At 39.8% G+C, this 288,358-nt stretch overlaps 4 protein-coding genes, 1 non-coding gene and 1 pseudogene across 14 annotated transcripts; 2 read left to right on the top strand and 4 right to left on the bottom strand.

Moving 5' to 3' along the window:
• Positions 1-52,470: 52,470 nt before the first annotated feature.
• On the top strand, positions 52,471-80,023 carry ALAS2 (5'-aminolevulinate synthase 2). 3 transcript variants are annotated; one of them, XM_030304881.1, is made up of 11 exons: positions 52,472-52,570; positions 58,799-58,994; positions 59,657-59,779; positions 61,311-61,421; positions 64,275-64,497; positions 65,054-65,238; positions 69,382-69,561; positions 72,009-72,173; positions 72,775-73,043; positions 75,611-75,773; positions 79,734-80,023. In XM_030304881.1, the coding sequence occupies exons 2-11, from the start codon at positions 58,814-58,816 to the stop codon at positions 79,895-79,897; spliced, it is 1,764 nt and encodes a 587-aa protein (XP_030160741.1). In that variant the 5' UTR covers positions 52,472-52,570; positions 58,799-58,813; the 3' UTR covers positions 79,898-80,023. The 3 variants fall into 3 exon arrangements, with proteins under 3 accessions (XP_030160743.1, XP_030160741.1, XP_030160742.1); XM_030304882.1 differs by lacking the exon at positions 61,311-61,421; XM_030304883.1 differs by lacking the exons at positions 59,657-59,779; positions 61,311-61,421 and having other exon boundaries at positions 52,471-52,570.
• On the bottom strand, positions 79,902-90,156 carry APEX2 (apurinic/apyrimidinic endodeoxyribonuclease 2). Of its 3 annotated transcripts, XM_030304884.1 has the most exons (6): positions 89,862-90,156; positions 88,782-88,865; positions 86,586-86,766; positions 85,902-86,048; positions 85,083-85,152; positions 79,902-82,368 (listed from the first exon to the last, which is right to left on the bottom strand). In XM_030304884.1, exons 1-6 carry the CDS (start codon positions 90,016-90,018, stop codon positions 81,463-81,465), a joined length of 1,545 nt encoding a protein of 514 aa, XP_030160744.1. In that variant the 5' UTR covers positions 90,019-90,156; the 3' UTR covers positions 79,902-81,462. The 3 variants fall into 3 exon arrangements, with proteins under 3 accessions (XP_030160744.1, XP_030160747.1, XP_030160746.1); XM_030304887.1 differs by lacking the exons at positions 86,586-86,766; positions 88,782-88,865 and having other exon boundaries at positions 89,862-90,079; XM_030304886.1 differs by lacking the exons at positions 86,586-86,766; positions 89,862-90,156.
• Positions 90,157-91,797: 1,641 nt separating this feature from the next.
• On the top strand, positions 91,798-247,348 carry PFKFB1 (6-phosphofructo-2-kinase/fructose-2,6-biphosphatase 1). Of its 6 annotated transcripts, none has more exons than XM_030305577.1 (14): positions 91,798-92,025; positions 195,239-195,364; positions 199,753-199,885; positions 200,722-200,788; positions 201,677-201,751; positions 202,262-202,318; positions 204,952-205,073; positions 208,942-209,149; positions 211,780-211,926; positions 215,697-215,801; positions 242,636-242,765; positions 245,456-245,518; positions 246,572-246,636; positions 246,993-247,348. In XM_030305577.1, exons 1-14 carry the CDS (start codon positions 91,998-92,000, stop codon positions 247,050-247,052), a joined length of 1,386 nt encoding a protein of 461 aa, XP_030161437.1. In that variant the 5' UTR covers positions 91,798-91,997; the 3' UTR covers positions 247,053-247,348. The 6 variants fall into 6 exon arrangements, with proteins under 6 accessions (XP_030161437.1, XP_030161440.1, XP_030161441.1 ...); XM_030305575.1 differs by lacking the exon at positions 91,798-92,025 and adding an exon at positions 97,377-97,634; XM_030305576.1 differs by lacking the exon at positions 91,798-92,025 and adding an exon at positions 97,382-97,634 and having other exon boundaries at positions 199,792-199,885.
• A 1,682-nt stretch (positions 247,349-249,030) lies between these two features.
• On the bottom strand, positions 249,031-257,507 carry LOC115507286 (trophinin-like). Its single transcript, XM_032592164.1, is given in 12 exon segments — positions 249,031-251,016; positions 252,012-252,126; positions 252,694-252,756; positions 253,175-253,217; positions 253,311-253,390; positions 254,102-254,193; positions 254,711-254,790; positions 255,044-255,107; positions 255,223-255,327; positions 255,981-257,159; positions 257,161-257,172; positions 257,466-257,507. Coding segments are annotated over 12 exon segments (3,786 nt in total). The 3' UTR covers positions 249,031-249,105.
• Positions 252,361-252,489, bottom strand: LOC115507980. Its single transcript, XR_003966890.1, has one exon. It is a non-coding gene; the product is annotated as a small nucleolar RNA SNORA11 (small nucleolar RNA).
• Positions 257,508-265,764: 8,257 nt separating the features above from the next.
• On the bottom strand, positions 265,765-267,046 carry LOC115507289 (annotated as a pseudogene).
• Positions 267,047-288,358: the final 21,312 nt, after the last annotated feature.

Genomic DNA, 288,358 nt, shown 5'->3' with positions numbered 1-288,358 from the left:
AATGCCCTTCTTCATCTCTTGTTACAGCGTTTAATTGAAAGTCTGGTTTGTCTGATATAAGTATGGCTACTCCAGCTTTCTTTTGTCTTCCAGTAGCATGATAGATAGTTCTCCATCCCCTCACTTTCAATCTGAAGATTTCCTCAGGTCTAAAATGATTCTCTTATAGACAGTAAATAGATGGGTCTTGTTTTTTATTCTTTCTGATACCTTATGTCTTTTGGTTGGAGCATTTAGTCCATTTATATTGAATGTTATTATAGAAAGATACCGGTTTAGAGTCATTGTGATGTCTGTAGGTTTCCTGCTTGTAGTGATGTCTCTGGTACTTGGTGGTCCTTGCAACATTTCACTCACAGAATCCCCCTTAGGATCTCTTTTAGGGCTGGTTTAGTGGTGATGAATTTGTTCAGTTTTTGTTTTTTTGTAAAACGTTTATCTCTCCTATTCTTTATTGCAGACTTGCTGCATAAAGGATTCTCGGCTGCATATTTTTTCTGTTAATCGCATTGAAGATTTCTTGCCATTCCTTTCTGGCCTGCCAAATTTCAGTAGATAGTTCTGCTACTATTCTTATGTGTTTACCTTTGTAAATTAGAGCCTGTTTATCCCTAGCTGCTTTCAGAATTTTCTCTTTATCCTTTTGTTTTGTCAGTTTCACTATGATATGTTATGCTGAAGAGCAATTCAAGTGATGTCTGAAGGGATTTTCTGTGCCTCTTGGATTTCAATGCCTTTTTCCTTCCCCAGATAAGGGAAGTTCTCAGCTATGAGTTATTGAAATACACCTTGAACCCCTTTCTCTCTCTTCTTCTGGAATTCCTATGATATGGATATTGTTCTGTTTGATTGCATCACTTCATTCTCTAATTCTCCCCTCATACTCCTGGATTTTTTTATCTCTCTTTTTCTCAGCTTCTTCTTTTTCCATAATTTTATCTTATAATTCACCTATTCTCTCCTCTGCCTTTTCAATCTGTGCTATGGCCACCTCCAGTTTATTTTGCACCTCATTTATGGCATTGTTTATCTCCTCATGACTATTTCTTAGTCCCTTGATCTCTGTAGCAATAGATTCTCTGCTGTCCTCTATGCTTTTTTCAAGCCCTCGATTAATTTTATGACTATTATTCTAAATTGTTGTTCTGTTTTATTGCTTAAATCATTTTTGAACTGTTTGTTAGCTGTCACTATTTCCTGGAGTTTCTTTTGAGGAGAATTCTTCCGTTTCATCATTTTGGGTAGTCCCTGTGGTACCTCCAAACTGCAGGGCACTTCCCCTGTCCTCTCCGGAGTTACTTGTGTTGGTGGGCATGGTCGCAGTCAGATCCAATGTCTACCCCCAGCCTAGCACTGGGGCCACAGTCAGTCTGGTGTTTACCTTATCTTCCCCTCTGGAGGGGCAGGACTCACTGTTGTTTGTTGTGGCTGCTGTCTGGGCTAGTTGCACAGTGCCATGCTTGTGGTGCTGCTTTGATGAGATCTGGCTAAGGGCGTATTAGCAGGGGTGGACCTGCAAGGTGCCCAGGGGTTGGAGGGGCAGGCTTTGCTCGTTTTACCATTGGGGGTTCCATGCAGTAGGGGCCCTGCAGCCACAGGAGGGAGGAAGGCCCATCAGAGAGATGGATCCACAGAAGCACAGCATTGGGCGTTTGCATGGTGCAATCAAGTTCAGTGATTGGAACTGGTTCCCTTTGGAATTTCGGCTGGGGGATGGGAGAGGGAGATGGCGCTTGCCAGCACCTTTGTTCCCCCACTGAGGTGAGCTCTGTCTCTCGGGGCTCAACAACTCTTCCTCCCTGTGTCCTCTCGCACTCCCCACTCCCCGAGAGCAGAGCTGTTGAGTTTTAACATTCCAGATGTTAAGTCCCGCTTGCTGTCAGAATTCACGGAGTCCGGCCCCTCCATTTTTTCAAGCCAGACTTTGGGGGCTCCACCTTGCTGGGTGTGCTGCCATTCCACCGCCCTGGCTCCCTCCCACCATTCCATGTAGCATGCACCGGCTCTCCGCCCTTCCTACCCTGTTCCGTGGGCCTCTTGTCTATGCTTGGCTCTGGAGAGTCCATTCTGCTAGTCTTCTGTAGGTTTTCTGGATTATTTATGCAGATGTGAGTTGAATCTAAGTGATCAGCAGGACGACGTGAGCCCAGTGTCCTCCTACACTGCCATCTTCTGTACCAGGCTGTATTCTAGGAGCTTGGAGTGCACCAGTGAACTAAGCAGAGTAAAGTGCTTTCCCTTGTTAAGTTTATATTCTAGTGGAGGAGATAGCAATAAAGAACTTATGTAAATAATTCAAATAATGCAGTGTAGTGAATGGCAATACATCCTATTGGAAAAACAGAGCAGGAAAGGGAGATTGGCAGATAAGATTGGTGAATACAGTTTTAAATGGTGTGTTCAAGGTCAGCCCCACTGCGAAAGTGACATAAAGCAGGTACTTGAAGATGGTTCAGTCATCTGGAGAAATAGTAAGAATAGGCAGCATAAACACGTGAGGTGTAAGTGTGCCTGGAGTCTGTGCCAGGACATTCAAACACTTCTTTAGACATGGAGAATAGTAACCTATTTGGGAAGACAGGTAAGTATGCAAGCAAATTCAACCAAGTGATAAATATTTTATATGATACAGGGAATGACCTTTGGCAGGATCAGGGAAACCTGGCCAGAGTAAGTGCCATGTGAGTTGAGACCTGAAGCATGACTAAGGTTTTACCAGATGTGCGTGTTAGAGGGTAGTGGTGATGGGGAGGCTTCAAAAAGGATGAGACAACATGTGTGATGTCCTGGGATTCAAAGATAACACAGATGGTTATTTTAAACCGTTTTTCTACAGAAGCCAGATGTCACTTCCTGAGTTTGGCCTGACAATTTGAAAGCACACTCAGGTTTAAAACCATACTATTCCATTGCTAATATGAAGCTTAATTTATCCAACCAAACCCTTTCTTGTAGCCTTTGTTTCCAGTTGTCCACTATTACCAGAACAAACGAATGAATGAATGTGCTAGGATAAATATCTTCGATCATAAATTGTTTCGTGCTTGCCCAGTTATTTCCTTATCATCAATTTTAGAAGCGAATTGCTACCACTCTTTAAAAAGCTATAGTGGGAGCACCTTGGTGGCTCAGTTGGCTGACTTTTGATTTCAGCCCAGGTCATGGTCTCAGGGTAATGGGATCAAGCCCCACATCGGGCTCTGTTATGAGCGTGGAGCCTGCTTGGTCTCTCTCCCTCTCTCTACCACTTCCCTTCTCACTCTCTAAATAAGTAAACATTTTTTAAAAAGCTTTAATGGACAGACCCTGTCCTAATCACTCATACACAACAAACCTGGGAATGGTGGGTTTTATTATTCTTAATTTACACAGAGTAAACAGGTTCAGAGAAGCAGAGGGTATGGTCTGGTCCAGAGCCTCTTCTTCCTATGTTACAGTGTTCTCATCTTTTCTTCCATGTATTAATCTCTTCACCTGAATGCCAAGCTCCAACCTCCACCGCCACTATGTATCCATATCTAGGAATTATAAATATGTAAACCCTTATATTGTATGGATCAGTTAAGTTCATGCTCAGCTCCATTTCCAGAGAAATTGCAGCTACTTGCTGGACAGGGAATGTTCTAGGCCATGTAAAATGGTCTGTGCCTTTGTTGCTGCTCTTACCATGACATTTGATGTCTCCCATGACTTGACCCCCTCTATTCTCAGTCTAATTCCTCTCCCACATTTACAATTTTCATTGACATTGGGTTTGGTGTAATATAGAAGAACCCACATGAATTCCAGTCCTGGCCCTGACACATAAGTCATCCTGCTATTAAGCCTCAGTTGTCTTATCTGCAAAACGACAATAACTTTACCCAATTGTAAGTTTTTAGGTAGGACTAATCAGGAAATAAATGTAAAACATCTAACTCACTGTGCCTGGCCCAGAGGTGACATTAATTAAATAAATGGTGATTGTTATCCATCACATATCTCTGTATCTGCATCACCTGGTATGGAGGAGGTCATGTGATGGGCACTCACTAAATATGCTTAGATTGGATTAGAGAGAAATGCTACCAAATGTTGGAACAGGAAAACATGAGGAATCACCTACCAAACTGAATCTGTGGCCAATTCTTTTCCCCTTAGACTCCTTTCTCTCCTGTAAAGTTTTTTTTTTTACATGTTTTACAATGGGGCACGAGGGGGCACCTGGGTGGCTCAGTCGGTTAAGCGTCAGACTTCACCAAAGGTCATGATCTTGTGGTTCACAAGTTCAAGCCCCACATCAAAGGTCTCTGCTGCCAGTGCAGAGCTCACTTCAAATCCTCTGCCCCTCCCCTGCTTGTGTGCACTCTCTCTCTCTCTCAAAAATAAATAAACATTTTAAAATAAATAAAAAAGATAAAATAGGGCGTGATTTGATGAAGGAAACCTGAGGTAGCAGGCAACTTAAACATATATTTATTGCTAGGAATCACAGGTGTTTTTCCATTGGGGTGAATGGCTGTAGCTGAGGAAAAGGGGGGTCATGAGGAGTTTAGAGGGGGAAATCACTCTTATTGTCTCTGTTCGTCCCATCCAAACAAGAGGCAATGTAAACATGTCATTGTTCTTAATACCTTACCTTCTAGGACTGGGAGTAAACTTATTTGTGAGGCCTGAGAATCTCAAGGTGTCCATCAAGATAGGACTGCCTCATATTACATTACATGTAATTGAAGGGGTGAGTAAGAGTTAAAAACGTTAAAGAGCAGGCTTTTTGTGAAGAAGTGCTTCAAAAGATATCAGTATTTGTACATTAAGAAAATGTGTTTATAGATAACAATACTGTACCATATACCTAAACATTTGCTAATAGGGCTGGTGAGCACCAGGTGTTGTATGGAAGTGTTGAATCATATATTGCACACCTGAAATTAATATTGCATTCTGTTAAATGACTGAAATTTAAATAAAAATCTTAAAACTAAACAAGTGTTGGTGAGGATGCGGACAAAAAGGAACCCTCTTGCACTGTTGGTGGACCGCAAACTGGTGCAGCCACTGTGGAAAGCAGTTTGGAGAACTAACCTATGATCCCCTAATTACACTACTGGCTATTCACCAAAAGAATACAACAACACTAATTTGAAGGGATATATACACCCCTATGTTTATTGCAGCATTATTTACAATAGCAAAATTATAGAAATAACCCAATTGTCCATAAAGAAATAAATGGAAAGAAAAGATATATATATATATATATATATATATATATATATATGAAATCTTGCTATTTGCAACAACATGAATGAAGCTAGAAAGTATAATGCTAAGCAAAATAAGTCAGAGAAAGACAAATACCATATGATTTCACCCATATGTGGAATTTAAGAAACAAAACAAATGAACAAAGGAAAAAAAAGTGACAAACCTGAAAATATACCCTTAACTATAGTGAACAAACAGATGGTTACAAGAGGGGAAATGGATTGGGAAATGGGTGAAATCAGTGAGGAGGATTAAATGCACATTTATCTTGATGAGCACAAAGTCATATATAGAATTGTTGAATCAATGTATTGTACACCTGAAACTAATACTGTATGTTGACTATACTGGAATTAAAATTTTAAAAATTAACTTAAATTCGCTAATCAGGTAGATCTTATTGTGTTCTTATCACAAAAGAAAATCAATGTAATTTACTAAATTAACAGAATAAAGGGGTAGAACCAAATGATCATCTCAAGAGGAAAAAACAAGAATAAGAAAAAGAAAGAACCTATGATCTGTACTCTCCATTTAAATAAATGTGATCCTTGTGACATGTGTAATCCTGTAGGGAGAAAATAAAAACAGTATTCTAGACTAAATATTTTCAGACTAAATTGTTTGCTTACGTTGGTGGCCATCAAAAGAAATGACCAGACAAATAAATGAGAAATATAGATTTCAGTTGCTGAAGTTATCAGGAACTCTTTCCAAAGTGTGTGTATATGTGTTAGTAAGTGTTCTGGGAATGATATATAATGAGACATGTTTTAAATATACTTTGTTACTAATATATGTTGTTTGTTTGTTTGTTTGTTTGTTTTCCTTTGAGAGGATGGAAGAGCAGCAGTGGGAAAGTTTGAGGCTACCACAGGAAAAAAAAAAGTTTGTAGAACACAGCAGACAGAGATATGTCAAACCCATGGCACCTTATCAGGCTGACGGAAAAGTGAAAAACTCTTCATGTGATATAGATCAGAAGAGATTCAAATGTGAATGTCGCTACTGCCAAAGCTACATGGGGAACACTTCTAGGATCTCAATGGGGAGGAAAGCCACCTATCATTCTTCTTCCTGAGATAAACTAATACAAGAACTCAATAACTTGACACTCAACCCTGGTACCATCCAACCCCCTCTTCTACATGAAAGGGTGCAGGAAAGGAAGAAGATCCAAAAACAGAGGCAGCAGAAAAGCAAAAGGAATTTTAGAGACTTCTAACAGAATGGGCAGAATAAATTTAAGACTTTCATCCTCAGGTGAAGGAAGATCAAAATAGATGGGGTCATAAGTATCAACATTGACAACCCCTTGGGTGGAATCCTTTTGGGAACATGGCCAGGAGGAGTAACAATATCCTTATGCCTTATGACAAAGAATCTTATCAGCTGTCAATTCAATCCAGCTCAGAAACATAACGATCTTTACTCCAGTAACTTTAGGGCCATCTTCAGGCACGCTGGGAGGCATTCCTCCATGACAAGGGCAACTAAGTAACAGTGGAACCATGGAATTCTCCATAATACTGTTCTCATGGCGCAAGCCATCATTTTCCCTCCTTGGGTTTCAGCCTTCCCTCTCTTACCTTATAGCCAATAAGGCATAAAGCATCTATGTAGTGTTTCTGGCTTGTTTTTGAAATACTTTCAGTTCATCTAATTGATTGAATCCCAGAAAAAGCACTATATCTTATGGAATGTGTGCATGCCTGTGTGTGTGTTTGCATGTGTGTGTGTGTTGCCTCTTTGTTTTCGCTTTTTTGTATTTTTGGAATCATTACATATGCACAAAAAGTTGTGAAGATAGTACAAGAAAATCCCATGCACACTTCAGCCAGTCTCCCAAGATAGTTACAATTCATATATCCCCAAAGATAGTAATATCTCAGATAACCTATACTACCATATCAGCACCAAAAAAATTGACATTAGTACACAGTGTGTGTACAGGTTTTTATGTGGATATATTTTCATTTCTCTGGGATAAGGATCCACGAGTGTAATTGTTGGGTCATATGGTAAGTGTAGGCTTGTGTTTTGTTTTTAAAGAAACTGCCAAACTAATTTTCAGAGTGGCTGTTCCATTTCACATACCCACCATCAATATATGAGGCATCACATTTCTCCACATCCTCTCCAGCATTTGGTTTTGTCATTTTTTTCAATTTAGCTGTTCTTTTGGCTGAATATAATTTATTGTCAAATTGGCTAACATACAGTGTATAAAGTGTACTCTTGGTTTTTGGGGTAGATCCTCATGGTTCATTGTATACATACAATACTAAGCTGTTCTTTTTTAAAAACTTAATTATTTATTTTGAGAGAGAGAGAGAGAGAGAGAGAGAGAGAGAAAGAGTGCATGCAAGCAGGGGAGGAGCAGAAAGGGAGGGAGAGAAAGACTCCCAAGCAGTCTCATGCTGTCAACACAGAGCCCAATGCAGGGCTCTATCTCATGAACTGTGAGATTGTAACTTGAGCCAAAATCAAGAGATGCTTAACTGACTGAGCCACCGAGGTGCCCCTCAATTTAGCTGTTTTAATAGTTGTGTAATGATATAGCATCATGATCTTAATCTGCATTTACCTAGAGGCTAATGATGCTGAGTATCTTTTTATGTGTTTCTTAGCCATCTGTATGTGCTATTCTGTGAAATGTCTCTCTATGGCTTTTTCCCATTTTCTAATGGGTATGTTCGTGTTTTTACATTTGAGTTTTGAGACTTCTTTATATATTCTAGATATGGGTTCTTTGATACATGCTTTGCAAATGTTTTCTTCCAGCCTATTGTTGGTCTTTTCACCATCTTTACAGAGACTTTATCATGTTTTTTTTTTTAAATAGATTGTTCTTTTGTTGTTGTATCCCATAAAAATTCAAGAGTGTCTTAATTTTGTGTTTTGCATTTACATCAATGATACACCTCCATTTATTTTTTTGTATAATGTATGTAATTTAGATGAAGGTTTTTTTTTTTTCCCTGGTTTTTGGGTTTTGTTTGATATGGTTTTCCAAATGGTTATCCAGTTACTCCAGTAACACTTGTTTGAAAGACTGTTTTCCTTCCACTGAATTCCTTTTGCACTATTTATTTCATTTTTTAAATTTCTTATTTAAATTCCAGTTAGTTAACATACAGTGTAATATTAGTTTCAGGTGTACAATTTAGTGATTCAACACTTCCGTACAACACCCTATGCTTGTCACATGTCCACTCCTTAATCCCCATCACTTGCTTAACCCATCCCTTCACACACCTCCATTCTGGAAATAATCAGTTTGTTCTCTAGAGTTAGGATTCTGCTTCTTGATTTCCCTTCCCCTTTTCCCCCTTTTCTCATTTGTTTTGTTTCTTAAATTCCACATATGAATGAGATCATATGGTATTTATCTTTCTTTGACTGACTTATTTTTGCTTAGCCTAACTCTCTAGCTACATCCATGTCCTTGCAAATGGCAAGATTTTATTCTTTTTCATGGCTGAGCAATATTTCATTGTGTGTATACACACACACACACACACACACATACACACACTCACACACACCACATCTTCTTTATCTATTCATTAGTCGATGGACAGATGGGCTGTTTCCACGATTTGGCAATTGTAGATAATGCTGCTATAAAATACTTTGAACTAGTATTTTTGTATTATTTGGATAAAAACCTAGTAGTGCAATTGCTGGATCAGAGGGTAGTTCTATTTTTACTTTTTGAGGAAACTCCATACTGTTCTCCAGAATGGTGGCACCAGTTTGCATTCCCTCCAATGGTACAGGAGGGCTCCCCTTTCTCCACATCCTCAACAACACCTGTTGTTTCTTCTGTTGTTGATTTTAGCCATTCTGACAGGTATAAGATGATATTGCATTGTATTTTTGATTTGTATTTCCCTGATGATCTGTTATGTTAAGCATCGTTTCATGTATCTGTTGGCCATCTGTATGTCTTCTTTGGAACAATGTCTATTCATGTCTTCTGCCCATTTGTTAATTGGATTATTTGTTTTTTGGCTGTTGAGTTGCATAAGTCCTTTATAGATTTTGGATACTAGTCCTTTATCAGATATGTCATTTGGAAATATCTTCTCTCATTCTGTAGGTTTCCATTATTTTTGCTGATTGTTTTCTTTGCTGAGCAGAAGCTTTTTATTTTGATGAAGTCCTGATACTCTATTTTTGCTTTTGTTTCCCTTGCCTTGGGAGACATCTAGATAGAAGCTGCTATGGCCAATGTCAAAGAAGTTATTGCCTGTGTTCACTTCTAGTATTTTTATGGTTTCATGTCTCACATGTATATCTTTAATCCACCTTGAATTTATTTTTGTGTGTAGTGTAAAAAAGTGGTCCAGTCTCACTCTTTTGCATGTTGCTGTCCAGTTTTCCCAACACAGTTGTTGAAGAGACTGTCTTTTTTCCATTGTCTTTCCTGTTTTGTTGAAGATTAATTGACCATACACTTGTGAGTTCATTTCAGGGTTTTTTATTCCATTCCGTTGATATATATGTCTGTTTTTATGCCAATACAATACTGTCGTCATCACTAAAGCTTTGCAGTATAACTTGAAACCTGGAATTGTGATGCCTCCAGCTTTTTTTTGCTTTTTCAAGATTGCTTGGCTATTTGAGGTCTTTTGTGATTCCATACAAATTTTAGGATTGTTTGTTCTAGCTCTGTGAAAAATGCTGTTGGTATTCTGATAAGGATTACATTAAATGTGTAGATTTCTTTGGGTAATACAGACATTTTAACAATATTTGTTCTTCCAGTTGATGAGAATGGAATGTCTTTCCATTCTTTGTGTTTTCTTCAATTTCTTTCATCAGTGTTTTATAGTTTTCAGAGTACTGGTCTTTCACCTCTTTGGTTAGCTTGACTCCTGCATATCTTATGATTTTTGGGATGTATTAGGTTTGCTTGTGTTTTATTGAGAATTTTTGCATCCATATTTATCAAGAATATTGGCCTGTGATTCAATTGTAAATGTGATTGATTCCTTAATTTCTCTTTCTGCTGCTTCATAATTGGTGTGTAGAAACATAAGTGTTCTGTACATTGATTTTTTATCCTGTGACTTTATTGAATTCCTTTAGTTCTAGCATTTTTTTTGTGGAGTCTTTCAGGTTTTCTATATACAGAATCATGTCATCTACGAATCATGACAGTTTTACTTCTTCTTTGCCAACTTGGATGACTTTTATTTATTTTGTTGTCCAATTGCTATGGCTAGGACTTCCATTACTATGTTAAATAATAGTAGTGAGAATGGACATCACTGTCTTGTTCTTGACCATAGGGGAAAAACTCTGAGTTTTTCCTCCCATTGAGGATGATATTAGCTGTGAGTTTTTCATATATGTCCTTTATTATTTTAGTTATATTCCCTCTAAACCTACTTTGTTGAGGGGCTTTTAACATGAATGGATGTTGTACTTTGTCAAATGCTTTTTCTGCATCTATTGAAGCAATCATATGGTTCTTATCCATTCTATTATTAATGGGTGTATCAGGTTGATTGATTTTTGGATACTGAAACACCCTTGAAAGCCAAGAATAGGGGCGCCTGGGTGGCGCAGTCGGTTAAACGTCCGACTTCAGCCAGGTCACGATCTCGCAGTCCGTGAGTTCGAGCCCCGCGTCGGGCTCTGGGCTGATGGCTCAGAGCCTGGAGCCTGTTTCCGATTCTGTGTCTCCCTCTCTCTCTGCCCCTCCCCCGTTCATGCTCTGTCTCTCTCTGTCCCAAAAATAAATAAACGTTGAAAAAAAATAAAAAAAAAAAAGAAAGCCAAGAATAAATCCCACTTGATCATGGTGAATGCTTTTTAATATAGTGTTGTATTAGGTTTGCTTGTGTTTTATTGAGAATTTTTGCATCCATATTTATAAAAAATATTGGCCTGTGATTCTCTCTCTCTCTCTCTCTCTCTCTGCAGAGTCTTTATCTAGTTTTGGTATCAGGGTAATGCTGAACTTATAGATTGAATTTGGAAGTTTTTCCTTCATTTTCTATTTTTTGTAATAGCTTGAGAAGAATAAGTGTCAACTCTTCTTTGAATGTTTGGTAGAACTCACCTGTGATGTCATCTGGTCCTGGATTTTTCTTTGTTGGGAGCTTTTTTTTAATGTTTATTTTTGAGAGAGAGAGAGAGAGAGAGAGAGAGAGAGAGAGAGCATGAGTGGGAAAGGGGCAGCGACTGAGGGAGATACAGAATCTGAATCAGGCTCCAGGCTCTGAGCTATAAGCACAGAGCCTGACGCAGGGCTTGAACTCACCAACTGTGAGATCATGACCTGAGCTGAAGTCAGATACTCGACCAACTGAGCCACCAAAGTGCCCCCCCTTTTTTTTAATTTGGGAGTTTTTTGATTATTGATGCAATTTCTTTGCTGGTTATTGGTCTGCTCAAGTTTTCTATTTCTTCCTGTGTCATATTTAGTAGTTGATATATTTCCAGGAATTTATCCATTTCTTCCATATTGTCGAATTTCATAATATTCTCTTATAATTGTATTTCTGTGGTGTTACTTATTTGTCCTCTCTCACTTGTCATTTTTATTTATTTGGGTCCATTCTCTTTTCTTTTTGATAACTCTGGCTAGAAGTCTATCAATTTTATTTTTTTTTCAAAGAAGCACTTCTTGGTTTCATTGATGTTTTATTTTTTTAATTTCCTATATCATTTATTTATGCTCTAATCTTTATTATTTCCTGTCTTCTGTGGCTTTCGCATTCAACTTCATTTGTTGTTCTGTTCCTAGCTCCTTCAGGTGTAATGTTAGGTTGTTTATTTCATGTTTTTCTTGCTTCTTGAGATAGCCCTGTATTGGTATATACTTCTGTCTTAGGACCACTTTTGCAGCATCCCAATGTTTTCAGAACACTATGTTTTCAATTTCCTTTGTTTCCACATATTATTTTTATTTCTTCCTTGGTTTCCTGGTTGACTCATTCATTGTTTAGTAGTATAGTGTGTAACTTCTAAGTTATCTGGTTTTTCCAGATTTTTTTCTTGTGACTGACTTCTAGCTTCATAGCTTTGTGGTAAGTAAAGGTGCATGGCATGATTTCAGCTTTTTTGTACTTGTTGAGGTTTGTTTTGGGGGCTAATATGTGATCTATTCTGTAAAATGTTCCATGTGCATGTGGAAATAATGTGTATTCTACTGTTTTAGGATTGAATGTTCTGAATTTATCTGTTAAATCCATCTGATCCAGTGTGTCATTCAAAGCCACATTTTCTTTTTTTTTTCTTGTTAAATAATCTGTCCATTGATGTTAGTGGGGTGTTAAAGTCCCCTACTATTATTGTGTTATTATAAATTAGTTCCTTTTTGTTTGTAATTAATTGTTTTATATATTTGGGTGCTTTCCTTTTGGGCGCATAAATATTTACAATTGTTAAATCTTCTTGTCGGATTGTGCTATTTATGATTATTATAGTGCCCTTCTTTGTCTCTTGTTACATTGTTTGCTTCAAAGTGTAGTTTGTCTGATAAATAATTGTTACCCCAGCTTTTTTTGACATCAATTTCCATGACAAGTGTTTCTCCATCCCCTCATTTTCCATCTGCAGGTTATTTAGGTCGAAAATGAGTCTCCTATAGGCAGCATATAGATGTGACTTGTTTTCTTTTTATTTACTTATTTATAATATTTTGATTATTTATTTTGAGAGAGAGAGGGAAAGCATGCCCACGAGTGGGGGAGGGGAAGACAGAGAGGGAGAAAAAGAATCCCAAACAGGCTCTGTGTTGTCAGCACAGAGCCCAATGCAGGGCTCAAACCCACAAGCATGAGATCATGACCTGAGCTTAACTGACTGAGCCACCCAAGTGCTGGGTCTTATTTTCTTTTATCCATTCTGACACATGTGTCTTTCACTGAAACAGTCAACTTACATTCAAATAAATACCTAAGTGAGAGGGTCAACATGGGGGAGAAGTAGGGGGATCTGTACTTCCCGCATCTCTCAAAGAAGTGCTGAAACCAAAGGACTTTGGTCCCCAAGAATCTGAGAAGAAAAGAGGGTGAGTCTAAAAGGGAGAAACTGGGACATCCTTGATGGGCTATAGGTGGGTGATTATGAACTGGGGGAGATAAAACAGGCCACATGGGCATGGAGGGGAAGGAATCCCCTTTTGAGAAGAGGCAAAGGGAAGAAAAAGAGCAGCTGGGAAAGTGTAGGAGTGTATCTGAACAAGAAATAAACCTCAGACTTGGACTGAGAAGGATCCCATCTCTAACTGCAGGGCTTTCTTTGGACTGGGGCCAGCTGCCCCATTCGTGCACCTAGGGAGGAGGGGAGCCATCCCCGGTTTGGTGGTAGGTCAGGGGTGCAGTCTCCTGTAGCAGAAACTGGCACACTCCCTGGAGGGCTGTGCAATAGAACAAAGCCTGCTTGCATCTACCAACCCAGGGCTCAGTGGCTGGGTCAAGGGTGCAGTCTGCAGTAGGAGAAAATGGCACACTACCTGGAGTGCTATGGGAAAGGACAAAGCCTGACTGTGTCTGCCACCCCCACCCCCGGACTCAGCAGCGAGGTCAGCAGCACAGTCCACAGCAGGAAAAGGCAGTCCTCCCTGAAGTGCTGTGGCACAAAGCCAGCTGGGACCACATATTGGGCCACACAGGTGCTTCCCCAGTTCCAGAGTGCATGGAGTGGGACATTGAATCCTAGCCAAGCATAGGGTCAGGGGAGTTGGTGGAGGGGGACGGACCGTTCCATCTGTGCCCACTGCACAGTGAGGACAACTTGAAAGGAGTCCACTGGTCGCAGAGAAGAGACTGGGGGATCGCCATTCCCCAACACCCCCACCACCAAGGTGGGGCCTCAGTGATCGGTCCCAGGGCCCATAGTGGAGGTGGAACTAGCCTACACCAAACCATGCCCCTCCACACTTGGTAACTGCATATCTGCTGGAGCAGGATAGATGCTGTGCAACCAGATGGCTCCATCATCCAGACTAGTGCTGATGCATAGCCTGGATTAATTCCAGGACAATTCTTGTTATTTACATATATTCTCATTCTTATTTCTTCCCTCCTTTAGACTGGTTACTCTGGTTGGTTTGTTTAACCAGACATATTTAATCCATTCCCTTGATAGATGTTCTACACCTCCTTCTTTACTTTCTTTTCTCTCTGTCTGGAATAATCAAGTCTTATAGCTTCTCTGTCTGGGTAACTTTATCTTCATTTATTTTTATCCTCGTCTCTTTCTTTATTTTACTTTCTCACTCTCTGCATTAAGCCATTTAGTCTCTCTGCCTGGTCAATGTTTATTTTCTCTTTGTCCCTACCCCTGTCATTTCTCTCTTTGTATGTGCTATTCCATCAACACTGCCTCTACCTTGTTCTTTACTTGTAGCTGGTGTTTCTGGTTTTTTGCTTTTCGGTTGTTTTTGTTTGTTTCTGTGTGTGTGTGTGTGTGTGTGTGTGTGTGTTGTCTGATTGTTTGTTTTATTTGTCTGTCTCTGTGTCTTTGTTTTCTGTTTGTCTGTTTGTTTTCCTTTCCAGGGCTACTTCATGGAACAAATCAAAGCACACCTTATGGAGGGTCCAAAACATTACTATGAGTAGGGAAATGAAATAACCAAAGTCACAACAACAGACAGCAAGTAACACTCTCCAAAAAAACATCTCCTGAAGGGCCAGGCCCTGGACAGTGTATAACCTCCTGTTAATATAGCAGTGCTCATAGGTGCAGAGCACATAACAAACTTTTAAAACTCATAAGGGACAGAAAACTAGCCAAAATGATGAAACAGAAGAATTCCCCTCAAAAGAAACTCCAGGAGGAAGTGACAACTAAAGAACTGATGAAAACAGATATAAGCAATAAAACTGGACAATAATTTAAAATAATAGTCATAATATTAATCCCTGAGCTTGAAAACAACATAAAAGACAGCAGAGAATCTATTACTGCGAGATCAAGGAACTAAAAAATAGTCATGATGAATTTAAAACTGCTATAAATGAGGTGCAAATTAAAATGGAGGCAGCCACAGTGCTGATTGTAGAGGCAGAGGGGAGAATAAGTGAATTAGAAGACAAATTTATGGAAAAAGAGGAAGCCGAGAAAAAGAGAGATTAAAAAAATCCAGAATCGAGAGAGGAGAATTAGAGAACTAAGTGATGCAATCAAACGGAACAATATCCAGGAATTCTAGAAGAAGAGACAGAGAAAGGGGCTGAAGGTGTACTTGAACAAATCATAGCTGAGAACTTCCCCAATCTGAAGAAGGAAACACACATTGAAATCCAAGAGGCACAGAGACCTCCCTTCAGACATAACTTGAATCAATCATCTGCACAGCGTATCATAGTGAAACTGGCAAAATACAAGGATAAAGAGAGAAATCTGAAAGCATCTAGGGATAAACAGGACTTAAGATACAAAGGTAGAAACATAAGGGTAGTAGCAGACCTATCTACTAAAACTTGGCAGACCAGAAAAGAATGGGAGGAAATCTTCAATGTGATGAACAGGAAAAATATGCAGCCAAAAATCCTTTATCCAGCAAGCCTGTCATTCAGAATAGAAGGAGAGATAAAGGTTTTCCCAAATAAATAAAAACTGAAGGAATTCATCACCACTAAACCAGCCCTACAAGAGATACTAAGGGGGACTCTGTGAGTGAAATTTGCAAGGACTACAGATGACAAAGGACATCACTACAAGCATGAAACCTACAGATAACACAATTCATCTAAATCCATATCTTTCAATAATAAGATTGAATGTAAATAGACTAAATGCTCCAATCGAAAGACACAGGATATCAGAATGGATAAAAAACAAAACCCATTTATTTGCTGTCTACACGAGACTCATTTCAGACCTGAGGACACTTTCTGATTGAAAGTGAGGGGATGGAGAACTATCTATCATGCCACTGGAAGTCAAAAGAAAGCTGGAGCAGACAACCTAGACTTTAAATTAAAGGTGTCACAAGAGATAAAAAAAAGGCTATTATATAATAATTACAGGATCTATCCATCAGGAAGAGCTAACAATTATAAATGTCTATGCATCGAATTTGGGAGCACCCAAATATTAAAAACAATCAATCACAACATAAGCAATCTTATTGAAAATAATGTGGTAATTGCAGGGGACTTTAATACTCCACTTACAACAATGGACAGATCATCTAGACACAGAATCAGTAGAGAAACAATGGCCCTGAATGATACATAGGACCAGATGGCTTTGAAAAATACATTTAGAACTCGACATCCCAGAGCAGCAGAATATACTTTCTTCTCCAGTGCACATGGAACATTCTCCAAGATAGATCACATACTGGGTCACAGAACGGCCCTCAATAAATATAAAAGAACTGAGATCATACCATGCAGACTTTCAGATCACAATGTTATGGAACTTAAAACAACCAAAGTAAAAAGTCTGGAAAACCTCCAAAAGCATGGAGGTTAAAGAACATCCTACTAAAGAATAAATGGGTCAACCAGGCAATTAGTGAAGAAATTAAAGGATATAGGGGCACCTGGGTGGCTCAGTCGGTTGAGCATCCGACTTTGGCTCAGGTCATGATCTCATGGTTCATGAGCTTGAGCCACGTGGCTCTATCATGACAGTTCAGAGCCTGGAGACTGCTTCGGATTTGGTGTCTCCCACTCTCTCTGCCCCTCCCCCACTCATGCTCTGTCTCTGTCTCTCAAAAATGAATAAATGTTATTTTTTTAAAAAAGATACATGGAAACAAATGAAAATGAAAATACAACAATCCAAACCATTTGGGATGCAGCAAAAGCACTCCTAAGAAGAAAATACATTGCAACCCAGGCCTATTTCAAGAAACAAGAAAAATCCCAAATACAATATCTGCCAGCACACCTAAAGGAAATAGAAGCAGAACAGCAAAGACACCCCAAACCCAGCAGAAGAAGAGAAATATTGAAGACCAAGGCAGAAATAAACTCTATAGAATTCACAAAACAGTACAACAGATGAATGAAGCCAAGAGTTGTTTTTTTGAAAAAAATAAACAAAATAGGTAAACTTGTAGCCAGGCTTCTCAAAAAGAAAAGAGAGAGAACCCAAATAGATACAATCACACATGAAAATGGATTTATTACAACAAATCCGTCAGAAATACAAGCAATTATCAGAAAATACTATGTAAAATTATATGCCAACAAACTGGACAACCTGGAAGAAATGAACAAATTCCTAAGCACCCACACACTTCCAAAACTCAAACAGGAAGAAATAGAAAACTTGAACAGACTCATAACCAGTGAAAAAATTGAATCAGTTATCAAAAATCTCCCAACAAATAAGAGTCCAGGACAAGACGGCTTCCCAGGGGAATTCTACCAGATATTTAAAGCAGAAATAATACCTATACTTCTCAAGCTGTTCCAAAAAAAAAAAGAAGGGGAAGGAAAACTTCCAAACTCATTTTATGAAGCCAGCATTACTTTGATTCCTAAACCAGACAGAGACCCAGCAAGAAAAGAGAACTACACGCCAGTATCCCTGATGAATATGGATGAAAAAATTCTCAATAAGATATTAGCAAATCGAATTCAACAGCTTATAAAAAGAATTTTCCACCATGATCAAGTGGGATTCATTCCTGGGCTGCAGGGCTGGTTCAACATTTGCAAATCAATCAATGTGATACATCACATTAATGAAAGAAAGGATAAGAACAATATGATCCTGTCAATCGATGCAAAAAGAGCATTTGACCAAATTCAGCATCCTCTCTTAATAAAATGCCTCTAGGATGTTGGGATAGAAGGAATATACTTAAACATCATAAAATCCAATTATGAAAAGCCCGCAGTTAATATCATCCTCCATTGGAAAAAATTGAGAGCTTTTCCCCTGAGATCAGGAACATGACAGGGATGTCCACGCTCACCACTATTGTTTAACATAGTGCTGGAAGTTCTAGCATCAGCAATCAGACAACAAAAGGAAATCAAAGGCATCAAAATTGGCAAAGATAAAGTCAAGCTTTCACTTTTTGCAGATGACATTATATTATACATGGAAAACCCGAAAGACTCCACCAAAAGTGTGCTAGAACTGATACATGAATTCAGCAAAGTCATAGCATACAAAATGAATGTGCAGAAATCAGTTGAATTTTTATACACCAAGAATGAAGCAGCAGAAAGACAAATAAAGACACTGATCCCATTCACAATTGCACGAAGAATCATAAAATACCTAGAAATAAATCTAACCAAAGATGTGAAAGATCTGTATGCTGAAAACTAGAGAAAGATTATGAAGGAAATTGAAGAAGATATAAAGAAATGGAAAAACATTCCGTGCTCATGGATTGGAAGAATAAATATTGTTAAAATGTCAATACTACCCAAAGCTATATACACATTCAATGCAAAGCTATGAACACATTTGATGCAATCCCAATCAAAATTTCACCAGCATTATTCTCAAAGCTAGAACAATCTTAAAATTTGTATGGAACCACAAAAGGCCCTGAATAGCCAACGTAATATTGAAGAAGAAGAAGACCAAAGCAGGAGGCATCACAATCCCAGACTTTAGCCTCTACTATAAAGCTGTAATCATCAAGACAGCATAGTATTGGCGCACAGACACATAGACCAGTGGAATAGAACAGACTCCAGAATCGGACCCACAAAGTATGGCCAACTAATCTTTGACAAAGCATGAAAGAACATCCAATGGAAAAAAGACAGTCTCTTTAACAAGTGGTGCTGGGAGAGCTGGACAGCAACATGCAGAAAAATGAAACTAGACCACTTTCTTACACCATTCACAAAAATAAACTCATAATGGATAAAGGACCTGAATGTGAGACAGGAAACCATCAAAACCCTAGAGGAGAAAGCAGGAAAATACCTCTCTGCTCTCAGCCACAGAAATTCCTTACTTGACACATCCCCAAAGGCAAGGGAATTAAAATCAAAAATGAACTATTGGGACCTCATGAAGATAAAAATCTTCTGCACTGCAAAGGAAACAACCAACAAAACTAAAGGGCAACCAACGGAATGGGCAAAGATATTTGCAAATGACATATCAGACAAAGCGCTAGTATCCAAAATCTATAAAGAGCTCACCAACCTCCACACCCGAAAAACAATCCAGTGAAGAAATGGGCAGAAGACATTAATAGACACTTCTCTAAAGAAGACATCCAGATGGCCAACAGGCACATGAAAAGATGCTCAACGTCACTCTTCATCAGGGAAATACAAATCAAAACCACACTCAGACACCACCTCACGCCAGTCAGAGTGGTTCAAGTGAACAAATTAGGAGACCCTAGATGCTGGAGAGGATGTGGAGAAATGGCAACCCTCTTGCACTGTTGGTGGGAATGCAAACTGGTGTAGCTGCTCTGGAAAACAGTGTGGAGGTTCCTCAAAAAATTAAAAATAGATCTACCCTATGACCCAGCAATAGCACTGCTAGGAATTTACCTAAGGGATACAGGAGTGCTGATGCATCAGGGCACTTGTACCCCAATGTTTATAGCAGCACTTTCAACAATAGCCCAATTATGGAAAGAGCCTAAATGTCCATCAACTGATGAATGGATAAATTAATTGTGGTTTATATATACAATGGAATACTATTTGGCAATGAAAAATAATGAAATCTGGCCATTTGTAGCAACGTAGATGGAAATGGAGTGTTATGCTAAGTGAAATAAGTCATACAGAGAAAGACAGATACCATATGTTTTCATTCATATGTGGATCCTGAGAAACTTAATAGAAGACCGGGGGTAGGGGAAGGGGAAAAAAAGTTATAGAGAGGGAAGGAGGCAAACCATAAGAGACTCTACATACTGAGAACAAACTGAGGGTTGATGTGGGGGTGTGGGAGAGGGGAAAGTGGGTGATGGGCATTGAGGAGGTCACCTGTTGGGGTGAGCACTGGGTATTGTATGGAAGCCAATTTGACAATAAATTATATATATATATATATATATATATATATATATATATATAAAACAAGAGAAGTAGACAAATTGTGCCAGTGACATATTGTCTTTATTGAATTAAAAGTATCCTATGTATTAAAAAAAAAACATAAGATACCTAGGAATAGGGGCGCCTGGTTGGCTCAGTCAGTTGAGCATCCGACTTCCATTCAGGTCATGATCTCACAGTTCGTGGGTTAGAGCCCTGGATCTGGATCTGTGTTGACAGCTCAGAGACTGGAGCCTGTTTCAGATTCTGTGTCTCCCTCTCTCTCTGCCCCTCCCCTGCTCACACTCTATCTTTCTCTGTCTCAAAAATAAACATTAAAAAAAATTTTTTTTTAAAGGATACCTAGGAATAAACCTAACTAAAGAGGGAAAATATCTGTACTCCAAAAACTATAGAACAGTTATGAAATAAATTGAAGAGGACACAAAGAAATGGAAAAGTTTTCCATGTTTATGGATTGAAAGAACAAGCATTGTTAAAATCCCTATACTACCCACAGGAATCTACACATTTAATGCAATCCCTATAAAAATACCACCAGAATTTTTTGAAAAGCTAGAACAAACAATCCTAAAATATTTATGGAACCACAAAAGACCCAGAAGTTACAAAGCAAACTTGAAAAAGAAAAGCAACTGGAGACATCACGATTCTGGATTTCAAGCTATATCACAAAGCTGTAGTCATTATGACAGTATGGTCCTGGCACAAAAACAGACACATAGATCAATAGAACATAATAGAAAACCCAGAAATGGACCCACAATTATATGGTCAACTCACCTTCAACAAAGCAAGAAAGAATATCCAATTGAAAGAAAGTCTCTTCAACAAATGGTGGAAAACTGGACAGTGACATCCACAAGAATGAAACTGGGCCATTTTCTTACACCATACACAAAAATAAATTCAAAATGGAGAAAATACTTAAATTTGAGACAGGAAACCATCAAAATCCTAGAGAACACAGGCAGCAACCTCTTTGACCTTGGCTGGAGTAACTTCATATACATGTCACCAAAGGCAAGGGAAACAAAAGCAAACATGAACTATTCGGACTTTGTCAAGATCAAAACTTCTGCACAGTGAAGGAAATAATCAACAAAACTAAAAGGCAACTGAGGCAATGAGAGAAGATATTTGCAAATGACATATCGGATAAAAGGGTAGTATTCAAAATTTATGAAGAACTAATCAAACTCACACCCAAAAAACAAATAATACAGTCAAGAAATGGGCAGAAGACATGACTAGACACTTTTCCAAAGAAGACATCCAGATGGCTAACACGCACATGAAAAGATGCTCCATCCACATCACTCATCATCAGGGAAATACAAATCAAAGCTATGATGAGATACCACCTCACACCTGTCAGAATGGCTGAAATTAACAACATAAGAAACAGCAGGTGTTTGCAAAGATGTTGAGAAAGGATCCCTCTTGCACTGTTGGTGGGAATACAAACAGAGTAGTGTGCAGCCATTTTGGAGAACAGTATGGAGGTTACCCAAAGGATACAAAAATACAGATTTGCAAGGGTACATGCACCCCAATGTTTATAGCAGCATTATCAACAATAGGCAAACTATGGAGATAACCCAAATATCCATCAACTAATGAATGGATACAGAAGATGTGGTATACATGTAGAAAGCAATATTACTCAGCCATCAAAAAGGATGAAATCTTGACATTTGCAATGATGTGGATGGAGCTAGACTGTATTATGCTAAGTGAGATAAGTCAATAAGAGAAGGACAAATACCATATGATTTCACTCATGTGGAATTTAAGAAACAAAACATGAACATATGGGAAGGGGAGGGGAAGATGAGAGAGGGAAACAAACCACAAGGGACTCTTAATGATAGAGATGTGCATGTTTTTGAATGAATCTTTCTCTTTCTGTCTTTTCTGTCTTGCTGTCTTTAAAAAAAAATAAGTTTATTTATTTATTTTGAGAGATAAAGCACAAGCAGGAGAGGGGCAGAAAGAAGGAGACACAGAATCCCAAGCAGGCTCCTTGTCATCAGCAGAGAGCGCAAAGTGGGGCTCAAACTCACAAATTGTGAGATCATGACCTGAGTTGAGATCAAGACTCAACCGACTGGGCCACCCAGGCGTCCCTGTCTTACTGTCTTTCTATATTTCCGTGTTTCCTTCCTTTCTTCCTCCCTCCCTCCCTTCATCTCTTTTTTCCTTTTTATTTTTATCCCTTTCCTTCCTCCCTCCCTCTTTTCTTTCTTTCTTTCTTTCTTTCTTTCTTTCTTTCTTTCTTTCTTTCTTTCTTTCTTTTCTTTCTTCTTTCCTGTCTTTCAACCGTATCAATGTTCCTATAATTAAATATATTTTAAAAACCCTAATCTCTAAAGTCTAATGGCAAAATAATAGAGTGAATATATGACAAATCCCCTCAGCGAGTTTAGTAAACTCCCATGCCCATTGGATAGAATCAAGGGAGCAATCGGTTCTCTCCATGGGCACAATAAAGTACGATTGCTGGAGGACAGACAAAAACACGTTGACTTCATACAAGTCTTCTGTGCAAACCTTAAATGACCTTTAGTGTGAAAATGGTAGAACAATTCTGTTAAGTGTAAGCTACCACTCTAATATAAGCCTCCAAGAATTTCTTCATTTGACAGTAAAATTATCTTTTACCTGCTCCAAACCTTCCAACTCTTAGCCCCTGCCATCTGTTCTGAAGTAGAGTTCTGTTTCTACAGCTGCCCATCTTTGCTTTTACAATGGAGTTTAAAATAATGTTCACATCTGGATAACATTCCAGAACTACTGAATCATAATCTCCAGTGATAGGTCCCCAGGGATTTCTCTCTTAGAATGCTCAATGGTTGAGGGAAAGGGATTATTAGAGCCCACTCCTCAGCTACTCTAGGAAGAACCAGGTATCAGTCAAGGACCTAGTGAACATACAGAACACCTAAGGGGCCATGGTTGAGGCATACAGAACACCATAAATCCTGGTTTTTGAAAGTGAGCAATGAGGTTGTGATGAGTATTAAGTAAAGTAATTTACATAGAGCATTTAGCACAAGGCCCGGCCACTAGAACATGTCCACAGAATATCACCTATTATTTAATTAGCCATGGTTCCTCTCCCTTAAGGAACCAGCTAGTATAGAAGCCTGCACACAAATCAGACCCCAATTGGACTTGTAGGGAGTGACCTACAATGGTGGTATTTACAGAGCACTAACCAGACCCCAATGCCTCAAAATCCCCTCTCCAATCCCAGATGTTTCACCTCACAGGATGGGTGGCAATACATACCACTTGTTCTGAGGAAGACTGCTCCTACACGCAGGGCTGATATCACAAGTGAGGCACTCTGTCACATTGAGTTCAGGTAGGACCTTGCATAAAGCTTCTTTACATAGCACTCTGAGCAAAAATTGCCAAAACCCCTGAGGTGGCCTGGGAGTTCTACCACTTACCTCACCAAGTGACAGGTTATTTCCCATTTCTTTCTCTTTTTTTAATTTTCTGATTTTGTCTCACAAATAAGTTTGTAAGTCACTGCTTATAATATATTTCCACTGGAATCTTTGTTGAGATAATTGTAGATTATCTCATACTCTATTATACATGCAGATAAAATAGATTATGCAGAGAGATCTCATGTACACTATATCCAGGCTCCACAAGGGCAACATTTTGAAAAGTTTAATACAACTAAGATACTAACATTAGTACCATCCACCAATCTTATTTACATTTCCCCAGTTTTACTTGTACCTGTCTGTGCATGTGTGTGGGGATGGGGTAGGCTACGTAATTTGATCATATATAGGTTCATGTATCCACCACCATGGTTAAGATACTGAGCTGTTCCATCACCAGAAGGATTCATCCTGCTACCCTTTTACAATCACAACCATTTCCACCAACCACCCATTCCCAATACCTGGCAACCACTAATGTGTTTGCCATTTTTATAATTTTCATTGTGAGACAGATATATAAATGAAACCATAAAGTATGTAACCTTTTGGAATTGGCTGTTTTCACTCATCATCATTCCCTGGTAAGGCATCTAGATTGTTGTATCAATAAGCCATTCATTTTCACTACTGGGTCATGTTCCATGGTGGATGTTCCACAGTTTGTTTAATCATTCGCCCATTAAAGGGCATCAGAGATGTTTTTTTTTTCTTTTTGCTATTACAAATAAAAGCACTATGAACATTTGTGTAAAAAAAAATCCATACATCCAAATAAATAAAATGTTCAATGGGAAGTTGTGATGTATAGCTGAAGTTGAGAACCACAATAAGGCACCCAATGTTACCTCTCTTGATTGTATTTCACAATATTTCCTATTTTATTTTTATTTATTTTTTAATATTTCCTATTGTAAATCAAGTTTATTATCTCTCTGCCTAGATGATCACAGTATCTCAGTCTGCTTGATGTAAGAAGTAGATATGGAGGAACAAGGAAAGGATAAGTTGAGAATGTTAAGGTAGGTACCACACAACAAAAGTGATATTTATATGTGGAGGATGGGGCAAATTCCATATCTTTTAACATTATGACACACCTTTTCTTTTTCATGAATTATTTTGATATTTACATTAAGTTTCAGCCCTAATTTTTAACAACCTTTATAGGAATGAACCCGGGCTGTATTAGCCTCACCTGAAAAAAATACTATAGATGCTCTTTTAAAAATAACTGCAATAGGACATCTCTGAGTCTTTGAGTCTTTGATGGCTTGAGGCAGGTCAGGTATTCAGAGCATGCTGAAACACAGCTTCTGCAATCCAGAAGAAGTTATTTCACAAGGTTGATTTTCCATTTAGCATACTTAAGGGGAAAAAAGGCATGGACAGCTCTCCTATTAGATAGACCATGCTGTAGAGACTTAAAATTTTTCAATCAGAGTAAACTGAACTCAAATGGCACCAACACTCCACCAAAGGTCTCAGCCTCCCTTCTTGGCCTGCTATAATATTGCTGCATGGCCCCTGGAATTTCTTTAACCATTGTGCTAGGGTATGACATTATGAACATCTCCAAACATCATTTAATCTGATCTATTATAATTTTTGGTCAATATACACTCTCAGAAATTAGCCCCAGTTCCCCTCATGAGGCTCAGAATTCTTCTCTCCAAATCTCCCTCCAAGTATCTCTGTCTCTCTCTCTCTCTCTCTCTCTCTCTCTCTCTCTCTCACACACACACACACACACACACACACACACACACACCATACACACACACCACAATGAAGCCATCTACTTATAGGCCTGGATCTCTGGTCTATTTTCCCAATATCCTTGACCCATCAGTACCTGAGATTGGTTCCACAGTTCACCAGAGATGTTCACCTAAGTATAGGTGGGAATGAGGCCACTCAACAAGGGAGAGAACATGTCTAGTAAGAACTTCTTTCACAGGGATCCTGCAGCAATTCTGGGGCACTGATGAGCATAGTGATGGCAAATAAGATAATATTCCTACAGTGCCACAGCTTGGTGTTTCTTGCTCTTTTGACATAGCTTTCCAGATTCAAGCCTAAGCATTTGATTGGAAAACTCCATTTGGAGAGAGAAGAGGTATCTCATGCAAGAAGTCCATTCCATATGGGAAGATTTGCCTTAGAACAAGGATGTAGGGTTGGAAATTACCCCAGCAATCACACATCTTCCTAAGGACCCTACCTGTCAGGTCATCTTGCCAAAAACCTGCATGGAGGGCTCTAATAGGAGATCCCACTGGCCTTGATTAGCTCTTATACAGAAAAGTATCTTGGTGGGGCTTTTCATGTCTATCTCAGATGGAAAGAGTCCAAGGCATGGAACGTATATTCAGATACACCTAAGCATCAGCCACATGCCCAAGACTTCCACAGAACAGAAACAGGCCATCTTTCCTTCCAAAGAGGAAACACAGACCAAGATAGCCATGTTCCCTGTAACACTGGAACCTCGGGCTCCTTTGCATCAGATCCAGTGGGCTCTGTGAGCTACAGCTATATTACAGAACTTCCTAAGCTCCAGTACCCAGTGGGTACTCAGCACAATCTTCATGAGAGGAAAATGGAGAGCCTCATTTTTTAAATGAAATTCATGACCTTGTGGATTAACTACACCCAACTTTATCAAACTGATGTGCTATGGGTCTATAACATGATCCAGACAAATGAGAAGGTAAGTGAGTGGGTACTGAGTAAATACCTACAAGTAAGTCATATAAAAGCATGGATGGAGATATGGTTTTACAACACAGGGGGAGAGTTAACTAATATATGAACATTTGACCTCAAAATAATGTACATCTTCAAATTGAACTGAACCACTCTGGGATGTATATGAGTTGGAAAGTACAACTGAAGATCCACTTATGAAGCGCTTTTAGGTCATTTGGGTATTTTGTAGTGTTTTGCTATTGGCCTTAAAGATACTTTAAGTGATTTAGCAGCTAGAAGGATACATATAAAAGCATGACTATGTCCAAATGTTTTTTCCTATGAGCTGCTGCTAAACATGTCACAGAATTCCCAAAGGAGACAATGAGACCCAGAAAAGACAACAGGAAACCAGAGTTTTGAAATTGAGAAGATCCTTTCAGAGGATGCCTTTCCTTGCCTCACAGGATGATGTTGAAGCTTTTTGATGGGGTATGAGGTGTGATTCAATTTTTTTTGCCTATAGAGGTTCTCAAAGCATTTCTTGGATACATAGAGGGATGGAATCATGATTTCATCCATGGATGGATGATGGATGGATGGGATGGATGGTGGACAGACAGACAGGCATGCACATGGACAGATATATGGATGGACTGAGACAAGGTTGTGGAGTGTCTATGAGGTCACAAATGCCTTTGCTGTACAAAAGTCTTTATGAAATTTTCACAATAAAGAGAAGTCTGAGATCTTTCAGTGCATGCTTTTTGATGGAGACAACCATTTCAGGGACCATAGATTCAGCTAGGATTTGGAGTCCTACATTCTGTCAGTGCTGATAGTGTTCTAGAGGCATCTACAACATGGTGGACATGCAGTACAGTTAAGTGGTCATACCTTTAGGCTTTGGAATCAGTCAAACCTGGGTTTCACCATCTCTATTCCTCGGAATCACTGCTGTAAAGCAAAGATTATATTAGACCTACCACATTGTTTTGAGATTAAATGAATCAAGGTATTAGGGTTCGCAGCACATAGTAAGTACCCAGTAATGTTAGGTTTTCATTACTATTGTCTATGTTAATATTTATGTAGCCTTTCCCTCAGGAGAACACGCAGGTATACCAACAAAGAGGTGGAGGACTAGGAGTGGGTGTGAGAAAGGGCAATCCCTTCAGTTACACTTGATGAATGTCACACTTACCATCTCCATGTCCCACTCCCCCCACCCAGACCATGGTAAACTCTTCCACCTCCTTCTGCAATTCCTTCATGTCCACTTCATTCAACTCTAGTCCTTCTCACTCCTCTGAGCTCCTGGCAACCTGAGCCACTCAGGAGATCCATTGAGAGTCTTTTAACACATCCATGGGCATCAGATTTCTCCTTTGATTAAATGCCTATTTCCAAAGACACAGGCTGTCTCTGCCATTTCTCCTCATAGCTGACCACAAGATCCAGAAAAGCACAGAGTGGGAGGTGACAAAGGGGTGAGTATTAAGAGCTTTGTGATTGGCAAAATGATCAAGAGATGGTTGGATTTGTCTTCAGAGAACAACCCAGAGAGCCATTAGCTTTGGTGGAAACAGTCAGCTTAGAGATTTGAGTTTTATGTCCCTTATACTATTAACTGTATGTCCCTCTAGGGTTTTTAACCTCTCTGAAGCTCAGGTTTTATAATAAGAAGTGGGCATAATTATTTTTCCCCCGTAGCATTGAGACGATTTGGGGGATAATGAAGGTGAAATATCACAGAATAAAGATTTTCATTGAATGTGATTTCTAGCAGCTGTCACACCCACAAATTGGACTCATTGTGATCACTTCACTCTCATCCACTCCATACACATGGATCCATGCAGATGTGCATGTGTCTGTGCATACACACATGTGTTAATAAAACCTAAGCCTTTGACTTCCTAAGGAAACCTTTCAGTCACACCTCTTGAATTAGGGGATAGTGCTTGCAAAGCCATTTCAAGTCTGGTTCTCTGATGAGATCACAACGGCAAAACTCTAGTCACCTAAACTTATGTGTTCTGAATTCCTTTCAGGCCTCACAAGACTTAGCTGACTTTTGCTATAGCATACACCTGCAGATATCATTGTACACAAACTGTCACAGAGCTGAATAAGTTTTCCCATCCAAAAAATGCTATCATCTGTTTGGGGGGGGGGTTGGTAATCATTATAATTGACAATCTTAATACCTTTTTGCCCCATGACATATGAAGAAACCATGCCCACTCTAGGACAAATATTAAAATAATACAATGGTGCTCTGGTTTCCACAAAGCAAGAGTGAAGGAGTTCTTCACATGCACCACAATAAGGCCACCACAAAACAAGGAGAAGCACTTGGAACACTTAAGCCAGTGGTGCCAGCACCAATACGCACGCTTTTCCCATTGCTTCCCTCATGGGGAAGAGGTCTCACCCTACCTGGACACTCTGACTGCTAGTCCCAGCAGCACCCCAGCTAGTGATCTGAGTCTGTATCCTCAATCTCATTCTTTTCTGCCTTGTTCCATATGAACAAAGTAAGGTACCTTTCAGAAATTACTAACTTTGACAGGACTCTAATACTGAGAAGTCTTCCTCCAACACTCTTGCCCCAGGGCTAGATTTTGTCTTCTCCAGAATGAGGTTGGCCATGTGGAAATTTTCTCCTGGACTTATCTATTGACAGGTACCTCTGGTAATCCCTGCATTCATTTATGTTGTGAAAATGTGCTTTTCTCTGGTTCATTGACTCTCATTTGGGTCCAGTAGTGCCAGAACAATATTATCAAATTAGTAACAGTATCCCCATTGAAAATCATTATGATGCAATGGGAAAATGTATAGCATCTACTTCAAAGGGATGTGAGAGGTATACATGAATGATTAAATCACACAGGAAATACATTTAAATAGTACTTAAATACTATCTTTGCTACATAATAACATTTAAGAGATAATTTGAGAAACTTGGGGAGTAATGGCTATTAAAATGTAACAATAACAGTACTGTAGACATAAGATGATGAAATGTTCTTGTGAAGACTCACATCTGATGAGTTGGGGAAACACATTCTGGTGTCCACAGGACACAAAATGCGAAGAAGTTTGGAATACATTGTTATAAGGTCCTTTCACTACACATGAAGATGTATAATATTATTTGAATGTAGATTCCAATTAAAGTTGTGTATTGTAAACCCAAAGGCAACAACTAAGAGAAGGAACTAAAAGAGGTAAAAATGGTAAGTCAAATAGCTGTGACAAAATTAAAACATATAAAGTACTCAATTAATTTAGAGAAAATTACACGTGGCTGCCTCTGCCATAGACAGGACAACCAGATAGGAGAAGCAGGAGGTAAATGTGGGAGATTGGTGGAACCACTCAAGACATTTCATTGCAATCCCCATGACAATGGACTCTACTGAGCTGTATGTCTTACTACCTAAGGGATGAAGGTTTTCACCAGATGATGTGGTAATGGGTCCACAGAACTGAAAGCTGAGCCTGTGCCACCTGGTCATTTTGGATTTCTCTAACCACTTAGGATAGCAGGCACAGAAGAGGTTCATGCTGGCAGTGCACAAGGCTCATCTGATTATCCAAGGATATAGAACTGCTGCCACATAGATTGGTGTTACTTGATGTTCCTCCTCCTAGTCAGTCTTTTTCTTTCCCATTAAAAAACTTTTCATTGTGAATTCAGAAGATAACAAAACATAATCAAGTGTACAAAGAGAAAAAAATCAGCGTTACAACCACCCAGGTAAAGAAATGAAGAGGAAGATCGGGCAGGTAGAGGAACAAAGTTTGCCACTGCAATTATAGAAGCAATACATAGATCTTATTTTTTTTTAAATGAGGAATGATCCTAAAAGCACAGTGAAGGACAAAAGAAACATTGTAATCACTTGTGATAGAATTACGGTTAAAGATGGTGCACTAATCTCTTAACGGTAATTCTTTATATAGTGGATTTCATGGCTTATGTAAAAGTAATGCAAACTCAAGTGTTCAACAAACAAGTTATCTTTGGATTTGGTTGGAAATCATGGTGTGGTTATTTTACCTCTTAAACTCTCTGATGAGATCACAAGATAAAATCCCAGCCAGTATTAACTACATCAGAAAGCAGGTAGACCCAGAAAGGAATGCATTTTCAGATTTGAAGACGGTTACTTTACATGGTCTGGTAAAATTAGAGGATTCTAGAGAGAAAACATGGAAAGATTAAATCAGTTAAATGTCATAAAAAATAAAATCTGTATCTGAACCCCTTAAACAGTTTTCTAATCACACAGAGATGTTGGTCCCCTGTACAATAACCACATGAAGGGCATATGAGTATGGGGAGTAACATTGAAAAACCAGTCAGTGGCACCAGCACCAACACACAGGTACTCATATAGGTCTCCCGTAGGCGACTCCCATAGTCTTCAATAGGAGACTGTTTCCATTGCCAAGCAGTAAGGGAGGATATTTATCCTGCTTGACTGCTTCAACAGCTTCTCCAATTATGACACACCAGCAGTGACCCAAATATGTTCCCAGGTCTCCTCCCTCTTCTCTTATTCAGAGTCTATACCTTTAGAATACTTCTTGAGATATTGTGATGAGCTGCTCTAGATTTAAATTCAATCAATTCAGCTCTCTCCCCAGTATCTCACCGCTGCGTCAGTGCAGTTAAGCATCAGCAAATTAATGAGAGGAGAGAGGAGGCCCCTGCTCTTGGGCACCCGCAGGAACTTACTCCAGCTCCAGACACACCGTAAACACTTTCATCTAACGGAAGATAAGCTGTGAAATCGGATTTCTGAACCACAAGACACTTGTGTAAAAACTGCATTCCATGCCAGGCCTGAAATGTTCCGAAACTCAGTTCGAAATTATTTTGGCGAGGAGAGAGGGAAGATGGCAGCGTAGGAGGACACTGGGCTCACCACGCGCCCTGCTGATCACTTAGATTCCACCTACACCTGCCTAAATAACCCAGAAAACCGCCAGAGGATTAGCAGAACGGAGTCTCCGGAGCCAAGCGCAGACGAGAGGCCCACGGAAGAGGGTAGGAAGGACGGCGAGGCGGTGCACGCTCCACGGACTGGTGGGAGGGAGCTGGGGCAGAGGGGTGGCTCACTTGCCAAGCAGAGCCCCCAAGTCTGGCTGGCAAAAGCAGAGGGGCCTGACGGACTGTGTTCCGACAGTAAGCGCGACTGAGCGTCTGGGAGGTCATAAGTTAACAGCTCTGCTCGGAAAGTGGGAAGGCTGGAGGACAAAGGGAGGGAGAGCTGCTGAGCCCCCAGACGACAGAGCTCAGATTGGTGGGGAACAAAGGCGCTCACCAGCGCCATCTCCCTCGCCCATCCCCCAGCCAAAATCCCAAAGGGAACCAGTTCCTGCGAGGGAACTTGCTCACTCTGCGCAAACACCCAACTCTGTGCTTCTGCGGAGCCAAACCTCCAGCAGCGGATCTGACTCCCCACTGCCACAGGGCCCCTCCTGAAGTGGATCACCTAAGGAGAAGCGAGCTAAACCTGCCCCTCCTGCCCCCGTGCACCTTGCATACCCACCCCAGCTAATACACCAGATCCCCAGCGCCACAAGACTGGCAGTGTGCAAGTAGCCCAGACGGGCCATGCCACCCCACAGTGAATCCCACCCTAGGAGAGGGGAAAAGAAGGCACACACCAGTCTGACTGTGGCCCCAGCGGTGGGCTGGGGGCAGACATCAGATCGGACTGCGGCCTCGCCCACCAACTCCAGTTATACACCACAGCACAGGGGAAGTGCCCTGCAGGTTCTCACCACTCGAGGGACTATCCAAAATGACCAAGAGGAAGAATTCCCCTCAGAAGAATCTCCAGGAAATAACAACAGCTAATGAACTGATCAAAAAGCATTGAAATAATATAACAGAAAGTGAATTTAGAATAATAGTCATAAAAGTAATCGCTGGGCTTGAAAACAGTATAGAGGACAGCAGAGAATCTCTTGCTACAGAGATCAAGGGACTAAGGAACAGTCACGAGGAGCTGAAAAACGCTTTAAACGAAATGCAAAACAAAATGGAAATGACGACAGCTCAGATTGAAGAGGCAGAGGAGAGAATAGGTGAACTAGAAGATAAAGTTATGGAAAAAGAGGAAGCTGAGAGAAAGAGAGATAAAAAAATCCAGGAGTATGAGGGGAAAATTAGAGAACTAAGTGATACATTAAAAAGAAATAATATACGCATAATTGGTATCCCAGAGGAGGAAGAGAGAGGGAAAGGTGCTGAAGGGGTACTTGAAGAAATTATAGCTGAGAACTTCCCTGAACTGGGGAAGGAAAAAGGCATTGAAATCCAAGAGGCACAGAGAACTCCCTTCAGACGTAACTTGAATCGATCTTCTGCACTACATACCATAGTGAAACTGGCAAAATACAAGGATGAAGAGAAAATTCTGAAAGCAGCAAGGGATAAACGTGCCCTCACATATAAAGGGAGACCTATAAGACTCGTGACTGATCTCTCTTTTGAAACTTGGCAGGCCAGAAAGAATTGGCACGAGATCTTCAGTGTGCTAAACAGAAAAAATATGCAGCCGAGAATCCTTTATCCAAAAAGTCTGTCATTTAGAATAGAAGGAGAGATAAAGGTCTTCCCAAACAAACAAAAACTGAAGGAATTTGTCACCACTAAACCAGCCCTACAAGAGATCCTAAGGGGGACCCTGTGAGACAAAGTACCAGAGACATCACTACAAGCATAAAACATACACACATCACAATGACTTTAAACCCGTATCTTTCTATAATAACACTGAATGTAAATGGATTATATGCGCCAACCAAAAGACATAGGGTATCAGAATGGATAAAAACCAAGACCCATCTATTTGCTGTCTACAAGAGACTCATTTTAGACCTGAGGACACCTTTAGATTGAGAGTGAGGGGATGGAGAACTATTTATCATGCTACTGGAAGCCAAAAGAAAGCTGGAGTAGCCATACTTATATCAGACAAACTACACTTTAAATTAAAGTCTGTAACAAGAGATGAAGAAGGACATTATATAATCATTACAGGGTCTATCCACCAGGAAGAGCTAACAATTATAAATGTCTATGCGCCGAATACCGGAGCCCCCAAATATATAAAACAATTACTCATAAACATAAGCAACCTTATTGATAAGAATGTGGTCATTGCAGGGGACTTTAACACCCCACTTACAGAAATGGATAGATCATCTAGACACACGGTCAATAAAGAAACAAGGGCCCTGAATGATACATTGGATCAGATGGACTTGACAGATCTATTTAGAACTCTGCATCCCAAAACAACAGAATATACTTTCTTCTCGAGTGCACATGGAACCTTCTCCAAGATAGATCATATACTGGGTCGCAAAACAGCCCTTCATAAGTTTACAAGAAATGAAATTATACCATGCATACTTTCAGACCACAATGCTATGAAGCTTGAAATCAACCACAGGAAAAAGTCTGGAAAACCTCCAAAAGCATGGAGGTTAAAGAACACCCTACCAATGAATGAGTGGGTCAGCCAGGCAATTACAGAAGAAATTAAAAAATATATGGAAACAAACGAAAATGAAAATACAACAATCCAAACGCTTTGGGACGCAGCGAAGGCAGTCCTGAGAGGAAAATACATCGCAATCCAGGCCTATCTCAAGAAACAAGAAAAATCCCAAATACAAAATCTAACAGCACACCAAAAGGAAATCGAAGCAGAACAGCAAAGGCAGCCTAAACCCAGCAGAAGAAGAGAAATAATAAAGATCAGAGCAGAAATAAACAATATAGAATCTAAAAAAACTATAGAGCAGATCAACGAAACCAAGAGTTGGTTTTTGGAAAAAATAATCAAAATTGACAAACCTCTAGCCAGGCTTCTCAAAAAGAAAAGGGAGATGACCCAAATAGATAAAATCATGAATGAAAATGGAATTATTACAACCAATCCCTCAGAGATACAAACAATCATCAGGGAATACTATGAAAAATTATATGCCAACAAATGGGACAACCTGGAAGAAATGGACAAATTCCTAAACACCCACACTCTTCCAAAACTCAATCAGGAGGAAAGAGAAAGCTTGAACAGACCCATAACCAGTGAAGAAATTGAATCGGTTATCAAAAATCTCCCAACAAATAAGAATCAAGGACCAGATGGCTTCCCAGGGGAGTTCTACCAGACGTTTAAAGCAGAGATAATACCTATCCTTCTCAAGCTATTCCAAGAAATAGAAAGGGAAGGAAAACTTCCAGACTCATTCTATGAAGCCAGTATTACTTTGATTCCTAAACCAGACAGAGACCCAGTAAAAAATGAGAACGACAGGCCAATATCCCTGATGAATATGGATGCAAAAATTCTCAATAAGATACTAGCAAATCGAATTCAATGGCATATAAAAAGAATTATTCACCATGACCAAGTGGGATTCATTCCTGGGATGCAGGGCTAGTTCAACATTCACAAATCAATCAACGTGATACATCACATTAACAAAAAAAAAGAGAAGAACCATATGATCCTGTCAATCGATGCAGAAAAGGCCTTTGACAAAATCCAGCACCCTTTCTTAACAAAAACCCTTGAGAAAGTCAGGAGAGAAGGAACATACTTAAAGATCATAAAAGCCATTTATGAAAAGCCCACAGCTAACATCATCCTCAACAGGGAAAAACTGAGAGCTTTTTCCCTGAGATCAGGAACACGACAGGGATGCCCACTCTCACCGCTGTTGTTTAACATAGTGCTGGAAGTTCTAGCATCAGCAATCAGACAAGAAAAGGAAATCAAAGGCATCAAAATTGGCAAAGATGAAGTCAAGCTTTCGCTTTTTGCAGATGACACGATATTATACATGGAAAATCCGATAGACTCCACCCAAAGTCTGCTAGAACTGATACATGAATTCAGCAAAGTTGCAGGATACAAAATCAATGTACAGAAATCAGTTGCATTCTTATACACTAACAATGAAGCAACAGAAAGACAAATAAAGAAACTGATCCCTTTCACAATTGCACCAAGAAGCATAAAATACCTAGGAATAAATCTAACCAAAGATGTAAAAGATCTGTATGCTGAAAACTACAGAAAACTTATGAAGGTAACTGAAGAAGATTTAAAGAAATGGAAAGACATTCCCTGCTCATAGATTGGAAGAATAAATATTGTCAAAATGTCAATACTACCCAAAGCTATCTACACATTCAATGCAATCCCAATCAAAATTGCACCAGCATTCTTCTCGAAACTAGAACAAGCCATCCTAAAATTCATATGGAAACACAAAAGGCCCCGAATAGCCAAAGTAATTTTGAAGAAGAAGACCAAAGCAGGAGGCATCACAATTCCAGACTTTAGCCTCTACTACAAAGCTGTCATCATCAAGACAGCATGGTATTGGCACAAAAACAGACACATAGACCAATGGAATAGAATAGAAACCCCAGAACTAGACCCACAAACGTATGGCCAACTCATCTTTGACAAAGCAGGAAAGAACATCCAATGGAAAAAAGACAGTCTCTTTAACAAATGGTGCTGGGAGAACTGGACAGCAACATGCAGAAGGTTGAAACTAGACCACTTTCTCACACCATTCACAAAAATAAACCCAAAATGGATAAAGGACCTGAATGTGAGACAGGAAACCATCAAAACCTTAGAGGAGAAAGCAGGAAAAGACCTCTCTGACCTCAGCCGTAGCAATCTCTTACTCGACACATCCCCAAAGGCAAGGGAATTAAAAGCAAAAGTGAATTACTGGGACCTTATGAAGATAAAAAGCTTCTGCACAGCAAAGGAAACAACCAACAAAACTAAAAGGCAACCAACGGAATGGGAAAAGATATTTGCAAATGACATACCGGACAAAGGGCTAGTATTCAAAATCTATAAAGAGCTCACCAAACTCCACACCCGAAAAACAAATAACCCAGTGAAGAAATGGGCAGAAACCATGAATAGACACTTCTCTAAAGAAGACATCCGGATGGCCAACAGGCACATGAAAAGATGTTCAACGTCGCTCCTTATCAGGGAAATACAAATCAAAACCACACTCAGAGATCACCTCACGCCAGCCAGAGTGGCCAAAATGAACAAATCAGGAGACTATAGATGCTGGAGAGGATGTGGAGAAACCGGAACCCTCTTGCACTGTTGGTGGGAATGCAAATTGGTGAAGCCGCTCTGGAAAGCAGTGAGGAGGTTCCTCAGAAAATTAAAAATAGACCTACCCTATGACCCAGCAATAGCACTGCTAGGAATTTATCCAAGGGATACAGGAGTACTGATGCATAGGGGCACTTGTACCCCAATGTTTATACCAGCACTCTCAACAATAGCCAAATTTTGGAAAGAGCCTAAATGTCCATCAACTGATGAATGGATAAAGAAATTGTGGTTTATATACACAATGGAATACTACGTGGCAATGAGAAAGAATGAAATATGGCCTTTTGTAGCAACGTGGATGGAACTGGAGAGTGTGATGCTAAGTGAAATAAGCCATACAGAGAAAGACAGATACCCTATGGTTTCACTCTTATGTGGATCCTGAGAAACTTAACAGAAACCCATGGGGGAGGGGAAGGAAAAAAAAAAGAGGTTAGAGTGGGAGAGAGCCAAAGCATAAGAGACTGTTAAAAACTGAGAACAAATTGAGGGTTGATGGGGGGTGGGAGAGAGGGGAGGGTGGTTGATGGGTATTGAGGAGGGCACCTTTTGGGATGAGCACTTGGTGTTGTATCGAAACCAATTTGACAATAAACTTCATATATTGAAAAAAAAACAGGTAACCAAAGGGTTAATGGGACTAATTAGTGCCACTGCAGACTAATAAGCACAAGTGCAATTTTTACCAGGGCCTTTTTCATTTGCTTTTAAATTTCCCTGACTCTCCTACTTCAAGGAGGCAGATTTGAACTTTTCCCGTCTGTGTCCTTCTTTGGGTGCCTTTCAAATAAACACTTTCCTTGCTGCATATTCCACATCTCAGTGCTTATCTTGGCTGTGCATTGGGAAGATGAAATTGGGTTTGGTTACAAATTTGGTGAGCCATCCAGGAGCTCTTTGTCCATGGTTTGTCAGCCTCCAGCTGGTAATGGGGGTCTGATGACAAGTCCAAGCAACTGCCTAAGCTCTTGTTTTAGGGATCATCTCTGCGACCACACATCAACTGGGCACTGCTGACATTTGGTACATTTAACTATTGTGGCAAGGAAATGGTTTTTGGATTTTGTTTGGACAAAAATTTCTTGTTGAGTACTTTGTGTGTAAAAGCATGTGAGCTTATTTCTTCATCCTATTTGGCTTAGCTTTCTTAGATTTCTTCCTCCCATTTAGTTTCCTCCAAATTGAGGTTTTTAGTTCTCTAAGCCTCCTTATCTTTCTTCATTAAGGAAAGGCTGACTAGGAAACTGTTTTGTTCAATCAGTGAACTTCTGATTTTTAGGGAGGAAGTAGAAACTTGGATGTCATTGGCTCAGTCAGTGAAGTCCCAACTTTTGGAGAGGAACCAGTGCTCACAGAGATACTCTGGGCTTCTTTTGGTTGGTTTGTTGCTGCAGCTTTTGGTATCTTTGAATAAAGCTGGTTGTGTTCTAATTGGAAGATGGAAATTATAATTTGATCCCCACATGCAGTCCTTTGGCCTATGTTCTCCAAAACTGGGCAATCATTTTTTCAACATGCCTTGGCCACAATAGCCACTAGACTCTGGGGAAAAATGATCAATGAACAAATCCATAAATCATAATACTATCTGTGCAGCCATACCCGTACAGACTCTAAGACCTTTTTAAATTTGCTTTAAAATTTCCCTAACTCTCCTCCTTTGAGGAGGTGGATGTAAGGCCTGTCTTCCTGTCTCCTTGTTTGGGTGCCTTTAAACTAAACCCTCTCTTTGCTGCATATTCATTCTCAGTGATTGTCTCTGCTCTGTGTGTAGGTTCAGTTATAAGTTGAATTTTGTTTTTTAACAATTATTTATGTCTTTTGACAAATTTGTCAATTCTATTTACATGATCTAAATTATTGACATTCACTTTTCATAATATTCCTTTTTACTAACCCTTGTTTAAATTTAAATTTTAGTTAGTTAACATACAGTGCAATATCTGTTTCAGGAGTCGAAATAAGTGATTGATCATTCACATACATCACTCAGTGCTCATCACAAGTGCCCTCCTTAGTACTCATTACCCATCTAGCCCATCTCCTACCCACTGCCCTCCATCAACCCAAAGTTTATTCTCTATCCTTGAGTCTCTTGTGGCTTGTTTCCCCCTCTCCTCCCCCTTCCCATATGTTCATGTGTTTTGTTCTCAAATTCCACAAAGAAGTGAAATCATATGTTATTTGTCTTTTTATGATTGTCTTCCTTTGCTTAACATAATACATTCTAGCTCCATCCACATCATTGAAAATGACAAGATTTCAGTCTTTCTGATTGTTAATATTCCATTGTATATATATACCACATCTTTATATATTCATCAGTCAATGGACATTTGAGTTCTCTTCATTGGCTATTGTTGATAATGTTGCAATGAACGTTGGGTTACATGTACCCCTTTGAATATGTATGTATTCATGTAACGTTGGGTTACATGTACCCCTTTGAATATGTATCTTTGTATCCTTTGGAAAAATACCTAATAGTTCAATTGCTGGATCGTAGGGTAGTTCTACTTTTAGTTTTTTGAGGGACCTCCATACTGTTTTCCAGAATGGCTGCATCAGTTTGCATTCCCACCAACAGTGAAAAAGGGTTCCCCTTTCTCAGCATGCTCACCAAAAACTGTTGTTTCCTGTGTTGTTAATTTTAGCTATTTTGACAGGTGTGAGGTGGTATCTCATTATGGTTTTGATTTTTATTTCCCTGATGATGAGTGATGTGGAGCATCCTTTCATGTGTCTTTTAGCCATCTGGATGTCTTCTTTGGAAAAGTGTAACGTTTTCTGCCCATTTCTTCACTGGGTTATTTGGTTTTCTGGGTGATGAGTTTGATAAGTTCTTTATAGATTTTGGATACTAACCCTTTATCAGATATGTCGTCTGGAAATATCTTCTCCCATTCTGTAGGCTGACTTTTAGTTTTGTTGATTGTTTCCTTCACTGTGCATAGACTTTATATCTTGACAAGGTCCCAATAGTTCATGTTTGCTTTAGTTTCCATTGCATTCAGCAACCTGTCTAGTAAGAAGTTACTCCAGCCAAGGTCAAAGAGGTTGTTCTCTAGGATTTTTATCGTTTCCTGTCTCACATTTAGGTCTTTTCTCCATTTTGAATTTATTTTTGTGTATGTTGTAAGAACGTGGCCCAATTTCATTCTTGTGCATGTCACCATCTAGTTTTCCCAGCAGCATTTATTTTTATTTTTTTTTAATTTTTTTTCTAATGTTTATTTATTTTTGAGAGACAGATAGAGTGTGAGTGGGGAAGGGGTAGAGAGAGGGAGACACAGAATCTGAAGCAGGCTCCAGGCTCTGAGCTGTCAACACAGAGCCCGATGTGATGCTTGAACCCACAAGCTGGGAGATCACGACCTGAGCCAAAGTCAGACCCTTAACTGACAGAGTCATCCAGGTGCCTTCCCCCACCCCCACCACCACAGCATTTATTAAAGAGACTGTCTATTTTCCATTGGATATTCTTTCCTGCTTTGTCAAAGATTAGTTGACCATATGGTTCTGGGTCCATTTCTGGGTTTTTTATTCTGCTTCATTGATGTATTTGTTTTTTGTGTCAGTACCATACTGTCTTGATGAATACAGCTTTGTAATATAGTTTGAAATCCGGACTCATGATGCCTCCAGTTTTGTTTTTCTTTTTCAGGATTTCTTTGGCTATTTGGAGTCTTTTGTGTTTGCATACAAATATTAGGATTGTTCGTTCTACCTCTGTGAAAAATGCTGGTGGTATTTTGATAAGGATTGCATTAACTGTGTAGATTGCTTTGAGTAGTATAGATATTTTAACAATGTTTTCTCTTCCAATCCATGAAAATGGAATGTTTTTCCATTTCTTTGTGTCCTTTTCAATATCTTTCATATGTGTTCTACAGTTTTCAGAATATAGATCTTTTACATTTTTAGTTAGGTTTATTCCTCGTTATCTTATTGTTTTTGGTGCAATTGCAAATGGGATTTATTCATTGATTTATTTTTGTGCTGCTTCATTATTGGTGTATAGAAATGCAACAGAGGATCAGCATGGAAACTTTCTGCTTGTTTTGTCCCTGAAATGAAGCAAGCACCAAACCATTTTGCACACCTAGAAAACTGATCTGAGGACTTACACAAAAATCTGCATAACTTGAGCCACAGAACTCAGCAGGTATGTGGCACAGAGAGGTGAACTGGGGGAGAAAGAAGCTGCAGAGGGTGGGGAGCTGTTTTTGTTTCTGTAGAAGGGGAAGGGACAGTGGGTAAAGTACAGAAAAAGCACTCCCCCTGAAAGCAGCCAAAGAGAAGAGAAAGAATGGAAACACCCGCAAGGAACTGAACAAGAGAGAAAGGAGAAAGGAGAAGTTTCATTACCATTATGACTATAAACAAGGAACACAGAGTTGGAAACTTCATAGCTCGATACCTGGCAGTGCTTTGGTGGGAAGGGTGAATCCCCAGGAGCAGAATGCAAACTCCGAGGAGGCTTGGGGTCACACGGGGAGAGGTGATTTCCCCGCCAGGAGAACATGTGGTAAAGCCTGTGTGGCCTACCCACAAGAAAAGGTCCCAGAAGACCCCAGATTACAGCCACGTTTGCTGGTGTTGGAACAAAGATGCTAGGGTGTGGTGAAGCCTGGTGCCAGATGTGTGTTGTGATTTACCATAGTCCCTGAAGTGCTGCTGCGTGATCACATGAAATTTTTCTGGGGCAGGCTGGCATCTGGCCACAGTCTCTGGGGCCTCTGCAGACATGCAGTTGTGTGAGCATCTCATGGGTGGGCCAGGACCTGGTCATTGCTCGCTGAAACACTCCCCCAGAGGGTTGGAGCAGGTTCAAGCTTCAGGGCCCTCAAAAGTGAGGGGTTTGGAAATATAGCCCAATCTGAAATAATATTCAGGAGGGAAGTGTTGCTTGGCAGACTGATGGATTGGTCACAGACAGTGTAGAAGCAGGGATGGGAGCTGGAGACAAAGGAGTGCTTGATTGCCAGTTGGTGAGAGCACAGTGTTCTGATGCTAGAGACTGGGAAGGTGGGTGTGGCTATTTTCATGTCCCCTGCTCCTGAGCATACAAAAGTACAAGTGCCACACCGATCCAGTCCAGTAAGCTAAGCAACACCACCTAGTGGAGAATTAAGCCATTACACCAAGCCCTGTCCAACTGTGCCAACCAAGCACTAGAGGATGACCACAAGTCTCTCACTCTGCTTAGTGTACAGACTATAAAGGGCTTCATAGTTTGTCTTCTAGGGGAAAATGGATGTAATGTTCGGATTTAATTCTGTTAGATGGTGCATCTATTCTTTTTTTTTTCTTTTCTTATACTTGGATACAGGAAGTGAAAAATTTACTTGTATTTTTGTTTTTAATAAAAAGATTTTTCTTTATTTTCTTCTACTGTTTTTAATGATTTTTTGGTAAATTTTTTTGTCTATTTTACTTTCTTCACTTCATTTTATTCTATTTTATTTTTTAATTTTTAAACGTTTGCTTACTTTTTTTTCTTTTTCCTTCCTTTTTTTCTTTTGTATTCTTTCCCTTTCTTCTCTATTCCATCAACCTTCTTTCAACAACCAGACCAAAACACACCTACGATATGGCTTCCTTTATTTATTTGTGTGTGTGTGTGTTGTTTTAATTTTTTTATATTTTATTATTTATTTTATTAATTATTTTTCTTCCTCCAAAATGACAAAACAAAGGAATTCACTACAAAAGAAAGAAAAGGAATAAATAATCAACAAAGATGTAAGCAAGATGTCTGAACCAGAGTTTAGAGTCAAGATAATAAGAATACTAGCTGGGGTTGAAAAAAGCATAGAATCCCTTTCTGCAGAGATAAAAGGTAAAAATCTAGTCAGGGTGAAATTAAAAATGCAAAAACAGATGCAATTGCAAATGGATGCCATGGCAGCAAGGATGGATGAAGCAGATCAGGGAATGAGCAATATAGAAGACAACTTATGGAGAATAACAAAGCAAAAAAAAAATAGGGAAACTAAGGCAAAAGAGCAAGATATAAGAATGAGAGAACTCTGTGACTCATTAAAAAGAATAACATCCAAATCATAGGGGTCACAGAAGATCAAAAGAGAGAAAAAAAGGGTAGAAAGTTTATGTGAGCAAATAATAGTGGAAACCTTTACTAACCTGGGAAAAGACACAGGCATCAAAATCCAGGAAGCACAGAGAACTCCCATTAGATTGAACAAAAACCAACCATCAACAAGGCATTTCATAGTCAAATCCACAAAATACACAGATGAGGAAAGAATTATGAAAGCAGCAAGGACAAAAAGTTCTTAACCTATAAGAGAAGACAGATCAAGTTCACAGCAGACTTATCCACACAAATTTGGCAGGCCAGAAAGGAGTGGCAGGATATATTCAATGTGCTGAATCGTAAAAAAAAAAAAAAAAAAAAAAAAAAAAAAAAGTAGCCAAGAACTCTTTATCCAGCAAGGCTGTCATTCAAAATAGTAGTAGAGATAAAGAGTTTCCCAAACAAAAACTAAAGGAGTTTGTAACCACTAAATGAGCCCTGCAAGAAAATTTAAGGGGGACTCTCTGAGGGGAGAAAAGACAAAACAAAGAAGACCAAAGGGAACAAAGACTGAAAGTACCAGAGAACACCACCAGAAACTCCAACTCTACAGACAACATAATGGCAAAAGGTCCATATCTTTCAGTACTCACTCTAAATGTCAATGGAATACACACTCCAATCAAAAGACATAGGGTTACCAAATAGATAAGTAAATAAGATCCATTTATAAGCTGTTTACAAGAGACCCACTTTATACCTAAAGACACCTTCAGATTGAAAGTACAGAGATAGAAAACCATCTATCATGCTAATGGTCAACAAAAGAAAGCTGGAGTAGCCATATTTATATCAGATAATCTGGACTTTAAAATAAAGACTGTAAAAAAAGATGAAGGGCATTATATCATAATTAAAGAGTCTATCCACCAAGAAGACCTAACAATTGTAAACATTTATGTTGCAAATGTGGTAGCACCCAAATATATAAATCAATTCATTACAAACATAAAGAAACTTATTGATAATACTACCATAATAGTAGGGGACTTCAAAACCCAACCTACAGCAAAGAACAGATCTAAGCAAAAAATCAACAAGGATTTACAATAGCTTTACAATGGCTTTAAATGACACACTGGACCAGATGGACTTAACAGATATATTCAGAATACATCATCCTAAAGCAGCAGAACACACATTCTTCTCGACTGCACATGGAACATTCTCCAGAATAGATCACATACTGGGACACAAATCAGTCCTTAACAAGTACAAAAAGAATAAGATCATACAGTGCATATGTTCAGACCACAATGCTATGAAAGTCAAAATCAACCACAAGAAAAAGTTTGGAAAGACAATAAATACTTGGAGAGTAAAGAACATCCTATTAAAGAATGAATTGGTTAACCAAGAAGTTAAAGAAGAAATTAAAAATACATGGAAGCTGATGAAAATGATAATACCAAAGCCCAAACCTCTGGGATGCAGCAAAGGCGGTCACAAGAGGGAAGTATATAGTAATCCAGGCTTTCCAAAAGAAGGAAAAAAGGTCTCAGATATACAACCTAACCTTACACCTTAAAGAGCTGGAAAAAGAGCAACAAACAAAACCCAAAATAGCAGAAGATGGGAAATAATAAAGATTCGAGAAGAAATCAATGATATCAAAATCCAAAAAAAAAAAAAATAGTAGAACAGATCAATGACACCAGAAGTTGGTTCTTTTGAAGATTAACAAAACTGATAAGCCCCTAGCCAGATTGACAAAAAAAAAAAAAAAAAAAAAAAAAAGGAAAGGACCCAAATAAATGGAATCAAGAATGAAAGAGAGGAGATCACAAACACTGCAGAAATACAAACAATAATAAGAGACTATTATGAGAATTATATGTCAATAAATTGGGCAATTTGGAGGAAATGGAAAATACCTAGAAACATATAAACTACAAAAACCGAAACAGGAAGAAATAGAAAATTTGAATAGACCCATAACCAGTAAAGAAACTGAATGACTAATCAAAAATCTCCCTACAAACAAGTGTCCAGGGCCGGATGGCCTTCCAGGGGAATTCTACCAAACGATTAAAGCCATTCGGATCCAACAATAAATTAAAATAATTATTCACCATGATCGAGTCAGATTTATACCTGGGATGCAAGGCTGGTTCAATATCCACAAATCATCAATGTGATACATCACATCAATAAAAGAAAGGATAAGAACCACATGATCCTCTCAATAGATGGTGAAAAAGCATTCGACAAAATACAGCATCCTTTCTTGATAAAAACCTTCAAGAAAGTAAGAATAGAACGATCATACCTCAAGATCATAAAGACAATATGCAAAAGACCCACCGCTAATATCATTCTCAATGGGGAAAAACAGAGCCTCCCCCCTAAGGTCAGGAATACGACAGGGATGTCCACTCTTGCCACTGTTACTCAACATAATATTGGAAGTCCTAGCCTCAGCAATCAGACAACACAAAGGAATAAAAGGCACCCAAATCAGCAAGAAAGATTTCAAACTTTCACTCTTCACAGATGACTTCATACTCTTTTTGGAAAACCCAAAAGCCTCCACCAAAACACTGCTAGAACTCATCCAGAAATTCAGAAGTTGTAGGATATAAAATCAATGTACAAAAATCAGTTGCATTTCTATATACCAATAATGAAGCAGCAGAAAGAAATCAAGGAATCAAGCCCAGTTACTACTGCACCAAAACTCATAAAATCTCTAGGAATAAATCTAACCAAAGAGGTGAAAAATCTATACACTGAAAACCATGGAAAGCTTATGAAAGAAATTGAAGAAGACACAAAAAAATGGAAAAATATTCCATGCTCATGGATTGGAAGAACAAATATTGTTAATATGTCAATACTACCCAAAATAATCTACATATCCAATCCAATCCCTATCAAAATAACATAAGCATTCTTGTCAGAGCTAGAACAAACAATCCTAAAATTTGTATGGAACCACAAGACCCCAAATAACCAAAGCAATCCTGAAAAAGAAAACCAAAGCTGGAAGCATCACAATCATGGACTTCAAGATGTATTACAAAGCTGTAATCATCAAGACAGTATGGTACTGGCACAAAAACAAACACTCAGATTAATGCAACAGGATAGAGAACCCAGAAATGGACCCACAAACCTATGGTCAACTAATCTTTGACAAAGCAGGAAAGAATATCCAATGGAATAAAGACACTCTCCTCAGCAAATGTATTGGGGAAACTGGACAGCAACATGTAGAAGAATGAACCTGGACCACTTTCTTGCACCATATACAAAATAAATTCAAAATGGATAAAAGACCTAAACATAACACAGGAAGCCATCAAAGTCCTCAAAGAGAAAGCAGGCAAAAACCTCTTTGACCTCGGCCATAGCAACTTCTTACTGAACAAGTTTCTGGAGGCAAGGGAAACAAAAGGAAACATGAACTATTGGGACCTCATCAAGATAAATAGCTTCTTCACAGCTATGGAAACAATCAGCAAAACTAAAAGGCAACCAACAGAATGGGAGAAGATATTTGCAAATGACATATCAGATAAAGGGTTAGTATCCAAAATCTATAAAGAGCATTTCAAACTCAATACCCAAAAATCAAATAATCCAGTGAAGAAATGGGCAAAAGACATGAATAGACACTTCTCCAAAGAAGATATCCAGATGGCTAAAAGACACTTAAAAAAAATGTTCAACATCATTCATCATCAGGGAAATACAAATTAAAACCACAATGAGATACCACCTCAAACCTGTCAGAATGGCTAACATTAACAACTCAGGCAACAACAAATGTTGACAAAGATGCAGAGAAAGAGGGGCCCTTTTGCACTGCTGGTGGGAATGCAAATTGGTGCAGCCACTCTGGAAAGCAGTATAGAGGTTCCTCAAAAAATTAAAAATAGAACTACTCTACAACCCAGCAATTTCACTACTAGCTATTTATCCAAACAATATAGGAGTGCTGTTTCGAAGAGGCACATACACCACAATGTTTATAGCAGGACTGTGGACGGTAGCCAAAGTATGGAAAGAGCCCAAATTTCCATCCAATGATGAATGTATAAAGAAGATGTGGTATATATATATATATATATATATATATATATATATATATATGATGGAATATTACTCAACAATGAAAAAGAATGAAACCTCACCATTCACAACAACATAGATGGAACTAGACTGTATTACACTAATTGAAATTAGCAGAGAATGAAAAATATATGACTTCACTCACATGTGGAATTTCAGATACAAAACAGATTAACATAAAGGAAAGGAAGCAAAAATAACATAAAAACAGGGAGGGGGACAAAACATAAGAGACTGTAAATACAGAGAACAAACTGACGTTGCTGGATGAGTTGTGGGTGGGGGGATGGGATAAATGGGCAAGGGTATTAGGAGGACATTTGATGGGGTGGGCACTGGGTGTTATATGTAGGGGATGAATCACTGGATTCTACTCCTGAAATCATTATTGCATTATATGCTAACTAACCTGGATGTAAATTTAAAAAAAAGTAAACATTATGAAAACTATATGCCATGAAATTGGACACCCTGGAAGAAATGGATAAATTACTAGAAACATATAAACTACCACAACTGAAATAGGAAGAAATAGAAAATTTGAAAAGATCAATAAAAAGGGGGGTCTAGGTGGCTCAGTCAGTTAAGCATCCAACTTAGGCTCAGGTCATGATCTCATGGTTCATAGGTCTGGGCCCTGCATTGGGCTTCATGCTGACATCTCAGAACCTGGAGCCAGCTTCGGATTCAGCTTCTCCCTCTCTTTCTGTCCCTCTCCTGCTTGTACTCTGTCTATAAATAAATAAATAAATAAATAAATAAATAAATTGAATTGGTAAACACATGCACACACACACAAACAAAACAAACAAAAAACTCCACCAAACAAAAGTCCAGGGATAGATAGCTTCACAGGTAAATTTTACCAAACTTTTTTTTTTTAATTTTTTTTTCAACGTTTATTTATTTTTGGGACAGAGAGAGATAGAGCATGAACGGGCGAGGGGCAGAGAGAGAGGGAGACACAGAATCGGAAACAGGCTCCAGGCTCTGAGCCATCAGCCCAGAGCCCGATGCGGGGCTCGAATCCACGGACCGCGAGATCGTGACCTGGCTGAAGTCGGACGCTTAACCGACTGCGCCACCCAGGCGCCCCCCAAACAAACTTTTAAAGACAATACCTATTCTTCTCAAACTATGTTTTAAAATAGAAATGAAAAGAAAACTTCCAAAGTCATTCTATGAGGCCAGCATTACCCTGATACTAAAACCAGATAAAGACACCACAAAATAAATTCTCAAAAAAATACTGGCAAACTGAACCCAAAAATACATTTACAAAAATCATTCACAATGATTAAGTGGGATGTATTCCTGGGTTGCAAAGGTGTTTCAGATTTGCAAATCAATCAATGTGATATATTACATTAATAAAAGAAAGGATAAGAGCCATATGATCATTTCAATAGACGAAAAAAAAGCAGTAGACATCCATTGATGATAGAAACCCTGAACAAAGTAGATTTAGAGGGAACATACCTGAACATAATAAAGGCCACATATGAATAACCCACAGCCAATATTACCCTCAATGGGAAAAATTGACAGCTTTTCTTGCATGGTCAGGAACAAGGCAGGGATGTTCACTCTCACCACTGTTTATTACCATAGTACTGGAAGTACTGGATGTCCTAGTCACAGCAATCAAACAAACAAACAAAAATAAATTAAAGGAATCCAAATCAGTAAGGAAGAAGTAAAACTTTCACTATTTGAGATGACATGATACTCTGTACAGAAACTTGAAAAGACTCCACGAGAAAAACTGCTTAATGAATAAGCATTAAAATTGATATAAGCATATAAAAATGAATTAATGAATAAGCATTTAAAAAAAACTGATAAATGAATTCAGTAAAGCCACAGGATCCAAATCCACATACAGAAATCTGTTGCATTTCCATATGCTAATAATGAAATAGCAGAAAGAGAAATTAAGGAAACAATTCCACTTATAACTACACTAGAAATGATAAGATACCTAGGAATAAACCTAACCAAAAAGGTGAAAGACCTGTACTCTGAAAAGTATAACACACTGATGAAAAAATTTGAAAAGGACACAAAGAAATGGAAATACATTCCATGATCAAGCATTGGAAGAACGCATATTGTTAAAATGTCTATACTACCGAAAGCAATCTACACATTTAAGGCAATCCCTATCAAAATAACACCAGCATTTTTCACAGAGTTAGAATAAACAGTCCCAAAATTTCTATGGAACCACAAGAAACCTTGAATAGCCAAACAATATTGAAAAAGCAAAGCAAATCTGGAGGCATCATAGTTCCAGACTTAAAGTTATATTACAAAGTTATAGTTATCAAGACAGTATGGTACTGGCACAAAACTAGACACATAGATTAATGGAACAGAACAGAGAACCCAGAAATAATCCCACAACTATAGGTCAATGAATCTTCGACAAAGCAGGAAAGAAAATGGGAAAAAGTGTCTCTTCAACAAATCATGTTTGGAAAATTGGACAGCAACATGCAAAAGAATGAACTGGACCACTTTCTTATACCATACACAAAAATAAATTCAAAATGAATTAAAGACCTAAATGTGAGACCCAAAGCCATAAAAATCCTAGAGGAGAATACAGGCAGTAACCTCTTTGACATCGCATGTAACAACTTCTTTCTAGATAAGTTTCCTGGGGCAAGGGAAACAAAAGCAAAAATAAACTATAGGGACTTTATCAAAATAAAATGCTTCTGTACAGTGAGGGAAACATTAAAAATATTCCAAAAAGCAACCCTTTGGAATGGAAGATATTTGAAAATGATATATCTGATAAAGGGTTATATCTAAAATATATAAGGAATTTATAAAATTCAACACCCAAAAACCAAATAACCCAATGAAAAATGGGCAGAATACATGAAGAGATAAATACAGATGGCCAACAGACACATGAAAATATGCTCAACAGTTCTGATCATCAGGGTAATGCAAATCAAAACTACAATGAGGTATCAGTTCACACCTGTCAAAATGGCTAAAATCACCGTGACAATAAACAAAAGTTGTTGGCAAGGGTTTGGTAAAGGAGAAACATCTTGCACTGTTGAAGGGAATGCAAACTGGTGCAGCCACTGTGGAAAACAATATGGAGTTTCCTTAAAAAGTTAAAAAAAAAAAAACCCTAGCCTATGATTCAGCAATATCACTACTAGATGTTTATGCAAAGAATATGAAAATACTAATTCAAAGGGATACATGTTCCCCAATGTTTATAGCAGCATTATCTCCAACAGCCAAATTTTGGAAATAGCCCAAGTGTCCATGGACTGATGAATGGATAAAGAAGAGGTGTGTATATATGCATACATACACACACACACACACACACACACACACACACACAGTGTACACAATAGAATATTAGCCATAAAAGGAATGAAATCTTCCCATATGCAACGACATAGATAGAAGTGGATAGTATTATACTAAATGAAATAAGTCAGAGAGAAAAAAAATCATGTAATTTCAGTAATGTGTGGAATCTAAGGTACAAGCCAAATGACCAAAGAAAAAGAGAGAGAGAGAGAGAGAAAGAGAGAGAATGAGGCAAACCAAGAAACAGACTCTTAACTATAAAGAACAAATGGATGGTTACCAGAATGGAGGTAGGTGGGAAGATGAGTTAAATAGGTGATAGGGATTAAGGAGTGCACTTGTGATGAGCCCTGGGTGTATATGGCAGTGTTGAATCCCTGTATTGCACACCTGAAACTAATATTACACTGTATGATAACTAACTGAATTTAAATAAATCTTTAAAAATAAATGAAAAGGCCATACAATCCAGTTGTTCCACTGTTGGTATTTACCGAAAGAAATCAAAAACACAAATTTGATAGGATATATGCACCCCTACATTTATTGCCGCATTATTTACAATAGCCACATATGGAAGTCACCCAGTGCCCATTGATAGATGAATGGAGAAAGAAAATATGGTACATATATACAATGGAATATGGTGCAAACATAAAAAAAAAAAAAAGAATGGAATCGTGCCATTTGCTACAATATGGATGGGCCTAGAGGATATTATGCCAAGTAAAAGAAGTCCAACAATGAAAAAGAAATGCGACATAATTTCACTCATATGTGGACTCTTAAATACAAAACAAAATGAATAAACAAAAAGACCCTTAAATACAGAGAACCATCTGGTGGTTGCCGCAGGAGATGTGGGTGTGATGATAGGCAAAATAGGTAAAGAGTATTAAGAGGTACAAATTTCCAGTTATAAAATAAATAAGTCATGAAGATGAAAAATACAGCATAGGGAATATAGTCAAGAATATTTTAATAATATTGTATGGTACAAATGATGACTATACTTACATTGAGCACTGGGAAATGTATAGGATTGTCTATATTCTACACCTGAAACTAATATAAACTATGTCATCTATACTTTAATAATAAATTAAAATAAATAAATAACATGGTAATTTTCAGATTCTGGAATATATAACAGAAAGAATTTATGCAGAAATATCTACATAGTGTATTGGTGTATGGTCAAATGGCAAAAAAGAAAACTGCAGATCAATATGTAGAGTATGATCCCATTTATGTAAATATAATGTTGTAATATGTAAAAATAATATGTAAATATAATACTAATGATGATAATCTGCTCCACAGATGAAATTGCTTGATTATGACATAGTCCAGCTGCCCTAGAATTGAGAAGGAAAGGGGAACATAGTGAGAAGAGGAGAATAAAAATTAAAAAGGGAAAAGGAAAAGGTAATAGAAAGGAGAAGATAGAGAAATTCACATTTTTAACTGTATATAATGAAAGGGAGCATAGTTCTTAAAGAATGAGTTCCAAAGAGTGTGAGTTCTGGAACAAGACTGCCAGAGTTCATAGTGGGCCTCTGTACTTACTAGCCAGGTAATTATCAAATAGTTACCTCACCTCTCTGATCCTCAGTTTCTTCATCTGTAACATGGGGATAATAGCACCTTATTGGGATGTGCTAAATTAATCCCTGTAAAGCAGTTAATGACGGTTCTGGTACATAGTAATCACTCAATCAACATTAGCTGCTATTTTTTTTAATTTTTAAAAAATTTTTAAAAATGTTTTTATTTATTTTTGAGACAGAGAGAGACAGACATTGAGCAGGGGAGGGGCAGAGAGAGAGGGAGACACAATCTGAAGCAGGATCCAGGCTCTGAGCTGTCAGCACAGAGCCTGAAACAGGGCTCAAACTCACAGACTGTGAGATCATGACCTGAGCTGAAGTCGGAGGCTTAACCGACTGAGCCACCCAGGAGCCCCTAGCTGCTATTTCTTTTTTTTTTAACCAGGCAGTGTGCAAAATTTTCTGTAGATGATGTTATTAAATTGTTACAACGACCTGGATGTAGTCTGTGAAAGCTGAGGCCATTCCCACTTGTGCTGCAGTTGCTTCTGAGTTTTATCGTCCTCCTTTTATAGTTGAGGGAAGCCAAGGGTCAGAAAGGTGATTTTGCTCAAGGTGCTATAGCTACATATTGATTATCTGATTCCAAAACCCAGCAGGCTCATTTAACTATTCCAGAGGAGGAAGAGAAAGAAAATAGGAGAGAGGTAGTGCTAAGTGATGGGGTTGGGTGATAGGGGACTACACTGGGTTTTATCTCTAGCAAAAGCCTGAGATACCTTTGGGGCCATTGGATAGCCTGGCCAGCAGGAGAGAAGGGTGGAGCTGAGCCAAGGGGGGAGGGATAAATGCCAGGTCCTGACTCACAGCACCCACCCGCCGTTCGTTCGTCCTCAGTGCAGGGCAACAGGTAAGAGTTGCTTTCAGCCTGGGTGCACTCTTTCTGGTCTTCTGCCCACCTCAAGGCTGCATACGCTGACTCTCTGGCCTCACTAGATCTAACTTTGTTCCTTAGAATCTGTCATTTTCTCTCTCACTTTTCTCTCTTTTTCTTTTTTCTCTTTCTTTTCTTTATCCCCTCCTCTTCTTTCTCTTTTTTTCTCTTTATATATTTTTTGGCTTTCTTTGGTCTTTTCCTCCCTTGTTTCCCCTCCTTTGTTGGTATTTAAGATCATTCACTTCACTTCAATTCTGACACTCTAGCTTTCTCTTAATTTTCCTTTGTCTGATTTCTGTCTGTATATTCTTCTCCCAATCTTTTTTTTTCTCTTTTTTATACTCTATCTCTCAATCTCTGTCTGTATCTATATTCCTTTTCTTCTCTGTTTCCCAGAAAAAGGTCTTGATATTTATTCCAACAATTCTCCATTTCTCCTTCACTTTGACTCTTTCTCTCTGCTCAGATGATGGCAGAGCTCGACGGGTCAGTGCCTAGATGGCCAGAGGTAGGGAGAGAAAATTGAGGGAATGTGGGGATGATGGGAAGGATGAATTGGGTAGAGAGAGATTTGAAGGAACTGAGAATTGAATAATTAGCATAAAGGGGAGAAGGTGGAAGAGGAATGTTGTGTCACTATAAGGGCCCTATGCTGAAAGTCAATAGATTTGTATTCTCACCCCAATTCACTGTGAGACCCTAGACAAGTCATTCACTCTCTGCAAAGAGGGATTGTCTTATGACTTCCACACCTCTTCTGATTTTGATTTTGTGGTCTTCTAAATTTTTGTTTCTAAAAATTTCTGGTTCTATGATTCCAAGTATCTAAAATTCTCTATGATTCTTCCATGATGGTGGGAGGATACTAGGAGGGGAAGTAAGGCCTGATGCTTCCAATTCCTGAAGAAAAGTGATTACATCTCCTCCAAACTTAACTGATTCTTGCAAAGCAGGCCACAAAGGGGAAATAGCAAGTACTGTGGCAATGAGTGGTTTCTGGCTCTCTTCTGGGATAGAGTTGTGGTTGGCCCTTCTGATCTCTGGGACTAAAGATTGGTTGCTGACATGAAAGGGGATTTTAAGGTGCAGGGAACACCTTCAAGTAATAATATGTCATGTGGCCTGAAGTTTTACCATTATACCTTTTGTTAAAAGCATTGTTTTAAGAAGATCCTTGGCAAGGATTATCACACAATGGGTGCATAGTTAAATGAAATGAATGAATGAATGCTCACCGGTGCCTGAAATTCCACTACAATTAGAAATCTGTTCCTTTTGTAAAGGCATTTGTCAAAGTCCAAAATCATATGTCCCAGAAAGGGGCCTGTTAGTGCAGCAGAGGGGATTGATGTCTAGAGTCAGGTTTTCAGTCAAGAAAATATGTAGTAATATTTGAATCATAGATCCATAATGGTTAAGGTATCAGTCTCTGGAGCCAGATGACCTAGGTTTGAATCGTGCCTCTCCTACTAACTAGCTTGGTCACCTGGACAGGTTACTTAATATTTGGGGGCCTCAGTTTCCTCGGGTTTGAAATAAAATTGATATTAGTGTCTACCTCACAGTGTTGTTGTTAGAATTAAATAAGTCAGTGCATGTGAAGCATTTACAACAGTGTTTCACTATTAGGACCAGATGAAATCTATGAAGTTATCTAGTCCAATGTCTATGGAGAAATTGAGGCCCAGAGAAGAAAAGTACAGAGCCCAAGTTCACACACTATGTTGTAATAGGATAAGGACAAAAATCAGAATTGAGACAAGAATCAATTTTTATGAACTAGTCTAGTGTATTCATGATGTGACTTTACTTGGATGTACCTTCACTTTCTCTACATAGAAAGTATAGAAAATAAAAATAATAGCTAACATATTTTTCAGTATTTAAAATAAGTACTGTTTTATATATTTTGTACAGATTATTTTGCCAAAATTTCACAACATCCCTGTGAAGTAAATTGTCTTTGTTATTATCTACATTTTACAGATATAAGATATAGAGAAGAGACAACTTTTCTAAGGTCTCAGAGCTAGTGAGCAGTACAGCCAGGATTCAAAAATGTCTGGCTCCCAAAGCTGGGCTCTTAATACCCTAAATTGCCTAAAATACTTTCTTGATTTAATTTTACACACTGCAGTCCCATGATAGATAGTGAAATGGAATGGAAACAGAGCTGAAGGTAACTAGACTATAAGATTATGGGTCATAAAGATGGGCAGGCAGAGTGAGGCTGGACAAACTTGAGGAAAGGATATCGGAACAGAGAAATTTGAATTGAAGCTTGAAAGAACTTGATAATTCAACAAATTCAAAGAAGTAGTCTGTATTTTCCCAGGTCACTCAGAATATCATTGTCAAAAGTCCCTTAGAGATGATGAGTGTATTGAATTTCTTTCACTTTTATTTTTATTTTTTTAATACGAAATTCATAGTCAAATTGGTTTCCATACAACACCCAGTGCTCATCCCAACAGGTGCCCTCCTCAATGCCCATCACCCACTTTTCCCTCCCTTTCACCCCCCATCAACCCTCAGTTTATTCTGTTTTTAATAGTTTCTTATGGTTTGGCTCCCTCCCTAACTTTTTTTTTCTTCCCCTCCCCCATGGTCCTCTGTTAAGTTTCTCAGGATACACATAAGAGTGAAAATATATGGTATCTGTCTTTCTCTGTATGACTTATTTCACTTAGCATAACACTCTCCAGCTCCATCCATGTTGCTAAAAAAGGCCATATTTCATTCTTTCTCATTGCCAAGTAGTATTCCATTTTATATATAAACCACATCTTCTTTATCCATTCATCACTTCTCTAAAGAAGACATCCAGATGGCCAACAGGCACATGAAAAGATGCTCAACATCACTCCTCATTAGGGAAATACAAATCAAAACCACACTGAGATACCACCTCATGCCAGTCAGAGTGGCTAAAATGAACAAATCAGGAGACTATATATGCTGGAGAGGATGTGGAGAAAGGGGAACCCACTTGCACTGTTGGTGGGAATGTAAACTGGTGCAGCCACTCTGGAAAACAGTGTGGAGGTTCCTCATAAAATTAAAAATAGATCTACCACATGACCCAGCAATAGCACTGCTAGGAATTTACCCAAGGGATACAGGAGTGCTGATGCATAGGGGCACTTGTTTATACCCCAATGTTTATAGCAGCACTTTCAACAATGGCCAAAGTATGGAAAGACCCTGAATGTCCATCAACTGATGAATGGATAAAGAAATTGTGGTTTATATATACAATGGAATACTACTTGACAATGAAAAAGAATGAAATATGGCCTTTTGTAGCAATGTGGAAGGAACTGGAGAGTGTTATGCTAAGTGAAATAAGTCATACAGAGAAAGACAGATACAATATGTTTTCTTTCATTTTTATACATGGGGTGGGAGTAAACCATAATCCACCATTATTCCAAGGTAGGACAGGACCCTTCTTCCAATCTTGGGGGATTTTCTTCCCATTACATACCCCAATGTTGTTGTCATTATTGTTGTTAGTGTTGATGTTGGGAAAAGGAGTTTTCAAGAGCCTGGAACCTGGCCATTTTCTTTGCCTGCCTTTCCCTGGACCATCCACCCATCCTTACCAAATTTAGCCAGAGTTAGCCCCAGCCAGATGGTCAGAAATGATTCTAAAAAGGAGTTCCCCTCCTCTCCCACACCCTGGTCTCAACTTAGGGAGTGGTCAGACCCCAATGGTGATAAATACTAGGAGCTTTATCTGTGGTCTGCAGACTCAGCTCTAAGTGCTTTGGCCTTTGCAGGCAGGCAGGGGAAAGGGGGACTCATATCTCTACATATGAGGTAGGCATTAGATCCAATTCATTACCTACCCCATGAACTAGCCATAAATGCCTTACATTTGACAGCTGATGAAAGCTATGAACCAGAGAGGGGAAGTGGCTTTCCAAGAACATCCAACAGGAAGTTGGGAAGCTGAAATTGAAGTAGGGAAAGCTAACATTTATTGAAAACTTACTGTGTGCCAGGCATTGTTCTAAAGGCTTAACATGAGTTTCATTTAGTTTTTTCAATACCTTGGCCTTTCCCAATTTCAGGGCCCATACTCCCTGCCCCACTTACTGACCTATGTTCCCATGACAGCCTGTGAATATTGTAGAGAGAATATTCTTGGATAAACAAGGGGAAGAGATTGCTTTGTGAATTAGGGGGGAAGGATGATACTCTGTAAGATATGAAGGAGGTTGCAGTATGAGGACAGGGCCATGAGTTCCTCCTGTTCATTTTTGCCTTCCAATATAAAGTCCTGTATACTGGAGGTGCTGCTACATTCTACTCAGTATCTCTTCTGGTGGTGCCAGGGCCTTAGTCTTTCCACATTCCCCCATATCTCTCCTATTGTCCTGTCCCATATTTTGTCTCACTGGCTGACATTGGACCTCCAGTTTGCCCTTTTCCTTTTAATCTATTTCTCCTTTCATGTTCATTGTCTTTATCTTTTGTATCTCTTACCCCTCCCTCATCTTAATCCTAAACCCACCTTAACCACCTCGCCATCTGTATTCTTTGATCTAGTCTCTACTCCTTTCTCTCTTGCTCAGCCTCTCTCTCATCTCCCTCAGTGGGGTTGATTTCGTCTTCCCGTAACTCTTCTGTGTTTCTCTCCCTCACGCCTACTCTCTCTGGAAGGATTTCTCCTTTATCTTTGAACCCTGCTGACTCTCTGCTCCTACTGTATTCTCTCCTCTCCTGCTCTCAGTTTTTTTAGTCTTTGTAGTTTCTGTAGTTACTTCCATCTCTCCTCATGTCCATTTTATATCCCTCTGTCTGTCTCTGCCTATACCTCTGCTTTGTCACTCTATCTCTCTCTCTCTCTCTCATCTAAGCCTCTTTCCTTATCCTTTTGTATTTCCCATCATCCTTTTTTCTGTTTGTTTGGTTTTTTTTCTGGATAAGTCCTCCTCTCCCTGTTCATATAACTACCCTATCCCTTTTCCCTATGTTGTTGATCTCTTTCTTCCCCACAATTTCTGTCTTCTTTTTTTTAAATTTTTAAATGTTTATTTATTTTTGAGGGACAAAGAGAGACATGGAACGAGTGGGGGAGGGGCCGAGAGAGAGACACAGAATCCAAAGCAGGCTTCAGGTTCCAAGCCATCAGTGCAGAGCCCAATGTGGGGCTCGAACTCACAAGCTGTGAGATCATGACCCGAGCCGAAGTTGGACGCTCAACCCACTGAGCCACCCAGGTGCCCCACAATTTCTGTCTTCTAACTTCACCACTATCACTGTACCTTTGTTCTCTCTTACTTTCCTCTTTTTATCTTTCCCAATTTCTCTTTTCTTCTGACTCTTCTTTCACCTGCTCTTCTTTTCTTTATTCCTCTTGAGTCCCTGTTCATTCATTAACTTACTCTTAAATTCAGCAAATAGTTATTGAATGCCTACTATAAGTATTTGGTTTCTTTTTTCTGATCTTCGTTCTGTCCCTTCTCTTCTCTGTCATAGCCTCTGCCTCTTACATTAGCCCATAGACTTGTTTCCCAGACCCTTTGGGTCTTGTTTTCATCTCCTTCTCTAACTGTCCTTTTCTAAAATCCAGTTGCAAGTTCAAAGAAAGCAAAATACCAGTCTAGTGGCACATGGCCTGTAGAGCCTAAAGCCCGCCTTTTTGTCCTATTTCCCTGAATCTACTTAAGCTGGTACCTGTGGTCTCAAACTCCTTTTCCCTTGGTGGCTGGGCCTGCTCAGGAAACACTCTAAGCCAAGCCCCAGGAGCCCTGGCCAATGGCATCTGTCTGCATTAGCAGGCTGAATATTAACTTGGCTAAGGCTCATATTCTTAGAAAGATTTTTAGCCTTAAGTGTTATCAAAGAGTTGGTAAGTTGTCAGCTCTCATCCTGCCACACACAATCACACTTTAGTACTCCTCACCATCACAGAAGGGGTCAGTGGCAGTCTGAATCAGAATTCAGGCTTCCTGACCTTCAGCTGGAACTTTCCTTTATCACTTTGTCTAATGGTCATTGTCTTATTTATTCCTCCCTGATGCTCTATTGGTACATTTTTACATTGGGAAAAGTTCTTGCCATGGAAGGATGATAAGTACATCTCTTGGGAGGGCAGCATGCACTGGGTGGGAAGGATCAAACACAGAAATGACCCTTGGCTTTTGGCCAGGCCTTCATGGTGGACTCTCATCTCTTCCACATCTTCTGCAGGACTTCGGGCTCAGTATGGTAGCAGCAGTCATGTTGCTACAGTGCTGTCCGGTGTTTTCCCGGGGCCACATAGGCCTCCTGGGCAAGATGATAAAGACTCACCAGTTCCTGTTTGGTATTGGACGCTGTCCTATCCTGACCACCCAAGGACCAACTAGTTCTCAAATCCACCTTAAGGCAACCAAGGCTGGAGGAGGTAAGAAGTTTATGGCAAATTGGAGAGAATGTTTGAGTCCTGGAGACAAAGTGCCAAGTCATACTGGCCATCATTACCTAACAAATGGGAAAGTTCATGTGAAAAGTGTCAAGGCAAATAAGTTAATCCCAAAATTCACCGGGGGTCTGACGTCTGCCAATATTTCTCACGAGAGTCTCACTCCCATCCTCTCACACTCTATATAATCCAGTCTTGCTGAAACTACTTAAAATTACCTGGATCAATTCTATTGTCTCAAGCTTCTGAGTCTTTACTCCTGTCAAATGACCCTCACCCATTCCCTGTATTACAGTATCTCATACTTCTCATGTGACACTTTACTTGAGCATCATCTATCTCCTCTGTGAGCCTTGTTTATACCTCCAGCCTGTCCAATTCCAATTCTGGGTCATGTCCACTCCCTCTTTTAGACTTTCATAGCCCATGTCCTCCCTCTCATTCCAGCACTGTTCATAATGTGTCTTCAGTGTATGCCATTTATGCCAGCCTAGAAGCTCCTCTAGCACAGGGACCAAGACTTATCTATTTCTGTATCTCTACCATAGCCTGAGATAGAGTTTTGGGATATAGTAGGTCGCAGTAATCATTGTTAAACGTATGGTTGGAAATGCATTGTTACTTACTCTCTTGCCTTTGCATAGACTCTCCATCTTGGGCCAAGAGCCACTGTCCCTTTATGCTGTCAGAACTCCAGGATGGGAAGAGCAAGATTGTGCAGAAGGCAGCTCCAGAAGTCCAGGAGGATGTAAAGACTTTCAAGACAGGTTGGAGTCAAGTGCCACCTCATCCAGCTTCTACTCCTAATGCTTGAACTCACTTTATCACAGTCCTCAGCTAGGCTAATTCAAGGTCAGCTAGTACACATCCCATGATGGGAAGTCCAGTCTTTTCCAAAGGAACCCTGGTAGGCAATAGCTTAGACAGTGTACTGAAATGTACCCTCCCCAACACACACATGTGCATAGGCTCTTGTAACTTTTAGCTATTAGTCTAAAATGAGCCCTCTAGAGTTCTTCCTCCTCTATCCCAAGTGGCTAAATGGATCCCAACAGTTTGGGTTCCCACATTTAAGCAATACCACTCTATGACAATCTGGATTTGCATGAAAGAATAAGTGCTAGAAGCAGATACATCTTTCAGAAGGGCATGAAGCCCAGGTCAACTCAATTGGTGCAGACTTGTCGTATACTCTGGGTCTAAAGTTCTTTTTTGTCCAGCAAGAAAGTGAGATGCAGGATTAAAATGTGAGAGATGGCTAAGGTCCAGGAGGAGACAAGAGCTCCGATTAAGGGCCCTTGTTCCATTTTTATTAGGATCAGAAGGCTTACAAACATAGTGATGGACATGCACAAAGAGACAATAAGTCTGTGAACATTAACTTATGGGCATGAGGGAAAGAGGGGTTTAAAGATAATACAGTGTTAGGGGTTTGGGTCAATATAAAACAAAATCCTGGCGCCAGGCAGATGGTTGTTAATGGCAGACTGTGTCTGTCTACCTTAGCTAGCCTAGGGGATAAGACAGATAGAGCATGCTACCTCAGGGTTAACAAGGCACCTTTCTTTTGCTAATTAGCTCTCCTCTGGGCAACTTCACCCAGTAGCGGTCTATAGCCCTATTTGCCTGTTTACCTAAATTGGTCCTTCCTTCCAGTGAAAGCAGCTTTTTTGGGGGGTGTATCCGCCCTGAATACCTAATCTTACTTACCTCACCTACCTTTGTATTGGGGCTTTTGCCCCACCCTCTCTATACCTGTTTACCTAATCTTGTTTACCCAAACTTGAGTGTGAGCATCCTATGGCTTTATAATTCTTTATGCCTTGTTAACCCATCAGTGCAGGCTTAGGGAATTCCTAAGCTTATTTCCCACACAGACTATTCAAGATAATCACATTTGAAAGATGATCACAGTGTTGATATTTTTCATAGGCCCTTTTGGGATATTAAAAGTAAAACTTTCAAAATTGAATTTTAATGACATTCAGAAAAGAAGAGTATGGTACACTGTCCTGCATATACCTCCCAACTGCAAGATGCAGGGTGGCAGCCCCAGTTACTTAACCCAAGGGAAAATTCTAATGAGGAAAATATAACACCTTATAGAAGGTGTCCTGACACAGGTTTCCACTTAGGGAGATGAGTAGGGGCTCCCTTTACAGAATATTTCTTCTCTCTGCAGGCTTCTCTACTTCATAAACTTGAATTTTCATGTTGTATTGAGCTTTAAAAGGACAGCACATGCTTTCTTTTTTCTCCCCTCTCCTCATGGCCAATGAATCCCACACTCTCTGTCAGACCTGCACAGCTCCCTGGCCTCAACCAGCCTAAGAAATCCATTGTCCAGTCTTCCGGAGCCAGAGCTAATTTCAGAAAAGGTCACACACCTGGTTCAGAACAACATGGTTGGTGAGTTTGGTGAGGTGGATATAGAGAGGTAGGAATGTGGAAGAAGTGCTGAAGAGGCTTCTGAAATGATAGAGGAAATGTCAGTAAGTGCTTTGGAACCAAAGGGAGTCTAGGTTTAATTTTTAATGCTGGCACTTGCTGGATATTTGTGGTTTGGCAAGTAAGTCACTTCCCTTTAATGAGATTTTAATACCTGTCTCAACAGGTTATCATGAGGAAGAAATAAAATTAGGTTTATGGAAATGTTTCTAGCTGTTTTCAAGGCTCTTTAAATACTAGGTTTACTCCTATTATTTCTTCTCTTTGCTTCCCTCAAAAACTCATCCTTTACTGAGAGCCTTTTCTTTTCCCTTTCTTGTATGTGTTTATAGTGTTTATATTAATTTTTCATAATGCAATTTGGCCTTTTTCTAATATAAAAGGAATATGAATCATTGTATTTTTCAACAGATACAGGAAAATATAAAGAGGGAAATTTAAATCACTCAGAGCTCCACCATTCACGATTACCTTTTTGTTATATTTTCTTCCAGATATCTTCCCATGACTGACCACACACACACACACACACACACACACACACACCACACACCTCCTATGCTTCCCTCCATATGCATGTTTTTTATTAGGAATGGGATTTTATTCTATCAGTTTTGTTATCTTGCTTTGTTTACCTAACAATATGTCATGGGCATCATTTCATGTCCCTAAGCATAGAGCTGCATAATAATTATTAATGGTTGAAATGTCTTCTGTAGCATGGATATACCATCAATTAAGTTAATCAAGCATTTATAATTCAGGTTATTTTTCATTCAATTTTTCAACTTTCTTCTGGTTTATATTGTATGTTGGTTTTATGTACATATAAATGTACTCAATGATAATATATAGTATTATCTTAGACCCAGTATGGATATACTAGAGGTTATTTAGCTATTCCCCTATTGAGTTGTTTTTAGTTTTTCCTATTACAAACAGTGATGTAACAAGCAACGTTGAATATACTCCTCATGCACATAGGTAAGTTTTTTTCTCTAGGATAACATTAAGAGATGAAAATTCTTAGGGTGTAAGGTTGTGTACAATTTCAATAAATATTGTCAATTAGTGCTCCAAAGGGGTGTACCAGTTATCAAAGAGAGTATCCATATTCTCACACCCTCTCCAGCACTTGATATTATCAAACTTAAATCATTATCAACATGGGTAAAAATTTGATTTTGCAGTTTGATTTTCCTTGATTAAGCATCCTCTTCCACATTTATTGAATTTTCTATTTATATTCTTTGCCCATTTTTCTACTGGTGTGAAAAGTTTTCATAGTTATTTTTCAGAATTATTAAAAAATAAGTTCTGGGGACACCTGGGTTGCTCATTTTGTTAAATGTGGGATTCTTAATTTCAGCTCAGGTCATGATCCCCCAGTTTGTGGGACTGAGCCCCACATCAGGCTCTGCACTGACAGCTCAGAGTCTGCTTGGAATTCTCTCCCCCTCTCTCTCTCTCTGCCCCTCCCCTTCTCTCACAATAAATAAATAAATTTTAAAAAAATAATAATTAAAAAATAAGTTCTTGATGTCAATCATTTTTTCTGTTAAAAATGCTGCAAATATTTCTCTAAGTATGTCAGCATTTGCATTTTAAAAACTCTTGATACATATTTCTAAACATCCCTACAGCAAAGATGTTACCAACTTACATCCCTACCATGTAAGTTGTCATTTGCAACAATCATGATTTCTGTCTCATGTATAGAGTTCTAGAGTTTAACAAATCTTTTGGCATACATTATGTCAATTTATCCTGAAAATAGTATTGCTCCATTTTGTACTAATAGCAGTTTAAAAAATAAACTCTAGGTCACTTACTTGTAGGTCACTTACTTGCTGCAAAATCTTGGTCAAGTTACCTAAACTGTCTATGTCTCCATTTTCTCATCTGTAAAATGAATATACTAATAAAACTCTCCAGGGGCACCTGGGTGGCTCAGTCAGTTAAGCATCTGACTGTGGCTTAGGTTAGGATCTCACAGTTCCTGAGTTTGAGTCTCACATTGGACTCTGCTGACAGCTCAGAGCCTGGATCATGCTCCAGATTCTGTGTCTCCCTCTCTCTCTGCTCCTCCCCCACTTGCACTCTGACTCTCTCTCTCTCTCAAAAATAAACATTAAAAAATTTAAAAAAATAACCTGTTGTGAGGAATACATGAAATAATATTTATAACATCCCTAAGAGAAGGCATTACATGTAATAGGCACTTGTTAAATACTGGTTGTAATAATATAATTAAATATTGGCTATTACTATTACTATGACTACTACTACTACCACTATCATTGCAATAACATTACTATATACCAGACATTAGTTTGGGTGTATTACATTCTGTTTGTCATCAAATGCTCACAATTCTGCAAGAAGATATTAGCCCCATTCTACAGATGAGGATATTAAAACTAAGAGAGGATTTATGACTTGCCCAAGGTCACATAACTAGGAAGTGGCAGAGAAATGACTAGAGACCAGATCTGTCGAAACTCTTTTTACTGAAGCTAGAAGTAGTGATTTCAGTAAGAAGGCTAACCTTAGAAAAAGAGAGGAGGCCATGCCAGGGGTAGGCAGCCCAAGTGATGTATGAATAAATTACTGAGTGAATAAGCAAGTGAGTAAGCAAAGGGATAGTTGAATGAAATAGTGGAGAGTTACTGTGGTTCAGTAAGTTCATGACTTATCAAATAAATGAATAAATAGAGAACTGGAGAACTCAAAATCAACAGTGCCAATGAAATATGGACTAATCAGGAAGTAATTTAAAATGAATTATTTTCATCTCCATCTCTACTTCTGCAGGGAACGATGTTTTTGATTATGACCAGTTTTTCAGGCACAAGATCATGGAGAAGAAACAGGACCACACCTACCGTGTGTTCAAGACTGTAAACCGCTGGGCTGATGCATACCCCTTTGCCCAACACTTTTCTGAGGCCTCTGTGGCCTCAAAGGATGTGTCTGTCTGGTGCAGTAATGATTATCTAGGCATGAGCCGACACCCTCGGGTTTTGCAAGCTACACAGTGAGTAGTAAGATCTGGGCCATGAGCTGTGGGAACACAGGGAATACAGAGAAGAATCAAAGCCACACATGGGAAAGGCAGAGCTAGCAGTGGAAACCTGGGTTCTACCTACCAACCCTTTTGTTCATGGTCTTCCAGCATATCTAATCCTCAGATATGAATAATGTCAATCAACAAACCATGATTTCCAAAGTCCTAATTGTCCAGTTCTATGAGAAGATGAAAGGCCAAGCAAGTCCCACTTTCCATGAGCTCTTACTTTGGTTACAGAATGAGTATTGCCAGAGATAGTGTGTGACCTCCTCTAGAAGGTCTTCCAAGCTGTTTACATTCAACCTAGCTTCTCCCTCCATCCCTGAATGCCATCAGCCTGAGAAGGAGGACCCAGGTGTCATCATTTTCTCCATCTTGCCCTCAACTTGATTACATAGGACATAGCTCATAAGGATCACTAATTCAACACTGTCCTCAATGAAGAGAAACCTGCTCAGTTCCTCAGTGCCTGACAAGGGTTTCTTTCCCCCTCTCCTTGTCTACCCTGTTTTCTCCTCGCCAGGGAGACCCTGCAGCGTCATGGAGCTGGAGCTGGTGGTACTCGCAATATCTCAGGTACCAGTAAGTTTCATGTGGAGCTGGAGCAGGAGCTGGCTGAGCTGCACCAAAAAGACGCAGCCCTACTCTTCTCTTCCTGCTTTGTGGCCAATGACTCTACTCTATTCACCCTGGCAAAGATCCTGCCAGGTAAGCCTGGGGCCTGAGTTCTGCTTATTGTTGGTATCCTGCAGTACAGCATGCAGCCTCACTGCCTTCATCACTTTTTCCATCTATTATGAGTTCATTTCCTCCCATTGCCCTTTCTTCTTACCCACTTTGTGTATCCTCAGAGCTGGATGACTATATCCTTCTCATTTCTCCCCTTCTGCACTTAAGCTGAAGACTACTACAGAGTAGTAGTGATAGTAGTGCCCAAACTCACAGATGGTTGACACCATAAATTTATCACCTCACAACTCAACTGGGCTCTTAACACTCATAAACAGTCCTATTATGTCTCCATACTAGCTTTTTCCAAACTTTCTTCTCTTTTAAAACCTGTGACTATCTTTTCTTTCACTCTTAGCAAATAGCCTCACATCTCACATCACAAAAAAAGAAGCCACCAGACAGAAATTCTTTTAACTTACAGCCACCAAACCTACAAACATCTAATTTTTCATCTGCCCTTCTTTCATTCTTTTCTTTTACAATTTGAAGGCACATCTCTTCTGCCTAAAGCCAATCCCAGTGGATCCCATGTGGACCTAATCTTCCCAATCTCCCACTCTCTAGTTAATAATGTTCTCAACTCCTATGCCTGTCATTCTATCACAGCTCCAATCACAGATGACTATAACTCTCCACCTTTTCCATGTCAATCCTAGGTGTATATAATTTCTCAGATGGGAGCCACTAAAAATTCATGGTACCCAACCTTTACCAGGACCTGTATGGTGTCTGACAATTCTGTTTCTATGGTCAGCCCTCCAAGTCTCCAAAGCAGTTTTGCAAATCCCCCATTCTTCTCAGCCTTCCCACACTTCCACCTCACCTTCACCCATAGCAAGTGACTTCACCTCCTTCCTCCCTGAAAATAGAAGACCCTAGGTAGCAATGTCCTCAACTCCTTGACAAAAACTACCTAAAAACTCAAACATCCCCACATGTCCTCTCACTTTTTCTCTCCTGTCACAATGAAAGAGGTGCCCTTTTTCTTGTTGACTAATCCTTTTTGCTGGTGCTCTCTTTCTCCTCTGCCTCCTTAGGAACCTTGATCTATCACTTCCCTCTCTCCTTGTGTCTTCATCCTCTCCTCTTTAAACATGCTAACGTCTCTTTCATCTAAAAAAATGTCCTCTCATCAGTCTCTAGCTACTGCCCTATCTCTATCCTCCCTATAACAGACAAACTGCTTGAGAGAAGTCTCCACACTTGCTATCTACTACCTTACTTCTGTTGATTCTTCAGCACACTGTAAACATCCCCACTACTTCTCAGAAACTTTTGTGAGATCACACATAACCCCAACCAAATCCAACCTCTTTGGGATTTTTTTCAGTGAACCTCCTCTTCAATCATTAGAATTAAATTAAACTTCTTTCCATTTCTACTGCCACCATCCTAGCCTAAACCAAAATCATTTTCTTAATTCACTTTTGCCCTCCTGTATTCCTTTCTTCATGGTAGTCAGAATATTTTTTTTTATGCAAACCTATCTTCATTACTCTTCTGCCAAAAACCCTGTAGTATATCTTTATTGTACTTAGGACCAAACCCAAACTTTTTATCATGGCTTCTAAAGTCCTCAATAATCTAGCTTAATTCTACCTCTTCAGCCTCATCTTTTGATACCGCTCCTCTCACTCTTTCATTCAGTAACATATTTATTTACTCACTTATAATTAAGTAATGTGTCCATCTGTTCATTCAAGAAATGTTTACTCAACATCTACTGTGTACTTAGCCTTATACTAAGTACCAGAGACAGAAAGATACAAAAATATCTGATATCTTTTAGTTTTGTTGATTGTTTCCTTCCCTGTGCATAAACTTTTTATTCTGATGAAGTCCCAATAGTTTATTTTTGCTTTTGTTTCCATTGCCTCAGGAAACATATCTAGTAAGAATCTACACCCAAGGTCAAAGAGGTTACTGCCTGTGTTCTCCTCTGGGATTTTTCCTCTCACATTTACGTCTTTAATCCATTTTGAATTTATTTTTGGGTATGATGTAAGAAAGTGGTCTACTTTCATTGTTTTGCATGTTGCTGTCCAGTTGTCTCAACACCATTTCTTGAAGAGACTGTCTTTTTCCCATTGGATATTCTATCATGTTTTGTTGAAAATTAATTGACAAACAATTGCAGAATCATATCTGGGTTTTCTATTTTGTTCCATTGATGTATGTGTCTGTTTTTATGCCAGTACCATACTGTTTTGATCTCTATAGCTTTGCAATATAACTTAAAGTCCAGAATTGTGATACCTTCACCTTTTCTTTTCTTTTTTTAAAATGTGTTTATTCATTTTTGAAAGAGAGTGAGCATGAGCAAGGGAGGGACAGAGAGGGGGGGACAGAGGATCTGGAATGGGCTCTGTGCTGACAGCAGTGAGCCTGATGTGGGGCTCAAACTCACAGACCATGAGATCATGACCTGAGCTGAAGTTGGACACTCAACCGACTGAGCCACCCAGGTGCCCCTGCTTTTCATGTTCAAGGTTGCTTTAGCTATTTGTGGTCTTTTGTGGTTCCATACAAATTTTAGAATTGTTTGTTCTAGCTCTGTGAAAAATGCTGGTGGTATTTTGATAAGGATTGCATTAAATGTGTAGATTGTTTTGGGTAGTATAGACATTTTAACAATATTTGGTCTTCCCATCCATGAGCATGGAATGTCTTTCCATTTCTTTGTGTCCTCTTCAATTTCTTTCATCAGTTTTCTAAACTTTTCAGAGTACAGGTCTTTCACCTCTTTGGTTAGGTTTATTCCTAGGTGTCTTATTGTTTCTGGTGCAATTATAAATAGGATTGATTCCTTAATTTCTCTTTCTGCTGCTTCATTATTGGTGTATAGAAATGCAACAGATTTCTGTATGTTGATTTTGTATCCTGCAACTTTACTGAATTCATTTATCAGTTCTAAGCAGTTTTTTGGCAGAGTCTTTCCAGTTTTCTATATAGAGTACTATGTCATCTGCAAATAGTGAAAGTTTTACTTCTTCCTTACTCATTTGGATTCCTTTAATTTCTTTTTGTTGTCTGGTTGTTGTGACCTGGACTTCTAGTACTATATTGAATAAGAGTGGTAAGAGTGTACATCCCTGTCTTGTTCCTGACCATACAGGAAAAGCTCTCAGTTTTTCCTCACTGAGGATGATATTGGCTGTGGTTTATTCATATGTGGCCTTTATTATGTTGAGATATGTTCCCTATAAACCTACTTTGTTCAGGGTTTCTATCATCAGTGGATGTTGTACTTTGTCAAATGCTTTTTCTGCATCTATTGAAATGATCATATGATCCTTATTCTTTCATTTATGTGGTGTATCACATTGATTGATTTGCAAATATCAAACCACCCTTGCAAACCAGAATAAATCCCACTTGATCATAGCGAATTACTTTTTAAAAATATATTATTGGATTCAGTTTGCTGGTATTTTATTGAGAATCTTTGCATATATATTCACTGGGGATACTGGCCTGTATTTCTCTGTTTTAGTGGAGTCTTTATCTGGTTTTAGTATCATGGTAATGCTGGATGCATAGAATGAATTTGGAAGTTTTGCTTCCTTTTCTAGTTTTTGAAATAGTTTGAGAAGAATAAGTATTAGCTCTTCTGCTCTGCTCTGACATGCCATGATCTTATGATTCAAACTGAAAATCTGCTAAGTATCTACCCTGTAACTATAAGCAGAGAGATGCTACCTGAAAGAGGTGGGATTTTATTTGGACCAGGGAGAATCTAGTATCAGTCCAAGTCGACAAGCATTCCCTGGGATAAACTCCTTTCCACGGCTTGATCTTATATATTTTGATTTTATATATTTAGACCCTGCCCTCAAGAAACTCTAGGGCTTCTTGGGAAATTAAAATTTCATCCACCCCAAGATAGTGCCAAATCAGGGTTAGAATTGACTGAAGGGAAGGGCATAGGGGTCAAAATTTCAGGCAGGGTAGTCCTTTCAAGGGAGGAAGAGGTGTCAAAAAGACTTCCAGAAGAGAAGGAAGCAGAGCAGGATCTTCAAAGGGAGGGAGGGTTGGCTCTCTGCCCCTGTCAGGTCAGTCCTGAGGTTGAAGTAGAAATACCAGAACAGAAGCTTAATAAATATGCCTCTGGTTCTTCAGGGTGCACGATTTACTCAGATGCAGGCAATCATGCTTCAATGATCCAAGGTATCCGTAACAGTGGAGCAGCCAAGTTTGTCTTCAGGCACAATGACCCTGACCACCTGAAGAAACTTCTAAAAGAGTCCAACCCTAAGATACCTAAAATTGTGGCCTTTGAGACCGTTCACTCCATGGATGGTATGTACATCATAAAAAACATGATGACAATAATAGCTGACACATAAAGAATTTTTTATATGTCAAGAAAAATTATAGTATTTTACATGTATTAATTCACTTAATCTTCACAACAATTCTATGAGGTAGGTACTATTATTATTTCCATTTATTTATATGAGGAATCTGAGACACAAACAAGTAACTTGCCCAAGGTCATATAGCCAGTATAAGCTGAAGGATGGAGGCAGCTATTATACTGATCTTACAGGTTAAAAAACTGAAGTTCAGAGACAGCACTCAACTTGTCTTGGTTGGATCAGTAAATTGGTGCCAAAGTATTTGCACCTAGGACATATGATTCCAATTCCTTCACACAATACTCCATTAGAAATGATGTGCATATCAATCACCCAAGTGTCTGGTTTCTGCAATGAAAAATTTTACAAACCATTGGCTGAGAGTTTTTGCAAGGTCTAGTATGAAGCATTGGAATCAAAATTTGTTTGCAAGTGAGACAGACCTGGGCTCAATCCTCACCTCTGGCACTTACTGGTTCTATGGTCTTGGGTAACTCTTAAACTCCCTGAGTCTCAGTTTTCCCCAACATAAAATATTTGGTTGCAAGAATTAGAGACAATGGAAGTCATCCCATTTATTATGATCTAAGTAGAAATAAATGATCTTTACCCTTCTTCCTCTGATCTTCCCCTAACTAAAACAATGCTCAAATTGCTACCTATTGCTACCTTTTTGAGCAGAATTCATGTGTTTTAGGCATCACCTTCTTGATTTATTAAAGAGAGATGCCCTCACTTCATTTCAATTTGTTGTTTTTCCAACTGAAACAAAGGAGAGTCCATAGTATTACCTGATTTAGCCTATATAAGTGCCATCAGCATAACGTAACTGTGATGCTGAAACAGCGGAACCAGACTATTCATGTTCAAATCCCAATATGACAACTTAATAGCTTGGGCAAATTTCTTAATTGCTCTGTGTCTGTTGCTTTATTTGTAAAATGGAGGTTACAATAGAGTAGCTGTGAGAATTTAGTTGATATATGTGAAGAACTTACTGTTGTGCCCACTGCAGTTCTACAACTAGCTGAAACTAGTCTAATTCATTGTCTTTAGTGGAAACCATCTTGGGATCACTTAACTTCCTTACATTTGCAAGTGAATGGCTCCTTATTTTGTTGGCAGAAACTGCTTAAACTATCAATTCTAGGGCTAAATTTCTCCCATTGAAATGATGCTTGAGTCATCTTACTCTTTATCTCAAGTTCCACTTCCTGTGATTTTCTTCCCTCATATTGTCCCAAGAGTTGCTCACATTCTTTAATCCTGGTTTGGAGCCCCTGTTTTCACCTGAAGAACGTTATTCTGTATTCCAACTGCCTGCACCTCAGCATTTTGCAGATGGGGAAAGACAGAATGTATGAGTTCTTATATATGCAGAGTGGCCACAAAGTCTATATATGAGATTCATAGCCATTTGAAGACCTTATAAACAACTATAAGCATAGAAGATGTCTAGAATAACGTGGGAAAATGGTAAATCTGTATGAATAGTGAGAAACATACAGATTACTTCTAATTCTCTTTCATTCAATAAACTGAGACTGTGCCTGTGGGAGGGTGCCCTCAGGTAACAGTATTAACATAGATGAGAGAAACGCAATCCCACAGAGGCACAGAAAAGACAAAGTGATAGAGGCACAAGGAAACTCAGAAAGACACACAAACTTACAGAGAAAGTCTGAAGCAGAAAGAGGTAGACATAAAGGGACACAAACAGCGAGATGGTTAAGTTAGGGAGGAAGGGGAGGGAGGGAAGGAGAGAAAAAAAGAGAAAGAGAAAAACAAAAGCAGAGACAGAAAAATGTAGACATAGAAATAACAATGGAAATGGTTATGGAAAAAAGATAATGACAGAAATCCAGAAAGATAGAAACAAGGAGGACCAGTGAAGTATAAAGATATTGACAGGGATTCCAAAAGCACCTGCCTGAGTGAATGAATTGGATCTGAAATCAGGACGGCATTAACCTAGATCAAAAAGTTGCTTTTTTTTTAATTTATTAAAACAAAGGCATCATATGGGCCAGTGCAACCCTAAGTGAAAATACACAGACTTGTAGGAGGGAAAAAAAAATTGAATGAGGCTAGGAAATGCCTTAAACAAGAGGACAGATACTGTCAGAAGTAAAAAGTAGAGAGGTAAGCTTTGATTGCAAACTAGGGATAATACACACACGCACGCAAACACACGCAAACACACACACACACACACACACACACACACACACACACCCTTTGAGTGGGAATGAGGTGGAAGCATTCAACACATTTAAAGAGGTTTGAAATAGTCCCGAGTATACACACCCTCATCCTTTTCCAACCCAAAGTAGTTATGGGTCACAAACCCTGGGGAAGGGTTGTAATCTCCTACCTCTATTTTCTCAGGTGCCATCTGTCCCCTTGAGGAGTTGTGTGATGTGGCCCACCAGTACGGAGCTCTGACCTTCGTGGATGAGGTTCACGCTGTAGGACTATATGGGTCCCGGGGTGCTGGGATTGGGGAGCGTGATGGAGTTATGCACAAGATTGACATTGTCTCTGGAACTCTTGGTGAGTGAGTACCTTGGGCTGCCTTTATATATAATCCAGAAACAAGGCCCCTGTAAGGCCCTTTCCTTCCTCCTCCCCAAAGCTATAAGATATTTGGGTAGAATTCACAGCTTCAGGCTATGGAACTCCTGGATTCCCTCCTTCCACTCCCACCCTACTGCAGGATGCTGAGAAAGTCTGGGAGGGTTTTTCTCAAAAAAAAAAAAAAAAAAAAAAAAAAAAAAAAAAAAAAAAAAAAAGCTAAGCTGGGCCAAATAGCCAGGTTCAAGTCAGTACATGAAGAGTTGTGGTTCTAAATTCCTTCCCTACTCCAGCTCCAAATTTCATTTTAGTTCCACTTTTGGGCCTAACCAGCTAAAGGTCCCCACCCAGCTCCTGCCTATCTAGTCACTGCATATGGCAGACCATGAAAGTCCTATTTCAAAGCAGCAGAATTATCAGTTATCTGTCTTGTCATGGACAAGAGAGATAAGCAGAGGCCTGAGAAAGGAGTCTGGAGCTCCAGCTTCTGGTGCACATCCTTGTGTTACCTGGATATGATCCTATTCCTCTAGAGACTAATGACAGTCTCTGTGCATATCCTTCTTCTCCTTGTCTCCAGGCAAGGCCTTTGGCTGTGTGGGGGGCTACATCGCCAGCACCAGTGACTTGGTGGACATGATACGCTCCTATGCTGCTGGCTTCATCTTCACCACCTCACTCCCTCCCATGGTGCTCTCTGGAGCTCTGGAATCTGTGCAACTTCTCAAGGGAGAGGAGGGCCAAGCTCTGAGACGAGCCCACCAGCGAAATGTCAAGCACATGCGCCAGCTACTAATGGACAAGGGACTTCCTGTCATCCCCTGCCCCAGCCACATCATCCCTATCCGGGTGAGAGCCCAACCCTGACCATTGCCCTACTTACTTATCTCTTCTGGGACCTTCCCACACCCAGCAAATCAACACCTGCTCTTCTCATCAGCTCTTTGCTTTCCTACTCTCCTTATCTGGAGCTTTGTTACCTTTTTGAAAAATTATCAGCCATTCTGGATTAACCACCTCTTTTTGCATTAGCTATAATCTCATGATTATTAGACTGTCCTGACCCTCACAATATTAGGTACCCATGACCTATAATTCAGTGTTTTTGAAATTATGGATCAAGACCATTAGTGGGTCACAAAATCAGTTTAGTAGGTTATGACTAGCATTGAAAATGTTTAAAAAACAGAATAGAAAATGTTGGAATACATCAAACATAGAGAAGGTATCATTTTGTGAGACATTTGTTTGAGGTTTGTATATGTGTATGTATAATACAGTCATGATGTGAAACATTTCTTAATAAGAATTGAAGTAAAAAAAAAAGTTAGAAAATAAAAAATCATGGGACAAGAAGCTATTTTGGATTCCCAAGTATGTTTAAGAATTTACTGCCTTTAATCACAATCCCAGACTTTAGCCTCTACCACAAAGCTGTAATCATCAAGACAGCATGGTATTGGCACAAAAACAGACACACAGACCAATGGAATAGAATAGAAACCCCAGAACTAGACCCACAAACGTATGACCAACTCATCTTTGACAAAGCAGGAAAGAACATCCAATGGAAAAAAGACAGCCTCTTTAACAAATGGTGCTGGGAGAACTGGACAGCAACATGCAGAAGGTTGAAACTAGACCACTTTCTCACACCATTTACAAAAATAAACTCAAAATGGATAAAGGACCTAAATGTGAGACAGGAAACCATCAAAACCTTAGAGGAGAAAGCAGGAAAAGACCTCTCTGACCTCAGCTGTAGCAATCTCTTACTCGACACATCCCCAAAGGCAAGGGAATTAAAAGCAAAAGTGAATTACTGGGACCTTATGAAGATAAAAAGCTTCTGCACAGCAAAGGAAACAACCAACAAAACTAAAAGGCAACCAACGGAATGGGAAAAGATATTTGCAAATGACATATCGGACAAAGGGCTAGTATCTAAAATCTATAAAGAGCTCACCAAACTCCACACCCGAAAAACAAATAACCCAGTGAAGAAATGGGCAGAAAACATGAATAGACACTTCTCTAAAGAAGACATCCAGAGGGCCAACAGGCACATGAAAAGATGTTCAGCGTCGCTCCTTATCAGGGAAATACAAATCAAAACCACACTCAGGTATCACCTCACGCCAGTCAGAGTGGCCAAAATGAACAAATCAGGAGACTATAGATGCTGGAGAGGATGTGGAGAAACGGGAACCCTCTTGCACTGTTGGTGGGAATGCAAATTGGTGCAGCCGCTCTGGAAAGCAGTGTGGAGGTTCCTCAGAAAATTAAAAATAGACCTACCCTATGACCCAGCAATAGCACTGCTAGGAATTTACCCAAGGGATACAGGAGTACTGATGCATAGGGGCACTTGTACCCCAATATTCATAGCAGCACTCTCAACAATAGCCAAATTATGGAAAGAGCCTAAATGTCCATCAACTGATGAATGGATAAAGAAATTGTGGTTTATATACACAATGGAATACTATGTGGCAATGAGAAAAAATGAAATATGGCCCTTTGTAGCAACGTGGATGGAACTGGAGAGTGTAATGCTAAGTGAAATAAGCCATACAGAGAAAGACAGATACCATATGGTTTCACTCTTATGTGGATCCTGAGAAACTTAACAGGAACCCATGGGGGAGGGGAAGGAAAAAAAAAAAAAAAGAGGTTAGAGTGGGAGAGAGCCAAAGAAAAAGAGACTGTTAAAACTGGAGAACAAACTGAGGGTTGATGGGGGGTGGGAGGGAGGGGAGGGTGGGTGATGGGTATTGAGGAGGGCACCTTTTGGGATGAGCACTGGGTGTTGTATGGAAACCAATTTGTCAATAAATTTCATAAAAAAAAAAAAAAAAGAATTTACTGCCTTTAGAAATGAATTGCTACTTCTTTCTTAAATAACATCTATTTGTATACGTCAGTATGTCAGGGTGTGGTAAGGACACTTTTTATGTGACTGTTTTATGGATGAGAAATAGTCACTGCTCCTTGGACTAACCCAGTATTCCTTTTTGGGGATATTGGGAAATATTGGGGATACTGAGAAAAACTATTTTGATATTTTTTTTTTAATTAACCCAATGAAAGCACCACAGAGGTAGTTTAGGGAGGGGGTATCTTCTTACCCAGAACCACCACAAATTAACATGCCATCTAGGTAAAACCAGTGTGCTTGCTTTGCAAACAGAATCAAGACAAGGTACCTAGCACCACCTCCATCCCAACCCCTTCAAATTTAATTGCTGCCTCTGAAAAACTCCTTAATAGAAATTCTGGAGCTGCCACTATAAGCCCCTTATGGAAAAAAACTGTCCAAAAATTCAGTGATGTTCATTGATGTGGCTCCCTCCACCTGCTTAATGGAACTAGTTATTAGGTTAGCAGATACTGACAGGCTTTTCTCCTGACCCCAGGTGGGTGATGCAGCATTGAACAGCAAGATCTGTGATTTCCTGCTCTCCAAGCATGGTATCTATGTGCAGGCCATCAACTACCCAACTGTCCCCCGAGGTGAAGAGCTGCTGCGCCTGGCACCCTCCCCTCACCACAGCCCTCAGATGATGGATGACTTTGTGGGTAAGTTCTCAATATGGGTGTCTATAGCAGTCTCTTTGCCTTCAGCCCCAAGATCTGAAGAAGTTGAGAATGAATGACATTCAGTTTAAAAGTTTATTTCTAGAATATCTATTGTGTTCCAGACCCTCTACTATGGTAATAAATGGATGAGAAATAGACCCATAGGGCTCTAGTTCAGTTGAGCCATAGTGGACACAAACAATGACTTTAAGGGGTGATCAAATTTCAACAAAGAGTGCATCAGGGAGTTGTGGGAGCAGAAAGGAGGGGCCTGACCCAACATGTGAGATTCAAGACAGGCTTCCTACTGAGGTAACACCTGAGCTGAGTCTTACAAGGTGAGTGGTATTGGATGAAGAAAAGAGAGTGTGGAAGTGGTATTCCTAGCAAAGGGAAGAGCATGAAGAAAGGCAAGGTGAATAGTGGGAAGCAGCCTGAGATATATCAAGAACAATAAGCAGGTGTTACTGGAAAGTAGGGTAGTAGGAATGAAGTGGAAGAGTGTCAATCTATGAGGCTACAAAGACAACATAAGACAGAGAATGAGTTGAAAGACTTGTAGAACTACCGAGTAGGTTGAGTTGTGTCCTGAATGATGCCAGTTTAGTCAATTCACCTAAAGTTTATTGAATTCTCATTGGGTGCAGTTTTTAGCATGGGGCCTGGCATAGAGCAGATGTGTATTCCAACTCTGTTGGGCAAAAGACATGTAGACAGGTGATGGTCTAGCAAAGGAGACAGACATAGACAGTACTGCTCCAGTATGATGAGATCTAGCACTCCAGGAGCTGGAGGGAGAGTGATCACGTAGGGCTAGGTAAAGTAGGAAGCATGAAGTTAGGAAGGCTTTGTGGGTGAGGAAGTCCTTGTGCTGCACCTTGAAGTACACGTGGTATAGTGTAAGGACATTCCAGAATAAGGCAATCCCATGATCAAGGACCTAGAGATAGGAAAACAGAGGACATACATTGGCAACAGTCATTCTGTATGTCTGGAGCATAGGCAGTATTATAGTTCAAGGAAGACAAGATAGTCAGGTGCCATTCATTCATTTAAAAACACCAAATATGCTAGCCAACATCTATTAAGTACTTACATGTCCCAAGCACTGTTCCAAACACTGCATGTATTAACTTACCTAATACTCATGGGATAGAGATGCTATTAGCATTTCCATTATATATATATAATACATATATATATATATATATATATATATATATGGAAATCAAAGCATATATGTTTCCATTTCCATTATATTTCCATTCCATTTCCATTATATATATATGTATATATATATATACACACACACACATATATATATATAAAATACATATATATATATGGAAATCAAAGCATAAAAATATATAGTAATGGGTCTAAGATAACACAGCTACTAGATTTGAACTGGGGAGTCTGTCTCTACTTCCATTGCCATAACCACTAGGTCTACTACCTCAGCTGATGATCCAGACTCCTGGATCTTTTGCTCAGTCCTCTAAATTGTTCTGGGCTTCAATTATAGAGTCCTCAGTACTCTCGGTTCTCTGAGTGTCCATTTACGCTGAGCTTTGGCAGGAAAGATATATGAGAAGCATCTACAATGACTCCACCAATCTTTCAATCCCACAGCCGACCCTTCCTGAAATCCTGCAACTGGTCTCTATAGCCTAATCTGTTTTTTCTATTGCCAGGTTTTGAGTATGTCAATGTGATTTCTTCCTAATTATTCTGCTTCTCTCTTGATCCATAATTTCTTCCCTATAATGACCATCAGAGGGGTTTTTGTAAACATTTGACTACCTCTCTTGCTTAAACCTCTTCATGTTTCCTATTTGCCTAGACTAGAGCAGTGGTCTCCAATGTGAGGTATACAAGATGATCCATAGGATGAGCAGGGCTATTAGAATCTTGTGTTTACCTTTTATATCTTAAAAATAGGAAATTAGGCATTACTGATATGGATCTTTAACATATAGACTGACGATACAAGTTTCAGTATATAAAAAATATACATAGATTGAAGGTATGTGCTAAAATGTTTGTATTGATAGAATGTACACTCCAAAATTTGGAGACCACTGGCATATAGAACAGTTGAAGCTCCTTGGCATGACCTTCAAAGCCTTCAACCTGGTGATCTCTATGTCCTCACTTTTTTTCCACATGTCTTTTATTTCTCTAGTTACACTGAGTGACTTATAGTTCCCTCATTTTGCTCTACTTTCTTACCTCTGGTGCTTTGCCAATTATGCTCCCTTTTAATAGGAATGCTCTCCTTCACTCTTCCCTCCGGCTACATACTTTTACCTTCTAGACTTAAGTCAGCCATCCTTTCATTCATTCTTTCAACAAATATTTATTGAGTATGGGAGTATGTACTGTTGCTAGACACTGTTCTAGGTGCTGGGGATATAGCAGTAAACAAAAGGTGTAAAATAACTATCCTTCTGGAGACTATATTCTAGTGGAAGGAGATAGTCAAAAAACTTTAAAAAATAAGTAATGCATTATAGCATGGTACTTTTAAGTGTTATGGGAAAAAAAAAGCAGGATAAGGGGATAAGAAGTGCTTTTGGGGAGGAGTTAGTTTCGAGGGTTGTAGCATTAAAGTGTTAAGCGTAGAGATCATTGAGGTGACACTTGAACAAAGCTATGAAGGAAGTGAAGGAATTAGCTGGGTAGATATCAAAAGAAAGGTCAACCAGGCAGATGTAACAACATAAGGCAGGGAAGACCCAATCACAGGAGTATTTCCTCTGTACTTGAGGAACAATAAAGAGATGAGTGTAGATGAAGTGGTATAAGCAAGAGGCAGACAGAAAAGTGGGTGAGGGGAAATGTGAGGCCAGACTGTGTAGGGTATTGTAGTCCAGTGGAAGGATTTTGGCTTTGACTCTGAAATAGACAGTCCTTTGAAGGATTTGAGCAGAGTGACATAGTTGACTCACATTTTAATAGAACTGGTCCAACTTCTATGTTGAGAATAGACTGAAAGGGAGACTGAGTGGAAGCAGAGAGATCCATTTGGGGGCTACTGTAATAATCCAGGTAAGAGAGGATAGTGACTAGGACCTGATGATGGCATTAAAGGTGATGAGAAGTGTTTTAATTATTGAAGGTGAAGCCAGTGGTTACTTGCTGGCCAGTGGTTACTTGCTAATAAATTGGATGTGTGGTAGGAGAAAAAGAGAAAAATAAAGGATGGCTCTAAAATTTTTCAAATGAGCAACTGGAATTGCCATCAACTGCGAGATGGGTAAGGTTGAAATTAGACTTGATGGAAGGTAGGGAGATAATTAGCTCAGTTGTGTTCATGTGAAGTGAAAAATGCTTATCAGACACCCAGGTGGAAATACAGAAAGAAAATTGGATATACAAATCTAGAATTCAGAAGGGTCTGGGCTGAGTTGAAATGTTCAGAATTAGCATATAAATGGTATTTAAAAGCCATGAGACTAGACAAGATCTCCCAGGGAGTAAGCATAAAAACAAAGCCAAGGATAGAGCCCTGGCACACACTTGAGGCACTTCCAACAACAGGGTCAGGTTCTCTCCTCTGGGCTCCCACCCACTCCAGGAACTCCCTCTGCCCCAGGCTCCCAGGTCACAATGATGACACTGCATCATTACTGTCAGTGTTAACTTATCAGGCTGAGTTTCCAAGCAGATGGATTCACTTCTTAGGCCACAGCATGTCCTGTACTTACAGAGTGGTCCAGACCAGGCCAGTACAGCTTTAAATTGTGTCAAATGCTTCCCAATCTTTTGTATATAACAGCACCCACACAAATGGTAACATTCATAGCACACAATGGAGCAAACAGAAGAGGTTACTTCTGGCTCCAAGATATCTGAGAGGTTTGAGGGGATCATTATCTTGGCACATCTGTATTGTGACACAGGGATTAAGACCTAGTCTAACCAATTCTTTCCTTCCCCACCCCCTACCACCTTTAGAGAAGCTGCTGGTAGCCTGGACTGAGGTGGGGCTGCCTCTCCAGGATGTGTCTATGGCTGCCTGCAATTTCTGTCACAGGCCTGTGCACTTTGAGCTTATGAGTGAGTGGGAACGCTCCTACTTTGGAAACATGGGGCCCCAGTATGTCACCACCTATGCCTGAGAAGCCAGCTGCCTGAAAGCTCCACCCCATCTGCACTTCACTTCGGACTGAGCCTCCTCCTATCCTCTGCTTTATTGTGTGCCTCTAGCTGACTTCAGTCTAAAAATAAACAAATAACAAACTGCAGCATTTGTAGCCCTTTATTAGACAGAAAACTGCATATCTGACTCCTTCAGATGAGTGGCAGCGCCATGAGGAAAATCCAGGGACTGACTGACTCATTAATGGTAGACCTGGACACAATAGGCCCATGTAGCCCCTGAAGTCAGGAGATAGAATCAGCCCTAACTGAACTATCTGGAAGAGAGGAATAGTTCCCCAAAACTTTGGAGGTATTATCCAGCAGATAGAATGGATGTCCTCTTTCTTTTCCACTATGGAAAAGTGGAAGGAAACAGGACTTACCAGCTCTATTGTAGAACAGAACTAGCTCTATTGTCCTATGTCTATTGTAGACCAGCTCTATTGTAGAACAGGACTTACCAGCTCTATTTTCCAAGGTGGGAAAGAGACTTGGCTATAGCAAGCAACTTTTTAGTTACTTGATACAAATAGAATGGATGTCCTCTTTCTTTTCCACTATGGAAAAGTGGAAGGAAACAGGACTTACCAGCTCTATTGTAGAACAGGACTAGCTCTATTGTCTATGTCTATTGTAGACCAGCTCTATTGTAGAACAGGACTTACCAGCTCTATTTTCCAAGGTGGGAAAGAGAGTTGGCTATAGCAAGCAACTTTTTCAAGGCAATGCTCCCAATCTTTCCAGGCCATAGCACACAGAAAACATTTGCATGGCACTCCTGGGTGAACTAATGACACCACTTGCTTAGGAGGCAATCTCTCCTGACATTTGTGCCCTGCTTGGAAACTCTAAGGCCATTTCTTTCCACCCTATAATACATTTGTGGCAGCTGTGGAACACACCAGTTGGGAAGTGCCAGTTTAAGGCTACACAATCCACCTGAGCTTTCTAACACACCACACCCACCTCCCTTGCTGATCCAACATCAGCAGTGCAAGGAACCCCTACAACTCAACAGAGCACCTTTATAGTGAATACCACTCTTCCTTCCTCCCCTCTCTCTAGGAGTTGTATCATCAGGCTACAGGCCGCTGGGAAATCCAGTGTTGAGATAATGTCTCTAACTCAACTTCATGGAGCATATCCAAATTGTGTACATGACATGGTATGCTAAAATAAAAACAGACTTTATTTAGGCACAGATATATTTGTCAGCAAGGAATAAAGGGGTTTAAAACCAACTTTCTGCGGCAATTGGTTCCTATATACTTCTGACAAGAAGGTGGGAAGCACATTGGGGAATTCGGTCACAGCAATAGGGCACAAACAAGTAGCTCACCAATGAGGAGGAGCTAGGCAGGAAGAAGAAAGAGTAAGAGAGGCCTTAAAGAAGGAAGAGGAAGAGAAAGAGGAAAGGGAAGGGTCCTTGAGGAAAGTGGAAGAAGAGGAGGAGGACTTGGGGGAGGAAGAGGTAGCCTAGGAGGGGGCTGGCCTGAGTATGTACAGGGTTAACCATGATAGATATCCCTAGGCCTGGGTTGATTCAGCTGGGCCTGCTCCAGAGAAAGAAGTTGCAGCGGGAGGAAGGGTCAGTGGGAGGACCCTGGGGCCTGGCACAGATATAGAAGTGGCGGCCCAGGTTGGGTCCTGGCTTCTTCACAGTTCGCCTCACACATGGCTCCCTGTGGCCCCTACAGAGGGGCATGGACAAGGGCCCCCCTAGTACAGACTTCCAAAAAGAGGTCCGTATCTCCTTCTCATCCTTGGCCTCTGAAGCACTGGCCTGCCCCTCTACCACTTTGGCCATCACCTCCTTTTCTGACGTCTTTGGGGTCACGAGGGCACCCACACTAGGAAGTTCCAAGTTAGGAGAAGCTTGGGGATGGCTGGAAGATGGCTGGAAGTAGCTTGTCAGGTTTTTTTGGCCTCTGCTGGAGCCAGCTTGACTTGGCCGAGGCCTGGTTGAGCGCACACGGGCTTTGTTTTGGTGCATCTGTACCTGGGTTTTATTGTTGAGTTTCAGTGCTGAATGCCTGAACACAGGATCTTTGAGACGAACTAGGAAGCGACGGATCTTGAGCTGGGTGCCTGCAAACTCAGGGAGGAAGCGGGTACACAGAGGTGGGCACTCTTTTGCTGGCACAGAGGACACACTCAAGACTGCACCCACAGGGCAATGGTCAGAACCCATCACCTCAGGCAGTAGGAAGGAGTCCTGGAAAGTGTCTATTACCAGGGTCCGGTCCCCCAGCACATAGTCAAGCCGGGAGCCATAATTCAAATGCCGGGCACCACTGACTGCTGACCAGCAGGTGAATGCCCCCTCCTGCTTTGGCTGGAAGCAGCGGTAGCTATCAATGAAGGGCCCCACATGAGACCCAGTCTGGCATCCCAGGCTACTGAGCAAGCCGTCCATCCACTTGCGCCCTGGGTCCTCTTCAAAGCATTCCTGGCAAAGGGGAAAGAGGAAGACAGGCAAAACTAGATGCCTAGACCTGGAAGAGACTTAAAACCAACTGCTTCATTTTTCAGATGAGAAAACTTGATTGTTCCAAAGAAGACTAATACTCAGGGTCACACAGTCCAGAACTGGCAGAGTTGGAATTCAATTTCCATCCTTACTTATTTAAAAGTCCATGTTTGTTTTTCCTTCTGTATCAGGTTACATTTGCCTTGCATTGATCCATAAATGCCAAATCTGAAAGCTTGTTTGTTTAATCAAAGCAATTCTCAAACTGCTCCCAAAAGGATGGAAAGCAGAAAGCTAAAAATGGTTACCTCTAGGAAGTAGGACTGGGATTAGGAGTTAAGACTGTTACCCTTTTCATTTAAACCCTCTGGAACAATTTGTCTTATCTTGTGTGTGTCAGAGGCCTCACAGACCATCTTCCCACTACCCCACCAACTCCTCAGCTGAGGAGCTCCACAAATCTATGCCTAAGTATTTCCTTTGGCTCTGATCCCCAACTCATCCATCCATCCAATCCCCCTGCCCACCCACTCATTCAATGAAAAACGTTCAAAGAACACAGATTATTTGCCAGGCATGATGCTAGGGACAAAGTAGAAACCTGAACTCATCCTGAAAAGTGATCTAGAGCTGGGAAGTGAAGGCTGAGCAAGAGCAAGCCAGGCAGAGGGTGTTATAAATTGAGAGGGCAGCCTCTGTAATGGGCCTGTGGAGAGAGGGAGCAGTGTACCCAAAAGACTTGAGGGGAGACCAGACTGGGGACCAGCAGACCAGTAGGATAACTATCATAGTCCATGCAAGCAAGAGAGGATAATCACTCAGACTAGGGTAGGGCCTGAGGAGACAAAGAGAAATGATTAAGAGATGGTTTGAAACTAAAGTCAAGTACTCACTGATCAATTGAATGTGGGATGGGGGGGGATAGAAAAGAACAATACTAACACAACTCCCAGACTTCTGGTTGGAGTAGCCAAGGGGATAATGGTGCCATTTAGGGAGATGAAGAGCTGGGGCACCTGGCTGGCTCATTCAGTAGAACGTACGACTCTTGATCTCAGGGTCTTGAGTTCAAGCCCCATGTTGGGCATGGAGCTTATTAAAAAAAAAAAAAAGACTAAAAGAGCCAGTCTTTTAGGAAGTCAACATATTCTGCTATTTTGGAAAGTTTGTGCTTGTCATATGACCTGGTACTATTAATTCTCTTTACCCAGAAGGAAGAAGAGGTGCACTTTTGAGATCTACAATAGTTCTGAACTAAGAAGAAAAGGTATAAAGTTATACAAACTATCTCAGGAAGCAGAAAGAACAGACTGAGTAAATGCCTGATGAGGAATAAGGTAGGAAGGGACCGAAGGCTTTGTAATGTACACTCTCTTCCCCACCACACACAACCACCACCATTCTTTCATTATCTCATTTCTGTTCATTTTCCCAGCTAGAAGCCACATCTATGTTTATGTGGCTCTTCTGCAAACTAATCAAGGAATCTTCCTACAGCCCCTTCTTTGAGCCATGCCCAATACTGAGTTGGACTATGCCAGCATAAATTACTGATCACTCCCCTTTATAAGGCAAATTGGGAACTGGCTTATAGATTCTAGTCAAGCTTGACTGTACAATAAAATCAGCCTAGGACCTTTTAAAACATACTGCTGCTCTGGCCCCACGCCCAAAAGATTCTGATTTAATTGGTCTGGGTGGCACCAAGATATTGATACTCTTGTAAAAGTTCCTCATTCTAATGTGCTATCGGGGTGAGAACCATCGGCCTAGAGGCACTCAGAGATGAGACATTCATACAAGAAAAAAAGACAGAATGGTCAGTGAGAAAGGCCAAAATGAGAATAACTTTTGCAATGGACTGAGAGGAGACGATCTGTCTGCAGTGGATGGAGTGTGTAGGAGTACTGAGGATGGAAGTGGAGACTGGGCACAGACCAGAAAAAGTCTTCAATGCCAGGCCTAGATGTTTTCTCTGCATTGCACAAGTAACAGGGAGGTATTGAAGGCTCATGAGCAAGAAACCAGGGACTATTAGGGAAATGATCAAGGCAATGTAGATTTCAAGGACCTTGAAATCTGGCCCCCAAAGGACTCTCCAGCCCCATCTCTGGCCACTCACCTCCCTTTCCATGTCACTGCCTAACAAGAATGGGACTTGCAGTTCACCATGCACACCAGGCAAATTCTCACCTTGCAGCCTTTGCTCATGCTAGAATGCTTTGCTTTCTCCACCCCAAAGCTCTGTTCTACTTATCTTTTAAAATCCAACCATTTCCAGGTGCCTCCCTAATGTCTATGTTGGCTCAGGAATCCCATTTCTCCATGCACGCCTAGACTCCTGGCCTGCCATCTCTGCTTCAGCCTGAAGACACCTTTCTGTAATTGGCTGTTCATATGTCCATAGCCCATCACCATGCTGAGCCCTCTGAGGGTCCAAGAGCCAGTACTGACTGGTAACTGAGTCCCCCACACATGGCTCAGGACCAAGCCAAGGGCAAGATCAGTAATGTCTTCTGAATGAATAATCCTCAGTGCTTTGAGAATAGTATTTCAAACTAAGCTCTGCTTTTCCATGAAGGAAGCTATCCTTGGCCCCAAAATCCAGCATTGGTTGGTTGGCTAAACAGAAACCCAATCAGAAAAAAAAGAAAAGAAAAAAGAAATGAGGCAGGGGCCTAGAAGAGCCTTACCAGGTTGACTGCATCCCAGTGGTCAATGGGGCGGTGGGCTGTATTCAGGTCACCCAGAATGATCACATGGCTGAAAAACAGGATATGAGATTATCAACTAGACATTCAAGAAAGAGAAGCAATAGTTCTGGCCCATGTACTTTCCCCTGGGCCCAAGAGCTCAGATTGGCCACTTCCCACCTTGAGGCCAAGGTGGGAACCCACAGCAATGCATAGCAGCCTACCTCTCCAATCTTACCACAAGATTACCACGTTTTATGTCTGACCAGCCCAATTCTGATCTCCGAAGATGACATCATTCCCTATTTGACACAATTGTCTTACTGATCTCTACCTAAGGCATCTTTCTGGTCCTTCAAAGTTGAGCTCAGGTACTACTTCTTTTAGGAAGCAACCCTTGATTACTCTAAGCCACCCTCACTTTCCTGTCCTTCCCTGGGACAAGACTTTTCATTTGCTTCCAGGCACTTTTTCTTTGTCTCATTCCATCCTTAAAACTATTCTGTGAGGTAGGAATTCATACATTCACTTAACAAACGAGAAAATAAAACCAGAACTAGACTTGGGGCTCATAGTGAGTAAAAGGAACCACAATAGGTGCTCAGAGGTATCTGAGAATAAAACCCATATTTGTATCACTTTTTCTGGTCCTTACAGCTCATACAGAGCAGGGCCCATTCAGGTAGGCATGCTGGTGTCTCCATCTAGGCTTTAAAGGACCTCAAAAGACAAAGACCCCATATTCCTTCCAATAAAGCTTGACACCTAAATAGGCTGTGTACCTAGAACAAGCTCAAGTACTTCCCAGGTTTACAATACCTGCCAGCTGCCAGGAGGGCTTCTGCTCGGATCTTCAGCAAGCTATAGAAGCGCATCTTAAATGCCAGCCGCTCAGGTTTCCCAGGGTCCGCGTGGGGGCAGTACACGTTGATTAGGGTCAAGATCTTCTCTTTCCCTTCCCATGTGCTGGGGAGAAGAGACCCCCCCCAACCAAAAAGGTCATTTCCAAGCTTTCCCTCCCCATACCATGTGGATTCCACTTAATGGCTGTCTGTGGGATGGATGTGAAGAAGGCAACAGAAAGACATGAATGAGCTGGCATGCACAGGACATAGGGACTGACTACAGATAAGGCAAAAGAGAGGGGCATCTAGAATGACCCCCAGGTAAACCACATGATGGTGCTGCCATTCACAACAAGACACCCAGAAAGAGAGCAACCTGGGAGTGATGAGTTGCCAAGTTGCTTTTGAGGTGCCTGGGTAATGAGAGAGCTGGACCTCCTGCAGTTCCCCACTGTAGAGATGGGGAACTCAAAGCTCAGAAGGGAACATGATTGGCCCAACGTCACACAGTGAATAGCCCAGATAGAACTAGAGTCCAATAATGGTAAATTTGGGAAGTTTTCCATGATGAGTACATGTTTTTTAAGGCAAGCCTCAGAATCACCATACTCAGAGTAGAAGCAGCAGTGCTCAGTGACAGGGGGATGTGAACTATTACCGGATTTTGTGCTGTGTGAGAAGGGCCCGGCCCTCACTATCCAGAGCCCGAAGCTCCTCCTGGGTGAATTCATCCATGTTTCCATAGCAACCCACGTCCCCCTTCTGAGTGGCAAGTAGGCCACTGAGGCCTTCTTCAGCAGCCACAGGGGTAGCGCTGTTCTTACAGAAGGTGGCTACACCTGGAGACAGACAGGGTACTCTGAGCAGACCTAGAAGCCAACAGCCTATTGCACAGCTTGTTGTCCCCACAAAGGTCACCTTAGACATCTTCATCAAGTGTTGCTGTAATGACAACCCTCCCAACTCAAGGGCCATGGATGGCTCCAAGAGCCCAAGGCAACTCTACTCAAACAATGGAGTCTGAGTTCCTTCATCTAAAAAAGCCACAGAATTAATAACAGTTAATATTCTAAGTGTTTTACATGGACACATGGTAAATACCCAAAAAGTGTTAGCTATTATTATTATTATCACATGGGCTAATTTGTTTAATCCTTGTATAGGCATACCCCAATAGATTGTGAGTTTAGTTCCAGACCACAATAAAGCAAATATTGTAATAAAGCAAGTCAAATGAAATTTATGGTTTCCCAGTGCAGATAAAAGTTACGTTGTTACTATGCTGTAGTCTATTAAATGTATAACATTTTGTCTAAAAAAATCAATGTATATGCCTTAAATAAAAAATACTTTATTGCTAAAAAGTGCTAACCTGTTAACCTGAGCTTTTACCAACTTGCAAGCAGTGATCACAGATTACCATAACAAATGTAATAAAAATGTTTGAAATATTGTAGGAATTACCAAAAACTGACAAAGAGACATGAGGTGAGCAAGTGTTGCTGGAAAAATGGTGCCAAGGGACTTGTAACACAGGATTGCCATAAAACCTTCAACTTACAAAAAATGCAGTATCTGGGGCACCTGGGTGGCTCAGTTGGTTAAGTGTCTGACTCTTGATTTTGGCTCTGGTCATGACCTCACGGTTTCTGGGATCGAGGCCCTCCCATGTTGGGCTCTGTGCTGTCAGCATGGAGCCTACTGTGATTCTCTCTCTCACTCTCTCTCTGCCTCTCCCCTGATCGCATACACTCTCTCTCAAAATACGTAAACATTAAAATAAATAAATAACACAATACATGCAAAACACAAAGTGTTTTATATATATATGTATATTTATATATAGATATGTAAATTCATGTTATATATTTATTTACATAGAAGTTTATATATTAGTATTATATATACATATAATATATACATACATATATACATATAATATACATGCATACTATATATACATACAAAACAAAGTATGCCTATACTAGCCCTAGGAGGTAAGCATTATCTCCCATTTTTCAGCTGGAAACATGAAGCATGTAGAGGTTGAGTAACTTGCCAGAGGGTACACAGCTAGGAAGTGAAACAGGATTCAAACCCAGGCAGTCTGGCTCTAGAGCTCATACAATTTACTACCACATGATTGCTTCCAAAGTCCAATAGAATAATTTTATACATAAAAACTATCCTTCACATAATCTTATGTGACTTTAGCTCTGCGGATTAAAAGCCTGGGGACCTTCAACATTGAACAGAATTAGGGGATGCAAAAGACACAGGCCAGAGCCACTGCCCTCACCATGACCCATGGTAACCAGCTAGCTCACCAGCCAGAATATGAAAAAGCAGAGTGAATAGGTTAAGGGAAAGTCCAAAGAATGAGAATGACAGGCTTCTGCTGCTACCCGCATGCAGAGGGACTCCGAGATCATTCAGCAGAAGCAGCAAAAGGCTAAGGAGAAGAAGGAGGAATCCATGTATCTTTGTGTCCAATCCTCTTGCCCTTCCCTGTGTGCCTGGAGCCAGTCCCACCAAAGTTTGCCTTTTCTCACAGGTTCCAGCACAGACGGCATTCCCTTTGCCCTGAGTTTGCAGCATGTCCCTTTTGTACTTCCTTCCCCTCAGGTAGCCTCTTTTTCCCCTGGATCACCCTGGGGGTGAGGGGGTTACACCTTCCCAGTATTTTTATTCCTGTGGGGCTCACCCCAAAGTATTAAAAGTAGCTTTGTAATTTCAAAAAAAAAAAAACTTAAGAAAAAGCCCGAGTTTCTTACGACCTTCTCATCAAATATTGGAAAACTCCCCCGGAACTGCCTCCATCACTCATTTTAAGTCCCCAGAAAGCCCCATTTACCAGAATAGCCACTGCGGCTGCGGCTGAAGCTGAAATAGGAGTTATAGCCCTCAGTGATAGCCAGGGGCTCTGTCAGCACATCCCCTGCAAAAATAAACAAATAAACAAACAAAAGAAAAAACCCCTAAAGTAAAGCCCCAGATACACAAAGGTCTGTAATTAACAGTTGTAGGCTAATTCCTTGTACATATCAGAGCCAGAGTTGGGAGGAAATATCTATGATTAGAGAAGCTAGAAAGGTAGGGACTAGAGAAGAAATTGATATAAGGAGGGGGAGGCTATGGAATGTGAGGAAGGGAATTAGGTGAGAGGAAGCTAATGATTAGGTTAATGGAGGGAGCTGGAGGTAGGGAATGGGAATATGGGAGACGGAACTGGGAATCTGAGCTAGGTATGAGAGGGAGGCAATTAGAGGATCTGAATTGGGGATGGAGGGAAATGTAGTTAGAGGGTCTTAGAGGGGGTGCATGGGAGAGGGAAGGAATGGGGTTGTTGAGCTAGGGTGTGTGAGAGGTAACTTAGGGGATCTAATCTTGGGGTGGGACATGTGATAGAAATGATATAAGGTTCTGAGCCTGGGAAGGAGAGATGGGGGTAGAGAAATAGGGGATGTGAGGGGAGAACTGAGGATCTGAGATGGAGAGGTAAAAAGGAAGGAATTACATAATCTGAACTGAGGGCAAAGGTGGGGTGGAAATTAAAGGATCTGAGCTGGGAGCAAGGAAGGGGAGTTGGGAGATCTAATTTGAGAGTTGGAGCTGGACAGGGTGTGGAAATTGGAAATTTGGAGTACTGATCTGGGACAGGATAATGAGTGGAAATTAGGGGATCTGAGCGAGGATGAAGGTTACAAGGGTGAGGGAATTAAGGTTCTGCGGAGGACAGGAGATGAAGTGGGAATTAAGACATAAAGCTGGCGTGAGAGATAGGAGTTTAAGGGGGAGGGGATCAGGATTCTGAACCGTGTCTAAGAGGACTCTACGGATAGAGAAATAGGAAAGTAAAATGATAATAAGTAGGGGGCAAAAGTTAGTAGAAAAGGTAAAGTATGGTATGGGTCCTGGACTTCTGAGCGCTCACTGGTCACTTTCGTCTCCTGAAAACACACGATGTCGGCGTCCAGCTTGTCCAAAATGCGCCCCACGACCATGGCGGCATAGTTGCTGGGCTCCTCGTATAGCATCCCTTGCAGGGGGCTCCGGATCCCATTGACGTTCCAGCTCACCACGCGCAACATCTTGACTGCAACGCCTCACAGTCCGCGCCCAACCTAGGGGCCACAGGTCGGCGGGACACCCTCAACTTGGCCAAGTTCTGCCTTCCGCGCGTAATGGCGCCTGCGTTCTCCTGCGCGCCACAACAGCGTCGTTGAAGGTGGGGCAGGGCTTCGAGTTCCTCAGTTCTTATTGGCGGGAGGAGCGGAAGCTGAAGGGTGTGGTGCAAATCCGTGGGTGGAATGAATGGCAGGAGAAAGCTCAGCAGTTAGGCTCATGCTCCTCCCGTCGTTCACTGGCGTCAGACTTCCTTTCCTTGCTGCTCAAAAGCCCCCTGGGTGCCAATTACTTACAAACGAGATTTCACCACTTTTTAAGCAGCGGAACTTTGAACGGAACCGCGCTGCGACTGAAGCCCCGTCCCTAGTGCGACTGCCCCCTAAGTGCGCTGCTGGCTGTGTCACTGATGTCCTGGCAGTAATGGCTGTAACTGTGCTTGGGGAGGAGAGGGGAGGCGGGAAGGACACTGCGCGGCTAGAGGGAACAGGAAGAAGTACATTAGTGGAATAAGATTTAGGATTAGGCTCCTAGCTTTAAAGGGCAAGGAGAGAGGAAGGGAGGAAGCTGTCTCAAACCCACCTTATAGCCATTATGTGTCTTATAATGCCTTATGACATTCCTAAGGACATGGCCCAACACATACTTTTTCTAGGCTCCATTTCTCAGATTAGTAAAATCGAGGACCAGAGAATTTAAGTGGGCCACCCAATCTCCAGAGCAGCACTGTTTCCCAGTGTAGCCCGTAGCTCTTCCATATACATTATTTGTTTCATTCGCTGGGCAACCCTGTAAGGGGTATTAAGGCTAAGTATGAGAGAATGAGTGAATTCATCTGTCTCACAGAAGTGGTAAAGCCAGGATTCAAACACTACCTTAATCACCTCAAGGAATACTTTCCTGAATAAGTTTTTCCTAACACCCATACACCACACCTCCCCAGTTAGGTCTTTTCCTCTGGGCCCCCACAGCTCCCTCTGGTCCATTCTGTCACAGCACTTATCACAATACACAGCTACCATTGATTTCTGTTTTTGTCACACGACTTCCAGCAACTTGACAGCATTGGCCATGTCTGATTCATCTTGTTAGCCCCATCCTCTAATCTAGGGGACAGCATATATTAGGAGTCTATAAATATTTCCTAACTGAATGAACACAGGACAAATGCAAAAACATGTTAGTGACATGTTTTTCAGAACACACAATATAACTAATAGACATGCCTAATGTCCAAAGAAAACCATGATTTTGCAGTCTTAGGTTCCTCACCCAAATTGCAACATGATTATTTTTTCCCCAGAATTAGTTTATAGTCTTAGAGCCATAATCCTCAATGTCTGCAGAAAAGACCCAAAGAGCTGCTTTTCCTCCTAGAGGACTTAAAGGTTACCTTCCAGTTATTGCCATTAAGATAAATAGCTCTGCAATTAAAATAAAAAAAATTGTTGCTTTGAGCTTTTTCATGCTTTGGTGGTTATTGGCTCAGGATTGAGTCCCAGGAGTGGGATAACTAGGACAAAGGAAATTAACATTTTTATTGCTCTTGTTTCGTATTGCCAAAGCACTGCCCAGTAAGAGTTCATGTCCATTTACACTGAAGACCAATTTGAAACCCAGCCCCGAGGAAATCCAGATCTTGCCTGTCTCCATTGCTGGTTTTAATTTCCCCATTTTGCAGTTGCTTGTTAATATTAGTTCTGACCTTTGGTGCAAGGAGAACACATGGTTGGCCTGAAGAGTAAAGGCTCCGGGTGGCTCACGAACTTCTTTGATAACTAACAGCTGATATTTCAACAGAGGGCACACATGTCCCTCTTACCCAGGATACTTCCCTAGCCTTTCCAAGGAAACAACCAATGCCTCCAGGCTCTCTCTTTGATGCCACTCATGGACTTGCTTTGAGGGTCTAAATGCAAGAAAGCTGTGTGTTGGATAATTAGCGATGGAAGAAAAAACCTCTAGGAGAACAGGTAGGTGAGACAGAAGGAAAAATAGTTGGGGTTACACAAACCCAAATCCATTCTTCAGGCTCTCTGGAAAGTTTTCTTTACATAGGGATTGCTTAAAGTGTGGATTAAAGGGTATGGAAGAGTTGAAGAAAAGAGGATATCTATGTCTAATTATGTATGTATGTATGTATGTATGTATCTATCTATCTATCTATCTATTTGTCATCCATTCCCACCTGTCTTTGTGGGACACTGTCATAAAGATGCAGTTCCCTAACACCTTGAAAAGTCTCTCTAACTTTGTCTATTCCAGTTTTGAGTGAACTGGATGGTAGGAATTATATCTCTTACCTCCCCAATGGTGTATAAAGTAGGTCTGGTTTGTGGTGGCACTTTGAACAAGCTTTTCACCTTTTCTGAGCTTCAGTAACCTCCTTACTATAATGGAAGTTGAAGTCCTTAGGCTACTTCCTTCAGAGGGCTGTCTCAAGGTGAAGAGGAGTGGGAGAACAGGAACCGAATTTCGGGAGATGTTTCAGGACTTCCATGCTCTGAGATTAGTGATCCTGCTTTTTTCCTCTAGCCTCCACAGGCAATACCACCACAGCCGTACAGCTGCTCTTCTCCCTGAGTGACTATAGTCTGTGGAGAGTCACTCCTAGGACTATGATGCAGTGAGCCTTGGGCCCTAGGCATGGGGCTGAATATAGTGGGGGGGGGCAGATAGTGGGCCAGGGAAGTAGCTAAGAAGGAAGTGTTACCTAGGCTGTTGCCACAGAAGGTCTGATACTCACATATAAACACCTAAACTGTAAGCATGTAGCCAATCTCCCCTCTACACCCTTACCCCCCATAAATGCATTCATACTCACATACTCCCAAGCATTACTAATAAGGAGATCCCATTTTGTGATTTTGTAACCCATCAGTATGGTCTTTTTTAAAAAATTTTTTTAACATTTATTTATTTTTGAGAGACAGAGTGAGACAGAGCATGAGTGGGGGAGAGGCAGAGAGAGGTGAGTACACAGAATCCAAAGCAGGATCCAGGCTCTGAGCTGTCAGCACAGAGCCCGATGCGGGGCTCGAACCCACGAACCACGAACCTGAGCCGAAGTCGAATGCTCAACTGACTGAGCCATCCAGGTGCCCCCCATCAGTATGGTCTTAATACTGCTTTTAATGGGATTCTCCCACATACCCCATACTTTGGGAGGATAGTCAGGATAAGTGGGCCTCAGGAAGTCACACTATGTAATTTTTCTTCCTACAGTTAACCTCATTTTAGAATTTGTGACTCAGATCTGGGTCTTGTGTAAGTCTCTGATAGTGAACTCTTTTTTTGTAACCAGTTAACTGGACCTTTTTAGGGAAGGCTTTCATTCTTTTGTTTATTCTATTCTGCCCCATTCAAGGTTGAGAAACTTTCTAGATTCCACCTTCTACTTTTAGACCTAGTTTGCCCCCCCCCCCCAGTTCCCTGCATAGCTCTAAGTTATAACATTTACCTTTCTGAATAGGGGATTATTCATCTACATGGTCATCTCATCTAGGGCAGAGAGATATAGATTGCACAAATACTCACTGAGCAAGTGTCTTCTCTTTACCAGGACCTGAGCTGGACACTGGAAACACTGATCACAGATAACTGAGGTCTAGTCCCCATCCTCAAGTAACTCACAGTCTAGTAGGGAAGTATACAAACACTGGTGGATACTTGCTCAGATAGATTGAAGCATATAGACAATACGAGAACCAAAGATAATGCCTGTCCCAGTATACAGGGAAAGTTTCCCAGAGAAGGCAAACATTGAACCAGGTCTTGAAAAATGAGTCAGATTTAATTGAGAATGGAAGGAAAGATAAGGCATTTCAGGCTGAGCAAAGGCCCAGAGGTTAAAAAAAAAAGGCATATGCTATGTTTGGGGAATCAGTGAGTCAGCCAGTGTAGTTTAAGCATGAGGGTCTAAAGAGACATATGGCTACAGAAATAGGTTGAACTTGATTGAGAAGAGCCATTCTAAAACTTTTCCATAAAGCTTGTTTAGTTCTCCTGCTTCTAGTATCAAAATTGGTAACAGTGGTAAACAACAACAACAACAAAAACCCAAACAACACACATACAACCACAAAAACAAAACAAAACAAAACAACAACAACAAAACCAACCAGCTAGCTAGTTCCAGTTCCAGGTAATTTTCACTTGGGTTTTCAAGCCTGGAATCCAGGTTTACCCTTTCAGACCTTGCCAATAGCCTGCTTGCTTCCTATCTCAGATTTCCTGATGCTAAAATTATCTTTCTGCCTCTTGGCAAGTTTGTGAGGACAAAATTGTAAACATAGAAGGGGGTTCATGTGACTGGCTCAATTACTTTGGACAAGTTATTTCCCCTCTCTAGACCTCAATTTCCCTGTGAGACTAGTGAGAATATTTATAAGGCACAACTAGGATATGGAATATGTTGTTGCTTTGTGCTCCATGGAAACATACATGTGAAAGGTTATTGTTAAGATTATTAGCATTACAAATGAAAATGAGATATTACCTTACACCTGTCACAATGGCTAAAATCAAAAACACAAGAAATAACAAGTGTTGGCAAGCATGTGGGAAAAAAAGGAACCCTGATACACTGCTGGTGGGAATGTAAATTGATGGAACCACTGTGGAAAACATTATAGAAGTTCCTCAAAAAATTAAAAATAGAAATACGATATGATCCAGCAATTCCACTACTGGGTATTTACCCAAAGAAAACGAAAACACTAATTCAAAAATATATATACACTCCTATGTTTATTGCAGCCTTATTTACAATAGCTAAGATATGGAATCACCCCAAATGTCCACTGGTAGATGAATGGATAAAGAATATATGGCATATATATAAACAATGGAATATTACTCAGGCATAAAAAGAATAAAATCTTGCCATTTGCAACAACATGGATGGACTTAGAGAATAATAATGTGAAGTGAAATAAGTCAGAGAAAGACAAATATCATATGAATTCACTCATGTGAAATTTAAGAAGCAAACAAACAAGAAAAAAAGACAAAAACAGACTCTTAAATACATATAAACTGGTGGCTGCCAGAGGTGAGGTAGATGAGGGGAGGGATAGAATAAATAAAAAAGATTAAGAGTACACTTATCTAGATGATCACTGAGAGATGTATAGAATTGTTGAATTATTATATTTCACACCTGAAACTAATAAAACACTGTATGCTAATTATACTTCAATAAAAAAAATCTAACACAAAATATAGTATGTGCAATATTGCACTGTCAGAAAAAGAAAAAAACCCAACTCAGTAGCAAGCAAAGCCAATGCTGAGGGGAAAAAAAAAGATTAGCATTAGCAGAGTAATACCAGTTAGGAGACTTATTAGGATTAAGAGAGTTGTATCTCTTCCAAAGTCTAGTTCTGAGACTCTCAAGGTTCTGAGACCATCTGGAAGACTCCCTTCTTAAATCAAGCTAAACTAATTAATTAGCAACAACAAAAAAGCCCTGGACTGGGAAAAATCAGGTCCGCAGTGTCTTACTCCTGAATTGGTCACTTGTTTGCTACAGGACCAAAAAAGTAAAAGTGAGTTTATCTAATTGATTAGCAAGAGCTCTTTATTATAAATGTTAACCCCTTGTTATATGTTGTAAGTTCCCCTTACTGTTTCTTATATGCTCAGCATTATATTAAAAGTTGCAGATTAGCTAAAGAGGTGATTAATCATTTACTACATAAAGAGAATGGGTGTTAAGTAATGTATTTTGAGCATTTCTAGGTTGCTTTATGTGTATTAACATGTTGAATCTTCAACAACCCTAAGCGGGTAGATACTCTTATCAGATTAAAGAAAAAAAATGAGGGACTGAGAAGTTAAGTCTTCTGCCCAGGATCTCATAGCAGAAGGAAGAGGTGGGATTCCACTCAAGTAGTTTGGCTCCACAGCCCATTGCTCTTAACCACTGTGATTCGCTGCCTCAATAGATTCATTTAGATGAGCAGGCTTTGAAATGTATTAAAGGTTTGGAATGATTTATACACAACCGGAGGGAATCTAACCTCTGAATAGACCAGGATACTGAGAATAAATTTTTAAGGAACTTCTTAAAAGGCAAAGTGGAGCTGAGAGCATTGAAGGAAAGTGATTAGAGATTTCTATCCCCAAAAGCTTGCTCCTGTGTAGCCCAGTTCAGTGGAAGAAAGTTGAGTTTCCTTGTAGCCAATCACTGGAGATTCATCAGGGGGTGGGAAGGTTGCAAAAGAATGAAGTAAGAGTACACTTGGACATCTTCCAGGTAAGCTGTGTCATTACATGAGTTCTACACATGAAAACCTCAAAACAACCCAGAGTGGAGGGGGGGTGGCTAGGTAGAGCACACACATCTGGGTGGGATGGTTCTGGCCTATGGACTTGTCCTACTTTGAGGTCATTGCTCCCTGGTCCCCACACTCAGCCTGCTGCAGCCTTCACTCTAAGCCTCCACCATCTTCACAGCTTGGCTTGAAGAGCTGTAGTCAGGTTGTGGATCAGATCATGATGCCTTTCTCCCTGGGGTTCCTAATGGCAGCTGGAAGCCATGTGGGCAGTGCTTACCATCTCTCCCCCCAAAAATGGCTGCATTCACTCCTCTTCCAAACGTTTACTCTAATTTATTTAGCCTTGGTTGGGGAGAACATAAAGATGACCAGATGGTGTCCATCTCTCCAAGTATGCTCCCTAAGCAGAACATTTTAGAAGGGAGAGGCCCTGTGGTGGGAAAGGCAGCAGAATTCAGGGGAAGACAATAGTTGCAGTAACATTTGGGGGTGGGGGAAAACAGGGAGACAATGAACCTTCCACTTCCAGTTTGAGTTTTTGATTGCTAGCTCAAAATATTGCAGTTTTCAGTAGGGATTTTTTTGTTTGTACTTGAGAACCTTGAATCTGTGATGTGGATCTCTAGAGGTTTCTGGGTTAGAATTTGACAATCTACTTGGGCGCATTTTTATTTCAAAGCTGTGAAAGCTGCTGAGACATGTCTCTATCACCTTTACTTTTTCCACCCCACACAGGATGTAAGCACATGATCTTTGGTCTTTTATTTGCATACTCTACTAGTCCTGTCTTCATTGGAGGGAAGTAACTGGCCAGACCTAGGCTATCTTGCTGGCTACCTTCCTTGCTGGGCTCCAACTTATCTCCTATGTACACAGCCCTTGGAGTTCAGAGGCCTCTGCTGACCTCTGCCCAATCTCTCTCTCTCTCTCTCTCTCTCTCTCTCTCTCTCTCTCTCTCTGTCACTCTGCACCCAAGCCCCCACTGGTACATACAGGCACAGAGGCAGGCAAGTCAGGCAAGGACTAGGAAAGAGGAGAGGGGGCTGGATACAGGCTGCCAGAGGGCTCAGAAGCCCAGTGCACCTCCCTGTCCCAACTCTGTCCACCTGCTGCTGTGGCCACAGCAACAGAAGAGATAGCTAGTAAGGCAGGAGTGAGGCCCAGTACCTTGTGGACAGTGGTGTCATTAGCTGTGATGCCTAAGATGTCTCGAGAGATGGAAGAGCTCACCCAAACCAGGTTGCAGAAGATCTGGATTCCACATAGCAGTGGCAGCAGCGGGCTACAACAGAGGAGGGGCTGTAAGTGTGATTTGCTTCCATGGGCCTCAAGGTGGTGGTGGTAGAGGGGGTATATAAGAGCAAAGGACATGCTCCCCATCTACCCCCAACCCAACCTGAAAGTGGGACTAGATAAGCAGCTGAATTAAATAGCTGAAAAATAACAAAAGGCCAATGGCAGAAAAGATAGAAAAAGAATAAGAGAAAGACAAAGAGAGAGAGATGAAGGACAGAGAAAGAATGCAGATTAGGTAAAGACCATCTTAATCAGAGCGATTTTTCACTAGGCACTTTTTTCTTTCTTATCCAGAGCTTATTTCAAATGCTTTTTGTTTGAAATTTCACATTTCTAATTTGGAACTGTTCAGTGCTGGCCTAGAATGTTTCATTTTGGTGATCTCAGTGAAGTGTCTGGAAATTGGTCTTGTCTGATAGTGCTTGGGTGAAATAAGGTGATAGTTCCTGGCATAATTTCTCAGGGAACAGGTGCTGGATACATAACAGTACCACGTCATTGGTCAGTTTGTCTCCTCCATTTTCACAAGCCTCTTATGGTAAGTTTCTATCTGTCTGATGCCCTGGGTGTCCTGTCTCCTGCATTGCTATCTTGGCATACATGGACACTTTTGCTGTTCTGGAAATTTGAGAGAGAAAACACTCAGCTTCTCAGGGACACCCTGCTGTGAAATATTCACTTGGAGAACTTAAAGAGCAGGGAAAAAGGAGAATCAAACAAAACTTGTATATATATATACAATATATACTATATATATACACACACAATATATATACTATATATATATACACACAATATATGCTATATATATAAATATATATAGTATATATATAAATATATATACTATAATATAAATGTATATACTATATATATATATATATATATATATATATATATATATATATATAAACTGTAGTATACCATTCCCTATAGATAACAGGGATGGTTGTGAACCAAGGTGCTTCCAGCCCAAGGATATGGCTTGAGGAGCCATGAGGTGGGCAGAGTTAAGAAAGTTGTGCACTGTGGGACCCAGACATCTTGAGAAACAGCTGACTAAGTTTCCACTATACAAATGTTCGAGGATGTTCAGGCTCAAGGATATTGGGAGGAGATGTAGTTGCTTAGAGAATACAGGAAGATGTAGGATGTTAAAATATGGTATGTAGTATGTAAGGTGAAGACGGAGGAAGAAGAGGAAGAGGCAGAAAAAAACCCAGCCTCCTGTTCTCTTTCCTTCTTCTATCCACCAGCAGTTTCACTCACTCATCTAGAGATCTAGGAGCCTGGATGAGACTGAGAATTACATCTCACCTCTGTCCAGTCAACTACTTTGATCCTTTCCAAGGGACAGTTGGGTCTAGCTGGCAAGCAGGCAAGCTAGTCTCTGCACACCTGGGTCCTACAGAGTTAGGCCTTTTATATTCCTGTGAACTCTTTCAGGTTGCAGAACTATATATACATAAATCACTTAATATAGTTGCTGTCATGTAGAGGGTGCAAAACAAATATGTGCTCACTTTAGTTCTGAGCCTCTATTTCCTCAACTGCAAAACAGGATTAATAACTACTCCCCACACCATGTTGTTGGGGTGATTCAGTGATTCAGAGGTTCTGGATCCAGACTGCCTAGGTTTGAATCCCAGCTCAGCTACCTCCTGCCTCTGTGACTTTGGGAGAGTATCTTTACCTCCCTGTGCTTCCATTGTTCCATCTGTAAAAAGAAGTGACTAATAGTGTTGTTGTGAAGATTAGAGAGCTAAAGTATATGAAATGTTTAGAGAATTGTCTGGCTTAAAATAAGTGCTCAATGAATGTTAGGTATTATTTAAACAATGTAGGTGTGTGATCTTTTTGCCCATCATATCTTCAGCATCAAGCTCAGAGCCTGGCACATAGCAGGTATTTAATGCTCTACTTCCACTCTACCTCTTATCATAGGCAAGCATGGGCTCTGTTTGCACAAGACAGTCACTCATTAGTGATTGACTGACTTATGTCAAACCACAGATGCAATAAACTTAGTGTTTGCCAAATCCTGCCCTGGGCAATGTCTGCCTCACCTCCCTTGCTGGGGAGTCTATTTACCACTGAAAGACCTGAATCATCTTTTGCTTGGAGCATCCTCTCTAGAAGACCTACTTGGCCCCAAAGGAGGCAGTGGGTGAAGAGATGGACACAATCAATGATGCTATTCTGAGAACTAAATTCTTTAACATGTGTAAAGTGCTTGAAAAGCTGTGTATGTTCATCTGCACTTGTTTTATCATTCAACATTATGTTTTGTGTGCCATCTATATTATTGTGCATGCAGTTACATTGTTTATTCTCCATGCTATGCAATGCTACATTTTGTGAATATCTCATGGTTTGTTTACCCATCTGTTTATGATCATTTAGGTAGTTTCTAGCTTTTGGTTATGAACAATAGTGCAATAAAAATGTTTGTCCACATAAATTTTGGAAGCAACTTTTCATTTTTTTTAATTTTAGAGAGAGAGAGCATGCACGAGCAGGGTAGAGGGGCAGCGGGGAGAGAGAGAGAGCTTAAGCAGGTTTCATGCTCAGCATGGAGTGCAACACGGGGCTTGATCCCAGGACACCGGGATCATGACCCAAGCCACGAGTCAGACATTCAAATGACTGAGGCACCCAGGTGCCCCAGGAATCAGCTTTTTAAGTAACACACACACACACACACACACACACAGGCAAACCTTTTGAGATTTTGATTGGAATTGCATTCAATGTGTAAATCAATTTAAGGAGAGTTAACATTTTTGTGACATGGAGTCTTCTGTAAACATAGTATGTCTCTCCATCTATTTAAACCCTTTCCATGTTATTCAAGTGAAGCTTTATAATTTGAAAGGACTTGCACATCATTATAAGTAATTCTTTTATTTCCTTTTTTTTTAGAGTGCACAGAGTGTCTCTGTGCACGTGTGGGGGAGGGACAGAGGGAGAAGGACAGAATCTTAAGCAGGTTCCATGCCCAGTGCAGAGCCCGACATGAGGCAGGATCTCTAGACCCCTGAGATGATGACCTGAGCCTAAATCAAGAGTCAGATGCTTAACTGACTGAGCCACCCAGATGCCCCAGAAATTCTTTTATTTCTTGCTGCTATTGTAAATAATACCTTTTTAGAAAAATATATTTTATAGCAATTTATTGCTAATGTTTACAAGTATAATTATAGTTGTTTGTATATTGCATTTGTAACTAGAAAACCTGATAAACTTTCTTATTAATTTTGATAATTTATATGTAAATGACAGTTTTCTTTTTTCACCCCCCATCTTTATATTTTTATATCTCCGTTTCTTACATTACTGGACTCCTAGGACCTCTCACCTCCAACACAAACACACCATTTTAAGCACAATGTTGAATAGAAATGTTAACAATGCGCATTGTTATGTTGATCCTAATTTTTAAAGGGAATGCTTTTAAAGTTTCACCATTGAATGAATTTGCAGTAGTTTTTTGTAGATACCATTTAACAGGTTAAGGAAGTTCCAGTTCATTCTTAGTTTGTCAATAGGATTTTTTTTAATGAGTACTTTCATTAAATGTGTTTTCTGTATTCACTAAGATGACATGTTAATTTTCTATTTGAATTTGTTAATGTGAATTACATTAGAGATTTTTCTCGTGTTGCACTAATCTCACAGTCTTAGGATAAATAAAAACTGCTGGATTTAGTTCATTAACAATTATATTTAGGAATTTGGCATTTTGTTCATGAATGAGATTGGTTTGTAATTTTTCCATTCTCATGTTTCTGTTTGATTTTGGTGTCATAAAATGAAGTGGGAACGATTTCCTTTCATATTATTTTCTGACAGAGGTCATACAAGAAGCTATATGTTTTTAAATATTTGGCACAACTTTCAGATAAAACCGTTTGAGACAGCTGTCTTCTTTGAAAGAAAAAATTTAACTGATACAATCTTTTAAATAGTTATAGAATTATTCCAGTTTGCTATTTCTACTTGTTAATATTGTTAAGTTATGGTTTTCTAGGAATTTTTCTATTTCATATAACTTTTCAAATTTATTTGCTTGAAGTTCTTATTTTTGGATTTTTAAAATCTCTGTTGCAGGGCGCCTGGGTGGCTCAGTTGGTTAGGCAACTGACTTCGGGTCAGGTCATGATCTCACAGTTTGTGAGTTCAAGCCCTGCATCAGGCTCTGTGCTGACAGCTCAGAGCCTGGAGCCTGCTTCAGATTCTGTGTCTCCCCTCTCTCTGCCCCTCCCCTGCTCACACTCTGTGTCTCTCTGTCTCACAGTAATAAATAAACGTTAAATTTTTTTTAATTAAAATCTCTGTTGCATTTGCAGTTATATCCTCTCTTTTGTTCTGATATTGTTTATTTGTACTTTCTCATTTTCCTCTTGATCAATATTGCCAAAAGTTTGTCACTTCAATAAGTTTTTTAAAATAATCAACTTTTGGCTTTTTAATTTTCTGTTATGTCTTTGTTTTCTATTTAGTCTTATCATTATACTATTTCTTTCAATTTCTTTTGATTTTTTTTAACGTCTGGAGTTGGATGCTCATCTCATATTTGAGTATCAGCACCCGATGTTATAAATGACCTAGTAAATAGGACTGATATTCCTCAGATGCACAATTGTATGGACATAAGGATTTTTAAAGTCTTTCCAGATTATTTGGTAAATAGACATTGCTCCTGGCTTTCTTAGTTTCCCCACCACTTACCTCATTGCCCTGGCCACCTCAGTCCCTTTCTCAGGACGGCTGGGACCTACTAATCACCATTTAACAACTAAAGGGTTAATGCCTGACACAGCAGGAGGCCTTCAGTAATTTGGTGCCAGTCCTTGGGCCAGCTTCTGTTTTGACAGATCAGTGCCCCTGCCACTTCCAGTTTTCTTACATTCTTCTCAGAGAACAAACTTCTTACGATTTCAATTCTTTGAAACATACTGAGATTTGCTTTTTGTACCAAGAAGGTCATTTTTGGTAAACATTCCATAAGTGCCTGAAAAAAATATACATTTTAGTGTAGTATATCCTTCAATTAGTCATGTTTGTTAATCTGGTTCAAATGTTCTACATTCTTCTGGGTTTTTGTCTAATTGTTGATATGAAAAAAATTGTTGCTATCTCCTGGTAACTATGTCAATTTTGAATAATTGTAAATAAATTTGCAATTGCTGTATCTTCCTGGTGAATTTAATATCTTATCAATGTGTAAGGAAATAATTTCTGGTTATTTAGTATCTTTGGCATTTTGCCCTACAATCAATATTTTTTCTTTTTTTTTTTTTTTTCTTTTTTTTTTTTTATTTTTTTTTTATATGAAGTTTATTGACAAATTGGTTTCCATACAACACCCAGTGCTCATCCCAAAAGGTGCCCTCCTCAATACCCATCACCCACCCGCCCCTCCCTCCCACCCCCCATCAACCCTCAGTTTGTTCTCAGTTTTTAACAGTCTCTTATGCTTTGGCTCTCTCCCACTCTAACGTCCTTTTTTTTTTTTTTTTACCTTCCCCTCCCCCATGGGTTCCTGTTAAGTTTCTCAGGATCCACATAAGAGTGAAACCATATGGTATCTGTCTTTCTCTGTATGGCTTATTTCACTTAGCATCACACTCTCCAGTTCCATCCACGTTGCTACAAAAGGCCATATTTCATTTTTCTCATTGCCACGTAGTATTCCATTGTGTATATAAACCACAATTTCTTTATCCATTCATCAGTTGATGGACATTTAGGCTCTTTCCATAATTTGGCTATTGTTGAGAGTGCTGCTATGAACATTGGGGTACAAGTGCCCCTATGCAACAGTACTCCTGTATCCCTTGGGTAGATTCCTAGCAGTGCTATTGCTGGGTCATAGGGTAGGTCTATTTTTAATTTTCTGAGGAACCTCCACACTGCTTTCCAGAGCGGCTGCACCAATTTGCATTCCCACCAACAGTGCAAGAGGGTTCCCGTTTCTCCACATCCTCTCCAGCATCTATAGTCTCCTGATTTGTTCATTTTGGCCACTCTGACTGGCGTGAGGTGATACCTGAGTGTGGTTTTGATTTGTATTTCCCTGATAAGGAGCGACGCTGAACATCTTTTCATGTGCCTGTTGGCCATCTGGATGTCTTCTTTAGAGAAGTGTCTATTCATGTTTTCTGCCCATTTCTTCACTGGGTTATTTGTTTTTCGGGTGTGGAGTTTGGTGAGCTCTTTATAGATTTTAGATACTAGCCCTTTGTCCGATATGTCATTTGCAAATATCTTTTCCCATTCCGTTGGTTGCCTTTTAGTTTTGTTGGTTGTTTCCTTTGCTGTGCAGAAGCTTTTTATCTTCATAAGGTCCCAGTAATTCACTTTTGCTTTTAATTCCCTTGCCTTTGGGGATGTGTCGAGTAAGAGATTGCTACGGCTGAGGTCAGAGAGGTCTTTTCCTGCTTTCTCCTCTAAGGTTTTGATGGTTTCCTGTCTCACATTTAGGTCCTTTATCCATTTTGAGTTTATTTTTGTAAATGGTGTGAGAAAGTGGTCTAGTTTCAACCTTCTGCATGTTGCTGTCCAGTTCTCCCAGCACCATTTGTTAAAGAGGCTGTCTTTTTTCCATTGGATGTTCTTTCCTGCTTTGTCAAAGATGAGTTGGCCATATGTTTGTGGGTCTAGTTCTGGGGTTTCTATTCTATTCCATTGGTCTGTGTGTCTGTTTTTGTGCCAATACCATGCTGTCTTGATGATGACAGCTTTGTAGTAGAGGCTGAAGTCTGGGATTGTGATGCCTCCTGCTTTGGTCTTCTTCTTCAAAATTCCTTTGGCTATTCGGGGCCTTTTGTGGTTCCATATGAATTTTAGGATTGCTTGTTCTAGTTTCGAGAAGAATGCTGGTGCAATTTTGATTGGGATTGCATTGAATGTGTAGATAGCTTTGGGTAGTATTGACATTTTGACAATATTTATTTTTCCAATCCATGAGCAGGGAATGTCTTTCCATTTCTTTAAATCTTCTTCAATTACCTTCATAAGCTTTCTATAGTTTTCAGCATACAGATCCTTTACATCTTTGGTTAGATTTATTCCTAGGTATTTTATGCTTCTTGGTGCAATTGTGAATGGGATCAGTTTCTTTATTTGTCTTTCTGTTGCTTCATTGTTAGTGTATAAGAATGCAACTGATTTCTGTACATTGCTTTTGTATCCTGCAACTTTGCTGAATTCATGTATCAGTTCTAGCAGACTTTTGGTGGAGTCTATCGGATTTTCCATGTATAATATCATGTCATCTGCAAAAAGCGAAAGCTTGACTTCATCTTTGCCAATTTTGATGCCTTTGATTTCCTTTTGTTGTCTGATTGCTGATGCTAGAACTTCCAGCACTATGTTAAACAACAACAGTGAGAGTGGGCATCCCTGTCGTGTTCCTGATCTCAGGGAAAAAGCTCTCAGTTTTTCCCCGTTGAGGATGATGTTAGCTGTGGGCTTTTCATAAATGGCTTTGATGATCTTTAAGTATGTTCCTTCTATCCCGACTTTCTCAAGGGTTTTTATTAAGAAAGGGTGCTGGATTTTGTCAAAGGCCTTTTCTGCATCGATTGACAGGATCATATGGTTCTTCTCTTTTTTTTTTGTTAATGTGATGTATCACGTTGATTGATTTGCGAATGTTGAACCAGCCCTGCATCCCAGGAATGAATCCCACTTGATCATGGTGAATAATTCTTTTTATATGCTGTTGAATTCGATTTGCTAGTATCTTATTGAGAGTTTTGGCATCCATATTCATCAGGGATATTGGCCTGTAGTTCTCTTTTTTTACTGGGTCTCTGTCTGGTTTAGGAATCAAAGTAATACTGGCTTCATAGAATGAGTCTGGAAGTTTTCCTTCCCTTTCTATTTCTTGGAATAGCTTGAGAAGGATAGGTATTATCTCTGCTTTAAACGTCTGGTAGAACTCCCCTGGGAAGCCATCTGGTCCTGGACTCTTATTTGTTGGGAGATTTTGATAACCGATTCAATTTCTTCGCTGGTTATGGGTCTGTTCAAGCTTTCTATTTCCTCCTGATTGAGTTTTGGAAGAGTGTGGGTGTTCAGGAATGTGTCCATTTCTTCCAGGTTGTCCAATTTGTTGGCATATAATTTTTCATAGTATTCCCTGATAATTGTTTGTATCTCTGAGGGATTGGTTGTAATAATTCCATTTTCATTCATGATTTTATCTATTTGGGTCATCTCCCTTTTCTTTTTGAGAAGCCTGGCTAGAGGTTTGTCAATTTTGTTTATTTTTTCAAAAAACCAACTCTTGGTTTCGTTGATCTGCTCTACAGTTTTTTTAGATTCTATATTGTTTATTTCTGCTCTGATCTTTATTATTTCTCTTCTTCTGCTGGGTTTAGGCTGCCTTTGCTGTTCTGCTTCTATTTCCTTTAGGTGTGCTGTTAGATTTTGTATTTGGGCTTTTTCTTGTTTCTTGAGATAGGCCTGGATTGCAAGGTATTTTCCTCTCAGGACTGCCTTCGCTGCGTCCCAAAGCGTTTGGATTGTTGTATTTTCATTTTCGTTTGTTTCCATATATTTTTTGATTTCTTCTCTAATTGCCTGGTTGACCCACTCATTCGTTAGTAGGGTGTTCTTTAACCTCCATGCTTTTGGAGGTTTTCCAGACTTTTTCCTGTGGTTGATTTCAAGCTTCATAGCATTGTGGTCTGAAAGTATGCATGGTATAATTTCAATTCTTGTAAACTTATGAAGGGCTGTTTTGTGACCCAGTATATGATCTATCTTGGAGAATGTTCCATGTGCACTGGAGAAGAAAGTATATTCTGTTGCTTTGGGATGCAGAGTTCTAAATATATCTGTCAAGTCCATCTGATCCAGTGTCTCATTCAGGGCCCTTGTTTCTTTATTGACTGTGTGTCTAGATGATCTATCCATTTCTGTAAGTGGGGTGTTAAAGTCCCCAGCAATTACCACATTCTTATCAATAAGGTTGCTTCTGTTTATGAGTAATTGTTTTATATATTTGGGGGCTCCGGTATTCGGCGCATAGACATTTATAATTGTTAGCTCTTCCTGATGGATAGACCCTGTAACTATTATATAATGTCCTTCTTCATCTCTTGTTACAGCCTTTAATTTAAAGTCTAGTTTGTCTGATATAAGTATGGCTACTCCAGCTTTCTTCTGGCTTCCAGTAGCATGATAAATAGTTCTCCATCCCCTCACTCTGAATCTAAAGGTGTCCTCAGGTCTAAAATGAGTCTCTTGTAGACAGCAAATAGATGGGTCTTGTTTTTTTATCCATTCTGATACCCTATGTCTTTTGGTTGGCGCATTTAATCCATTTACATTCAGTGTTATTATAGAAAGATACGGGTTTAGAGTCATTGTGATGTCTGTATGTTTTATGCTTGTAGTGATGTCTCTGGTACTTTGTCTCACAGGGTCCCCCTTAGGATCTCTTGTAGGGCTGGTTTAGTGGTGACAAATTCCTTCAGTTTTTGTTTGTTTGGGAAGACCTTTATCTCTCCTTCTATTCTAAATGACAGACTTGCTGGATAAAGGATTCTTGGCTGCATATTTTTGCTGTCTAGCACCCTGAAAATCTCGTGCCAATTCTTTCTGGCCTGCCAAGTTTCAAAAGAGAGATCAGTCACGAGTCTTATAGGTCTCCCTTTATATGTGAGGGCACGTTTACCCCTTGCTGCTTTCAGAATTTTCTCTTCATCCTTGTATTTTGCCAGTTTCACTATGATATGTCGTGCAGAAGATCGATTCAAGTTACGTCTGAAGGGAGTTCTCTGTGCCTCTTGGATTTCAATGCCTTTTTCCTTCCCCATTTCAGGGAAGTTCTCAGCTATTATTTCTTCAAGTACCCCTTCAGCACCTTTCCCTCTCTCTTCCTCCTCTGGGATACCAATTATGCGTATATTATTTCTTTTTAGTGTATCACTTAGTTCTCTAATTTTCCCCTCGTACTCCTGGATTTTTTTATCTCTCTTTTTCTCAGCTTCCTCTTTTTCCATAACTTTATCTTCTAGTTCACCTATTCTCTCCTCTGCCTCTTCCATCCGAGCCGTGGTGGTTTGCATTTTGTTTTCCATTTCCTTTAAAGCGTTTTTCAGCTCTTCGTGACTGTTCCTTAGTCCCCTGATGTCTGTAGCAAGAGATTCTCTGCTGTCCTGTATGCTGTTTTCCAGCCCAGCGATTAATTTTATGACTATTATTCTAAATTCACTTTCTGTTATATTATTTAAATCCTTTTTGATCAGCTCATTAGCTGTTGTTATTTCCTGGAGATTCTTCTGAGGGGAATTCTTCCGCTTGGTCATTTTGGATAGTCCCTGGTGTGGTGAGGGCCTGCAGGGCACTTCCCCTGTGCTGTGGTGTATAACTGGAGTTGGTGGGCGGGGCCGCAGTCCGACCTGATGTCTGCCCCCAGCCCACCGCTGGGGCCACAGTCAGACTGCTGTGTGCCTTCTCTTCCCCTCTCCTAGGGGTGGGATTCACTGTGGGGTGGCGTGGCCCGTCTGGGCTACTTGCACACTGCCAGGCTTGTGATGCTGGGGATCTGGCGTATTAGCTGGGGTGGGAAGGCAAGGTGCACGGCGGCAGGGGGGGCAGGCTTAGCTCGCTTCTCCTTAGGTGATCCACTTCAGGAGGGGCCCTGTGGCAGCCGGAGGGAGTCAGATCGCTGCCGGAGGTTTGGCTCCGCAGAAGCACAGAGTTGGGTGTTCGCGCGGAGCGAGCAAGTTCCCTGGCAGGAACCGGTTCCCTTTGGGATTTTGGCTGGGGGATGGGCGGGGGAGATGGCGCTGGCGAGCGCCTTTGTTCCCCGCCAAACTGAGCTCTGTCGTCCGGGGGCTCCGCAGCTCACCCTCCCTTTGTCCTCCAGCCTTCCCGCTTTCCGAGCAGAGCTGTTAACTTATGACCTCCCAGACGCTAAGTCTCGCTTGCTGTCAGAACACAGTCCGTCAGGCCCCTCCGCTTTTGCAAGCCGGACTCGGGGGCTCTGCTTGGCCGGCGAGCCGCCCCTCCGCCCCGGCTCCCTCCCGCCAGTCCGTGGAGCGCGCACCGCCTCGCCGCCCTTCCTACCCTCTTCCGTGGGCCTCTCGTCTGCACTTGGGTCCGGTGACTCCGTTCTGCTAATCCTCTGGCGGTTTTCTGGGTTATTTAGGCAGGTGTAGGTGGAATCTAAGTGATCAGCAGGACGCGCGGTGAGCCCAGCGTCCTCCTACGCCGTCATCTTCCCAGAATCCCAAAATTTTTTCTGATATTAATACATTTAGTTTATTATTTGCTTGGTATATCTTTTCTATACTTTCTAAAGATTGTTTTTGATAGAGATTTAATTCACATACCTTTTTAAAGTATACAACTTAGTGGTTTTTATCATATACACATGGTTGTATACTATTACCAGTAATTCCAGAACATTTTCATCACCCTCAAAAGAAACCTCATACCCTTTGGAGTCATTCCAGTTCCCCCTTCCCCTCAGCCCCTGGCTACCACTAATCTGTTTATTGTCTCTATAGATTTGCCTGTTCCGGACATTTTTTTTTATTTTTTTTTTTTAAATTTTTTTTTCAACGTTTATTTATTTTTGGGACAGAGAGAGAGACAGAGCATGAACGGGGGAGGGGCAGAAAGAGAGGGAGACACAGAATCGGAAACAGGCTCCAGGCTCTGAGCCATCAGCCCAGAGCCTGATGCGGGGCTCGAACTCAGGGACCGCGAGATCGTGACCTGGCTGAAGTCGGACGCTTAACCGACTGCGCCACCCAGGCGCCCCTGTTCTGGACATTTAATACAAATTGAATCATACAATATGTGGCCTTTTCTACCTGCCTGCTTTCATTGGACATAATATTTGCAAGGTTAATCCATGTTGTAGCATGTGTAGATATTTCATTCCCCTTTATAACTGAATGATATTTCACTGTACGGATATACAATCTATCTACTCATAAATTGATGGACATTTGGGTTGTTTCCACTTTTGGCAATTATGAATAATGCTTCCATGAACATCATTGTACAAGTTTTTGTGTGGATATATGCTTTCATTTCTCTTGGATATATACCTAGGAATAAAATTGCTGAGTCATCTGGTAACTCAATCTATGATGCTTTGAGGAACTGCCAAAATATTTTTCAAAGTGGTCAAACTGTTTTTCAAAGTTTTACTTTCCCAAAAACAATATTTGAGGGTTCCAATTTCTCTGTGTCCTCACTAGCACTTGTTTTTGTCCATTTTTAATTATATCCATCTTAAGTGGGTATGAAAGTATATCTCATGATGCTCATTTGCATTTCACTAATGACTATAAACTAGTTCTATAACTATAAACTATAAAATAGTTCGTAAACTACTTGACCATTTGTATATCTTCTTTGGAGAAATGTCTATTTAAATTCTTTGCCTATTTTTAAATTAGGTTATTTGTCTTTTTATTACAGTTGATTTTTTTTAAATTTTATTTATTTTTTTAACATTTATTTTTGAGAGAGAGTGTGTGAGGAGGGAGGTGCAGAGAGAGAGGGAGACACAGAATCTGAAGCAGGCTCCAGGCTCTGAGCTGTCAGCACAGAGCCAGACACAGGGCTCGAACCCACAAACTATGAGATCATGACCTGGCTGAAGTTGGATGCTTAACAGACTGAGCCACTAATTTCCACTAACAGTCCAAGAGGGTTCCTTTTTCTTCAGGTCCTCACAAACACATGTTTCTTGTGTTATTGATTTTAGCCATTTGGACAGATGTGAGGTGGTATCTCATTGTAGTTTTGATTTGCATTTCCCTGATGGTATGTGATGATGAACATCTTTTTATGTGTCTGTTGGTCATGTGTATTTCTTCTTCGGAAAAATGTCTATTCATGTCTTCCGCCCATTTTTTTTTCTGCTTCAGTGTTCAATTTCTTATATTTTCTTCCTTACATTTCTTTAAAAACTTTTTAATTATAGGGGCACCTGGGTGGCTCAGTCAGTTGAACGTCTGACTCTTGATTTTAGCTCAGGTCATGATCTCACAGTTTGTGAGTTCGAACCCCACGTCAGGCTCTGTGCTGACAGTGTGGGTCCTGCTTGGGATTCTCTCCCTCCATCTCTCTCAGTGTCTCTCCTCGGCTCTCTCTCTCTCTCTCTCTCTCCCAATCTCAAAATAGATAAACATTTAAAAAAATAAAAAATAATAAATAAATAAAATTTTTATATTTTTACTTATTTTTTCAAATTTTTATTTAAATTCTAGTTAGTTAACATATAGTGTAATATTGTTTCAGGAGAAGAATTTAGCGATTCACTCACATGTAACACAAGTGCTCCACACAACTTCCCTCTTTAATATCCATCAATCATTTAGCCAATCCTCCAGCCACCTCCCCTTCAGCAACCCTTAGTACTATATAGTTAAAAGGCCCTATGGTTTGCTTCCCTCTCTTTTTGTCTCTTCCCATATGTCCATCTGTTTTTTTTTCTTAAATTCAACATATGAGTGAAATCATATGGTATTTGTCTTTCTTTGATTGGCTTATTTTGCTTACTTAACATAATATACTCTAGCTCCATCCACATCTTTGCTAATGGGAAGATTTCATCCTTTTCGATGGCTGAGTAATATTCCTGTGTGTGTGTGTAGCAATTCTTTATCCATTCATCAGTCAGTGGACATTTGAACTCTGTCCATAATTTGGCTATTGTTAACAATACTGCTATAAACATCAGGGTGCATGTACCCCACCAAATCAGTATTTTTGTATCCTTTGGATAAAAACAGAGTAGTGCAATTGCTAGGTCACAGGGTAGTTCTGTTTTTGACTTTTTGAGGAACCTCCATACTGTTTTCCAGAGTGGCTGCACCAGTTTACATTCCCACCAACAGTATAAGAAAGTTCCCCTTTGTACACATCCTTGCCGACATCTGTTATTTCCTATGTTATCAATTTTAGCCATTCTGACAGGTGTGAGGTGGAATCTCACCATGGTTTTGATTTGTATGTCCCTGATGATTAGTGATGTTAGGCATCTTTTCATGTGTGTGTTGGCTTTTGTCCTTTTTAAATTGAATTCTTTGGTTTTGGTTGCCAAGTTGCATAAGTTCTTTATATATTTTGTATACTAACTCTTTATCAGATATGTGACTTGCAAATATCTTCTCCAATTCTATAGGTTAGTTTTCAGTTTTGTTATTTCCTTCGCTGTGCAGAAGCTTTTTATTTTTATAAAGTCCAAATAGTTCATTTATGCTTTTTTTTCCCTTGCCTCAGAAGACTTATCTAGAAAGAAGTTACTATTCACAAAGTCAGAGAAGTTATGGCCTGTGGTATCTTCTATGATTCTAAAGATCATAAGTCTAACATTTAGGTTTTTAATCCATTTTTAATTTTCTTTGTGCATGGTGTAAGAATATAATCCAGTTTCATTCTTTTTTTTTTCCAATATATGAAATTTATTGTCAAATTGTTTCCATACAACACCAAAAGCTCATCCCAAAAAGTGCCCTCCTCACTACCCATCACCCACCCTCCCCTCCCTTCCACCCCCCATCAACCCTCAGTTTGTTCTCAGTTTTTTTTTTTTAATTTTTTTTTCAACGTTTATTTATTTTTGGGACAGAGAGAGACAGAGCATGAATGGAGGAGGGGCAGAGAGAGAGGGAGACACAGAATCGGAAACAGGCTCCAGGCTCTGAGCGGTCAGCCCAGAGCCCGACGCGGGGCTCGAACTCCCGGACCGGGAGATCGTGACCTGGCTGAAGTCGGACGCTTAACCGACTGCGCCACCCAGGCGCCCCTGTTCTCAGTTTTTAAGAGTCTCTTATGCTTTGGCTGTCTCCCACTCTAACGTCTTTTTTTTTCCTTCCCCTCCCCCATGGGTTTCTGTTAAGTTTCTCAGGATCCACATAAGAATGAAAACATATGGTATCTGTCTTTCTCTGTATGGCTTATTTCACTTAGCATCACATTCTCCAGTTCCATCCACGTTACTACAAAGGGCCATATTTCATTTTTTCTCATTGCCACATAGTACTCCATTGTGTATATAAACCACAATTTTTTTATCCATTCATCAGTTGATGGACATTTAGGCTCTTTCCATAATTTGGCTATTGTTGAGAGTGCTGCTATGAACATTGGGGTACAAGTGCCCCTATGCATCAGGACTCCTGTATCCCTTGGATAAATTCCTAGCAGTGCTATTGCTGGGTCATAAGGTAGGTCTATTTTTAATTTCCTGAGGAACCTCCACACTGCTTTCCAGAGTGGCTGCACCAATTTGCATTCCCACCAACAGTGCAAGAGGGTTCTCGTTTCTCCGCATCCTCGCCAGCATTTATAGTCTCCTGATGTGTTCATTTTGGCCACTCTGACTGACGTGAGGTGATATCTGAGTGTGGATTTGATTTGTATTTCCCTGATGAAGAGCGACGTTGAGCATCTTTTCATGTGCCTTTGGCCACCCGGATGTCTTCTTTAGAGAAGTGTCTATTCATGTTTTCTGCCCATTTCTTCACTGGGTTATTTGTTTTTCGAGTGTAGAGTTTGGTGAGCTTTTTATAGATTTTGGATACTAGCCCTTTGTCTGATATGTCATTTGCAAATATCTTTTCCCATTCCACTGGTTGCCTTTTAGTTTTGTTGGTTGCTTCCTTTGCTGTGCAGAAGCTTTTTATCTTCATAAGGTCCCAGTAATTCACTTTTGCTTTTAATTCCCTTGCCTTTGGGGATGTGTCAAGCAGGAAATTGCTACGGCTGAGGTCAGAGAGGTCTTTTCCTGCTTTCTCCTCTAAGGTTTTGATGGTTTCCTGTCTCACATTCAGGTCCTTTATCCATTTTGAGTTTATTTTTGTGAATGGTGTGAGAAAGTGGTCTAGTTTCATCCTTCTGCATGTTGCTGTCCAGTTCTCCCAGCACCATTTGTTAAAGAGACTGTCTTTTTTCCATTGGATGTTCTTTCCTGCTTTGTCAAAGATGAGTTGGCCATATGTTTGTGGGTCTAGTTCTGGGGTTTCTATTCTATTCCATTGGTCTACGTGTCTGTTTTTGTGCCAATACCATGCTGTCTTGATGATGACAGCTTTGTAGTAGAGGCTAAAGTCTGGGATTGTGATGCCTCCTGCTTTGGTCTTCTTCTTCAAAATTCCTTTGGCTATTCAGGGCCTTTTGTGGTTCCATATGAATTTTAGGATTGCTTGTTCTAGTTTCGAGAAGAATGCTGGTGCAATTTTGATAGGGATTGCATTGAATGTGTAGATAGCTTTGGGTAGTATTGACATTTTGACAATATTTATTTTTCCAATCCATGGGCACAGAATGTTTTTCCATTTTTTTAATATCTTCTTCAATTTCCTTCGTAAGCTTGTGATAGTTTTCAGCATACAGATCTTGTACATCTTTGGTTAGATTTATTCCTAGGTCTTTTATGCTTCTTGGTACAACTGTGAATGGGATCAGTTTCTTTATTTGTCTTTCTGTTGCTTCATTATTAGTGTATGAGAATGCAACTGATTTCTGTACATTGATTTTGCATCCTGCAACTTTGCTAAATTCATGTATCAGTTCTAGCAGACTTCTGGTGGAGTCCATCGGATTTTCCATGTATAATATCATGTCATCTGCAAAAAGCGAAAGCTTGACTTCATCTTTGCCAATTTTGATGCCTTTGATTTCCTTTTGTTGTCTGATTGCTGATGCTAGAACTTCCAACACTATGTTAGACAACAGCGGTGAGAGTGGACATCCCTGTCGTGTTCCTGATCTCAGGGAAAAAGCTCTCAGTTTTTCCTCATTGAAGATGATGTTAGCTGTGGGCTTTTCATAAATGGCTTTTATGATCTTTAAGTATGTTCCTTCTCTCCCGACTTTCTCGACGGTTTTTATTAAGAAAGCGTGCTGGATTTTGTCAAATGCCTTTTCTGCATCGATTGACAGGATCATATGCTTCTTTTCTTTTCTTTTCTTTTGTGATGTATCACATTGATTGATTTGCGAATGTTGAACCAGCCCTGCATCCCAGGAATGAATGCCACTTTTTCATGGTGAATAATACTTTTTGTATGCTGTTGAATTCGATTTCCTAGTATCTTATTGAGAATTTTTGCATCCATATTCATCAGGGATATTGGCCTGTAGTTCTTATTTTTGCAGAGTCACTGTATGGGTTACTCTCTATGAAGCTCTACAGTCACTATGCTGGCTTCATAGAATGAGTCTGGAAGTTTTCCTTCCCTTTCTATTTTTTGGAATAGCTTGAGAAGGATAGGTATTATCTCTGCTTTAAACGTCTGGTAGAACTCCCCTGGGAAGCCATCTGGTCCTAGACTCTTATTTGTTGGGAGATTTTTGATAACCGATTCAATTTCTTCGCTGGTTATGGGTCTGTTCAAGCTTTCTATTTCCTCCTGATTGAGTTTTGGAAGCGTGTGGGTGTTTAGGAATTTGTCCATTTCTTCCAGGTTGTCCAGTTTGTTGGCGTATAATTTTTCATAGTATTCCCTGATGATTGCTTGTATCTCTGAGGGATTGGATGTAATAATTCCATTTTCATTCATGATTTTATCTATTTGGGTCATCTCCCTTTTCTTTTTGAGAAGCCTGGCTAGAGGTTTATCAATTTTGTTTATTTTTTCAAAAAACCAACTCTTGGTTTCGTTGATCTGCTCTACAGTTTATTCGATTCTGTATTGTTTATTTCTGCTCTGATCTTTATTATTTCGCTTCTTCTGCTGGGTTTAGGCTATATTTGCTGTTCTGCTTCTATTTCCTTTAGGTATGCTGTTAGATTTTGTATTTGGGATTTTTCTTGTTTCTTGATATAGGCCTGGATTGCAATGTATTTTCCTCTCAGGACTGCCTTCACTGCATCCCAAAGCATTTGGATTGTTGTATTTTCATTTTCGTTTGCTTCCATATATACTTTTAATTTCTTCTCTAATTGCCTGGTTGACCCACTCATTCTTTAGTAGGGTGTTCTTTAGTAGGGTCCTCCATGCTTTTGGAGGTTTTCCAGACTTTTTCCTGTGGTTGATTTCAAGCTTCATAGCATTGTGGTCTGAAAGTATGCATGGTATGATTTCAAATCTTGTATACTTATGAAGAGCTGTTTTGTGACCCAGTATGTGATCTATCTTGGAGAAGGCTCCATGTGCACTCGAAAAGACAGTATATTCTGTTGTTTTGGGATGCAGAGTTCTAAATATATCTGTCAAGTCCATCTGATCCAATGTATCATTCAGGGCCCTTGTTTCTTTATTGACCGTGTGTCTAGATGATCTATCCATTTCTGTAAGTGGAGTGATTTTTTTATATGAAATTTATTGACAAATTGGTTTCCATACAACACCCAGTGCTCATCCCAAAAGGTGCCCTCCTCAATACCCATCACCCACCCTCCCCTCCCTCCCACCCCCCATCAACCCTCAGTTTGTTCTCAGTTTTTTAACAGTCTCTTATGCTTTGGCTCTCTCCCACTCTAACGTCCTTTTTTTTTTTTTTTTTTTTTTTCCTTCCCCTCCACCATGGGTTCCTGTTAAGTGTCTCAGGATCCACATAAGAGTGAAACCATATGGTATCTATGTTTCTCTGTATGGCTTATTTCACTTAGCATCACACTCTCCAGTTCCATCCACGTTGCTACAAAAGGCCATATTTCATTTTTTCTCATTGCCACGTAGTACTCCATTGTGTATATAAACCACAATTTCTTTATCCATTCATCAGTTGATGGACATTTAGGCTCTTTCCATAATTTGGCTATTGTTGAGAGTGCTGCTATGAACATTGGGGTACAAGTGCCCCTATGCATCAGTACTCCTGTATCCCTTGGGTAAATTCCTAGCAGTGCTATTGCTGGGTCATAGGGTAGGTCTATTTTTAATTTTCTGAGGAACCTCCACACTGCTTTCCAGAGCGGCTGCACCAATTTGCATTCCCACCAACAGTGCAAGAGGGTTCCCGTTTCTCCACATCCTCTCCAGCATCTATAGTCTCCTGATTGGTTCATTTTGGCCACTCTGACTGGCGTGAGGTGATACCTGAGTGTGGTTTTGATTTGTATTTCCCTGATAAGGAGCGACGCTGAACATCTTTTCATGTGCCTGTTGGCCCTCTGGATGTCTTCTTTAGAGAAGTGTCTATTCATGTTTTCTGCCCATTTCTTCACTGGGTTATTTGTTTTTCGGGTGTGGAGTTTGGTGAGCTCTTTATAGATTTTAGATACTAGCCCTTTGTCCGATATGTCATTTGCAAATATCTTTTCCCATTCCGTTGGTTGCCTTTTAGTTTTGTTGGTTGTTTCCTTTGCTGTGCAGAAGCTTTTTATCTTCATAAGGTCCCAGTAATTCACTTTTGCTTTTAATTCCCTTGCCTTTGGGGATGTGTCGAGTAAGAGATTGCTACGGCTGAGGTCAGAGAGGTCTTTTCCTGCTTTCTCCTCTAAGGTTTTGATGGTTTCCTGTCTCACATTTAGGTCCTTTATCCATTTTGAGTTTATTTTTGTAAATGGTGTGAGAAAGTGGTCTAGTTTCAACCTTCTGCATGTTGCTGTCCAGTTCTCCCAGCACCATTTGTTAAAGAGGCTGTCTTTTTTCCATTGGATGTTCTTTCCTGCTTTGTCAAAGATGAGTTGGCCATACTTTTGTGGGTCTAGTTCTGGGGTTTCTATTCTATTCCATTGGTCTACGTGTCTGTTTTTGTGCCAATACCATGCTGTCTTGATGATGACAGCTTTGTAGTAGAGGCTAAAGTCTGGGATTGTGATGCCTCCTGCTTGGTCTTCTTCTTCAAAATTACTTTGGCTATTCGGGGCCTTTTGTGGTTCCATATGAATTTTAGGATTGCTTGTTCTAGTTTCGAGAAGAATGCTGGTGCAATTTTGATTGGGATTGCATTGAATGTGTAGATAGCTTTGGGTAGTATTGACATTTTGACAATATTTATTTTTCCAATCCATAAGCAGGGAATGTCTTTCCATTTCTTTAAATCTTCTTCAATTACCTTCATAAGTTTCTATAGTTTTCAGCATACAGATCCTTTACATCTTTGGTTAGATTTATTCCTAGGTATTTTATGCTTCTTGGTGCAATTGTGAATGGGATCAGTTTCTTTATTTGTCTTTCTGTTGCTTCATTGTTAGTGTATAAGAATGCAACTGATTTCTGTACATTGATTTTGTATCCTGCAACTTTGCTGAATTCATGTATCAGTTCTAGCAGACTTTTGGTGGAGTCTATCGGATTTTCCATGTATAATATCATGTCATCTGCAAAAAGCGAAAGCTTGACTTCATCTTTGCCAATTTTGATGCCTTTTATTTCCTTTCGTTGTCTGATTGCTGATGCTAGAACTTCCAGCACTATGTTAAACAACAACGGTGAGAGTGGGCATCCCTGTCGTGTTCCTGATCTCAGGGAAAAAGCTCTCAGTTTTTCCCCGTTGAGGATGATGTTAGCTGTGGGCTTTTCATAAATGGCTTTGATGATCTTTAAGTATGTTCCTTCTATCCCGACTTTCTCAAGGGTTTTTATTAAGAAAGGGTGCTGGATTTTGTCAAAGGCCTTTTCTGCATCGATTGACAGGATCATATGGTTCTTCTCTTTTTTTTGTTAATGTGATGTATCACGTTGATTGATTTGCGAATGTTGAACCAGCCCTGCATCCCAGGAATGAATCCCACTTGATCATGGTGAATAATTCTTTTTATATGCTGTTGAATTCGATTTGCTAGTATCTTATTGAGAGTTTTGGCATCCATATTCATCAGGGATATTGGCCTGTAGTTCTCTTTTTTTACTGGGTCTCTGTCTGGTTTAGGAATCAAAGTAATACTGGCTTCATAGAATGAGTCTGGAAGTTTTCCTTCCCTTTCTATTTCTTGGAATAGCTTGAGAAGGATAGGTATTATCTCTGCTTTAAACGTCTGGTAGAACTCCCCTGGGAAGCCATGTGGTCCTGGACTCTTATTTGTTGGGAGATTTTTGATAACCGATTCAATTTCTTCGCTGGTTATGGGTCTGTTCAAGCTTTCTATTTCCTCCTGATTGAGTTTTGGAAGAGTGTGGGTTTTCAGGAATTTGTCCATTTCTTCCAGGTTGTCCAATTTGTTGGCATATAATTTTTCATAGTATTCCCTGATAATTGTTTGTATCTCTGAGGGATTGGTTGTAATAATTCCATTTTCATTCATGATTTTATCTATTTGGGTCATCTCCCTTTTCTTTTTGAGAAGCCTGGCTAGAGGTTTGTCAATTTTGTTTGTTTTTTCAAAAAACCAACTCTTGGTTTCGTTGATCTGCTCTATAGTTTTTTTAGATTCTATATCGTATATTTCTGCTCTGATCTTTATTATTTCGCTTCTTCTGCTGGGTTTAGGCTGCCTTTGCTGTTCTGCTTCTATTTCCTTTAGGTGTGCTGTTAGATTTTGTATTTGGGGTTTTTCTTGTTTCTTGAGATAGGCCTGGATTGCAATGTATTTTCCTCTCAGGACTGCCTTCGCTGCGTCCCAAAGCGTTTGGGTTGTTGTATTTTCATTTTCGTTTGTTTCCATATATTTTTTGATTTCTTCTCTAATTGCCTGGTTGACCCACTCATTCGTTAGTAGGGTGTTTTTTAACCTCCATGCTTTTGGAGGTTTTCCAGACTTTTTCCTGTGGTTGATTTCAAGCTTCATAGCATTGTGGTCTGAAAGTATGCATGGTATGATTTCAATTCTTGTAAACTTATGAAGGGCTGTTTTGTGACCCAGTATATGATCTATCTTGGAGAATGTTCCATGTGCACTGGAGAAGAAAGTATATTCTGTTGCTTTGGGATGCAGAGTTCTAAATATATCTGTCAAGTCCATCTGATCCAGTGTCTCATTCAGGGCCCTTGTTTCTTTATTGACCGTGTGTCTAGATGATCTTTCCATTTCTGTAAGTGGGGTGTTAAAGTCCCCTGCAATGACCACATTCTTATCAATAAGGTTGCTTATGTTTGTGAATAATTGTTTTATATATTTGTGGGCTCCGGTATTCGGCACATAGACATTTATAATCGTTAGCTCTTCCTGATGGATAGACCCTTTAATGATTATATAATGCCCTTCTTCATCTCTTGTTACAGCCTTTAATTTAAAGTCTAGTTTGTCTGATAGAAGTATGGCTACTCCAGCTTTCTTTTGGCTTCCAGTGGCATGATAAATAGTTCTCCATCCCCTCACTCTCAATCTGAAAGTGTCCTCAGGTCTAAAATATGTCTCTTGTAGACAGCAAATAGATGGTTCTTGTTTTTTTTATCCATTCTGATACCCTATGTCTTTTAGTTGGTGCATTTAGTCCATTTACATTCAGTATTATTATAGAAAGATATGGGTTTAGAGTCATTGTGATGTCTGTATGTTTTATGCTTGTAGTGATGTCTCTGGTACTTTGTCTCACAGGATCCCCCTTAGGATCTCTTGTAGGGCTGGTTTAGTGGTGACGAATTCCTTCAGTTTTTGTTCGTTTGGGAAGACATTTATCTCTCCTTCTATTCTAAATGACAGACTTGCTGGATAAAGGATTCTCGGCTGCATATTTTTTCTGTTCATCACATTGAAGATCTCCTGCCATTCCTTTCTGGCCTGCCAAGTTTCAGAAGAGAGATGGGTCACGAGTCTTATAGGTCTCCCTTCGTAAGTTAGAGCATGTTTATCCCTCGCTGCTTTCAGAATTTTCTCTTCATCCTTGTATTTTGCCAGTTTCACTATGGTATGTAGTGCAGAAGATCAATTCAAGTTACGTCTGAAGGGAGTTCTCTGTGCCTCTTGGATTTCAATGCCTTTTCCTTCCCCAGATCTGGGAAGTTCTCAGCTATTGTTTCTTCAAGTACACCTTCAGCACCTTTCCCTCTCTCTTCCTCCTCTGGAATACCAATTATGCGTAGATTATTTGTCTTTAGTACATCACTTAGTTCTCTAATTTTCCCCTCATACTCCTGGATTTTTTTTATCTCTCTTTTTCTCAGCTTCTTCTTTTTCTATAATTTTATCTTCTAGTTCACCTATTCTCTCCTCTGCCTCTTCAATCTGAGCTGTGGTCATTTCCATTTTATTTTGCAGCTCGTTGATATCATTTTTTTTAGCTCCTCCTGACTGTTCCTTAGTCCCTCGATCTCTGTAGCAAGAGATTCTCTGCTGTCCTTTATACTGTTTTCAAGCCCAGTGATTAATTTTATGACTATTATTCTATATTCACTTTCTGTTATATTGTTTAAATCATTTTTGATCAGTTCGTTAGCTGTTGTTATTTCCTGGAGATTATTTTGAGGGGAATTCTTCTGTTTGGTCATTTTGGATAGTCCCTGGAGTGGTGTGGAACTGCAGGGCACTTCCCCTGTGGTGTCTTGAATAACTTCCGTTGGTGGGTGGGGCTGCAGTCAGACCTGATGTCTGCCCGCAGCCCACCGCTGGGGCCACAGTCAGACTGGTGTGTGCCTTCTCTTTCCCTCTCCTAGGGGCAGGATTCACTGTGGGGTGGTGTGGCCCTTCTGGGCTACTTGCACACTGCCAGGCTTGTGGTGCTGGGGATCTGGCATATTAGCTGGGGTAGATAGGCAAGGTGCCCCGGGGCGGGAGGGGCAGGCTCAGCTGGCTTCTTCTTTGGTGAACTGCTTCGGGAGGGGCCCTGCAGCAGCAGCAGGAGGGAGTCAGACCCACCGCCAGAGGGGTGGCTCCGCAGAAACACAGTGTTGGGTGTTTGTGCGGTGCAAGTAAGTTCCCTGGCAGGGACTGGTTCCCCTTGAGATTTTGGCTGGGGGATGGGCGAGGGAGATGGCGCTGGTGAGCGCCTTTGTTTCCTGCCAAACTGAGCTCTGTCGTCCAGAGCTCAGCAACTCTCTCTCCTGTTGTTCTCCAGCCTTCCCGCTCTCCGAGAAGAGCTGTTAACTTATAACGTTCCAGATGTTAAGTCCCGCTCTCTGTCCGAACACACTCCGTCAGGCCCTCTACTTTTGCAAGCCAGACTCCGGGTCTCTGCTTGGCTGGCGGGCCACCCCTCCGCCCTGGCTCCCTCCCGCCAGTCCTTTTAGCCCTTCTTACCCTCTTCCGTGGGCCTCTCGTCTGCGCTTGGTTCCGGAGACTCTGTTCTTCTAGTTTTCTGGCGGTTTTCTGGGTTATTTAGGCAGGTGTAGGTGGAATCTAAGTGATCAGCAGGACGCGGTGAGCCCAGTGTCCTCCTATGCCACCATCCTCCCCCAAAATTCCAGTTTCATTCTTTTGCATGTTGCTGTCCAATTTTCCCAAACTCATTTGTTGAAGAGACTTTTTTTTTAATTGGACACTCTTTTCTGCTTTGTCAAAGATGACCAAATTATTGTGGGTTGATTTCTGTGTTTTCTATTTTGTTCCATTGAACTATGTGTCTACTTTTGTGCCAGAGCCATACTCTTTTGTTTAAGCAGCCTTGTAATATAACTTGAAGTCCAGAATTGTGATGCCTCTAACTTCGCTTTTCCTTTTCAAGGTTGCTTCAGCTACTTGGGGTTGTTTGTGGTCACATACAAATTTTAGGGTTGTTTGTTCTAGTTCTGCAAAAAGTATTCCTGGTATTCTGATAGAAAATTGCATTAAATGTGCAGTTTGCTTTGGGTAGTACAGACATTTTAAAAATATTTGTTCTTAAAGTGCTTGAGCTTGGGATATTTTCTTTTTCTGTGTCATCTTCAATTTCTTTCATCAGTGTTTTATAATTTTCAGAATACAGATCTTTTACCTCTTTGGTTAAGTTTATTCCTAGATATCTTATGGTTTTGATGCAATTGTAAATGGAACTGATTGCTTGATTTATCATTCTGCTGCTTCATTATTGCTGTATAGAAATGCAACAGATATCTGTATATTGAGTTTGGGTCCTGTGACTTTACTGAATTCATGTATTAGCTCTAGCAATTTATTGGTGGAGTCTTTCGGGTTTCCTATATGTAGTATCATGTCATCTTCAAATAGTGAAAGTTTGACCTCTTCCTTGTTGATTTGGATGTCTTTTATTTCTTTTCATCATCTAATTGCTGTTACTAGGTCTTCTAGTACTATGTTACATAGAAGACTGGAGAGCAGACATCCTAATTTTGTTCCTGACCTTAGGAGAAAAGTTCTCAATTTCTCCCATTAAGGATGATGTTACCTGTGGGCTACTCATATATGGCCTTTATTTTGTTGAAGTATGTTCCCTCTATCCCTACTTTGTTGAGAGATTTTTTTAAAATCAAGAATGGATGTTGTAGTTTGTCAAATGTTTTATCTGCATCTATTCAAATGATAGTATGGTTCTTAACCTTTCTCTTATTGATGTGATGTATCACATTAATTGATTTAAGAAGATCAAATCATACTTGCAACCAAGGAATGAATCCCACTCTATCGTGGTGGGTGATTTGTTAACATATTGTTGAATTTGATTTGCTAGTATTTTATTGAGAAATTTTGCGTATATGTTCACCAAGGATATTAGCCTCTAGTTATCTTTTTTGGTGAAGTCTTTATCTGGTTTTGGTATCAGGGTAATGCTGGCCTCATGGAATGACTTTAGAAGTTTTCCTTCCTTTTCTATTTTTGGGAATAGTTTGAGAAGAATAGGTATTAACTCTTCCCTAATATTTGGTAGAATTTGCCCGTGAAGCCAACTGGTCCTGGTCTTTTGTTTTTTGGCAGTTTTTTGATTACTAACTCAAATTCCTTGCTGATTTATTGGTCTGTTCAAATTTTCCATTTCTTCATGTTTCAGTTGTGCTAGTTTATAAGTTTGGAGGAATTTATTTATTTCTTCTAGGTTGTCCAATTTGTTTGCATGTAGTTTTTCATAATATTTTCTTATAAACACAGAGCATTGCTGGAGGGGTTGTGGGAGGAGGGATAGGCTAAATGGGTAAGGGGCATTAAGGAAGACACTTGTTGGAATGAGCACTGGGTGTTATATATAGGGTATGAATCACTGGAATCTACTGCTGAAAGCCTTGTTGCACTAAGTGCTAACTAACTGGGATGTAAATTTAAAAATAAATACATTTAAAAAATAAAGTAAAATACGAAAAAATATTCTCTTATAATTGTTTGTATTTCTGTGGTGTTGGTTGTTATTTCACCCCTTTCATTTGTTTCTATTCATTTGCTTCTATTTATTTGAGTCCTTTCTCTTTTCTTCTTGGTGAGTCTTGCTAGAGTTTTATCAATTTTATTGATTTTTTCATAGAACCAGCTCCTGTTTTCATTGATCTATTCTATTGGATTTTATTTTCTATGTAATTTATTTCTGCTCTAATCTTTTATTATTTCCTTCCTTCTGTTGCCTTTAGCGTTTTTTGCTTTTTCTTTTTCTAGCTTGTTTATTTGACGTTTTTCATTCTTCTTGAGGTAGAACTGTATTGCTATAACCTTCTCTCTTAGGACCACTTTTACTGCATCCCAAAGGTTTTAGACCTTTGTGTTTTAATTTTCATTTGTTTCCACGTAATTTTTTATTTCCTCTTTTATTTCTAGTTGACCCATTCATTGTTTAGTAGCATATTATTTAACCTCCATGTATTTGTGGTCTTTTCAGGTTTTTTCTTGTGGTTGACTTCTAGTTTCATAGCGTTGTGGTTAAAAAATATGCCTGGTATGGTTTTGATTTTGAGTTTGTTGAGATTTCGTTTGTGGGCTAATGTGCAACCTATTCTGGAGAATGTTCCATGTGCATTTTGAAAGAGTGTGTTTTCTGCTGTTTTAGAATGGAATGTTCTGAATATATCTGTTAAATCTATCTGTTGGTGTGTCGTTGAAAACTATTGTTTCCTTGTTCATTTTCTGTTTATTGATCTGTCCATTGATGTAAGTAGGATATTAAAGTCCCACACTATTATTATCTTATTAACAAACAGTTCCTTTATCTTTGTTATTAACTGTTTTATATGCTTGGTTTCTCCTCTGTTGAGTGCATAAATATTTACAATTGTTATATCTTCTTGTTGGATAATCCCCTTTACTATGATATACTGTTCTTTTTCTCTTGTTACAGTTTTTGTTTTACAGTTTTGTTTGTCTGAAAAAACTATTGCTACTCCAGCTTTATGTTGACATTTATTTGTATGATAGATGGTTCTCCATCCTCTCACTTTCAATCTGCAGGTGTGTGTAGCTCTAAAATGTGTCTCGTATAGGTAGCATATACATACATTTTGTTTATTTTATCCAAGTCCATTTATATTCAAAGTTATTTAATTTAATTTTTAAAAGTTTATTTATTTATTTATTTTGAGATAGAGAGAGAGAGCAATCAGGGAAAGGGCAGAGAGAGAGGGAGAGAGAGAATCTCAAGCAGGGTCTGCAATGTCAGCACAGAGCCTAATGCAGGGTTTGAACTCATAAACCATGAGATCATGACCTGAGCTGAAACCAACAGCTGCATGCTTAACCAACTGAGCCATCCAGGTGCCCCTGTATTCAAAGTTATTTTTGATAGATGTGTATGTATTGACATTTTATTACATTTTTTGTGTTTGTTTTTGATGGTTTTCTCTGATCCTTTCTTTTTAAAAAATATTAATTTATTTTAGAGAGAGAGAGAGGGCAGGGGAGGGGCATAGAGAGAGGGAGAGAGAGAATCCCAAGCAGACTCCATGCTGCCAGTGCAGAGTCTGACACAGGGCTCAATCTTACAATCCTGGGATCATGGCCTGAGCTGAAATCAAGAGTTGGAACCTCAACTGACTGAGCTACCCAGGCACCCCTCTAATCCTTTCTTGTCTTTCATTCAAATTTTGTTGATTTTCTTTAGTGCTATATTTGGATTTTTTCTCTTTATCTTTTGTATATTTATTCCTGGTGTTTGATTTGTGCTTATCATTAGGTTTGTATATAACCTCCTTAGCATATAGCAGTTTATATTAAGTTGATGGTCATTCAAGTTTGAACCCATTCTTTTCTCCTTTCCTCCTCATTTTAGATATATGTTATTATATTTTGTATATTTTTTTGTAATTTCCTTGACTTATTTTTTTTATGTTTATGTTTACTACTTTTGTGTATCCTACCTATAAACTGTCACTTTTGGTCTCTCCTTTCCACTCAAAGAGTCCCTTTTAATATTTCTTGCAGAGCTGGTTTAGTAGTCATGAACTCCTTTACTTTTTCCTTGTCCAAGAAAATCTTTGTCTCTCCTTCTATTCTGAATGATAGCTTTGCTGGATAGAGTACTCTTGGCTGCAGATTTTTTTCCCATTCAGAACATTGAATATATCATGCTACTCCCTTCTGGCATGCAAAGTTTCTGCTGAAAAATCTGCAGCTAGCCTTATGGGTTTGCCCTTGTAAGTTATTGTTTTCTTTTGCCTTACCACTTTTGAATTTTTTCTTTTTCATTATATTTTTCAAATTTAATTATAATATGTCCTGGTGTGTGTCTGCTTTTGTTGATATTTGGGGTGGTCACTCTGCCTCCTGGAGCTCAATATCCATTTCCTAGATTGAGGAAGTTTCAGGTGTTATTTCATTTCTAAAATTTTTATTATTTTTAATTTAAATTCATGTTAGTGACACATAGTGTAGTAAGGTTTCAGGAGTAGAATTTAGTGATTCATCAATTACATATAACTCACAGTGCTCAAAACAAGTGCCCTACTTAATGAGCATTACCCATTTAGCCCATCCCCCACCCACTGCACCTCCAGCAACCCTCACTTTGTTCTCTGTATTTACGAGTGTCTTATGGTTTGCCTACATCTCTGCTTTTATATTATTTTATTTTTCCTTCCCTTCCCCTATATTCATCTGTTTTGTTTCTTAAATTCCACATATGAGTGAAATCATATGGTATTTGTCTTTCTCTGACTTATTGTGCTTAGCATAATAAATGCTAGCTTCATCCATGTCATTGCAAATGGCAAGATTTCATTCTTTTTGATGGCTAATATTCAATTACATATGAATACCACATCGTCTTTATCCATTCATCAGTCAATTGACATTTGGGAAATTGTTGATAAGGCTGCTATAAACATTGGGGTGCAAGTACCCCTTTGAATCTATATTTTTGTATCCTTTGGGTAAATACTTAGTAGTGTAATTTCTGGGTCATAGAGTAGTTCTATTTTTAAGATTTTTTTTAAAGTTTATTTATTTTGAGAGAGGAAGAGACAGTGTGAATGGGGCAGGGTCAGAGAGAGGGAGAGAATCTCAAGCAGGCTCCACACTGCCAGTGCAGAGCCAGATGCAGGGCTCAAACTCATGAGACCGCAAGATCATGACCTGAGCCAAAACCAAGAGTCAGATTCTTAACTGACTGAGCCACCCAGGTGCCCCTCAATTATTAAGTTTTTGAGGAATCTCCATACTGTTTTCAAGAGGGGCTGCACCCATTTGCATTCCCACCAACTATGCAAGAATGTTCCTCTTTTTTCATATCATTTCCAACACCTGCTCTTTCTTGTATTGTTAATTTTAGCTACTCTGACAGGTGTGAGGTGTTGTTTCATCATGGTTTTGATTTGTATTTTACTGATGATGAGTGATGTGGAGCATCTTTTCTTGTGTCTGTTAGCCATTTGGATGTCTTCTTTGTAAAAGTATCTATTCATGTCTTCTGCCCATTTATTAACTGGATTATTTGTTTTTTGGGTGTTCAGTTTTATAAGTTCTTTATAGATTTTGGATACTCTTTTTTATTTCTTTTTATTTTTTAATATGAAATTTATTGTCAAATTGGTTTCCATACAACACCCAGTGCTCATCCCAAAAGGTGCCTTCCTCAATGCCCATCACCCACTTTCCCCTCCCTCCCACCCGCCCCCCCCCATCAACCCTCAGTTTACTCTCAGTTTTTAAGAGTCTCTTATGGTTTGGCTCCCTCCCTCTCTAACTTTGTTTTCCTTCCCCTCCCCCATGGTCTTCTGTTAAGTTTCTCAGGATCCACATAAGAGTGAAAACATATGGTATCTGTCTTTCTCTGTATGATTTATTTCGCTTAGCATAACACTCTCCAGTTCTATCCACGTTGCCACAAAAGGCCATATTTCATTGTTTCTCATTGCCACATAGTATTCCATTGTGTATATAAACCACAATTTCTTTATCCATTCATCAGTTGATGGACATTTAGGCTCTTTCCATAATTTGGCTATTGTTGAAAGTGCTGCTATAAATACATTGTGGTACAAGTGCCCCTATGCATCAGCACTCCTGGATACTAATTCTTTATCAGACATTCATTTGCACATAACTTCTATCATTCTGTAGACTGCCTTTTAGTTTTGTTGATTGTTTCCTTTGCTGTGTAGAATATTTTAATCTTCCCAGTAATTCATGGGAAGATTTTAATCCTAGGAATTCATGTTTGCTTTGTTTCTCTTGCCTACATCTAGATGTCTAATAAGAAGTTGCTGCAGGGGTGCCTGTGTGGCTCAGTTGGTTAAGTGTCTGACTTCAGCTCAGGTCATGATCTCACAGTTTGAGCCCCGCATCAGGCTCTATGCTGACAGCTCAGAACCTGGAGCCTGCTTCACATTCTGTGTCTCCCACTTTCTCTTCTTCTCCCCTGCTCATGTGCTCTCTCTCTGTCAAAAATGAATAAACATTTTTTTTTCAAAATGAAGTTGCTGTGGCCAAAATCTAAGAGGTTGCTGCCTATGTTCTCCTCTAGGATTTTAATGGATTAATGTCTCACATTTAGGTCTTTCATCCATTTTGTATTTACTTTTGTGTGTGGTGTAAGAAAGTGGTCCAGTTTCATTCTTCTGCATGTTGTTGTCCAGTTTTCCCAACACCATTTGTTGGAGAGACTGTCCTTTTGTCAATAGATATTCTTTCCTACTTTATTGGAAATTAGTTGACCATATGGTTGTGGGTCCATTTCTGGGTTTTATACTCTGTTCCATTGATCTATGGTTTTTTTTTGTGCCATACCATAGTGTCTGGGTGACTACAACTTTGTAATATAGCTATAAATGTGGAATCATGATGCCTCTAGCATTGCTTTTCTTTTTTATATTTGCTTTGTCTATTCAGGGCCTTTTGTGGTTCCATACAAATTTCAGGATTGTTTTCCTAGCTCTGTGAAAAATTCTGGTGGGATTTTGATAGGGATTACATTAATGGTGTATATGGCTTTAGGTAGCATACTCATTTTAACAATTTTTGTTCTCCCAATCTCTCAGCATGGAATATTTTTCCATTTCTCTGTGTCATCTTCAATTTCTTTTCTATTTTTTAAATGTTTATCTATTTGTGACAGAAAGAGAGACAGAGCATGAGTAGGGGAAGGGCAGAGAGAGAGAGAGAGAGAGAATCTGAAGCAGACTCCAGGCTCCAAGCTGTCAGCACAGATCCTGATGTGGAGCTTGAACCCACCAACTGTGAGATCATGACCTGAGTTGAAGTTGGACGCTTAACTGACTGACCCACTCAGGTGCCCCATCTTCAATTTCTTTTATAAGTGTTCTATAGTTTTCAGAGTACAGATATTTTATCTCTTTGGTTCGGCTTATTCCTAGGTATCTTATGTTTTTATTGAAATTGTGAATGGGATTGATTCCTTGATTTCTCTTCCTGTTGATTCATGATTGGTGTATAGAAATACAACAGATTTCAGTACATTGGTTTTATTTCCTGCGACTTTGCTGAATTAGTTTATTACTTCTAGCAAATTTTTGGTGGAATCTTTCATGTTTTTGACATAGAGTATCATGTCATCTGCAAATTGTGAAAAATGTTCTTCTTCCTTGCCAATTTGGATTACTTGTATTTCTTTTTGTTGTCTGAATGCTGAGTCTAAGACTTCCAGTAATATGTTGAATAGTAATAGTGACAGTGGACATCCCTGTCATATTCCTGACTGTAGGGGAAAAGCTCTCAGTTTTTCCCCATTGAGGATGACATTAGCTGTGGGTTTTTCATATATGGCATGCATGATGTTGAGGTATGTCCATCTATCCCACTTTATTGAGGATTTTTATCAAGAAGGGATGCTCTTTATTTTGTCAAATGCTTCTTCTGCACATATTGAAAGATTCACATGGTTATTATATTTATTTTAGCAATGTGATGTATCATGTTGATTGATTTGGAAATATGAACAACCCCTGAAGCCCAGGAATAAATCCCACTAATAATGATGAATAATTATTTTAATGTATTGTTGGATTCAATTTGCGAGTATTTTGCTGAGAATTTTGCATCCAGGTTCATCAGGTTTTGGACTGTTGAATCTTCATTTTCATTTGCTTCTATGTATTTTTTTTAATTTCTTCTTTAATTTACTGATTAACCTATTCATTTTGTAGTAGTATGTTCTTTAACTTCCATGTATTTGTGGTCTTTCCAATTTTTTCTTATGGTTGACTTCAAATATTATAGTGTTGTGGTCAGAAAATATGCATGGAATGATCTCAGTCTTCTTGTACTTGTTGAGGCCTGATATTTGACCTAGTATGTGATCTATTGTGAAGAATGTTCCATGTGCACTTGAGAAAATGTGCATTCTGTAGTTTTAGGATGAAATATTCTGGATTTATCTGTTGTCCATCTGGTCCAGTATGTCATCCAAGGCCATTGTTTCCTTGTTGATTTTCTGTTTAAATGATCTGTCCATTCCTGCAAGTGGGGTGTTAAATCCCGTAGTATTATTATACTATCATCAATGAGTTTCTTTATGTTTGTTATTAATTGATTTACATATTTGGGTGCTGAAAATTTGGGGGGCATAATTATTTACAATGGTTAGACCTTCTTGATGGATAGACCCCTTTATTATGATGTAGTGCCCTTCTTCATCTCCTGTTAGAGTCTTTGGTTTAAAATCTAGTTTGTCTGATGAAGTATGGCTACTCTGGCTTTCTTTTGAAATCTATTAGCATTGTAGATTGTTCCCCATACCCTCCCCTTCCATCTGTAGGTGTCTCTCAGTCTAAAATGGGTCTCTTATAGACAGCATAGAGATGGGTCTTATTTTTTCATCTTTTCTGATACACTATGTGATTTGATTGGAGCATTTAGTCCATTTACATTGAGAGTGATTATTGATAGATAATGAATTTAGTGCCATTGTGTTACCTGTAAAGTTGGTGTTTCTGGTCATGTTCTCTGTTCCTTTTCTAGCCTATGTTGCTTTTGTTTTTCCTTTCCCACTCAAAGTGTCCCCTTTAAAATTTCTTGCAGGACTGGATTAGTGGTCACAAACTCCTTTAGTTTTTGTCTGAGAAAGTCTATCTCTCCTTCTATTCTGAATGACAGCCTTGCAGGATAAAGAATTCTTGGATGCATATTTTTCCAATTCAGCATGTTGAATATATCATGCCACTCCCTTCCAGCCTGCCAAGTGTCTGGATATATCTGCTGTGAACCTGGTTTTTCTTCCTTTGTAGGTTAAGGACTTTTCTTCCTTTGCTGTTTTTAGGGTTCTTTCCTTGTCTGTGTATTCATGCCCGCACTCTTAAGGAAATCCTCACAAAAGAGCAAACAATTTCACTTTCTGTGTCCCCAGCCTCTGTCAGATCTCTGCCTTCACCCTGTCCATGTCCAAGCTGTCTATCTGCCAGGCAGCAAGGCTCTCGGCTGTGCTTCAAAACTCATGATTTTAGGGATCCGTGTGACGTGGACCCCTGCTGATCCTCTGTGGGAGGTTCTTGCTGCTTTGTGGCTGAGGCTGACCTGTCCCAGAAAAGCAGTTGTAGGACCGGGCAGAAATTCAGAGTTTATGGTAAAGTGCAGCAAAGAGCTGGCACCAAGGCTTAGTTCCCCAGCAGGTGACACTTTTCCTTTGCTAGTGAACAGGGCAACTTACTGATGCCCAGTAGCATTTCTGTCCCCATGTCATCACTCCCAAATACACTCCAAGTATAAACTGTTTCTACTTCCGTGACCAGGGGATCCTCAGACCACCCTGCCCGTTCCTGGGCCTCTGCCCTCACTCCCCACCAGAGCACCACTAAACCTGCCAGGCATTGTCCTGATGATGGCATGGACTTGTAAAATTTCAGAGTTTGAGCTCCACTGCTTATAAAAACCTATCGTAGTCAGCCCCTTTCCTTTTCCCAGTCAATGGTTCTGGGGAATAGTTTTTCTCATGTAGTCCCCTCCAACCTGCTCTCACTCCTTTGTCTCTCTCCCTCTCTCTCGATCCTCTCTCCATGGCCATTGCTCCCTCCCTTCCATAGCATGCACAATTCCTTTCTTCCCCAAATCAACTCTCCAAAGCCCCCACCTTCCATGATGTTGCCATTTCTACACTTTTAGATGTGCAGTTTGTTCTCTTAGTCCTCAGATCAATCTCTTGAATGTTCAGAATGATTTTATATTTATCTAGCTGCGCTTGACGGACAAGGCAAGTTCAGAGTCCCATTAATCCTCCACCATCTTAACTTCAAATAGCTTACTTTCTATTTTTGACTTTTTTTTATTGGTTGCTCTAGGTCTTTCCATATACATCTTAACAATCAGAGTCTACTTCAGGTTTATGCTAAGTCCAATGAGAAATAGAAATGTTACCTCTTTATAACTTGATTCCATCTTATCTTTTTTGTGCTATTATTTCATGCATATCATATCTGTATATGTTAAAATCCCAACAATATAGTGTTATGATTATTATTTTACATCATTTTTATGTTTTTAAGAAGCTGAGAAAATTAAGGAAATCATGTATATATTTATAGTCAAATATATATGTATATATAGTAAATATATACAGTAATATATATAGTAATATATATATTGACTCTCTAGTTCTGTTCATTCATTCCTGGGCTCACTTTAACTATATTTTTACCTGATTTTTGTATTAAGCTGTCAACTTCATTTTGTATTACACTATAGGCTCCATTGCTTGCTCATGCTCTCTTGCATTCTCTCTGTCTCTCTCTCTCTCTCTCTCTCTCTGTCTCTCTCTCTCTCTCTCACACACACACACAATGCCCCAAGGTATACATTACTCAGCAGTGTTATCCAATCAAACCCTGGCAAAGGTACTTTTTAAAAATATAATTTATTGTCAAATTGGCTAACATACAGTGTGTACAGTGCACTCCTGGTTTTTTAAGTGAGTTTTTGAGGTTTGTTCTGGCCCCAGGAGGCTTCTTCTTAAGTCCCTCTTTCTTTGGTTCTTTGGGGTGAACTAGCTGGCCTATAGTTTAGCTTATTGCTCTTAATTAAGTGGACTTATTGTTTTTAAGAGCACCCTTAGGCTTGAGCTTCTCTGTGTTCTATTTCTAGTTAAGTCATTTCCTTTGGGTAAAGTTTTAGAGTTCTCTTGTATTTTGTATTGCATCTGTCCATGGGCAAACTCCCTGAGCCACTGCTGTGAGCGTTGAGTAGGGCAGTGGCCTTCAGTCTTCTTCATTTGCCTATCCTGGTGTGAAAATTCCCACATATGAGCAAGTTGGAGTGAGGGTGACCAGGGCCCCACTATTCCAAACCTGCTGTAACTGGGGAATATCCTTCATCCTATAGGTGGGAGCTAGATGGAGGGAAGGGAATCTCCAACATCTTAGCCACACTTGCCATTGCAACTTAGAGCTGAAAAGGATGTGGAGTGCTGGCTGTCAGCTCCACGTAGTGAGGTACCATATCACTTGATTGGGTGACCTCCTCAAGGAGAAAGGGAGCTTCACCTTCTTGGCCACAGATACCTGGAGTGGAGATTCCATCAAGCTAAGCTTGGGTAGTAGTGAAGGTCATGGCACAAATGTCAAAGACTTTTATTTGTTCTTACTGAATTTTAGTAGATTTTCTTGAATAAATGCTTCTTCATGTGCTATGTCCCATTAGGGCAATTTCTAGAGACTTTGAAAGTTTTTTTTTAAATAATATTTATCAATTTTGCTTGTTTAACTGGGGAATGGGTCCATGGAGCTCCTAATGATGGAAGTAAAAGTCTCACAATTGATTTTTATGTGTTAATCTTGTATCCTGCAACCTTGATGAACTCACTTGTTAGTTCTAGGAATTTTTGTAGTTTAGGGGGTTTTCTATGTACATTTGACCTTGAACAACGTTGGGGTTAATGTCATGAATCCTCCCCACACAACTGAGAATCTACTATATATAATTTTTGATTCCCCAAAAACCTGACTCCCCAAGCCTACAGTTGACCAGAAGCTTTACCAATAATATAAAAAGTTGCTTAACACATATTTTGTGTGCTACTTGTATTATATACTGTATTCTTATAATAAAGTAAACTAGAGAAAAGAAAATGTTATTAAGAAAATCATAAGGAACTAAAAAAAAAGGCTAGGGAGGGAGACAAAACATAAAAGACCCTTAAAAACTGAGAACAAACTGAGGGTTGATGGGAGGTGGGAGGGAGGGGAGGGTGGGTGATGGGTATTGAGGAGGGCATCTGTTTGGATGAGCATTGGGTGTTGTATGGAAACCAGTTTGGCAATAAATTTCATATTAAAAAATAAATAAAAACAAAAAAAGAACTAAAAAAAAGAAAAAAACCACAAGGAAGAAAAAATAAATTTAAAGTACTGTACAGTATTTATCAAAAAAATCTGCATATAAGTGAACCCACACATTTCAAACCTGTGTGGTTCAAGGCCCAACTGAAGATAATTATGACATTGGCAAATCTGGAGTATTTTATTTATTATTTTCCAAACTGTATGCCTTTTGTTTCTTTTTGCAGCCTTAATGCAGTGGTTAGAGCTTCCAGTACCATGTCAAAAGAATCAAGAGGGTGGGCATCCTTACATTGGTTCTGATATTAGTAGGGAAAGCATTCAGCAGTTTTAAGGGTAGTGAGGAACAGATTATTTGTTGTACAGTTTTCTACAAGTTTAAGTAATTCACCTCTATTCCTAACTTGCTGATCATTTGTATCATGAATGGGTGTATGAACTGCTTTTTTGCATAAGTTGATATATTTTCTTCTTTAGTTTGTCAGTATTGTGAATTACATTGAATTTTTTGAATGTGAAAAAGTACAGGTAGCCTTGCATAACTGTACTGAGTTTTACTTAATCATTGCATATAATTCTTTTTATGCGATGTTGGGTTCTATTTGGCAGTATTTTCTTGACGATTTTTGCATTTAAGTTCATGGTAGTTATTATTATTATCATTATTATTATTACAATTGGTACTCTTTTGGTCTGGTTTTGGTATCAGGGTAATTCTGGCCTCATAAAATTAGTTGGGAATGCTCCCTTCTCTTCTTGTTTTTTTACAGATATTATGTAAAATTGGTGTTAGTTCTTTAAATGTGTGATATTTTTCAAACCAATATATCTTGGCTTAGGAATTTCTATTTCTAGAGATTTTATTTTTAATTCAATTATAGGAATTAATTGGTTATATGAATATTCAGATTGTCTATTTTATCTTGGCTGAGTTGTGGGAGGTTGTGCATTTCAAAGAATTAATATTCTAAGGAACTCGAAGAAGTCAAATTTATGAGTGCAAAATTGGTTGCAGTATTCCCTTATTGGCTTTTTTTTAATATGAAATTTATTGTCAAATTGGTTTCCATACAGCACCCACTGCTCATCCCAACAGGTGCCCTCCTCAATACCCATCGCCCACCCACCCCTCCCTCCCACCCCCCATAAACCCTCAGTTTGTTCTCAGTTTTTAGGAGTCTCTTATGTTTTGGCTCCACTCTTTCTCTAACCATTTTTTTTCTTTCCCCTCCCCCATGGTCTTCCACTAAGTTTCTCAGGATCCACATAGGAGTGAAAACATATGGAATTTGTCCTTGTCTGCATGACTTATTTCACTTAGCATAACACTCCAGTTCCAACCATGTTGCTACCAAAGGCCATATTTCATTCTCTCTCATAGCCACATAGTATTCCATTGTGTATATAGACCACAATTTCTTTATCCATTTGTCAGTTGATAGTATCCCTTATTGGCTTTTTAGTGACTGTGAGATATATAGTGATATCCTTTATTTCATTTTTTTTATATTGCTGTTTGTGTCTTCTCTTTTATATTTGTCATTCAAGCTAGAAGTTTATTTAACCGATTTTTTTTTTTTTAGGAATCAGCTTTTATCTATTCTTTTTCTTGTGCTTGCTTTTGTTTATTTTGCTCTCATTTTTCTAGTTTTTTGAAGTTCGAACTTAGATCATTGATTTGAGACTTTTTCTTGTTTCCAGTGTAAGCATTTAGTGCTACAAATTCCCATCAGTACTGCTTTAGTTGCATCGCTCATATGAGTTGTGTTTTTGGTCAAAGTTGTATTTTTACTTTCCATTGGTTCTATGCATATTTTTAAATTTTCTTTTTAGACTTCTTTTCTCAGCCATGGATTATTTGTAAGTATGTACTTTAATTTTCGAGTGTTTAGAGACCTTCCTCTCTTCTTTCTTTTGATTTTTACTGTGATTTCATTGTGACCAGAGAACACACTATGTATAATTCCAATCATTTTTAATTTACTGAGTGTTGTTTAATGGTCCAGAACACAGTGAATGAACCATGGGTACTTGAAGAAAACATTTATTTTGGTGTTTCTAGGTGTGGTGTTTTATATATGTCAATTAGATATTTGGATTGATTCTGTTGTTTAGTTCTATATTCTTGCTAATTCTAATAATCCTATCAATTACTGAGAGTGTGTGTTGGAGTCTTCAAATATACTTGTAGTTGTGTATATTTCTCCTTTCATCTCTATCAGGTTTGCTTCATTTATTTTGAGTCTGTTTTTCTGGTGTGCACTTTGGATTGTCATACCTTCCTAGGGATTAATCCTTTTATCACTATGTAATGCCCCCCTTTGTATGTAGTAATTTTCTTTGCACTGAAGTCTAATTTACTGGATATTAATTGAGCCACTGTTTCTTTTTTTTTTGTAAATTAATGATTGTATGGTATATTATTTTTTGTTTAAAACATGCATTTATTAATGCATTTAAATATGAAAATAATAAATCCAGTACATGTTAACATAAATAGCATATTTTTTCATTAAAAATAATTTTAGGAGCATCTGGGTGGCTCAGTTGGTTGAACATCCAACATCAGCTCAGGTCATGATCTCACAGTTTTTAAGTTTGAGTCCCACATTGGGCTTGCTGCTGTCAGTGTAGAGTCTACTTCCAATGTTCTGTTCCTCTCTCTTTGTCCCTCTCCTGCTCACACTCTCACTCTCAGAAATAAATAAAACATTAAAACAATTTTAATAATTATTTCAAAAAATGGGAAAGAAAATTTGTTTTCCATATTTGCAAGTCTCTCCTATGTGTGGCTTAATAGAAGTTAGATGTATTGTTATATGTTCTGCATTCAATCTGTTGCAATGTTTTATCTTGGTGAAATATATATATACAAAAATTATCCTCACATACAATAGCTTGGAAACACAGCAATATGGTAGTAGAATTTGTTTTTAGATAATGGTATTTTCTTTGATATTTTACCAAAATTGGACATTAGACTAGGCAGTGATTTCTTGGCTATGACAGCAAAGGCACAAGCAACAAGAAAAAGAGACAAGTGAGACTACCTCAAGCTAAAAAGCTTCTGCATGGCAAAAACAAAAAGAAAAACAAAAAATAAAAACAAAAACAAAACACAACAGAGTGAAAAATGGAATCTATGGAATGAGAAAACATATTTTCAAACCATGTATCTTATAAAGGGTTAATATCCAAAATATATAAAAAACACTTCCAACTCAATAGCAAAAAAAAAAAAAAGAAAAAAGAAAAACCTGTTTTAAAAAAATGGTCAAAGAACTCGGATAGACATTTCTTCAAAGAAGACATATAAATAGCCAATGGATGTATGTAAAGATGCTCATAAAAGTATACTTATTATTATTTATCATCAGAGAAATGCATATCAAAACCACACGTTTCATCTTATACTTGTTAGGATGGCTATTACATTTTTAAAAAGATAACAAGTTTTGGAGAAAATGTGGAGTAATTGGAACCTTTTTACATTGTTGGTGGAAAAGTAAAATGGTACAGCTCCTATGGAAAACAGAATGAAGGAACCGGGGAAGATGGTGGTGTAGGAGGACTCTGGGGTCACTGCGCATCCTGCTGATCACTTAGATTCCACCTACACCTGCCTAAATAACCCAGAAAACTGCCAGAAGACTAGCAGAATGGAGTCTCCGGAGCCACATGCAGACGAGAGGCCCACGGAAGAGACTAGGAAGGGCGGAGAGGCGGTGCACGCTACACGGACTGGCGGGAGGGAGCCAGGGCGGAGGGGCAGCCCGCTGGCCAAGAAGAGCCCCCGAGTCTGGCTTACAAAAGTGGAGGGGCCGGCCGGAGTGTGTTCCGACAGCAAGTGGGACTTGACATCTGGAAGGTTATAAGCTAAAAGCTCTGCTCGGAGAACGGAAGAGCTGGAGGACAACGGGAGGGAGAGTTGTTGAGCCCCTGATGACAGAGCTCACCTTGGTGGGGAACAAAGGAGCTCACCAGCGCCAACTCCCTTGCCCATCCCCCAGCCAAAATCCCAAAGGGAACCAGTTCCTGCCAGGGAACTTGGTTCCACCGCACAAACACCCAACACTGTGCTTCTGCTGATCCATCCCTCTGGTGGGTCTCCCTCCCTGTGCCACAGGCCCCTTCCAAAGTTGATCTCCCAAGGAAAAGCGAGCTGAGCCAGCCCCTCCCGCCTCTGGGCACCTTGCTGATCCAACCCAGATAATACGCCAGATCCCCAGCACCAGAAGCCTGGCAGTGTGCAAGTAGCCCAGACGGGCCACGCCACCCCACAGTGAATCCTGCCCCTAGGAGAGGGGAAGAGAAGGCACACACCAGTCTGACTGTGGCCCCAGCAGTGGGCTGGGGGCAGACATCAGGTCTGACTGCGGCCCTGCCCACCAACGTGAGATATTCAAGACAGAACAGGGGAAGTGCCCCGCAGTCCCGCACCACTCCAGGGACTATCCAAAATGACGAAACAGAAGAATTCCCCTCAAAAGAATCTCCAGGAAATAACAACAGCTAACGAACTGATCAAAAATTATTTAAACAATATAACAGAAAGTGAATTTAGAATAATAGTCATAAAATTAATCCCTGGGCTTGAAAACAGTATAAAGGACAGCAGAGAATCTCTTGCTACAGAGATCAGGGACTAAGGAAGAGCCAGGAGGAGCTAAAAAATGCTATCAATGAACTGCAAAATAAAATGGAGACAACTAAGGCTCAGATTGAAGAGGCAGAAGAGAGAATAGGTGAACTAGAAGATAAAATTATGGAAAAAGAAGAAGCTGAGAAAAAAAGAGATAAAAAAATCCAAGAGAATGAGGGGAAAATTAGAGAACTAAGTAATGCACTAAAGAGAAATAATATACGCACAATTGTTATCCCAGAGGAGGAAGAGAGAGGGAAAGGTGCTGAAGGTGTACTTGAAGAAATAATAGCTGAGAACTTCCCGGATCTGGGGAAGGAAAAAGGTATTGAAATCCAAGAGGCACAGAGAACTCCCTTCAGACGTAACTTGAACCGATCTTCAGCAAGACATATCATAGTGAAACTGGCAAAACACAAGGATGAAGAGAAAATTCTGAAAGCAGCTAGAGATAAACGTGCTCTAACATATGAAGGGAGACCTATAAGACTTGTGACTGATCTCTCTACTAAAACTTGGCTGGCCAGAAAGGAATTGCAGGAGATCTTCAAAGTGATGAAGAGAAAAAATATGCAGCCGAGAATCCTTTATCCAGCAAGTCTGTCATTTAGAATAGAAGGAGAGATAAAGGTCTTCCCAAACAAAAACTGAAGGAATTCGTCGCCACTAAACCAGCCCTACAAGAGATCCTAAGCGGGATCCTATGAGACAAAGTACCAGAGACATCACTACAAGAATGAAACCTACGGACATCACAATGACTCTAAACCCATATCTTTCTATAATAATACTGAATGTAAATGGACTAAATGCACCAACCAAAAGACATAGGGTATCAGAATGGATAAAAAAACAAGACCCATCTATTTGCTGTCTACAAGAGACTCAATTTAGACCTGAGGATAAATTCAGATTGAGAGTGAGGGGATGGAGAACTATCTATCATGCTACTGGAAGTCAAAAGAAAGCTGGAGTAGCCATACTTCTATCAGACAAACTAGACTTTAAATTAAAAGCTGTAACAAGAGATGAAGAAGGGCATTATATAACACTCACAGGGTCTATCCGTCAGGAACAGCTAACAATTATAAATGTCTATGCGCCGAATACCGGAGCCCCCAAATATATAAAACAATTACTCACAAACATAAGCCACCTTATTGATAAGAATGTGGTCATGGCAGGGGACTTTAACACTCCACTTACAGAAATGGATAGATCATCTAGACACACGGTCAATAAAGAAACAAGGGCCCTGAATGACACATTGGATCAGATGGACTTGACAGATCTATTTAGAACTCTGCATCCCAAAGCAACAGAATATACTTCCTTTTCGAGTGCACATGGAACATTCTCCAAGATAGATCATATACTGGGTCACAAAACAGCCCTTCATAAGTATACAAGAATTGAAATCATACCATGCATACTTTCAGACCACAATGCTATGAAGCTTGAAATCAACCACAGGAAAAAGTCTGGAAAACCTCAAAAAGCATGGAGGTTAAAGAACATCCTACTAAAGAATGAATGGACCAACCAGGCAATTAGAGAAGAAATTAAAAAATATATGGAAATAAATGAAAATGAAAATACAATAATCCAAACCCTTTGGGATGTAGCGAAGGCAGTCCTAAGAGGAAAATACATTGCAATCCAGGCCTATCTCAAGAAACAAGAAAAATCTCAAATACAAAATCTAACAGCACACCTAAAGGAAATAGAAGCAGAAGAGCAAAGAGAGCCTAAACCCAGCAGCAGAAGAGAAATAATAAAGATCAGAGCAGAAATATACGATATAGAATCTAAAAAAACTGTAGAGCAGATCAACGAAACCAAGAGTTGGTTTTTTGAAAAAATAAACAAAATTGATAAACCTCTAGCCAGACTTCTCAAAAAGAAAAGGGAAATGACCCAAATAGATAAAATCATGAATGAAAATGGAGTGATTACAACCAATCCCTCAGAGATACAAGCAATCATCAGGGAATATGATGAAAAATTATATGCCAACAAACTGGACAACCTGGAAGAAATGGACAAATTCCTAAACATGCACACCTCCAAAACTCAATCAGGAGGAAATAGAAAGCTTGAACAGACACATAACCAGCAAAGAAATTGAATCAGTCATCAAAAATCTCCCAACAAATAAGAGTCCAGGACCAGATGGCTTCCCAGGGGAGTTCTGCCAGACATTTAAAGCAGAGATAATTCCTATCTTTCTCAAGTTATTCTAAAAAATATAAAGGGAAGGAAAACTTCCAGACTCATTCTATGAAGCCAGTATTCCTTTGATTCCTAAACCAGACAGAGACCCAGTAAAAAAAGAGAACGACAGGCCAATATTCCTGATGAATATGGATGCAAAAATTCTCAATAAGATACTAGGAAATCGAATTCAACAGCATACAAAAAGAATTATTCACCATGATCAAGTGGGATTCATTCCTGGGCTGCAGGGCTGGTTAACATTTGCAAATCAATCAATGTGATATATCACAGTAATAAAAGAAAAGATAAGAACCATATGATACTGTCAATCAATGCAGAAAGGCCTTTGACAAAGTTCAGCAACATTTCTTAATAAAAACCGTCGAGAAAGTCGGGATAGAAGGAACATACTTAAAGATCATAAAAGCCATTTATGAAAAGCCCACAGCTAACATCATCCTCAACGGGGAAAAACTGAATGCTTTTTCCCTGAGATCAGGAACACGACAGGGATGCCCACTCTCATCGCTGTTGTTTAACATAGTGTTGGAAGTTCTAGCATCAGCAATCAGACAACAAAAGGAAATCAAAGGCATCAAAATTGGCAAAGATGAAGTCAAGCTTTCGCTTTTTGCAGATGACATGATATTATACATGGAAAATTCGATGGACTCCACCAGAAGTCTGCTAGAACTGACACATGAATTCAGCAAAGTTGCAGGATACAAAATCAATGTACAGAAATCAGTTGCATTCTCATACACTAATAATGAAGCAACAGAAAGACAAATAAAGAAACTGATCCCATTCACCATTGCACCAAGAAGCATAAAATACCTAGGAATAAACTTCACCAAAGATGTAAAAGATCTGTATGCTGAAAACTATCACAAGCTTATGAAGGAAATTGAAGAAGATATAAAGAAATGGAAAAACATTCTGTACTCATGGATTGGAAGAATAAATATTGTCAAAATGTCAATACTACTCGAAGCTATCTACACATTCAATGCAATCCCAATCAAAATTGCACCAGCATTCTTTTCGAAACTAGAACAAGCAATCCTAAAATTCATATGGAACCACAAAAGGCCCCGAATAGCCAAAGGAATTTTGAAGAAGAAGACCAAAGCAGGAGGCATCACAATCCCAGACTTTAGCCTCTACTACAAAGCTGTCATCATCAAGACAGCATGGTATTGGCACAAAAACAGACACATAGACCAATGGAATAGAATAGAAACCCCAGAACTAGACCCACAAACATATGGCCAATTCATCTTTGACAAAGCAGGAAAGAAGATCCAATGGAAAAAAGACAGTCTCTTTAACAAATAGTGCTGGGAGAACTGGACAGCAACATGCAGAAGATTGAAACTAGACCACTTTCTCACACCATTCACAAAAATAAACTCAAAATGTATAAAGGACCTGAATGTGAGACCGGAAACCATCAAAACCCTAGAGGAGAAATCAGGAAAAGACCTCTCTGACCTCAGCCGTAGCAATTTCCTACTTGACACATCCCCAAAGGCAAGGGAATTAAAAGCAAAAATGAATTACTGGGACCTTATGAAGATAAAAAGCTTCTGCACAGCAAAGGAAGCAACCAACGAAACTAAAAGGCAACCAGCGGAATGGGAAAAGATGTTTGCTAATGACATATCGGACAAAGGGCTAGTATCCAAAATCTATAAAGAGCTCACCAAACTCCACACCCGAAAAACAAATAACCCAGTGAAGAAATGGGCAGAAAACATGAATAGACACTTCTCTAAAGAAGACATCCAGATGGCCAACAGGCACATGAAAAGATGCTCAACGTCGCTCCTCATCAGGGAAATACAAATCAAAACCACACTCAGAGATCACCTCACGCCAGTCAGAGTGGCCAAAATGAACAAATCAGGAGACTATAGATGCTGGAGAGGATGTGGAGAAATGGCAACCCTCTTGCACTGTTGGTGGGAATGCAAATTGGTGCAGCCGCTCTGGAAAGCAGTGTGGAGGTTCCTCAGAAAATTAAAAATAGACCTACCCTATGACCCAGCAATAGCACTGCTAGGAATTTACCTAAGGGATACAGGAGTCCTGATGAATAAGTACACTTGTACCCCAATGTTTATAGCAGCACTCTCAACAATAGCCAAATTATGGAAAGAGCCTAAATGTCCATCAACTGATGAATGGATAAAGAAATTGTGGTTTATATACACAATGGAGTACTATGTGGCAATGAGAAAGAATGAAATATGGCCCTTTGTAGCAACGTGGATGGAACTGGAGAGTGTGATGCTAAGTGAAATAAACCATACAGAGAAAGACAGATACCATATGGTTTCACTCTTATGTGGATCCTGAGAAACTTAACAGAAACCCATGGGGGAGGGGAAGGAAAAAAAAAGAAAAGAGGTTAGAGAGGGAGAAAGCTAAAGCATAAGAGACTCTTAAAAACTGAGAACAAACTGAGGGTTGATGGGGTTGGGAGGTAGAGGATGGTGGGTGATGGGTATTGAGGAAGGCACCTTTTGGGATGAACACTGGGTGTTGTATGGAAACCAATTTGACAATAAACTTCATATATTGGAAAAAATAAAATAAATGGTTATGATGCAAAAAAAGGAAAACAGTATGAAAGCTCCTCAAAATATTAAAAATATAACCATCCCATGATCTAGTAATCCCATCTCCACTTATGTCATTGAATTTAAAATGAATGTCTTATAGACAGTATAATGATGGGTTGCATATTTTGTATTCACTCTGACAATCTCTGTCTTTTAATGGTGTCATTAGACCTCTTAATATAATTATTGATGTTAGTGCCTAAGTGCACCATTTAAAATGCTCTTTTCTTGTTTATTTTCTCTGGTCCTTACTACTCTGCTTCTCTTTTTATTCTCTGGGTTACATTGGATTATATTGATATAGGTATAATGCTATTTACCACCCTTTTAAGTGTTTTCTATTTGTTGCATTCATTCTCCTCCCTTCTTTTTCTGTGTTCTCTCATTTTAATTGAACATTTTATGTGATTCAATTTCATCTCTTCTCTTTAGTTATTAGTGATGCTTCCTTTTCAAAACATTCTTAATGATTTACCTAAGGCTGAAAATATATGCTTTTAAATAATTTAATTCTATCTTCAAATAACAGTACTCTTTCAAGTTTAGTTCAGGTACCCTATAATCAATTATTTGCAATCCCCCATCCTTTGCCTTGGGATATTACTGTTATTCACTTCACCTATTTATATGGTACAATAACCCAATACATTGTTATTATTATTGCTTTCCAAAGACAATATCTTTTAGATCAATTAAAAACATGAAAAATAAAAAAATAAAGTTTTTTTTTTACTTTCATTTATTCCTTTTCAAACTCTCTTCCTTAAACAATTCTTGCAGAGAAGATCTGCTAGTATCTTATTTCAGGATGCTATAACAGAATGTCATTGACTGGGTGGCTTATAAACACAGAAATTTATTTCTCTGTTCTGGAGTCTGAAAATCTTGGAAACCCAAGATCAAGATGCCAACAGATTCCATGTCTGGTGAGGATCTACTTCCTGACTCATGGACGACTATCTTTTTACTGTTCTCACATGGCAGAAGGGACAAGAGAGCTTTCTGGGTCTTTTATAAGGGTAGTAATTTCATTTCATTCATGAAGGCTCTATCCTTATGACCTAATTGAGTCCCAAAGATCCCACCTCCAAATACATTGGGCATTAGAATTTAACATAAACTTTGGGGGTCACAATCATTCAGTCCATAGGAACTATCAATGAATTAATATGTGTGTTTATATGAGAAAGTCTTGCAAACTTTGCTGAGTATCAGTTTAGGTTTTTTCCTTTCAACACTTCAAAGATTTTGTTCCACTTTTTTCTTGCTTGCATGGTTTCTGATGAGAAATCTTCTGTAATCCTTATCATTGTTACTCTGCAGGTAAGCTGCCTCCCCCAACCCATTTATGGCTTCCTCAAAATATTTTGTCTTTGTCTCAGAGTTTCTGAAGTTGGTTGTAGTTATAGGTACAAGAGACTTTACATTTCTTTAGTGATCTTTTTTGTCTTTCCTCTTGGCTTTCAGGCTTCCCTTTGGATTGTACTTTACAGGGAGTCTCTCTCTTGAAGCTTTCCCAGTTGGAATTGCTGTTATTATTACTCAAGGAATATTAGTATGGTAGAGAGGTGTGAAGGAAGGTAGCTGTTCTCTAGTCCTCTGATTAAGTTTTAATCTTTGGATTGCACAATGGTCTGGTGTTTGGGGCATGTGTCCGTTAGAAGTATTTCTGTCCTTCTTTGGCTGTAGCATTCCTAGTCTATCACCTTGAAGCCTCTCTTCTTTTGGCTGTGGTTTTATTTTCATTAGGTGAGATATAAATTCTGGACCAGGTTACTGTGGGTCAGATTTTTCTTCTCCCAGATGTTGTAAAATTTTAGAATTGCGATATCCTTCCTTTTGGAATTCAGGCCTTTGTTAGGGAGAAGGGTCTAAGAAGAGTTCACAATGACTACCCTTCCCCTCCTCTTGCCAATGTCACATTAGGAGCTTTCTTATATCGTCAAAGTGAAAACCTTGTGGAATTACTGAAAGAAATTTTTGCAAAAGTGTGGAAGCCCTTAAGAACACAGGCCCCAGGAGCTCCTAATTCTCATGGTAGTCCATAGTCTCCAGAAGTTTGTCAAAATTACTAATTAATTATTCCAACTAGATTCTGGCATCTAGTGCCTTCTGCTCCAAGTAAGTAAATTTCAGGTGCTGTGCGTGCCTAGAAGTTCCTCACTTCAGATTTCAGTTTTCTATATGATCTCAATTCTCAGATAAGTCCAAGAGAAGTCTGATTTTCAGACTGACCAAAGTTTTCTAGTTGTAAAGAACAGAGCAATAACTTCCAAGCTGTTGGAACTGAAACTAAAAGTTCCTTGGTTATTTTATAATCCCTAAATTAGACTTTTTTATTGTCATTTCCTGAGTCAATATTGGCTTAGTTTTATGTACATGTTTGCCATTTTACTTGTTCACCATTTCCTCTTGCCTGCTAGCCCTTATTTCTGGGACGGTTTTTCATATATATATATATATATATATATATATATATATATTTATATCCCATAGAACCCTACATATTGAAAGTCTGTTGATAAATTCTCTCAGTTGTTTTCTTTTTATTTTTTATTTTTTTTCAACGTTTATTTATTTTTTTGGGACAGAGAGAGACAGAGTGTGAACGGGGGAGGGGCAGAGAGAGAGGGAGACACAGAATCGGAAACAGGCTCCAGGCTCTGAGCCATCAGCCCAGAGCCTGACGCGGGGCTCGAACTCGCGGACCACGAGATCGTGACCTGGCTGAAGTCGGACGCTTAACCGACTGCGCCACCCAGGCGCCCCTCAGTTGTTTTCTTGGAAATGTGTTTATTTCATTCCTCATTTTTGAAAAGAGTTTTGATGAATACACAAAACTGGGATAATGGTTATTTTCTCACAGGACTTTGATGATATTATTCCCCTATCTTTGGTTTTCATTACTGCATTGATAAATTAATTGCAAATATAATTGTAACTCTCATTAGGTGATATTTTCCTCTTATTGTTTTTTTAAAAAGATCTATTCGGTTTTTGTGTTCTTCAATTTTATTATGATATTTCTAAATGTTGCTTTTCTTCATTTTAATTTTTTAAGCTGCACTTTTCTTACCTAAGCACTAATGATTTTCACCCATTCTGAAAAATTCTCTCACGTATAATTTATTCAAATATTTCTTTCCCCACATTATCTCTATCATCTCATTCTGGAACTGCAGTTAGAGTTATGGTAGACTATCACATTCTATCCTTGTTTTTCAATTTCAATTTTATATTTTTATATATTTTTTCTATGGTGCATTATTTATCCATTCTTCAGATTTATGTTCTAGTTCAATAATTACCTTCACTTTTTTAGAATTTTCTGTTTAACTCATAGATTACATATTGAATTTCAATGATTTTATTTTTAATTTATGTATTATTTGATTCAGAAAAAAAAATCATGTGGCCTCTTTTGATAATCTCATGTTTCTCTGATATATTTTTGATATCTCTTTCCATTTCCTTAAACATATCACCTGTGCTTATTTTACAGTATGCACCAGATAATTCCAATTGCAGTTTTTGTAATTCTGATTCATCAGTTTGTTGTACCTGTGGGTTCTTTTTCATATAGATTTTTCTTCTTGGGGTGTGTGTTTGTCTATGTGTGTGTGAATGTGTGTGTGTGTGTGTTGCCTTGTTGTTTTTTTTTCCACAGAAGTAATGTAAATTCAAACCCCAAACCCACATGAAAGCAGACTTGGGTTAAGAACTCTCAGGAACGTTTATTTATACTTTTGTTCCCTACACAAAAGCAAGGTTGAGACAGTCTCTCTCAGTTGGGTGATTTTTTTTAACCAACTGGTAATTTCACCTTTTTGAGTCCTGACTTTAGGCAGACTCTGATTCAGCTTCAGACTTTGAGCTCATAATTTTGTTTAACATGCCCTGTACAACTGGGCCACACAGGAGGGAGGGAGATTTACTCATCTCAGAGCATTACTTGAAAAGACGGATCTCAAGGGGACCCCTCCCCTGAAAGGAGCTTTCAGGCATCCTTTTTCTCCTCCACCCCCAGTGTAAATACATGGCCACCTATGGGAACCTGTTCAGCACCAACACTCACTACTTGCTTGCACCAAGACACCTGCCCCCTGTGCTTAGCAGATGTGACCTCCCCAGGCATGTTCACCTCACACCTATTGCTGAGGGGCTTCTCTATCAGAAGACCAATGCAAATATTTGCAAACCTCAGTCTCTTGAAGTTCCCTCTGCTGCTGCTGCAGCTGCCCCTGCTGCAGCTTCCAGGTCAAAGGCCCCACAAAAGCATGGATTGGTACCAGAGGATCAAACAATGCTCACAACATGCAAAGAGAGACACTACAGACCAATGGACTGAAGGGAAAAGCAGCAAAGACACAACAGGGCACATGAAACACACAGAGGAGTCACTCCCTGAAGTGCCACGTCCTTGGGAACATGGGACACTACACTGCAGGGCATTTCAGGATCTTTTATTCATAAGGACATTACCTAAAGAACAGGAGACATAGCTGTCTTTTGTAACACAGAGAAACAGACAGAGTTAGAAAAAATGAGGAGACAGAGAAATATGTCCCAAATTAAAGAATAGGAGCACACCACAGCAAGAGAACAAAGCAAAATGGATATAAGAAATATGCCTGATACAGAATTTAAAGTAATGATCATAAAGAGACTCACTGGATTTGAAAAAAGAGTGGAGAACATCAGTGAGACCCTTAACAAAGAGATAAAAAAAAGAACCAATCAGAGATTAGGAAAACAATAAATGAAATTTAAGAATACACTTGATGGGGGCCCCTGTGTGGCTCAGTTGGTTAAACATCTGACTCTTGATTTTTGCTCAGGTCATGATCTCACAGTTCATGAGATTGAGCCCCGCATTGGGCTCTACACTGATCATGGAGATTGCTTAGGATTCTCTCTCTCTCCCTCTTTCTCTGCCCCTCCCCCACTTACTCTCTGTCTCTCAAAATGAATACATAAATATATATATTAAAAATACACTTGGAGTAATAGCAGGCTGGAGGAAGCAGAAGAATAGATTAATGACCTGGAAGACAGAGGAATGTAAAGTAATCAAGCTGAGCAAATGAGACATAAAAATTATGCAAATTGAGCATAGTCTAAGGGTTTTCAGTAATCCCATCAAGTATAATAACATTTGCATTATAAGGATCCCAGAAGAAGAAATGAGAGAAAAGGGAGTAGAAAATTTATTTAAAAAAATAATAGCTAAAACCATCCCTAATCTGGGGATGAAAACAGATATCCAGATCCAGGAGGTACAGAGATCCTCCCAAAATCAATCCAAGGGGGTTTACACCAAGACACATAGCAATTAAAATGGCAAAAAGTAGTGATAAAGAAAAAAAAATTAAGTAGCAAGAGAAAATAAGACAGTTACATACAAGGGAAACCCCACAAGGTCATATGCAGAAATTTTGCAGGCCAGAAGGGAGTGGCATGATATATTCAAATTTCTGAATGGGAAAAATCTGCAGCCAAGAATACTTTATCCAGCAAGACTATAACTCACAATAGGAGAGATGAAGAGTTTCTCAGACAAACAAACAAACAAAAAACTAAAGGAGTTCATGACCATTAAATCAGCCCTGCTAGAAATATTAAAGGGAACACTTTGAGTGGAAAAGAAAGACAAAAAGTGACAGTATGAAGGTAGGAAACACAAAATCAATAAAAATGAATATTTTTGTAAAAAAGTCATGTCAAGAAACTCACAAAATAAATGTATGTCAAACATGAGAACATATAACTAAAACGTGGGTAGGAGAGGTGTAAAGAATGGGTTCAAACTTAAATGACCAGGGCACCTGGGTGGATCAATCGGTTAAGCGTGTGACTTTGGTTCAGGTCATGACCTCACAGTTTGTGAGTTTGAGCCCTGCATTGGGCTCTGTGATGACAGCTCAAAGCCTGGAGCCTGCTTCAGATTCTATGTCTCCCTATCTCTCTACCCCTCACCCACTCACACTCTGTCTCTCTCTCTCTCTTAAAATAATAAACATTAAAAAAAATTTTAAAAACCTTAAATGACCCTCAAGTTAATATAGACTGCTATATGCATAAGAGGTTATAAACAAAACTAATGGTAATCTCAAAACAAAAATCAGTAATAAATATAAAAAGAGTAAAGATAAATCCAAATATATCTCTAAAGGAAATCAGCAAACCATGAAAGACAGAAATAGATGGATCAGAGAAAATATTCAGAAACAAACATAAAACAACTAGTAAAATGGCAATAAATACATATCTATCAATAATTATGTTGAGTATAAATGTGCTAAATGCTCCAAACAAAAGACATATAGTGAAAGGATGGATAGAAAAAAAAAGTCCATTTATATGCTGCCTACAAGAAACACAATTTTGGACCTAAAGACACCTGTTGATTGAAAATGAAGGGAATGGAGAAACTTTTATTATGCAAACTGATGTCAAAAGAAAGCCAAAGTAGGGATAATTATTTCAGACAAAATAGACTGTAAAACAAAGACAGTAACAAGAGACAAATAAGCACACTATATCATAATAAAAGGGATTATCCAACAAGAATATATAGTAATTGTAAATATTTATGCACTCAACAGAGAATAACCCAAATACATAAAACAATTAATAACAAACATAAAGAAACTAATTGATAATACTACAATAATAGTAGGGGACTTTAACACCCCACTTGCATCAATGGACAGATCATCTGAACAGAAAAGAAACATGGAAACAATGGCTTTGAATGACACACTGAAACAGATGGATTTAACATATATTCAGAACATTCCATCCTGAAACAGCAGAATAAACACTCTTTTACAGTGCACATGGAATATTCTCAAAAGTAGGTCACAGATTAGCCCCCAAAATAAAACTCAACAATAAAAGAAGATAGATATCATACCATGCATATTTTCAGGCCACATGCTATGACACTAGAAGTCAATCACAAGAAAAAGTCTTCAAAGATCACAAATACATGGAGGTTAAATAACATTCTATTAAACAATGAGAGGTTTACCCAAGAAATCAAAGAAGAAATAAAATAATACCTAGAAACAAATAAAAATGAAGCTAAAGCAGTCCCAAGAAGAAAGTATATAGCAATACAGGCCTACATCAAGAAGCAAGAAAAATCCCAAGTAAACAAATGAATCTTACACCTAGAGAAGCAAGAAAAAGAATAACAAAAATAACCTAAAATGAGCAGAAAAAAAGTAAGTAATAAAGATCAGAAAAGAAATAAATGATAAATAAGTATAAAACAACAGAAAACATCACCAAAACCAGGAGATGGTCTTTTAAAAAAAAAATAAATAAAACTGATAAACCTCTAACCAGACTTATCAAGGAACAAAAAGGAAGGATTCAAATAAATAAACTCACATATAAGAGAGGAAAAATAAAAACCAACACCACAGAAATACAAAGAATCAGAAGGGAATACTATGAAAAAGTATATACCAAGAAATTGGACAATCTAGATAAATGGATAAATTCCTAGGAATATATCAACTACAACAATAGAGACAAGAAAAATAGAAAACTTGAACACACCAATAAACAGGAAGGAAATTGAATGAGTGATCAAAAAAACTCCCAACAAGTTCTACCAGATATTTAAAGCAGAGATAATACCTATCCTTCTCAAGCTATTCCAAGAAATAGAAAGGGAAGGAAAACTTCCAGACTCCTTCTATGAAGCCAGTATTACTTTGGTTCCTAAACCAGACAGAGACCCAGTAAAAAAAGAGAACGACAGGCCAATATCCCTGATGAATATGGATGCAAAAATTCTCAATAAGATACTAGCAAATCGAATTCAACAGCATATAAAAAGAATTATTCACCATGATCAAGTGGGATTCATTCCTGGGATGCAGGGCTGGTTCAACATTCGCAAATCAATCAACGTGATACATCACATTAACAAAAAAAAAGAGAAGAACCATATGATCCTGTCAATTGATGCAGAAAAGGCCTTTGACAAAATCCAGCACCCTTTCTTAATAAAAACCCTTGAGAAAGTCGGGATAGAAGGAACATACTTAAAGATCATAAAAGCCATTTATGAAAAGCCCACAGCTAACATCATCCTCAACGGGGAAAAACTGAGAGCTTTTTCCCTGAGATCAGGAACACGACAGGGATGCCCACTCTCACCGCTGTTGTTTAACATAGTGCTGGAAGTTCTAGCATCAGCAAACAGGCAACAAAAGGAAATAAAAGGCATCAAAATTGGCAAAGATGAAGTCAAGCTTTCGCTTTTTGCAGATGACATGATATTATACATGGAAAATCCGATAGACTCCACCAAAAGTCTGCTAGAACTGATACATGAATTCAGCAAAGTTGCAGGATACAAAATCAATGTCCAGAAATCAGTTGCATTCTTATACACTAACAATGAAGCAACAGAAAGACAAATAAAGAAACTGATCCCATTCACAATTGCACCAAGAAGCATAAAATACCTAGGAATAAATCTAACCAAAGATGTAAAGGATCTGTATGCTGAAAACTATAGAAAGCTTATGAAGGTAATTGAAGAAGACTTAAAGAAATGGAAAGACATTCCCTGCTCATGGATTGGAAAAATAAATATTGTCAAAATGTCAATACTACCCAAAGCTATCTACACATTCAATGCAATCCCAATCAAAATTGCACCAGCATTCTTCTCGAAATTAGAACAAGCAATCCTAAAATTCATATGGAACCACAAAAGGCCCCGAATAGCCAAAGGAATTTTGAAGAAGAAGACCAAAGCAGGAGGCATCACAATCCCAGACTATAGCCTCTACTACAAAGCTGTCATCATCAAGACAGCATGGTATTGGCACAAAAACAGACACACAGACCAATGGAATAGAATAGAAACCCCAGAACTAGACCCACAAACGTATGGCCAACTCATCTTTGACAAAGCAGGAAAGAACATCCAATGGAAAAAAGACAGCCTCTTTAACAAATGGTGCTGGGAGAACTGGACAGCAACATGCAGAAGGTTGAAACTAGACCACTTTCTCACACCATTTACAAAAATAAACTCAAAATGGATAAAGGACCTAAATGTGAGACAGGAAACCATCAAAACCTTAGAGGAGAAAGCAGGAAAAGATCTCTCTGACCTCAGCCGTAGCAATCTCTTACTCACACATCCCCAAAGGCAAGGGAATTAAAAGCAAAAGTGAATTACTGGGACCTTATGAAGATAAAAAGCTTCTGCACAGCAAAGGAAACAACCAACAAAACTAAAAGGCAACCAACGGAATGGGAAAAGATATTTGCAAATGACATATCGGACAAAGGGCTAGTATCTAAAATCTATAAAGAGCTCACCAAACTCCACACCCGAAAAACAAATAACCCAGTGAAGAAATGGGCAGAAAACATGAATAGACACTTCTCTAAAGAAGACATCCAGATGGCCAACAGGCACATGAAAAGATGTTCAGCGTCGCTCCTTATCAGGGAAATACAAATCAAAACCACACTCAGGTATCACCTCACGCCAGTCAGAGTGGCCAAAATGAACAAATCAGGAGACTATAGATGCTGGAGAGGATGTGGAGAAACGGGAACCCTCTTGCACTGTTGGTGGGAATGCAAATTGGTGCAGCCGCTCTGGAAAGCAGTGTGGAGGTTCCTCAGAAAATTAAAAATAGACCTACCCTATGACCCAGCAATAGCACTGCTAGGAATTTATCCAAGGGATACAGGAGTACTGATGCATAGGGGTACTTGTACCCCAATGTTCATAGCAGCACTCTCAACAATAGCCAAATTATGGAAAGAGCCTAAATGTCCATCCACTGATGAATGGATAAAGAAATTGTGGTATATATACACAATGGAGTACTATGTGGCAATGAGAAAAAATGAAATATGGCCCTTTGTAGCAACGTGGATGGAACTGGAGAGTGTAATGCTAAGTGAAATAAGCCATACAGAGAAAGACAGATACCATATGGTTTCACTCTTATGTGGATCCTGAGAAACTTAACAGGAACCCATGGGGGAGGGGAAGGAAAAAAAAAAAAAAGAGGTTAGAGTGGGAGAGAGCCAAAGCATAAGAGACTGTTAAAAACTGAGAACAAACTGAGGGTTGATGGGGGGTGGGAGGGAGGGGAGGGTGGGTGATGGGTATTGAGGAGGGCACCTTTTGGGATGAGCACTGGGTGTTGTATGGAAACCAATTTGTCAATAAATTTCATAAAAAAAAAAAAAAAAAACTCCCAACAAACAAAAGTCCAGGGCCAGATAGATTCACAGACAAATCCTACCAAACATTAAGGAAGAGTTAATACCTACCCTTAAACTATTCCAAAAAATAGAAAAGGAAGAAAAACTTCCAAATTAATTCTATGAGGCCAGCATTACCCTGATATAAAAACCAGATGAAGAATTCACAAAAACGAGAACTGCAGACTTGTATTCCTGATGAAGATGGATGCAAAATTCTCAATAAAATACTAGCAAACCAAATCCAATGGTACATTAAAAGAATCAGAGGGAAGACCCAAGATGGTGGAACAACATGGAAGTTTTTTTCTGTGTCTCGCGTCCATGAAATACAGCCAGATCAACACTAAACCATCATGCAAACCTAGAAACCTGACTTGAGGATTAACACAAAAATCTGCACAACCTGAACCACAAAACTCAGCAGGTATGCAGCACAGAGAGGTGAACTGGGGGAGAGAGAAGCTGTGGAGGGCAGGGAGCTGTTTTTGCTTGTGGAGAGAAGACAGAGATGGGGGACGGGGAGAATACAGGAACAGCACCCCCAACCAAATCAGCTAGAGAGAAAGTGGAAAAGTGAAAACAGCCACAGGGACTCAACAATAAACGGATAAAGGAGAAAGGAGAGGATTTAAATTCCATTAAGCATCTATAAACAGGGGGAGTGGAGTCTGAAATCCACAGCTTGATACCTGGCAGTGCTCTTGGTGGGAAGAGTGAATTCCCAGGAGCAGAGTGAACTCTGGGGCTCTTTGGGCCACATGGGGAGAGGCAGTTCCCCTGCTGGGAGGACATCTGGTAGACGCTGTTTGGCTCCCCAAAAGCAAAGGCCTAAGTGGACCCAGGAGAACAACCACACTCGCTGGTGCTGGAACAAGGCTGTTGGGTTGAACCCTGGTGCCAGATGTGTGCTGTTATTTGCCATAATCCCTGAAACACTGTTGCCACACCATCATGTGAACTTTTTCTGGGGCAGACTGTCACCCAGCCACAGTCTCTGGGCATTGGCAGCAGCACAGTTCCACGAAAGTTCGTGGGTGTGGCCAGTACCTGGCTATTGCTTGGTGAGACCCTCCCATAGAGGGGCAGAAAGGGTCAAAGCCGAAGTCCCACAGAAGTAAGAGATATGGAAACACAGCCACATCTGAGATAAAACTCAGGAGGGAGGTTCTGCCTGGGGCTTGGTCACGGACAGTGTAAAAGCCAGGAGTGGACAGAAGCATAAGACAAAGGATGGGTGCATGATTGCTGATTAGGGAGAACAGAGTTCTGATACGAGAGACTGGGTAGCTGGGGGACACGATTACCACCGCTCCTGGGGATGCCCATACACAACTACAAGTGCCACAACAATCCACCCCAGTAAGCTAAGCATCGCCATTTGGTGGAAAATGGAGCCATTACACTAAGCCCCACCCCACTGGGCCAACCTCGCTCTTCAGGAACACAAGCCTCTCCACCTGATTAGTTTACGGACTATAAAGCACTTCATAGTTCGACTTCTAGGTGAAAGAGAAGTAATTTCAATCGTATTTCAGTCAGTTCACTGGTACATCTTTTCAATTTTGGTTTTGTTCCTTTTTTCTCTCTTTCTCATTTCTTTTCTTTTTCTTTAATACAGAAAGAGAAAAAATATTTTTATTTTCAATATTTATTAAAAATAATTTTCTTACTTTTTTCTACTATATTTTTACTTTTGTGTAATTTTTTTCAAATTCTATTTTACTTCCATCATTTCATTTTATTCTATTTCACTGTATTCATTTTTTTTCAAATTTACAAACAATTCACTATTTTTTTCTTTTCCTTTTTTTCTCTAATTATTCAAGCCCCTTTTCAACACCCAGACCAAAACACACCTAGGATCCAGCATCATTTATTTGATTTTTTGTGTGTTTGTTGTTTTTAATTTTTTAATTTTATTTTTTAATTATTTTTACCTCATTAATTGCTTTGCTCCCTTCAAAATGGTGAAACAAAGGAATTCATCCCAAAAGAAAGAGCAGGAAGTAATGACATCCAGGGACTTAACTAACACAGATATAAGCAAGATGTCTGAACCATAATTTAGAATCACAATAATAAGAATACTAGTGGGAGCCAAAAATAGAATGGAGTCCCTTTCTGCAGAGATAAAAGAAGTAAAAGCTAGTCAGAAGGAAATAAAAAATACTATAACTGAGCTGCAATCTCCAATGTGTGCCACGGTGGTAAGGATGAATGAGGCAGAGCAGAGAATCAATGATGTAGAGGACAGACAGACTTATGGAGAATAATGAAGCAGAAAAGAAGAGAGAGACTAAGGCAAAAGAGCACGATTTAAGAATTAGAGAAATCAGAGACTCATTAAAAAGGAATAACATTAGAATCACAGGGGTCCCAGAAGATGAGGAGAGAGAAAAAGGGGTAGAAGGGTTATGTGAGCAAATCATAGTGGAAAGCTTTCCTAACCTGGAGAAAGACGCAGACATCAAAATCCAGGAAGCACAGAAGGCTCCCATAAAATTCAACAAAAACCGACCATCAACAAGGCATATCATAGTCAAATTCACAAAATACTCAGGCAAGGAAAAATTCATGAAAGCAGCAAGGGGAAAAAGTCCCTAACCTCCAAGGGAAGACAGATCAGGTTTGCAGCAGGCCTATCCACAGAAACTTGGCAGGCCAGAAAGGAGTGGCAGGATATATTCAATGTGCTGAATCAGAAAAATATGCAGGCATGAATCTTTATCAAGCAAGGCTGTGATTCAAAATAGAAGGAGAGATTAAAAGTTTCCCAAACAAAAACTAAAGGAGTTTGTGACCACTAAACCAGCCCTGCAAGAAATTTTAAGAGGGATTCCCTGAGGGGAGAAAACATTTAAATAAATAAATAAATAAATAAATAAATAAATAAATAAATACCAAAAGCAACAAAGATTAGAAAGGACCAGAGAACACCACCAGAAATTCCAACTCTACAAGAATCATAATGGCAATAAATTCATATCTTTCAGTACTCACTCTAAATGTCAATGTACTCATTGCTCCAATTAAAAGACTTAGGGTAACAGAATGGATAAGAAAACAAGATCCATCTATATGCTGTTTACAAGAGACCCACTTTAGATCTAAAGACACCTTCAGATTGAAAATGAGTGGATGGAGAACCATCTATCATGTTAATGGTCAACAAAAGAAAGCTGGAGTAGCCATACTTGTATCAGACAATCTAGACTTTAAAATAAAGACTGTAACAAGAGGTGAAGAAGGGAATTATATCATAATGAAGGTATCTATCCACCAAGAAGATCCATCTGTCCACCAAGAAGAAATTGCAAACATTTATCCTCCAAATGTGAGAGCACCCAAATACATAAATCAATTAATCACAAACATAAAGAAACTCATTGATAAAATGCCATAATAGTAGGTGACTTCAATACCTCACTTACAACAACGGACAGATCATGTAATCAGAAAATCAACAAGGAAACAATGGCTTTGAATGACACACTGGACCAGATGGACTAAAGAGATATATTCAGAACACTTCACCTAAAGCAGTAGAATGTACATTCTTCTCCAGTGCACGTGGAACGTTCTCCAGAATAGACCACGTACTGGGACACAAATCAGCCCTCAACAAGTACAAAAAGAATGAGAGCATACCATGCATATTTTCAGACCACCATGCTATGAAACTCGAAATCAACCAGAAGTAAAAATTTGTAAAGGTAAGAAATACTTGGAGACTACAGAACATCCTACTAAAGAATGAATGGACTAACCAAGAAGTTAAAGAGGAAATTAAAAAGGACATGGAAGCCAACGAAAATGATAACACCACAACCCAAGACCTCTGGGATGCAGCAAAGGCGGTCACAAGAGGGAAGTATATAGTAATCGCAGGCCTTCCTAAAGAAGGAAGAAAGGTCTCAGATACACAACCTAACCTTCCACCTTAAAGAGCTGGGAAAGAACAGCAAATAAAATCTAAAATTAGCAGAAGACAGGAAGTAATAAGGATTAGAACAGAAATCGATGCTATAGAAACAAACAAACAAAACCCAGTAGAACAGGTCAGTGAAACCAGAAGCTGGTTCTTTGAAAAAATTAACAAAATTGATAGACCACTAGGCAGTTTGATCAAAAAAAAAAGGAAAGGACCCAAATAAATAAAATCAAGAATGAAAGAGGAGAGATCACAACCAACACAGCAGAAATAAAAACAATAATAAGAGAATATTATGAGCAATTATACGCCAATAAAATGGGCAATCTGGAAGAAATGGACAAGTTTCTAGAAAGAAATAAACTGCAAAAACTGAAACAGTAAGAAATAGAAAATTTTAACAGTCCCATAACCAGTAAAGAAATCTAACTAGTAATCACAAATCTCCCAAAAACCAAGAGTCCATGGCCAAGTGGCTTTCCAGGCGAATTCTACCAAACATTTAAGGAGGAGTATACACCTATTCTCTTGAAGCTGTTCCAAAAAATAGAAATGTAAGAAAAACTTCCAAACTCTTTCTATGAAGCCATCATTACCTTGATTCTGAAAACAGAGACCCCACTAAAAAGAACTATAGACCAATCTCCCTGATGAACATGAATGAAAAAATCCTCAACAAGATATTAGCCATCCAGATCCAACAATAAATTTAAAAAGTTATTCATCATGACCAAGTGTGATTTACACCTGGGATGCAGGGCTGGTTCAATATCTGCAAAACAATTAACGTAATTCATCACATCAATAAAAGAAAGGACAAGAACTAAATGATCCTCTCAATAGATGCAGAGAAAGCACTTGACAAAATACAACATCCTCTCTTGATAAAAACCCTCAAGAAAGTAGGGATAGAAGGATCGTACCTGCAGATCATAAAAGCCATATGTGAACGATCCAACACTAATATCATCCCCAATGGGGAAAAACTGTGAGCTTCCCCCTAAGGTCAAGAACAAGACAGGGATATCCACTCTCACAACTGTCATTCAACATAGTATTGGAAGTCTTAGCCTCTGCAGTCAGACAACACAAGGAAATAAAGGCAGCCAGATCAGCCAGGAAGAGGTCAGATTTTCGCTCATAGAAGATGACTTGATACTCTATATGGAAAACCTAAAATATTCCACAAAAAAACTGCTAGAACTGATTCATGAATTCAGCAAAGTTGCAGGATATAAAATCAACACACAGGAATCAGTTGCATTCCTATACTCCAACAATGAAGCAACAGAAAGAGAAATCAAGGACTCGATCCCATTTACAGTTGCACAAATAACCATGAAATACCTAGGAATAAATTAACCCAAGAGGTGAAAAATTTATACACTGAACAGTATAGAAAGCTTATGAAAGAAATTGAAGAAGACACAAAGAAATGGAAAAATATTCCATGCTTCTGGATAGTAAGACAAATACTGTTAAAATGTCAATACTACCCAAAGCAATCTGCATATTCAATGCAATCCCTACCAAAATAACACCAGCATTCTTCACAAAGCTAGGAAAAATAATCCTAAAATTTGTATGGAACCAGAAAAGACCCGAATAGCCAAAGCAATCTTGAAGAAGAAAACCAAAACAGGAGGCATCACAATCCCAGACTTCAAGCTATACTAAAAGTTGTAATCATCAAGACAGTATGGTACTGGCACAAGAACAGACACTCAGATCAATGGAAAAGAATTGAAAACCCAGAAATGGACCCACAAACGTATGGCCAACTAATCTACGACAAAGCAGGAAAGAATATCCAATGGAATAGAGACAGTCTCTTCAGCAAGTGGTGCTGGGAAAACTGGAGAGCGACATGCAGAAGAATGAACCTGGACCACTTTCTTACCCCATACACAAAGATAAACTCAAAATGGATGAAAGACCTCAATGTAAGACAGGAAGCTATCAAAATCCTCAAGGAAAAAGCAGGCAAAAACCTCTTTGATCTTGGCTACAGCAACTTCTTACTCAACACGTCTCTGGAGGCAAGGGAAACAAAAGCAAAAATGAACTACCGGGACCTCATCAAAATAAAAATCTTCTGCACAGTGAAGGAAACAATCAGCAAAACTGAAAGGGAACCAACGGAATGGGAGAAGATATTTACAAATGACATATCAGATACAGGGTTAGTATCCAAAATCTACAAAGAACTTATCAAATTCAACACCCCCCAAAAAAATCCAGTGAAGAAATGGGCGAAAGACATGAACAGACACTTCTACAAAAAAGACATTCAGATGGCCAACCGACACATGAAAAAATGCTCCACATCACTCATCATCAGGGAAAAAAAATCAAAACCACAATAGGATACCAGCTCACACTGTCAAAATGGCTAACATAAACAACTCACGCAACAACAGGTGTGGCAAGGATGTGGAGAAAGAGGATCTCTTTTACATTGCTGGTGGGAATGCAAACTTGTGCAGCTACTCTGGAAAACAGTATGGAGGTTCCTCATAAAATTAAAAATAGAACTACCCCACGACCCACAATTGCACTACTTTTATTTAAATTCAAGTTAGTTAACACACAGTGTAGTAATAGCTTCAGATGATAGCTTCAAATACGATATAGTGATTCATTACTGCCATACAATACCCAGTGCTCATCACGGCTGCACTCCTTAATTGCCATCAGCTATTTACCCAACCCTCAATCAACTCTCCTTTGTAAACCATAAATTTGTTCTTTTTTTTAATAAGAAATTTATTGTCAAATTGGTTTCCATACAACACCCAGTGCTCATCCAAACAGGTGCCCTCCTCTATACAATCACCCACCCTCTCCTCCCTCCCACGTCCCATCAACCCAAGGTTTGTTCTCAGTTTTTAAGAGTCTCTTATGTTTTGGCTCCCCCCTTCTCTAACCTTTTTTTTCCTTCCCCTCCCCCATGGTTTTCTAATAAGTTTCTCGGGATCCACATGTGAATGAAAACATAGGGTATCTGTCTTTCTCTGTATGATTTATTTCACTTAGCATAACACTCTCCAGTGCCATCCACATTGCTACAAAAGGCCATATTTCACTCTTTCTCATTGCCACGTAGTATTCCATTGTATATATAAACCACAATTTCTTTATCCATTTATCAGTTCATGGACATTTACGTTCTTTCCATAATTTGGCTATTGTTGAAAGTGCTGCTATAAACATTGGGGTACAAGTGCCCCTATGCATCAGCACTCCTGTATCCCTTGGGTAAATTCCTAGCAGTGCTATAACTGGGTAATAGGGTAGATCTATTTTTAATTTTCTGAGGAACCTCCACACTGCTTTCCAGAGCGGCTGCACCAATTTGCATTCCCACCAACAGTGCAAGAGGGTTCCCATTTCTCCACATCCTTGCCAGCATCTAGAGTCTCCTGATTTGTTCATTTTAGCCACTCTGGCGTGAGATGGTATCTCAGTGTGGTTTTGATTTGTATTTCCCTGATGAGGAGCGATGTTGAGCATCTTTTCATGTTCCTGTTGGCCATCTGGATGTTTTCTTTAGAGAAGTGTCTCTTCAATGTTTTCTGCCCATTTCTTCACTGTATTATTTGTTTTTCAGGTATGGAGCTTGGTGAGCTCTTTATAGATTTTGGATACTAGCCCTTTGTCTGATATGTCATTTGCAAATATCTTTTCCCATTCTGTTGGTTGCCTTTTAGTTTTGTGGATTGTTTCCTTTGCAGTGCAGAAGTTTTTGATCTTCATGAGGTCCCAATAGTTCATTTTTGCTTTTAATTCCCTTGCCTTTGGAGATGTGTCAAGTAAGAAATTGCTGCGGCTGAGGTCAGAGATTTTTTTCCTGCTTTCTCCTCTAGGGTTTTGATGGTTTCCTGTCTCACATTCAGGTCCTTTATCCATTTTGAGTTTTGTGTGTGTTTTGTGTGTTTTCTTTATATCTTCTTCAATTTCTTTCATAAGATTTCTATGGTTTTCAGCATACAGATCTTTTACATCTTTAGTCAGGTTTATTCCTAGGTATTTTGTGCTTCTTGGTGCAATGGTGAATGGGATCAGTTTCTTTATTTGTCTTTCTGTTGTTTCATTATTAGTGTATAAGAATGTAACTGATTTCTGTACACTGATTTTGAATCCTGCGACTTTGCTGAATTCATGTGTCAGTTCTAGCAGACTTCTGGTGGAATCTATCGGGTTTTCCATGTATAATATCATGTTATCTGCAAAAAGTGAAAGCTTGACTTCATCTTTGCCAATTTTGATGCCTTTGATTTCCTTTTGTCATCTGATTACTGATTCTAGCACTTCCAACACTATGTGAAACAACAGCGGTGAGAGTAGACATTCCTGTCGTGTTCCTGATCTGAGGGGGAAAGCTCTCAGTTTTTCCCCATTGAGGATGATATTAGCTGTGGGCTTTGCATAAATGGCTTTTCTGATGTTTAAGTATGTCCCTTCTATCCCGACTTTTTCGAGGGATTTTATTAAGAAAGGATGCTGAATTTTGTCAAATGCTTTTTCTGCATCGATTGACAGGATTATATGGTTCTTATCTTTTCTTTTATTAATGTGATGTATCACATTGATTGATTTGCAAATGTTGAACCAGACCTGCAGCCCAGGAATGAATCCTACTTGATCATGGTGAATAATTCTTTGTATATGCTGTTGAATTCGATTTGCTAGTATCTTATTGAGAATTTTTGCATCTATATTCATCAGGGATATTGGCCTGTAGTTCTCTTTTTTTGTTGGGTCTCTGTCTGGTTTGGGAATCAAAGTAATGCTGGCTTCATAGAATGGGTCTGGACGTTTTCCTTCCCTTTCTGTTTCTTGGAACAGCTTGAGAAGGATAGGTATTAACTCTACTTTAAAAGTCTGATAGAATTACCCTGGGAAACCATCTGGTCCTGGACTCTTGTTGGGAGATTTTTGAGAACTGATTCAATTTTTTCTCTGTTTATGCATCCATTAAAGTTTTCTATTACTTCATGTTTGAGTTTTGAAAGTGTGTGGGTGCTGAGGAATTTTTCCATTTCTTCCACGTTGTCCAGTTTGTTGGCAGATAATTTTTCATACTGTTCCCTGATGATTGTTTATATCTCTGAGGGATTGGTTGTAATAATTCCATTTTCATTCATGATTTCATCTAATCGGGTCATCTTCCTTTTCTTTTTGAGAAGCCTGGCTAGAGGTTTACCAATTTTGTTTAATTTTTCAAAAAAAGCAACTCTTGGATCTGCTCTACAGTTTTTTTTTTTTTTTAGATTTCATATTGTTTATTTTTGCCCTGATCTTTATTATTTCTCTTCTGCTGTGTTTGGGGTATCTTTGCTCTTCTGCTTCTTTTTCCTTTAGGTGTGCTGTTAGATTTTATATTTGGGATTTTTCTTGTTTATTGAGATAGGCCTGGATTGCAATGTATTTTCCTCTCAGGACTGCCTTCACTGCATCCCAAAGCATTTAGATTGTTGTATTTTCATTTTCATTTGTTTCCATATGTTTTTAAATTTCTTCTTGAATTGCCTGGTTGACCCATTCATTCTTTCGTAGGGTGTTCTTCAACCTCCATGCTTTTGGAGGTTTTCCTGACTTTTTCCTGTGGTTGATTTCAAATTTCATAGCATTGTGATCTGACAGTGTGCATGGTACGATCTCAATTCTTTTATACTTATGAAGGGCTGTTTTGGGACCCAGTATGTGATCGATCTTGGAGAATGTTCCATGTGAACTTGAGTAGAAAGTATATTCTGTTGCTTTGGGATGCAGAGTTCCAAATATAACTGTCAAGTCCATCTGATCCAATATATCATGCAGGGCCCTTGTTTCTTTATTGATCCTGTGTCTAGATGATCTGTCCATTACTGTAAGTGGAGTATGAAAGTCCCCTGCAATGACCACATTCTTATCAATAAGGTTGCTTATGTTTGTGAGTAATTGTTTTATATATTTGGGGGCTCCCATATTTGGCACATAGACATTTATAATTGTTTAGCTCTTCCTGATGGGTAGACAGTGTAATTATGATATAATGCCCTTCTTCATCTTTTATTACAGCCTTTAATGTAAAGTCTGATTTGTCTAGGGGCACCTGGGTTGCCCAGTCGATTAACCGTCAGACTTCGGCTCAGGTCATGATCTCGCTGTTTTTGAGTTAGAGCCCTGCGTCGGGCTCTGTGCTGACAGCTCAGAGCCTGGAGCCTGCTTCGGATTCTGTGTCTCCTTCCCTCTCTGCCCCTTCCCCACTTGTGGTCTGTCTCTCTATCAAAAATAAATAAATGTAAAAGAAAATAATTGTAGTTTGTCTGATATATGTATGGCTACTCCAGCTTTATTTTGACTTCCAGTAGCATGATAGTTAGTTCTCCATCCCCTCACTTTCAACCTGAAGGTGTCCTCAGGTCTAAAATGAGTCTCTTGTAGACAGCAAGTAGATGGGTCTTGTTTTTTTATCCATTCTGATACCCTATGTCTTTTGGTTGGTGCATTTAGAGTCATTGTGATGTCTGTAGGTTTCATGCTTGCAGTGATGCCTCTGGTAGTTTGTGGTCCTTGCAACATTTCACTCACAGGATCCCCCTTAGGATATGTTGTAGGGTTGGTTTAGTGGTGATGAATTCCTTCAGTTTTTGTTTGTTTGGGAAGACCTTTATCTCTCCTTCTATTCTAAATGACACACTTGCTGGATAAAGGATTCTCAGCTGCATATTTTTTCTGTTCATCACATTGAAGATTCCCTGCCATTCCTTTCTGTCCTGCAAAGTTTCAGTAGATAGGTCTGTCACTAGCCTTATCAGTCTCCCTTTATGTGTTAGAGTGTGTTTATCCCTAGCTGCTTTCAGAATTTTCTCTTTATCCATGTATTTTGCCAGTTTCACTATGATATGTCATGCAGAAGATCAATTCAAGTTACATCTGAAGGGAGTTCTCCGTGCCTCTTGGATTTCAGTGCCTTTTTCCTTCCCCAGATCAGGGAAGTTCTCAGCTATGATAAGTACACCTTCAGCCCCTTTCTCTCTCTCTTCCTCTTCTGGAATTCCTATTATACGGATATTGTTGCGTTTGATTGCATCACTTAGTTCTCTAATTTTCCCCTTGTACTCCTGGATCTTTTATCTCTCTTTTTCTCAGCTTCCTCTTTTTCCATAATTTTATCTTCTAATTCACCTATTCTCTCCTCTGCCTCTTCAATCTGAGCTGTGGTCGCCTCCATTTTATTTTTCACCTCATTTTTAGCATTTTTTAGCTCCTCGTGACTATTTCTTGGTCCCTTGATCTCTGTAGCAACAGATTCTGTGCTGTCCTCTATACTTTTTTCAAGCCCAGAGGTTAATTTTATGACTATTATTCTAAATTCTTGTTCTGTTATATTGCTTAAATCATTTTTGATCAATTTGTTAACTATTGCTACTTCCTGGAGTTTCTTTTGAGGAAAATTCTTCCGTTTTGTCATTTTGAATAGTCCCTGGGGTGCTGCAGAAATTCAGGGCACTTCCTCTGTGCTGTCTGGAGTAACTTGTGTTGGTGGGCGGGGCCACAGTCAGACCTGATGTCTGTCCCCAGCCCACTGCTGGGGCCACAGTCAGACTGGTGTGTACCTTATCTTTCCCTCTCCCAGGGGCAGGACTCACTGTGGAGTGGTGTGGACCCTGTGTGGGTTACTTGCACACTTCGAGGCTTGTGGTGCTGCTATGATGGCTCTGGCATATTAGCCGGGGTGGATAAGCAAGCTTCACAGTGGCGGGAGGGCTAGGCTCAGCTCGCTTTGCCATCAGTTGTCCCCTGCAGGAAGGGCCCTGCAGCACCAGGAGGGAGGCTGACCCGTCAGAGGGATGGTTCCACAGAAGCACAGCATTGGGTGTTTGTGCGGTGCAAGCAAGTTCAGTTAACTGATTCCCTTTGGGGTTTTGGCTGGGGAATGGGAGAGGGATATGGCGGTGACCAGCGCCTTTGTTCCCCGCCGAGCTGAGCTCTGTCTTCCAGGGCTCCAATACCTCTCCTTCCCAATGTCCTCTCACCCTCCTGTTCTCCGAGCACAGGTGTTGACTTATAACATTCCAGATGTTAAATCCCATTGGCTATCAGAACTCCTGGAGTCCGCCCCCTCTGCTTTTGCATGCCAGACTTCAGGGGCTCTGCCTTGCCAGGCAGGCTGCCTTTCTACTGCCCCAGCTCCTTCCCACCAGTCCGTGTAGCACACACTGCCTCTCTACCCTTTCTAACCTTTTCCGTGGGCCTCTTGTCTACACTTGGCTCCAGAGAGTCCATTCTGCTTGTCTTCTGGTGGTTTTCTGGGTTATTTAGGCAGATGTGGGTGGAATCTAAGTGATCAGCAGGACGAGGTGAGTCCAGCGTCCTCCTTCACTGCCATCCTCTCCCTCGCCATATATCTAAAAAAACCTCAATTTGTTCTCTATAGTTAACAGTCTTTTTCTTGGTTTTCCTCTCTCTCTTTTGTTCCCCATTGCTCAGTTGTTTTGTTTCTCAAATTCCACATATGAATGAAATCATATGTTTTTTTTTCTCTGACTTATTTCACTTAAGATAATACTCTCTAGTGCCATCCATGTTGTTGCAAATGGCAAGACTTAATTCTCTTTTATGGCTGAGTAATATTGCATATATATATATATATATATATATATATATATATATATATATCTTATTCTTTATCCATTACTGAGTCAATGAACACTTGGGCAGTTTCCATAATTTGGCAATTGTAGATAATGCTGCTATAAACATTGGGGTGCATTTATCCATTTGAATTAATATTCTTGTATTGTTGGGGTAAATATTTAGGAGTACAATTGCTGGATCATAAGATAGTCCTATTTTTAAAATTTTGAGGAGCCCAGACCCCATAATGTTTTCCACAGTGGCTGCACCTGTTTGCACTCCCACCAACAGTGCAAGAAGGTTCTATTTTCTCCACATCCTTAACAACACATGTTGTTCTTGTGTTGTTGGTGTTATCCATCCTGACTGGTATGAGATGAATCTCATTATAGTGTGGATTTGTATTTCCCTGATGATCAGTGATGTTGACCACATCTTTTCCTGTGCCCGATGGCCAGTTCTATGTCTTTGGAAAAATGTCTATTCGTGTCTTCTGCTCATTATTTAATTGGATTATATATTTTTTGGGTGTTATGTTTTTTAAATTATTTTTTAAATTAATTAATTAATTAATTAATTTTTATTTTTTGGCATTTATTTATTATTGAGAGACAGAGAGAGACAAAGCATGAGCATAGAGGGCCCTTAAAGGGGGGAGACACAGAATCCAAAACGGGCTCCAGGCTCTGAGCTGTCATCACAGTTCCTGACGCCGGGTTCAAACCCATAAACTGGGAGATCATGATGTGAGCTGAAGTCAGTCGCTTAACCGACTGAGCCACCCAGGCACCCTTTAATTTATTTTTTTTAATTACATACAATTTAGCTAACATATAATGTAATGATTGTTTCAGGAGTAGAATTTAGTTATTCATCACTTGCATATAACACCCAGTGTTAATCTCAACAAGTGTCCTCCTTAATGCCCCTTGCCCATTTAGCCCATCCCCCCACCCAAACCCTGCCAGCAACCCTCAGTTTGTTCTCTGTATTTAAGTGTCTTTTAGGTTTGTCCCCCTCCTTGTTTTAATATTATTTTTGCTTCCCTTCCTTTATGTTCATCTGTTTTGTATCTTAAATTCCACATGTGAGTGAAGTCATATGATATTTGTCTTTCCCTGATTGACTACTTTTGCTTAGCATAACACACTCTAGTTCCATCCACATTGTTTCAAATGGCAAGATTTCATTCTTTCTGATAGCTGAGTAATATTCCATTTTGTGTATGTGTATATATATGTGTGTATACACACACATATATTCCATATATACATATATATACCACATCTTCTTTATCTATTCATCAGTCAATGGGCATTTGGGCTCTTTCCATACTTGGGCTATTGTCAATAGTGCTGCTATAAACATTGGGATGAATATGTCCCTTCGAAATAGCACTCCTGTTTTTTTGGATAACTACCTAGTAGTGCAATTGCTGGGTCATAGGGTAGTTCTATTTTTAATTTTTTGAGGAACCTCCATACTAATTTCCAAAGTGGCTGCACCAGTTTGCATTCCCATGAGCAATGCAAAAGGGATCCTCTTTCTCAGCATCCTCACCAACATCTATTGTTTCCTGGGTTGTTAATTTTAGCCATTGTGACTGGTGTGAGGTGGTATCTCATTGTGGTTTTGATTTGTATTTCCCTAATGATGAGTGATGTTGAGCATTTTTTTATGTGTCTGTTAGCCATCTGTATGTCTTTGGAAAAGTGTCTATTCATGTCTTTTGCCCAGTTCTTCACTGGGTTATTTGTTTTTTGGGGTGTTAACTTTGATAAGTTCTTTATAGATTTTGGATACTAACCCTTTATCTGATATTTCATTTGCAAATACAGACACATAGATACAATGGAATAGAGAACCCAGAAATGGGCCCACAAACATATGCCAACTAATCTTTGACAAAGCAGGAAAGAATATCCAATGGAAAAAAGACAGTCTCTTCAGTAAATGAACCTGGACCACTTTCTTGCACCGTACACAAAAATAAATTAAAACTGGATGAAATATCTTTTAGAAGTTTTATATATTTACGTTATATATTTAGCACAATAATCTATTTTGAGTTCCTTTTTGCAAAAGTACAAGGTTTGTGTTGAGGTTCATGTTTTGTATAGGGAGTTCCATTTGTTCTAGCACCATTTTTGAAAAGTCTCTATTTTCTCCATTGAATTGCTTTCGATTTTCCTAAATCAATTGACTGTATTTGTGTGGGTCTATTTGTGGGCTCTCTATTCTAATCCATTGACATATATGTCTATCCTTTTGACAATACCACACTGTCTTGAGCACTGTAGTTTTATAGTAAATCTTAAAATCAGGTACGGAGTTTCCTCCAAAATTGTTATTAACTTGCAAATTATTTTAACTATTTTAGTTCCTTTGATCTTCCATATTAACTTTAGAGTTGGTTTGTCTATATTTTCAAAAAATCCTGATGATAGTTTTTATTGATATTCTGTTAAATCTGTAGGTCATTTTGGAGAAAATGGACAGATTTACTATGTTGAGTCTTTCAATCCATGAACACGATATGCGTATTTATTTAGTTGTTTGATATCTTTTAGGAGCATTTTGCAGTTTTCAGCATACAAATCTTATACAGGTTTTGTTAGTATTATACCTAAGTATTTTTTTATCTTATTAGAATTATAGTTTTTTCATTAATTTTGTTCTTTAGCTATTAATTGCTTGTTTATAGGAATATGATTGACTTTTTTGTGTTGACATTGTATCCTGTGAAATTAATAAAATCACTTATTAGTTCTAGGAGTATTTGTTGCTTGGAACCCTCTCAGGAGCTTCCCGGGTGTAATATGAACCTAAACCCCTTATGAAGAAGGCAGGGAGAGATCAAAGAAAGAGGCAGGCTATTCCAGGTGGGTAGGCGGAAATTTTTAATAATAATAATGGGAACCTACATACAAAGCTTGTCTTGGCTGGCAGCAAGAAAAATGGATCCCTGCACCTGGTCTCCAAATCTTAAAAGTTTATCATGAGGCCCTAACTGGCTCAGTAACATACTATTCAGGTATTTTCCTTTATTTTCCCCTTTATTTTAGAGAGAAAGAGCGTGAGTGAGGAAGAGGGGCAGAGGGAGAGAGAGAAACTTAAGCAGACTCCACACTGAGCATGGAGCCTGATGCAGGGCTTGTCCCACGATCTTGTGATCATGACCTGAGCAGAAACCAAGAGTCAGATGCTCAACATACTGAGCCACCCAGACACCCCGGTATTTTCATTTAAAAAATGTTTATTTATTTTGAGAGACAGAGGGAGGTGCAGAGAGGGTGAGAAAGAGAATCCCAAGGAGTGTCCTCGCTGTCACCACAGGGCCCAATGATCTCACAAACCGTGAAATCATGACCTTAGCTGAAATCAAGAGTTAGACATTTAACTGGCTTAGCCACCCAGACACCACCCCCCCCCCCATGCAGGTATTTCCAACATATCACCATCTCAATTTTGTCCTTGGAGAAGCCTCTAGGAGTGGGAAAAGCAAGTGGAACCCATATTCCTAGGACAGAGGAGGGGGTGAGGAGCCTCTGAGTGCTTAGGTCCAGCTCATGGGGCAATTGGCTATCATGTATTTTGATGATGTTCCTCAACAGAATTTTTTGCAGATTTACTGGAATTTTGTACAATCTGTATACAATCTGTATACCTTTTATTTGTTTTTGGCTTATAATACTGACTAGGAGTTTTAGTGCTATTGAATAAAAGTGATGAAAGTAGATATCCTTGCTTTGTTCCTTTTTTTCCATTGTTTTCTGTTTTCTTTTTCTTTCTTTTGAAAATTTTACTTAAATTCTACTTAGTTAACATACAGTACAATATTGGTTTCAGTTGAATTCAGTGACTCATTACTTACATACAACACCCAGTGCTCATCATAACAATGATCTCCTTAATGCCCATCACCCATCTAGCCCATCTCCCACCTCATCCTTCCATCAATCTTCAGTTTGTTCTCTATCATTAAGAGACTCGTGGTTTGTTTTTCTTTCTCCAATAGGTTCATCTGCTTTGTTTCTTAAATTCCACATATGTGTGAAATCATATGAAATTTGTCTTCCCTGACTGACTTATTTCACTTAGTATAATACTTTCTAGCTCCATTCATGTTGGTGCAAATGGCAAGATTTCATTCTTTTTGATGACTATGTGTATGTGTATGTATATATATATATATATATATATAAAATACATATGTTATAATATATAATGTGTATTATATATAATATAATATATTATATATGTTATACAATATATATATATAATATATAATGTATATGTATATATGTATAATATATAAATATATATATAATATAATATATATATATACACATACTAGTAATGTATATATACATACACACTCACACACACACACACACACACACACACACACACACCATCTCTTCTTTATCCATTTAATAGTTGATGGACATTTAGGCTCTTTCCATAGTTAGGTTATTGTTGATAATGCTGCTATAAACATTGAGGTGCATGTACCCCTTTGAATCTATATTTTTGTATTCTTCAGGTAAATACCTAATAGTGCAATTGCAGGATCATAGGGTAGTTCTATTTTTAACTTTTTGAGGAACCTCCATACTGTTCTCCAGAGTGACTGCACTAGTTTGTATTCCCACCAGCAGTTCAAGAGGATTCCCCTTTCTCCACATTCTAACCAACACCTGTTTCCTGTGTTATTAATGTTAACCATTCTGACAGGTGTAGGGTGGTATCTCATCGTGGTTTTGATTTGTATTGCCCTGATGTAGAGTGATGTTGAGCATCTTTTCATGTGTCTGTAAGCCATTAGGGTGTCTTCTTTGGAAATAGTGTCTGTTCATGTCTTCTGCCCATTTCTTAACTGAATTTTTTTTAATTTTTAAATTTTATTTAAATCCAGTTATTTAACATATAGTGTAATAATTATTTCAGGAGTAGAATTCAATGATTCATCACTTACATAAAATACCCAGTGCTCACCCGAACAAGTGCCCTCCTTAATACCTATCACCCATTTAGCCCATCCCCCCAACCAACACCCCTCCAGCAACCCTCAGTTTGTTCTCTGTATTTAAGAGTCTCTATGGTTTGCCACCCTCTCTGTTTTTATCTTATTTTTCTCCCCTTCTCCTATGTTCATCTATTTTGTTTCTTAAATTCCACATATGAGTGATATCATATGATATTTGTCTTTCTCTGACTGACTTATTTCACTTAGCATAATACACTCTAGTTCCATCCATGTAGTTGTAAATGACAAGATTTCATTCCTTTTGATCACCAAGTAATACTCCGTTGTATGTATATACACCACATCTTCTTTATCCATTCATCAGTCGATTGCCATTTGGACTCTTTCCATACTCTGGCTATTGTAGATAGCACTGCTATAAACACTGGGGTGCATGTGCTTCTTAGAGTCTGCATTTTTATATCCTTTGCATAAATACCTAGTAGTACAATTGCTGGGTCATGGAGTAGTTCTAATTTTAATTTTTTGAGGAACCTCCAACTAATTTGCAGAGTGGCTGCATCAGTTTGCATTCCTACCAGCAGTGCACAAGGGATCCCCTTTCTGTGCATCCTTGTCAATATCTGTTGTTTCCTGAGTTGTCCATTTTAGGTGTGAGGTGGTATCTCAATATGATTTTGACTTGTATTTCCCTGGTAATGAGTAATGTTGAGCATCTTTTCATGTGTTTGTTAGCCATCTGTATGTCTTCTTTGCAAAAGTGTCTATTCATATCTTTTGCCCATTTCTTCATTCGGTTATTTGTTTTTTGGATGTTGGATTTGATAAATTCTTTATAGATTTGGGATACTAACCCTTTATCAGATATGTTGTTTGCAAATATCTTCATTTGTACTGTAGGCTGCCTTTTAGTTTTGGTTATTGTTTCCTTTGCTGTGCAAATGCTTTTTATCTTGATGAAGTCCCAATAGTTCATTTTTGCTTTTATTTCCCTTGTCTCAAAAGACATATTTAGAAAAATATTGCTATGGTTGATGTCAGAGACCTCACTGTTTGTGTGCACTTCTAGTATTTTTATAGTTTCAGGTCTCTTTTTTTTTTATGAAATTTATTGACAAATTGGTTTCCATACAACACCCAGTGCTCATCCCAAAAGGTGCCCTCCTCAATACCCATCACCCACCCTCCCCTCCCTCCCACCCCCCATCGACCCTCAGTTTGTTCTCAGTTTTTAACAGTCTCTTATGCTTTGGCTCTCTCCCACTCTAACCTCTTTTTTTTTTTCTTCCCCTCCCCCATGGGTTCCTGTTAAGTTTCTCAGGATCCACATAAGAGTGAAACCATATGGTATCTGTCTTTCTCTGTATGGCTTATTTCACTTAGCATTACACTCTCCAGTTCCATCCACGTTGCTACAAAAGGCCATATTTCATTTTTTCTCATTGCCACGTAGTATTCCATTGTGTATATATACCACAATTTCTTTATCCATTCATCAGTTGATGGACATTTAGGCTCTTTCCATAATTTGGCTATTGTTGAGAGTGTTGCTATGAACATTGGGGTACAAGTGCTCCTATGCATCAGTACTCCTGTATCCCTTGGATAAATTCCTAGCAGTGCTATTGCTGGGTCATAGGGTCAGGTCTCACATTTAGATTTTTATGCTGGTATGAATTTATCTTTGTGTATGGTGTAAGACAGTGGTCAAATATAATTTTTTGCATGTAGCAGACCAGTTTCCCCAATATCTTTTGTTGAAGAGACTTTTTTTTCCATTGGATATTCTCTCCTGCTTTGTCAAAGATTAATGGACCATGAAATTATGGGTTTACTTCTGGGTTTTATATTCTGTTCCATTGATCTATGTATCTATTATTGTTCCACTATCATACTGTTTTAATGGCTACAGCTTTGTAATATAACTTGAAGTACAGAATTGTGATGCCTCCAGTTTTGATTTTCTTTTTCAAAGTTGCTTTGGCTCTTTGGGGTCTTTTGTGGTTCCATAGACATTTTAGGACTTTTTTCCTTCTAATTCTGTGAAAAATGCTATTTGTATTTTGATAGTGATTGAATTAAATGTGTAGATTGCTTTGGGTATTATGGACATTTTAACAATATTTGTTCTTCCAATCAATGAGCATGGAATGTCTTTCCATTTCTTTTTTTAAATTATTTTTAGGGAGTGTGTGAGTGGGGAATTGGGGCTGAGGGTGTGGGAGAGAAAATCTTAAGTAGGTACCACAATCAGTGTGGAGTCTAACATGGGGCTCAATCCCATCACCTTGGGATTGTGACCTGAGCCAAAATTAAGAGCAAGACACTCAACTGACTGGGCCACAGAGGTGCCCCTGTCTTTCCATTTCTTTATGTTCTCTTCCATTTATTTTGTCATTGTTTTTTAGTTTTCAGAGAACAGGTCTTTAACTTCTTTTGTTAGGTTTATTCCTAGATATCTTATTATTTTGGGTGCAATTGTAAATGGGATTGTTTTCTTAATTTTTTTTTGCTGCTTCCTTATTGTGTATAGAAATGCAACCGATTTCTGTTTATTGTTTTTGTATGCTGTGACTTTACTAAATTTTTTTTATCAGTTCTAGTCATTTTTTGATGGAGTCTTTATGGTTTTCTATATATAGTATCATGTTATCTGCAAATAGTGAAGTTTTACTTCTTTCTTACCAATTTGGATGCCATTTATTTCTTTTCATTGTCTAATTGCTGTGGCTAGGACTTCCACTACTATGTTGAAAAAAAGTGGTGAGAGTGTACAACCTTGTCTTGTTCGTGACTTTATGGGGAAAGCCCTGTTTTTTCCCTATTGAGTATGATGCTTTTTGTGGGCTTTTCATATATGGCCTTCATTATGTTGAGGTGTGTTCACTCTCAACCTACTTTACTTAGGGCTTTTTATTATGAATGGATGTACTTTGAAAAATACTTTTTCTGCATCTATTGAAATGATCATATGGTTTTTATCCTTTCTCTTAACTGGTATGATGTATCATGTTGATTGGTTTTTGAATATTGAACCATGTCACAGACTATGAGTTTGGAGTTATCTCTTGTCCAGCAAGAGAGTGGACACAGAACTGAATACAAGAGAGGCTAATGTCCGTGAGGAGACAAGAGCCCTGAACAGGGGCTTCGTCTCTGTATTTTGAGCACTCAAGATCTTACACATATGGTGAACATGAAGAAATCAGATAGTAATCATTAACTTGTGTGTGTAAGAAGCAAAGAGTTTGGGGGAAAAGTGGAGCTTGTGATCAAAGCACAATAGTATATTGGCACCAGATGGAAAGTAAGTTCCTGCAGGTGATATAACAAGTTACTCATGATCCCATTACAATATCTTGCTAGCTAACCTTGGGTGCTTTCGCCTCGTGGTGGCAGCTTTCTGCCCTAAGCTTTTTTTCTAACCTATTTGTGTAAGTAGAACCTATTTCCCCACATAACCACTCCTGCATACCAGGAATAAATCCCACTTGATCATGGCAATGCTTTTTTAATGCATTGTTGGATTCAGTTTGTTAGTATTTAGTTGAGGATTGTTGCATCTATGTTAATCAGAGATATGGGTCTTTAGTTCTCTTTTTTTGTGATGTCTTTATACGGTTTTGGTATCAGGGTAATTCTAACCTCATAGAATGAATTTGGAAGTTTTCTTTCCTCTTCTTTTTGAAATAGTTTGAGAAGAATAGGTATTAACTCTTCTTCAATGTTTGGTAAAATTCACCTGTGAGGCTGTCTGGTACTGGATTTTTGTTGGGAGGTTTTTGATTACTGATTCAATCTCTTTGGTGGTAATAAATCTATGAAAATTTTCTATTTTTTTTTCTGTTTCGGCTTTACTAGGTTATATGTTTCTTGGAATTTATCCATTTTTTTCTAGATTGTCCCATTTGTTGGCATATAATTTTACATAAGATTCTTTTATGATTGTATTTCTGTTGTGTTGGTTATTTAGCACTTATATTTATAATTTTATTTTTCTGAGTCCTTTCTCTTTGTTTCTTGATAAGTCTAGCAACAGGTTTATCAATGTTATTGATTTTTTTTCAGGGAACCAGCTCCTATTTTTAATGATCTGTTCTATTGTTTATTTAGTTTCTGTACCATTTATTTTTGTTCTAATCTTTATTATTTCCTTCCTTCTGCTATTTTAGGGTTTGTTTATCTTTTTCTTTTTTTAAAGATATTTTCATTTTTCAAAAGTTTTTAGGGGTGCCTGGGCGGCTCAGTCAGTTCAGCGTCTGACTTTAGCTCAGGTTATGATCTCACAGTTCATGGGTTCAAACCCCCACGTCGGGCTCTGTGCTGACAGCTCAGAGCCTGGAGCTGCTTCAGATTCTGTGTCTCTCTCCCTCTTTCTCTTCCCCTCTCCCACTAGCACTCTGTCTCTCTCTCTATTTCAGAAATAAACATTAAAAATTTTTTAAAAATTAAATTAAATTAAAAAAAATTTAAACTTTTATTTATTAAGTAATCTCTGCCCCTAACATGGGGCTCGCACTCATGTCCCCAATATAGTCACATGCTCTACCAACTGAGCCAGCCAGGTTCCCCTTGTTTGTTTTTCTTTTTCTAGTTACTTTAGGTGTAAGTTTGGGCTGTTTATTTCAGATTTCTCTTTCTTTTTGAGGTAGACCTGTATTGCTATAAACTTCACACTTTGAACAGCTTTACCTTCATCCAAAATGTTTTGGACCATTTGTTTTCATTTTCAATTGTTCCCATGTGCTTTTTGGTTTCTGTTTTGATTTCTTATTTTACCCATTAGTTGTTTAGTAGCATATTATCAAATGCCCATGTATTTATGATCTTTCCCAATTTGTGTGTGTGTGTGTGTGTGTGTGTGTGTGTGTGTGTGGTTTATTTCTAATTTCATAACGTTGTGGTCAGAAAAGATTCATGGTATGACTTTGATTTTTTTTTTTAATTTGTAGAGACTGATTTTGTGGTCTAATATGTGATCTATTCTGGATAAGGTTTCATGTGTACTTGAAAAAAATGTGTATTCTGCTGTTTTAGGATGGAATGTTCTGGATATATTGGTTAAGTCCATTTTGTCCAGTGTGCCATTCAAAGCCATAGTTTTCTTGTTGATTTTCTGTTTAGATAATCTGTCCGTTGATGTAAGTGGCATGTTACAATCACCTACTACTATTGTATTACTACCAGTTAGTTCCTTTATACTTGTTATTATCTGTTTTATGTATTTGGGTTCCCTCATATTGGGTGCATAAATCTTTACAATTGTTATATTTTCTTGTTGGATTGTCCCCATTATGATTATATAGAGAGTCTGTTTTTGTCTCTTCTGACAGTCTTTGTTTTAAAATCTACTTTGGAAAGAGCCTAAATGTCCATCAACTGATGAATGGATAAAGAAATTGTGGTTTATATACACAATGGAATACTATGTGGCAATGAGAAAAAATGAAATATGGCCCTTTGTAGCAACGTGGATGGAACTGGAGAGTGTAATGCTAAGTGAAATAAGCCATACAGAGAAAGACAGATACCATATGGTTTCACTCTTATGTGGATCCTGAGAAACTTAACAGGAACCCATGGGGGAGGGGAAGGAAAAAAAAAAAAGAGGTTAGAGTGGGAGAGAGCCAAAGCATAAGAGACTGTTAAAAACTGAGAAGAAACTGAGGGTTGATGGGGGGTGGGAGGGAGGGGAGGGTGGGTGATGGGTATTGAGGAGGGCACATTTTGGGATGAGCACTGGGTGTTGTATGGAAACCCATTTGTCAATAAATTTCATAAAAAAAAAAATAAAAAAATAAAATCTACTTTGTCTGATATTATTATTGTTCCTCTGGATTTCTTTTAATATCCATTTGCATGATAAATATTTTTTCCATATTCCCAGTTTTAATCTGCAGGTGTCTTTTAGTCTAAAAATGAATCTCCTGTAGGCAGCATATAGGTGAGTCTTGCTTTTTTAATCAATTCTATCACCCTGTGTCTTGATTGGAATGTTTAGTCCATTTATATTCAAAGTAATTGTTGATATATATGTATCTATTGGCATTTTATTACTTGTTTTGTGGTTGTTTCTGAAGTTCTCTTATTATTCTTTCTCTCTTTCATGATATGCTGTTTTTTCTTAGTGGTACATTTAGATTCCTTTCTCTATATACTTTGCATACCTATTAGTGGTTTTTGATTCATTGTTACAATTATCTTGTACAAAAAGAGGTTAGAGTGGGAGAGAGCCAAACCATAAGAGACTCTTAAAAACTGAGAACAAACTGAAGGTTGATGGGGGGTGGGAGGGAGAGGAGGGTAGGTGATGGACATTGAAGAGGGCATCTTTTGGGATAAGCACTGGGTGTTGTATGGAAACCAATTTGACCATAAATTTCATATATTAGAAAAAAACAATTATCTTGTACATAACATCTTCTGTATATCGCAATCTGTATTAAGTTGATGGTTTATTAAGTTGATGTATTAAATTTAAATGAAATTTGAACTGATTCTTTATTCCACTCCTTCCCACGTTTTAGGTATATGGTGTCATATTTGACAACCTTTTATTTTGTGGGTTCCTTGACTGTTTTTTTAACAGAAATATTAATTATCACTGCTTTTGTGCTTCCTATCTTCATATTCTAATTTATAGTTCTTCCTGTCCACTCAAAGAGTCTCCTTTAATATTTCTTGCTGGCTGGTTTAGTGATCAGTAACTCCTTTAGTTTTTGTTTGTCTGAGAAACTTTTTATCTCTCCTTCCAATGTTGGTAGCCTTGCTGGATAGAGTATCTTGGTTGCAGTTTTTTTTCCCATTCAGCAGTTTAAATACAACATGGCCTTATCCAGTTCCTTCATTTGGGATAGATTTCTCTGTCCTCTCATTTTTTTCTAAGTCTTTATGCATGTTTCAATGTCTTAGGAAAGTCAACTACTTCTCCTGTTCTTGAGGGTAATGGTCTTATGAAGAAGATGTCCTGTAGTGCTCTGTAGTGTAGTATAGTACCCCAGGGCTTAGTACTTCAGGGGGTGTCTCTAATGTATGCTGCAAGTGCTCTGCCATTGTGTCCTGGGTGCTCTACCCTCAGGCCAGTCATCTGCAGAGGCTCTTTTTGTCTGTTGTGGGCAATATGTGATCCCTACCTGAATGTGACAAGTTTTAACTAAGATGTGCTCTGGTCTCCTTGTGAAATAAGACCTTTCACCACTGCTACTAAAACCAAGGCCCTAAAAAACTCCTGGTTTGATAGATGCAGTATGGACAGGGCCTTAAGCTGGTCTTCTAGGGGAAGGAGCCCACTGCAATGGGACTCAGGCAAGCATGACTGAGAAGGGTGGTTCCACCACAGCATGGGGTGGGGGTTGGGGCTTGGTGTAAGCAAGTTTTGTGTCAAGTATAGTCTAATTGGTTCCTGCAAGTGACCCTGTGTTTAAACTGAAAGCCTGGGGAGGAAAATGGTGCCTGCCCTTTGTTACCAGAGGGGTCTTTCCCTGAATGCTGACACACTACAAGATATGCAGATATCCTCCCCCACTGTGTACCCCAGGTACTCTTCATATTGCTGTTTCCATGTTGTATGTCCACACGTTATTTGTCCTGCTTTCTCTCCAAGAACAGCCCCAATGCCCTCTGTGCTTTCCCAGAGCCAAAGCCTCCTGACCTTTAAATCTCTAGACTTTAAACCCAGGTGGTTTCAAGAACTCACAAAATTCATCCTGTCTTGCTTTCCAAGCCAATTTCTATGGTGGCTTGTATTCCCCCTGTGGGCTTCTCGGTGTGCTAGTCTGTCTCTCACCCTTTTCTACCGCTTCAGCTCCTTCCCCACCATGGAATCCATGATCCATTTCTCTACCAAACTGTGTCTCCACACCTCCTACCTTCTTTGGTGTGACCTCTTCTCTACCTTTAGTTGTGAAATTTGTTCTGCCAGTCTTTAGGTTTATTGTTGGGTCATTTAGGATGATTTGATAGTTATCTAGTAGCATTCACAAAGAAATGCAAGCCTAGAGTCTTCGTATTCCACCACCATCTTCCCAGACCTCTTTGCTTCTTTTCTAACATTTTGTTTTGGCTTTTTCTCATCTGATTTGAGAATTTTTATGATTCCATTTTATTTATTGTATTTATTTATTTATATATCTCTCTTTTTTTAACTTTTTTAGTGGTTCCCCTAGGGTTTACAATGTATATTTTAAAGTAATTTGGGTTCACCTTCAAATAACACTATATTGTTTTACATGTAGAACAAGCACCTTATAACAGAATATTCCCAGAATCTTCTTCACTTTCTTTGTGTCATTGTTGTACTTATTTAACTTTCATATATGTTATAAACACCCAATACATTATTACTAGTATTGCTTTAAGCAGTTATCTTTTAGGGGCACCTGGGTGGCTCAGTCAGTCAAGCATCCAACTTTGGCTCAGGTCATGACCTCATGGTTTGTGGGTTTGAGTCCCACATTGGGCTCTGTGCTGACAGCTAAGAGGCTGGAACCTGCTTCAGATTCTGTCTCCCTCCCTCTCTGCCCTTCCCCCATTCATGCTCTGCCTCTCTCTCTCTCTCAAAAATAAATAAGCATTAACAATGTTTAAAACAATTATCTTTTAGAACAATTAACAATATGTAAAATAAAAGATATATATTGCTTTCATTTATTCCTTTCCTAATGCTCTTCTTTAATTATGTAAATCCAGTTTCTTGACCTATATCATATCCTTTCTTTCTAAATATTGTTCTTTAATATTTCTTATAAGTCAGTTCTGCCTGTGATGAGTTTTCTGTTTTTGTATGTCTGAAATACAAGCATTTACTTTGCCTTTATTTTTGAAGGACATTTTTGCTGAATTTAGAATTCTGGATTGGCATGGTTTGTGGTGTTGTCACTGTTGTTTGCTTTCAATACTTTAAAATTTTTATTCCACTGTCTTTTTGTTTATGTGGCATCTGACAAGAAGTCTAGCATAATTCTTCTCCTTGTTCTTCTGTAGGTAAGGTGTTCCTGCCACTCCATTTTCCTGGCCTCCTTCAATATTTTATTTTTGCCTGATTTTCTGCAATTTGAATTTGATACATCTGGGTGTGGTGTGGTTCTTTTTAAAATTTATTTACTCTATGGGCGCCTGGGTGGTGCAGTCAGTTAAGCGTCCGACTTCAGCCAGGTCACGATCTTGCGGTCCGTGAGTTCGAGTCCCACGTCGGGCTCTGGGCTGATGGCTCAGAGCCTGGAGCCTGTTTCCGATTCTGTGTCTCCCTCTCTCTCTGCCCCTCCCCCGTTCATGCTCTGTCTCTCTGTCCCAAAAATAAATAAAAAACGTTGAGGGGCGCCTGGGTGGCTCAGTCGGTTAAGCGTCCGACTTCAGCTCAGGTCATGATCTCGCGGTCCATGGGTTCAAGCCCCGCATCGGGCTCTGGGCTGATGGCTCGGAGCCTGGAGCCTGCTTCCGATTCTGTGTCTCCCTCTCTCTCTGCCCCTCCCCCATTCATGCTCTGTCTCTCTCTGTCTCAAAAATAAATAAAAAAAAGGTTAAAAAAAAATTAAAAAAAAAAAACGTTGAAAAAAATTTACAAAATAAAAATAAAATTTATTTACTCTGCTTGGTGTTCTCTGAGATACTTGGATCTGTGGTTTGGTATCAATAACTCAATTTTAGAAATTTTTTACAATTTTTACTTCAAATATTTCTTCTTTCCCATTATCTCCCTCTTCTCCTTTTGTCATTCTAATTATATATTGCATGTATTTTATATATACATATATATTACACTATTTGATACTTTCCCAAAATTTTTGGATGTTTTATTCTTTTTTCTTTTTTTTTTTTACTAATTTTTCTCTCTGCATTTTAATGTGTTTAATTTCTAGTAATATATCCTCAAGTTCATTGATTCCTCAGCTATGTTAAGTTCACTTATGAACACATTGAAGATATTCTTCAGATCTATTACTGTAGTTTTTTTCTCTTGATTTTCCTTTGATTCCTTCTTCTACTTTTCATCCATATACTGAAATTATCTATCTGATCTTTAATGTTGTCTACCTTTTCCAATAAAGTTTTTTCTAAATTTATCAATCATAGCTATTTTAAATTCCCTGCCTGATAATTCCAATATGTGTATTATACCTGAATCTGGTCCTGATGATTTCTTTTTCTCTTCAGACTATTTCTTTCTTGCCTTGATTCTTCCCTTTCTGCTGCTCTCTGGAGACAATTTGTATGAAGATGAATCTTCTATTTGTGTGAAGATGTAATCTATTATTCTACTTTTTTTTTTTTTTACCTTGGTAGTAAGGAATAGGTGACTAATGACATTTCATGTTAGTCTGATTAAGCCTCAGTCTTAGGCATGCTTATCCTCAGTCTTGGAGGTGTGACCTTCCCATGTGTTCCTGCCTCTTCTCTAACTACAGTGGTAGGCCCAGCACATCACCCTTCTTCCTTCACATTAAGGTTTATTTGCTTTAGGGGAGATGGAGTAGATTGGTATGGGCAGAGTTTCAGTAGTGTTGGCTATTCCCTCTGTCAGCTGCAGTTAATTTCCACTACCACTCTCAAGTTACAGTTGCATGGTCTTTCTCTGTGAAGACTAAAGCTTTTGTTTCATAGGATATAAAAGAAGAATGGCCTGGGCACAATTTCAGCAATAGCTGCTATTCTGTTTTACTCCCCAGGCCAGAACTATAGGAAATCTCAGGATTGTTCTATCTTCCCTGTCAGCACCTGGTGGAATTCGTAGAGGAAGTCTGCAAGAGGATGCAAAACCACCTAGGTCTTCAACCCCCAGGGGCTTCACATTCTCATACAAGCCCACAACCACGTTAGCAATTTATTAAAAAGTTTTAGCTGAGTCTACTTATGAGTGTATGTTGAGCAGTAGTATCTATGAAAAATAAGCAAATACCTGGACTTTGTTGCTCCCTGCAGATGTTTGACTGTTTATACAGATTAAGGGTTAGCTGTTTGCAGCACTTTTTCTTTTTATTTTATTTTTTATTTTTTTTCAAAAGATGAAATTTATTGTCAAATTGGTTTCCATACAACACCCAGTGCTCATCCCAAAAGGTACCCTCCTCAATACCCCTCACCCACTCTCCCCTCCCTCCCACCCCCATCAACTCTCAGTTCTCAGTTTTTAAGAGTCTCTTAGGCTTTAGCTCTCTCCCACTCTAACCTCTTTTTTTTTCCTTCCCTCCCCCATGGGTTTCTGTTAAGTTTCTCAGGATCCACATAAGAGTGAAAACATATGGTATCTGTCTTTCTCTGTATGGCTTATTTCACTTAGCATCACACTCTCCAGTTCCATCCACGTTGCTACAAAGGGCCATATTTCATTCTTTCTCATTGCCATGTAGTACTCCATTGTGTATATAAACCACAATTTCTTTATCCATTCATCAGTTGATGGACATTTAGGCTCTTTCCATAATTTGGCTATTGTTGAGAGTGCTGCTATAAACATTGGGGTACAAGTGCCACGATGCATCAGTACTCCTGTATCCCTTGGATAAATTCCTAGCAGTGCTATTGCTGGGTCTTAGGGTAGGTCTATTTTTAATTTTCTGAGGAACCTCCACACTGTTTTCCAGAGCGGCTGCACCAATTTGCATTCCCACCAACAGTGCAAGAGGGTTCCCATTTCTCCACATCCTCTCCAGCATCTATAGTCTCCTGATGTGTTCATGTTGGCCAATCTGACTGGCGTGAGGTGATATCTGAGTGTGGTTTTGATTTGTATTTCCCTGATAAGGAGCGACGTTGAGCATCTTTTCATGTGCCTGTTGGCCATTTGGATGTCTTCTTTAGAGAAGAGTCTTTTCGTGTTTTCTGCCCATTTCTTCACTGGGTTATTTCTTTTTCGGGTGTGGGGTTTGGTGAGCTCTTATAGATTTTGGATACTAGCCCTTTGTCGGATATGTCATTTGCAAATATCTTTTCCCATTCCGTTGGTTGCCTTTTAGTTTTGTTGGTTGTTTCCTTTGCTGTGCAGAAGCTTTTTGTCTTCATAAGGTGCCAGTAACTCATTTTTGATTCTAATTCCCTTGCCTTTGGGGATGTGTCGACTAAGATATTGCTATGGCTGAGGTCAGAGAGGTATTTTCCTGCTTTCTCCTCTAGGGTTTTGATGGTTTCCTGTCTCACATTCAGGTCCTTTATCCATTTTGAGTTTATTTTTGTGAATGGTGTGAGGAAGTGGTCTAGATTCAACCTGCTGCATGTTGCTGTCCAGTTCTTCCAGCACCATTTGTTAAAGAGACTGTCTTTTTTCCATTGGATCTTCTTTCCTGCTTTGTCAAAGATGAGTTGGCCATACGTTTGCGGGTCTAGTTCTGGGGTTTCTATTCTATTCCATTGGTCTATGTGTCTGTTTTTGTGCCAATACCATGCTGTCTTGATGATGACAGCTTTGTAGTAGAGGCTAAAGTCTGGGATTGTGATGCCTCCTGCTTTGGTCTTCTTCAAAATTACTTTGACTATCCGGGACCTTTTGTGGTTCCATGTGAATTTTAGGATTGCTTGTTCTAGTTTCGAGAAGAATGCTGGTGCAATTTTGATAGGGATTGCATTGAATGTGTAGATAGCTTTGGGTAGTATTGACATTTTGACAATATTTATTCTTCCAATCCATGAGCAGGGAATGTCTTTCATTTTCTTTATATCTTCTGCAATTACCTTCATAAGCTTTCTATAGTTTTCAGCATACAGATCTTGTACATCTTTGCTTAGATTTACTCCTAGGTATTTTATGATTCTTGGTGCAATTCTGAATGAGATCAGTTTCTTTATTTGTCTTTCTGTTGCTTCATTATTAGTGTATGAGAATGCAACTGATTTCTGTACCTTGATTTTGTATCCTGCGACTTTGCTGAATTCATGTATCAGTTCTAGCAGACTTTTGGTGGAGTCTATCGGATTTTCCATATATAATATCATGTCATCTGCAAAAAGTGAAAGCTTGACTTCATCTTTGCCAATTTTGATGCCTTTGATTTTCTTTTGTTGTCTGATTGCTGGTGCTAGAACTTCCAACACTATGTTAAACAAGAGCGGTGAGAGTGGCATCCCTGTCGTGTTCCTGATCTCAGGGAAAAAGCTCTCAGCTTTTCCCCATTGAGGATGATGTTAGCTGTGGGCTTTTCATAAATGGCTTTTATGATGTTTAAGTATGTGCCTTCTCTCCCGACTTTCTCAAGGGTTTTTATTAAGAAAGGGTGCTGAATTTTGTCAAAGGCCTTTTCTGCATCGATTGACAGGATCATATGGTTCTTATCTTTTCTTTTATTAATGTGATGTATGACGTTGATTGATTTGTGAATGTTGAACCAGCCCTGCAGCCCAGGAATGAATGCCACTAGATCGTGGTGAATAATTCTTTGTATATGCTGTTGAATTCGATTTGCTAGTATCTTATTGAGAATATTCATCAGGGATATTGGCCTGTCGTTCTCTTTTTTTACTGGGTCTCTGTCTGGTTTAGGAAGCAAAGTAATACTGGCTTCATAGAATGAGTCTGGAAGTTTTCCTTCCCCTTCTATTTCTTGGAATAGCTTGAGAAGGATATGTATTATCTCTGCTTTAAAAGTCTGGTAGAACTCCCCTGGGAAGCCATGTGGTCCTGGACTCTTATTTGTTGGGAGATTTTTGATAACCGATTCACTTTCTTCGCTGGTTATGGGTCTGTTCAGGCTTTCTATTTCCTCCTGATTGCGTTTTGGAAGCGTGTGGGTGTTTAGGAATTTGTCCATTTCTTCCAGGTTTTCCAGTTTGTTGGCATATAATTTTTCATAGTATTCCCTGATGATTGTTTGTATCTCTGAGGGATTGGTTGTAATAATTCCATTTTCATTCATGATTTTATCTATTTGGGTCATCTCCCTTTTCTTTTTGAGAAGCCTGGCTAGAGGTTTGTCAATTTTGATTATTTTTTCAAAAAACCAACTCTTGGGTTCGTTGATCTGCTCTACCGTTTTTTTAGATTCTATATTGTTTATTTCTGCTCTGATCTTTATAATTTCGCTTCTTCTGCTGGGTTTAGACTGCCTTTGCTGTTCTGCTTCTATTTCCTTTAGGTGTGCTGTTAGATTTTGTATTTGGGATTTTTCTTGTTTCTTGAGATAGGCCTGGATTGCAATGTAATTTCCTCTCAGGACTGGCTTCGCTGCATCCCAAAGTGTTTGGATTGTTGTATTTTCATTTTCGTTTGTTTCCATATATTTTTTTAATTTCTTCTCCAATTGCCTGGTTGACCCACTCATTCTTTAGTAGGATGTTCTTTAACCTCCATGCTTTTGGAGGTTTTCCAGACTTTTTCCTGTGGTTGATTTCAAGCTTATAGCATTGTAGTCTGAAAGTATGCATGGTATTATTTCAGTTCTTGTATACTTATGAAGGGCTGTTTTGTGACCCAGTATATGATCTATCTTGGAGAACGTTCCATGTGCACTCGAGAAGAAAGTATATTCTGTTGCTTTGGGATGCAGAGTTCTAAATAAATCTGTCAAGTCCATCTGATCCAATGTATCATTCAGGGCCCTTGTTTCTTTATTGACCGTGTGTCTAGATGATCTATCCATTTCTGTAAGTGGAGTGTTAAAGTCCCCTGCAATGACCACATTCTTATCAATAAGGTTGCTTATGTTTATGAGTAATTGTTTTATATATTTGGGGGCTCTGGTATTCGGCGCATAGACATGTATAATGTTTAGCTCTTCCTGGTGGATAGACCCTGTAATTATTATAAAATGCCCTTCTTCATCTCTTGTTACAGCCTTTAATTTAAAGTCTAGTTTGTCTGATATAAGTATGGCTACTCCAGCTTTCTTTTGGCTTCCAGTAGCATGATAAATAGTTCTCCCTCCCCTCACTCTCAATCTAAAGGTGTCCTCATGTCTAAAATGAGTCTCTTGTAGACAGCAAGTAGATGGATCTTGTTTTTTTTATCCATTCTGATACTCTATGTCTTTTGGTTGGTGCATTTAATCCATTTACATTCAGTGTTATTATAGAAAGATACGGGTTTAGAGTCATTGTGATGTCTGTATGTTTTATGCTTGTAGTGATGTCTCTTGTACTTTGTCTCACAGGATCCCCCTTAGGATTTCTTGTAGGGCTGGTTTAGTGGTGACAAATTCCTTCGGTTTTTGTTTGTTTGGGAAGACATTTATCTCTCCTTCTATTCTAAATGACAGACTTGCTGGATAAAGGATTCTCGGCTGCATATTTTTTCTGTTTAGCTCACTGAAAATATCGTGCCAATTCTTTCTGGCCTGCCAAGTTTCAAAAGAGAGATCAGTCACGAGTCTTATAGGTCTCCCTTTGTAAGTTAGAGCATGTTTATCCCTCGCTGCTTTCAGAATTTTCTCTTCATCCTTGTATTTTGCCAGTTTCACTATGGTATGTAGTGCAGAAGATCGATTCAAGTTACGTCTGAAGGGAGTTCTCTGTGCCTCTTGGATTTCAATGTCTTTTTCCTTCCCCAGTTCAGGGAAGTTCTCAGCTATAATTTCTTCAAGTACCCCTTCAGCACCTTTCCCTCTCTTTTCCTCCTCTGGGATACCAATTATGCGTATATTATTTCTCTTTAGTGCATCACTTAGTTCTCTAATTTTCCCCTCATACTCCTGGATTTTTTTATCTCTCTTTTTCTCAGCTTCCTCTTTTTCCATAATTTTATCTTCTAGTTCACCTATTCTCTCCTCTGCCTCTTCAATTCGAGCCGTGGTCATTTCCATTTTATTTTGCATCTCATTAAAAGCGTTTTTCAGCTCCTCGTGACTGTTCCTTATTCCCTTGATCTCTGTAGCAAGAGATTCTCTGCTGTCCTCTATACTGTTTTCAAGCCCAGCGATTACTTTTATGACTATTATTCTAAATTCACTTTCTGTTATATTATTTAAATGCTTTTTGATCAGTTCATTGGCTGTTGTTATTTCCTGTTGATTCTTTTGAGGGGAATTCTTCCGTTTGGTCATTTTGGATAGTCCCTGGAGTGGTGCGGACCTGCAGGGCACTTCCCCTGTGCTGTGGTGTATAACTGGAGTTGGTGGGCGGAGCCACAGTCAGACCTGATGTCTGCCCCCAGCCCACTGCTGGGGCCACAGTCAGGCTGGTGTGTGCCTTCTCTTCCCCTCTCCTAGGGGCGGGATTCACTGTGGGGTGGCGTGGCCCATCTGGGCTACTTGCACACTGCCAGGCTTGTGGTGCTGGGGATCTGGCGTATTAGCTGGGGTGGGTACGCAAGGTGCATGGGGGCAGGAGGGGCAGGCTTAGCTCGCTTCTCCTTAGGTGATCCACTTCAGGAGGGACCCTGTGGCAGCAGGAGGGAGTCAGACCCGCTGCCGGAGGGGTGGCTCCGCAGAAGCACAGCGTTGGGTGTTTGTGCAGAGCAAGCAGGGCCCTGGCAGGACCTGGTTCCTTTTGGGATTTTGTCTGGGGGATGGGTGAGGGATAATGGCGCTGGCGAGCGCCTTTGTTCCCCGCCAAACTGAGCTCTGTCCTCCCGGGGCTCAGCAACTCTCCCTCCCTTTGTCCTCCAGCCTTCCCGCTTTCTGAGCAGAGCTGTTAACTTATGACCTCCCAGATGCTAAATCATGCTTGCTGTCCGAACACACTCGGTCCAGCCCCTCCACTTTTGCAAGCCAGACTAGGGGGCTCTGCTTGGCCAGCGGGCCGCCCCTACACCCCGGCTCCCTCCCGCCAGTCCGTGCAGCGGGCACCACCTCGCCACCTTTCCTACCCTCTTCCGTGTGCCTCTCGTCTGTGCTTGGCTCCGGAGACTCCCTTCTGCTAGTCTTCTGGTGGTTTTCTGAGTTATTTAGGCAGGTGTAGGTGGAATCTAAGTGATCAGCAGGACGCGCGGTGAGCCCAGCGTCCTCCTACGCCGCCATCTTCCAGATCCCCCCAGCACTTTTTTAAAAAATATAATTTATTGTAAAATTGGCTTCCCAGTACTCATTCCAAGTGCCCTCCTCCCTGCCCATCACCCACTTTCTCCTCTCCCTCACCCCCACCTACCCTTTTTTCTCAGTCCTTAATAGTCTCTTAGAGTTTGCCTCCCTCTACCTCTGTAACTATTTTTCACCCTTCCCCTCCCACATGGTCTTCTGTTATGTTTTTCCAGATTCACATATGAGGGGAAAAATATGGTATCCGTCTTTCTCTGCCTCGCTTATTTCACTTAGCATAATACCCTCCAGGTCCACCCACATTGTCACAAATGGCCAGATTTCATTCTTTCTCATTGCCAAGTAGTATTCCATTGTATATACAATCCACACCTTCCTTATCCATTCATCAGTTGATGGACATTTAGACTTTTTCCATAATTTGGCTATTGTTGAAAGTGCTGCTACAAACATTGGGGTACAAGTGTCCCTTTGCATCAGTACTCCTGTATCCTTTGGGTACATTCCTATCAGTGTTACTGCTGGGTCATAAGGTAGTTCTACTTTTAATTTTTTGAGGAACCTCCACACTGTTTTCCAGAGTAGCTGCACCAGTTTGCATTGCCAACAGAAGTGCAAGAGGGTTCCCATTTCTCCACATCCTTGCCAGCACCTATAGTCTCCTGATTTGTTCATTTTAGCCACTCTGACTGGCATGAGATGATATCTCATTGTAGTTTTGATGTGTATTTCCCTGAGAAGAAGTGACGTTGAGCATCTTTTCATGTGTCTGTTGGCCATCTGTATGTCTTCTTTGGAAAAGTGTCTATTCATGTCTTCTGCCCATTTCTTCACTGGATTATTTGTTTTTCAGGTGTGGAGTTTGGTGAGTTTTTTATAGATTTTAGCTACTAGCCCTTTATCTAATGTGTCACTTGCAAATATCTTTTCCCATTCCTTCAGTTTCCTTTTATTTTTATATTTATTTATTTATTTATTTATTTATATGAAATTTATTGTCAAATTGGTTTCCATGCAATACCCAGTGCTCATCCCAAAAGGTGCCCTCCTTAATACCCATCACCCACTCTCCCTTCAGTTGCCTTTTAGTTTTTTTTTTTATTGTTTCCTTTGCAGTGCAGAAACTTTTTATCCTGATGAGGTCCCAATATTTCAGTTTTGCTTTTAATTCCCTTGCCTTTGGGGATGTGTCAAGTAAGAAATTTCTGCGGCTGAGGTCAGAGAATTTTTTTTCCTGCTTTCTCCTCTAGGGTTTTGATGGTTTCCTGTCTCACATTCAGGTCCTTCATCCATTTTGAGTTTATTTTTGTGTGTGGTGTAAGAAAGTGGTCTGGTTTCATTCTTCTGCATGTTTCTGTCCAGTTCTCCCAGCACCATTTGGTAAAGAGACTGTCTTTTTTCCATCGGATACTCTCTCCTGCTTAGTCAAATGGCATGCATGTTAGCCATGCATTTGTGGGTCAAATTCTGGGGTCCCTATTCTATTCAATTGGTCTAAGTGTCTGTTTTCTGCCAATACCATACTCTCTTCATCATTACAGCTTTGTAGTAGAGGCTAAAGTCTGGGATTGTGATGCCTCCTGCTTTGTTCTTCTTCTTCAATATTACTTTGGGTATTTAGGGTCTTTTGTGTTTCCATAAAAATTTTAGGATTGTTCATTCTAGCTTTCAGAAGAATGCTGGTGAAATTTTGATTGGGATTGCATTGAATGTGTAGATTTCTTTGGGCAGTATTGACATTTTAATATTTATGCTTCCAATCCATGAGCATGGAATATTTTTCTATTTCTTTGTATCTTCTTAAATTTCCTTAATAAGCTTTCTATAGTTTTCAGCATACATAGATCTTTCACATTTGGTTAGGTTTATTCCTAGGTACTTTAAGGTTCTTGGTGCAATTGTGAATGGGATAAGTTTCTTTATTACTCTTTCTGTTGCTCATTATTGTGGTATAAAAATGCAACCAATTTCTGTACACTGATTTTGTACCCTGAGACTTTCTTGAATTCATGTATTAATTGTAGCAGACTTTTGGTGGAGTCTTTCAGGTTTTCCATGTAGAGTATCATGTTGTCTGTGAAAAATGAATGTTTGACTTTATATTTACCTATTTTTATGCCTTTTATTTCATTTTGTTGTCTGATTGCTGATGCTAGGACTTCCAACACTATGTTAAACAACAGTGGTGAGAGTGGACATCTCCATCGTTTAGCTGATCTCAGGGGGAAAGCTCTCAGTTTTTTCCCATTGATGATGATATTAGCTGTGGGCTTTCATACATGGCTTCTATGATGTTTAAGTGTGTTCCTTCTATCCCGACTTTCTTGGGGGTTTTCATCAAGAAAGAATGCTGTATTTTGTCAAATTCTTTTTGTGCATATTGACAGAACCATATGGTTCTTATCTTTTCTTTTATTAATGTGATGTATCACATTGATTGATGTGCAAATATTGAACCAGCCCTGCAGCCCAGGAATGAATCCCACTTGATCATGGTGAATAAACCTTTTTATATGCTGTTGAAATCCATCCACTAGTATCTTGTTGAGAATTTTTGCATCCATATTCATCAGGGATATTGGAATGTAGTTCCTTTTTTTTTCTGCGTCTCTGTTTGGTTTGGGAATCAAAGCAATGCTGGATTCATAGTATGAGACCAGAAGTTTTCCTTCCCTTTCTATTTTTTGGAACAGCTTGAGAAAGATAGGTATTAACTCTGCTTTAAATGTCTGGTAGAATTCCCAAGGGAAGCCATCTGGTCCAGGACTCTTACTTGTTGGGAGATTTTTGATAACTGATTCAATTTCTTCACTAGTTTTGTGTCAGTTCAAATTTTTTATTTTTTCCCATTTGAATTTGGTAATGTGTGGGTCTTTAGGCATTTGTCCACTTTTTCCAGGTTGTCCAGTTTGTTGGCATATAACTTTTCATAGTAATCCCTGATAGTTGCTTGTATTTCTGAGGGATTGGTTGTAATAATTCCATTTTCATTCATGATTTTATCTATTTGGGTCCTCCCTCTCTTTCTTTTTGAGAAGCCTGGCTAGAGGTTTATCAATTTTGTTTATTTTCTTTCAATAAGCCAACTCTTGGTTTCATTGATATGTTCTACTGGGTTTATTGGTATTGTATATTGTTTACTTCTGTTCTGATCTTTATTTTTCTTCTTCTGTGGGGTTTGGGGTGTCTTTGCTTTTCTGCTTCTATTTTCTTTAGGTGTGCTATTAGATTTTGTATTTGGGATTGTTATTCTTTCTTGATATAGGCCTGGATTGCAATGTATTTTCCTCTTAGGACTGTCTTTGCTGCATCCCAATGGGTTTGGATTCTTGTATTTTCATCTTCATTTTTTTCCATAAAACTTTTATTTTCTTCTCTAGTTGCCTGGTTGATCCATTTATTATTTAGTAGGATGTTCTTCAATCTGCCTGCTTTTACAGGTTTTCCAGACTTTTTCCTGTGGTTGATTTCAAGTTTCATAGCATTGTGGTCTGAAAGTGTGCATGGTATAATCTCAATTCGTTTATACTTATTAAGGGATGTTTTGTGACCCAGTATGTGATCTATCTTGGAGAATGTTCAATGTGCACTGGAGAAGAAAGTGCATTCTGCTGCTTTGGGATGTAGAGTTCTAACTATATCTGTCAAGTCCATCTGGTCCAATGTATCATTCAGGACCATTGTTTCTTTACTGATTCTGTGTCTAGATGATCTTTCCATTGCTGTACATGTAGTATTAAATTCCCCTGTAATTACCACATTCTTATTAATAAGCTGCTTATGTTTGTGATTGTTTTATATATTTGGGGGCTCCCATATTTGGTGCATAGACATTTATAATTGTTAGCTCTTCCTGATGGATAGACCCTGTAATTATTATATAATGCCCTTCTTCATCTCTTGTTACAGCCTTTAATTTAAAGTCTAGTTTGTCTGATATAAGTATGGCTACTCCAGCTTTCTTTTGATTCCCAGTAGCATGATAGATGGTATCCCCTCACTTTCAATCTGAAGATGTCCTCATGTATAAAGTGGGTCTCTTGTAGACAGCAAATAGATGAGTCTTGTTTTGTCCATTCTTATATCATATGTCTTTTGATTGGAGCATTTAGTCCATTTATATTCAGTGTTATTATTGAAAGATATGTATTTAGAGTCATTGTGTTGTCTGTAAGGCTCATGCTTGAATTCATGCCTCTGGTCCTTTGTGCCCCTTGGAACATTTCACTCTCAGAGTACCCCTTAAGATCTCTTGTAGGGCTGGTTTAGTGGTGATTAATTCTTTCAGTTTTTGTTTGTTTGGGAAAACCTTTATCTCTCCTTCTATTCTGAATGACAGGTCTTCTGGATAAAGGATTCTTGACTGCATATTTTTCCTGTTCATCACATTGAAGAATTCATGCCATTCCTTTCTGGCCTGCCAAGTTTCAGTAGATAGGTCTGCTACTACCCTTATGCTTCTACCTTTGTATGTTAAGACCTGTTTATCCCTAGCTTCTTTGAGAATTCTCTCTTTATCCTTGTATTTTGCCAGTTTCACTATGATATGTTGTGTAGAATATCGATTCAAGTTACATCTGAAAGGAGTTCTCTGTGCCTCTTGGATTTCAATGTCTGTTTCCTTCCCTAGATTGGGGAAGTTCTCAGCTATGATTTGTTCATGTATACCTTCAGCCTTTTGTCTCTCTTCTTCTGGAATTACTACGACATAGACATTGTTCCATTTGATTGCATCACTTAGTTGTCTAATTCTCCTCTCTTGATCCTTGGTTTTTTCTAATCTCTATTTTTCTCAGCTTCTTCTTTTTCCATAATTTTAGCTTCTAATTCACCTATTTTCCCCTCTGCCTCTTCCATCTGTGCTGTGGCTGCCTCCGTTTATTTTGCACCTCATTTATAGCATTTTTAATTCATCATGACTATTTTTTAGTTCCTTGATATCTTCAATAATAGATTCTCTGCTGTTTTCTATGCCTTTTTCAAGCCCAGCAATTAATCTTATGACTGTTATTCTAAATTTTTGTTCACCTATATTGTTTACATCTGTTTTGATCAATTCTTTAACTGTCACTTCTTCCTGGAATTTCTTTTGAGGGCAATTCTTCCATTTCATCATTTTGGCTATTTTTTTTGTCCCTTATGAATTTAAAAGCTTGTTTTAGCTATTTACCTGCGAGCACTACTATATTAAAGGGGTGTCATACACTGTCCAGGGCCTAGCTCTTCAGGAGCTGTTTTTTGGAGAGTGTTACTTGCTTTCTGTTGTTGTGACTTTGGTTATTTTATTTCTCTGCTTGTAGTGATGTTTTGATCAAAGTGTGCTTTGATTTGTCCCTTAAAGTAGCCCTGGAAAGGAAAACAAACAAAGAGGAAACAGGGACTCGCAAACACACAGACAAATAAAACAAACAAATGGACACACACACACACACAAATAAAAAAAAACAGTCCAAAAGCAAAAAAAGAAGGAAAGAAAGAAAGAAAGAAAGAAAGAAAGAAAGAAAGAAAAGAAACACCAACTCCAAGTAAAGAACAGGGTGGAGGCAGTGCTGATGGAAGAGCACATATAAAGAGAGAAATGATGGGGGCAGTGGGGACAAAGAGAAAATAAACATTGACTGGGCAGAGAGACTAAACGGCTTAATCCAGAGGGAGAGAAAGGAAAATTAAAGAAGGAGGCAGCAAAAAAAACGAAGGTAAAGTTACTGACATATAAACTATATGGCTTGATTATCCTCAAGAGAGGGGGAGGAAAGTACTGAAGGAGATGTAGAACATGTATCAGGGAAATGGATTAAATATGTCTGCTTAAACAAACCAACAACCAGAGTTATAAGCCTAGATTAAGGAAGATATAGGAAGGGAGAATATATCTAAATAACAAGAATTTTCCTGGAATTAATCCAGGCTATGCATCATCACTGGTCTGGATGATGGAGCTCTCTGGTTGTACAGCATCTATCTGGTTCCAGCAGAAACGCAGTTACCCAGCACAGAGGGGCATAGTTTGGTGTAGGCTGGTCCCACCTCCACTATGGGCCCTAGGACTGACCCCTCAGGCCCTGCCTTGGTGGTTGATGGGGGAGGATGGCGACACCCCAGTCTTTTCTCCATGACCCGCTGGACTTCTTTTGAGTTGTCCTCACTGTGCTATGGGAGCAGATGGGGCAATCCTTCTCACTCCACCAACTCCCCTGCCCGGGCACCTGGCTAGGATTCAGAGATCTGCTCTGTGTGCTCTGGTACTGGGGAAGAACCTATCTGTATGGTTTGATATGTGGTCCTGGCTGGCTTTCTCTGTGCCACTGCACTTCAGGGAGGACCACCTTTTCCTGCTGTGGACTGCACTGCTGACCTTGCCGCCAAGCCTGGGGGTGGCGGACGCAGGTAGGCTTTGTTCTGTCCCACTGCACTCCAGGGAGGGAGCCGCTTTCTCCTACTGACTGCACCCCTGATCTACCACACAACTCAGGGCTTGCTCCCCTCATCCCCAAGTGCACGAACAGGGAGCCTGCCCCAGGCTGAAGAAAGTTCCACAGTTAGTGACAGGATTCCTCTCAGTCCCAGTCCGAGATTTTTCTCTTATCCTACACTTCCCCACCTCTTCTTTCTCTTCCCTTTGTCTCTCTCTTTCTCTTCCCTTTGATCCCTCCCCTCCATGCTTACTTGGCCCATTTTATCTCCCCCAGTTTGCAATCACCCACCTATCTTTTCTCAAGTTTTCTCATTTTCTTCCTGGTAGATTCAACCTCTTTTCCTCCCAGATTCCTGGGGTTCAAAGTTCTTTGTCTTCAGCACTTCTTTGTTTGAGAGATGTGGGAAATATGGACCCCCCTTCTTCTCCACCATCTTGGCCTATCAGATTCCTGTTTGCAGCAGTTTTTGATGAATTCATAAGTCAGTTAGAAAATTTTCAAGTATTTGTCATTGTTGTTGCTGTTATAATGGTAGGGAAGATAATTTTCCAATTATGTGTCTCTGAGCTGATACCAGTAGATCATGGGAGCCTGGGGATAAGCTTTTAAGGCTCTGCTTATCTTCCAGCATCAGTGCCCCAGTTTACCAATTCCCCCACAATGGTGATCATGGTTGGCTTACCAGCTCGAGGAAAGACCTACATCTCCACGAAGCTCACGCGATATCTCAACTGGATAGGAACACCAACTAAAGGTATGTCTGTGACACCCTTTGTTCTACAGCTCCCTACAGGCTACTGACTGAGAAAAGTAAGGTAGCATGTCAGAAAAGACATTACTTCAGTACTAGGAATGCCTCAAAACATTATTACCAGTCTTAGGATGACTGCTGCTACTACTACTACTACCACTAGCATTACACTTTTATAAGTTTTATAATTTCATGAGCACATACTCTGTGCCTAAACTGTATTCTAGGTACTAAGTACAGGAAAACTAGTAAGATTAAATGTCTATTCTCAGGGAACTCTAGTTTTGCAAGACTTTAAAACAACTGTTGCACACTATGAGTCTGGAGTTCTCTTGTCCAGCAAGAGAATGGACACGCAATCTGAGAGAGGCTAATGTTCAGGAGGAGACAAGAGCCCCAAACAGGGGTTTCATCTCTGTATTTATTGAGCTCACAAAACATTACCCACATGGTGAACGTGAAGAAAACAAGATCTTACAAACATGGTGAATGTGAAGAAATAATCAGATAGTAATCATTAACTTGTGTAAGAAGCAAAGGGTGGGGGTGAGCAAGTGGAGTTTGTGATCAAAATACAATAGTATATTGGTGTCAGATGGAAAGTAATTTCCTGCAGTGATATAATAAGTTACTCCTGATCCCATTTCAATATCTTGCTAGGTAACCTCAGGCACTTTCGCCCCGTGGTGGTGGCTTTCTGCCCTAAGCTTTTTTCTAACCCATTTATGTAAGTAGAACCTATTTCCCCACAAACATCCCTATTAGTAATAAACTACTTTTTATTACCATTACTGTTATTACAACAACAACATTACTATTTTGATTAGCATTACCATTTATTCAAAATCTTAAGATATTTTCTTCAAGCCTTAGGGCTTTCAGAGTCAAGCACACTAAAGCCACAGCCCACAGGTCGCCACAGAGTCTCAACTAAAGCTGGGCACCTTAGCTCACCTGTGCTCTGGAGTCCAGAAGGCGTCCACTCTCTCTCCAAGCCTCTCCTTAGGTCTGAGCCTGTCAGCTTCTCCTCCCCAGCTGGAAGTGGTCCTGTCTTTTTCCACCTCCAGAGGGGTCTCCTTCTCTGCCTGTCAACCTCCTCCCTCACTCCCTACTTTCAACTTTCCATTCTCCTCAGTGTGCACTCTTTTCTGCATACTACCTCTTATTTGGTAATTGCTCTCTCCTATTTTCCATTTGATTTCTCTATCTCCCACCCTGTATCTCCATTCTTATTTGATTCCTTTTTCCCCCCGAAGAAGACTGTGCTTCTCTGAGCTCCCATACCAACCCTTCCTACAGCCCCCTCTATGCCAACACTAATCACAGAGTGTATTGTTGTAGTGTGTGCCTGGGTCTCTCTCCCCAGAAGCTGTTCTGGGGTCAGGGGACTAGGTCATATTCATTTCTCTCCCAAGTATGACCAGATTAAAACATTTAGAGGCTCTAAATACTAGGAGATAGGGTGCCCCTGCATCATATGCAATCCGAATAAAAACAGTAAAGGTAAGAAAGTCTACCAACATTTTTTAAATTTATCCCTGATGACTATATGGAAGCTTTTAAAGAATATCAACTTATCTGAATTTTTTTTTTCTGGGACCATGTTCCTCCTTTTCTGGTACACTAAGCAAGTACTTAGACTCTTGTGAAATGGAGCACTGCTCCCCAGTGCGGGGAATTTATTTATTCACTCAATCATTAATTATTCATTGAGCATACAGCTGTGGCAAAGCCTTTGCTGGATGTTGGGCAAACAAATAAAAATAAGAGGATGTCTGTCTTCAAAGTACTAACATCTATTCTTAAGTTCTAAACTGCCCATGAAAGAGAAACTAGTATTATCATCATTTCTTTTTTTTAATATGAAATTTATGGTCAAATTGGTTTCTATACAACACCCAGTGCTCATCCCAACAGGTGCCCTTCTCAATTCCCATCACCCACTTTCCCCTCCCTCTCACCCCCCCATCAACCCTCATTTATTCTCAGTTTTCAAGAGTCTCCTATGGTTTGCCTCCTTCCCTCTATGTAACTTTTTTTCCCCCTTCTCCTCCCCCATGGTCTTCTGTTAAATTTCTCAGGATCCACATAAGAGTGAAAACATGGTATCTGCCTTTCTCTGTATGACTTATTTCACTTAGCATCACACTCTCCAGTTCCATCCACGTTGCTACAAAAGGCCATATTTCATTCCTTCTCATTGTCAAGTAGTATTCCATCGTATATATAAATCACACCTTCTTTATCCATTCATCACTTCTCTAAAGAAGACATCCAGATGGCCAACAGGCAAATGAAAAGTTGCTCAACGTCACTCATCATCAGGTAAATACAAATCAAAACCACACTGAGATATCACCTCATGCCAGTCAGAGTGGCTAAAATGAACAAATCAGGAGACTATAGATGCTGGAGAGGATGTGGAGAAATGGGTACCCTCTTGCACTGTTGGTGGGAATGCAAACTTGTGCAGCACTCTGGAAAACAGTGTGGAGGTTCCTCAAAAAATATCATCATTTCACAGTTGATGAAATTAATGCCCAAGAAGTAGGCATTGTCAAGTGCCTTGTCTAGAGGCACATGGCCAATGAGTGACAGAACCAGGAAATGAACCCACATCCAGTTGATTCCAAAGCGTGATACTCACTGTGCAGGTCTGATACTTGGTTCTACTGATGGGAAGAGAAAAGAATCCCACATTGGTCTTATACTTTCTTTTTCTCCATCCTCTTCCTCTCCTTTCTCTTATCCATCCCAGCATCTTATTTCTCTCCCTCCTTCCCTCTCTCTCTTCAATTCTCTTCCTTTCTTTCTGTTGCTTTTCCTTTCCCTTTATGCAGTTTCTCTAATTCACTGGTGAAGGTTTTTCCAATGTTTATTTTTTATGTGCCAAAACCCATGGTAGGCATTAAAGATGCAAAAAGAATGAGATTCATGCCCTACCCTTGAAGAGTTTTCTATTTGTCTGGGATGCATACGAATACCTCAATACCTCATGTCACACAAAGAATCCTACAGCAGGGTACTAAGGTGTTCACAGAGAAATCGTCAACTGGAAGGCAGTGAAAGCTTCCAGATAAGGTATATTTAAGCTTGGTCCCGTGGGAGGAGTAGAATATTGGCAGAAGTGGAAAGAAAGAACGGTTCTGGTGGAGAACTGGAGGCTCCAAGGAACCTCTGTTGGATGTTAGGGGTACATGAGATGGTGGTGGATGGATCTCTGCTCTAATACACATGTTTTTTATCTGCTTCAGTCCAGTCCATTCTCATAGAAGCCCTCAGAGTCATGTTTCAAAGCACAAAGCTTATCATACTTACAGCCTCAAAGAGTCTTCTTGGCCTGCAGGTTTCAGACCAAGCCTTTTAGCTTATTGTTCAAGGCACTCCACAATCCACCCCTACCAGTCTCTCAGTCTTCAGTCACAGTGAATGACTTAACATACCCCAAACATGTTCTACCTTATGCCAATGTCATACCTTTGCTTATGGTGTTCCTCTATGTGGAATGTCTGTTACCTGCCCCCACTCTCCATGGCTGCCTATAAAAGGCCTTCCTTCCTAAAAGGGCTGTCTCAAATGCTGCTTTCTATAAGAAACAATCTCAGATTTACCCAAGTTTAATTAATCTGTCCATCCCCCTTATTCTTTTCCATGGGTCTGTCAGAGAATTTAACAAACTGGATAGGAACTCTACATTTACTGGTTTCCTGTCTGTCCTACCTGCTGGATTGTGACCTCCTTGGGGCCCCATCATGCATATTTGGTCTATCTTGGAGACTTCTGAACTCATGTCCTGCTTTATAGAGTGTGCATCAGAAAGTATTTATTGAATGGATGAATGAAATATTGCATTAGCCTTTTATACTCTTTCTCCTCCTTTCCTTACCTTCTCTCAGGTTTTTCACTATTACTGATGACAAAGTATGGCTTAGAGAGGGCAAAAAATTTGGATTCTCTGTCATTATACAGGAAAATGTAATAACATTAGACTAGGATTCAGGAGGCCCAGTCTAGTTCTGCTACCTGGTGACTCACTATTTTATCCTTGATGATTGATTTTACTCACTGGATTTGTTTCCTTACCTTTCCAATAGAGTAAGACATTGAAAGGGTTGGGGTTTCTAATAAAATAGAATAATGGAAAGTGACTAGTTTTGGAGCCAAACAGACCTGGTTTTGAATCCAAGCTCTCCACTTATTAACTGTGAAAGTTACTTCCTATCTCAGAATTTCAGTTTCTTCATTTGTAAAATGGGATCATAATTCTTATGTGTGAGGAATAAGTAATCTGGTAGCCATAATTTGAACCTTTATAAACATATTACCTATATCTAAATTATATCTTCTATTTTTGAAATCCATACTAGAAAGGACATATTTTATTCCACTAGATTCTTTCCAACCTCTTCACCAGGTTTCCCTGCTCTCAGTGTTTAATTTAGGCCAGTACCGACGAGAGGCAGTGAGCTACAAGAACTATGAATTCTTTCTTCCAGACAACATGGAGGCCCTACTTATCAGGAAGTAAGTGATTAACATTTTAGAGATCAGTACTGCCAATGGCTGAAGGAGGGCTTTGTTCAGATGATGGGGACATGGGGCAGAGCAACTTAGGTTGGTAAGGAGGTCTTCTAGACTCTCAAAGGGTGGTTGGGAAAGCCCTTCCATTAGCCTACCCAAAGTCTGTTTCTGGTCGTAACCATCCCCTACTTAAGAACTTAGGAACAAATAATCCCCTACTCCTTACAAGAGAGAGTGGAAAATTCTCAGCCTAACATTTAAGAGTCTCAATAGCTTGGCCCATTCCAGTCTTTCCAACCCTATCTATTCAACCTCAAGGTCTCTCTCCTCTACAAGACACTGAGCACTTCCAGTACTCATTTATTGATCCATGCCCTTATAATATAACCCAGCAAAGAGTAATCACTAGATAGATTCTTGCCAAAGACATAAATACATTGCCACCATCATACCTGTGCTTGTACTGTTACCCATTCCAGGAATGCCTTCTACTTCACAGACCGTATATCCGAACTTTTCTTGGGTTTAAGGACCAGTTCTACTTGAGGTCTGTCAGTTCAAGAGATAGATATTTTAATATTATGACATCTGTCATTAGTCTACTTTTCCTGGGTATTCCACTTTATCCCTGCCCCTAAGATGTGCACACAGAGCCACTCAACTGTGTGACCTGTCTGTGCTCTTCATAGTGTCTAGAACATAGGATACCCTGTGTAGATGTTTCATAGATGAATAATGTGGAACATCTTAGAGATGGTGTAAAAGATGATGGAGAAAAATACAGGGGAACTCATCTTGGGGATAGTGATTGTCTCTGTTTCTTTCTCCATCTTTTTCAGGCAGTGTGCCCTGGCAGCCCTGAAGGATGTCCATAACTATCTCAGCCGTGAGGAAGGTCATGTTGCGGTAAAGAAATTTGCATTTTTCCTCAAGTTTCTGCTGGGATGAATGACAGCTAATATGTATTGAACATTTACTATGTTACACACATTATTCTAAGTAATTTGCAAATATTAATTTAATTCTGCCTTCTTCCAAGAGGCAGGCATTGTTGTTATACTCCATGGTATAGCATAGAAGAATGACACAGAGATTAAATAATTTTCCAAGGTGGCACAGCGTGTTTGCAGCAAAGCCAAAACTAGAATTCAGGTTGTATAGCTCCAAAATCTATACCTTTAACCACTATGCTTTACCACTCTACCTCCAAGAATTCAGTAAGACTACACTAGAGTTTAAGAGTACTGTACAAATATTTCTTAGTTCTAGAGATTTACCTAAATATCTATTCAATTTAATCCCATAGACCCTGGGCATAAGATTTGTGAAATCTAAAAGGAGAATAAATCCTCAAATGGTCCCATCTAAGGTGCTGAGGGTAAAGAGTTTCCTGTTCTTGAAGAGCTCCAAAGTGTTGGGGAAGGAAGAAGCCTCAACTAGGAGTTGAAAAGATCTATCCTAGCTTTGCTCTGTCAGCAACTCTTGGTGGCCTTGATTAAGGCAAATATTTCCTCTAAGCCTCAGCTATTTTACCTATAAAATGACCTTAATAAAAATTTACAATTCTTCTCTTATTTATACCTAAAGTCTGCTACATTTCTGGACTGACAACAAAGGCTCAATGAATGCTTGAGAAATCGGCATAAGTCAACTCCAAATCATTCCTATCCTTCAAAACTCAGTTCAAGGTCTATCTCACCCTGGAAGTCCTCCACTTAGCATAAGGACAGTCAAGGAGTAGGTGTTCTTTCAGCACTATATTCAGAGTAAATCAATCTCATCATTTGCCTCTAGGTTTTTGATGCCACCAACACTACTAGAGAACGACGGTCACTAATTCTGCAGTTTGCGAAAGAACATGGTTACAAGGTATAGTTACATTCCCACTCTCATCTAGGGCTTACTTATCTAGTACAAATTCCAAAGAAAGGCAAACCAGAGAACTCCAAGCTGCCAAATCAGCTACAAATCAGGCTCAACATTTTAATTTGGTTATATGGTTTTTCAGATCACAGAAGCAAAGAAACAGAATAGGAAAGAAGAGGTGTTATATTAGGCAATGGAAGATAATTGCTGACAGGCTGCTGACACTGTGGGGCGTGGAAATGAAGAAGGAGGGAAGACAGCCACTTATAGTGGATATATAAGAATATATAAGAACTAAAAACCAGTAAAAACATAAAAATTAATCTAGGGCTATTCAGTTTAGAGTCAATATGCCTCATAAAACTCAGAATCATGGAAAGCACCACCGAATGAAATTATGTTGTCAGAGATGCCTCTAGATATGACTCAGAGCCACCAAGAAGAAGTCAAGCTATGTTTGGCCATACCAAACATAATTCTCTGCCAGAAATCTCTCTTCTTTTTCTCTTATAGGTCTTTTTCATTGAGTCCATCTGTAATGACCCTGGCATCATTGCAGAAAACATCAGGGTAAGGAACACCTGTTACCTTTCCTCCTCACTTTTCCTCTGGCTTGGATAATGTATAAAAATACCTCTATTACATTAAAGGTGGTATTCTTCTCTGAGGTTCTCTATTCTACTTCCTATAGGAAGTATTCCCTGGCCATCCTTGCCTACAATGATCCTAAGAAATTTAAAGAAGCCAATGTGGGGTGCCTGGGTGCCTCAGTTGGTTAAGCGTCCAACTCTTTATTTCAGCTCAGGTCATGATCTCATGGTTTGTGAGTTTGAACCCTACATGGGTCCCTGTGCTGGCAGTGTGGAGTCTGCTTGGGATTCTCTCTCTCTCTCTCTCTCTCTCTCTCTCTTCCTCTCTGTCTTTCTCTCTCAAAATAAATGAATAAACTTTTAAAAAGAAGCCAAGGTAATATAAAGTCCTTAACATGCACTAGGCACCAAGCTTGACTCTTACTGATTTGTGACAACAAACCTGCATGTTAGGAATCATTTCATTGTTGGAGAGAGAAAATAGAGGTTCCAAGATAGGCGACGTGTCAAGGATTCATACAACTAGAAAGAGGTAGAACTGGGACTGGAGCTCAGGCTTGTATCAAGAATATATCTGCTTTTATTTTTTTAAATATAATATACTGCCAAATTGGTTTCCATACAACACCCAGTGCTCATCATAACAAGTGCCCACCTCCATGTCCATGACCCACTTTCTCCTCTCCCCCACCTCCTGTCAACCCTTAGTTTGTTCTCACTCCTTAAGAGTCTCTTATGGTTTGCCTCACTCCCTCTCTGTAACTTTTTCTTTCCCCTTCCCCTCCCCTGTGGTCTTCTGTTAAGGCACCAAAATTGGCAAAGACGAAGTCAAACTTTCACTTTTCGCAGACGACATGGAAAACCCAACAGACTCCAACAAAAGTCTGCTAGAACTGATACCTGAATTCAGCAAAGTCACAGGGTACAAAATTAATGTATAGAAATCGGTTGCATTTTTATACACCAATAATGAAGCAACAGAAAGAGAAATAAAGAAACTGATCCCATTCACAATTGCACTAAGAACTGCCTTTAGATTCTAGGCCCATAGCCTAGAACTGGATTGCCCACCACATTTTGTTTTCCCCTATTTCATGAAATTACTGGATTTTGGGGACAGAAGAGACCTTAAAGGTCACCCCCTTCAACCCTCCCTCAGATACTTGTAATTTCAGCTAAATGTTTGCCTATATTTTCTTTTCATACCTCCAGTGACAAGAGACTCATTGCCTTCATCAAATTCAGTCAATTGAAGCTGAAATATGCCTCCCCGAAATTTTCACTGATTGGTCCTATTTTTGCTTCTTGGAGCATAGAACATCTACAATCCCTTTCTTCTTCATCCACCCTTCTACCCATTTACTGATTCAACACGAATTGAATCTATACAACTGAACTGAACCACTCTGAGTATTAGAGACATAGAGGAGAGTCCTGCCCTTGAGCTCACAGTCTAATGAGAGATAGCGGTGAGTTTATAGACATAACTATAAGATCAGTGCTGAGATGAAGAAATAAAGGGGGCTGTGGGAGAACATTGTTGAGAAACTAACCTTGCATGGGAGGGATAGGGGTATATCAGGGAAGGATTCTCAAAGAAAGCAATAGCTGACCTGAATCTTAAAGAATGCATAGGAATTTGGCAGGTGAAGAATTGGATATAAGGGAACAACATATATTAATTATGGTATCTCCAGGGAACTATAACTGGTTTAAGTTAGCTAGAGCAAAGCAATGAGAGAGCAATGGGAGATAAGATGAAAAAATAATTTGGGGCTCAATTATGACAAATGGGTCACCCAGTGAAATAGTTCACACTGTTCCCTAAAAGATATAAGAAAATAGTGCACAGTTTTAAGCAGGGAAATGCCATGGTCAGATGTGCATGTTAAAAAATATCTTTCTGGCTACTAGTTTGAGGAATACATCAGAAGTAACAAGACTGTAGACAAGAGTAATTAGCCACAAAGCTAGAGTAAGCATCCAGGCAAGAGAGAATGGAAATCAATAGGAAGGATATTTAGAAGATAGAGTGAAGATGATGGGGCAAGGAGATACAGCCTACTGAGAGGTGGGGGATGAAGACACATAAAGGATGACTCCTATATTCCTTTTAGGCTCAGGTAACTGAGTGGATTATAGTGCCATTCACTGAGATAGTAAATGGGGGTGGAGAAGATAGGCATTGGGGGATTAGGAGATGTGAATCCTTCAGAAATTTAAAGCCAACATGCTATGTTCTCTCATTAAACACTCAACACATGTAAGCCATTATGAACCTTGGCCAAAATCTTCTGTCCCTCTTCATCCATTTCTCACATCACAATTTCTGCTCCTCTTTTAAGTGTTCTTCTTAAACAGTGTGTGCTCTGGAACTGAGTACAATATAACAGGCCTTGCTTAATCACATAGAGATAAGAAATGAGGAGTTACACACTCCAAATTTTCTTCAAATGACTGACTTTGTAAACTTGGGCAAGACCCTTTGTCCAAGTCTCAATTTTATCATTTTTGTTATGAAGGATGTTGTACTCAATGATTTCTAAGGGCACTTCCAAAGGGCACTGTTAGAGTCTCTGTCTTTCATAGTTCCTCTATTCTACCTTTTCTTAGCAAGTAAAACTTGGAAGCCCTGATTACATAGACTGTGACCGGGAAAAGGTTCTGGAAGACTTTCTAAAGAGAATTGAGTGCTATGAGGTCAACTACCAACCCTTGGATGATGAACTGGACAGGTAAGAACCCTGAACCCTAAAGCCCAGGACTGGATCCTTAACCCTATTGTCATGTCCTTTAGGACCTGGGAAAATAACCTCCCTCTCTGGGCATCAACCTCTCTATCTGTAAAATCAGGGAGCTAGATTTGATGATTTGTCTTCAAGAACCCTCCAAGTTCTAATTATCTGAGGTGGTGATTCCTTGATATGTGAAACGTCCGTTGAAGTGTTAAAGTAGTGCCTTCCTGAACAATATGGATAGATCAGGATGCTGGTCTCTGGTAACAAATGCCCCCCTCCTATGGTTTTTGCTATTATTTTTTCAAAATTATTGCTCACACATGGGTGACACTTAAGTTTCCAAATATGTTCACCTTCTTTGTTTCATCACATACCCTCACCACCCCTATAAAGGAAGCCAAAATAGATCTTATGTTCATACATTTTCAAGAAGAGGAAATTGAGTCTTAGAAAGCTGAAACCACTTGTTCAAGCTTCTGGCACAAATCAGGGGATAGAATTCAGATTCTAACAATATATTTTGTCTCCTACTCATATCTCTTTTCACAAAACCCATGTACCTTTTCAGTCAATAAGTATTTTGCCCTTTTGGGCTGTGGTGTACATAGGGGGTATAAATAATGGTAAGAGAGGTGGTTTCTATCCTCAGGTAGCTTCCATCATGACTTGACATACGGGAAGATACATAAAAAATATGAAACTCTCATTCATAATGCCAGCTAAAAATTAGAAAGATGTTATCTGGTAGTACAGGGAATGTGTGAGTTTTGGGCATAGGATATTACCAGAATCCTACTCCTCAAAATGGGCTGTGATGATCAGAGACTCTGGTCATCCATATCCTTTGAACCCCCAAGTGAGAAGTATAAGGAGGCTTCAAATAGTCATTCAAACCTTAAGAAGTTTAAAGAGCAGCCTTACTGCTTTCCCAGCCAAAGTCCTATGAGGCAAGAATTGTTACTGCCTCAGTCCTTAGGTGGGTAAACTGAGACCCAGAGCAGGTCAAGGACTTACCTGAGTCCACATAATGAGTCAGTAGAATACTTATTCAAACGCTTATTTTCAAACTTCCAGACTGGTTCTCCCCCTCCCATATCCCTTAATCATAAAGAAGTGTCACATCAGACTTAGACACTCAGTGCAAGGAGCAAGACCTTTATGTACAATTGTAAAGATTGTTCACTGTGCAAGGACAACCAGGTCAAGGGCACACTTTCTTTTTTTCCCCAAGCATGTGTGCTGGAGTGAGGCTGTTTCTGCCCTGATGACAGTGTAACTTTTTCAAGTGTCCATAAATGCACCATATAGGCTAGCACCATGTGGTGAAAGAAGCTTGAAGAAGGGGAGTTAAAGTGAAATAATGGCATTAAGAAAGCCCCTAGCCTTCGGCCTATACTCCTGCAGGTGTTCAGCTAGTGTTTTATTAATCAGTTTGGGCCTGAAGGTGACAGATTCTGAAGGTTGGTTTTATTTAATCATTTTTACATCAACAGACATTTACAGCCCATGCATCTGGGTCCAACCAAACCTGTGCCCCAGGAATCCAAAGAGGAAAGGGCTGTCCCTGCTTTGACAAAATACCCGCTTGGTTGGAGAAGACAATACACAATGTGCAGTTGATCAGAATTGTGGAAATGATAAACCAAGTGGGCTAGAAGAACACAGAGGGGAAGACCCAGCACAGTTTGGAAAAAAAAAAATCTGAAAGAGCAGGTTTACCTAGTATAGGTAGAAAAGACACATGTTTGGAGTGCCAGAAGGGTGGAGGCTACCAAAAATAAGAACAAAAAAATCTGGAAAGCTTTTTAATATTTTAATTCCAAAACAGCATCAATGTGATCAAGATGGAAAAAAAAAACAGAATTTCATAGGACCTTATCATATTATCATACAGTTTATAATTTTTATTTTACATTACACACGGTAGAGATGGGCATTAACTAATATAATACTTTTGGTGGGAAACACCTCTAAATGACTTCACATGATCCTAGACTCAACGAAAACTTAGAGTGAATGTGCTGGCTCTTGAAGGATGGTTGCACAGGAGCTCAGCTTTGGAAAGCAGGCAAAGAATGCCTTTTCAAGCAAAGAGAAAAGCATTTTGGAATGGCCTAGTTAAATCTGAATGAAAGTAGAGGGTGCAGAGAATATTCCAGCAAAAGCATGAAAGCTAGGTTGAAACAGAGAAATCATGGCATGGGTTAGGTCATGGGACCATGATGTCAGGCCAAGTGGGGCCAATGCTTGAAGACACCTGGAATGTCAGACTAAACTGAGCAAATAGGAAGTTCTCCTAGAGCCACCCAAGACCTAGTTTCAGGAACAGTCAGTAATTAGGCAAAAAAGCTACACCAGATATTTTCTACCCCTAGGTTCTGAGATCCTAGACAAGATAGTTGGAGAGGTTAACCTTAGGCAAATCACTTCCTCTTTCTGTGTTTCAGTTTCTTCTCCTATAAAATGAAGCTAATAATCCCTGAGTCCTAAGATGATTATAATGATTCATGTAGTTTGAAGTCCCCAGGGAGTGGGACAAAAGAAAATGCACAAAAGAAAATTCTCAGCAAGTGCAAGTGTCCTTTGGGAACCACTGGACATAGATGACAGGGATGGGCATGATTAAGCTCATGCTTAATGAGCAGCTAAAAAAGGACTTCTCTAGGAAAATCGGAGGAGAGGCTTTCTGAAACCAAACCCCTCAGCCACTGCTTTACATGATTTGGGGTAGTGCAGCTATTTCTATTTACTTGGTTTTTTTAGTGTGCACCCAGGGTTGCTGGTGTGTCACCCCATTGCTGCAACCTTCCCCACCTCTTCCCAGGGATCTTACCTCTTATAGTCCAGCAACTAAAGGATTCATACCTGGTTTGTCAGGGTCCTCAGAAGACTTACTCCATGGTTCTAGTGTTCTGATTAGTCAGTGTTGCCCATTCCCAGCTTCTCTGCAGACAGGTTGTTGAGTAGTTTGATTATCACTCTGTGTGTAGTTATTAGTCCATGCCTAGAACACAGAATTGAGGGGATAAAAAAGGGGCTTGAAGCAAGGACCACAAGATTTCCACTAATGTTGTGGAGAGCCTCTGCATCCCCATACCCCAATACTTGGCACACCTACGAGTAAATGACTGTTTATGGAAGGGGTGTTGAGCATTGATGGTGCGTTTCCAAGTGTGTGTTCTTGACTAGCCTAAGAGCTCCCAAAGGGCAGATGCTGAGTCACCATCTCAAGCACAATGCTTAGAACAGAAGAGGGTGTGTTTGTTGACTGCATGACAGATGGGGGGAGAAATCCCAATCCTTTTCCCTTTCTGAGTGAGAAGAGAGACATATACACAGACACAAGTGCACCCAGACACAATCTGGTAGCTACCTGTAGAATGTCAAATACAATATATCATATCAGAGGCTTAAATAATAGAGATGCAGAGCTCAGCTTGAGATTTAAAAGAGTGAATAGACAATTGAGGAGCTGCCAGTGAGATGTGGAAGGCAGCCAGGGACACAGGGGACTACTGCTTTTCTCTGAGTATGTCAAGAGTGTGAACCACAGAGAAGAGAACCCAGATGCCTGGAGTGTAAAAAAATAATGTTAGGAGATATCCTGTATTAAGATGAAACTGAGGAAAGGAGACAGGGGGAGATGGTAGCAGGCAGTGAGCTCTTTGGGGTGGCCAAGAGCCTAGTCTCTAGAATGGGTACCCAGAACAGGGCAAGGCATGGCATTTTGTTAGAGGGCAAAGTTAGGTGAAAGCTGCATTGTACAGGAAGCTTGAAAGCAGGGTGTGTGGTTGGGGCTTTGTCTTGGGATCAACCTCTACACTGTCATCCCCTGAGCTGCTTGCTCCTGCTTGGGCTGGCCCAGCCACCTCTCCTACATCAAGATCTTCGATGTGGGCACACGCTACATGGTGAACCGAGTGCAAGACCACATCCAGAGCCGCACAGTCTACTATCTCATGAACATCCATGTCACACCCCGCTCCATCTACCTATGCCGGCATGGTGAGAGTGAACTAAACCTCAGAGGCCGCATTGGAGGTGACTCTGGCCTCTCAGCTCGGGGCAAGCAGGTAGGAAGGGCCCCATGTATCCAAGGCATTGACTGATCTGGCCCAGGTGGGCCATGGGTGGGTGGTGTGGCCACTGCCTGGGCCCTGAGGATGGGAGGGAGACTCAGTGGCAGAGTAAAAGCAGTTTTTGGTCACAGCCACTCTTCCACTCCATCATCCACTCAGTGTTGTCCCAACCTTGAATGGCTTCCATGTATCAACAGCATCTGCAAATCTGATAACTTGGTCTTGGCACTTAAGGCCTGCCCAGATCTGGCTGCACCTCCAGCCTCATTACAGTTAGAACACTTCACTCCTGCCTGACTTGTCCCCTCATCTTTCTCACAGCTCTGTGCCTTTGCTTGTACAATTTCTCCAACCCAGCCTGCCCTCCTCTGTCATCTGGTCATCATCACTTGCACAGACAGCTTCCCTGGATCCTTGAATCCATCTTCTCCTCCCTTACTTAAGGCTGATGCCACAGCCCCCAGCCCCCATTACAGGTTATTTCACTGTCAGAACTTGTCCCCTACCAGTTACAGCTCTTTTCCTGCCCTCCATCCCCCACCCCTTTCCAAGGTATAGCTCCTGCTCCATGTTTTGGTCCAGGAAACCCTCCCGTGTCCTCCCCTGCCCTCCCAGGCAGGTCACTGTGCCCTGGGCTCCATATCTCCCAGTCCTGGCCCATCTCTGACTCTGTGGCATGAATCTCTTCTCTCTAGCCAGGCATAGTAAACCTGTACATTCTGGGTATAAAATAAAATAAAATAAAAACACATGTTTTCCTTAGTGTCTGGCCCTGTGCCTGGGCTTGTTAACACAACTATTGTTCTTGCTGGGAGGATGGCTTGGGTAGGACAAATGGGAAATGAGGTGCAGGAGGGAGGGAACACTATCTTTTATTGGGCACCTGTGTACAGTCACAGCACCATCTGCTGTGAGCCTCATTTAATCTTCACAGCTCTGTGGGGTGGGCATTACCATTAATGGTTTATGAAACCTGATGAAGCTAAGGCCCAAGGAGGAGCAAAGAGCAGTCCCAGGTCATGCAGCCAGTAAAAGAGAGAGCCAGGACTGAAAACCATGCTTTCCTGCCTGCCCCTCAGCATTTCCCACTGCAGAGGTGGTGGTGTCCTAGGCAAGGAACTGCACTGGAAGGCCCATGGCTCCCTTTCTGTTACCTTCAGACTGGCAGCCCCCCATTGAGGTAGACTCAAACCTCTGACTCCTACCCCTCTCACTCCTTAGAGCTGAATAGAGGGTATTGGTGGCATCACCCACCCCTGTCACATGGCACCACCTGCAACCAGAGTCTTTTGGCTGGGGCCAGCTATTGCCCTGCCCAGCTAATTCCCTACCTACACAGCACAATGCCCACTTTGGACACATGCCACCTCCACAGTGCATATCACTTTTGCACACAAACATGTGCATACACATGCACATGCCTGGCACCAACCTTCATGCTTATGGGAACAGTGAATCATAACAGTTTACAAAGCACTTTACCATTGACTGTCATCCATAATAAGTCACAGAGTCCGTCACCTTGTGTGTGTCAGGGAGCATTCTGTGTGCTCCTTGTTCACTATCTAACATGACACTCATAGAATCAGGCTGATGAGTTAATGCTGTTTGCATCTTACAGGCAGGAGCTACGAGGCTTTTTCCACTAGAGAACACTGCTGACTCACATCCATAATTAGAATGTGTGTACACAATGCCTATATTTGTACATATGCATATGTATATAGATTTTTGCATTTGTGTTGATATTCCTCACACACCCTCTGTGACTAATAACATGCCTAAATGCAGAAGAAGAGTGAATCACTTGATCATTTGGGGTCCCACAGCTCTTCCAAGTTCCTCTCAGTGCTGTCATCATTTCCCTCACTGGACTGTGTCTTGAGAACAGGACATCCTGATACCCACACATGACCACACACACTATGGATGTTTGAATGCCCTTAGAAGCTGGGTACCGAGACCCCCATGGTCAAAAAGAAATGCTCCCCAAATCCAATATCCCCTAATTCTAGACCATGTTGTGAGTATCCAGAACCCAGAATCTGCTGTCCTTCTGTACTGGAGTCCTTTTTCCATGTCTGCATGGGCCTATCCCAGAGTCTGTTCACCTGAGAGCAGACCATTTCACAGTAGTGTTTACCCCTAGGCAAAGGGATAGCCAAGGGGTCACTGTTTGTGGATCATGGGAATCAGTGGAGATAGGATGTGGACAGAACTTTGTCATGTACAAACATGTGCTCAAGGCATCTACAAGTGCAGGATGGAGGCAGAAATGGGAATAGAAGAGAGGTTGACTGTGGACTGCCTTCATTTGTACTCTTGTCCTAGGCTCCAGAAATGCCAGAGTTGGGCTGTTTGAATGAACAATCGAGTAGGGGGTTTAATAAGCATCAATGAACACACACACATATAAACATATACACACATAAGCACACATACCCTTTTCTATTCCCTTAATCCTTGTCATATCCTTGTTTATAAATTGAAAAATTTAAATTATACTTTCTTGTTCATTATTATTTCACCATTTGTGGTAGATCTGAGTTTATTCTTACAGCTACTCTGTCTTCTTTCATCTCTCTCTTTCTCCCCTCCTCCTTCTCTGCACCCCCACCTCCTAGTATGCTTATGCCCTGGCCAACTTCATTCAGTCCCAGGGCATCAGCTCCCTGAAGGTGTGGACCAGCCACATGAAGAGGACTATCCAGACAGCTGAGGCCCTGGGTGTTCCTTATGAGCAGTGGAAGGCCCTGAACGAAATTGATGCGGTAAGATGGAAGGGGATGGATTTCCTGGTGATTTATAGGACCTGATTCTGGGATTATCCCCTGGATTGCTTCTGCTGCTTAACAACCAGCCATGTTCCATACACTGTTCTGTGTGTTGAGGGATCCACTGAAGGCCAGAACAGACATGTTCTCTGTCCTCATGGAGCTCAAAGGCAGGCCATAAATAAGACATTGCATTTTCTGTGACAAGGGTTGTAACAAAGGAAGTACAAAGGAGATGAGGTTGGAAAGGAAGGCAGCTCATAGAGTTTTGTAATTAATGTTCAGGGATTTGGATACTGCTTTAAAAATGGGAAGCCAATGATGTAGTCTAAGTCAAGGAAGAGTGGCATGAATGTAATTCACATTTTTTAAAAAGAAGGTAATACCATGTTATTTCAATAAATTGTGGAATTTAATAAATAAACAAATGAACAAAGAAAAAAAGAGATAAACTGAAAACAGACTCTGAAATAGAACAAATTGATGGTTACCAGAGGGGAGGTGGGTGGGTGGATGAGTGAAATAGATAAAGGGTATTAAGAGTACACTTATCTTCATGAGCATTGAGAAATGTATAGAGTTGTTGAATATTCTATATTCAATTGTTGAATTTTTGAATATTATACACCTAAAACCAATATAACACTGTATGTTAATGATACTTGATAAATAATAAATAAATAAATAAATAAATAAATAAATAAGAGACCATTCTGGTCATGTGTGGAAACTAGGTGGGAAGAGGGCAAGAATAAGCATGTAGATTAGTATGGAGATGGCTGCATTAGTCCAGGCAAGAGGTGAAGGTATGAGGGACTAGAGTAGTGGCATTGAAGATAGATCAAAGAAAAACTTCATCTGACTTTCTTGACATGGCAATCTCTCTTCAGGGTCAGGTTTTCCCATGAGCTCTTTAAGAAGGCATTTTTTCCTCCCCATTGTCTCATCTGCACTATAGGTATACTGACATCAGGTAGCATCCCACAGGTTATGATTGTTAGGCCTTAAAGTAAAAGCTTTACCACAAACATAGATAACTTGCATGTAGGTAGGTTAACTTGCTTGCCTGGTAGATATACTTCTATAAATACAGGGAGGTATATGTGTGTATACATACATACATATGTACTTAGATATAGATGTACAGAGATATGCATATTTAGAAAAAGAATATATAGTATTGCTCTACATATCACATATATTTGCTGTAAAATACATTCAAGCAAATATATAAAGAGATCAGTCACTACTTGTTTCTGGTGCATATGTGGTGTAAGCATTTATTGGGTACCTACTTTGTTTCAGGCTCTGGGGTGGTGTTGGAGACAGATTGATTCTTGCCTTCACTGAGTTTTAAGTCTAAACAGGGTAAATTAAAAAAAACAGAGGGATACAAAACAGCATGTGTGCTATAGGCTAGACCATTTATGCACAGATGTCAGGGCAGGGCATCTGAGCCACACAGGATCTGCCTGGAAGAAGTGATACCTAGCTGAGAGTTAATTAACAGTGATCCAGGTAGAGAAGATCAGGAATGATATGTCAGGAGAAATCATAATAATTAAAAAAGGTTGTGTGTGTGTGTGTGTGTGTGTGTGTTGTGTGTTGTGTGTGTTGTGTGTGTAGATCTGCTAAGATTGTAACAGTGGAGACAGGGAAGAAAAAGGGATGGATTTTAGAGAAATTTAGCAGATAGAATCTTAGAAACTGGCTATGGGGGAGGGGTAAGGAAGAAGTAAGAATTTAGAATAATGCCTAAGTTTCTGGTTTATTTTCCATGATCAATAATATATTAACAATTAGTACTACTGATTGAATCTTTAAAATGAGACTTGTACATTCTGTGCTAATCTCTTTTATATATTTTATCTCTAATATTCAAAACACATTTGTAAGGTAGTTGTAATTCTCCTCATTTTTCAGTAGAGGAAAATAAAATTCTAAGAGGTAGGCAATTTGCCTTAAGTCAATAGGAAGTCAGTGGCCATAGGGTACTTGGTTGGCTCAGTCGGTTCAGTGCCCGACTTCAGCTCAGGTCATGATCTCATGGTTCAGGTTGTGAGGTCCAGCCCAGCATCAGATTCTGTGCTGACAGCTCTGAGCTTGGAGCCTGCTTCGGATTCTGTCTCCCTCTCTCTCTGCCCCTCCCCTGCTAGTGCTCTCTTTCTTTCTCTCAAAAATAAATAAACATTAATTTTTTTAAGTCAGTGGCCATTTCCACCATTTCCACAGGAAAAAGGCTCCAGGTATGTCTCAGAATAGAAAGTCAAAGCCAATCTGGAAGGACCTTGTGTATCCATTAGGGTATGCTTTCTCCCATGGACAGTGTCGATGGAGAAGTTTGACACTGCAGAGCTGTTTGTGAGCTGTGTCAGGGGCAAACTTCACCCCTAATGGAAGGCTGTTAGATGATTCAAAAGACAAAAACAAGAGCCAATTGCTCCTTACAGGAAAGTCTAATCAGAATGCACACAATCAAAAGGAAACTTTATAAACCTAAATGCTTCCCACCCCCACTCCCAGCAGCCACCTCACTTCTGGGGATTTTTCAGTGAACTTGGGAAGCTCTCATGTGCTCCTGAGAAACTCCTCTTATCTCTGGATTCCTTCTTTGGGTGAGGACACCATATCTCCCCAAGGCCCATTCTGAAAGCATTAGGAATTCATTAATGTTTGCCTTCTGATATGTCTGTGGATACCTATTTCTTTATCTGCCAGAGGTTCTGAAGCAGATGTAGGAGCAGAGGAGATGGGAAATGCTATAAAATGGGAGCATACTGTTGTGTATGTGAGCACATGTGTGTGCTTGCATACACAGTCATAGACACCCACCACAAATATGCTTACACCCACCATAAATATGCTTACACTCACAGACATGCACTTCACAGACACAGTGATCTTCTAGTCAGACACAGAATCCCTCTCAGACACATCTACCAATCTACACCCACACCATGCATGCACACACATACACACTCACAGATAGAGACACCTAGAGATACATATAGACAAACTCACCATAGACATACATGCAGTCTTTGTATACAAAGATACCTATATCACATAGACACGGAGAAGCATACTATGGTTGGAAATGTATGTAGTACAGATGCATAACCTCAAGTGTATTACCACAAATTCACATGACCTCCAACATAAGCACACAGATACTCACATATAGACACCAGAGACATAATCAGAGACATACACACTCACAGAAACACATGCCACAGACACACTGAGACCCAAATGGAGAGACAGACCATAGAGACGCTCACACGAGCACATTCTCAGATGCTCAGACACTCTGTATACACACACACACACACACACACTCACACAAACACACTAAAAATACTGAGACAAATACACAAACACAAGACATAGGTCCTTAAACATACCAGCATGCTACACATACACACACAAATCAGTTACAAATCCTTAAACCCATATGTTTACAAAAAAATACTTATACAATGTACATATACAAACCTATTGGGACAACCACAAAGAAATACCACAGGTACCTACCATATACTATATGCTCAACCATGAACACATCTGTACATATGCACACAGTCTCACATCCACACACTTCGTGCGCACACACACACACACACTCAGACAACAGGCACACACTTAGATCTGTGTTTACAGAAACCCAGGTTATTGTGTGCTGTTGTTTCACAATCATTGGCCTCAGAACTATGGTAAAGGCTTGTGGGTTTCACCTTGTGAATTTGTTCCCAAATAATTTTTTTCAGGGTGTCTGTGAGGAGATGACCTATGAAGAAATCCAGGAACACTACCCTGAGGAATTTGCACTACGGGACCAAGATAAATATCGCTACCGCTATCCCAAGGGAGAGGTAAGGGTTGGAGGGGCTGCCTGACTCCTAGAACACCTGCCAGTATCTTCATTCCAACTACCAGGATTCCACAGTCTCCTGAACAGCTTTAGAATCAGAGTAAAGCATATTTTGTAGCAGCTGTCATCCCACAAGGCACATGATAATCTGGCTCTTGCCTGCTTCTTTTCCATCTGCTTTCAGGAGGGCTCACTTTATCCTACATGTTGTCTTTAGTTTATTTTCACTAAAGACACTTCATATAGTTCAACATACTCCTGACATATTATTGCCAAGTTGCCTAAAGCTCCAGTCACTCTGGGAAGTGGGTTGAAGACCCAAGGAACAATGGCTAATAGTTTAACTAAATTCTTTGCCACCACATAAACCAGACCATCAATTCCCTATTCCCATATCAGGTGGGTCCTTATTGCTTTCAACCCAGACTCCATTTAGCAAGTTCCACACTGGAAATTATTTATTAGTCATACTCCATTTCTGAAATAAATTCCTGAGAACAATTATCAGAAAAGCAGGACACCAGCGAAGGTAAAGCAACAGACATCATATGTTACAAAACACATTTCACATTTTTATCCTCATCCTTTGAAATGACATTCTAAAGTCAGTCTGAGTTTGCCTTTATTTTCCTTTACACATTTTGAAGGCTATATTATTGGAGGCATACAAATTTAAAGTAATTATATCTTTTGACCAAATTGCATGTTTTATTATTAATAATATTTCCCTAATAATATTCCTTGCTTAAAAGTGTATTTTATGTAAGATTGATACAGCTATATAATTGTTTTCTGCTTAGTATTTGCCAATTTAATCTTTATTTACTCATTTACATTCAACTTCTCTATTTATTTTTGTTTAATGTCTCTTGTAAACAGCATATACTTGGCTTTTGTTGTTTTTAATACAAACAGAAAATATATGCCTTTTGAATGGTAATTTTGGCACATTTACTTTTATTGTAATGACCGAATTATTTGACCTTATTTCTAGTCTCTTATTTTGAGCTCTTTATGCTTAGTTTATTTTTCTGTTTCTCTCTTCTTTACAATTGTGCTCCTGAGTTTTTACATCTATATTTAAGATATATAATCAGTTTCATTCTTTTAGAGATTACTCTTAACATTTTAATATACATGATCAACAAAATCTAAAATCAGTACCTTCACTTTTCCCCTAAAACAATATAATAACTTCAGAACTCTTGTCCTTACCTCACCTAAATTACATATTAATTGTTTTGTATTTTAGTTCAACCTTGTGTCTTAATCCTCAAATGAATTATATTGTTATAATTAAACTATTTATGCAGTCAATGTCTATTTAGATTTAACCACATTAACCACTTCCTTTAATCATTCTTTCTTCATTTTTTAATAGGAAATTTATTGTCAAATTGTTTTCCATACAACACCCAGTGCTCCTCCCAACAGATGCCCTCTTCAATGCCCATCACCCACTTTCCCCTCCATCCCACCACCCATGAACCCTCAGTTTATTCTCAGTTTTTAAGAGTCTCTTATGGCTTGGCTCCCTCCCTCTCTAACTGTTTTTTTTCCCTTGCACTCCCCCATGGTCTTCTGTTAAGTTTCTCAGGATCCACATAAGAGTGAAAACATATGGTATCTGTCTTTCTCTGTATGACTTATTTCACTTAGCATAACACTCTCCAGTTCCATCCGCGTTGCTACATAGGACATATTTCATTCTTTCTCATTGCCACGTAGTATTCCATTGTATATATAAACCACAATTTCTTTATCCATTCATCAGTTGATGGACATTTAGGTTCTTTCCATAATTTGGCTATTGTTGAAAGTCCTGCTATAAACATTGGGGTACAAGTGCCCCTATGCATCAGAACTCCTGTATCCCTTGGGTAAATTCCTAGCAGTGCTATTACTGTATCATAGGGTAGATCTATTTTTCATTTTTTGAGGAACCTCCACACTGTTTTCCAGAGTGGCTGCACCAGTTTGCATTCCCACCAACAGTGCGAGAGGGTTCCCATTTCTCCACATCTTCTCCAGCATCTAGAGTCTCCTGATTTGTTCATTTTGGCCACTCTGACTGGCACGATGTGGGATCTCAGTGTGGTTTGGATTTGTATTTTCCTGATGAGGAGTGATGTTGAGCATCTTTTCATGTGCCTGTTGGCCATCTGGATGTCTTCTTTAGAGAAGTGTCTATTCATGTTTTCTGCCCATTTCTTCACTGGGTTATTTGTTTTTTGGGTGTGGAGTTTGGTGAGCTCTTTGTAGATTTTGGATACTAGCCCCTTGTCTGATGTGTCATTTGCAAATATCTTTTCCCATTCTGTTGGTTGCCTTTTAGTTTTGTTGATTGTTTCCTTTGCAGTGCAGAAGCTTTTTATCTTGATGAGGTCCCAATAGTTCATTTTTGCTCTTAATTCCCTTGCCTTTGGGGATGTGTCAAGTAGGAAATTGCTGTGGCTGAGATTAGAGAGGTTTTTTCCTGCTTTCTCCTCTAGGGTTTTGATGGTTTCCTGTCTCACATTCAGATCCTTTACCCATTTTGAGTTTTTTATTTTCGTGAATGCTGTAAGAAAGTGGTCTAGTTTCATTCTTCTGCATGTTGCAGTCCAGTTCTCTCAGCACCATTTGTTAAAGAGACTGTCTTTTTTCCATTGGATCTTCTTTCCTGCTTTGTCAAAGATTAGTTGGCCATACTTTTGTAGGTCCAATTCTGGAGTCTCTATTCTATTCCACTGGTCTATGTGTCTGTTTTTGTGCCAATACTATGCTGTCTTGATGATTATAGCTTTGTAGTAGAGGCTAAAGTCTGGGATTGTGATGCCTCCTGCTGTGGTCTTCTTCTTCAAAATTACTTTGGCTATTCGGGGCCTTTTGTAGTTCCACACAAATTTTAGGATTGCCTGTTCTAGCTTCGAGAAGAATGCTGGTACAATTTTGATTGGGATTGCATTGAATGTGTAGAAAGCTTTGGGTAGTATTGACATTTTGACAATATTTAATCTTCCAATCCATGAGCATGGAATGTTTTTCCATTTCTTCATATCTTCTTCACTTTCCTTCATAAGCTTTCTATAGTTTTCAGCATACAGATCTTGTACATCTTTGGTTAGATTTATTCCTAGGTATTTTATGATTCTTGGCACAATTGTGAATGGGATCAGTTTCTTTATTTGTCTTTCTGTTGCTTCATTATTAGTATATAAGAATGCAACTGATTTCTGTACATTAATTTTGTATCCTGCAACTTTGCTGAATTCATGTATCAGATCTAGCGACTTTTGGTGGAGTCTATCGGATTTTCCATGTATAATATCATGTCATCTGCAAAAAGTGAAAGGTTAACTTCATCTTTGCCAATTTTGATGCCTTTGATTTCCTTTTGTTGTCTGATTGCTGATGCTAGCACTTCCAACAATATGTGAAACAACAGTGCTGAGAGTGGACATCCCTGTCGTATTCCTGATCTCAGGGAGAAAACTCTCAGTTTTCCCCATTGAGGATGATATTAGCTGTGGGCTTTTCATAAATGGCTTTTATGATGTTTAAGTATGTTCCTTCTATACCGACTTTCTTGAGGGTTTTTATTTTTAAAAATGCTGAATTTTTTCAAATGATTTTTCTGCATTGATCGACAGGATCATATGGTTCTTATCTTTATTTTATTAATGTGATGTATCACATTGATTGATTTGTGAATATTGAACCAGTCCTGCAACCCAGGAATGAATCCCACTTGATCATGGTGAATAATTCTTTGTATATGCTATTGGATTCGATTTGCTAGTATCTTATTGAGAATTTTTGCATCCATATTCATCAGGGATATTGGCCTGTAGTTCTCTTTTTTTGTTGGGTCTTTGTCTGGTTTAGGAGTCAAAGTAATGCTTGCTTCATAGAATGAGTCTGGAACTTTTACTTCCCTTTCTGTTTTTTGGAACAGCTTGAGAGGGATAGGTATTATCTCTGCTTTACATGCCTGGTGAAATTCCCGAGGGAGGCCATCTGGTCTTGGACTCTTATTTGTTGGGAGATTTTTGATAACTGATTCAATTTCATCGTTGGTTATGGGTATGTTCAAGTTTTCTATTTCTTCCTGTTTGAGTTTGGTAGTGTGTGGGTGCTAAGGAATTTGTCCATTTCTTCCAGGTTGTCCAGTTTGTTGGCATATAATTTTTCATCGTATTCCCTGATGATTGCTTGTATCTCTGAGGGATTGGTTGTTGTAATTCCATTTTCATTCATGATTTTATCCATTTGGGTCATCTCTCTTTTCTTTTTGAGAACCCTGGCTAGAGGTTTATCAATTTTGTTTATTTTTTTCAAAAAACCAACTCTTGGTTTCATTGATCTGCTCTACAGTTGTTTTTTTAGATTCTATATTGTTTATTTCTGCTCTAATCTTTATTATTTCTCTTCTTCTGCTGGGTTTGGGGTGTCTTTGCTGTCTGATTCTAGTTTCTTTAGGTGTACTGTTAGATTTTGTATTTGGGATTTTTCTTGTTTCTTGAGATAGGCCTGGATTGCAATGTATTTTCCTCTCAGGACTGCCTTCACTGCATCCCAAAGCGTTTGGATTGTTGTATTTTCATCTTCATTTTTTTCCATATCTTTTTTAATTTTGTCTCGAATTGCCTGGTTGATCCATTCTTTCTTTAGTAGGGTGTTCTTTAACCTCCATGGTTTTGGAGGTTTTCCAGACATTTTCCTGTGGTTGATTTCAAATTTTATAGCATTGTGGTCTGACAGTGTGCATGGTATTATCTCAGTTCTTTCATACTTATGAAGGGCTGTTTTGTTACCCAGTATGTGATTGATCTTGCAGAATGTTCCGTGTGTACTCGAGAAGAAAGTATATTCTGTTGCTTTGGGATGCAGAGTTCTAAATATATCTGTCAAGTCCATCTGATCCAATGTACCATTCAGGGCCCATGTTTTTTTATTGATCCTGTGCCTAGATGATCTAGTCATTGTTGTCAGTGGGGTATTAAAATCCCCTGCAATTACCACATTCTATCAAGAAGGTTGCTTATGTTTATTAGTAATTGTTTTATATATTTGGGGGCTCCCGTATTCACTACACAGGCATTTATAATTGTTAGCTCTTCCTGATGGAAAGACCCTGTAATTATTATATAATGCTCGTCTTCATCTCTTGTTACATCCTTTAATTTAACGTCTAGTTTGTCTGATATAAGTATGGCTACTCCAGCCTTCTTTTGAATTCCAGTAGCATGATAGATAGTTCTCCATTCCTCACTTTCAATCTGAAGGTGTTCTCAGGTCTAAAAGGAGTCTTGTGTGGAGAGAAAAGAGATGTGTCTTGTTTTTTTTTTTTTCTTTTTTTATCCATTCTGATACCCTATGTCTTTTGGTTGGAGCATTTAGTCCATTTACATTCAGTGTTATTATAGAAAGAGATGGGTTTAGAATCATTGTCATGTCTGTAGTTTTCATGCTTGTAGTGATGTCTCTGGTACTTTGTGGTCCTTGCAACATTTCACTCACAGAATCCCCTCAGGATCTTTTGTAGGGCTGGTTTAGTGGTGATGAATTCCTTCAGTTTTTTGTTTGGGGAAACCTTTATCTCTCCTTCTATTGTAAGTGACAGACTTGCTGGATAAAGGATTCTCAGCTGCATATTTTTTCTGTTTGTCACATTGAAGATTTCCTGCCATTCCTTTCTGGCCTGCCAAGTTTTAGTAGATAGGTCTGCCACTACTCTTATGGGTCTACCTTTGTAAGTTAAAGCCTGTTTATCCCTAGCTGCTTTCAGAATTTTGTCTTTATCCTGGTATTTTGCCAGTTTCACTATGATATGTCATGCAGAAGATCGATTCAAGTTACATCTGAAGGGGGTTCTCTGTGTCTCTTGGATTTCAATGCCTTTTGACTTCCCCAGATCAGGGAAGTTCTCAGCTATGATTTGTTCAAGTATACCTTCAGCCCCTTTCTCTCCCTCTTCTTCTAGAATTCCTATGATACAGATACTGTTTTGTTTCATTGCATCACTTAGTTCTCTAATTCTCCCCTTGTACTCCTGGATTTTTTTATCTCTCTTTTTCTCAGCTTCCTCTTTTTCCATAATTTTATCTTCTAATTCACCTATTCTCTCCTCTGCCTCTTCAATTCGTGCTATGGCTGCCTCCATTTTATTTTGCACCTCATGTATAGCATTTTTTAGCTCCTCATGACTATTTCTTTGTCCCTTGATCTCTGTAGCAATAGATTCTCTGGTGTCCTCTATGCTTTTTTTCAAGCCCTGCGATTAATTTTATGACTATTATTCTAAATTCTTTTTCTGTTTTATTGCTTAAATCATTTTTGATCACTTCGTTAGCCATTGCTACTTCCTGGAGTTTCTTTTGAGGAGAATTCTTTCCTTTCGTCATCTTGGGTAGTCCCTGTGGTGGCTCCAAACTGCAGAGCACCTCCCTTGTACTGTTCGGAGTAACTTGTGTTGGTGGGCGGGGCCCCAGTCAGATCTGATGTCTGCCCTCAGCCCACTGCTGCGGCCACAGTCAGACTGGTATGTACCTTATCTTCCTCTCTCCCAGGGGCAGGACTCACTGTGGAGTGGTGTGGCCCCTGTCTGGGCTACTTGCGCACTGCCCGCTTGTGGTGCTGCTTATGGGATCTAGCATATTACCCAGGATGGATCAGTCGGGTGCACAGGGGCCGGAGGGGCAGGCTTCACTCGCTTTGCCATTGGTGGTCCCCTGTGGGAGGGGCCCTGCAGCATGAGGGAGGCAGGACCCTCTGATGGATGCATCCACAGAAGGACAGCATTGGGCGTTTGCTTGGTGGAAGCAAGTTTGGTGACAGGAACAGGTTCCCTTTGGAAATTCAGCTGGGGGATGGGAGAGGTAGATGGCACTTGCCAGCACCTTTGTTTGCCCACTGAACTAAGCCCTGTTCCGGGGCTCAACAACTCTCCCTCCCGGCATCCTCTTGCCCTCCCTGCTCTCTGAGAGCAGAGCTGTTGACTTTTAACATTCCAGATGTTAATTCCCACTGGCTTTCAGAACTCACAGAATCCGGCCCCTCCACTTTTGCAAGCCAGACTTTGGGGGCTCTGCCTTCCCAGGTGGGCTGCCCCTCCACGGCCCCAGCTCCCTCCCACCAGTCCATGTAGCATGCACCACCTCTCCACCCTTCCTACCCTCTTCCGTGGGCCTCTTGTCTATGCTTGGCTCTGGAGAGTCCATTCTGGTAGTCTTCTGCTAGAGGTTTTCTGGGTTATTTAAGCAGATGTGGGTGGAATCTAAGCGATCAGCAGGACGAGGTGAGCCCAGCATCCTCCTATGCCACCATCTTCCACTCTGAGTCCAATCATTCTTTATTCTTGTATCTCGAGTTTTTCCTTCTGTGTTCAATTTCCATCTTTCAGAAATTACTTCAGTGATGGGAGCCAAGGTGGCTCAGTCAGTTGAGTGTCTGACTCTTGGATTTGGCTCAGGTCCTTACTTTGTGGTTTGTGGGTTTGAGCCCCATATCAGTCTCAGTGCTGCTGTTGCCAAGCTTGTTTTGGATTCTTTCTCTCTCTCTTCCCTTCCTCTGCTCTCTCTTTCAAAATAAACAGATAAACTTACAAAAATTACTTCAGTGAGGATTTTTTGGCAACAAAGTAATCTTCCTGTCTATAAGTGTCTTTGGGGATGTCCTCAATACCATGTGATAATTTGCCTGAGCATAAATCTCTAGGTTGATGGATTGGTGAGGCTAAGACTTCCACTTCTATATTAAATGGTAATGGAGGGAGGGGGCATCTTTGTCTTGTTAAAGACTGTAGGGGAAAGTCTGTCAGTTTTTACCCATTGAGGATGATATTAGCTGTGGGTCTTTCATATATGGCCTTTATGATCTTGAGATATATTTCTTTTGTCCCTAGTTTTTTTTTTATCAAGAATAGATGCTTTATGTTGTCAAATGCTTTTTCTGCATGCATTGAGAGGATCATATGGTTCTTATCCTGTCTTTTATTAATGTGGTGTGTCACTTTGATTGTTTTATGAGTTTTGAACCAGACCTGCAGCCCAGGAATAAATCCCACTTGATTGTGGTGAATATTTTTAATGTACTGTTGAATTAGGTATACTAGTATCCTGTTGATAATTTTTGCATTCCTTTTCATCAGGGATATTGGTCTTTAATTCTCCTTTTTAGCAGGGTCTTCAGTTTTGGAATCAAGGTAATGCTGGCTTCATAAAAAGAGTTTGTAAGTTTTTCTTCCATTTCTTCTTTTTTGGAACAGCTTGAGAAGAATATGTATTAAGTCTTCTTTAGATATATGTTACAATTTCCCTGGGAAACCACCTGGCCCACCTGTGAGCTTTATGATTACTAATTCAATTTCATTGCTGGTTATGGGACTGTTCAAATTTTCTATTTCTTCCTGTTTCAGTTTTGGTTGTTTGTGAGTTTCTAGGAATTTGTCCTGTCCCTTTCTTCCAGAATGCCCAGTTTGTTGGCATATAATTTTTCACAGTATTCTCTTTAATTATTTGTGTTTCTGTGGTGCTAAGTGTAATCTCTCCTCTTTCATTCATGATTTTAACTATTTGGGTCCTTGCTTATTTTAATAAGTATGGTTAGGAGGTTATCAATTTTGTTTACTCTTTCAAAGAACCAGCTATTAAGTTTAATTGATCTGTTCTACCATTGTTGTTTTTGTTTCTTTGTTTGTGTGTTTGTTTCTATTTTATTTCTGCTCTAATATTTATTATTTCCCTTATTCTGACTTTAAGCTTCATTTGCTGTTGCTTTACTAGCTTCTTTAGATGTAAGGTTAGATTGTGTATTTGGGGCCTTTCTTGCTTATTGATATAGACTTGAATTGGAATGCACTTTCCTCTTAGGATTGCCTTTGCTGCATTCCCAAAGAGATTGGACTGTACTGTTTCATTTTCATTTGCTTCCATGTATTTAAATTTTTTTTTCATTAATTCCCTGGTTAACCCATTCATTTCTTAGTAGGATGTTCTTTAGCTTCCGTGTATTTGAAGACTTTCCAATTTTTTTCTTGTGGTTAACATCAAGTTTCATAGTGTTGTGATCTGAAAATATGCATGGTATGATCTCAATCTTTTTGTATTTGTTGAGGGCTGATTTGTGACCTAGTCTGTAATCTATTGTGAAGAATGTTCCACACACAAAGAATAATGTGTATTCTGCTGCTTTAGGATGAAATGTTCTGAATATATCTGTTAAGTCTATCTAGTTCAGTGTGTCATTCTAAGCCATTGTTTCCTTGTTGATTTTCTGCTTACATGATCTTTCCATTACTGTGAGTTGGGTGTTAAAGTCTCCTATTATTATTGTATTATTATCGATGAGTTTATTTATATGTGCTACTAATTGGTTTATATATTTGGGTTCTCTCCAATTGGGGGCATAAATATTTACAATTGTTAGGTCTTCTTGGTGGAGAGACCCCTTAATTATGATATAACGCCTTTCTTCATCTCTTGTTACAGTCTTTGTTTTAAAATCTAGTTTGTCTGATATAAGTATGGCTACTCTGGCATCCATGCTCCTGGATTGGAAGAACAAACATTATTCAAATGTCTATACTGGAGCGCCTGGGTGGCTCAGTTGGTTGAGTGTCCAGCTTTGGCTCAGGTCATGATCTCGCAGTTCATGAGTTCAAGCCCTGTGTCAGGCTCTGTGCTGACAGCTCAGGGCCTGGAGCCTGCTTCCGATTCTGTGTCTCTCTCTCTCTGCCCCTTCCCCGCTCATGCTCTGTCTCTCTTTGTCTCTCAAAAATGAATAAATGTTAAAAAATTAATGTCTATACTTCCCAAAGCAACCTACACATTTAATGCAATCCCTACCAAAACACCACCAGCATGCTTTACAGACATAGATCAAACAATCCTAACATTTGTAAGGAACCACAAAAGACCCAAAAGAGACAAAGCAATCCTGAAAAAGAAAAACAGAACTGGAAACGTCATGATTCCGAATTTCAAGCTATATTACAATGCTGTAGTCATAAATACAGGATGGTCCTGGTACAAAAACAGACACATAGGCCAATGGAACAGATTAGAAAACCCAGAAGAGGACCCACAACTATATGGTAGTCTTTGACAAAGCAGGAAAGAATATCAAATGAAGAAAAGACAATATCTTCAATAAATGTTGTTGGGAAAACTGGACAGCAATGTGCAGAAGAATGAAACTGGACTACTTTCTTACACCATACACAAAAGTAATTCAAAATGGAGGAAAGATCTAAATGTGAGACAGGAAACCATCAAAATCCTAGAGGAGAACACAGGCAGCAACCACTTTGACCTTGGCCAGAGTAACTTCTTACTATACATGTCACTGAAGGCAAGGGGAACGAACAAAAGAAAAAATGATATTTATCAAGATAAAAAGCTTCCACATAGGGAAAGGAAAAAAAAACAATCAACAAAACTAAAAGGCAGCCTATAGAAGATATTTGCAAATGACATATCTGATAAATGATTAGTATTCAAAATCTGTAAAGAACTTAACAAACTCAACAACCATAATACAAACAGCCCAGTTAAGAAATGGGTAGAAGACATTACTAGACTCTATTACAAAGAAGACACCCAGATGGCTAACAGACACATGAAAAGATGCTAAACATCACTCATCATCAGGAAAATACAAATCAAAACCACAATGAGATACTACCTCACACCTGTCATAATGGCTAAAATTAACAATACAAGAAATAGCAGGTGTTGGCAAGGATATGGAAAAAGGAGAACCTTTTTGCACTGCTGGTGGGAGTGCAAACTGGTGCAACCACTTGATCAGTGTGGAGTTTCTTCAAAAAACTAAAAATAGAACAACCCTAAGATTCAGCAATTGCACTATTAGGTATTTACCCAAAGGATACAAAAGTACAGATTCGATAGGCTATATGCACCCTATGTTTGTAGCAGCATCATTAACAATGACTATACTATGGAGAGAGCCCAAATGTCCATGGACCAATGAATGCATAAAGAAGATGTGGTATATATACACAATGGAATATTACTTAGCCATCAAAAATGTCATTTGCAATGATGTGGATAGGTCTAGAATGTATTATGCTAAGCGAAATAAGTCAATCGGAGTAAGAAAAGTACAATATGATTTCATTCATATGTGGAATTTAAGAAATGAAACAGATGAACATATAGGAAAGAGGGGTGAGAGAAGAAAGGAAAACAAAGCACAAGAGACTCTTAGTGATAGAGAACAAACTGAAGGATGATGGAGGGAGGTGGGAGGGAGATGGGCTAGATCGGTATTAAGAAGGACACTTGTGATCAGCACTGGGTGTTGTATGTAAGTGATGAATCACTGAATTGTACTTGTAAAATCAATTTGCTCTGTACACCAACTGAAATACAAATTAAAAAAATTAAACTGCACCTTGACCGTTGTTTTCTTTCAGCATTTTGAAGATATTGCCACCACTGTCCTCTGTGTTCTAATGTGGCTAAGAAGCCTCCACTCAAGTTAATTGCTGCTTCTCTTCTCTCTGGCTGCCTTTAATGTCTTTTATCTTCATTGTTTTTAAGTTACACTGTGATATGTCTGAATATTTTTTCATTTATTTTGCTTGGGATTAACCTTCCTGAATCTGAGGATTGGGATTCTTCATCAATTCTAGAAAACTCTAAGACATTATGTTTTACTCCTTTTTCATATTTTCTCCTTCTGGAAGTACAGTTTAATGTGTGTGAATCCTGCCCCTATACTCTATGTTTCCTAAATTATTATTATTTTTAAAGTCTTTGCTGCATTTTGAGTAATTACTTCAGGACTATCTTCTAAATCACTGTTTCTTAATTTGTATCTAATCTTTTGTTTACTCAATGCAATGAGTTTTTGGTTTTAATAAATATATAATTTGTTTCTAGAAATTCTATTACTTTTTTAAAATCTACATTATATTTAATATCATCTTTCTTCCTTACATTTTTATTCCATCTTCTATTTCTTTATAAATTTAAAACATTTATTTTATGTTTTGGATCTTTTATCTTAAATTTTTAGAGTTCTCTTATTGTTTCTACTTATTTTCATTCATCGTAGCTTATTTCCCTTGTGCGTTATGTGAGCTTCTATGGGCAAAATTTATATGTAAGAATCCCACAGCCTACATTGAGAAAATTCAGGGATAATTCCCATTTGCTTCTTCCATAAAATTCTGGGAACTAATGACTTGATGTCACTTTTTGTTAAACTCTCATCTTAGCATTTTCCAAAGCACATGGGTATTGTAATTCTGAACCACAAACACACCTGATGGTAGGTTTGTGGTTAATATATTACTACAGGAATATTTTCCTTATTTTTCCACCAAGAGTCAAGCAGAGACAGATAAATGCCATTGTTCCTTTTGTCTGTGGATATTTTCTCTTTAATTTTTTTTTTAATTTTTTTTTCAACGTTTATTTTGGGGACAGAGAGAGACAGAGCATGAACGGGCGAGGGGCAGAGAGAGAGGGAGACACAGAATCGGAAACAGGCTCCAGGCTCTGAGCCATCAGCCCAGAGCCCGACGCGGGGCTCGAACTCACGGACCGCGAGATCGTGACCTGGCTGAAGTCGGACGCTTAACCGACTGCGCCACCCAGGCGCCCCTCTTTAATTTTTATATAATTTGTTATCAAATTGGTTTCCATACAACACCCAGTGCTCATCCCAACAAGTGCCGTCCTCAATGCCCATCACCCATTCTCTCCTCTTCCCCAGCCCCCATCAACCTTCACTTTGTTCTCAGTATTTAAGAGTCTCTTATGGTTTGCATCCCTCCCTCTCTGTTTGTCACTATTTTTTCCTTTCCCTTCCCCCATGGTCTTCTGTTAAGGTTTTCAATATCCAGATACGAGTGAAAAATATGGTATCTCTCATTCTCTGACTGGCTTATTTCACATAACATAATACCCTCCAGTTCCATCCACGTTGCTGCAAATGCCATGATTTCATTCTTTCTCATTGCCAAGTAGTATCCCATTGTATATATAAGCCACTTCCTCTTTATCCATTCATCAGTTGATGGACATTTAGGCTCTTTCTACAATTTGACTATTGTTGAAAGTGCTGCTATAAACATTGGGGTACATGTGCCCCTATGCATCAGCACTCCTGTATCCCTTGGGTAAATTCCTAGTAGTGCTATTTCTGGGTGGTAGGGTAGTTCCATTTTTAATTTTTTGAAGAACCTTCACACTGTTTTCCAGAGTGACTGCACCAGTTTGCATTCCCACCAACAGTACAAGAGTGTTCCTGTTTCTCCACATCCTTGCCAGCATCTAGATTCTCCCAATTTGTTCATTTTGGGCACTCTGACCAGTGGGAGGTGGCATCTCAGTGTGGCTTTAATTTTTACTGCCCTGATTATGAATGACGTGGGGCAGCGTTTCATGTGTCTATTGCCTATCTGGATGGCTTCTTTGGAAAAGTGTCTATTCATGTCTTCTGCCCATTTCTTCACTGGATTATTTATCAGGTGTGGAGTTTGGTGAGTTCTTTATAGATTTTGGATACTAGCCCTTGGTCCGATATGTCATTTGAAAATATCTTTTCCCATTCCATTGGTTGCCTTTGAGTTTTGTTGATCATTTGCTTTGCAGTGCAGAAGGTTTTTATCTTGAAGAGGTCCCATAGGTCATTTTTGCTTTTAATTACCTTGCCATTGGAGATGTGTGGAGCAAGAAATTGCTATAGCTGAGGTCAAAGAGGTTGTTGCCTGCTTTCTCCTCTAGGGTTTTGGTGATTTCCTACCTCACATTCAGGTCTTTCTTCCATTTTGAGTTTATTTTTGTGAATGGTGTACGTGTTCTAGTTGCATTCTTCTGCACGTTGCTGTCTAGTCCTCCCAGCACCATTTGTTAAAGAGACTGTCTTTTTTCCATTGGATACTCTCTCCTGCTTTGTCAAAGTTTAGTTGGCCATACTCTTGTGGGTCCAATTCTGGAGTCTCTATTCTATTCCATTGGTCTATGTGTCTGGTTTCTGCCAACCATACTGTCTTGATGATGACAGCTTTGTAGTAGAGGCTAAAGTCTGGGATTGTGATGCCTCCTGCTTTGGTCTTCTTCTTCAAAATTACTTTGGCTATTCAGGGTCTTTTGTGGTTCCATACAAATTTTAGGATTGCTTGTTCTAGCTTTCAGAACAATGCCAGTGCAATTTTGATTGGGATTGCATTGAATGTGTAGATTGCTTTGGGTAGTATTGACATTTTAACAAGATTTATTCTTCCAATCCATGAGAATGGAATGTTTTTTCATTTCTTTGTATCTTCAATTTCTTTCAGAAGCTTTCTATAGTTTTCAGCACACAGATCTTTTACGTCTTTGGTTAGGTTTATTCCTAGGCATTTTATGGTACTTGGTGCAATTGTAAATGAAATCAGTTTCTTTATTTCTCTTTCTGTTGCTTCATTATTGATGTATAAAAATGCAACCAATTTCTGTACATTGATCTTGTACCCTACGACTTTGCTGAATTCATGTATCAGTTCTAGGAATCTTTTGGTGGAGTCTTTCAGGTCTTCATGTAGAGTATCATGTCGTCTGCAAAAAGTGAAAGTTTGACTTCTTGTTTGAAAATTTTGATGCTTTTTATTTCATTTTGTTGTCTGATTGCTAAGGCTATGGCTTCCAACACTATGTTTTTTTTTAATATATGAAATTTATTGTCAAATTGGTTTCCATACAACACCCAGTGCTCATCCCAAAAGGTGCCCTCCTCAATACCCATCACCCACCCTCCCCTCCCTCCCACCCCCCATCAACCCTCAGTTTGTCCTCAGTTTTTAACAGTCTCTTATGCTTTGGCTCTCTCCCACTCTAAACTCTTTTTTTCCTTCCCCTCCCCCATGGGTTTCTGTTAAGTTTCTCAGGGTCCACATAAGAGTGAAACCATATGGTATCTGTCTTTCTCTGTATGGCTTATTTCACTTAGCATCACACTCTCCAGTTCCATCCATGTTGCTACAAAAGGCCATATTTCATTCTTTCTCATTGCCAAGGAGTATTCCATTGTGTATATAAACCACAATTTCTTTATCCATTCATCAGTTGATGGACATTTAGGCTCTTTCCATAATTTGGCTATTGTTGAGAGTGCTGCTATAAACATTGGGGTACAAGTGCCCCGATGCATCAGTACTCGTGTATCCCTTGGATAAATTCCTAGCAGTGCTATTGCTGGGTCATAGGGTAGGTCTATTTGTAATTTTCTGAGGAACCTCCACACTGCTTTCCAGAGCGGCTGCACCAATTTGCATTCCCACCAACAGTGCAAGAAGGTTCCCGTTTCTCCACATCCTCTCCAGCATCTATAGTCTCCTGATTTGTTCATTTTGGCCACTCTGACTGGCGTGAGGTGATCTCTGAGTGTGGTTTTGATTTGTATTTCCCTGATAAGGAGCGACGTTGAACATCTTTTCATGTGCCTGTTGGCCATCTGGATGTCTTCTTTAGAGAAGTGTCTTTTCATGTTTTCTGCCCATTTCTTCACTGGGTTATTTGTTTTTCAGGTGTGGAGTTTGGTGAGCTCTTTATAGATTTTTGATACTAGCCCTTTGTCCGGTATGTCATTTGCAAATATCTTTTCCCATTCCGTTGGTTGCCTTTTAGTTTTGTTGGTTGTTTCCTTTGCTGTGCAGAAGCTTTTTATCTTCATAAGGTCCCAGTAATTCACTTTTGCTTTTAATTCCCTTGCCTTTGGGGATGTGTCGAGTAAGAGATTGCTATGGCTGAGGTCAGAGAGGTCTTTTCCTGCTTTCTCCTCTAAGGTTTTGATGGTTTCCTGTCTCACATTCAGGTCCTTTATCCATTTTGAGTTTATTTTTGTGAATGGTGTGAGAAAGTGGTCTAGTTTCAACCTTCTGCATGTTGCTGTCCAGTTCTCCCAGCACCATTTGTTAAAGAGACTGTCTTTTTTCCATTGGATCTTCTTTCCTGCTTTGTCAAAGATGAGTTGGCCATACGTTTGTGGGTCTAGTTCTGGGGTTTCTATTCTATTCCATTGGTCTATGTGTCTGTTTTTGTGCCAATACCATGCTGTCTTGATGATGACAGCTTTGTAGTAGAGGCTAAAGTCTGGGATTGTGATGCCTCCTGCTTTGGTCTTCTTCAAAATTACTTTGGCTATTCGGGCCTTTTGTGGTTCCATGTGAATTTTAGGATTGCTTGTTCTAGTTTCGAGAAGAATGCTGGTGCAATTTTGATTGGGATTGCATTGAATGTGTAGATAGCTTTGGGTAGTATTGACATTTTGACAATATTTATTCTTCCAATCCACGAGCAGGGAATGTCTTTCCATTTCTTTAAATCTTCTTCAATTACCTTCCTAAGCTTTCTATAGTTTTCAGCATACAGATCTTTTACATCTTTGGTTAGATTTATTCCTAGGTATTTTATGCTTCTTGGTGCAATTGTGAATGGGATCAGTTTCTTTATTTATCTTTCTGTTGCTTCATTGTTAGTGTATAAGAATGCAACTGATTTCTGTACCTTGATTTGGTATCCTGCAACTTTGCTGAATTCATGTATCAGTTCTAGCAGACTTTTGGTGGAGTCTATCGGATTTTCCATGTATAATATCATGTCATCTGCAAAAAGTGAAAGCTTGACTTCATCTTTGCCAATTTTGATGCCTTTGATGTCCTTTTGTTTTCTGATTGCTGATGCTAGAACTTCCAGCACTATGTTAAACAACAGCGGTGAGAGTGGGCATCCCTGTTGTGTTCCTGATCTCAGGGAAAAAGCTCTCAGTTTTTCCCCATTGAGGATGATGTTAGCTGTGGGCTTTTCATAAATGGCTTTTATGATCTTTAATATGTTCCTTCTCTCCCGACTTTCTCAAGGGTTTTTATTAAGAAAAGGTGCTGAATTTTGTCAAAGGCCTTTTCTGCATCGATTAACAGGATCATATGGTTCTTCTCTTTTTTTTTGTTAATGATATGTATCACGTTGATTGATTTGCGAATGTTGAACCAGCCCTGCATCCCAGGAATGAATCCCACTTGATCATGGTGAATAATTCTTTGTATATGCTGTTGAATTCGATTTGCTAGTATCTTATTGAGAATTTTTGCATCCATATTCATCAGGGATATTGGCCTGTAGTTCTCTTTTTTTACTGGGTCTCTGTCTGGTTTAGGAATCAAAGTAATACTGGCTTCATAGAATGAGTCTGGAAGTTTTCCTTCCCTTTCTATTTCTTGGAATAGCTTGAGAAGGGTAGGTATTATCTCTGCTTTAAACGTCTGGTAGAACTCCCCTGGGAAGCCATCTGGTCCTGGACTCTTATTTGTTGGGAGATTTTTGATAACCGATTCAATTTCTTCGCTGGTTATGGGTCTGCTCAAGCTTTCTCTTTCCTCCTGATTGAGTTTTGGAAGAGTGTGGGTGTTTAGGAATTTGTCCATTTCTTCCAGGTTGTCCAATTTGTTGGCATATAATTTTTCATAGTATTCCCTGATAATTGTTTGTATCTCTGAGGGATTGGTTGTAATAATTCCATTTTCATTCATGATTTTATGTATTTGGGTCATCTCCCTTTTCTTTTTGAGAAGCCTGGCTAGAGGTTTGTCAATTTTGTTTATTTTTTCAAAAAACCAACTCTTGGGTTCGTTGATCTGCTCTACAGTTTTTTTTAGATTCTATATTGTTTATTTCTGCTCTGATCTTTATTATTTCTCTTCTTCTGCTGGGTTTAGGCTACCTTTGCTGTTCTGCTTCTATTTCCTTTAGGTGTACTGTTAGATTTTGTATATGGGATTTTTCTTGTTTCTTGAGATGGGCCTGGATTGCAATGTATTTTCCTCTCAGGACTGCCTTTGCTGCATCCCAAAGCATTTCGATTTCTGTCTTTTCATTTTCGTTTGTTTCCATATATTTTTTAATTTCTTCTCTAATTGCCTGGTTGACCCACTCATTCGTTAGGAGGGTGTTCTTTAACCTCCATGCTTTTGGAGGTTTTCCAGACTTTTTCCTGTGGTTGATTTCAAGCTTCATAGCGTTGTGGTCTGAAAGTATGCATGGTATGATTTCAATTCTTGTATACTTATGAAGGGCTGTTTTGTGACCCAGTATATGATCTATCTTGGAGAACGTTCCATGTGCACTCGAGAAGAAAGTATATTCTGTTGCTTTGGGATGCAGAGTTCTAAATATATCTGTCAAGTCCATCTGATCCAGTGTCTCATTCAGGGCCCTTGTTTCTTTATTGACCGTGTGTCTAGATGATCTATCCATTTCTGTAAGTGGGGTGTTAAAGTCCCCTGCAATGACCACATTCTTATCAATAAGGTTGCTTCTGTTTATGAGTAATTGTTTTATATATTTGGGGGCTCCGGTATTCGGCGCATAGACATTTATCATTGTTAGCTCTTCCTGATGGATAGACCCTGTAATTATTATATAATGCCCTTCTTCATCTCTTGTTACAGCCTTTAATTTAAAGTCTAGTTTGTCTGATAGAAGTATGGCTACTCAAGCTTTCTTTTGGCTTCCAGTAGCATGATAAATGGTTCTCCATCCCCTCACTCTCAATCTAAAGGTGTCCTCAGATCTAAAATGAGTCTCTTGTAGACAGCAAATAGATGGTTCTTGTTTTTTTATCCATTCTGATACCCTATGTCTTTTGGTTGGCGCATTTAATCCGTTTACATTCAGTGTTATTATAGAAAGATACAGGTTTAGAGTCATTGTGATGTCTGTATGTTTTATGCTTGTAGTGATGTCTCTTGTACTTTGTCTCACAGGATCCCCCTTAGGATGTCTTGTAGGGCTGGTTTAGTGGTGACAAATTCCTTCAGTTTTTGGTTGTTTGGGAAGGCCTTTATCTCTCCTTCTATTCTAAATGACAGACTTGCTGGATAAAGGATTCTCGGCTGCATATTTTTGCTGTCTAGCACCCTGAAAATCTCGTGCCAATTCTTTCTGGCCTGCCAAGTTTCAAAAGAGAGATCAGTCACGAGTCTTATAGGTCTCCCTTTATATGTGAGGGCACGTTTACCCCTTGCTGCTTTCAGAATTTTCTCTTTATCCTTGTATTTTGCCAGTTTCACTATGATATGTCGTGCAGAAGATGGATTCAAGTTACGTCTGAAGGGAGTTCTCTGTGCCTCTTGGATTTCAATGCCTTTTTCCTTCCCCATTTCAGGGAAGTTCTCAGCTATTATTTCTTCAAGTACCCCTTCTGCACCTTTCCCTCTCTCTTCCTCCTCTGGGATACCAATTATGCGTATATTATTTCTTTTTAGTGTATCACTTAGTTCTCTAATTTTCCCCTCATACTCCTGGATTTTTTTATCTCTCTTTCTCTCAGCTTCCTCTTTTTCCATAACTTTATCTTCTAGTTCACCTATTCTCTCCTCTGCCTCTTCAATCCGAGCTGTCATCGTTTCCATTTTGTTTTGCATTTCGTTTAAAGCGCTTTTCAGCTCCTCGTGACTGTTCCTTAGTCCCTTGATCTCTGTAGCAAGAGATTCTCTGCTGTCCTCTGTACTGTTTTCAAGCCCAGCGATTAATTTTATGACTATTATTCTAAATTCACTTTCTGTTATATTATTTAAATCCTTTTTGATCAGTTCATTAGCTGTTGTTATTTCCTGGAGATTTTCTGAGTGGAATTCTTCCGTTTGGTCATTTTGGATAGTCCCTGGAGTGGTCAGGACCTGCAGGGCACTTCCCCTGTGCTGTGGTGTATAACTGGAGTTGGTTGGCTGGGCCGCAGTCAGTCCTGATGTCTGCCCCCAGCCCACCGCTGGGGCCACAGTCAGACTGGTGTGTGCCTTCTCTTCCCCTCTCCTAGGGGCGGGGTTCACTGTGGGGTGGTGTGGCCCATCTGGGCTACTTGCACACTGCCAGGCTTGTGGTGCTGGGGATCTGGCATATTAGCTGGGGTGGGTACGCAAGGTGCACGGGGCAGGAGGGGCAGGCTTAGCTCGCTTCTCCTTAGGTGATCCACTTCAGGAGGGGCCCTGTGGCAGCCGGAGGGAGTCAGATCCGCTGCTGGAGGTTTGGCCCCGCAGAAGCACAGAGTTGGGTGTTTGCGCGGAGCGAGCAAGTTCCCTGGCAGGAACTGGTTCCCTTTGGGATTTTGGCTGGGGGATGGCGGGGGAGATGGCGCTGGCGAGCACCTTTGTTCCCCACCAAACTGAGCTCTGTAGTCCGAGGGCTTAGCAGCTCTCCCTCCCTTTGTCCTCCAGCCTTCCCGCTTTCTGAGCAGAGCTGTTAACTTATGACCTCCCAGACGCTAAGTCGCGCTTGCTGTCGGAACACACTCCGGCCCCTCCACTTTTGCAAGCCAGACTCGGGGGCTCTGCTTGGCAGGCGAGCCACCCGTCCGCCCAGGCTCCCTCCCGTCAGTCCGTGGATCGTGCACCTCCTCGCTGCCCTTCCTACCCTCTTCCGTGGGCCTCTGATCTGCGCTTGGCTCTGGAGACTCCGTTCTGCTAATCCTCTGGTGGTTTTGTGGGTTATTTAGGCAGGTGTAGGTGGAATCTAAGTGATCAGCAGGACGCGCGGTGAGCCCAGCGTCCTCCTACGCCACCATCTTCCCCAACACTATGTTAAACAACAGTGGTGACAGTGGATATCCCTGTCATGTTCCTGATCTCAGGAGGAAAACTCTAAGTTTTTCCCCATTAAAGATGATATTAGCTGTGGGCTTTCATCAATGGCTTGTATGATGTTTAAGTATGTTCCTTCTTTCCCTACTTTCTTGAGAGTGTTTTAAGAAAGGGTGCTGTTGTTTGTCAAATGCTTTTTCTGCATCTATTGAAAGAATCATGTGGTTCTTATCCTTTCTTTTATTAATGTGATCTATCACATTGATTGATTTGCAAATATTGAACCAGCCCTGCAGCCCAGGAATGAATCCCACTTGATCATGTGAATAATTATTTTTATATGGTTGAATTCGATTTGCTAGTATCTTGTTGGGAATTTTTGCATCCATATTCATCAGGGATATTGGCCTGTAGTTCTACTTTTTTTTGTGTGTGGTCTCTGTCTGTTTTGGGAATCAAAGTAATGCTGGCTTCATAGAATGAGTCCAGAAGTTGTCCTTCCATTTCTATTTTCTGGAACACCTTCAGAAGGATGGGTATTAACTATGCCTTAAATGTCTAGTAGAATTCCCCAGGGGAGCCATCTTGTCCAGGACTCTTATTTGTTGGGAGATTTTGATAACTGATTATATTTCTTCATTAGTTATGGGTGTGATCAAATTTTTTATTTCTTCCTGTTTGAGTTTTGGAAGTGTGTGGGTGTTTAGGAATTTGTCCATTTCTTCCAGGATGTCCAGTTGGTTGGCATATAATTTTTCATAGTATTTCCTGATAATTGCTTGTATTTCCGAGGGATTGGTTGTGATTAATCCATTTTCTTTCATGATTTTATCTCTTTGGGTCCTCTCTCTTTTCTTTTTGAGAAGCCTGGCTAAAGGTTTATAAATTTTATTTTTTTCAAAAAACCAACTCTTAGTTTAATTGATCTGTTCTACTGTTTTATTTTTTTTATTCCTTATTTCTTTATTTCTGCTCTGATCTTTATTATTTCTCTTCTTCTGGTCAGTTTTGGCTTTCTTTGTTGTTCTGCTTCTAGTTCCCTTAGGTGTGCTGTTAGATTTCATATTTGGGATTGTTCTTGTTTCTTGAGATAGGCCTGGATTGCAATGTATTTTCCTTGTAGGACTGCCTTTGCTGCATCCCAATGGGTATGGACTGTCATGATTTCATTTTTATTTGTTTCCATTTTTTTAAATTTTTTTAATGTTTATTTATTTCTGAGACAGAGAGAGACAGAGCATGAGTGGGGGAGGGACAGAGAGAGAGGAAGACACAGAATCCGAAGCAGGCTCCAGGCTCAGAGCTGTCAGCATAAAGCCTGATGTGGGGCTCAAAGTCACAAGCCATGAGATCATGACCTGAGTCGAAGTCAGTCGCTCAACCGACTGAGCCAGCCAGGTGCCCCTCTCTATATTTTTTAATGTCTTCTTTGCCTGGTTGACCCATTCATTCTGTAGTAGGATGTTCTTTAACCTCCATGCATTTGGAGGTTTTTCCAGACTTTTTCCTGTGGTTGATTTCAAGTTTCATAGCATTGTGATCTGAAAGTGTGCATGGTATGATCTCAATTCTTTTATACGTATTAAAGGCTGTTTTGTGACCCAGTGTGTGATCTATCTTGGAGAATGTTCCATGGGCAGTTGAGAAGAATGTATATTCTTCTGCATTACAATGGAAAGTTCTAAACATACCTGTCAAGTCCATCTTGTCCAGTGTATCATTCAGGGCCATTGTTTCTTATTGATTTTCTGTCTAGATGATCATTGTTATAGGTGGAGTATTAAAGTCCCCTGCAATTAACCACATTCTTACCAATAAGATTGCTTATGTTTGTGATTGTTTTGTATATTTGGGTGTTCCCAAATTGGTTGCATAGACATTTATAATTGTTAGCTTTTCTTGATGGACAGAGCCTGTGATTTGTTATATAAATTCCTTCTTCGTCTCTTGTTATAGCCTTTAGTTTAAAATCTAGTTAGTCTGATATAAGTATGGCTACTCCATCTTTCTTTTGTTTCCCAGTAGCCTGACAGATGGTATTCCCTCACTTTCAATCTGAAGATGTCCTCATGTCTAAAATGTGTCTCTTATAGACAGAAAATAGATGAGTCTTGTTGTTTTATTCATTCTTATACCCTATTTTTTTATTGGAGCATTTATTCCATTTACATTCAGAGTTATTATTGAAAGATATGTATTTAGAATTATTGTGTTATCTGTAGGGTTCATGCTTGTAGTGATATCTCTGGTCCTTTGTGGTCCTTGGAACATTTCACTCACAGTGTCCCCCTTAGGATCTCTTGTAAGGCTGGTATGGTGGTGATGAATTCCTTCAGTTTTTATTTGTTTGGGGAAACCTTTATCTCTCCTTCTATTCTGAATGACAGGCTTGCTGGATAAAGGATTCTTGGCTGCATATTTTTCCTGTTCATCACATTGAAGATTTCCTGCCACTCGTTTATGGCCTGCCAAGTTTCAGTAGATAGGTTTGCTACTACCCTTATGTGTCTACCCTTGTATGTTAAGGCCCATTTATCTGTAGCTGCTTTCAGAATTCTCTCTTTATCTTTGTATTTTGCCAGTTTCATGATGATATGTCATGCAGAATATTTATTCAAGTTATGTCTGAAGGGGGTCTCTGTGCCTCTTGGATTTCATTGCCTGTTTCTTTTCCCAGATTAGGGAGTTCTCAGCTATGTTTTGTTCAGGTACACTTTCGTCCCCTTTCTCTCTCTTCTTCTTCTTCTTCTGGAACTCCTATGATATGGATATTGTTCCATTTCTAAAATTTTTTAACACTTATTTATTTTTGAGAGAGACAGAGACAAAATGTGAGTGGGTTAGGGGCAGAGAGAGAGGGAGACACAGAATCCAAACCAGGCTCCAGGCTCTGAGCTGTTAGCACAGAACCCGATGCGGGGTCCTAACCCATGAACCGTGAGATCATGACCTGAACTAAAGTCGGTCGCTCAACTGAGTGAGCCACCCAGGCACCCCAATATTGTTCCATTTCATAAATCACTTAGTTCTCTAATTCTCCCCTTGTGATCCAGAATTTTTTAATTTCTATTTTTCTCCATTTCTTCTTTTTCCATAATTTTATCTTCTATTTCACCTATTCTCCCTTTTGCCTTTTCAATCCTCACTGTGACCGCCTCTATTTTATTTTACACCTCATTTATAGTATTTTTAATTCATCACTAGCGTTTTTTAGTTCCTTGAAATCTGCAGCAATAAGTTCTCTGCTGTCTTGTATGCTTTTTTCAAGCCCAGAGATTAATTTTATGACTATTATTATAAACTTTTGTTCAGTTATATTGTTTATATCTGTTTCGAACAATTCTTTAGTTGTCATTTCTTCTTGGAGTTTCTATTGAAGAGAATTCTTCTGTTTCATCATCTTGGCTAGTTTCCTGTCCCTATGTGTTTTAAAAGCTTATTATGTGTCCTGCATCTGTGAGCACTACTATATTAAAGAGATGTCGTACATTGTCCAGGGCCTGGCCCTCCAGGAGGTGTTTTTTGGAGAGTGTTACTTGCTCTCTGCTGTTGTGACTTTGGTTATTTTATCTCCCTCCACCAAGTGTGCTTTGATTTGTTCATTGAAGTAGCCCTGGGAAAGAAAACAAACAAAAAACAAACAGAAAACAAAAACACACAAACAAACAAAAACAAAAAACCAGAAGCACCAGCTACAAGCAAACCACAGGGTGGAAGCAGTGATGATGGAAGAGGACTCATGCCATATGAAGAGAGAAATGACAGGGGCAGGGAAAAAAATAAACATTGATCAGGCAGAGAAACTATACAGCTTAATACAGAGAGAGAGAAAGGAAAAAAAAAGAAGCCGGGAAAAAGAAAAGAAGATAATGTTGTCCAGACAGAGAAACTATAAGGCTTAATTACTCCAGAGAGAGAGAAAAGAAAGTAAAGAAGGAGCTATAGAACATGTATCAAGAGAATGGACTAAATATGTCTGCTTAACCAAACCAACAACCAGAGTAACCAGACTAGAGGTGGGAAGAGATAAGAAGGAGAAATGGAAGGGAGAATATATCTATATAATAAGAATTGCCCAATAATTAAATCAGGCAATCCAACAGCACTGGTCTGGAGGAGGATTCGTCTGGTTCATCAGCATCAATCCTGCTCCAGTAGATATGCAGTTGCCACACGCAGGAGTGGTTTGGTTGTAGGAGGGTCCTGCTTCCACTGTGGGCCACACTGTCCAATCCTATCCCTGAGACCCCACTTTGGTGGTGGTGGGGAGAAAAATGGCAACACTCCAGTCCCTCCTCCATTGACCTGGAATCCCAAACCACTCTGTTCAAGCCGTCATCACTGCTGTGGGCACAAATGAGGTGGTTTGTCTCGCTCTGCTTATTCCCATGTCCTGGCACTTGACTGGGATTCCAACTTTCACTCTGCACACCCCGGTACTGGGGAAGTGCCACTCTGCACCACCTGATATGTGGTCTCTGGCTGGTAAATGCAGGCAGGCTTTGTCCTGTTCCACAGCACTCCAAGGAGGGGATCACTTTCTCCTACTACAGACTGTGCCTTTGACCTAGCCACCGAGCCCAGACTAGCTCCTCTCCTCCCCAGGTGCACTAATCGGGCAGCCAGCCCCAGTCTTGAGAAAGCCCCTCAGTTAGAGATTGGATCTTTCTTTGTCCCAGTCCGTGGTTTTTTCTCTTGTCCAGATACAGTCCTATGCTTCCCTAGCCTCTCTTTCTCTTCCCTTTGTCTCTCTGCAAAAGGGGATCCTTCCCCTCTGCAGAAGGGGATCCCACTGCTCCACTCATTTTATCTCTCCCAGTTTGCAATCACACATCTATGGCCCATCAGGTTGTCCTGGTGGTTCCCTGGAAGCGACTCTGTGTTCCTCCTGGACTCTTAGGGTTCATAGTCCTTTGGCTTCAACACTTCTTTGTTTGAGAGATTAGGGAACCTCAGATTCCCCTACTTCTCTGCCATGTTTGCCCCTCCTCCTATGGATATTTTTTTTCTGGTTTACACTTCTATTAAGGATGTATCCCTGGGGTGCCTGGGTGGCTCAGTCAGTTGAGCGTCTGACTTCGGCTCAGGTCATGCTCTCATGGTTTGTGGGTTCAAGCCTTGTGTCGGGCTCTGTGCTGACAGCTTAGAGCCTGGAGGCTTTCGGTTCTGTGTCCCCCTCTCTGTCCCTACCTTGCTCATGCTTTGTCTCTCTCTGTCTCTCAAAAGTGAATAAAGGTTAAAAAATTAAAAAAAAAAGATGTAACAGAAACCCATGGGGAAGGGGAAGGAAAAAAAAAGAGGTTAGAGTGGAAGAGAGCCAAAGCATAAGAGACTCTTAAAAACTGAGAACATTGGGGCGCCTGGGTGGCTCAGTCGGTTAAGCGTCCGACTTCGGCTCAGGTCACAATCTCATGGTCCGTGAGTTCGAGCCCCGCGTTGGGCTCTGTGCTGACCGCTCAGAGCCTGGAGCCTGTTTCAGATTCTGTGTCTCCCTCTCTCTCTGACCCTCCCCATTCATGCTCTGTCTCTCTCTGTCTCAAAAATAAATAAACATTAAAAAAATTTTTTTTAAATAAAAAAAAACTGAGAACAAACTGAGGGTTGATGGGGGGGGTGGGAGGGAGAGTAGGCTGGGTGATGGGTATTGAGGAGGGCACCTTTTGGGTTGAGCACTGGGGGTTGTATGGAAACAAATTTGACAATAAACTACATATATTGAAAAAAAATTAAAAAATTAAAAAAATAAAAATAGATGTAGCCCTTTGAGGGTCTCAGATGTATGTGAAAGTTTCAGTCCTGATTCTCAACCGTCTACACACCTAAGACCTTGTCTTCTGTCTCTATAAGGTTTTAAAATCTCAAGCCTGTTAGATATTGTGATTGAAAAATGCCCCCAGAGCATTGTGGCTTCTGTATCCACTTATTTCTTTTTTTCCCCACGTTTTTCTTCATTTTGGAATCCTTCATTCATATTTCCTTTATTTTGTTAAAAGATCAGCAGTACAACCATTTATTTTATGTGGTTTTTCTAGGAATTTTATATTAAGAAGTTTTATTATTGTTATTGTTATTTAGTCCACTGTATTGATTGTCCCCATTTAGTACATGAGAAACTAAGACCCTAAAAAGAAGTGAGTTGCCTAAGACAATATTGTTGGGTCAATAACTGAACGGGCACCAGATCCAACTTTTCCTGATTCCTAGTCCTGAGTTCTCTGGGCAAATGTGCCTCATCTACTCTTTTTACCCAAATGTTCTCTCATTTTTAGTCCTATGAGGATCTGGTTCAGCGTCTGGAGCCAGTTATAATGGAGCTAGAACGGCAGGAAAATGTACTGGTGATCTGCCACCAGGCTGTCATGCGGTGCCTCCTGGCCTACTTCTTGGATAAGAGCTCAGGTACCACTCTCCTCTCTGTTCTTGGCATAGGGAGCTGGGTATGATTTGGAACCCTTACACCAGCAGTCTGTGGTTTATACCTTAGTGGTTAAGAGCACAGTATCTAGAACAAAGATGCTTGAGTTCAAATTCGTGCTCTGTAACATAATAGATTTGGCAAATTACTTTAGCCTCTCTGGCCTCAATTTTCTCATCTGTAAAATGGGGAAATAATGATGAAGTTTAAATACATTAACATATGTAAAGAGCTGAGGGCAATTCATGACACATAGTATGGGCTATATGTGTTAGCTGCTGCTATTAGTATTATTTTGAGCTAATGTTTTAAAAGCCAACATTAACAGTATGCATCAACATGAAAAAGCTGAGCCAGTTTTTCTATGAAGCATGCTGTCATCAGGTGGTAATGGGACTTTTTGTTGCCTAATGATCCTGATTATAGGTTTCTGTCTTTGTTGTGGGGATGATTTCTCCCAAGATAGTGATATTTCCATTTTATTTTTTAAATATTTTCTTTTTAAAAATATATCTAGACATTATAATTTACAGAGTATCTATACACTGACAACATATGCTGGAATGCAAACTAGGGCAGAGAGCCTAGAAAGGGACCATTATGTTAACCTCGGGTGTGAGAGTCCATTTCTGATGTGGATGCTGAAGTATGGGCATCTCCAGGATACTCTGAGTATGTGAGGACATTGAAAAGTTATACTTGAAAGTTATATTGTGCAATGTCCTGCAGACCTGAATATTTTCTACTATGGTAGTTTCCAAATAAAGGGAACTTATAATATGAAGTCATCAAAAATCGAAACCTAAGGAACTTGAGAACTTGACATTGAACAAGTCATTTCCTCTGCCTGGTTCTCAGTCTCCTCACTGGAAAACGTGATGGGGCTTGGGATGAGGGTTCTTGTGCTACTAGATTTCTGACAGCTTCCAATCTCCATTGCTTGGTACTGTCTTTGAGACCATGAGGCAAGCACTGTAACTCTGACTGTGCAGATGAGGAAATGGAGGCTTTGAGAGGTAAAGTGATTTACCCAAGGTCATGGGGCTCAGAGGGTCAGTGAAGGGTGTCAATCTCAGGTGCTTTCTAGAGGATTCCCAGTTAATAAATGCATAGATTTGCAGGGGGTGGGGTGGGGAGTGGTACATTCACCTGTCATTCTCACACTGCTTCACCCACTTCCTACATGCTTTCATGCACAGGACATACCAGTTGTTCACAAAGGCCCTGGGAGTTGGGCCAGGCAGTGCTCGGGACATGCTTTTACCCGTATTACTCAGTGAGGAAACTTAAGGCCCAGAGAGATGATGTGACTCAGGAAGCAGACCCCCCAGGAGCCTCATAGCTGGGGCATGCTCAGAGTACATTTGGTCCAATCCTGTCCTATGAGAGATGGGAACTCTGAAGGCTAGAGAGAGAAAAGGCTGGGCCGTCAGTTGTCCAGGTGGTGGCAGAGCTAGGTCAGAGACCTCAGACAAGTCAGTCACTTCCCTTCTCTGAGTCCAGCTGTCATGTGTGCCATGTGTGTCATGTGTGTCATGTGTGCAGGGGAACAGTAACCCCTGCAGAGTATCAGCAAGGGTGGAATGAGATCTTGCACCAAATGCAACCAGAGGGCCCAGAGCCTGACAATGATGATGACAAAGATGAGGAGGAGCAGGATAGATGCCCAGGATATCACCAAACCTGATGCCTCAGGAGGCTAGGAGGGTGGTGGTGACCTAAAAAGACCAGGATCAACCTCGGGGGCAGGGAAGCCATGAGGGGTGGGGTTCTGGCTCAGTGAAGGGAGATGGGAAGTGGTAAGTGCTTGCTGGGTGAGTGAGAGTGACTGTCGTCGGAGAATAGTGGCAAATGAGGGTGTCATTCCCGTGACACTGTGAGCCCCTCCAAGGCAATGGTAGCTGGCTGCCGTGGGCAGAGCACGCATTTAGCCTCTGAGGGTCTTAGGTTCAAGTCCCAGTGCTGCCACTTCCTGAGGGTGACATAGGGCAAATGTCTTCCCTTTCAGAGCCTTACTGTCCTCATCCATTGAATTGGGCCTGATCAACTCCTCCTCTCAGGGATGTCTAATAAAACCTAGGCCCACATAAGAAATGGTACATGAATATTCAAAACAACTTTATGAACAATAGTCAACAACTGGAAACAAGTGAATCAAGAAATGCTTGTCCATCAACAAGTGTGAGAGGAATCAGAGAGCACAGGCCTGGGCTGGAGCAAAAAACTGTGGGAGCTGTGAAGGTGCATGTACACCTATCCAAGGGTCCTGGCACATAGCAAGGTCTCAGAAAACTTGCTGACATACATTTGTGTGCCTTCATTTAGAGGCCTGTGGAAAGCCTGAGGCTGGGGCAGGATAGAGGTCTGCCTTGGTCTCATGTTTGCCCTGTTAATGAGGAGATAAACCACTTCCCAGATGACCAGCCTGTCCCTCCTGGAGAACTCACAATCTGTCCACATTCCCCAGGGAACTCTTTTCTCCCTGTTCTAGAGGCCATCTCTCTGCATTCTTCGTCATTGCTCACCCTACTCTCAGCACTACCCACTGCAGAGTGTGGGGAGTGTGCCCTTGATGAAGCTGACCATAAGGAAGGGGTTGTGGCAGAAGAAGCCTGGGGAGGTGGTACCCTCCACACTACCCTGTCTCTGATGGCTGTTTTCTCCTCCTTTCTAGATGAGCTGCCATATCTCAAGTGTCCTTTGCACACAGTGCTTAAACTCACACCTGTGGCTTATGGTGAGTGCCCCTACCCTCATCTGAGGAAAGGCACATAGAGAGCATGAGCATACCTCCAGTGCATACCATTTGTACAGCAGAGACCTTGGGGAGGTTTCTTGGGTATGTAATTAGATGTCTTGGTGAAGGAAAGATTAGCAGTAATAAAATGAGAACAGGGAAGAACGGGGATGGCCTCTAAATCCAGGGCCTGGCCTCAACTTTCTCTGGCTCTATCAAGTATGGAGCACTAGCTGTAGAAGAGGTCCCCAAAGGGGACCAGAGGAATAAGTGTAGTTTGGGACCAAATTGAAGAAAGGGCTCAAAGATCGGCCTGGTCAGTTTAGACTATCTCTTGGGGCATTAGTTTTCTATGAAATATTCATGAGCAGGAGAGAGACAGACTCTACTATCTTCTAGGATGTGAGCAGGGCAAACAGCACACTGAAGCCCTGAGCAGGGTGCAATCCACAGAGATGGAGCTAAGGGGGGCTTCTACAGGCATTATGCTTCTTCTGCCAGCCCCAGACCCCAGTGATATCACTCTCCTTTTTCTTCGGGCTCCCAGAACTCCCTTGTGACCTTCCACACCTCTGGTGTTGCCATAATCATTTTGCCTCTAAATGAACTTTACCTGGGATTGATTGTCCCAAGGCAATGGCCCCAGAACTCTTCCACCACTTCAGCATTTAACACAGCTTAGAAGATCCACAGAACTCCATCATTATTATATACATTAGATTGCTGCCTCACAGACCACAAGAGTTGAGGGAGGCCCCAGAGATCATCTATTCTCATCTCCTTCCCATTCCCAGTTGAGCAACTGAGGCTCAGAGAACTCTAAGACTATCAGGGACATGTGGGAGGACACCTCATTGACTCCTCTTAGACCTGGTGTCTTCCCCATATGTCACACAGCTGGTCTACATTCCCCTCCCTACAGCCCAGTCACAATCTGCACACAGTGTGGAGCTGGGGCTATGGGTGGTGATGGGCATGGGAGTGAATGACACCTTAGGAAAGACCTGTGCTTACCTTGGGGGCTTATGGATGGACTGGTTGTTCTTTTCTGAGGCTGCAAAGTGGAGTCCATCTACCTGAATGTGGAAGCTGTAAACACACACCGGGAGAAACCTGAGGTAGGTGAGGGATTCTATGGCCTAAGCTGGCACATAGTGAAAGCACCCACCTGCACAGAAAGACCACTCCAATCCCACATAGCTTGGATGTTTCATACCAACAGGTAGAATAACCAGCACCCAGAAATGCAGGAACCATGGCCCAGGCCTGAGGTGACTTGAAGATAAGGGACTAGAGCAACCCTTACCCAAAATACCTCAGGTTGAGATTCCCCAGAGGCTTGCCTGAGAAAAGGGTCAGGATCCACGCCTGGCTGAAATAGAGGAGCCTGGGACAAGAGGACAAGAGGCAGGGGTGGGTCTGGGCCTCCATAGTGGTATCTCCTTCCTATTAATCCTGGGCTCTCTTCCCCCAGAATGTGGACATCACCCGAGAACCTGAGGAAGCCCTGGACACTGTCCCTGCCCATTACTGAGCCCTTTCCAAGAAGTCAAACTGCCTTTGTCTCCACTGTTTCCCACCTTTAAGTGCTGCTTACCTTGCACTTCTCTTACCTCAAGACGCTGGACTTGGTCTTACTAGAAGACCCCTGCTTCTAATGAAGAAGCCCTCAGCATCTCCAAAACAGGCCTCGATTTCCAGCTACAACCAAGGAGCTGTCTAGTTATGAATGAAGCTTTTTCTTTCTTAATTCCTAGTTCCTTATCAATAAAGCCTTCTCTTGCTGCCTACAAGGAGGGAGAGGAAGTCATTGTGAGACTTCTCCTACAAGATCTTCTTAAGATCTTTGTGAAATGCCTCTGTTGCTGTGGGGTGTGGAATGGATGAGGGCTTCCTGGAGGGTAGGGTTCTGGGGTAGCACTTCTAAAAGTGAGGGAGGATATAGGTCTCTGTACCTATGGGCCTTGTTCCTTGGTGGGCAGCATGGATGAGGACGTGATACCTTCATTCATACACTCAGAAGAATCTGTACCTAGACCATAGTGTTCCTCTCTTTTCCAACTCCTGCTGCCATCCTTAGTGATTTTCATGTTCATGTAAACTATCCAAACAATACCCTGACCTCCAAGTCTCCTGACTCCAACTCCAGTGATCATTTCCCCCTCAGCTACCCATTCCATAGACCTTGGCATCATCTAAACACCCCTCTCCCAGTATGACTTCTTAAATACAAGGATCCTGCTATCTGACCACTGGCCCCTAGTCCTTACAATTCTGTATCATCCATAGGATCCCTAGCAGCATGCCTCCCACATAGGAGGCATGTGTGTAATATTTCTCGAATGAACGATATTTGTTCTTATGCTGCATCAAGAGTATAATCTTTTGATTCCTCCATTGTCTCCTAATCGACAAGTCCTCTTCCTCCTCATTGTTCTTCCATTCCTAACCAGCTTGGATTCTATATTCCATTTCTTCAACCACTCTCTATGCACCTAGGTATTGGCAACCCAGTGGTGAAGAGACAGACTTGTATACTCACTGCTTTGATTCCTTTGTTCTTCCATCATAGCCTCCAGCAAAACCCAAACCTTGTATAATCCATATTACCTTTTTGGGGGGAGGATCTACCACTTGAAACAAACCTACATTTATTTGCTTCCACAGCCACCCTTAAATCCTATTCAAAGTCAAGGTCGCCCTCTATTCTCTGGCACTCTATCTCACCCCACCTTCTCAGGCACGGGCTACTTCAGTCAATTGTTGACTGTTCCTTATCTATCTCTTGTCCTTTATTGGCTTTTATATGTCCTTTATATGTCTCTGCAACATACTCATATGTCTCTCTCCTATCTCAAGAAAACCCTCCCTTGCTCCTGTGTCTACCTCTAGTCTCACTCTATCTCTCCATTCCCATACAAATGTCTCAAAATGAATCTGTATTTCCTTCCAGAACGCTCTCCCTCAAATTTCTGTTCTAGGATTTCCCCCTTGACATCTTTGCTCAAGCTATAATCCTCTTGCCTGCCATGCTTTCCCCAGGTCTTTATCCCATTGAAATCATACTTTCATTTTAGCCTAAAGCTGGAGCCCACCATCTCTGAAGAGCTATGCTGATATCTATTTCTTTTATGAACCTAAAATGTCACTCACAACAACCTAAGCACATTAAAAGACATAAAAAAACTCCAATTCATTTTGCAAATTTAATATAACTCCAATACCAAAATATGACAGCACACAAAAAGCAAACAATAAAGCAGGATCAGCAGATTTTTCATAGTGTGTCACCCTCAGCTGATTGATAATATCTGCTTATACTGCTGTATGGACAAAGATTCCAAGGATGTACCTTGGATCCACGGGAAGAACTGCTGCAATTAATTAGCATTATCTATAAACCTGGGATCTGAAAACAAAACACCAAACAGAAGCACATTTTAGCAACAAATGTTTTCTCATACTTCCATCATTGTCCTCATCTCCCTACCCAACCCTCCCACTTCGGGGTTTCTTAAAATTTCCCAGCTATTATACCCATTCCCATAGGCCATGCTGTGGAAATGTTGTAATTACCTGAAACCTCACTAGCCGTAGGAGAAGCTACAGGCAACAAGGCTGGTGACTTCACCACCAAAGCCAGCACCATTTCTTGGTCCACTGCCAAAGCCATCACCACTGCTTGGTCCACTGCTGAAGCCAGAACCTGTGCTTGGTCCACTGCTGAAGCCAATGATAGAACTGGGTCCACCAATAAAGCTGGTGCTGATGCTAGGTTCACCAATAAAGCCAGTGCTGGTGTTGGAACCACTGCCAAAGCCAATGATGGTACTTGGTCCTCCGTTGAAGCTGGTATTAGGCCCAGCACCAAAGCCATCACTGATGCTGAGGCCACCACTAAAGCCAGCACTGGTGCCAAGTGTGCTGCCAAAACCAGCATTGGTGCCCAGTACACCACCAAAGGCATCACTTGAGATCAGTCCACCACCAAAGCCAGCACTGGTGCTCAGTCCACTACCGAAGATAGCACTGGTGCCTAGTCCACTACCAAAGCCAGCATTGGTGCTCAGTCCACCACTAAATCCAGCACTGGTGCTTAAGCCATTGCCAAAGATGAAACCAGCAGTGGTACTGGATCCATCACCAAAACTAGAGCTGGTAGCACCACTAAAGTAAGTGCTAGTGCTAGGAGGGCCACCAAAGCACAGGTTGGTGTTAGATACACTGCCAAAGCAGAGGCTGGTGCTGGGAAGTCCACCAAAGCCAATGCTGGCACTGGGAGAAATGCTAAAGTCAGTAGTAGTGCTAAGTGCCCCACTGAAGTCTGTACTAGTGCTGAACACACCGCCAAAGCCAGACATGCTGTTAGGTGCACTGCTGAGGCTGGCATTAGTGCTAACAGCACTGCTAAAACCAGCACTGGTGTTGAGTGCATTGCCAAAGCCAACACTGGTGCTGAATGAACCACTAAATCTGGCACCAGTGCTGGGAGGACCACCAAAGCAAATGCTGGTACTTAGTGTACTGCCAAAGTCAGCACTGGTGCTGGAAGAGCTACCAAAGGAGACACTGGTGCTGAGCACTCCATCAAAACCAGTGCTGGTGCTAGGAGAGCCATCAAAGCAGATACTGGTACTAAGTGTGCCACCAAAGCTGACATCAGAGCTGGAAGAGCCACCAAAGCAGATACTAGTGCTGAGTGTGCCACCAAATCCAGTGCTGGTGCTGAGTGCACCACTAAAGACTGTGCTGGTTCTGGGTATAGTGCCAAAACTGCTACTGGTAATGAGTGCACCACAGAAGCCAGCAGTGGTACTGAGTGTCCCTCCAAAGCCAGAGCTGACTCCACCACTGAAATTGGGACTGGTGCTGAGTGGGATACTGAAACTAGAGCTGATCCCACCACCAAAGCTGGCACTGGTACAAGGTGTGCCACCAAAGCTAATGCAGGTTTCACTGTTGAAACTAGAGCTGGTGCTGGCTGCACCACTGAAGCTAATGCTGGCTGCACCACTGAAACTAGTGCTAGTGCTGGGTGTGCCACTAAAGCAAATGCTGGCTGTACTGCTGAAGCTGGCACTGGTGCTGGGTGTGACACCAAAGTTAATGCCAGCTCTGCCACCAAAGCCACCACTGGGGCTGGTTGCATCACTGAAGCTAATATTAGCACTATTGCTAAAGGTAGCCCTGGTGCTAGCTCCTCTGCTGAAGTCGATGTTGGTGCTGGCATCTGCATATTCTTGGGCTATGGCCTCAATTTCAAATGAAAATCTGTTCCAGGACGGATCATCATCGCCTAACTCTTCCCTTGTTAGGCAGTCGATATCCATGTCATCCCAATTCCAGGGCCCAGCCACAGCTTCCTCTCCAGTCCCCATTTGGGCTCTTGCCTCAGCCCTGGCTTCAGCCTCAGCCTCAGCCACAGCTGCAGCTTGCACTTCCATCTCTACTGCCTCCCGGTACTGAGCAGCCCAGTCCTTGGGGTCTTTCTTCTGCACCTGAAATGGGGATGATAATCATTATGAGGATAATAACATTTGTAATTATATAAGTACATACTATGGGCTTTGTATAAAAGCAATAGTAGTATTTTTTTTTTCCAATCATGGGTCAATCCTGATATCCATTTCAGCTCTGATAACTAAGGTGCTGTGTATGACCTTGGACGAGTTACTTAACCTCATGGAAAAGATGGAAAATGATAAGAGAGTAAGTTATGGATTGAATGTTTGTGTCCCCCTAAAACTCATATGTTAAAGCACCAGCCCCCAATGTGACTGTGGAGATTGAGCCTTTATGGAAGTAGAGCTAAATGAGGTCATAAAGGCGGGGCCCTACTCCAATAGGATTAGTGTTTTTATAAAAAGAAGCTCTCTCCCTTAGGGCACCTGGGTGGCTCAGTTGGTTAAGCATCTGATTTTTTATTTCAGCTCAGGTCATGATCTCATAGTTCGTGGGATCAAGCCCTGTGTCAGGCTCTGTGCTGACAGCACAGGGCCTGCTTGGGATTCTCTCTCTCTCTGTCTCTCTCTCTCTCTCTCTCTCCCCTTCTCTGCCCCTCCCCCATTCGTGCTCTCTGTTTCTTAAAATAAATAAACATTTAAGAAAATAGAGGCTTTCTACCACATGAGAACACAGCAAGAAGACATTCATCTGCAAGCCGGGAAGAGGCTTCATCAGAAACTGACCCTGCTGGACCTTGATCTGGGACTTCCAGTCTCCAGAACTGTGAGAAAATAAATTTCTATTGTTTAAGTCACCCAGTCTGTAGTATTTTGCTATGGCGGTGCAAGCAGACTAACACAAAGTATGAAAAAGGAATGAAACAATTAAACTTTATGTTCAGCAGCATTCTCAAACATCAATGAAGTTCCACATATGTTTGTATATGAACTGCAGGCTACCCTGTGCCTGACCATCCCTGCATGTAGCCTGCCCCAGCTGGGGGCATCCAGAACCCTTAATATAACAAGTCAGAATTCTCTCCTATTACCTTACATGCAAACTTGAGGACTTTCAGCTTGCTAGTCTCATGGTAGGAGCGCAAGCCCCAGAAGAACTCATATTCAGGTGGTCTGCTGTTAGGGACCTTCTTGTACTCCAGGTACCTTGGAGAAAGGAAATGAAACTTGCTTCTAACCAAGCAAATCTGCTGTGTAACCACTGGGCACTAGATGGCAACCTCTTTGAAACAAATACTAAACTCAGCTCCTGGAGAAGGATTTCTAAGACCCTTCTTCCCCAGACTCACTCCCAAACCTAGTTCATGATCTTGGTCTCTAATATTGAGTCATTTCCCATTGGCTCTGTGCAAAGCAGTCACTTGATGCTTCAGAGAAGGAATGTATAGGGCATGGTGTCACAGGAAGGCCAAAGTATCTTGCCACCTGTGAGGAGTAAACCCAAGTTCCTGTTGGGTGTGTTGTAAACAGAGGAGCCATTCTTCAGGCACCCTGCTCTGAGCACACCCCAAAGCAAGGGTCTTGTCTTTGGTCTAGCCCAGTCCTGGAATTGTCCACTTATAGGAATGGTGGACAAAACTCAGTTCTAGGGCATAGGATGCTCTTATTACATCTAAAGCTAGTATAATAAAATGGCTGATAAAGCAATTTATTAACCAAGCCAGCACACTCAGAACATTTCAGGGCCAAACAAAGCCCCCAAATACCACTTACTTCTGCTTCACAAACTCGTCTGTGATGAGCTTCCTCACTTCCCCAAAAAGTGAGTGCCTCACCCTGACAATGGAAAAAATAACCCATAAACAGAGATGAAAACTTCCCAAATGAGAGCAGAGGCATTTCTCAACATGGAAGAGACCTCTCTAGCACATGCAGCAGTCCCAATGAAGCTGGGCGAGTATTGAACACATGGTCGCTGGAAGCAAGAAATTGAGGCCAGATGGTTCTTTGTCAGGGGTGCCCCTGAAGTTCTATCTTATATCTCAGCTTAGAATGACATAGCAATTACATAGGGAGAATGAACTCCAGGGAGTTCAGGACCATTTCATCATCCACCCATATCAGAACACTGGACCCTCTACCCAGTCTAGCACCCTTGCCCACTCCACCAGACCACCAGACTGATGAATTCCTGGGATTCCTCTCTTGTCAAAGGACAACATGGACAGCAAGCACTGAAAGAGCCCAATCATACCCAGGGTGCAGCCCCAGCTTGCGCAGCACCTCCCAGATGACAGCTGCAAGGGGAGGCAAGAGGAGACAGGGACAGAAAATGAACATGTGGAATTCCAACTGTGGCCACCCATTCAGCTGCATGCTCAGCCACTCACCCTCACTGGCCTTGTTGCCATTCATAAAAATGACACTCAGAATCACCATGAGAAGACCTAGTTTGGGTGTGTCCTTGGTCCTAGGGGAATAACAGGGTAGAGAGAAGGTTTATGTCTAGCAGCTATCTGCAAATAACACACCAGTCAGTTCACTAAGCTAGCCTCTCCCAGATTCCTCAGACATGAGAGAAATCTGCCCAGTCTATGCTTCAAGCTCTGTGTGACCCTGGGCAAGGCACTTAGACTCTTGAGCCCCAGTCTCCTATTCAGTAAAATGGGAGAATCCAATCTTCCCCTGCCTCAGGTTGCTAATAAGATGGAAGAATGCTTGTTAAACTGGTACAACCCAGGTACCCAGCCAATGTGAGTCCCTTCTTTTTCTCCCAGATCCTTATGCTCCAAGAGAATTCTAGGAACGACCCCAGTGATGGCCCCTGTCCTTTAAGAATCATGATTCACCTACCCTAAGAAACCCTCCTTTGAGAATCACTCTACCAAAGCCAGTAGGAAGAGACAAGCAATGACAGGTCTACTTTCCTGGGAAGCTTCTGAAGAAATAGAAAACCTGACAGTAGGAATGCACTGCTTCAGGCTTCTACACCTTCATTTAATCATAATCAAGCACCACTACCATGTGCAGGGCTCCAACTGGGTGTAGGAGCTGGAACAGGGGCTTCTTCAGCCCTGTCTTCCTGCCTCTCCAAGGAGATATGGGGAGAGATGACAGGGATGGGATAGGGCCATAGACAGAAGCAGAGCCTCCCTCCCATCCCAGCCCTTTCCCAGCTTACGTTCCCAGTATGCCTGCAGAGGATTCCTGAGTGTTGATCAGAATATACAAGCTAATTTGCTTATCAATTTCCTTCAGATTGACTCGAAACATCTGCCAAGTAAAAGAATAGCCTGTGAGATCACAAAATTCAGCCTAGGCATCAATGATCTTCTTGAGCATCCCACACTTCCCTGTGTAGAGTTTCAAGTGTGTGTGCAAAATCAGTGAGATAATGCACGCAAAGCACTTAGCTAAGTTGCCACCACTACAGCAAGCAGGTAAGAAATGTACTATTATTATCAGCATCACCTTTGTAATTAGTGGGGATCTAGGGATACAGAGAATGGGGAATGAAAGGGAGAGGTGAGCATCTGAAATACATTACAGGACATGTCTAGCAGCAGACAGGACTAAATTGGGAGGCTTGGGTCCTAGCTGTGCTTTTACCACTGACTTGCTGTGTAACCCTGGGCTAGTCTATGTTCCCACTTAGGCCACTGTCTGCCTATATGGACAGTGATGGGGTTGGATTAGTGAGTCTCTGTGGTCTATCCTGGAAGGGACATGTATGTCTTTGTTTGATTCAAGGCTTCCCCATTGCGCCCAGCCCCCAGGGCTGCCCCTTCACCTTCTCCAGAGCGTAGCTTGCTCGTTCAATGATCTCTGGAAAATATTCATCATATTCTTTGATGACATCCTTCAGCATGTCTGTAAGAAGGGAAAGGTAGGAGCATCTGGGCTAAGCAGGGGCCACAGGGCTGCAGCCCTTTTGACAACCTGTGGGCTCAGTGCAGTTTGAGTTCTGAACTATGTTAAGAGGAGATGCCAGCCATGGCACAGTGTAAGAAGGGAAGAGGAGGACATATGAGAGAATGAGGAGCTATAAAGTAAATGGTTACCCCAGGGCATGGGAGAGATGGGAATCGACAGATTTCAGGGAGGAGGGTTGGTATGACTCTACCTGAGCGCTTGATGGGGATCTTTGCCTGGTCCTTAACCAACAGGTATTTCACCAACTTATTTGCCTGGGAGAAGAGGAATACATGGGGAGATCTCAATATGTTTTTATAAAACTTAGAAGAATGACAGAAAAGAAGAAAGGTGAAAAAAAGAAGAGACTGGACAGCATTGGAGTCTTACCCTTTCTTGCAAAAGAGCCACATCTCGGGGTGGCGGAGGCCTCCAGCCCCATGGGACCAACCTGTAATTATCGCCACCTCTCTCATCCCCATTCAGATGCTTGGACTACATCATCAGAAAGAAGGAAGGTCCAGAGTCACCAGGTGAAAGAGACAGCTTTGTATCCTTATCTTACCTTCTCCTAAAAATCCCCTAAACCCTCCCTGTAATGGGTCTTGACCTTACAATTGGCGACCCTGAGTCCCAGATTTGTCTTTCACTGTCTTCCAGGCAGGAGTTTCATTTCCCTATCAGGACAGAAGCCACCCAAGGGCAGGACCTGGGGTTCCTCCTCTTCGTCGGCCACCACTGACTGGACAAGTCACTTCACCTCTCTGAAACTCAGCTTTCTTATCTGTAACACTGTATCTGTGATCCCCAGAAAGCAAAAGTTACTTTCAAAACATAAAGATACAACCTATATGACTGTACCCAAGACAAAGCTTGCCTCATGGTAACTATTATGAAAATACAAGTTGAATTATATCCAGGTTGTAGCTAAGTGTATGGATGTATTATTTCCCCACCAATCTATGAACCGTCAGGGAGCAGGAACTATATATCACATTCTTCTCAGCATCTCTCACAGCCTATCTGAACACAGGTACTGGCTCAGACTAAAAAGTCTCAGTAAACTTTTATAGAACAAATGAACAAACTAGGAGGATAGGAATGGGAAAGAAATGAAAAATTAAGGGTGGTAATGTCAAAGATCTCACCTTTTGTTTCCTCTTGCCCCGGGTCCTGGTTGTAGGCTCCAGACTCAAGTGAGCCAGGTAGTCATCTGCCAGGGCCTGGACAGCAGCAGCAACCTGAGTCTCAAGGGCATTTTTGTTGGTCTTAAAGGTGGCCATCTTGGCCTGGGCCCCTTGGTCAACAATTTTAGTCTGGCTTTCAGCTATCTGGGCCTTAGTGGCAGACTTATGAGCCCTGGACCCTCTCTTGACCTGGAGGGTGGCTGCTAGGGCTTGGTTTGTGACCATTTGAGTGGCAGGTGGAACCTCAGAGGCCTCATAGGCAGAATTTGGGCCTTTAATGGCAGTCTTCTTGCCCTTGAATTTTTTGGGCCAGATAGCTGCTGCTGTGGCCTCAATCTGCCTGGTAGCTGTCTCAGTGGCATTTGGGGCCTCTAGAAATTCAGTGTCAGTATGTATGCCCTTAACAGTTGCCTTCTTGGCTTTGGAAGCTTTATTAGTTCTAATGCAGGCTGCTGTGGCATGAGTAGTAGCTGCCTCATTAGTAATTCTGCCTTGGGTAATAGCTGTGTGGGTGGTGGTTAAAGCCAGTGAGATATCAGTAGCACTAGTTATAGCCTTATCAGCAGCCTTCTTAGCTTTGGAAGCTTTCTTGGGCTTAGTGGGGGCTATCAAGGCCTGGGAGTTGGCTGACTCAATGGTAATTGGAGCCTGGATAGCCTTCAGGATATCTGGTAGGTTGAGGGCCTGTAAGGGTGTCTTGATCTGTGCAGTAACACTCTCATTGCCAGTTAGAGATTGGAAGACTTGGTCTGCCTTAGCCATAACACTCTTTGTCTTATTGGCTTTCGTAGGCTGAGCAGTGACTGAAGAAGCCTGAGTATTGGCTGCTTCAGTGGTAGCTTCAGCCTGGTTGATCTGGGGGATGGCAGGCAGGTTTAAAGCCTGCAAAGTTACTTTAGGCTTGATAGTCGTAATCACATTGGTAGATGAGACTGTAGGGGCAGCAGGTATGGTCTTAGTAATAGCCTTACTAGGGGACTTCTTGGTCTTGCTTTTCTTAGGCTGGTTGGCAACTGGTGGGTCCATGGCCAGAGGGTCCTTGGTTGCCGCCAAGAGGGTATGCATCAGCAAGACTCTGTCTTCTTGTGTCGTCCCAGTCTGTATATCTGGAGGGAAGTGAAGCCCCAGGCTCCCAGGGGGGAAGCAGAGGGCCCTACACACTTAGGATTACGATCTACTGAGCCATCTGGCCTCCCTAAAGCCCACCCTTTCCACGAAGGCCTCCCCTTCCTCTGCGCAGTGATTGAAGGGGAGGGTGAGGGAAGAGAAAGGGAGCAGGAGATAGAGTAAAACAGGTTTTCCTCTCCTCCTCCTTCCCCTGGTAGGGGGAGGGCTGAGACAGGTTAGGCAGGAAATTCTTCAACTATAGAGTGGTAGGGGGCTCAAGAGCAATAAATGAACTCAGTACGGGACAGATGGACTGGTGAGAATGTACAGAGACCTCACCTGGAATGGGAGCATCCTATAACCGTAGTCACTTCTATCCATTTTCTGAAAGGCCGAGTAACAGCTGAGCCTGAGGGGAAGGGGTCTGAGTTAGGGAAGAATGAGAAGAAGAGGGAGATTCACCCGACTTCCTGCCTATCCTGAAGGAAGGGGGAATCTCATCTAACTTTGGACCCCAAACCCTTCAATGACTGGGTTCTCATACCTAGAAACCCAGACCACCTATCCAAACCCTAGCTCCTTTTGCCTCCAAGAAACTGCAAGTCAGTTATACAGCCCCGCCCCTTTAGCTTACACACGCCCCCCGACTGCAACTAAATAGTGCGCATGCGCACCAACTGGTGCGGGGTGGGAAGAGTAGTATGTATGCATGCCTTCATGCACATGCGCTTTGGTGGACTGGACAGTCAGACCACCTCAATCCCACAGACACCCCCTCCTCTCAGAGCAGCAGAACATGTCGGCCAGCCTAACTGCATCCTATTCCTAACTGCATCATATTTCAGTCCAAACGATCCCCCAATACCAGCCCGCTCCCTCCCTGCAGGACTACTTTGCACCGCCCCTACCCCAACACAGCCCACCTCCTCTTTGTGGTATAGACACGCACCCGCCCCTTCCTGATATGCCCCCTCCCTCCGTCCTGCAGTATTTCTCCACACCTCCTCTTTCCCTAATACGCCCCTTCCCTTCTCTCTGCAGTATGTCCCTGCACCTCCCCTTCCCCCAAACCGCACCGACACTTCCACGTTTACAAGTGACCGGTTCGCCCTTTCTGCGACATGGATACCCCACCCACACATCCAACGATATTACGCTATAGTGTATTCCTTGTTCCCGAATACTACCAGGTTCTATCCCTTCCCATTTCAAACCACAATCAACCAGGTCCTAGCCCCTCTTTCTGCCCGTCTGAGTTAGGTCGTTTTAGCTATTCAAAATAGATTTTGCCCCTCATTTCTGGGTCCTGATCACTACTTCGGTGGCCCAAACCGGATCCTGTCCCCTTTCGCCAGCCTACTAGAGTCCTGCCATAGCTTATCTCCCTCCCGACTCTGGTGCTACTTCTTTTTCTACTGCCTGAACCATTGATTGATCTTTCTGCAGTCCGAACCGGGTCTGCATCCCTCCTTTCTGCGGCTTGAACAGATTCCAGATCCCTCCGTTAATAAGGCCCAAAGGGGATTCTGCCCCCTCTATCTCCCTTATGAATAGGATCCAGGCACCTCTGAACCGGACCACTTTAATGTGGTTAGTTTCCAAACCCGTAGCAGGTTTTCTTCAAGGCTTAGGATGTGTGGAGTCAAATACATTGAAGCCACAGCCCACAGGCCCCCGTAGGGTCTTCACTAAAGCTGGGCACCTTAGCTCACCTTGTGCTCTGGAGTCCAGAAGGCGTCCTCTCTCTCCAAGCCTCTCCTTAGGTCTGAGCCTGTCAGCTTCCCCTCCCCAGCCGGAAGTGGTCCTGCTTTTTTCCACCTCCAGAGGGGTCTCATTCCTTGCCTGTCAACCTCCTCCCTTACTCACTACTTTCAACCTTCCATTCTCCTCAGTGTAGTCGCTTTTCTGCATACTACCTCCAATTCAGCTATCGCTCTCTCCTATTCTCCATTTGATTTCTCTATCCCCCACTCTGTATCCCCGTTCTTATTTGACTTCTCTGTTCCCCCTAAGAGGACTGTGCTTCTTTGAGCTCCCAAACCAACCCTTCCTACAGCACCGCCCCCCATGCCAACACTAATTACAGAGTGTGTTGTAGTGTGTGTCTGGGTCTCTCGCCCTGGGAACTGTTCTGGGGCCAGAGGTCTAGGTCATATTCATTTCCTTCTCAAGTATGACCAGATTAAAACATTTAGAGTCTCTAAACACTAAAAAATAGGGTGTCCCACATCATATGCAATTCAGAATAAAAACGGTAAGGGTAAGAAAGCCTACCAACGTTTTTAAATTTATCCCTGATGACTATATTGATGCTTTCAAAGAATATCAACTTATCTGAAAAGCTTTATTGGGACCATGTTCTCCCTTTACAGGTGCACTAAGCAAGTACTTAGACTCTCTCTCTCTCTTGTGAAATGGAGCACTGCTCCTCAGCAAAGAGTTCTTGGGCTTTTATTTATTCATTCAATCATTAATTATATGTTGAGCACACAGCTGTGTCAAGGTGCTTGTTGGATGTGGGCAAAGACAAGTAAGATAGGATAGTTATACACACACACACACACAATGGAGTATTACTCGACAATCAAAAAGAATGAAATCTTGCCATTTGCAACTAGGTGGACAGAACTAGAGGGTATTATGCTAAGCGAACTTAGTCAGAGAAAGACAAATATCATATAACTTCACTCATAGGAGAACTTTAAGGTACAAAACAGATGAACATAAGAGAAGGGAAGCAAAAATAATATAAAATCAGGGATGGGGACAAAAACATAAGACACTCTTAAATATGGAGAACAAACAGAGGGTTAATGGAGGGGTTGTGGGTGGGGGGATGGGCTAAATGGATAAGGGGCACTAAGGAATCTACTCCTGAAATCATTGTTGCAGTATATGCTAACTTGGATGTGAATTAAAAAAATGAATTAAATAAAAATTTTAAAAAACGATAGTAGCTGTCTTCAAAGATCTCAAATCTATTCTTTTTTTTCTAAATATTTTAATTAATTTGCTTTGTTACATTTTTAGTTTAATTCCAGTTAGTTAACATATAGTTTGATATTAACTTCAGGTGTATAATGTAGTGATTCAACACTTCCATACATCACCATGAGCTCGTCACAAGTGCATTCCTCAATCCCCATCACTTCTTTAACCAATCCCTTCACCAACCTCCTCTATGGTAATTATCAGTTTGTTCTCTATAATTAAGAGTCTGTTTCTTGATTTCTCTCTGTCTCTCTCTGTCTCTGTCTGTCTCTCTCTCCTCTCTTATTTTTTACCTTTGTTTTGTTTCTTAAATAGCACATATGAGTGAGGTCATATGGTGTTTTTCTCTGTGTTATTTCACTTAGCATTACATTCTCTAGATACATCCATGTCAATGCAAATGGCAAGATTTCATTCTTTTTATGGATGAATAATATTCCATCTTCTTTATCCACATCTTCTTTATCCATGGACACTTAGGCTGCTTTCATATGTTCCCTATTGTAAATAATGCTACTATAAATATAGGGGTGCATGTATCCCTTTGAATTAGTGTTTTTGTATTCTTTGTGTAAATGCCCATTAGTACAATTGTTGGATTGTAAAGTAGCTCTATTTTTAACTTTTTGAGGAACCTTCATACAGTTTTCCACAGTGGCTATACCAGTTTGCATTCCCACCAACAGTGCACTAGTGTTCCCTTTTCTCCACATCCTCACCAAAACCTGTTGTTTCTTGTGTTGTAGGTTTTAGCCATTCTAACAGATATGAGGTGATAACCACTGTAGTGTTGATTCGCATTTCACCCATGATATGTGATGATGAGCATCTCTTTATGTGTCTGTTGGCCATCTATATGTCATTTTTGGAGAAATGTCTATTCATGTCTTCTACCCAATTTTTAACTGGATTATTTGGTGTTTTGGGGGGAGGGTGTTGAGTTGTATAAGTTCCTTGTATACTTTAGATACTAACCCTCTATCTGATATGTCATTTGCAAGTGTCTTCTCCTATTCTCCACGTTGCCTGGTAGTTTTGTTGACTGTTTCCTTCACTGTGCAGAAACTTCTTATTTTGATGTAGTCCCAATAGTTTGTTTTTGCTTTTGTTTCCCTCACCTCAGGAGACATATCTATTAAGATGTTCCTATGGTCAATGTTAAAGAAGTTACTGCCTGTGTTCTCTTCTATGATTATTATTATTTCAGGTATCAGATTCAGGTCTTTAATCCATTTTGAATTTAGTTTTCTATCTGATGTAAGAAAGTGATCCAGTTTCATTTTTTTGCATGTTACCCTCCAACCATTTGTTGACGAGACTGTCTTTTTGCCATTGGATATTCTTTACTGCTTTGCTGAAGACTAATTGACTATAGTTGTGGGTTCATTTGTGGATTTTCTATTCTGTTTCATTGATCTATGTGTCTGTTTTTGTGCCAGTACCATAGTGTTTTGATCACTACAGCTTTGTAATATAACTTGAGATTGGGAATTGTGATGCCTCCAGATTTTCTATTCCTTTTGAAGATTACTTTGGCTATTCAGGGTCTTTTGTGGTTCAGTATGAATTTTAGGATGCTTTGATCTAGTTCAGTGAAAAATGCTGTTGGATTTTATTTTTTTAATGTTATTTTTTGTTTTTTTATTTTCTTTTTTATTATTTTTTAAATATGAAATTTATTGAAAAATTGGTTTCCATACAACACCCAGTGCTCATCCCAAAAGGTGCCCTCCTCAATACCCATAACCCACCCTCCCCTCCCTCCCACCCCCCATCAACCCTCAGTTTCTTCTCAGTTTTTAAGAGTCTCTTATGCTTTGGCTCCCTTCCAATCTAACCTCTTTTTTTTTCCTTCCCCTCCCCCATGGGTTTCTGTTAAGTTTTCAGGATCCACACAAGAGTGAAACCATATGGTATCTGTCTTTCTCTGTATGGTTTATTTCACTTAGCATAACACTCTCCAGTTCCATCCACGTTGCTACAAAGGGCCATATTTCATTCTTTCTCATTGCCACGTAGTACTCCATTGTGTATATAAACCACAATTTCTTTATCCATTCATCAGTTGATGGACATTTCGGCTCTTTCCATAATTTGGCTATTGTTGAGAGTGCTACTATAAACATTGGGGTACAAGTGCCCCTACGCATCAGTACTCCTGTATCCCTTGGGTAAATTCCTAGCAGTGCTATTGCTGGGTCATAGGGTAGGTCTATTTTTAATTTTCTGAGGAACCTCCACACTGTTTTCCAGAGCGGCTGCACCAATTTGCATTCCCACCAACAGTGCAAGAGGGTTCCCATTTCTCCACATCCTCGCCAGCATCTATAGTCTCCTGATTTGTTCATTTTGGCCACTCTGACTGGCGTGAGGTGATACCTGAGTGTGGTTTTGATTTGTATTTCCCTAATGAGGAGCGACGTTGAGCATCTTTTCATGTGCCTGTTGGCCATCCGGATGTCTTCTTTAGAGAAGTGTCTATTCATGCTTTCTGCCCATTTCTTCACTGGGTTATTTGTTTTCCGGGTGTGGAGTTTGGTGAGCTCTTTGTAGATTTTGGATACTAGCCCTTTGTCCGGTATGTCATTTGCAAATATCTTTTCCCATTCCGTTGGTTGCCTTTTAGTTTTGTTGGTTGTTTCCTTTGCTGTGCAGAAGCTTGTTATCTTCATAAGGTCCCAGTAGTTCATTTTTGCTTTTAATTCCCTTGCCTTTGGGGATGTGTCAAGTAAGAAATTGCTATGGCTGAGGTCAGAGAGGTATTCTCCTGCTTTCCCCTCTAGGGTTTTGATGGTTTCCTGTCTCACATTCAGGTCCTTTATCCATTTTGAGTTTATTTTTGTGAATGGTGTGAGAAAGTGGTCTAGTTTCAACCTTCTGCATGTTGCTGTCCAGTTCTCCCAGCACCATTTGTTAAAGAGACTGTCTTTTTTCCATTGGATGTTCTTTCCTGCTTTGTCAAAGATTAGTTGGCCATATGTTTGTGGGTCTAGTTCTGAGGTTTCTATTCTATTCCATTGGTCTATGTGTCTGTTTTTGTGCCAATACCACTCTGTCTTGATGATGACAGCTTTGTAGTAGAGGCTAAAGTCTGGGATTGTGATGCCTCCTGTTTTGGTCTTCTTCTTCAAAATTACTTTGGCCATTCGGGGCCTTTTGTGTTTCCATATGAATTTTAGGATTGCTTGTTCTAGCTTTGAGAAGAATGCTGGTGCAATTTTGATTGGAATTGCATTGAATGTGTAGATAGCTTTGGGTAGTATTGACATTTTGACAATATTTATTCTTCCAATCCATGAGCACGGAATGTTTTTCCATTTCTTTATATCTTTAGAGAAGATTTTTTTAATGTTCATTTTTGAGAGACAGAGAGAGAGACAGAGCACAAGTGGGGGAGGGACAGAAGGAGAGGTAGATGCAGAATCTGAAGCAGGCTCCAGGCTCTGAGCTGTCAGCACAGACTGATGCAAGGCTCAAACCTATGAACCATGAGATGACCTGGGATGAAGTCAGATGCTTAACCTACTGAGCCACCACTCCCTGTTGGGAGTTTTTTGATTACTAACTTAATTTCTTTGTTGGTTATCAGTCTGTTCAAATTTACTAGTTTCTCCTCTTTCATTTTTGGTAACTTATATGTTTCTAAGAATTTATCCATTTCTTCCAGGTTGCCCAGTTTGGTGGCATATAGTTTTTCATAATATTCTCTTCTAATTTTGTATTTCTGTGATGTTGGTTATTTTTCCTCTCGCATTTGTGACTTTATTTATTTGAGTCTTTTCTCTTTTTTTCTTCATAAGTCTGGCTAGAGGTTTATTTATTTTTTTTATATTTTTTCAAAGAACCAGCTCCTGGTTTCATTGATATGTTTTGTTTATTTTTTTATTTTCTATAGCATTAATTTCTGCTCTAATCTTTATTATTTACTTCCTTCTGCTGCTTTCAGATTTTATTTGTTGTTCCTTTTCTAGCTCTGTTAGGTTTAAGGTTAGTTGTTTATTTGAGATTTTTCTTGCTTCCTGAGGTAAGCCTGTATGTCTGTATACTTCCCTTCTAAAACCACTTTCACTGCATTCCAGATGTTTTGGACCATTGTGTTTTTATTTTCATTTCAAATTTCATTTTATTTATTCTTATATATCTTTGTTGACCCATTCATTGTTTAATAGTATGTTATTTAACTTCCATGTGTTTGTGGTCTTTCTATATTTTTTCTTGTGGTTGACTTCTAATTTCATAGTGTTGTGGTCAGAAGAGAGTCACGGTATAACTTCAATATTCTTGAATTTCTTGAGGCTTCTTTTGTCGGCTGATATGCAATCTATTCTGGGGAATGTTCCATGCGCAGAAGAAAAGAATGTGTATTTGCTGTTTTAGGATGGAATGTTCTGAATACATCTGTTAAGTACATCTTTTCTAATGTGTCTTTCAAAGCCATGGATTGTTTCCTTGTTCATTTTCTGTTTAGATGATTTCTATATTGATGTAAGTGGAATGTTAAAGGCCCTTACTATTATTGTATTCTTATTGGTTAGTTTCTTTATGTTTGTTATTAACTGTTTTATGTATTTGATCACTTCTACGTTGGGTGAGTAAATATTTATAATTGTTATATCTTCTTGTTGGATTGTACCCTTTATGATTATATTGTGTCTTTTTTGGTCTCTTATTACAGTCTTTTATTTTTTTTCAACGTTTATTTATTTTTGGGACAGAGAGAGACAGAGCATGAATGGGGGAGGGGCAGAGAGAGAGGGAGACACAGAATTGGAAACAGGCTCCAGGCTCTGAGCCATCAGCCCAGAGCCCGACACGGGGCTCGAACTCACGGACCACGAGATCGTGACCTGGCTGAAGTCGGACGCTTAACCGACTGCGCCACCCAGGCGCCCCTATTACAGTCTTTTAAAGTCTGCTTAGTTTGTGAATGGAGCTAGAATGTATTACATATATACTAAGTGAAATAAGTCAATCAGAGAAAGACATATACCATATGATTTCATTCATATGTGGAATTTAGGAAACAAGACAGATAAACACATGGGGGGAGGAAAAAAGAGAGGGAAACAAAACACAAGAGACTCTTAACAGTAGAGAACAAACTGAGGGTTGATGGAGGGGGTTGATGGGTGGGAGATGAGCTAGATGGGTGATGGGTATTAAGGAGGGCACTGGTTGGAATGAGCACTGGGTGTTGTATGTAAGTGATAAATCACTCAATTCTACTCCTGAAACCAATATTGCATTGTATATTAACTAAAATTTGAATTTAAGAAACACCTCTTTAGTTTGTTATAAGTATTGCTGCCTTAGCTTTCTTTTGACATACATTTGCATAATAAATATTTTTCCATGCCCTCACTTTTTTTTCTCATTAAACTTTTGCTTTAATGGGTCTCAAAATTCTGTGACAGATTTTTGATCAAAGTTGTTTCCATTAAAAAGTACTGATTTTAAAAACTAATAAAACTGCCACACACACACACACACACACACACACACACACAAAACAAATGGTCCACAAAACAGTCTCCTTTCCTTCTGAAGGTTTTACGATGCATTATCATTAACCAGTCTTTTACTATTAAACTTAAACTGCCAATTCACACAAACAGTTCTGAGACTGTTCTTCCACCAGTGATTAAGACTGGGGTGGCAGGTATTAGGGATAATATTCATTTAGCCTTCTGAGCTTTCTCGGCAGACTTGGTGACCTTACCAGCTCCAGCTGCCTTCTTGTCCACTGGTTTGATGACACCCACAGCAACCGTCTGTCTCATGTCACGAACAGCAAAACGGCCCAGTGGAGGGTAGTCAGAGAAGCTCTCAACACACATGGGCTTGCCAGGAACCATATCAATGATGGCAGCATCACCGGATTTCTAGAACTTGGGACTATCTTTCAGCTTTTTTCCAGAATGACGGTCAATCTTCTCCTTCAGCTCAGCGAACTTGTAGGAGATGTGAGCTGTGTGACAGTCCAGCACAGGTGCCTATCCAGCACTGATTTGGCCTGGATGGTTCAGGATAATCATCTGAGCTGTAAAGCCAGCTGCTTCCATTGGTGGGTCATTTTTGCCATCACCAGCCACATTGCCATGACTAACATCTTTGGCAGATACGTTCTTGACATTGAAGCCCACATTGTCCCCAGGTAGAGCCTCACTCAAAGCTTCATGGTGCATTTCAACAGACTTTACTTCAGTTATAACATTGACTGGAGCAAAAGTGACCTCCATGCCTGGCTTAAGAACACCGGTCTCCACTCAGCCCACAGGGACAGTACCAATACCACTAATTTTGTAGACATTCTGGAGGCGCAGACGCAAGGGCTTGTCAGTTGGACGAATAGATGGCAGAATACAATCCAGAGCTTCAAGCAGTGTGGTTCCACTGGCATTGCCATCTTTATGGTGACTTTCCATCCCTTGAACCAAGGCATGTTAGCACTTGGCTCCAGTATGTTGTCACTATTCCAACCAGAAATTGGCACAAATGCTACTGTGTTGGGGTTTTAGTCAATTTTCTTCATGTAGGTGCTGACTTCCTTAACGATTTCCTCGTATCTCTTCTGTCTGTAGGGTGGCTCAGTGGAATCCATTTTGTTAATCCATAAGTTGTTTTACACCCAGTGTGTAAGCCAGAAGGGCATGCTCACGGGTCTGCCCATTCTTGGAGATACCTACTTCAAATTCACCAACACCAGCAGCAACGATCAGTACAGCACAGTCAGCCTGAGATGTGCCTGTAATCATATTTTTTGTAAAGTCTCTGTGTCCTGGGGCATCAATGATGGTCACATAGTACTTGCTGGTCTCGAATTTCCACAGGGAGATATCAATGGTGATACCACGTTCACGTCTGGCTTTCAGTTTATCCAAGACCCAGGCATACTTGAAGGAACGCTTTCCCATCTCATCAGCCTCCTTCTCAAATTTTTCGATAGTTTTTTTTGTCGATCCCACCACATTTGTAGATCAGATGACCAGTAGTGGTAGACTTGCCTGAATCTACGTGTACAATGACGACGATGTTGGTATGAGTCTTTTCCTTTCCAATTTTGGTTTAGGTTTAGCGGTGGTTTTCATGACACCTGTGTTCTAGTGGCAAACCCGTTGCGAAAAATCTCCATGCCCTCACTTTTAATGCATGTCTTTAGGTCTGAAATGAGTTTCTTGTAGACAGCATATAGATGGGTCTTGTTTTTATCTTGTTTCACATTCAGAACAATTATTGATAGACATGTATTTATTACCATTTTATTATTTTTTGGCGATTGTTTCTGAAGAAATCTCTGATTCTTCCTTGTCTTTCCCTTTTTCATGTTTTGCTGATTTTCTTTAGTGATATATTTGAATTTATTTCTCTTTATCCTTTACATATTTATTAGTGGGTTTTTATATATGGTTACCATTAGGTTTGTATATAACCTCTTCTGCATATAACCATCTCTATTAACTTGGTTATTTAAGTTTGAACCCATTCTTTACTCCTTCCTGCCCACATTCTAGATGCATGTCTTTATATTTTATATCCTTTTATTTTGTGAGTTCCTTGATTATTTTTTACAGAAATATTCCATTTAGATTTTATGTTTCCTACATCTTTTTTTTGAAATTTATTTATTTAAATTCAAGCTAGTTAACATACAGTGCAGTATTGGTTTCAGGAATAGAACCCAGTGATTCATTACTTTATATATGTAAATGCTTATTCCAACAAGTGCCTTCCTTAATGCCTATAACCCATTTAGCCCATCCCCTTACCCACTTCTCCAGCAACCCTGTTTTTTCTCTGTATTTAAGAGTCTCTTATGGTTTGCCTCCCTCACTCTTTTTATCTTATTTTTGCTTCCCTTCCCCTATGTTCATCTGTTGTGTTTCTTAAATTCCACATATGAGTGAAATCATCTGATACTTGTCTTTCTCTGCCTGACTTATTTTGCTTAGCATAATAATCTAGTTCCATCCATGTTGTTGCAAATAGCAAGATTTTATTCTTTTTGATTGCTGAGTAGTATTCCACTGTATGTACATATATATATATATAGTATACTATATATGTATAGTATGTATATATATAGTATCTGTGCATATAGTATAGTATCTGTGCATATAGTATATATATGTGTATATAGTATATATATAGTATAGTATCTGTGCATATAGTATATATATATATACATATATATGTATATATAGTATACTATATATATAGTATTGGTTATTGTTGATAACGCTGCTATAAACATTGGGGTGCACATGCCCCTCAAATCAACATTTTTGTATCTTTTGGTTAAATACCTAGTAGGGCAATTGCTGGGTTGTAGGGTAGTTCTATTTTTAATTTTTTGTGTTTCCTACATTTACTGTCACTTTTGATTTATCCTTTCCACTCAAAATATCCCTTCTAATATTTCTTGCAGGCATAGTTTAGTGGTCATGACATCCTTCAGTTTTTGCTTGTCTGGGTAACTCTTTATCTCTCCTTATATTCTGAATGATAGCTTTACTGGATAGGGTATTCTTGGCTGCAGACATTTCCTATTCAGGCACTCTCTTCAGGCTTGTAAAGATTCTGCTAAAAAATCTCCCAGTATCCTCATGGGCTTTCCCTTGGAAGCTACTGGCCTTCTCTTGCAGCTTTTAGAATTTTTCTTTATAACCAAGTGTTACCAATTTAAATGTCTGGTTGTCAGTCTGCTTTTCTTAGTTTTGATTGTACTTCTCTGTGACTCCTGGATCTGGATATCTGTTTCCTTCCCCAGAGTAGGGAAATTTTCAACTATTATTTCCTCAAATAAGTGTTCTGTCCCCCTTTCTTTGTCTTCTTCTTCTGAGACTCCTATAATACAAATGTTATTATGTTTGATGGAATCACTGAGTTCCCTAGCCTACTCTCATTTTGCACAATTTTGTTCTCACTATTTTGTTCAGTTTATTTTCCATACACTGTCTTCTAAGTACTAATTTGTTTCTTAGCGTGTTCTACCATACTTTTCATTCCATCAAGTGTGGTTCTCATTTTGTTTCCTTGTTGATTTTCTGTTTAGATGATCTTCCCATTGATGTAGGTGGGGTGTTAAAGACTCTTACTATTATTATATTACTATCAATTAGTTCCTTTATATTAGTTACTGAATGATTTATATATTTGGGTATTTCCAGTTGGATTCCTAAATATTTATAATTGCCATAAATTTTTGTTGGATCATCACCTTTAGGATTATACAGTGCCCTTTTTTTTAATATACATTATTATCAAGTTGACTAACATATAGTGTATACAGTGTGCTCTTGGCTTTGGGTGTAGATTCCCATGATTTATCCACTTACATACATCATCCAGTGCTCATCGCAACAAGTGCACTCCTCAATGCCCATCACCCATTTTCCCCTCCCCCCCACCCCCATCTCCCCTCATTTTGTTCTCTGTATTTAAGAGTCTCTTGTGGATTGCCTCCATCCCTCTCTGTAACAATTTTACCTTTCCCTTCCCACATGCTCTTCTGTTAAGTTTCTCAAGTTCCACATATAAATGAAAACATATATCTGTCCTTCCCTGACTGACTTATTTCACTTAGCATAATACCGTTCAGTTCCATCCATGTTGCTGCATTTGGCAGGTTTTCATTCTTTCTCATTCCCAAGTAGTATCCCATTGTATATACAAACCACATCTTCTTTATCCATTCATCAGTTGATGGACATTTAGGCTCTTTCCATAATTTGGCTATTGTTGAAAGTGCTGCTATGAACATGGGGGTACATGTGCCCCTATGAATCAGCACTTTTGTATCCTTTGGATAAGTTCCTAGTAGTGCTATTGCTGAGCCATAGGGTAGTTCTACTTTTAATTTTTTGAGGAACCTCCACATTGTTTTGAAGAGAAGCTGCACCAGTTTGCATTCCCACCAGCAGCACAAGAGGGTTCTGATTTCTCCACATCCTCTCCAGCACGTATAATATCCTGATTTGTTCATTTTAGCCACTCTAACCAGCGTGAGGTGGTATCTCAGTGTGGTTTTGATGTGTATTTTCCTGATGAGGAGTGACATTGAGCATCTTTTCATGTGTCTGTTGGCCATCTGTATGTCTTTTTTTGAAAAGTGTCTTTTCATGTTTTCTGCCCATTTCTTCACTGGATTATTTGTTTTTGGGGTGTGGAGTTTGGTGAGTTCTTTATAGATTTTAGATATTAGCTTTTATCCGATATGTCATTTGCAACTCTCTTTTCCCATTCCATCGGTTGCCTTTTAGTTTTGTTGATTGTTTCCTTTGCAGTGCAGAAGCATTTTACATTGATGAGATCCCAATAGTTCATTTTTGCTTTTATTTCCTCTCCCATTTGGATATGTGTCAAGCAGAAAATTGCTGTGGCTGATGTCAAAGAGGTTGTTGCCTATTTTCACCTCTAGGGTTTTTATGGTTTCTTGTTTCACATTTAGGTCTTTCATCCATTTTGAGTTTATTTTTGTGTATGGTGTAAGAAAGTGGTCTAGTGATCTAGTTTCATTCTTCTACATGTTGCTGTCCAGTTTTCCCAGCACCATTTGCTAAAGAGACTGTCTTTTTCCATTGGATACTCTTTCCTGCTTTGTCAAAGATTAGCTGGCCATACATTTGTGGGTCCAATTCTGGGTTCTCCATTCTATTCCATTAGTCTATGTGTCTGTTTTTGTGCCAACACCATACTGTCTTCATGATTACAGCTTTGTAGTAGAGGCTAAAGTCTGGGATTGTGATGCCTCCTGCTTTGGTCTTCTTCTTCAATATTACTTTGGCTATTTGGGGTCTTTTGTGGTTCCACACAAATTTTAGGATTTTTTGTTCTAACTTTGAGAAGAATGCCAGTGCAATTTTGATTGGGATTGCATTGAATGTGTAGATAGCTTTGGGTAGTGTTGACATTTTAACAACATTTGTTCTTCGAATCCATGAGCATGGAATGTATTTCCATTTCTTTGTGTCTTCTTCAATTTCCTTCATAAGTTTTCCATAGTTTTCAGCATATAGGTCTTTTTCATCTTTGGTTAAGTTTATTCCTAGGTATTGTGTGGTTCTTGGTGCAATTATAAATGGGATCAGTTTCTTGACTTCTCTTTCTGTTGCTTCACTATTGGTGTATAGAAATGCAACGGATTTCTGTATATTGATTTTGTATCCTGAGACTTTGCTGAATTCATGTGTCAGTTCTAGCAGCTTTTTGGTGGAATCTTTCAGGTTTTCCATATAGAATATCATGTCATCTGTAAAAAGTGAAAGTTTGGCTTCTTCCTTGCCAAATTTGATGCATTTTATTTCATTTTGTTGTCTGATTGCTGATGCTAGGACTTCCAACACTATGTTAAACAATAGTGATGAGAGTGGACATCCCTGTCGTGTTCCTGATCTCAGGGGGAAAGCTCTCAGTTTTTCCTCATTGAGGATGATATCAGCTGTGGGCTTTTCATATATGGCTTTTATGATGTTTAAGTATGTTCCTTCTATCCCGAATTTCTCAAGGGTTTTTATTAAGAAAGGATGTTGTATTTTGTCAAATGCCTTTTCTGCATCGATTGACAGGATCATATGTTTCTTATCCTTTCTTTTATTAATGTGATGTATCACATTGATTGATTCGCAAATATTGAACCAGCCCTGTAGCCCAAGAATGAATCCCACTTGATCATGGTGAATAATTCTTTTCATGTGCTATTGAATTCGATTTGCTATTATCTTGTTGGGAATTTTTGCTTCTATGTTCATCAAGGATATTGGCCTGTAGTTGTACTTTTTTAGTGGGGTCTTTGTCTAGTTTGGGAATCAAGGTATTGCTGGCTTCATAGAATGATTCGGGAAACTTTCTTTCCACTTCTATTTTTTGGAACAGCTTAAGAAGGATAGGTATTAACTATGCTTTAAATATTTGGTAGATTTCCCCTGGGAAGCCATCTGGCCCATGACTCTCATTTGTTGGGAGGTTTTTGATAACTGATCCAATTTTTTCACTAGTTATGGATCTGTTCGAATTTTCTATTTCTTCCCGTTTGAATTTTGGTAATTTGAGGGTGTCTAGTAATTTGTCCGTTTCTTCCAGGCTAATTGTTGGCATATAATTTTTCATTGTATTCCCTGGTAATCATTTTTATTTCTGTGAAGTTGATTGTGATATTTCCTTTTTTATTCATGATGTTATCTATTTGGTCCCTCTTTCTTTTTGTGAAGTCTGGCTTTATCAATTTTGTTTATTTTTTCAAAAAAACAGCCCTTTGATTCATTGATTTTTTTCTTCTGCTTTTTGGATTCTATCTTGTTTATTTCTGCACTGATTTTTATTATTTCTCTTTTTCTGTTGGTTTTGGGGTGTCTTTGCTGTTCTGCTGCTAGTTCCTTTTGGTGTGCTGTTAGATATTGTGTTTGGGATTTTTCTTGTGTCTTGAGATAGGCCTGGATTGCAAAGTATTTTCCTCTTAGGACTGCCTTTGCTGAATCCCAAAGCATTTGGACTGTCGTTTTTTTTCATTTTCATTTGCTTCCATATAGCTTTAATTTCTTCTGTAATTGACTGGTTGACCCATTCATTCTTTAGTAGGATGTTCTTTAACATCCATGCATTTGGAGGTTTTCCAAACTGTTTCTTATGGTTGATTTCAAGTTTCATAGCATTGTGATCTGAAAATATGCATGGTATGATCTTAATTCTTTTATATTTATTGAGGGCTGTTTTGTGACCCAGTATGTGATCTATCTTGGAGAATCTTCCATGTGCACTAGTGAAAAATGTGTATTCTGCTTCTTTTGGATGAAAAGTTCTGCATATATCTCTCAAATCCATCTGGTCCAGTCTATCACTCAGGGCCATTGTTTCTTTATTGATTTTCTGCCTGGATGATCTGTCCATTGCTTAGTGTAGTATTAAAGTCTCCTGCAATTACTGTATTATTATCAATAAGATTGCTTATGTGTGTGATTAACTGATTTATATATTTGGGTGCTCTAAATTTCGGTGCATAAACATTTATAATTGTTAGCTCTTCTTGATGGAAATACCTCATAATTATGATATAATGTCCTTCTTTGTCTCTTATTACAGCCTTTAGTTTAAAATCTCATTTTTCTGATATAAGTATGGCTACTCCAGCTATTTTTTTTTTTACTTCCAGTAGCATGATGGATGGTTCTCCATACCCTCACATTCAATCTGAAGGTGTTCTCAGGTCTCAAATGGGTCTTTTGTAGACAGCATATAGATGAATCTTGTTTCTTAATCCATACTGATTCCCTGTGTCTTTTGATTAGAGCATTTAGTCCATTTACATTCAGTGTTATTATTGAAAGATTTAGTGTCATTATGTTATCTCTATGTTTCATGCTTGTGGTGATGTCTCTGGATCTTTGTAGTCTTTGCAGCATTCCACTCAGAGTCCCTCTTAGGACCTCTTGTAGGGCTTGTTTAGTGGTCATGAACTCCTTCCGTTTTTGTTTGGGAAAGACTATCTCTCCTATTCTGAATGACAGCCTCGCTGGATAAAGGATTCTTGGCTGCATATTTTTCCTATTCATCCCATTGAATATTTCCTGCCACTCCCTTCTGGCCTGCCAAGGTTCAGTGGACAGGTATGCTACTACACTTATGTGTCTATCCTTGTATGTAAAGGCCCATTTGTCCACAGCTGCTTTCAGAATTCTCTCTTTATCTTTGTATTTTGCTAGTTTCACTATAATATGTCATGGAAAAGACCTATTCCTGTTATGTCTGAAGGGAGTTCTCTATGCCTTCTGGATTTGGATGCCCACTTCCTTTCCCAGATTGGGGAAGTTCTCAGCTATTTGCTCAAGTAAAACTTCTTCCCCTTTCTCTTTCTCTTCTTCTTCTGGAATTCCTATGATACAGATATTATTATGTTTCATTGAATCACTTATTTCTCTATTCTGCCCTAGTGTTCTCATATGTTTTTATCTCTGTTTTTCTTAGGTTCATCATTTTCCATAATTTATTTCACTTATTCTCTATTTCACTTATATCTGTTTCACTTATTCTCCGCTCTGCCACTTCCATCCTCACTGTCACCACATCCAATTTATTTTGCACCTTAGTTACAACATTTCTTAATTCGCTATGACTATTTTTTAGTTCCTTGATCTCTGTAGCAGTAGATTCTCTGCTGTCTTTTATGCTTTTTACAAGCCTAGCAATTAATCTTATGACGATTATTCTAAATTCTTGATCAGGTATATTGTTTATATCCGTTTTGAGCAATGCTTTAGCTGTCATTTCTTCCTGGAATTTCTTTTGAGGAGAATTCTTCCATTTCATCATTTTGTCTAGTTTTCTGTCCCTTGTGTGTTTTAAAAAGTTTGTTACATGTCTTGCACCTGTGAGCACTACTATATTAAAGAGAGGTCACACACTCCAGGGCCTGGCCCTTCAGTAGGTGTGTTTGAAGTGTGTTTCACGTTCTCTGTTGTTGTGACTGGTTGCTTTATCTCTCTACTCATAGTGGTGATTTGGACCCTCCACTATGTGTGCTTTGATTTGCTCATTAAAATAACCCTGAAAAAATGGTTTTTAAAAAGAGGGGGGTGGTCGTGGTGGAAGAAGCCTTCTCCCATAGAAAGACAGAAATGACAGAGGTGGGGAAAAAGAAAAGAAAAGAAAATTGAGAAACTATATGGCTTAATCCAGACACAGAGAGGAAATTAAAGAAGGAGATACAGAACACGTGTAAAGAGAATAGATTAAATGTCTGCTTTAACAAACCAACAACCAGAATAACTAGACTAGAAAGGGTAAGAAATAAAAGGAAGAAAAGGAAGTGTGTGTGTGTATAAAATAAGAATTGACCAAGAATTAAGTCAGAAAATGCAAAACCGCTGGGTGCCTTGGAACCAGTGACTGCACTGGTCTGGAAGAGGGGCTATCTGGTTGGTCAGCGTCAGTCTTGCTCTGGTATATACATGGTTACCAGGTGTGGATGGGAGTGGTTTGGTGTAGGCAGGCCCCACTTCCACTGTGGCCCCTTGTCTATTCCCTGAAGCTCCACCTTATTGATGATAGGGAGAAAAATGGTGACACCTCAGTCTCTCCTCCCCAGACTGGGTGTCCCAAACCACTCTGTTCAAGCTGTTTTCATGGTGCTGCGTGGGCACGATTAGGCTGGTTTTTGTTTTGTTTTGTTTTGTTTTGTTTTGTTTTCCTGCTCCACAGTCTCCCATGCCTCCCAGGCTCTTGGCTTGGATTCAAACCCCAAAATCTTAAAGGATCCTGCTCTGCACACCCTGCTTCCACGGTAGAGCCACTCCACCTTGCTGACAAAGGACCTCTTGCTCCTTACAATGCTGCACGGGCACAGTTTGTCCCACTCCACCCACTCCTGCACCTCCCTGGCACTTTGCAAGGATTCAAGCCCCGATGTCTTAAAGGATCCCACTCCACATGCCCCAGTTCTGAGAAAGTGCCGCTCCATCCTGCCGATAAAGGGCCTCTGGCTGGCAAGTGCAGGCAGGGCCCTTTGTCCTTGGAACAGCTATATACCTTCTTCCCACAGCACTCAGGAGAGGGGATTGCTTTCTCCCACTGTGGACTGTACCTCGGAGGTAGTTACTGACCCGGGGCTGGCTCCCCTAATCCCCAGAAGTGCAAACAGGGCTGTCAATCCAGAGACTCTCAGAAATTGGAACTTTCCGGGGTACCTGGGTGGCTCAATCAGTTAAGCATCCAACTTCGGCTCAGGTCATCATCTCACGGTTTGTGAGTTGAAGCCCCACATCAGGCTCTTCACTGATGGCTTGGACAACCTGGAGCCTGCTTCAGATTCTGTGTCTCCCTGTCTCTGCCCCTCTGCCGCTCATGCTCTGTCTTTATCTCCCAAAAATGAAAAAAAAATAAAATAAAAATAAATAAAAATAAATAAATTGGAACTTTCTCCATTTTTTCCTATCCCTGGTCCATGGTTTTTCTCTTTTCCAAATACAACCCTACACTTCCACAGCCTCTCTTTTTCTTCCTTTTGTCTCTCCGTGGAAGGGGATGCCTGCCCTCTGTACTTATGTGGCCTCTTTTATTTCTTTCAGTTTGCAATCATGCACCTATGACCTGCCAACTTGTCCCTGTGGGCCCCTGGAGATGTCTCTGCCACTCTGCAGCCTGGACTCTTGGAATTCCAAGTCCTCTGGCCTCAACAGTGCTGTGTTAGGGACGAAGGAACTTCAGATCCCCCTACTTCTCCGCCATGTTGACTGCTCTCCTACAGTGCCCTTTTTTGTCTCTTGATACAGTTTTTGTTTTAAAGTCTAGTTTGTCTTGGGTGCCTGGTTGGCTCAGTCAGTTGAGTGTCCAACTTTGGCTCAGGTCATGATCTCACAGCTTGTGAGTTCAAGCCCTGCATAGGCTCTGTGCTGACAGCTCAGAGCCTGGAGCCTATTTCTCATTCTGTTTCCCTCTCTCCGCCGCTCCCCTGCTCATGCTCTGTCTCTCTCTCTCTCTCTCTCAAAATAAATAAACATTAAAAAATCAAAACAAACTTTAAAGTTTAGTTTGTCTGATATAAGTTTTGCTGCTCTGGTTTTCTTTTGACATCCATTTGTGTGATAAATGATGCTCCATCCCTTCACTTTCATTCTGAAGGTGACTTCAGGTCCAAAATCAAACTTTATAGGCAGCATAGATGGATTTTTTTAATCCATTTTTATACTCTATGTCATTAGATTTGAGCATTTAGTCCATTTACATTCAAAGTAATTATTGATAGATATATATGTATTGCCATTTTATTACTTGTTTTGTCATTGTTTCTGGAGATTTTCCCTAATGTTTTCTTGTCTTTTTCACATTTGTTCTCTCCTTTCCACTCAAAAGTTCTCTTTAATATTTCTTGCAGGCCTGTTTTAGTGGTCAGGAAATACTTTATTTTTTGTTTGCCTGAGATAATGTTTTTATCTCACCTTCTGTTCTCAATGATAGCCTTGCTGGATAGAGAATTCTTGGCTGCACATTTTTCCTATTTAGCACTTTGAGTATATCATGCTACTCCCTTCTGGCTTCCAAGTATCTCTTTGAAAATCTCCAGCTAGCCTTATTTGTTCTCCCTTGTAAGTTATAGACTTCTTCTCTTGCTTTTTTAAAAGATTTATTTTTATCATGATATTTTGCAAATTTAATTACAATATATCCTGGTGTTGTCCTGCTTTTGTTTATTTTGATGGGAGTTCTATGTGCCCCATGGATCCAGATGTCTGTTTCCTTCCCCAGATTAGGGAAGTTTTCTGCTAATATTTTTTCCATTAAAATTCCCCCCCTTTTCTCTCTCTTGTTCTGGGTCTCCTATAATATGACTGTTTTTATATTTGATGGAGTCAGTAAGTTCCCTAAGTCTATTCTTTTTACTCTCATTTGTTCAGCTTCATTACTTTCCATTAGTTTGTCTTCTAAGTCAGTAATTCATTCCTCTGTTTCTTGTAGCCTGCTGTTCATTGCATCAACCCTGTTTCCAATCTACTTTACTGCACTCTTTATCTTTGATTCTTTTTGAATTCTTTTATCTCTGTGGTGTCTCACTGATGTCTTCCATTCTTTTGTCAAGACCAATCATATTCTTAATGTTTGTTGCTTTAAATTCTCCATCAAGCATGTTACTTACATCTTTGTCACTTAAATATCTGCCCATGGACTTATATTGTTCTTTTATTTGGGGTGTATTCCTCTGTGTTGGCATCTTGTCTACAGCTCTGCCTTCTTCTCTGTGTTAGAAAAGCCAGTTATGTCTTTGGCTTCTGAAATTATTGCCTTATGAAGAAGAGGTCATGTAGTGCCCAGGGATTTGCACTTCAGGAAGTGTCTCTGGTTTGTGTTGCATGCACTCTGCTGTTTTGTTTTGGTCGCTCTATTTTTCAGGCCAATAATTTACAGGGACCTCCTTGGCTGCTATGGGCAGTGTTTGGTCCCTAGTTTGAATGTGGTGAGTTTCAACTAGGTGTGCTCTGGTCTGTTTGTGAAATGAGATCTGATACCACCTCTATGGCCCTGCAGAACTGTCTGGTCGGGACTCCTATAATATGAATGTTATCACATTTGATGGAATAATTGAGTTTCCTAAGTCTATTCTCATGTTGCATCATTCTTCTTTTTCTCTTTTGTTCAGCTTCATTACTTTTCATTACTTCATCTTCTAGTTCACTAATTTATCCCTCTGCTTCTTCCAGCCTGTTGTTTATTGGAGCAAGCCTATTTCCAGTCTCCTTTTGTTGCACGCTTCATCTCTGACTGGTTCTTTTTTTAACTCTTTTATCTCTGTGATAATGGTCTCCCTGGTCTCCCTGATGCCTTCTATTATTTTCTCAAACTCAGTGAGTATTCTTTGATTGTAGCTTTAAATTTCTTATCAGTCATGTTACTTATATCTGTTTTGCTTAGATCTCTGGCTTTGACCTTATATTGTTATTTCATTTGTGATAAATTTTCCCACCTTCACATTTTTTGTAAGTCTTTACCTTCTTCCGTGTGTTAGAAAAACTGGTCATGTCTCCTGCTCCTAAAAGTAATGGCTTAAAGTACAGGTTAGTGCCCAGGGCCTGGCCCTTCAGGGAGTGGTTCTGGTGTGTTCTGCTTGTGGTCTGCTGTTGTGGTTGTGGCTGCTCTATCTTTCAGGCCAGTCATGTATAGAGGCTTTTCTTGCCTGCTGTGGGCAGTGTTTGGTCCCTGGCTTGAATGTGGTGAGTTTTAACTAGGTGTGCTCTGGTCTGCTTAAAAATGGGAACTTTCACTACCTCCACCAGAACTGTGTCCTACATAATTCTGGTCAGGAAACATGGTGTGGACAGGGGTTTGTGCTGGTCTCCTGAGGGAGAGGCCCACCACACTGGGACTGAGGCAAGTGTGACTGAGAAAGGCATTCAGAGTACAGGTGTTGGGGCTTGGTGTATAAGTTAGCAGCCAGTGTTGGCTATGTGCTTCTTCCTACAATTGGCTGTGTGCTTATGCTGAAAAGCAGAAGAGGTAAATGACACCAGAAGATTCTTCTTCTCCTTTGTTCCCAGAGAGTGATTGACATGAATCCTGCAACTTAGGGATGTGCTCTGAGAATAATCTCCCCACTTTGTGTCCCAGGCATTCTTTAGATTGCTGTTTCTATACTGTCTGTGGGTTATCTGCCTTCTCCCCAGGAGCAGAGAAGTGCCCTTGGGGCTGTATCCCAGCCAAGCCCACTGACCTTTACAACTCCATATTTAAGCCCAGCTGCTTGTAAGAACTCATGATATTCAGTCCCTCTCATCTTCCAAGCCATGGCTTCAGGGAAACATTCTCCTTGTGAATTTTCCTGTGTGCACCTCTGTTGTCCTTCTCCATGACCATAGCTCCCTCCCCTCCATAGCACCTGTTATCTGTTTCTCCCCTAACACACATCTCCAGCTTTCTTACCTTCTTCAATGTGGCCTCTTCTCTCCCTTTTGTTGTCAGTATTTAGGTTGATTCCTTGAGTATTTAGGATAATTTGATAGTTATCTATTTGTGTTTGTGGGCCGAGGTGATCTTAGAGCCCACCTGTTCTGTCACTATCTTCTCCAACTCTCCCAATGGTCAATTGGTTTTTAATAAAGGTGCCAAGGGGCGCCTGGGTGGCGCAGTCGGTTAAGCGTCCGACTTCAGCCAGATCACGATCTCGCGGTCCGTGGGTTCGAGCCCCGCATCGGGCTCTGGGCTGATGGCTCAGAGCCTGGAGCCTGTTTCCAATTCTGTGTCTCCCTCTCTCTCTGCCCCTCCCCCATTCATGCTCTCTCTCTGTCCCAAAAATAAATAAAAAACGTTGAAAAAAAATTAAAAAAAAAATAAAGGTGCCAAGACATTTCAATAGAGAAAGAAAAGCCTAATCAACAAATTGTTATGAAACAATGGTAAAAAGCAGAATTCAGAACCACAAATATTATCAGAGATAAAGAATAATGTTATAAAATCATAAAGAAACTAATTCTTCAAAAATATATAACATCTTTAAATTTGTATGCAAAATACAACAGAGTTTCAAAAAATATGAGACAAAAAGTTATGGAATTTAAAATAAAAATGATAAACCAACGATAATAGTTGAAGAATTTAACACTTATTTCTCAATAACTGGTTGAACACGTAGGATATAGAAGACCTGAACAACATTACTAATCAACTAGATCTAATTCAAAATCATAGAAAACAATAGACCAATAACAGGAAAAAAAACATTTTCTTATCAAATTCCCACAGAAAGTTTATTTTAAAAACAAAACACATTCAGGCCCATAAGACAAATCTCATTAAATTAAAAAAATAAAAATATAAATTGTAGAAAATATTCACTTGAACCACAATAAACTTAGAAACCAACAACAGAAAGATATCTAGCATAACAAAATATATGAAAATTAAATCACACTTTAAAATAAGCATCTGTCAAAAAAAGTTTCAAGGGAAATTGAAAAATAATTTGAACTAAATGAAAGTACAACATATCAATATCTGTGAGATGGACTTCTGGTTTAGGTCAATATGGAATAGTCCTTTTCCTTCCAGATTTTTCCTCTTACAACTAAAGATCCCTAGGCATAATACAAAAAAGAAGCATAGAAAGATTCTGCAAAATCAAAAGAAGACAAACTGCCTAAGCACCTCCAGACTTAAGATAAACATTCCTGTGAGTTCTCTGGGTTTTCTTATTAGCTCCCATGTATCCCAAACATGGCACTGCAGAATCCTGCAGCCCACCAACACAGACAAAAAAAAAAAAAAAAAAAAAACAAGAAAAAAAAAGAGAGATAAACTCAGAGAAAAGCCTATTATCTCTAGACAAAGAACAGAAACAAGGATGACCTTACAACAGATAACTTGTTTTAGCAATGACTATTCCACTCCAACCAAACCCCACTCTCCTTGCTCCCCCACAAAGGCTTGCCATAATGTAAACAGAGCTAAGCAGGGAGCTTATTTTTTACCTTATTCCACCCCATTATGGGAGCAGACAGCTTTGCTCCAATTCCAACTGGTAGTGTCAACAGGACCAAACTGTGAACTAATCTTTCATTCCCTTCTTAGAAGAATACAGCTCTCCAATTTCCCTGTCAGAGTAATGAAGGGAAAGCTGATCTTCCATTCCTACTTGGTGGAACTAAGTGATGGTGGTGTTCCAAGTCACCCAAACAAGTTAGTGTCAGTAGGATTCAGCAATAAACTTAGCTTCTACCCCCAGCTAACATCAATAAAATTGAACAGGCAGTGCATGACAGGGCTAGTTAGCACTGCACTTTCTCCTAATTCAGATGTCAGCAGACAACACTGGTAGGCTGATTTTGGACCATTGTGTTCTCATTTGTCTCCGTATAATTTTTTGTTAAAAAAAAATTTGTTATATCCATCAACTTTTCCAAACACAACAGTATGAAACTAGAAATAGATCACAAGAAAAAAATCTGGAAAAAACACGAACACATCGTTCATTTAGAACATGCTATTAAACAACAAATGGGTAAACCAAGAATTCAAAGAGGTAATCAAAAATTGCATGGAGACAAATGAAAATGAAAACATGTCCAAAATGTTTGGGACACACCAAAAGCAGTTCTATATGGAAAGCTTATAGCTTATGAGCCTACCTCCATACACGAGAAAAATCTTAAATAAACAACCTATCCTTACACGTAAAAAAGCTAGAAAAGGAATAATAAAGCCCAAATATAGTAGAATAAAGGAAATAATAAAGATTAGAAAATAAATAAATAAAATAGAGGGGAAAAACAATAGAAAAGATCAATGAAACCAAAAGGTGGTTCTTTGTAAAGATAAATAAAATTGATAAACCTTTAGTCAGGCTCATTGAAAAATAGAGATAGAAACTCACGTAGAAAAAAACAATAAAGAAGGAGAAAAATAATAACCGACACCACAGAAATATAAAACTTATAAGAGAATATTATGAAAATTATATGCCAACAAATTAGACAACCTAGAAGAAATGCATAAATTCCTGCAAACAAACAATCTTTCAAAACTGAATCAGGAAGAAATATAAAATTTGAACAGACCAATTAGTAGTAATAATATTGAATCAGTAAACAAAAAACTCTCAACAAACAAGTCCAGAATCATTTGGCTTCAGGAGAATTCTACCAAATATTTAAACAAGAGTTAATACCAATTCTTCTCAAATGAATACAAAAAAAAAAAAAGGAAGAAGAAGAAGAGGAAAGAAAAATTCCAAATTTATTCCATAATGTCAGCATTAACCTGATACCAAAACCAGATAAATACATTGCGAAACAAAACTACAGCCCAGTATCCTTCATGGAAATACATGGTAAGGGCCTTAACAAAATATTAGCAAAACAAATCCAATAATACATTCAAAAAATATTCACCACTTATAATCAGGGAAATGCAAACCTAAACAACAATGTATCACCTCACAATTGTCAGAATAGATAAAATCAAAAACATAAGAAACAATAAGTGTTGGCAAGGATATGGAGAAAAAGGAACCTTCATGCACTGTTGGTGGGAATGCAAACTGGGTGCAGTCACTGTGGAAGACAGTATGGAGTTCCCTTAAAATGTTAAAAATAGAATTACTTTACAATACAGTAATCACACTACTGGGTATTTACCCCCAAAACACAAAAATACTAATTCAATGGGATACATGCATGCCTATGTTTATTGCAGCATTATTTACAAAAGTCAATTATAGAAGCAGCCCAAGTGCCCATGGATAAATAAAAGATTATATGTACATATATATATACATATATAATCTATTATATATACATATATTATATACATATATTATATATGTATATATACGTATATATACAAATTATATATGTATATATATGTACATATAATCTTTTATTTATATACATATCATATATGTATATATATGCATATATACATATTATACATATAATATACATTATACATTATATATGTATATATACAATGTATATATATAATATGTATATAGTATATATGTATAATATGTATATATAATACCATATGTATTATATGTATATAAGGAAAACTATACATATAAACATTACGTATATAATATATATTACATATATATGTATTATATATATATACAACTGATGGTTACCAGAGGGGAGGCGGGTTTGGGGACAGGTGAAGTAGGTTATGGGGATTAATTTATCATACTAACCATTGAGTAATGTATAAAATTGTTGAATCATATATTGTGCATCTCAAACTAACATAACACTGTATTCAACTATACTAGAAATAAAATTAAAAACTTAATGAAAAATATTCACTACAGTCAAGTGAGATTTATTCCAGAGATGTAAGGGAGGTTCACTATTTGCAAATCAATCAATGTGACACATCACATTAGCAAGAGAAAAGGTAAAAACCATATAATCATCTCAATAGATACAGAAAAAGCATTTGACAAAATACAATATTCACTCATGATAAAAATTCTCAACAGAGGCTTTAGAATGAACATATCTCAACATAATAAAGGCCATATATGAAAACTCACAGTGAACATCATACTCAACAATAAAAAAAAAACTGAGGGTATTTCCTCTAAGATCAGGGACAAGACAAGGATGTCCATTCTCAACACTTTTATTCAACATAGTGCTGGAAGTACTAACCACAGCAATCAGAGTAGAAAAATTTTAAAAGGCAACCAAAGAAAGAAGTAAAGCTGTCACTATTTGCAGATGACATGATACTATATATAGAAAAACCTTAAAAACTCCGCCAAAAAAACCCAACTATTAGAACTTATAAATGAATTCAGTAAAGTTGCAGGATGTAAAATTAATATACATAAATCTGTTGTATTTCTATACACCATTAATGTGGTAGCAGATTGTTCATAAAACAATCTCATTTAAAATTACACAAAAAAGGATAAAATACTTAGAAATAAGTTTAACCACAGACTAGAAAGACCTATTCTCTGAAAACTATAAGGCACTGATGAAATTGAAGACAACAGAAACAAATAGAAAGATATACAATGCTAATTAATTGAAATAATTAATATGGTTAAAATATCCATACTACCCAAAGCAAGATACAGATTCAATTCCATCCCTATCAAAATACCTATAGTATTTTTCATAGAACTAGAACAAATGATCTTAAAATTTGTATGGAATCACAAAAGTCTTTGAATACCCAAAACAATCTTGAGAAAGAACAAAGCTGGAAATATTACAGTACCAAATTTCAAGATATACTACAAAGTTTTAGCAATCAAAAAAGTATGGTACTTGCAGAAAAATAGGCACATAGATCAATGCAGCAGAATACAGAGCCTAGAATTAAACCCATATCTATATGGCCAATTAATCTACAACAGATGAGACAATAATTACAATGGGGAAAGATAGTCTTTCAATAAATGTTGGCAAAACTGGAAAGCTATATGCAAAAGAAAAACTGGGCCACTTTTTTACAGCATACACAAAAATAAACTCAAACTAGTGTAAACACATAAATGTGAGACCTGAAACCATAAAATTCCGAAAAGTAACTAAGCAGTAACTTTTTGGACATCCCCCTTAGCAGCATATTTATGGATATGTTTCATCAGGCAAAGGAAATTAAAGTAAAAATAAACTATTGGTACCACACCAAAGTAAAAAGCTTCTGCACAGCAAAGGAAACCATCAACAAAACAAAAAGGCAACCTACTCAATGGGAGGATATATTTGCAAATAATATATCCAATAAGGGGTTAATATCCAAAATATGCAAAGAACTTATATAATGATACAAAAACTGCAAATAATCCAATGAAAAAAAAAAGGCAGAGGACCTGAATACACATTTTTCTGAGGAAGGCATACAGATGGTCAACAAACAAATGAAATGTGCTCAATATCACTAATCATCAGGGAAATGCAAATCAGAGCCACAATGAGATACCACCTCACACCAGTGAGAATGGCTAGTATCAAAAGACAAAAAAATAACAAGTGTTGGTAGTTCCTGTCCAAGATGGTGATGTAGGAAGTTCCTGAATTCACCTCGTCCATGGAACACACCGAATTATACCTATTTATGGGCAATTACTCCTGAAGAACTGAGGGCTGACTGAATAACTTTTTCACAACAAAAGACAGAACAGCAAGAGAGAGTGAGACACAATTATGGGAACCACAAATCCTGATGCTGCAAACTGGGAAAGTGATAGTACATAGCGACCAGGAGCAGATTCATTTGTCCTTGGGTACAGAAAGTAAGCCACAGCTTAAAAGACAAGTATTTTATAAAAATCCAGCCCTAGAACTCTGCCAAATGGCTGAGAAGCTGCTGGAACTCTCTCTGAATCAGAGGGACTGGCGAGTGACACAATTTAGACTTCCCCACCACCCTCAAACTACAGACCAGAGCAGGGTCTGGACACCATAGCTGTTTTTATATTTCAGTGATGCCCAGATACTTAGCCCACACTGGAACTGGACATACTGGCACAGAAAAACAGCTGTAAATTAAGAGCAACTAGCATATAAAAGAGCCAGACCTAAAACTCCATCAGAGGATGAGGAAACTGCTAGCACTCTCTTCTGGTAGGATGAGTTTGAGCACACAGTTTATGCTCCCCCTTTATCTTAATAATGTAAACAGGAACAGAGCTTGGGCACTCCAACTAGCCTGCCAACTCAGTGCCTAGGCCCCTGGCCCACACTAGACCCAGCCATTCCACTGAAGTGGCCACAGGACAGTGAACACTGGGACACCCCTGGTCATTTCTCACTACAGCTCCAGCCTTTGCACCAAAGGACACAGGAATAAAGCACCCTGGAACACTTCAGGTCCACATCACTTTGGCTTCAGATAGCTTGCTAAGGCACTTTCAATGCAGGGCACTCTGAGACCTTCTGGGTGACATCTGCTTCAGATATAGCTGCCCCATCAGGTTGCCCCTATGTAGGGTACCCTAGAAACTCCTGGTTGTGAAAAACTTTCCCTAACCTATGGAAGTATATGGACATCCAGGTTCAAGAAGCACAGAGTTGCAAACAAGATGAGCCCAAGGAAGTTTATACCACAAAACATAAAACTTAAAATGTTAAAGTTTAATGATAAAGAAAATTTTGAAAGCAGCAATAGAGAAGCAAAAAGTTGCACACAAAAGAAATCCTATATCAGCTAATTTCTCAGCAGAAACTTTGCAAGCCAGAAGGGATTGGCATGATGTCTTCAAAATACTGCAAGGAGAAAGCCTATAACCAAGAATACCCAGCATGGTTAACATTCAGATTTGGAAAAGAGATAAAAAAGATTTTCAAACAAGCAAAAGTTAAAAGAGGATATCACCACTAAAATAGTCTCACAAGAAATATTAAAAGGACATCTTTTTTTTTTTTTTTAAGTAAGCTCAACACCCAACATGGGGCTTGAACTCATGACTCTGAGATCAAGAGTGGCATGCTCTACTGACTAAGCCAGCCAGGCACCTGTAAAGGGGCTTCTTAAAGTGGAAAAGAAAAGGCTATAATTAGACATAAGAAAATTATGAATAAAAGGATAGAAATACGACAGCATATACATAAAACATTGAAGAGAGAGTTAAAAAAAAGTATCTTTAGAATGTGTTTGAACTTAAAAGACCATCAACTTAAGATACACTGTTATACATTTGAGATGTTATACATAAACTTTGTGGTAACCACAAACCCAAAGCCTATAAAACACCTAAAAAAAGAGAATGAAAGTCAAACATAGCACTACAAAAAAGCATCAATCAAAAACAAAGACAGTAAGAGAAGAAGAAAGGAACAGAGAAAAACTGCAAAACAACCAGAAAACAATTAACAAAATGGCAATAAGTACATATCTATAAATAATTACTCTAAATGTAAATGACTTATATGCTCAAAAAAAAAATAGGAGAACAGAATAGATGAAAAAAACAAGATCCATGTATATACTCCCTACGAGAGAAGCAACACAGACCTAAAGACACATACAAACTGAAAATGAATGCATGGAAAAACGTTTGCCAAACAAATAAAAGCGGGGAAAAAAAATCAAGGTAGCACTACATATATCAGAAAAAAATAGATTAAAAACAAAGACTATAATAAAAAACTAAGAAGGACATTACACAATGATAAAGGGATTGATCAAATAAGAGATATCAGCTCAATAACAATTGCAAATGCCTAAGCACCCAACACTGGAGCACACAAATACTTAATTATTAGCAGAATAAAAGTAGAAATTTATGGTAATACAATAATAGTAATGGACTTAAACACCCCCCCTACATCTATGAGTAGATCATCCAGGCAGAAAATCAATAAGGAAAGAGTGCCTTTGAATGACACATTAGACCAGATGGAAATAATAGATATATACAGAACATTCCATTGAAAAATAACAGAATAAACATTGTTTTCGAGTGAACATGTAACATTCTCCAGAATATATCTCATGTTAGGCCACAAAACAACTCTTTTTTTTAATATTAAATTATTTATCATTGTTACTTAAATATGTATAAATATAAAGCAAAGTTTAAGTTCCTTATGCTTATAGTTTTAATGGAGTTATAAAGCCAAAATAAATGATAAATTTAATTACAAGAAAAGTACATAACTAATAAAGGTTACATCACCATTACTATGAAGGCAAAACAACTCTTAATAAATTTAAGAAAATTGAAATCTAACCTGCATCTATCCAACTACGTTATGAAAATATAAATCAATGACAAAAAATAAAACTGGAAAAAAACCCACAAACATATGAAGGCTAAACCACATGCTACTAAACAACAAATGGATCAATAAAAAAATCAAAGAAGAAATAAAAAAAAAATACAAGAAGAAAAAAGAAAACAGTAACAAAACAATCCAAAAATTTTTAGATGCAGCAAAAACAGTTCTAAGATGGAAATATATAGCAATGCAGACCTCATCGAGAAACAAGAAATGTTTACAATTGCTGGGAATATGGTAAAGTAAAAGGAACCTAAGTTCACCTCGTCCCATGGTCCAATGGATACAACTAGATAACACTCACATCAGTGTAAATTACCCAGAAAATGAGCTGAGGATTTTCAGAACAAATGACACAACTAAATGTAGAAAAGAGGCCACATCAAAGAGGGTAGAAAGGGTGGAGACAAGGTTGGGAATTAAGTGGACCTGCAGCGATGTGCGAAGGAGGGAAGGACCCAAGGGCATGGAAAGAGGAGAGAAAAGACCCTAACACTGAGGAACCTGAATGGGGAAGAGGAATCTCCCATAGAATTT

The sequence above is a fragment of the Lynx canadensis genome, chromosome X (assembly GCF_007474595.2).
Source record: "Lynx canadensis isolate LIC74 chromosome X, mLynCan4.pri.v2, whole genome shotgun sequence".
In the NCBI taxonomy this organism is placed as follows: Eukaryota; Metazoa; Chordata; class Mammalia; order Carnivora; family Felidae; genus Lynx; species Lynx canadensis.
This window is presented reverse-complemented; position numbering and strand designations above follow the sequence as displayed.

What these genes read in the sequence shown, in the direction of transcription:
- APEX2 (XM_030304884.1), bottom strand. Translation starts at nt 90,018, where the DNA reads ATGTTGCGCGTGGTGAGCTGGAACGTCAATGGGATCCGGAGCCCCCTG. An exon ending in TCAGGAGACGAAAGTGACCA is followed by an intron (nt 88,866 to 89,861) that starts GTGAGCGCTCAG and finishes TTATTTTTGCAG; the next exon opens with GGGATGTGCTGACAGAGCCC. An exon ending in ACTGGGATGCAGTCAACCTG is followed by an intron (nt 82,369 to 85,082) that starts GTAAGGCTCTTC and finishes CCCCTTTGCCAG; the next exon opens with GAATGCTTTGAAGAGGACCC.
- ALAS2 (XM_030304881.1), top strand. Translation starts at nt 58,814, where the DNA reads ATGGTAGCAGCAGTCATGTTGCTACAGTGCTGTCCGGTGTTTTCCCGG. An exon ending in GGCAACCAAGGCTGGAGGAG is followed by an intron (nt 58,995 to 59,656) that starts GTAAGAAGTTTA and finishes GCCTTTGCATAG; the next exon opens with ACTCTCCATCTTGGGCCAAG. An exon ending in CGGGTTTTGCAAGCTACACA is followed by an intron (nt 64,498 to 65,053) that starts GTGAGTAGTAAG and finishes TCTCCTCGCCAG; the next exon opens with GGAGACCCTGCAGCGTCATG.
- PFKFB1 (XM_030305575.1), top strand. Translation starts at nt 97,529, where the DNA reads ATGCCTAAGATGTCTCGAGAGATGGAAGAGCTCACCCAAACCAGGTTG. An exon ending in TTGGATGATGAACTGGACAG is followed by an intron (nt 205,074 to 208,941) that starts GTAAGAACCCTG and finishes GGGCTGGCCCAG; the next exon opens with CCACCTCTCCTACATCAAGA. An exon ending in CACACCGGGAGAAACCTGAG is followed by an intron (nt 246,637 to 246,992) that starts GTAGGTGAGGGA and finishes CTCTTCCCCCAG; the next exon opens with AATGTGGACATCACCCGAGA.